The sequence below is a fragment of the Platichthys flesus genome, chromosome 23 (genome assembly GCF_949316205.1).
Source record: "Platichthys flesus chromosome 23, fPlaFle2.1, whole genome shotgun sequence".
Lineage (NCBI taxonomy): Eukaryota > Metazoa > Chordata > Actinopteri > Pleuronectiformes > Pleuronectidae > Platichthys > Platichthys flesus.
This window is the reverse complement of record NC_084967.1, coordinates 15,093,775-15,375,005: the sequence shown is the minus strand read 5'-3', so window position 1 is coordinate 15,375,005 and position 281,231 is coordinate 15,093,775. Positions and strand designations below refer to the sequence as shown.

Here is a 281,231-nt window from a genome sequence, read left to right as displayed (position 1 = left end):
TTTTAATGGAAACTGTTTATCACCAAACTGTCATCGTTTGCCCCCTTCAGCTCTCTCTCTCTCTCTCTCTCTCTCTCTCTCTCTCTCTCTCTCTCTCTCTCTCTCTCTCTCTCTCCTCCCGTGCTTCCACGAGAAAGAAGTTTTCAAAGAAACTCCACAGAAAGAAGAAGATGAGTCCCTCACAAGTGCATTTCTTTATTTGCCTTTTCAGAGAAATCATCTGACAGATTTGTTTATTTTTGTGACATTTGGAAAAACCTCCCTGAGCCTGGTCACTCGTCTGCAAACAGCGCTGCCCCCTGTTCTGCCTCTGTGCGTCTCTCTGATGTGCTGAACAGAGCCTGTTGTGTTGTTGTGTTGTTGTGTCAGGGTGGGGGAATGTTGCGAGTGGGACTGACTCGCTCCTGAAGTCAGATCTCTGCCTCTCTGCCTCCTCCCCGTGTCGCGGCCTCAGCAACAAGCGGCAGCATTGTGGACAGCAGCGCCTGTGATCTCACTTCTCTTTGCCTCGGGCTCCCGGGCTCCCGGTTCCTCTCTGCCTCGCGGCTGCAGGGCTGTGGTGGGATGAGGCTGCGCAGGTTGTGGGTTAAGAGTGTGTTAAGAGTGTGTTGGACCTGGGTGAACTGTGACCGATGAGGACTAAAGCTCTGACGCGATTGGAGGATCCACCGGACGCCTGGAAAAGAGGTAACGGATGAAGTGACTCTTGAAGAGGTGGACTGTAGATCAAGTTTCGTTTGACGATATATTCTCTGGTGTGTGATGAGAAAATGAACTGATTGGGAATTTATCATGACTTTGTTTGAACTGGTTTATTTTTATATTTGGTTTAAATGGTTTGTTGAAGTGTGTTTGTGTTGCAACATCCTCTTTTAAAAGTGGTTTTCAAGAATAGTTTCGATCTCTTGATTGCATGAGCCGTTGTGGCTCGGGAGGTAGAGCGGGTGGTCCACTCACGAGTAGGTCAGTGGTTTGATCCTCAGCTCCAGCAGTCCACATGCTGAAGTGTCCTTTGTGCAAAACATTGAAGATGTATTTTTCACATTTCACCGCACAGTTATATTTTCTGTACACGTGTTCACAGACACTCACCAGTTTATCACCTGACACCTAAATGTGATCTAAATGTAATACCCTAATATTAGAATGCTAATGATAGGTAATGATGTGGTGTGACATGTCTGCTGCTGCCTCATCATCCCTTTTTAAGTGCTGCACGTTAGCCTGCTCACATTAGCACATAGCGAAGCCATGAAAACTTCAGCCTGGTGGTTTAAAACCAGTTGGTAACAGGGACCAGACGGTGTGGGAGTTAATTATTTTCAGTGTAAAAGTCACATTGGGAGTCTTTTGATTACTGGTTGACTCGCTGTGTGTGTGAGGTCACGTCATGTCCCCGTGATCGAGGGTCAGGACGGAGACGCACGGAGATAATGACATGTCGCAGTTTACAGTGAAGTGTTGCCTCATCACTTGTTTGTTATGGAGCAGGTGACATCACTCTGTGTGAGTCTGTTTGTGTGTGTGTGTGTCTTCTTATAGAACGGCGCTACATGTCTCAGCTGTACTTGAATCAGCTTCACAGACTGTGCGTTCTTTAAATAGTTGAATGTGAAGTTGTGTGTTTGAAAGTGTTGAAGTTCATGTTGTGTTCCTGTAATGACTCGAGTTCTGTCAGAATTTAAAACCATCATACTATAAACAAAATACAAAGCCATTTATAAGATAAAAGAATATGTTTCAGACGATGGCCTCATTGATCAGTAAATGATCTGTATTTGTAGATTTTATCTTCTCTACATACAATGTGACTTCTCCATGTATAGATAGTGGGGTGTGTGTCGTCCATCTTTATGACGCTGAAAGCTTCCAGATATGCAAACATTCAAATTCAGCTTCATTTAAAAGTAGTTAAATGTGTAAATCTGTGACTACAGGCCATGTTTTGACTCCAGCACCGTGAACTGTGGCTTCAGCTGAGCCCAGTGAAGCGTCGGCACAAGAACAAAAGACGGGAAATGAGTTTTTCTCCGAGCGACCTCTCCACTATGATTACCGCCATTATCATTATGATTATTATTCCTCTTTCTGAGCAGATAGCATCTATGAAAGATGTTCGGCGGCTCCTTCACGTGAAAAACAAAGAGGGCTCATTACAGCGGGGCAAACTGGAAAGGCTGTGATTACACTTGTCGTGTTGTTCATTGCCAACACACTATAGTCTAAAGCAGCAGTGATTATGATGGACTAACACACAGATACACCCCCCACTTCACTTCCTGTTGTATGTGGTGGTCTCCAGCAGAATTAAAATCTCTCGTCTCTGAAGCTTCACGTTTCTTTCTTATTTTAAATCTTTTACCTTTAAAATCACGTGTTTTAATACGGGTGAAAACGTGGAAATCTAAAATATCATAAAACATTGTGAGCTTCCTACGTGAGAACATTGTTCTCATCACCTGCAGGAGGAAGTCACACCTAACTTCCTGATTTCTCCGTGTAACCGTGACGGTTTCAGATGAGTTTGTCCGTCACAGGTGATCACTTCCAACGCCTCTAGCCCCGGGTGGTGACAGTGGAGTCCCACGTGACCTGAATGCAGCATGAGGAGTGAAGGGAGGAGGCAGGGGGGTGGTAGAGGGTCCGTCCAGCTGACCAGGCGAGGGGTTGACGGACAGAGACATTTTAATCACAGCTGGACGGGGACACTTAGCTGGAGAGCGACTGGCAGCCGAGTGCGGAGGAGGTGGAGAGTCATTGCAGTGTGTTTGTGCTCCTTTGAGTGTGTGGGTGTGTGTGCTTTTGTGAGTGTGTGTGTGTGTGGCATGACAAGCAACAAAGGCGGAGAAATAATAATCCACCCCCAAAACCCATTAACCTTTTCTTATAGATGTACTTTTGTCTGTGAATCAGTTCAATCTGCTTCATGTGATTCACTGAGTTTCTCAGATTCATCCGAGCGTTTCATTTCATTATATGTGTTAATTCTCCAAAGAGAGAGCGGCTGCACATCATTTACTACCTGAATCACTTCCTCACCAGCTTTAAGAGGCAACTCACTGGAGAATATAGAGTCATTTTGTGTAAAAACGGTAAATTGGCACATTTGAAATCCAATATTATTAGTTTTTTGCTTCATTTTTAGTCTCCACCAACAAGAAATGCTTCTTTAGCGTTGTTTGGTGTTGGGTCCTTCTGTGTCAAATCATGATACTTTTGAAAAAACCTTCCTACTTAAAAGCCAATGCTGCTCCAGGTCTTATTTGTCTTATAACCGATTGAACCGGTGCTTATTTGTTGTGTTTTTCTCATACTGGGTTTTGGGCTTGTGTGCTTTAGTTAAAATGTCCTCCACCATTAACCTGTGGTGTCCAGATCCAGTAACGTCTCTGTGGGGGGGGGTTCCTGCTTGTCAACATGTTTCAGAGCCGTTAAAGTTTATTTAAGGTCACTTTGGGTCATCATCTTCAATCTGCTGTAAAACTCCCTGGACTCAAGTCCGGCGACGGCACCTCGGCCTGAAAATAAAAACAAACACGTACGCCCCCCCGTTCCCCGTCACGGATGCCAATGTGATCCTCGAAGCATGAAAATGGCTCTAATTGCATTTAGCTGAAGTCAGGCCACAGTGGAATACTAATATGGCTTTAAGGGGCTCAGAATCCGAGCCGAGTGTCAAGTGCAGAGAAAAGACTGAATCCTTGTTTCCTCCCCAATTCCTCTGCACTCACCATGGGGACCTCAGGGGCCTCCTGGGGCCGACTTCCCAGCAGAAAAAGGGCTTTACTGTATTTGTTTATTTGCCCCTGGCAGATTGTCCTGGTGGGTATGGACGCCCCCCCCCCCCACACACACACACACACACCCCACACAGCGTCTTCTCCCACTGTGTGTGCTCCTGGCAGCCCACAGCCACAAGTCTTTCACCAACACACACCATCCTGTCATAAAAACGACAGCCAGCTCAATAAGGAGCACGTTTGTCCAGAGGAATTCCAGTAGAGCCATTCCTTCCGTGGAACACCCCCCCCTCCCCCGTGAGACCCAGAGAGGAAGTGGGAGAATGACTGTAGTCAAATGCTTCCTGTAAAAAAACTGGCAAAGAGAAAGCAACTGGGAATATATTACATAACCACTGGGACTGAACCACAGGAGGTTGCTGGAGGCCAAAGTTGTTTCAGATAAATGCTGCTTGTATATGAGCTGTGCAGCTTTGTGTGTCTTTAATTGAAATTATCGTTAGACATAGGAGTAACAATCACACAACATTTAGAAACAAATCTATACACTGTGCGGAATGAATGTCAACCCTCCCCTCCCCCCACACACACACACACCCACCACCACCACCTTTAAATCAAGACTGAATCAGACATTCAGTACACATCCATGACAAAACTGTGATAACCAAACCCCAACCGATAGCACAATCAACACAAATACACATGTAAATCACAAATTGTGTTATTAAATTTTAAGTTTTGTTAAAGTGACTGCTGTGAGTTTTGACATTGCATAACTCAAAGCAGAAAAAGGCAGAATAGAGCTTAGTTCCATAGCTCGCTCCATAAAAATCCTGTTGTTATCATCGACTGTAAAAGATGAAAGTAAATCAACTGGAATAAATTACAGTTTGATTATCAAAGAATCAAAACAGATTTGTACTGAAGCAGGATTTCGCTCAGGCTCTGAGAAGTGTGTGTTATAGTGCGTTTGTGTGTAACAACAGAAATACACACACACATATATATATATATATATATATATGCCCTCAAGCAGCGTCAAGCCTCTGTCACAGCAGCTCCTTGTTTAAAGTAGCTCCTCTCATCAGCACAGGCAGATCCACACATTATTCTCTGAGGCTGAGGTCAGAACGCAACGCAAAGTGTGTGTGTGTGTGTGTGTGTGTTTGTTCTCCATGTCAGCTCCTGGCGCTGACACATCGAGGGAGAGCTGGAGAAACACAAAGCGAGTCTGTGATTACACAATAGTCTGATGAATATCAGCTCAGAATCAGAATGTGTGTTTATATTTGCATGTTCATTTCCTGAATTTCAAGGTCTTTGTTTTTCCGTTGTATTTGTGTTTTCTTTTTATTTATATTTCATTTAAAAAGTTTATGGTCACCGTAAAATATCTAGCTTTAATCTTAAGGAATCGTTTATTTATAATTACCTCAGATTTACAGGAGAACTAAGAAACCCTGTTCACTGTCGTCTCGCAGCTCGTAATCTTTGATCTTGTCGTAAATTTGTCCTTCTTCTCTCCCTCTTGTGTTTGTTCTCCAGCGTCTGATACCGACCAGGATGCGGCGGTGAAACTTGACCGGGAGCGGGCTGACATCGTCGCCAAATATGACAAGGTACGTAGAGAAGAGCTCCCTGCAGCCGGCAGGGAACCGGCTTCATCCTAGAGAAAGTTTGGTGGCTTTGCAGCTTGAAACAATTGTTTAGTTTTTTTCCTGAGGTCGTTCATGACCAGATTCCAGTCAGTCCCTCCTGCTGAGACCAGACTTAATAACATCGTGGTTAAAGCTTCTATAAATCACTGCTTTATTGTCTGTGAAACACAATAACAACAGCGGGTTGTGTGCAGAATCTGCTCCTTCGGGGTTTTAGACATAAATCCTAAATTGGGCATAAGGTTGTGATGAGGACGCTCAGCTGACATTACCATGTAAATTACAGCGTTTTGTATTTTCTAGCTCCCTGGATGATTCGCGGCGTGTGCTCGCTCACACAGAACAGTTCACACAGAACTTCAGAAAGAAGGCGAAGGACAAATATTTGTGTTTATTCGTTAGAGTAAATATCTGAGGTTAATGTGACGTCGTGGACACAAAGTGATTTCACTTGGCCGAGATCCAAAGGCGCCCGTTTGTGGAACACTCAAACAAAAAGCCGCTATCAGCAGTATCACAGATGTATTGATAACAGATCAAAGGTTTTTAAACACATAAAAAAAGAAATGTCACTTTGTTAAGTGCTACTCCAAACTTCTCACCTTTATTTACCCTCACGTTTCAGTGTTGGTCTGTAGAAGTGAGATTTAGTCAGGGACGCACAAAAGCTCCCTCGATGAACAAACCCTCAATTAGAGAAGAGGAAGAGTAGCAGTGTCAGATCTGGATGCTGCAGCTCTGGAGTCACAGATACCTACAGAATGAAAGAAGAAGAGGAACTTGGTGCTGAAGAGGAAGAGTAGCAGTGTCAGATCTGGATCCTGCAGCTCTGGAGTCACAGATACCTACAGAATGAAAGAAGAAGAGGAACTTGGTGACGAAGAGGAAGAGTCACAGTGTCAGATCTGGATCCTGCAGCTCTAGAGTCACAGATACCTACAGAAAGAAAGAAGAAGAGGAACTTGGTGCTGAAGAGGAAGAGTAGCAGTGTCAGATCTGGATGCTGCAGCTCTGGAGTCACAGATACCTACAGAAAGAAAGAAGAAGAGGAACTTGGTGACGAAGAGGAAGAGTCACAGTGTCAGATCTGGATCCTGCAGCTCTAGAGTCACAGATACCTACAGAAAGAAAGAAGAAGAGGAACTTGGTGACGAAGAGGAAGAGTCACAGTGTCAGATCTGGATCCTGCAGCTGTACAGTCAGATGTACCTGCAGAATGAGATCTCCCTTAACAGCAACCATTATAAATTGTCCCCTAATGTCCTAGGTGTCCACGATGTTAAATTATATGCATGGAAAACATTTCAACAGATGAAAGCGTGTTGAACTTTCAGTTTTATGATTCATCTCCGGACTTCTGTGGTTGTTTATCTTCCCTCTGATCCTCTGATCGTATCTGAGAGTTTATAATTACGTCTGTACACTGATGTCAGACATTAACTCTCCATAGCTTCTCTGCTGTGTGTGTGTGTGTGTGTGTGTGTGTGTGTGTGTGTCTCCTGAGTGACACCTCTATTTCAGAGCCCAGTGGTATCAGTCGGACCAGCCCACCACGCTTGGTTTGTAAATTAGTCTTTTTAATTTAGTCCAGCAGGCTGCATAATCAAGCTGCCTCATTAGGAGTGAAGAGACCAGGGAGGGGAGATGGTGTGTGTGTGTGTGTGTGTGTTTGTGTGTGGCGAGGCTGAATGAGTCACAATCAGAGCTAAATCAGTGTCATTGTTGCTGTCGGGGATGGGGGGGTGGTGGGGGGGTAATGGAGTCAGATATCAGGCCAACCACACACACGCTGGTCGCTCGTTGTTCCCAGTGTTCATTAGTGAATCTTAAAAAATCGAATTTCTCGTCTTCGCAGAAAGAACAGAAAGTTGTGTTTTCTTTCCACGTGACTGAACCACACAGGCCTGGTCGCTGTCGGCTGCTCAGACGCCACCGACGCTGGTGCTTCTTGGTCCGAGCCACAGATTGTAAATCAGCAGCCGGGGGGTTTAATATCCTCTTGCTTGTTTGGCAGCACATCAACAATAGCACAATTTAAAATTCAGCAGTTCACTTCACCACTTCGGTCCAAACTCCAATGTGCCAGCAGCCAAAAACAAAAGAAGTAGGTGAAGAGGAACGTGGTCCCCAGAGGTTGAATCAAACTGACGTTGATTATTATAAAAGTATTGGATGAGTTGTTTGACACAGACGTTCATGGTCTCAGGAGAACTTTTGCCAAAACTCCCACAGAATTTAGAAACATTCATTCATAAGTTGAATGTGTTTTTAAAACTCTGAATATCAGGAGGCGTTCTCTACAAGGTGTTGTGTGATATTTCTAGGTCACAATATGATTTAAGGGACTAAAATAAACTCGTTAATTTTGCTCTACAAGTTTATTATTCCAGACTTTTCTCAATTCTCTTTGCTTGACTCTGAAAAGAACAGATGTAAAAACCTGAGCTGAAAAAGAACTGAAGGTCACGAGCAAAGGCCTGTGCATAACCTCGGATTTATGATTATGAATGGGCAGCGGTTATATTATTAAACTGTAGAAATGCTGAACAGTGGCGCTGAGGCGACACACACATGACTGAGCCGTGCAGTCCATCACACACCGGTGCTGACACACAATCACAGGAGGCGTGACGGAGCGGGCGCCGAGCAGCAGAGAGTCCTGCTTCAATTTTCTCCTGAAATTGATTTTAAGCAGAGAGAGAAATGATAAATGTGTCGGCCATGATGATGCCGTGCCCTCGACTCTGTGGACGCACACACACAGACACACAGACACACAGACACACACAGAGATGGGCTGAGCTGGGATAAAACACTGAGCTCTTTGGATTCTTCAGAGATGAGTTATTTACTTAACTGTGTGTTTCTGCTGAGCGGAGCAGTGGGTGAGGGAGGATCGAGGGAGGAGGAGGAGGAGGAGGTGGTGAATTCTGGAAGATGTTCACCTCCACATCTGGACGTCAGACCCACCTTCCTCCGTCTGTGCTGCCGCATGAAAAATATTTTTAAGATGTGTAGAGCTGCACACGGTGGAGTTTGAGGTTCACTGATGTTCCCTGATTTTTTTCAAAGCCTCTCAGGAGAAGGTGTCCTCAAATCCAGATGTTTGTAACAGGATCTTTGATTCAGTTCAAGTAGCTTGATGTCACATCTGTGCAGATCGGGGCAGATCTATAGGTTCTATATGTTTATTATATAGGATCTATAGGTTTAACAGAATAAACAATGTTAAAAAGATGTGCCTTTATGTTTACATTCATTTTACATTCCGTCTTTTTCCATATTCGTTCTTACATCAAGCATAAATAAAGCTTGAGGAAGTTAACATAACAGCCGGAGTCGTAAAGTTTCCGGCCTTCAGAAATTGGTCGGGGCTCTAATTTCCTTTTTTTCATTGCTCTTTCTCTCTTTGATGTTCCCTCCATCCTCTTCTCTGCATGATCCTCCCTCACACATTCACCTGTGGCTCTCTTCATGTCCTCCGTCTTTCAGGAGGCCTGGAGTCAGACGGGCACGCAGGTGGACGTCTGAATGTTCATTTCACACCTGTTAATCGCTGCTCACACTCACACTCTCTCTGTGTCACATAAACACTCTCTCACGCCGACACACTTTCCCAAGGGCGCCAGAGTCGTGCCCCCCCCCCCCCCCCACCCCTCGCAATCGAGCCGCCAGTCACAACACGAGCCTCTGCCCCTGAAGAACGTGGGTGGCATGTAATGAGCCGCTCAGTCAGAGGCCACTCTTCACTCTATCTCAGCTTCATCACCCACATGATCACTGCAGACGAGTGGCGCGGCTATTTCCATCATCAATTGATTCATAATTGAACTGAGAAATGTCAGAATCTGATCCCTGAACATTAGTCAGTCTAGATTGTTCTCGTTTGGGATGGAACGAGCTTCCAACTCTTTCTGGAGCTGCTTTCAGACGTGCACTGAACTCCAGATATTGTCCTGAACTTGCAGTATGTGATAAAGTTCTGGAGAAAAACTCTGGATAATGTCCGAGTGAGCCCCTGAAAGATATCGAGCACAAATCCGTCCTCGTCCAAGGACCTGACTTCTTCAGTCTGTGTTGTCCGTGCACAGATCTCAGTATTCGAGAAATGTTCTGTTTCAATGTTGTCAATGATTTTTCCTTCTCTCTCGTCATCTCCAGGGAAAGGAGGCCAAGGTGGAGCCGTGGGAGGACACCAACTTCCACCTGTACAAAGAAATCGACCGATTCGGCTTCGTCCAGTAAGAACATCACAATCTGTTTCTATAAAGTAAATGAATAACCTGCTGATGCCCAGTGTGACACAGTGTGAGCAGCGGCACCACACTGAAGGACAAGGGGAGGAGATGACAGGATGTGAGGCTGAGTGTCGCTCAGAGAACAGTGTGTTTGTGTGTTTGTGGTTCTGGACGAGTCCGGCAAGAGGCTGCCCCCCTCTTAAACAACCCGGCTCTGGAGGGTTATATATAGTCTGGCACACGCAGGCAGGAAAGAGCCGGGTTCGCCACAATCACAGGCACCAGTGTCGGGATGGAGCGGTGCGAGCCAGACCATAGGCTGCGGGTGGAAGATGGAGGGTAGGAGATGAAGGGGGGAGGATGGAAGGAGGGAAGAACCCTCAGGGTTATGTGATCGTTGAAGACAGGGACACAAGTGTCCTCGGGTGAAGGTCACTGACTGGACATGGACCCGAGGAGGAGGCAGAACCAAGAGGACCCGTTGTCTGCTCCTACTTTCCAGGGTTAAGAAACAGAGAAGGACATTTTAACTCCCAACAGTTCAGGAGATGAAATCAGAATATTCAGTGAGTTTGTCTCAGATAAACAGATATAGAGATGGAAGAAGGTCTAATCGGTTGTTTCCTGTTCGTGTGAGCGAAGCCGTGTCTGATGTTCCCTCCTCCTGATAACAGTCGGACGAGCAGCGACCCCGATTCCACTCCCGCTCGTTTCATCGCTGTTTCCCGAAGGAATCTGACTTTGAACATTAAATAAACTGAGAGTGAAACTTCACACAAGCTGTCCCACTGATCTGAGACCTGTTGTTGTTCATCTGACATACTAGTTTACATGGAGAAACAAACTGGAGCTTTAGAGATAAATCTGAGATTCAATCTTCACTCTCTGCTTTTCCTCTTTTTCATTCCTTCACTTTCTTCTTCTCTCCTCAGTAAAGATGAACTTCCATCCTACGACTCTGTGGCGGAGAAGGTGAGTTCATTTTAATTATAACTATTTAATATATCTACTGTAAATAAAGATGGACGACATGAGAGCTTCTTGATTGCCCCCTGGTGGCTGGCTGCAGTATAGGTCATAAGGCCTGCCTCCTCCATGTTAGCAGATTGGACAGAGGCAGAACTATTTTAAATAAATGTTTCTGCTGATGTGCGATTCGAATCATCAACTAAATTATGAATTCATGTGATATTGATGTAAAACACCAGAGCGTGAAGCGACTGAAAGTTTTAATTGGAGCAGCTTCAAACGACTTTGAAGACTCTGAAGTCACTTTGCCTCTGAGCTGACAGCGATTCCCTCTGGACGACCAACAGGAAGCTCATTGTTAACGTGTCACTTCCTCTTCTCCACAGCAAAAACACATGGAGGTGGAGAGAATCGGCAAATGGCTGAAGATGATGAAGAGCTGGGACAAGTACAAGAACAGTGAGAAGGTGAAGGTCTTGTTATTTCTGTTTGTCTCAACGTCTCGTCCTCGTCTCCTCTGTCAAACTCCCTCTGTCTCCCACTTTGCAGTGTTCATATATTCATGGTATAAAAAAGATGACTGAGTTTGATTTAGATTTATCTCACCGCAAGATCTGGAATATTTAACTAAAACAAGACAAATTTAAATGATAACTTTACTTTTGAAACTGACGTCTACATTTTACGTTAAACTAAAACTGTGTTGTCCCTCTATCATGACACAGTCCAACTCCTCCTCCAGCATTGCCTCCTCTTTGTTGTTTACAGCCAAGGACACACTGGAGCGTTTCAGCTTCTCTCTCCATCACGTCTCCTCTCCTCCTCTTCCTCTCTGTCCACGTCTGCCTTCGGGGATTCTCTTTTTCTCTTCATCTTCGCCAGTCGGCGGCGTTCTTTCAGCTCGGCGAGGAAGCGGGTCACGCTTGAAGTGTCTGTTGTTCTGTTTCCCTCTCTCTCCGGCTGCGGAGGACGTTTAGCCTGCAGTGGGAAAATACTCCAGAGCCGAGCAGACGTAAAGAGAGTGAGAGGCACATGATGAATTTGGCTGAAGGTTGTAACAGGAACATCAATGTTCAACCTCGGAGCGGTTGCAGACGCTTCACCTGTTAGTGTTTGCAGTCGTTGAAGAGACAACTTGTTTGAGTTTATCCCTCAGAAGAAAAGTCAGAATTCTAAATGAATTAAATTATAAAAATTGGTTTTCTTGTTGGTTGTTTCCCAAATTGTAGATCCTTCTAGATACATGAAGATGAAAAAGTGTCAGTTTCATTAATCTGACTGTGAAGCCGCGGCTGGAGCATTAATGTTTTCAGGATCTTAACGAGACCTCGAGGGACTAAAGCATGAGCCAATTAGTTTACTGGTCAAAGGTCAAAGGTCACTGAGACCACACAGAAGACGTAAACAACTAGATCGCTGGGTGGAGGAGTAAACCTGCAAAGATTAAACTATTATTTCAGTTAAAATCTGTAAAACAGTGAGTTGTAAATACAACAAAAGACTAAAACTGAAGTGTAAATGGTGAGACACAAATACACAAACAAACACACGCACACACACACACAGACACACACCCACTCAGAGGATGATTAGCCCAACAGATGCTCTCATTGACTCCCTCATCAGAGCCTAATTACAAGGCTGTTGCACGAGAAACTAGTGTGGAGGGAGGGGCGTGATGGAGTCTGTGGATAACACACACACACACACACACACACACACACACACACACACACACAAGCAATAATCGTCATTAATCTTGAGATGACACACACAGCATCACAACACTCACTCGGGTTACAGACGAGCTGATTTATGAGTCTTCATCAACTCTTCATCTCACGCTGCTGAAAACATGTCTCTCTCAGCTCGTTCTGTTTCTCACGTCATTATCTTAATGCAGCAAAACATCAGAAACAGTTTTGATTTGTTTGGAAATTTTTCAGGGACGTTTACCGAATCTACTAATTGATGGAATCTTCACTCCTGAGAATTTGATTATCAGAATATCGGCTGATCAATATTCTGCCGATTGAATGATCACCTTCACTGAGGAGGTTGTGTTTTTATTGTCTGTGTGGATCTGGTGAATTTAAATGTGGTTTCTTATGTTGGCAGTTGTGATGTTCTAGTTTCAGTTAGTCTCTTAACATCTCAGACTCTATTCAGAGATACTTTTAGAGCTGAGAGGTTTTTCTTAGACCAGAAAGTAAAAAGTTATCGCTAACACACCTCTAAGTATTAATTGGACCTAACTCAACCCGTTAGCAGCTGATTCTAGATCTGTGAGGTTTTGTGAACACTGTCCACTGACACACACAGACACATATTTCACTAACAGGGACACGATGACATGGATCACTCTCCGGCCTCTTTCCAAAACCTCAACCATCAAAACGACACGACTAACCCTCATGATTATCTCATTCTAAACCTAAAACCAAGACCTAAACCTCCGTCTGTCACGAGTCAATCCTGACACCAGTCTGAATGAGGTTGTGTGTGTTCTGGTTAACATCCTTTCACCAGCATTTAAACACACACACACACACACATTTAAAGACACCTCCCGTATCGGCTGTGTAGCTGTCCCGGCTGGTCGGGTTCTAACGGCTGCACGCGGAGGATTCACTGCAGCGATTAGCTCTGCTGCTCCTGCAGTTTAGAGTTTAAGACTTAATCTTCCTCACCCGCCGTCCGACTGAGTTTATATCTCTTTGTGGACGCTGATTTACTCTGGACTGTTCTGCATGCATAGCACTCTCTCTCTCTCTCTCTCCCTCTCCTACTCCCTCTTTCTTTCTCTTTCTCTCTCTCCAGCCAGATGGCCATAGTTCACTTTCAAAAGCCCTTTGCTTCGGCCGAGTGCCGAGTGCACTCCCGCTCTTTGTGTCTGTGACAGTGGCAGAGCGGCTCGGCTGATGGGTCGCTCTAGACCCTGAAAACATTTTGGCATCAGCCAGCAGTGTGGAGTGCATCTGGATTGTTCACCTTGATGATATTTAATAAAAGGCCCCGATGATGCTTCAGACTAAACCCTGGATAACAAACCTCTCCCTTGATCTGAAGGTACAGGCTGATTGTGAGTTGTGTTCCTGTTTGATCGAGTCCCTAACAATGGCCTCCTGCTGTGTGCTTCCTTCCAGCTGGTCAGGAGAGTCTACAAGGGAATTCCCCTGCAGCTCCGGGGGGAGGTGTGGTGTCTGCTGCTCGATATCCCCAAAATAAAGGAGGAGAAGAAAGACTTCTACGAGGTGCGTACCCAGCGTCCTCCTCTGAGAGCCAGCACCAGTTTGTAAAACGTCTCCAGCTCAGCAGCGGCCTCATTAAGACTGGAGCCAGCCAGCACCTCGTCTGGATCTGATTTTCACTGAGCTCCTGTTTTATTGTTCGCGAGACGTGGCTGTGGAAACTTAATTGTGCTTTAGTGTGTAACTCTTTTGTTGTTGTGCACTGAAACAAACTTTGGATCTCATTAGAAAGTTCAGCAGAAAGATCAAAGTTTCCCCGGCGTCAGTTTACTGTGGAAGTATTGCAATTATGAGTTTAAGGCAGGAAGCAGAGTAAAAAAAACTACTCTAACAAACTATTCTATAATATAGTAACTGTATAGTATAGTTTATGAGGCTTTTGACACCTGACGATAATATAACAGTTATTTTTACATAGCTTGACTTTTCTCTCCTGTCCTCCTTAGAAATTAAAAGCCCGAGCCAGAGGCGTGTCCCCTGACATCCGGCAGATTGACCTGGACGTGAACCGGACGTACAGGGACCACATCATGTTCATGACCCGCTACGATGTCAAGTAGGTTCCACCTCCGCCACAGTTACTGTTCAAGGTCGTGAGACAAAGCACGTTTGACAAGACGCTGTTGCCGGGCAGGATTATTCAAAATGACGATGATCACCATCACGATTCTCGTTCGGTTTTATTCTAGGAAAACTAAATGCGTCACTTCCCACTTCACTCTGGAGAAAAGATGATCTCCCACTGTTTGACTGACACTTAATTTCAGGGAAATTATAGAGCAGAGGGAGCGAAGCAGCAAGGAACTGCACTTAGGATTCTTAAAGCCCTGAATGAGGAGAGAGACTTCATATCACCTTTAGTGTTTTGTCTTGTAAAATCAAGCTCACACTGGTTTTAGCACCACTGGAATGATGTTGTTCTTTTGGAATAATTAAAAGAAACTCCAGCAACAACTCAAGTCTCACAGTATGTGTTTTACATGGGGATTTAGTTCATCACACTGAGTCTGACGTGCAGCCACTACGCTGCACGTGGGTTTGAAGCAGGAGACGAGGATTCACCAGCTCGGCTGTAAAACTGAGGATTTGTTTTGCAGGCTTTTGTGTTGATTGTGTTTTGTGTTTGCTGTTCTCAGGCAGCAGGCTCTGTTCCACGTCCTCACGGCCTACTCCATGTACAACACGGTGAGTCACTCACACTCTGCAAAGGTCACCGTGTCTCCGCCGCTGTTCTGGATCCGAGCACATGTGTGTGTCTGTGTGTGTCTCGTTTTTACAAACACTGAGAAGGAGCTTTTTTTAGTGTTTCACATAAATTCACACATGACAAACACAATGCATCAGAAACAATAGGTTGTTAAAACACATACATTCAGGAGGATTCAAACTTTACAGAGTTAAATGCATGTGTTTAAAACATTAAGAACTTGTTGTTGCTCCTCTGGGTGATTAGAGTGTGTTTCCTTGTGTGTGTTTCCCTGTGTGTGTGTGTGTGTGTGTGTGCAGGAGGTGGGTTACTGCCAAGGCATGAGTCAGATCACAGCTCTGCTACTGATCTACATGAACGAAGAAGACGCCTTCTGGGCTCTGGTCAAACTGCTGTCGGGACAGAAGCACTCCATGCACGGTAACACAAATACACACACACACACACACACACACACACACACACACACACAGAGTTTTTAAATTATCTATCAGTTCAAAATGATTTGCACATTTCAGCCAGACGGCTCAAATCCTTTCTTCCCTTCTGGTTTCACCTTCAGGGTTTTTCGTCCCTGGTTTCCCGAAGTTGATGCGTTTCCAGGAACATCACGATCGCACACTCAAGAAGATGATGCCCAAACTGAAACAACACCTGGTGAGACACACACTGTGACGGGGGGGCAATGCAGCGACTGGTGCTTAAGGACAGAAAACATAGAAATACATAGAACCTGAAAACATATTTCAGAAGCATTATTAATCTGTGGATATGGAAGCTTGTTTAAAGTAAATAATCATAGGACAAAGTGATAAAAACGTAATATTCTGAGTTAACACACATTTAAGCTCTTCCCTTGTCGATGCCTCATTCATCTCTTGTGTCTGTATGTGTTTGTTGTGTTGCAGGACACCCAGGAAGTGTTCACCAGTCTCTACACCATGAAGTGGTTCTTCCAGTGTTTCCTGGACAGAGTGAGTTAATTAACACAAAATCCTCTGATCACAGTGAAAAGAATGAGTAACTCATAAGAACACTGTCTGTCTTCAGTCAGGACGGAAAAAACAACTTCCAGATAAATGTGTAGAGACTAAAAGTATGACTATAATATTCAATATTTCTCTTAGACCAAATACATTAGTTGCTCCTGTGTTAACAACATCATCGAAACAATTCATCACTCGCTAGGTGCTTTTAAAGATTTCACATCTCCAGTAGGAATCAATGAATCTGGAGATGAGACCCGGACGAGACACAGGAACATTATTGGATTTTTATCTTTTTCGTGGGAATTTGTTGATAATAACAAAAGATATTGATATTGAGCCGAAGCTAATCCTTCACGGTCACAGTGACATCCATCGAGGGACGAGAACACAACAGCTCTTCTAACCGGTTCCTGTGTTTGTGTTCAGACTCCGTTCACCCTCACGCTCAGGATCTGGGACATCTACATCATGGAGGGGGAACGGGTGCTGTCGGCCATGTCCTACACGCTCCTCAAACTGCACAAGAGTAAGACCGCTCGCTCTGCACCACCGACCAGCTGCTGCTCCCTCCTCACATGAAGCTAAACCCCTGATCTGTGTGTGTCTGTGTGTGTGATGTCACAGAGCACCTGATGAAGCTGTCCATGGAGGAGCTGGTGGAGTTCCTGCAGGTGACTTTGTCCAAAAACTTCTACTACGAGGACGACTTTGTGATCGAGCAGATGCAGGCGTCCATGACGGAGCTGAGGAGGGCGAAGCTGGACGTGCCACCGCCAGGTAGAGCTACAGCGAGCGCACACACACACACACACACACACACAAACACACACACACACACACACACACACACACACGATGGGACATTGAACTTGTGGGTCTCTGTGACGACGCTGCTGCCAAACAACAACACGACAAATCTGATCTCAAATATTGTGCAATGTGTTTTCTTTAATGCTGAACTGATTTATAATAAGTTATAAAGATGTACTTTAACCTAACTCACTCATAAAATATGTCTGATTAGGTTTCTATTGGTATTCATCAGTATTACTTAGTCTTTCGGTGATACAGTATTATTTATATTTCATTATCAGGCAAAAGGTGAGAATTTACTGCTTTTTTTTTTATTATAGTATTATAACCTGGATTTAAACAATTTAAACTATTATGAAGTAGCGATGAGCATTTCTTCACTTTCTGAGATTTAATAACATCCAAAATATGAATCTAATAATCAAGCAATAAGGATAAATTGTAAAATCATGGAGTAAAATGTTGCTTATTTTATAAAGCATGGTGTGGAAGTTAAAAAGCTCTAATCCAAAGCAGAACACTGATACGTCCGATAATAACGAGTCTGTAAAAGAACAAATATTAAATGATCGACCTCAGTGTAAACGAGCAGATCTGCTTCCTGCCGCCCTGTAGCTGATCTAGAGTCAGTGTGTTTCTCGTCTTGCTCTGTCTTCTCATTAATCTGCCTTCTCTCCCTCTCCCGTCCGACACTGTTAAAGCCAACAACAACAAAAGTGTGGCCGCGAGCGGGGGCCACATCCCCTCCTACAACAGTAACCGGTGGGCTATCCTGACTGGTCATGTCTCTGTCCATCTGTCCCCCAGTCCGTCCGTCCTGTCTGTCGCCTGTCTGTCCAGCAGCACTTCGGGTTCTCCCTTCACAAACTAGTCTTCCAGCTGTTTTTTATCCCCCCCCCCCACCCCCACCCCCACCCCCACATGATGTGTATTTATTTTTTAACACTGTGCAGATGCATTGCTTCAGTCCTGCAGTGGCTGGCTCTCCTCTGTCTGTTCCTCTTTTCTGTCCTGTCCAAGGTCTTTCAGGTGACGTAGTCTGCCCCCTGGTGGCCAACTACAGCCACTCAGATCTTCCTAATCAACCGCTAACGTTGACTTTAAACCTGCAGCTTCATTTTACAGAAATAAGAGTGTTTGCAGCTCGTGTATGATTTTGAAAATACAAACTTATATTTGTTAATATGAGTCTCAAACTTTGAGTTAGAGGTTCACAGGGTTTTTCCTCTCGTGTCACATTTTCCTGTTCTTCCGTCCTTTGTCAGTTGCTCGTCTGTAGCAGCAGCGAGTGGGTTTTCTATCAGGATTTCTCTTTATTCCTCTTCTTGCGGAGCCCACACGACTGGAACAGAAGCCGTCTGTCGCTCGCTGACAAGATAATGAGCCACTTTCCCAAAACACTGGAGGCTTTTGTTAAAGTTCTTTCTTCTTCTTCTTCTTCTTTTTTTTTAACAACCATCTGCAGTTCTATTTTTCGTTTCTGAACTGTGGGAACTGACAGTGATTTCATGGTTCTGTGGTTTTTCAACATTACTAAGACTGGTTTGAGCTGAAAGACTCTTTCCTCATCAACGTCTCTTAAGCGAGTTTGAGGGTTAATTATTAAAACGACTAATTAAGGAATCAGAGCCTGAAATTAGGCCTATTTATTTAAGAAAGCAAATAAAAGCGGATCGTTTTGTTTTGGTAATTACTTCTCGTATTTGTCAATTCAAGACAAAAACATATGAAGAAGATTCAGACGCTTCAAACGATAACAACATCAAAGGAAGTGATTGTGAACGTAGACGTGGAGCAGGTCAGTTTCCTCTGCTTCTCGATGGAGTCCCTTCAGTCTGTGGACTCGGTGCCAGTCAGTTCATTTCCTGGATCTCTCCCCACAGCACTTCCTCTTCCTCCAGCTGCTGCCGGCCGACTGCAGGGATCTCACTTGTCCCCTCCAGTCCCCGACCTGTCCACTGTCCCTTTTTTACGTCTGTGGGACACGAAGCAGCGAGTGGACGTGTTGCTCAGGACGTGTGACATGTTCCTCTTGTAGAGTAGTAAAAAGAAAAAGTGTCCCTGTGGTTTTAACGCTTGTACTTTGCAAGAAGCCTCATTAATCAGGAACTATTTCAGGACGACCTTTAGCGGCCGGGGCTCCTGCTGCAGTTTAATGAAAAGGAAAGAAACTCGAATCCCTGTCGCTCTCCGGCTGAGCCCCTCCAGCAAACCAGGAATTAATCTCAAACTCCACTTCTGATTGTTTTTCTGTCCTGTGCTCTTTGCCTGTGGAGATGTGATCTCGTGTCGTCATGAATGTAACTCTCCTTCATTTGTTTTACCTCTCTATGGCAGTGGTGTTGCATGAATCCATGTCCCCGTTGTGACTCCTCATCCGATGTGAATCAGCGCCACAGTGTGTTCAACCATCAGCCGGCAGCTTCTGTCCCGAGGATCCTCTAACGTCTGCTCACTGATTCCCTTCTGCAGGTAAAGACGACGAGTTTCCCAAGAAGCCGTTGGGGCAGCTTCCTCCGGAGCGGGCAGCGGCGGCGGTGGTTGGGAACCACGTGGCCAACGGTCAGAGCCACGTCGAGCCAGCCGACCCCCCCAGGGATCCGAGTCCTGTGCCGGAGCGCCAGCAGGAGAGTCGGCCTCCCAGCCGCGCTCGCCGGGACTCGCTGGACAAACCGCTACGTCAACACAAGGCCGACCGGAGGGACGCTCGATCCAGAGGGTCGGGGGAGATCACCACGCCGGAGAGAGGGGTGACACCGCCCTCGGCGCTCAGCCCGACGCCGCAGATCACCACAGTGGACAGAGGGAAGCCTCAGAGCCACGCCTCCGCCAACCACAACTCCAACGCTGCCTCCAGCTCTCACAAAGAGATCACTCCCCGCTGGTTCAAGCCCTCCGACACGCGGCTGGAAGCCGTCAAGGCGGCGGCGTCCCGGGACACCAACCTGAGCAGGGGGGCATCGCCGGCCCCCTCCAGCCCGGACGACACTGCACCCCCCCATCGCCGACCGCGTCCCAAGGGCTTCGTCCCTGGCACCGACCGGGGCTCCAACGCCTCCCAGTACGACAACGTGCCCGGGCTGCTGGAGCAGGACTTTGAGATCCTGGAGCTGGAGAGACCTCCGTCCAGAATGAGGACCCCCCACGGTGAGACCCCCTACAGCGCGTCATCCCAGTATCAGGGCAGCCCCAGCCATGGTCCCAGTCATGGTCCCAGCCATGGACCCAGCCATGGACCCAGTCATGGACCCAGCCATGGACCCAGTCATGGACCCAGCCATGGACCCAGCCTGACGGGGAGCCCCGTCTCCATCGCCTCCGGGCCGAGGACGGCCAAGCTTCCTCCGTCGTTCTCCCACAGCAGTCCCCCGGGGGGGCAGTCCATCCAGCCTGGCAGCCAGAACCAGTTCCACACTCCATCTCCCAGCAGAACCACCACGGAGGTTCCCATCTACCACCAAGGATACGGCATGAACCTGGAGCACAGAGCGGAGGACAGACTGTACGCCCCCCCCTCCAGGCTCCCCCCACACTCCAACATGGCGTACAGCGAACAAGTGTACGCCGCCACCACCCAGCGGCAGCCCAGTAGACTCTCCCCGGAGAAGGCCCTCATGAACAACTCCTTCGCCACGTACCGCCGGCAGCCGCCACCCGGCGCCGCCCTCGTACCACGAGGCACCAGACCCCCCCTGCAGCTGGAGACCCAGGGCCGCTCCACCCCCATCTACCTGCAGCAGCTCACCTCCACCGCACAGGTGCACGCTCTGGGGGACGGCAGGTTCGAGGGACCGCCGAGGGGGAGGGCGAGCCCGCAGTACCCGCCAGAGGGGGGGGCTCAGCGGGCGGTAGACATGCTCCGGTGGGCGCAGGAGGACGCGCTGCCCCCTCCGTCCCCGGGTGGAGTCCCCCGCTCGCCCAGCTTCCAGCAGGCCCAGATGTCCCCCCACAAGGAGTTCACATTTCCCGCCAACCCCGACAGCCTGCTGCAGTACAGGACACAGCTCCAGCAGCAGCAGCAGCAGCTCCCCCAGCTGTTCGGAGGACCACACTACAGGCACGCACAGGAGGCGTTCGCCATGCAGGAGTCGATGCTGCTGTAACCCGGCGAGGACGGACGGAGACACTGGAGACGATTATGAACTGAGGTGTAGTCACTGACACTGTGGTATCGAGCGTTGTAAGGAGCCTGTTGTTGTCTCCGCCCTGTTGTTGTTCGTGTGTGAAGTTGTGTCCTCGTCCCTGTCCCCTCTGGACCTTTTTACTGCTCGCGCCGAGAAGAGACAAACTGACTGAAGATGTTATTTTATTTTTGGATGTAAATCATTAAGCAGAGGTGACGTCTATATCTTTTAGAATCTGACATGTACAGTGGATCTTTTGCTTTTTTGTTAATATGCCGAGTTGTTAAAAAAAGTAGCAGGGGGACGTTCTCCTGACAGAGCAAAAAAAAAAAACGCTGATTTATTTTCCGATGTTTTATTTTTTATATGTTACTTACAGATATTTTCAGTAGAGAACAATTTACTCGATATGCTCGTGAATGTTATTTTTCAAACAGAAGAATTTAAAAGAATAAAAAAAAATGAAGCCCATGCTACAGTAGAGAAGCCGATCACTGTAAAGGTTTGATTCCCATTTCCACTCCGATGCGTCTCCGCTGTAGAAACAGTTTGTTGTTTATGTTCTAGTTTGGTTTTGTCGCCCGATGAACTTGTGTGCGTTTCTCTTTTACACGTGAAGTACAGTACGTCGGGTATTTATATTTGAGGCCAGTGTCGTTCTGAATAAATCTCCCACCCTGATTAGAAAAACTCAAGGAAAAGAGAACTGGTTTTGCGAGGGACCAGTCACGTCTGTATGGTTTTGACTTTACAACATCTCTCTGTGTGTGTGTGTTTGTTTTTTTTAATCGCTGTACTGTAGCTACACACGTCCTGAGCTCACGCACCAGGAGACCGATGTGAAATAGTTTCAGCACAATTTGATTTACTTCATTATGTCTCATTATCCTCAACACTGTCACATCAACTACTGCTCAGCTGCTGGCGATACAGTCATCTGGCACACACACACACACACGCACGCACACACACACACACACACTACACGTCACATGTTAACATTTAATCCGCCACATTCCCAGTTATTCAGGCAGTTGCTCTCACACAGCGTCGTTCCACTGCTCAGTACATTCCCTAAGTTCTCTTTGTTTTTCTGCTCAGCGACTAACTGCAGATCATTCTGATACTTTGCTTAATAAAATGAGGTGGGTGGAAAATGAGGCTGTGGATTTGATTTGGTCTTTATTCCTTTTTTTCCCTCTGATTTTGAAACTCTGCCCCCTGGTGGGGCGGTGGAGGATGGAGGGCGAGGGGATGATGTTGGGTGACATGAGTCAAATTAAAGATCCAATCTGTGCTCCGAGGATTTTTTTTTTTTGTGCATGAATAAATTCAGCGGTATCTTCTGCAGAGTTCTCGCTGTGCACTGGTTGCACTGGTCCACCAGTTCCAGGCTTTTATTTTGAAGTTGGAGTCTGGATGATTACAAACAGTAGAAATAAAGTCAAGTTGATATTAAGATTTTCTGTTGTCACCTTAGATGTAAATGCAAAACGTTAACTTAATATTACAGAATGAAATACATTTTAACCATCAATTAACCATTACAATTTTAACCATCAATTAATCAGGTAATGAGTCAATTAGATTTTGCAATTAAGAATATTAAAAAAGTGGATAAAACACCCATCAGCATTTCTCAGCGCTCCAGGATCCATCTTTAAACGTGTTGATTTATTCAATCAGAAGTTGAAATTGAAAGTTTTGTGAATGAAAGTCAAATAAGTATTAAGACGTTTATCACTCAAATGAAGCAATACAAAAATAAGAATGTAAATAAATAGTCAGAATAGACTTTCTGTAATTGTGGCAGATTAATAGTTGAAGTACTGAAGTGAATAAGGATTCAATAAATACTGAGTTTTCAGTGTGGATGAACGCAAACCTATTTTAAAACTAAGAATATTTTGAACCTTGACAGACACTTTAGTTCCTCTGGGTCTGTAGCCGCCTCGTTCAGTTTAATTTAATACGACTTGTTCCACGTGATTCAGTTCAAAACGCTAAATGTAATAAAAGCAGCAGGTGTATGAAGCAGAATTACCAGATTTAAACACTCAAGGAGAGGAGACCACAGGGCACAAGCGGAGGAATCGAACATGTGACGCTGTACACATGAGGAAACACAGGAGGTTGCATTCAGAAGAATATTTTATTCCTGTTAAAATAGATCAGGCTCCATGAAATAAACATTAATTCCATAGAAAAGGCGACGCGACCCTACAACACGGGCTGAACTCACAACAGAACTCACTCGGCTGTTCCTCAGTCTCACAGGTGAAAGTTTCAGGATCTCGACACAGACGGTGAAAGTCAGCAGCAGCGGTTTCTAACCCTCGTGGTCGTGTGTTGTTGTGGCTCTGCCGCTCTTCACACGACACAGGCGGGGTTCAGGTTTAGAACCGCAGCACAACGGGCACACCGATGAAGAAAATATGATAAACACCAACTGATGTTTTGTATTTTATTGCCTCAAAAATAAAAAAATACAGTTTTTCTTAAATGTTTATTTTTCTTCTTGGGAACAAATGCTGGTAAAAACTAAATCCTCCCAATCGGCAGAAATGAAATGGGTTTGAATCCGTGTGGATGGTTTTAGCAGCTTGACAAGGCGGCGAGGCAGATGACAGGTGACACAGACGAGACTGATGCTGGGGGGGAAGCTCCTCCCACAACGCGGTGGAATGACCTCACACACGTGTGGCGTTAAAACAGATGCAGACGTGATGAGAGAGAAACACTCACTTGTTAAATCAAAGACCTCACAACCCCCCCCCCGCCCCTGTCACTGAGCTCCAAAATAAAACCCTTACATGGAGTCTGTAAAGTGCTTTGGATTCTTTGTTTTAAACTCATAGGAGGGGGGGGGGTTGTGAGGAGTCGAGACCAGCGGTGGCGCTACTCTCTGCTGCGGGGGCTGTGCGGCGGGGGGGCTCCCTCCACGGGATCCGAGCTGGGGACCGACAGCAGCTGGCCGGCGTGCATGCGCTCGTTGACGCGCAGCTGGCAGCCGTCCTTCAGCATGCGCAGCGCGATCCGGGAGATGTTGCGCGAGTCGTCGAGGCCGGAGTGAGGGCGACCTTCATACTTCAGGCCGAGCTTCTCCAGCATCGTGCTCAGCTTGGTCTGTGTGCGGGGGACCTGGAGGGTGGGGGGAGGTGGTTAGCGGTGGTTTGCTGCAGCAACATTGATGTGAGAGAAGTCTAACAACTAACTTTCCACTAGGGGGAGCCACTTCTACAGTATGCCTATGCTGGTCACATTTTGTTTTTATGAAACAGACAAAATCTGTGATAATAAAACTTAATTCCATGGATTAGAAAACCTTGATAAAACCAAACAGGGACGATCTCTGAGGAAAATGTCTCCTGATCACTAAGAGCAGTCACAAAATCCTTGTATAAAATAAAAAGCCATTCAGAATTCAAACCTTGTAGAAGTTGCCGTAGGATTTCCTGATGTTTATCCACTTCTTTGCAAACTGAGGATATCTGATGTCGCTCAGACGACACTGGATGTTGAGGAACTTGCTCATGTCCCAGGCGCTGGAGACGACCGGGGACAGACAGGGACGTTAACAATCAGGTGAGGTTTTACTGGAGGAAAGAATTCTGCTGCTGAGTTGAAGTGAAGCTTCTCACCCGTCGGTCAAGATGGCGTATTTGTACTTGGTTCCCAGTTCCCTCTCCTGAAGCCAGACGACGACTCGCTGGAGAACCTCTGGGAACGGGTCTGCGTCGTCCACCATTTTCTGTTCAACAGAAAGAACATTTCCTCCTGTTCACTAAAACTCTTAATGTTATAATAACACACTGATCCGAGAAGACACTCCAACATGAACTGAGATCCACCGACCTGTGTTATTCCCGTCAACTTCACACAAAAGTCTGAAAGCTGCGGATTCAACTGAGGCTTCACATATTCCTGAAAGCTGTCGACCTGCAAAAATAAATCACAAACAACTCAAACACCTACTTCACATATTAAGTAAAAAGTAAACAACTCCATTGTCATCACAAAATCGACTCACAATTTCTAGCGTGTGTGTGCTGACGAGGACCATCGGGAACTCGATGATTTCGTGGAGGAAGTCTGGAGGATTGTCCTCCTCGCAAGTCGCCTCAAAGTCCACCACGCAGATGTAGTCATAGTAGGTGTCGGTGGCCCCCCCCTCAGTGGTGGACTGCAGCAGCTTCTGCTTCTTGTAGTGGCTCTTCAACCTCTTCTTCATCACGTCCTTCACTCCTCTTCACACACAAACACAGAGAGGTTGGATTTAGAAATATGGGCTCAATGGAGTTCAGTGGAATGATTTCTCTCCAGCGTGTAGAACCTGTCACCTCGTGTCGAGCTTCAGCTCAGACAGTTTGATCCGCAGGTCGTCCTTGGACATGCGGTTGATGTGTCCGTTGGCCACAGCGATCTCCTTGTAGACCGGATGACTGAAGTCGCTGCTGGACTGAGACGCCTCGGACTCCGCTGAGGGACAGATCCTGCTGCAGGTCTGAGGAGGAAGGACCAGGATCAGCAGAGATACACAATGACCCACGTGTAGCAAAGGAGAAGATTATTGACATGGGTAAATATACTTTACATATGGATATTCATATTAAACATCAGAAGCACTAGAATCTGATAACAACAGGTGCCCCCTGTTGGTCTAGAGCAGCATTAAGTCAAAGTGGGTCAAATGAAACATGAATTTATTGACGGTCCCTAAGTGAAACTCTGGGATCAGAGTCCATTGAACATCCACTTCTCCACAGTATTAACTATTTGCACAACGTTTGTTAAATATTAACTTTACACCCTGAACATGACTTTTCTATTTCTTTGTATTTATATATTTTAAATAAAGAAACAAAGGGCATGTTGTCTATTCTCATCTTTAAACCACAAAGTGTATTTTCCCTCTATAAGGAGAAGTCACACTTCATGTGTCATGTGTGAAGAACAATAACAGAAGCGACTTGAGACAATTGTTGTGTTTAACTTGACTAAGAAACACATTTAAATAGGTAGTATTTCACTACACGTACGTCATAATAGTATAAAACACCAAGTACTTCATTAAACTTTAAGTATATTTAGTAGTTTATGTGTCAGTTGGAATGAAAAACTCTCCTGATGCGTTAAATTCACATATTTATCTTAGAATCGATATTTGAAAACATCAAAAAGAGCAGAAAAGATAAAAACGAAGTTAACACACGTGCAGTTCACGTTTTATAATAAAACGATGTTGAACATTTAAAGTGTAAAATATGAAAATCCTTTGTTTTGACTGTGACACGAACCTTTTCTTCATCTTCTTCTTCTTCTCTGGTCGCGGACATCTTCACGTTCACGTCCTTTGTGTTGATGTTTTCTTTGTGTTCCTCCATTTAGATCAGAAGTGGATTTTTAAAAACACAACTCGCACGCGGATTTATTCAGACTGAAAACACAAGGTCCGTGATGCTAACACTTATGCTAACCCTGGTGCTAGCCCCTGTTAGCCGCAGCACCGCTAACATCCCTGCGCGGCCTCTTCTTTGACGTTTGTCCACGTTCACGAGTAAAACGTTCAGATCCTGATTCTTAAACTCGATCCGCGGAATTTTCGTGTTTAAAATAAATCACAAATCGCCGGATTCACTCTTAGCTTCGTGTTCAGCTTCTCACAGGATGGACAGGTATGGCGATTTCCGGTTTGCGCCAAAACAACAACGAGGTGCACCACCAGTGCCCTCTATCGGTGCGGAGGAGAAAACACTAATGTATTATAATCTCATTGTTTTATTAAAGTTGTATTCAATAACATTGTCTTAATTGCTTATTAATACATGTTGTCTTGGTTTAAATTATACAATATATAATATTCAGGAACAGAATATCACCAAACAACTTTCCTCTCATCTTTCCTGCTTTTGTCTGTGTGTTTACAGACGTGATAAAGAATCAACATTATAATAAGAATAACATGGTTTGAATTTTTTTTTTTAATAGGATGTGAAGGGAAACTATTTTAAAACAATATCTTAAATACTTTGAAAACATTTTAAAGACCTGTTCGAATATGACCACTAGGTGTCAGTGTGCTCTCAGGTTTGTTTCATGCCGATGAAAGAAACTGGATAAAAGATTTGTCGAGAATTATTATTATTATTATGTACCATTTAACTTTCCACTATTTGATTTATTTTACCTCATGTCTCTTTCATATCTTCTCTTACTATACCTCTTGTTTTGTGTATTATGCACTTTGAAAGGTGCCACAGAATCTTTTAGATACTTACTACTGTACATTACAACAGTGGACAGCAAATGACTGTTGAGTGCAGAGTAATATGACCTAAGTGAAACACGAATACAGTTGATATTCTTGTAAATACTAGAGAAAACAGTGGCGGTCATTTGCGTCTGTAATTCAAAGTTTTGTTTGTGTGAATTCCTTCTGCTGATCCTCCCTGAAGGCTCCTGAGCTGTATAATGGATGAGACGTGCAGACCAGCAAGGCAACAATGGGAAACCGGCGCAATCTTACAAAAACAAAGGTTTATTTTGTCATTTGAAAAAAAAATAATGTCATGGAAAACTAGGAACTAAAGCACATGGAATAGACAGTAATGTGAAAATACACATTATGGACTTAATGTACAGATTCTGCAGAGAAGGTGCGTGTCTCACAAAGAGCAGACAGAAGTATTAGTAGTGTGTTCGGGTTAGAAGAAAAGACATTAAGGAGTAATTGTAAGAAAACAGTGTTAATTCATTAAAAAGGCTAATGTGCCTTTAAAATCCCCATATTTGGCTCTTTTGTTTAAACAGATACACAATGAGAAAAACAGAGTTACACAGTAGACGACAGAAGCTGCATTGAAAAGGCGTCACTCCCATTTGGACCCGTCATCATCATCATCCCAGTGATGGAGGGTCACTGGGAGTGTGGAGCTACATGGTTCAGTTCAGTCTGTGATGCTGCGTTCAGGACACACGGGGAAAAACAGACAGTGTTACAGATTTATTGGCATGTGATCACTCAATCTGATTTTCTTAAATGTGAATCACGTTTCTGTGTTTTTGTGCAAAAACTAATGATAACTTTACTTCTGGAACCAGAGTCGCTCTACTAAGTCACTTTCCAGCTGTGTAACAGATTCAAGTGAGGATAAACTGACAGGAATTAGCTCGAGTGACTAAAATCCATAAGTTATCTATCCCACTTTCCCCCTGGAGGGCCGCAGGGAGGCCGGAGCCAATCCCAGCCGACACTGGGCGAGAGGCGGAGCCAGGAAAACACACAATGGAAATCAATCCCAGTCTCTTTCATGGTTTAAAAAGAAGTTTCAACAGGTGGAAATCTTTTCAAGTCGGGACTTCGAGCTTCTGTTGTTCCCAACGGGCCTGAACGCAGCTCAACAGCCACACAAGGCTTCACACACGTTTATTTGTTCTGTTCAACCTCGTTAAGAAAAGGCAGTTAAATAAAAACAGGAGTTCTCTGATCTGAGAGGACAGATCTCATATTCTTCTCTTCTCCTGTTTAAATGTCCGAGCTGCTTCCTGCAGTGAAAACTCTTCCTCTCAGTCTCCATGCCAAGCCGAAGTCTTTGGAACTGATTGAAACGAGTTCACTTTCTATTGTTTCCCTCAAATCGATTTGAGAAGTGATCTTCACCCCGAAAAACATACAACAGATTTTACATGAAGGAAACTTTCAAAACAACACGTCTGGAGGCCGCTCATCAGATTCCCTCTTGAGGAACAGTTAGATATTAAAAATCCACCTACCACCATCTTTAAAATGATTTAACTAAATTAACTAAAGTTGGATTGATTAGCCTGCTTTTACAAGCTATTCCAGGATTACCAACCCTAGCTTTAATGTCATGAACATCTTTAGTGGCAAACATATTGCATTATTCTGGCTGAGCTCTGCAGGGGCTGGGAGGTGTATTTCATTTTTTCTTCTGTCAGAGTCTGATTAACAGTTTCCTTGATAAACGGCTCTCGCTTCATATTTTGCACGTTGATTTCAGAAGGAAATCAATTCCTCAAAATGTTGCACTTTTCCTTTAAACACAAACACACAGTTACAGACCGAACGAGCAGGAAAACACAGACGTACAAACTCAGACAGACACAATTAAAAACAGTGTGGACCCAAGGCTTTGAAATATTCTTTTTCAACGAGACACTGACGAGAAAAACATCACATAAATACACACAGACACACAGACACACACATATAAATCAACCTTCAGGTGGATGTGTCTCTGTGACAGCTGGTGCACGAGAAGAAAACTGGATCTGCTGGTGAACACACAGCCAGAGTTTGTTCAGCAGCGTGAGGCGGTTTCCTTTATGGTCGGGATGTAATCTCTGCGTTTCCACTCTGCAATAAAAACCCCTTTGTTTACATTTAGACTTTAGAGTGAAGCTCCTGATAACCAGAAGACTCACACGTGATCAATTCCAGCTTTATGATCCTGGGTAAGAACCCGATCAACCTGGTGTGAACCTCCGTCCTGAGGGATCTCTTTGTGTCCAGAGTCTCACGATATATTGAAGTAGTTTCTCGCTTCTCAGTGATCACACATTGTTTTGTGTGTGACCACAAAACCGACCAACACTAAATGATTTCTCTGTATTTTGAAACTCATATTTCTCTCACGCACCAACACGTTGACATCGGACACATCTGTAGACTCGTGTTAAATCATGGTTTGGTCTCCGTGAACAGAAATGACGGACGTGTGTTTTGCATATCCAGCTTGTGATCGGATCCCTCAGGACAGATGTTGACGTCAGGTCTGACCCAGAACCCGATAACTGGATTTCACGTCAAATCACTTCCAGCTTATTTGATCCTATTGTCGTCTCTATAGTGATTCACTGTTGCTGCAGCTTTGTGCGATGTGTGTGTGTTAGGTTGTCACACGTCTGCTCAGTTGTCATATCAGCTTACATCTGTGTGTTGTTGGTTGGAATCAGCCCACTGAGACATGCAACGCACAAAGCCATGACTCCAGTCACCACCAGTCAGCTGGGGAGCTGTGTGGCTGGTGTAAGGCCTAATGTAAACTCCTCCCCAGTGTCTGTGTCTCAGTGACAACACGTCCTCCTGGAGACCTGGACCCGGGTTCGGACGAAGGTTATCGGCTCTCGCTCGCCCGCTCGGCTCAGTGCGGCAGCAGCACTCGCTCCATCGCGCCCTGCAAGTGTTCCCAGTTCTTCCACAGCAGCGCCAGCACGGACACGCCCACGCAGGTGAGCGCCAGGTGGAGGCGGCTCCGCAGCAGCGGGGCGGTGAACTTGGCCGCGGTGGAGACGCACACCAGGATGACGGTGACGATGGCCAGCATGATGTTGATGCACTTGCCCAGCAGCACTTTGGCATCGGTGTGTTCCAGCTGCACCGTCTGCTGCTGCTGCTGCTGCTGCAGCTCCAGCTTCGACACCCGGGTCTGACAAGACTCCAGGACCTCCTGCACGCACACACACACACACACACACACACACACACACACACAAACAAGAACACAATGATTACGGTTATGGGAATACCGGGACAGGCAGTAAAGTTAATTAGATTTGAATTGAATCCGCTCCATTAGAAATTAAGAGGAGGAGTGAATCACATCAGAAGTGATTAGATACTGGAAGCATCTCTGTGGCTCTGGTGGGAGAAATGAAACCTTCTCTCACTGTTTTGTTAGTTGGTTTGTTTTTGATTGATAGTTGATTATATATTCTTTGAATTTGCATATAAGATGAGATTGATCTGTAAAAAATATCAGACAATAAAGTAAAACAAAGCGTCCATTACATCCCATAGTCCAAATTGATAACTTGATCATATCTTGTTCTTTCCAAACTAACACTCCAAAACTTTAAAAGTATTTAATTCATTATGAGGTATTACATGGTTCATACTTTAATCCTTTGTATAAACTTGCTGCAAGTAATAATTAAAGTAGGGAACAACAATGACATGGACGATGACGAGTGGTTCCAGAAATAAACATTATAATTACTATTGTTTTATTCTTTCTCTCTGAGTAAAAGTAACCATAGAAACTTTCCCCTGGTGACCTACACTGTTTTGTAACTTTAATCTATTCTTCATATTGTTCTGTTGTTCTATTGAGAGTAATGCAAATCATATGCAGCCGTCGGCCGGGCTGGAACGTTGGATTCCTCCAAATAAAGCCAAAGGGAAACTCGACATTTGAGAATCTAGTTTGCTAAACAAGTTAATTCAATAATCTATATCAAATGTTTTGTCTTTAATCTCTTCCCAGTGTTGTTTGAAATCATAACTGAGGATCAGAAGAATCCAGGTACAAGGTTTTAGTAAATAACATCTTCTCATATTGACTGTAAACTGAGCGTCTAAATATATATAAATATAAATATATCAATATAAAAACATCACCTGTATGTCCCGGGCCCTCTCGTAGGCCTGGTACGCCACCTTCTCCTCGATGCTCGCCAGCTCCTGCTTCAGGTTACAGGTTTCATTCTGGTGCAGCTCCGTCAGGTCATTTAACTGGTCCTCCAGCCGCTCATACCTGACGACGCACACGCACACAGACACACACAGAAACATGACGAGTGGGTGGAGGCCGAGCGCCAAAGACGGAGTAAGACAACGATGCATAATTCATGTGTGGGTGAGAGCAGCAGTTTATCTACTACTGCTCCGAAGCTGCTGAACTAAACATTTGCCCTCGGTTGACGCAGCAGCAGTCCGGGGATTTGTGTGTAAGCTCCACCGTCTATTTTTAGGAGACAAAAGCTGAAAGTCATGTTCCCCCATAAAACTGTCAGAAGCTGGCGTCAGATCAGCAGCTGATGTGCAAACTGAAATTACCCAGTTGTGAGCGCACTGCAGGCGCTGATTGGATTATTGTGTTGTTTTGTGCAGTGCAGCTGCAGAGAAAAACAGGACACAACAAACGCTAAAGAGCCCCTGCTGGTCAATTTGTGTTATGTGTTTGTTTTTAGCCAACGCACAAGAAGAATTAATTAACTCTTCAGATGTGTTAATTAGAGATTTCACTCTTTTTTAAATGTTGTGTGTCTGTTTTCATTTCCGATGACTGATTGGTCCCTTGTGGCCTCAGATGAAACCAGACTTGTTCAAATCTGCAGTTTTTCACAGATGATTCTTCCCAGTGGATCTAAGATGGTGAGCACCAGCTGCCACGGGTGAGGGGTTCGATTCCCTAAGGTGAAAAACACCACAAACCCGTGTGCCCTTCACTCACCTGTATCGCTCCTCCTGCAGCACCTGTGTGAAGTAGCCATAGTCTCGTTTGAACTGCGTGTTCATGGTCTCCATCTCCTCGGCCAGCTGTCCCTGAGCGTCCCTGATCTCACGCACCATGTCCAGCACCTCCCCCAGACGGGCGTTAGAGTCTGACCTCCCAGGACCCCCCGACCCGGCCATGGAGCCCCCTCCTGGGTTCCCGTTGGAGTCAGCGGACGCCGATGTCCCGGTGGAGCACTCGTCGTCGCTCTGGTACTTGCCCGCCTTGGCCACGGTGTTGGCGCTGCCGCTCAACCCCCTGGCCGAGATGTCCACCTGCAGCCCTGACCCCGCCTCCATGGAGCTCTTGAGGTGGGCGATGTTGTCGGCGCTGCCAAACTTGTTCCTGATGAGGTTGGCGAACTCCCGGGACTTGTTGAAGAAGAACGGCGGCGACAGCGACACGCCGGGCCCGATGGTCTTCACCTTGTCCAGCGCCGGGTTTCGCCCGGTGGCGCTGACGTCCCGCAGGCTGCCCTCCTTGCTGTGCGTCCCCGACTCCTTGCCGTCCTTGGGGCCGTGCTTGCCGTTGGTCTCGCTGTCCTTCATGCGGCGGTGGTACTGCTCCAGCTTCCTCTGCAGCCGGGCCACGTTTTGCGCCGACTTCTGGTTCTTCTTCTCAAAGACCTGGCGGATCCGAGACACCTGCTGCTTGTCCGCGTTGTTCACCAGCTTCAGGTACTCGGCCACGTTCTGGTCCCGGGCCGCCTGCTCCACCTTAATCTGCTCCGTCACCTGAAGGGAGGACGACAGAAGACAAGAAAATATAAATCTACTATTCAAAGTTTCCTAAATACTGCATTACCTCACCATATATAAAACATTTGAAGTTATTTTTTTTGTAAAGTAAAATAAACAAAGTATCGTTATCTTAAGGAGCTTTGTTGGGAGCAACATCAAGATAAATCCACTTGTTAATTGTTTTATTACAATTGTTTTACTTTCTGTTTATTACTTTATGTGTATTACTCACTGGGGGCAGCACTTCATTAAACTAACTGTTTATCACCTCGTCATCAGGTTCCTGCTTTCTGCCCCAAATTACCTCCACAACTGGAGATAAAGCCCCAAAGTAATCAAACTAAACTAACTCCTCTCTGAGTAGTCTATCTAGAACTTGTTAAAAGAAATGATTAGACGATTAGGACATTGATAAAATGAATCACAAGATGTGGTGGAGCAGAACTTTTCATTATTTCAACTAATTCAATAAAACGTTTATGGAATTGCCTCATTAATGTTTAAAAGAGTTTCCAGTGAACTGAGCTGAGGGGATTTGATCTTCTCCTCCCGTGTGATGTATGTTCAGACGGCTCACGTGTCACATGTGTAAATTCACGTTACGTCTCCTCTGACCTTGAGGGTCTTCTGCTGCAGGCTGTCGATACCCAGCGCTCCCTTGGTGAAATCCAGTCCCACTCCGTCATCGCCGACGCTGTCCACCAGGTTGGACTCGGAGCCGCCGCGGCGCATCGGCACCGGGATGCTGAGGATGTTGACATCGCCGCCGCCGCGCTCCGCCTGCAGACACACGGGCAAGAAGGAAGATAAGTAAAGTGAACATCAGAGGCCAGACTGCATCCGATATGATTACCTTCACCAGGGAAGTTATGATTATATTTGCAGTTTGTCTTTTTTAGAGGTGCAACTTTTTCTACTGCATTATTTAGAAGCTTCTGACTAATTCAAACTTTCTTAGGCTCAGTTAGTGGCAGAAAATGCAGATATTGATATAAATATTATGTAAATAAACTACATTATAACGTTTTTACAAATCACTAGAAATAGAAGAAAACTCAAATACCAGCAAATATATAGAACTTGAATTAAGAAAATAAACATCAACATCTTTTCTGCATTGCTTGTTCTGTAAAATAACGTTTTTTGATGTGGACAAACATCAACACTATGACTGTGACAGACTCATGTTCGAGTCTGCAGTGTGTTTACAGACATTCAGGTTTTATCATGGACCAGAAACCTGCTGCACAATCTGGGGTCATGGCTCCATCAGGTGTTTTTTGACCCTTGTTCAAATACTTCTTTCATCTCCCGAGTTTTCTTTGCATCTCTCACTCACTGACTCGTCTCTGAGTGAAAACAACATCTTCCCTTTTTGCCAAGAAAGAAAGAAAAAGGCACAGAGCTAAAAGAGAAGAGGATCAAAAGAGTATTGAGTCATCTTCAGAGGCTTCTTGGGTTTTTAGATTTGAGTGAAGGAGGAGGAGGGGGGGGGTGCAACTGATGAGGCCGTAAATCTGTCTTAAGACGACACAATGGCAAAGTCAGCAGTGCAGAGCCTGGGGCTGCGAACACCCCCCCCCCCCCCAGTGCCTCCTGTCCTGAGAAATCCTCTCTGCTTTGACAAAGACACACAATTATGTAAGAAAACCTAAAATATTAGTAGGTGGTGACTCTAGTTCCCATGGCTCCAAAAAAACACACACACACAACCACAGACACACACAGAGACACACAAGCAAACTGCTGACATGTCCTGAAGGCAGGTTCGCTGACTTCATTTCTTTTGTCTTTTCAAACGACACTCTGATGGCGTCCTGTGGAGTTCGGCTGTGCAGCCGGGGAAACTTCCCACAGCATCAGGGGACACGTCCCACAGCATCAGGGGACACGTCCCACAGCATCAGCAGCCGTCTTCCCCCGGCATCCCACAATATCTACTTGTCTTCTTCATTAACACGCTCATTCATGTTAATGCTCTGAGATAAACAGCGTTTCTCGATACTCCAGATTACAGATGGCTCACACGCTCAGGACATCACACTTCTTTCAGTCCAACCAGACGGCGAGTAATAGATTTACAGGTTGTACGCTCACAAATTCAAATTGCTTGGTTTTATCACGATAGATGAGATAATTTGAGGCTATTTTAAAACCGCTGCTCAGACTGTCTATGCTCTGGTGGCTTGGGATGAGATTAGAAAACACTCCTAAGCTTTAAGGAGAAGGCCATGAACATTTCATGAGACCAGGGGACAGAGCAAAGACAGGGGGACAAAGCAGATACCGGGGGATAGAGCAGAGACCGGGGGATAGAGCAGAGACAGGGGACAGAGCAGAGACAGGGGGACAGAGCAGAGACAGGGGGATAGAGCAGAGACAGGGGGATAGAGCAGAGACAGGAGGACAAAGCAGATACCGGGGGATAGAGCAGAGACCGGGGGATAGAGCAGAGACAGGGGGACAGAGTAGAGACAGGGGGACAGAGCAGAGACAGGGGGATAGAGCAGAGACAGGGGGATAGAGCAGAGACAGGAGGACAAAGCAGATACCGGGGGATAGAGCAGAGACAGGGGGACAGAGCAAAGACAGGAGGACAGAGCAGAGACAGGGGGATAGAGCAGAGACAGGGGGACAGAGCAAAGACAGGAGGACAGAACAGAGACAGGGGGATAGAGCAGAGACAGGAGGATAGAGCAGAGACAGGAGGACAGAGCAGAGACAGGGGGACAGAGCAGAGATAGGGGGATAGAGCAGAGATAGGGGGACAGAGCAGAGACAGGGGGACAGAGCAGAGACAGGAGGACAGAGCAGATATCTGGTCAGCACTCACCCTGTGACCCCCGCTCTGCACTGAGGCCATTTAGATCACTGCACAGATGAGTGGACACACGGCCAATACACATAAATATCACGCCCGGGCAAGTGTCCACGGGGAAATATGAAGGGAACATTCACTTGTCTGGTGCCCTTCCCCGAGTAATAAAAAATGTATGAGTGGATGTGTGTGTGCTTCTCTTAAAAGTGAAACATAGCGTCCAGACGTTTTCCTCGGAGGAAACTAATACTCGACATAAAACTTGCTGCTCAAATCGCATAAATCAGATTATTATTTTCTTCCCCTACAAGTACAAATTACATTCCCGGTTTACTTTACATGTGCAGCTTCCTGGCAGCCTTGATGCAAAAGAAAATAATCGCTTTATAAGAACAGGCTCTGCTGCTTTCAGTTCTGTTTCTGTTTCTCTTCCGAGGAAACTGATCCTCTCACACGTCATCACAAAAACACGTCGGGACTGAAGAGGGAGGATTGATGAATCCATTTTCAACAGATAATTGATTGACAAACGTTCTTTGTCTTTAGGCTGTAACGTCCTTATTGAAACTGATCCACGATTGGTCGAGCCTCCATGTCACAATCACGCCTGCAGACTCTGAGTGACAGAATCGTATCAGACATTTTAGCTTCATTTTTATGCGAATGGGAGGAAGTAGAGACTCATCGCCCATTTTAATTCACTGTTTATGGTTCTGATGATTCCCACAATCATCTGTTCAAGCCCCAAACTGCTGCACAATCCACACAAAGCTAACAAAATGAGGCAGATGCGTGTGTGTCTGTGTGTCTGTGTGGGATTTACACATTCTTTTTTTTTCCAAATTCTAAGATTAGAGACTGCAGAGCAAGCCTGTGGTCTGTACTGTGTGTGGAAAAGAAAGAGAGTGAATGAGTGGGCCAGTGAGAGCTACTCCAACTCCCACAGATCCAGCTCCTCATCTGAGCGGCTCATTGATGGAGCAGGGAGTAAGGACCTGGCACCAACACACAGGAACCTGCCCAGGAAACCTTTTGGTTTGAGGAGCCAGAGGTGGAGCCGTGTCAGACACAAGGAGATGGGGAACACGATGTTCCACCCGTCAGCTGATCAGTGTCACTTTGATAAAAAGCCAGTATGACAGGGTGGGACTCGATCATTGGTCAATATATAATAAGAAGCTGTCGGCTGCTGACGGGAGAGCGAATCGATCTGTGGAACTGATCCATCAACACAAGGTCTTTAAAGAAAGATGAAACCTTCCATGTGTGCCCGAAAAGAAAAGAGTAAAGAAAGAAAATGTACTGGACAGAAGTGATATTTAAACTTAAAGACAAATGATGATTCAATAACGAAAATAATCATCGGCGGCAGCAGTGACAGGTAAGATGAACCAGTCTAAAGCAGCACAAGAGCATTTTCTGGGCTTTTGCATGGACTTAAAAAAGGTTTTTGACTAATCCAGTAATTAATACTTATAATTTAATTTAATTTGAACGATTTATAAAGAAGATTTGTCACATATCTGCTGGTTATGATTTTCAGAGAGTGAACATTGAGCTTACGATGTGATTTTAAATGGATGAACTAATAACTAGACGTATTGTCACAATGAATTCACCAGATTACACCTCATTAGTCAGTGTTACTGGGCTCGAACCCAACACGGGGCCACGCGCCGCCTGAACCAGATTAACTAACTGAAGCTGGTGTGTGTTTGAGTGCTGAGGAGCAGAGGATGATGGGATTGAGAGAATGAGATTCACATGAGATGTTTGAAACCGGGTTTTTTTTAAAAGCCCATCACAGAAAAGCTTCCTGCCGATGATTATACTGTTCAGTGTGATGCGGTCGTGTGATTGTCGCACACAGGAACTGAGGTGGAGGATCTGCACTGATGGAAGAAATAACAACAAAACATCATGAAATATGCTGAATTAAAGAACAATAAATAATCTGACATCAACCAAACAAACAGTTTTTAAGATACTTTAGTTCAGAAGTTCTCGAAAACCAACACCCTTAGAGTAACTGTGATAGCTGGGCTAAAAACGGTTGGTTATATTAGTCCTTCCCGTTTTCTTTACTTTCTATAAGCACATGTTTTATCACCTTCTTACCCGACAGCACCGAACACACAACTTCTCTGTCGACAAACACAGAAATGTACTCAGGCACCATTTACAAGTTGAGGCTTAATCCGGCGATTCCCTTTTCATATTTTGCCAAGGCCACTCTGTTCCAGCTGATTTGAGAATAACACAGATGAGTACCCCCCCCCCCCCCCACTCTAATTTATGACTGTGCCTCCCGAGGGCTCGAGAGGAAGCTCGCACACCGGCTCTAATGCACCCAGATGCCACGGAGTCAGTCCAAGTTACACAAACCCACAGCACCTGCAAAGTCAGAGATGTCCAACCAGCTCGGAGTGGGCGGGGAGCGCTCTGTACGGACAGATGACTAAAACACTCTTGTGCAACAAAACGATTGCATCCTCTGCATGAATAATAAATGAAAAACGGTCGAGGAGTGGATCTTTAACGGCGCTCTCCATCAAGAAGATTGCAATCGAGCACCATGCGGGCTATTAAGCAGCGTGTGGTATAAATATTCAAATTATCTTCACATAATCTTTGAAATATGGAGCCTCGGCTGTGGCCCTTCACAACAGCATTACACGTCTGTCTCCACAGCCTGGAGGACGTTTCTTATCTCAAGAGTAAACTTCTCCTTTATCCACGAGTCTGCAATTCAAACTGTTGTTTTCAGACATAGACTGAAGTCCAAAGATTTCCCTGGAAGTTTCTGGAGGGGCTGAATGTAAGAACTCAAATGTCCGAGTTAGTTTTTACAGAACTTTTCCTGCCAGCCCCCCCCCCCCCCCCCCCCCCGGTGAAATGTCCGGTGAGTCCATACATGAGATTACAGGAATGCAGAATACATTATCTGGACAATTTCTGGGGTTCATCTTGGAAAACAGCTCTATTGAATATTTGATTTGTGAGTTTTAAACAGTTAAAAAGTAAGAAACATATATGTGCCATGAAAAAAAAACACAAAAACTGCATTGGATATTGGTTTTGAGTTTTTAAACTGTGTTCAAATTTCAGTTCTCCTACGACTTCAAGTACGAGGTGAAATGAGACATTCGGCTCATGTGAATCAGATCCACCAGCCTGAGGGGGAGCAGCTTGACTCTGTGACCAGAGAAGAGAAGCCTCCTGTGGGGAAGCGAGGAGCGGACACAGCAGCGAGTCACACACAGAATAAATGAAAAGCCAAACAGTCCAGGAACAGATGGAAAACTGGAAATGGGCTCGAAGACAAACACGAGAGAGAGCGGAGGCAACGTTCAGCATCGTAACGAGGGCTCGACACTAACGTCTCCTCATATGCTGCCCAGGCTGTGAAGGGAAAAGTGATTCAGAGCAACAATAACCAAACGGTCTGGACTAGATTTGAATTTAATATCATAATCCATCGGTTTTATGTGACAACAGAAGATTCTGTTGTCACAATGAGCGATAACAAACAGATTGTATTAATAAAGATGGGTAAATAAACAAGTATAGGATAATACAACATTTTAGATGGATTTGCGTGTATTTGTGATAACAACGCTATGAGACAAATATCTTAAAAATCTTAACACACAATTATTTTGTTATCAGTTCCACACAGACACAAATGCAATCACTTCTTCTTCTCTGTTCCCAAACAAGAAGAAGAAGAAGAAGAAGAAGAAGAAGAAGAAGAAACATCAGCAAAGAGTAAAACGGTGACATTTACCGTATGTGACAGTACAGTTTCGAAAGATGGAACTCTAACAATAACTCGGATTAGCAGCATACAGCTCTTTAAATGTTATATACAGTAAGTTGTATTATTGTTAAGCTCGCTGGTTCTAGGATCTAAGATCTACACACAATCCAGAAAGAAAGCAATTAGTCCAAAGTCCACATTTTTTTTGATTCTGCCTTCGCTTTGTGTTGACATCTTTGTTCTACTTTCTGTAACACACACATACATACACACATACATACACACTAAGGCCAAACCCAAGGTGGGGCTGAGGGGAGTAAACAGTGTGTGTGTGATTACAGTGTCGCTGCAAAGTCTGAAAACCAATTTCAAGTCCTAACAGGCCTCTCTCCACACACACACCCCGACACACACACCCAGGCACACACACCCAGGCAGACACACACACACGCTGACGTGGCGGGCAGAACAGGACAGGTCCACATTATCCAGAGTGTGAGTCGTACAACATGCTGTTCTACCTGCAGGTGATCAGAAGATGCTGCAACCGGATCCTTCTCTACACAACACGTCTGATCATTTGTTCTTCACTGTGATTGCAGTCGCTCCACTGCTGCAAAGCTTTTACTGTCAAGCTTCTAACGCCACTTAATTTGATTCAACAGCACTAAAGCAATCATGGGCAATTATCTCATCTCAACGGCTTCTGCATCGATCTACAGGAACCACAAACCAGTGACGACAACAGAGAATCAATGGGAAGTGTCTGAAAAGCGTTTAGCATCAGTGCCACTACCCGTTTGTGTTACTGCAAAGGGATGTTGTGTGACATGAACAGGAAGGAAACCGTGTGTTTGACGAAATAGTGGCGACTGAAACTGGACTGGAATGTGCCCCGTGACCAACGGGACCTGGGGGCCGACCCTAGGATGTGTGGCTGTCCTCGGGGGCCCCTCTCTGCTTTGGGGGGGCCCAGGTATGACTGCCTGCTTTGCCCACACTGTGGCAACGCCTCTGTTAAAGGGCACAGGAGTTCTATATTTCAATATTTGGAAAAGAGCGAGAATCCTACATCATCGCATGGCTTAGAAAAGAAAAAAGAGCTTTTCAACATTTCAGCCTTTGAGCAACATGTAAGCTGTTTGAGAAGACGTTTAATTTCCAGCAGGGCTCTGTAGTTTGTCAAACTGACACGTTCATAGAGAATGAAAGTGGCTCAGTGCTGCAGTGACATGCCCCCCCCCCCCCCCCCTTCCACTGCAGTGCCTCATTAACAACCCACAGATGGAGGGAGGAAGGAGGTCGAGACTGAGTCAGGCACTGAGACGTCCTCCTCAGATCGTCTCCGACCCGCTGCAGTCGCTGCAAGTTTATGTTCAAACTGATCGGTTGAGATGTTCACAGGGGACAGACGTCAGGGGACAGACGTCAGGGGACAGACGTCAGGGGACAGACGTCAGGGGAAGACTGGCTGAGATTTTAAAAAGAACTGAAAAGAGTAAAGTTACTATAAAGGGATGTGATTTCAAAGATAAAACGTGCTGATGCTTTACAGGTATTATGATGCGTATCATGATATCTATTGATTTAAAAACAAACTGGACATTTCAATTTTTGATGGCACTACGTGAACAGTTATTCAATGTCCTCCTCCGCACATCGTGGACATCTTTAAAATGTCACGGCGCTCCCTCCTTCAGCTGCTGAGGGGCCTGTCTGGATTCGAGTGGTGGTTAAAATCGGCAGCTCTTGAATCTGCTGTTACACTCGAGTTTGTGCTTTTAAACTCTCAAACCACATTCGGCACAAACTGATGCAAAGAGGAAGCTGCTGCTTCAACTTCAACAGAAATCTGATGTAAATAGCGGTCAACAGGCTTTTATAAAAAAACATATGTTCGTGTTAGAGCAGTGAGATGAAACAATCTAAGCAGAGCACACCACTTGTGTCACTATATTTAGTGAGGGCACATTAAATATGTGCATTTGACATTTCCTACAATTCTACGGCTTCATTTAAGCTCGGCCGAGTCTCTCTGGGCTGGAAGCTTCTTTCCAGAGTTTGTTTTCAAAGGAACTTAAAGAGAAAGTGAAAAGAGCAAAGAGGAGATGCAATCGGCTTCACTGCTGTTTACAACCCCAGAGAGAAACTAGGTAATACAGCCAATCAATGAATCACAGCAGATTGAGAAAAGAGGAGAGTTGTGGACGGACAATCGAGTCGAAAATCAATGAACTGTTGGAAATCCATTAATTATCTGGGGAGCTGGGTATCAGCTAATGTTTGCCAATAAAGCTTGTTGCATTAAAGCAACGACGACACACACAACTTTGAAAAACCAAGTCTTCCATAGTTTGACTTTCACACATGAAGAAGAGTCGGTCACAGCACATCTGCATCAGCGTCTGTTCTTATCGCCTAAAGCCTTTGAATCTTGTCGCCTCTCCAAGTTGACATCTGCATGGGTGTCTCATACTTTTTTCATCCTGAGATATTCTGGTTATTTTGGGTGTTTTTCCAGTTTTCCCACCATCACGTGTCGCTCTCACTGGCTCATTACCATGTTTTCCGGAGATTTAACCAGATACACCTCACACAGATTCCCATGCGTGTCCGACAGCAGCTCAACTATGACCACAGGATGGATTTATGCATGTGGGAGATTAGCTCTGCACAATCTGACCCATGTGTATTTTTATACGTGACCTCCTTTGCACTCCCACATGCAGTTTGGGACCCGATGGAAAAAAAGGGTTGTAATCTCTCGCCCGCTCTCTCTCCTCTCCTCTTGTAATCTGAGATTTTAATCTCGTTTTTTTTTCCAGAGCAAAGACTACACCGGCTGCCGTTGCTCTTTTTCAGACGCTGTGGGGAGGAAATCAAAATGCGAGGGGAGGGGAGGGAGGGAGGGTGGTGCTGGGTGAGGATGCAGATGTGTGAGCTGGAGCAAAAAGACAGAAACAGAGATTTAAAGGGCGCGGAGGAGGACGTGATGGAGAGAGAGGGTGACAGCGAGTGAGGGAGCGAGGGAGGAGAAGGAGGGGAAGAGCTTGCTCGCCTGCTGCAACAAGTCCGGGTCAGAGTTTGAACTCCACAGGTGGATCATCAGGATCGGATTAGAGATTTAAAAACAGAGCAATCAGACAAGTTAAGGTCAGAGTGTGCATCGTGGCCTTAAAGGGAACATCTCAACCACTGATTCTCAGACCGGTCAAATAAACAACTTAATACTCGTGGGATTAATCAGAGACATAATCAACATGAACCAGAGGCTAGACTACCCAGCAGCATTTGAAGAATTGTTCAGTAACGTCCCGACTTTCCCAATAATTTCATTTCTGTGAATAAACTATGGAAGAAAATAATCCCTAGATTGATAGGAGTCATAAGCTGAATCACTTTAAGAGGAGACATACACTTGTTTGTGTTCCTTCCCTCATTTTTTGTGTAATATATGTTTTGTGTAAATTTTAAAAGCCATAAATGTCCTCAAACACCTAACCCTAACCCTAACCCTGACACGACTCATAATCAACCTTTCAATCCCACAGAACTTAAAGCATCAGAATCAAAACACAAGAGTTCAAATCTGAGTTTGAACCAAAGGCGAGATGTACAAGCAGCAGCTACTTCTCAACACGTGAAGTGCTCTTATCGTTATGAAGCACACACTCGGTTTGGCTGATTGCTTTTTTTCATGCAGTTCGGTCCCAACGCTGAACGTTAGGAACAGTCTCTGATTCGCTTTCTACAGCCCAGCCAGCAGCGTCACCATTAGCCATGGGGGGGGGAATAGATAGAACCACTGACGACTACAATCAGTGCTCCAATCCATCCCCAGAGTCCCTGAGGGGCCGAGCAAATCACTGAAATCTGTTAAGGGTCGTTGGACTTTCTGTTATTGAATAGCTATAGACATAAATTCAAAGAAATTTAAAGGAATTAAGAAAGGTTGATCCACTGATGAAGTGTGATTCTTGCTTTTTCTCCTTACAAAGAAAATCTGATTTGTATTTAATTGGTTTTCAAAAAAAACATCTTAAGTCAATATTTTTATTATCTTTTAGTCTTGAGCTGCGACAGTTAGTCAATCAACCCCAAAAACTCAAATTGAATCTGCAGCAATTTCAAGAATTAATGTTAAAATATTTTTGGGCTACAGCTTCTCAAAAGTTTGTAACGCTTGTTGAACAAAAAGAGAATAAATTTTTAGCTGCTTTCTGTTTGTCTGTCAGTTTTTTTAACAAAATGACAAAAAAACATTAATTGCTCACGACAATATTCACCAGTTGCAGCCAGAGATTCCATGAAAAATATCCAGCTCTCTCTCCTGGTATAAAGGGATTCCCAGTCTAAATCCCTTGGTATTGCAGAAACCACATCACTGGGATGTCTGATACTTTGTGGACTTACATACTGTACCTTCACACATTCTGTATTTAGAAACCAAACAGAGCAAAGAGTTCAGATAAATTCAAGAACTCAACAGAGATGTTTTATTTTTGGAGGCCTGATTCCGACACTGCTCTTCTACTATGAACGGCCACTAACCTACAGTACGCGGCCCTGAGGTCTGAATTACCCCGAATTCTAATTCAGACACACGGCTGCATGCAAACACTCCCCTGTGTGAGTTATGTAACCGTGACTGGCAGGTGGAATCGAACTGAATGGCTTTATTTGCACAGGGTCCATAACTGAAGTGTGTGTTTGACGAAGGCTGCAGCCAACAACTAAAAACTAAGTTCCAGTGTTTTTAGTGCTTTACAAGTCTTGAGCATTTATTATGTTGTGTTGTCACATTTGTAAAGTAAGAGCGGTTTAGTGTATTCAAATGAAAAATGCTCTAAGGGCTGAACGAGATTTAAGAAGCTAAATATGTCTCCTCACAAGAGTCTAATAAATGAGAAAGAATCTGCATTATAAACTATGACTAAGGGAGAAAAATCTATGTGTGTGTTTGTGTGTGTGTGTGTGTGTTTGTGTGTGTGTGTGTGTGTTAGGCTAACACAAGATCTCTTTGATGGGCAGAGAATTTGTGTTTCGGTTAATCCGCATCGTGTTACTCACATTCCCCGGCATCGCTGCTGGTGTATGTCTATTCACTGTCAGCTTAGCCCACTCAATCCCTTATCCGAACCCAGAGAGGGAGAGAGAATGAGAGAGAGAGGGAGAGAGAGAGAGAGAGGGAGAGGGAGAGAGCGAGAGAGAGAGAGAGAGAGAGAGAGAGAGCGAGAAACCTGTTTGTCTACATGTGAAATAATTTACACAATTTACAGAATGCGGTCACAGATTCTCCTCTCACGCTCGCTCGCCCCCTCGATTATAATGGATCTAACCCCTCGGTTATTCAACGATACGACAAAGAGCGGCAGATAAAGAGAGAGAGAGAGAGAGAGAGAGAGAGAGAGAGAGAGAGAGAGAGAGAAAGAGAGAGAGAGAGAGATAGGGAAACAGATATCACCAGTTGCTGTGACAACAGACGCGACCAAGCATCTCGGGGTAAAAGAGAGTGAGCGATTCAAAAGGCGGAGACCATCAGTCCCCCCCCCCCCCCCCCCATTCAGCGGCATTCACTCCCCCCAGTTGGTTCCCAATGAATGGACAAACAATGACCCCCGCTCCGCTCATCCCAGTGATTTGTTGTGCTGCTGGGGGTGAGTCACCATGTTTGTGTGTGTGTTTGTGTGAGTGTGTGTGAGTGTGTGTGTGTGAAGATGCCATTAACCTATGGGCCTTTATATGATCTCTGACCTGAGGATCACAAGATGCAACACTCAAGCTCTGGTCTCTCTCAGAGCAGCACGGCAACAATACGTCCATTATCTAATTAATAATCTGGAGAGAAGAGCACCAGAAGAGAATCCTCTGTTTCCCGGTTCTCTACCCTAACCCTGATCTTTGAGGTGAAAGCCTTTGAAAACAAAAAACCCACAGAGAATGAATCATATAGAACTTCTTTGATGATCTAGTTTGACAGTCACAACTGAGAGGGAACACAAATACCGATATCTTACACAATTGCATGTTGGGGTTTACTGGAAACAAAGGTTTTACATACCGTTTGAGCTAAGACCTGAATGCATGTGTGCACGAGGTAGATAAAAAAAATACCCGAAGTTACATTAATTGCTTTTCTCTGATGTCTAACAACACAACACAACCCTTTGAAAAGGTCTCTACATGACGTATTTCTAGTCCCAAACAAAGGAGCCTCATCCTCCTGCGACTGAAGGCAGACGCATGCTTCTTCCCTGGTGAATAAATTCCAGGTATCTCTGTGCCAACAAAGCTGAATTAGACCTTGGCCAAATCTTAGAGAACACACAAACCGCAGCCCGGAGGGAAATCTGTGAAACTCGGAGAAGGAAACACACAACCCCCCCCCTCCATCCCTTTCCTTTACATCAAACACAAACATAAAGTCCAGCGTTTAGAGGGTGATCTAATGATAACAGGAGAGGAGGCTATACTCCGAGCATTAACTATGAACCACCACCCACTCGCTCTTTACGCTTATGTAAATACTCACAGGAGAAACCACCGACCTTTAAGAGCCATCAATATTGATAAAACCATAAACCAAGCAAACAGAGATTCTTCCATGCCCGGCCTTAACGAATCAATTTCCTTCCCCCCCGATATTAGATCACTTCTGTTTTCATCACATCAGCACCGAACACATGAGCCGTGCGTGTCCGACCAGTTTAAACATGCAGCGTCTGTGCAGCTGTCGAGGCTCCGGGCGACAACAACCCTCTGAACTCAGGAGACTCTGAAGAAATAGCAGATGTGTTGCATTATGTATGAAGGCACCCAAGGTTAAGACACTTGTTTTTCTACCTGCTGCATTAAATTCGAGCCGGCAACCGTGAAAAAGTGAGAGAAGTAAGATTTAGCCACGATAGAGAACATCTTTGAGGTGGGGCTTAGCACGTATGGATGAGATTTTAGTAACAAAGACTCAAATCTGTTGACTAGGAATCAAATTTGGAGAATAACTGGTTAATAAGTTTTAATTAAAAACCCTTAACAAAAGAAAAGAGAGCAGAAATCATTCTGACAGGTTACTCCCGACTTCAGGCAACATCCCGCTCCCTTTGAACCCCCCCCTCACAGACACAGGACTTTACAGCTACTGACTAAAAAGAAAAATGTGCCTGAGGAAAGTGAATGACTAACGCTGGATACTTCCACAACAACTCCCGCTGAGGCACCCCTGAGCAAGGCACTCACTCTGCCCTCCACAAACGTGAAGATGCTTAGTCAACCCTACCACAAGTTGTCCCCCCCCATGCGTGTTGTCAGATAAATGTTAACCACTGAGAACGGGAGGATCTTCCCTGCAGCTACTAAAAGCTCACAGAGCCCTCATGAGTGAGTTTCAATGGAGACATATGATGTTTATCAGTTTTTCTGGAAGTTCTGCAAAGTAGCCAACAGGCAGTGGTACAGGAAGCCCCTCCCCTCCACAGATAACCCTGCTCCAGTAGCTGCTCGCTTGTTAACAGCCGAGACGATAACGCCGACATTTGCATGACACAAGCGTAGCAGCTAGTCAGGCGTGCTTCTAAATAGGGCCTTCACTTTTTAATTTGAAATTCAAAACGTGAGGGGGGGTTCATATTCGAGCTGCAGTGACCTGTTTGAATTCTAAATACCAACGACCAATCACAACAGAGGGCACCAGCCTTCATTGGAGCAAGTAAACCTTTAAAAAATGAGTTCCATCCACCTAGATATGAGCAGAATACGCCTTCTTTAGAAAGAAGTGTGCATGTCTGCTTGGGCACCTGGGAGCGCCGATGCCTCACAGAGACGTGGTTCACAGTTGTGCATGTGGGTGTCAGCTGGCATGCTCCCTCTCAAAGGATTGTAGCCGTCTTTAAACAATTATATTCAAATGAAGCAATTTTTTAAAGAGGGCCTTTTAAATGTGTGGTTCACTGGAGACCTTTGAATTTCAGGACAGCCTCTATCTTTCTAAAAGCTGTCATTTCACTCTTCAAGTGTTGAAGTGCGAGCGAGTGGCCTCCACGGATCAGAGACGCTCTCCGTACTCGAGACCCTGTAACTGGGTCAGGGAGGAAACCGTTTGTCTGCCGTGACACATCATGTTATCCAACCTTTCCAAGGAATAGTGACACAAGCATGTCGCCGCTGCATGCGCGGCATTCGAAACAACAAGCTCCGTGATTGGATATGACAACCCGGAGGAGGAAGAGATTTGAACCTCCACCTGAAATCAAGGCCAACAGACTGGTCGGACCTGCTGCCCTGCTGCCTGCGCCCGAGGGGCCCTATACTGTTTGCAAACAGCTGTCCTTGATGATTACATGACAGAGTCTCTTTGGTGAAAGGTCGTCCGAGCGTAAGTGTCAGACTGTAAGTGTTGGGACGACTTCTGTAAACAGATTAGCAGACAACGTGGAAGAGCCGCAGTTCCTTTGCACCAAACATCCATTAAGAAGGAAGGAAAGATACTTTATTGATCCCGTGGGAAATTAAGGCAGCCATTAGCAAACTAAATACTCAAACACAAAGAGCAGAAGAAGAATTAAAAGGTCAAAATGAGTCCAGGGAGAAAGTCCAGCCACCAGATCTACTACAAAGATGTCACTGTAAAGAAGTATGTGCTCAATACAGATATTTAAAAGTATAAGGTGATTAAAAGACACAACACGGGTATTGAAGCCAAATATAAATACAGGTTTAAAGGTAAATAGCCGAAAGTGCATTAGACGAAATGGTCAGTGGTTCCATCAATAGAACGCTATTATAGCAATGAGATACCGATATGAAGAATGGAAAATCATTATCGTGTTATCGCTGTGCTGAAATGCAGGAAGACTCGTAAAGCTGCACGTGGAGAATGTAAATACGTTCATGTATTCAAAGCAATAAATAAATCAAGCTATTTTTAAATGGAATCTGGTCAGTGGACATGATGGTCCTGGTGGTAAAAGGTCGCCTGAGCCCAGTGTCTGAATCACTCCGGTGTTATAACAACTTCAACTGCAGGTCAGCACATGATGTGGAAGCAGTTCATCTGCAGCAAACCCCATTAGGGAAACACCACATTTTTATAGAACAGTATTAATATATGGGGAAGAGTCACTAATGCTAAGAATGGAGAAATAAAGAGGAACATTAGATTATTAGAGTATTATAGCTGAGCCGAAATGCAGGAACAATCTTAAAGCTTCACTTTGAGCATTTAAATACGTTCTGCTTTGGGCGATGTTCACATTTCAGACACGCACAAATTAAAAGGTTATTTTTCCCAATGGAATCTGGTCAGTTCGAAGGGAACCAAGCACACAACAGCTGTTCGCTTGGGGAGAAGAGGAGGATTGATATCTGATGATAAAGAACTCGAGGGTTCGCTCGTTTTAAAACACGACATGTCCGCGGGTCCGGTTCGTTTTCCACTTAATTCAAAGAACCAAGGAGGACAGAGGGAAAAGGCTGAAGTCGTTCGCTTTCTACACCGACAAACACCGAGGGTCTATCTCCGCGGGGAGTTAGCGAACGCGAGCCGGGCTGTGACCCGTGTATTTACCATGTTGCCTCCGCCGGTGGTCTCCGTGCTCCCGGACTTCTCAGAAAGTTTCCCCCCGCCGCAGCGCCGCGGGCTCCGTCCACGACCTCCGGACTCTCCCGGTTCCTCAGGTGCGAAGTTACCCGTGGGTCCGTTAACATCGTCGGGGAAACCCCCTCGTCCCGCCGCGGCTCCACACGCTCGTCTCCCGGCTGCTGTTAGGGAACCGACCGACGGGCACAGACCAGCGGCCGCGGTGTCTGCTCCACAAGCCCGCCCGCCGCGGTTCTCCTTCTCCGGCACCGGGAGCCGGGGAAGCGCTGGATTACACCCCGCCCACCGCGCGATACTCAGGGAGGGGCTGCGGGAGATATCGATTACACCTTCATTAATTGATTTATAACATAAAGAGGACCTGTCTGCTCCCATCAATTATAAAAAAAAAGCTGTTGTTCCAATTTATCCCAAACTTATTTTAGTATGGCGAGCAAAAGAGAACTATAAGATTTAGATTCATATTTTAAATAAAAGATGGACTGATGGATGATTGGACAGATGGACAGACGGAAAGATGGACAGATGGACAGATGGATATATAGATATATATAGACAGACAGACAGACAGCATTTTACAAAGATAGACATGGACGGACAGATTGAGTGACGGATGGATCAATAGAAGAATATAAGGATAGAAAGATAGAAAGACAGTAAGATAGAAAGAATGGATGAATAGAAGAATATAAGGATAGATAGATAGATAGATAGATAGATAGATAGATAGATAGATAGATAGATAGATAGATAGATAGATGGATATGTATGTATATCTATCTAAACCTAATAGGGCTGAGCAATAAATCAATAAAGTCGATTATGACAAAATAACTTTTCCTCTATATAAATATGAGACTCAGTCGACAGACCGTTTTAAGAACTCACTCCATCTCATCAACCCACTGGAATGCGATGCTGGGTTGTTTATTGATGCATCAGGTGTTTTTTATTACCAGTTGGTCATTATTTTCACCGAGAGACTTCTAAAGCTTCATGTTCGTCCTCATTAATCCTCAACTCCACATTCCCATCGTTTACAGGCCGTCTTGTTATTTATCTGGTGTTTACAGCCGACCAGAGAACCAGGTCCCCCTTTGTAATGAGATAAATGAAAGAGGTTTACATAACACCGGCCAGATCTCCAGTGAAAGGATATAGATGAATAACCCCCACGAAGGTCTGGGGAATGAGTCATGAATGATTTAAACGCACGGCAGGTCTAATCTTGCCGCCCGATAAAGAAACCAATTAGTATCGCCAGTGGCCGTGTCATAGGACCTGGACCTGCTGATAGTTTACTGTCCAACAGGAAGAATTAATGACAACTTCCTCATTTCTTATTGAGTTCACTTGCTGTGGTCTCCTCACAGTTTTTTTCTTATCTCGCTCTTCTTTCTCTTTCTCCTCTGTCGTTTCTAATCACTTTCTTTCCTCGCATGCATGAGGCCGGCGAGGGAGTCAGCAGGCAGTTACTCATTTTGACAAGTCTGTGTGTGCCGATAGGTTGGACACTCAGTGATTCAGCCTGCAGGGCCGAACACAGCACCTGGCGTGGAGGTCTGCCTGCAGGGGCCGACATCTGAACGAGATCCAGGCTGATTCAATCACATCGTTCCATGAGGCGCGTGTGAGCCTAGTTAGAAAGATCATTGCAACAGCTCGGGGACAGACAGCGTCAACAAGTCTCTGTGCTGTGATCAATCCAGGAAAAAAACCTAATAAACTTCCAGTCCATTTCCCCCCCCCGGGTATCGATTTATAAAATCCATGCTCATGCGTGTGAAAGAGAGATAACAGGCGGGGAGTTAAATGTGACATTTAATTGTGGCCTGATTGGTGCTCTCTCTGCGCGCCGCATTGATTCGGTTCAGAGAGGGCATCAGCTCAAACCTACTTCTGACTTACGTAAATGCTTTTCAGTTTCATTTGATGATGAAATCTCCATTGCAGACAAACCAGGTAGGATGAACACAACCAACAAAGAAGGAGACAGTAGAGAACAGTTTGAGGAGGACTCACTAAGGTCAAGGACTAATTCTGAAGTAGCTCCAGAGCATCAACACAGCACAAGAGAACTGATTAAAATGGACACTCCACTGGTCTTACAACAGCTTGAGCAATAAGATGATGTAAAAATCACATGTACATTTGAGTGTGCCACGTCCACACTGTTTATCTTAAGACTCCATTGTTCCCTGTCCCCACCAGCGGTTTGTGTTCTTTACAGACTTCCTCCCGCGCTTCCTGTCTGCGTCTCAGCCGTGACATCACTCCACTCAGGGGATACTGATACTGGTGCGTTTATAGGTGGGGCTCCGGATTTGTTTTAGGTGAGGACAAAGTTCACGTCGTGCTGGCCAAGGCTCCCGGAATGTACGAGGGAGATTGGAACGTCGGGAGGGGATTCCATGATGTTTTGATGAAGGGGGGGGGGGGGGGGGGCGTTCCAGAGGGATTGTGGGATATTTAGAAGGCGAATAGGAACATTCTGTAGGGGTTATGGAATGTTTAGGTCAGGGGTGGGTCCGGATGTTCTTGGTGGGATTTTGGAAAGTTGAAGGGAGGATCACATAAACTCTGATGATGTTCCTTTTGTGCGTTACACAATGTGCAAATAGTTTTTTTAGGCTCCACTGACTAATATTCATGTATTTGCAATAATAATATAACTATAATGTCACTCAGACGGATGCACCCACAAAGAAATGACAGACAGAAATGACCTAACTTTACAGCTCACCACAGCTCCACAGACCATTTGACCATGTCTCAGCACATTGTTTCATTTTAAGGTTATTTTTATAGCTTCTTCTTCTTTTTTTATGGCTTGAGTGGACAAAAACTAACAAACAAAGTCTGAAGCTGCAAAAAATGCTTTAAAATCACATCACGAATAATTTAATAGTTCTGTAGCGGAACATCTGACGTCAGTGCAACTACAGCACCGGGGGAAAAACAGGAAAACTCATGATGAAATGCAACGCAACACAATAACCTTGAATTAGCAAAGATATTGTTTCGAAGCTATGCCTGTGTTGTTGATGTTGCATTGAAGTACAATATGTTGGAGATATTTCTAATAAATCTGTCCACATAGTTTCTAAAAAAAAAAGGAGAAGATACAGATAAGAAGCGTCCACATGTCCTCATATCCTCAGTTGGTGCACTGGAGTCCCATTCAATTTAATCAAGCTGCAGAAAATTGTACACACTTGTAGTCATCAGTTCAAAAACCAATCAATCAATCAAATGTTATTTAAATGACCCATATTCACACATCACAGTTTGTCTCATCAGGCTTCACACGATGCAACTTCCTCTTTTCTTAAACCTCAACATAAGAGAAGGAAACTAACCACAATTGCCAATGATAAAAGTGTAGCTGAGAAGACACGTTGTGTAGCTGGGCAATCTGGTTGTAATCATAAACCACGATCAGCTGCCACCGGGATCACGATCCACCCTCACGTGACCAAATGTTTTTTTTGCGTAATCTCCCTTGAAAACAAACTTGCAAACCCACAATCAAACTGTTTGAGTCACTCCAGCTGATTTTAATGCTGCTAGATTATGTCATTCGATACCTGTAACCACCTCCAGTGTTTAAACTCATTACGTCCCTGCCAGTCAAATTAAGGTCAGAGCTGATATCAAATTATCATATCTCTCCCTCTGTGTAAGTGACTTCATTGACTGCCTATGTGAGAAAACAGGTGACAATTGACACGCAGCTGTTTTAACCCGGTTGAGTCTCTGAGTCAGACAGGAAGTTGAAAGTCTCCAGAGCAGAGACTGGATGTCCCCGGCGTCGTCTCCCTGTGAGAAGAGCCGTCTCTCTGCTTCCTCATTTCTTCTAATATCTCATTTCCACTCCAGCAGACACACGCCCACTCTCTTTCTGTGGATGTAATAAAAACTGTCCAGTGGACTCGTGTTGCAGGGATGAGATTAAAACTATAGAGGAGATTGTATTTAATTAATCTCGCACGCCTTTTCTCAGACAGGGAATGAACCTGGTAACTTGAGGAGCTCCAGAGACATTAAAGAGACTATGTTGACACCAATCTACTGCCTTGATAATGTCCCTGTCCACGATGTGATGCACTAATGTGTTTATAATGTGACACTCGGGGCTCAGAGGCAAAATGCTGCAGTGCTGTAATGCGTTGTTTACTTGTCGCATCAACCAGAGCAAAGTGAAAACAACATCCCTTCAGTCAGAATCCATTGAGCAGCGAGACATGTGAACGTCCTTTGGGCTCAGTAACTGGTGCAGAGAAGTTATAGTGGGTTATAGTGGGAACATAGCCCCCACAGAACCCCCATCACACCTTTCATCACACCTCGTCTTCGTCTTTCTGTGCCTGCGTGTCACCTGTCCTCATATCACACTCTTGGCTTTTTTTTATCCGTCAACCTCCCTTCTCCCCCTTTTTATTAATATTACAAGTTGATGCTCTCCGTGCCAGCAATTACATTTTCTTTCATGATGCCCCCCTCCTCCCCCCCCCCTTTCCCTTCTTGGAAGATAATTTCCCAGCCTCGTAGCTTTTATCTCTCTTGCTGCACCTTAGCATTTCATATTCAGTGACCCCTTCTAATGACGTAGCCTCTCCTCTGTCAGCAAGCTCCTGATCTTTTTCTCCCTTAAAAACGATAATATAATCCGTTGGGATCTTGCAGCCAAAAATGATGGAGCCTTGAGCTAAATCCGGTCTAAATAAATGGTCTTTCCATCTATTGATGCTGATAAGCCCCATTAGGCTCGATAGTGGACAAGTAATGATCCCTATACGTGCACGAGAACACCAACAAGCGGCGACGCGAGGGGATGGAGAGCACGAGGGAGGAGGCTGCTGCTGCTGTGGCTGCCGGTTGGCAACGCTGACAGTGATTAATCAGTCTGAGCTTCACCAGGCAGACGTGATAAGAAATGAACTCCAGCAGCCGGGTCAGATACGACAGGGAAGTCCAACGGAGACTGGAACGAAGAAGCTTTATGAATCACAAGAGGCACATCTGTTTGGTGCTTCACTCATAAAACCCACAGTAGGTGACCTGGTTATTTATTTCTCTCAGTGCATCAGAAATATAAGTATCAACTTTAATTTAGTTGATACTTTGTTAATATTATAAATTCCACTGTAGGCGGAAAATGTCCATAGAGTGTCTCTGACATCTCATGCACCTCCTCCTCCGGAGAAAAAGTTTGTTGCCTCTTCGTCTCTCTCTCTCTGCACCTCAAAAGCAACTCTTTCAAACAAACTAACATCAGTCCTCCTCCTCCCCCTCCTCCTCCCCCTCCTCCTCCTCCTCATGCTCCCTGAGCTCTTTCAGCCTCGATAATAGCATTTCTTCAGGGAGGACTATGGTTCCTTGCTTTCCAGCCGTGCCTTTTGTCCAAGCCTAGCAGGGGGACTAAATCAATGGGGCACTTGAATGGACTTGCTGTGAATGGAAAAGGTTTGGCAGTTGTTTTTATTGCGCTCCGGCGGTGGATTTAGGCAGAGAGGAGATGAAGCTCCGCAGCAGACAGATGCAGCTCTGTCAAGGTGAATAACACGGCCACAAAATACCCTGCTGTAGTTTTTACTGCTGTTGGCAGTGGTGGTACTGATGGAAGAAGACTGAAGCCTGAATGGGTAGAAAAGACACAAGGGGGGGGGGGGGGGGGGGGGGGGGGCTGTAGCCGGGAGGTTTGAGGCCCCAGGTTATAAATTCCCACTTGGGAATGTGAGTCAGTATTTCTCCCTTAAAAACTACATGAAAACAGGATGACCTGAACATTCAAAGTTAAATATGTGACATCATTATGTCAAAGAGGCTTATTATCCACATTTGTAGCCTAAATTCATCAGGTCTCACAAACAGGATCAGGCTGCAGATGAGGGCACTGGGTTATTATCTGCTGGAATTTGAGGACTTGAGCAACTTGGACGCTTTTTACATTTCAAGATTAAAACCAACAAGATTTTAGATAGATATATAGATAGATAGATAGATAGATAGATAGATAGATAGATAGATAGATAGATAGATAGATAGATAGATAGATAGATAGATAGATAGATAGATAGATAGATAGATAGATAGATAGATAGATAGATAGATAGATAGATAGATAGATAGATAGATAGATAGATGGATAGATAGATAGATAGATAGATGATAGATCGATGGATAGATAGATGGATAGATAGATAGATGGATAGATGGATATATAGACAGATGGATAGATGGATAGATAGATAAATAGATGGATAGATAGATGGATAGATAGATAGATAGATAGATGGATAGATAGATAGATAGATAGATAGATAGATAGATAGATAGATAGATAGATAGATAGATAGATAGATAGATAGATAGATAGATAGATAGATAGATAGATAGATAGATAGATAGATAGATAGATAGATAGATAGATAGATAGATAGATAGATAGATAGAAAGATAGATAGATAGATAGATAGATAGATAGATAGATAGATAGATAGATAGATAGATAGATAGATAGATAGATAGATAGATAGATAGATAGATAGATCTTCAGGCCTTGACCTCTCACCTCATGAAGATTATATTAACCTACAACATCATTAAAACATTGCTGTATTACCATGTGAGGCTCTCTGGACCATCAGAATGTACGACTGCTTGCATAAAGGATGGAGCCGCCTCACTCAGGGCACCAGAGGCCGTTTGAAATAAATATCTAAGGGGTCAGACTTTCAAAGCATGTGGGGGCTCGAGCCACGCTTTCATGTGTCATCCATCCGCATGCCCCCTACGTCAGAGCCAACCCTGCAGCAGCAGCTCGTGACATTTCATTTCCTTTGTCTTTTCCCTGAGTGGTTTGAGGTCCCTTTAGAGAATGTTTTAGTTTGTGGATTAAATGACACCTGCTGCGAAAGCTGTGGGCGAAGAGGGAAAGAGAGTTTAAGGGAGAGAGAAAACACAGAGGTGAGACATTAAAGGTCCGACAGAGATGAAAAAGAAGATGTTTCAACTAGCTGGTTTGAGACAAGCTCCATTATTAATGTGTCAGAATACAGACAAATTAATTATGATCATTTACAGCTGGACGAGTCAGGGCTTGTACTCGTATGTAAGTCTCATTTTCCAATCCATTACTAGTGAGAAAGAGCAATATGCACAATACTAACTAGGTGTTAGCTAGCTAGCGTCTTTTCTGGCTCGCTAACCACAGCTACATCAACAAAATAAAACTCAAAATATATACTGGATTATTTTATTTCTTGTGTAAATATAAATCTCAAATCTATCCGTTGCCATTGGCTTGATCTGCCGACTTCACTAAGAGAAAACACTGAACCTGTGTTTACGGTACAGAGCCTGTTTACCCTGCTGGAGCAGGTGTCTGCAGGCTGAGGACACAGACAAGGTTAAATGTTAATGAAGCTGAGTCAGAAAAGTCAGGTTTAAATAAAACCTTCAGACCTGCAATGAGCTTATTCACACAAACAGGGTGCATTTATTTTTGTGTTCTACACTTACCAAAAATACACACACACACTGCAGCTGATAATAATAATGCAGCTAATGTAGGTAAAGTGGAAGAAACAACTTTGGTTTAGAATGAAAGATTATTCTTATTATTATATATATTATAGGTGATTAAATAAAGTTCGATTGACAGGGATTTATAATATTTATCTTTCTGAAAAAACAATCCTCGACTCAGCAACATGAAGGTGGTGATAATAGATGTGAGACACAATCTGTGTTTTACTTCTCACATGCACAGAGACTCAAGTTAATATCTGTCAGAGCTGAAGCCTGATGGTCACTACAGAAGGGCGGCTAGCATCATCTCTTACTGCCAGGGTGACAAATTGAATGGTCCATGTATAACCAACCTGATGAGAAATTGATGGAAACAGCATTGACATCTTTTATGAATGTGTGTTTGTGTGTGTGTGTGTGACAGACACCTGGTCGTGATTGAATGTCACCGTCCTCATCAGGGGAATTAAACACACACACACGTAGCTCCTGTCTAATCAGTGTGCGAGAGGCCATGTGGTTAATGAAGTTGTGACTCCTGTCAAGATGCCAGTGAAGGATGTGCAGAGTTTTCCATAATGAATGTTGTTATTATTGAAATGATAAATCAACCAAAGAGCCTAAGAGGAGAATTCAATTAAACAAACACCTACTGGTTCCTGCTTTGAAAGTGTGAGAATCTTCTCTTTCAGATCATTCTAATTAGAATAATTTGAATATCACAGTTTGATGGTTTCCGTTGAACAATACGAGCTATTTAAAGATGAGCTGTAAGTTGTTCAATCAGGTTCAACCCGGGGTTGTACTGGAAATAATTGCACTTCCTCTCTGAGTCATAACTCAATTCTCAACACTGAAAAAAATAGCCATGGGTAAATCTACACTCTTGGATTATTTGCAATCCGTCCCCGTGGTTTTGCAATCAGCGCCTGAGGGCAGTGGGTAGAACACACAGTTCACAATCTCTTACACTGAGTTTGACTGACTCTGCCAGAGGATATCTTTTATTTTTCATCTGCATCGTTTGCAAGAAACAGAAATCTGCTTCTGTGACGGAAAGAAAGCTGCTCCTCATCGCCGCAGAACTAATTCACATGTCTATTGAAATTGTATATTGCAGGACCTGCATTGTATAGATTGCTAGGTAAGAGATATTCTGATGAATCTGCTGGAATAAATGGCACATGAATGATGGGAGAGCCTGGTTGTACCAAACCCAGTAAATTAAACAGGTGACAAATGAAAGTGCCCTTCACGCTGAGAACCAGAAACAAAACGAGGCTGCAGCCGAGCCTCTAGCTCCGTGAGGCTGAGCTCTGAGCCAAATGCAGCTGGAATATCATCCATTTACAGGAACGTGGTCATAAACCACACTAATGGACACTTTTTAAAATCGTGACCAAGGTCGCAACAATTCATGCTGGAGGAGGAAGTAAATGTCACAAAGTTTCAAGGCAGCTGATGAAGAAGTTGATAAAAAAGTTCATTTAAGGGGACAAAATCGAGCGAATGTCCTCACACAGAGTGCACGTGAGGACAAACGCACAAAACAACACACAACCACCACCGCAATGAGCAGAAAAAAAACTGATGTTGTTGACACACGTTGCACTGTGATGTCCTCGGAGATATCACCTCTGTTGTGGGAGAAACACCACTTAATGAGAGAGCAGACCGGGGGGGGGGGGGTGGATGAAAGCAGGCTGTGAGTCAAGGTCTTGAATTATCGGAGACAGTGATGGTCTCCATGGTAAACACATGGAAGCAGAGTTCACAGTTCCAGGGAGCACCCACGTCTCTAAAGATGCAGACAGAGGATGTAACGACACATCGTGGCTGCAGGAGCTGTGAAAACACGATTGTGTTGCTGCTGCACATCTTTTCTGCAGAGCTGAGACCTTGAAGAGGCTGAAAAAACACTGAGGAGCGATAAAAAATGTCCTGCGTCTTCTTCCTTTTTTTGTTTCCTTGTTTATTTGCTGGCAGGAAGAGCCCCATTATACCGGAGGGCTTACATAACATGCTGTTTAGCAGCATTTTGCTGTGCACATACTGGCAGACGCAGAGACGTGCAGCGTCAGCACATTACGCACACAGACACTGGCTAGGGACCGGCCCAGGGATGCTTCTCTTTCAGACACATGACCCGGGCGGCTGAGACAGAGACGGACAGGAGGGGCACGACCTCCTGCTCGAGCGCTGGGCCGCAGAGAAACTCCAGGGATGTTGTAGATGATACAAAGCTCTGTGCAGTGTTAGAGCCTGTCCCTGATCTATGGCTTGATGTAGACATTCCTCAGGCGTTACTCAAGCAGCTGAGGACAATTACACATTTCCCATAAGAGAGGAAGACGTGCTGAGACTTGTCTTACTCAACTGTAACAGATCATGCAATAACAACAACAAACTTAAGTTAAATAACATGAAGACAACTGTATGGAATCAACTCTTTCATGCTTAAAACCCTTAAAAATCCATTATCTTCTGACAGAAAGCTGCACAGAGAATTCCAGGGTTTGACAATTTACAGTCTTGGTTTGTAACAGAGCGCATTTCAGTGATAAATCCACTTTCTCTGTGTTACGCTGATGTAACCCGAGTGAACGCAGGGTTCACAAGGGTAATAATTCACAGCTGATTACATCTGAAGACTGACTTCATCTTTTCATTCATGCAGAACAGCTCAAAAAACACCGAGCAGAAACGAACACCGACAGCAGGGAGACAGATTCTGGATCAGAACAAGTGCAAACGCTGTACCTCCGTCACGTAGATGAGTGGAACAGCGCTGTGGTTCTTCCTCATGCCTCCTCTTCCTCACCGCCTGAGGTCAAAGTGCATGTCACAGCAGCTCCAGAGGACCCCTGCATATCAGAGAGCTGTGTGTGTGTGTGTGTGTGTGTGTCTCTGGAGGGAAAGGACTTCCCTCTGAGGGGGAGGAGTGTGTGTGTGTGTGTGTGTGGGTGTTTGTGTGTGTGTTTGTTATTGTGAAATGTTTTCTCTTCCTGTTTCTGCAGCTATCACTCACTCGAATCCCAACTTGCTTGAGCACTGCCTCATCCCGAGCTGCGTTCCTGACAGCCAGCGTCCTCACACACTCTGCCCTGCTGGGGAAGGACCACCTTAAAAGGCAAGAAGCAGCCAGGAGGAGGTATTTACTCAGATCCCTATTCTGCCACCCTCCACCGGCTCGGGGCGGGCACACGTCTGACAGCAACCTTTACTGCCTATCATGGGTGGAGAGGACTGTGGAGGGGCGGTGGGAGGGGGGGGGGGGTGTCAGGGAATAAAGGAGTGTGGGAATTTTGAGTTAGTGCAGGAATCTCCTGCCAGACCCGAGCCCTGAGGGGTGAACGCTCTCTACAGGATGGATACAGTGACAGCTCTTCAAGTCTGTGGAGCCAGATAACAGCCTGTGTGTGTGTGTGTTAGTGTCTGTGTGTGTGTGTGGCTGGACTCTGCACCCCCTCCCACTCCTGCTCAAAGACCTTCTTTATGAGTGGGAGTGTTGCTCCTTGTCGAGCAGACGACTCACAGGATAATAAACAGGTGCGGTTTCGTCCGGAACTAACAAAACATTTATTCAACGGATAAATGTTTTGTTTGTATATGTCTTTTCCCTCTGTGCCTCACTTTAGGTTTCTCTCCCTTTTGTGTGCAGAAACACACACGTGTTAAATGAACAGAAATGGGAAGTTGACATTTCTGCAGCTTGGTTCCCCCAGGCCCCAAAAGTCCTTTAAAAACGGTCCAGTGTGTAAATACTCATTAAGGATCTCAGACGCTCCTGCAGGAGTCAAAGCTGTGCCAAGGGAGGAAGTCTGGCATTAATGATGCAAGAGGAGAGGAAGAGGAGGGAGAGAGGGATGTAGGTTCAGAGGAGGAGGGAGAGAGGGATGGAGGCTCAGAGGAGGAGGAGGACAGTCAGTAGATATGACAGTTGGCAGGGGGGGGAGCCGCAGAGGTCCAGACAGAGGAGCGTGTCTCGACTTCAAGACTCTTCAGTCTGTTTCTGGTGTCCAGCTGGCACCACCACCAGCAGCAGAAGCATTTACTGCTAGATCAGCAATTACAAGAGGGATTATCTGCTCCATTTGCAGTTGATGAATCAGACGCTGGCTCTCAGCTTATGCAGGATGAAGGCAGAGCATCCGTCCAATGGGAATTTGACTTCAGGTTATTGGGAACGTCAGCCACAGTTCCGGTTTACTGTCGACAGTCTGACCCAGCTCATTGATTTTGATAAATAATTTCAGGTTCTTTGTCTGGTTTCCATTCTGAGCAGGAACAGTCTCCTGTGGTTTCTAAATAAAGACCAGAGAGGCTTGTTGTTCTGAAAACGCTGAGTCAAGAGGACGCCAGAGGCCCTGAGAGCCTCCTCAGCCTGTGTGATGCAGCCGAGGTGACAGAGCTGCCTCTTGGATGCAAATCAAAAGGAACGACGCCCCCTCTTGGATACGAAACACTCACACACACACACTCACACTCACACAGAGGGGAACTCACATTCAGCTGACTTTCCTCTTCTTCTTCTTTTTTCTCTTCTTCTTCGTCTGCCTCCTCCTCTAAACTGTCCTCTCGAGGAGAAAGGAAGGAAACTGTGAGTTTCCTCATTGAACTGATCCGGATCCCTGAAACCAGAAGAACCAGCAAATCACTAATGTCATTTAACTATAATGTCATATTCACATAAGTTTAATGAATTATTGGCAAGTAAAAGAAGAAGTTTTCAAATTCTACAAAATAAAAGATATTTTTCCGCATAAACTCAGTTTTCTTATTTTTTACTCTCTCAGTTTTAGTCCAGTGGAACCGAACGCAGGGTTCAGGCTCCTGCAAAGAGTCACCTGATGAATCCAAGAGGTTTTCACATGATTAATGTGAGATCTGACACACACATTACATTTAATTAATAACCTTACTTTGTTAATTAAATGCTAGATATTTATTTGACCTGTCTAGGCCTAAGAAATTAATTAAATGGAACCAACTGATTAAGTTTTGGTGGAAGTGATATAACTCCTAGAAACTAGACTCTGTTTTATATGAGAGATACACGACAAAAAAGATTGTTCAAAACCACAGTTTTAATTATTGTATTTTATCTATGTATAATAACGTATTTATTTAGTTACTCAGGATTAATTATAGCTGCAAAAAATTCACAGTATCCATCTGAAATGCAGTAGAAATACAATAGTAACTACAATGTTTCCTAGAACCCTAAATATCTAAGTTTAGTGTTCAAAAAGTGGAAATAAAACCGAGCACAAACCTCTGAGTAGTCAGTCCTACATGAGAGTTCTGGTCCTGGCTGGAGTTTCACAGAGACTGAGTCATGAGTGTGTGGGTGTGTGTGTGACTATTTGGAGTCTGGTCACTTCCACACACACTCGTCAGCTCTGCAGAATCTCATCGCACCTCAGTGAGAAATGCTGCATGTTGCAACTTCCCCTCAGCTCAGCATAATCCTGCAGATTAACATGCAACAGAGACACGGGGCAGTAGAGTGACTGAGACACAAACCACTGGACTCAGTGCACCGGTACTGAAAACACACCATGTACGTGGTCTAAATGCTGTTTGTGATGATTATCAGGCTGAGTCTATAAAGAAGAATTCACTGTTACTGCAATTACACAACAATTAGACGATCAGCCAATCAATTCGATTCCACAGAACAACTGGAAAACACGAAATAAGTCAAAAAGCAGTTTGTGAACACAGATTGCAAATAGTCTGAATAATGGATTCATTTCCACAGCTGCCTTCTCCCCTTGGAAATCTCCCCCCTAAACGAATCAGAGGCTGAACTGTTCAGCTTTAAAACATTAATTTAAACCCAACTCTTCAGAAGCTTTAAAGTTGTACTGTGACCGTGTATTTAATATTTTTTAGTTGATTCCATTTGGCTGCAGAGGTTGATCAGAAACAAGAATATAATATTTTTGCAGCTTGGCAGAAGATTCCTAACATGTCAGATATTGGAGCTTCATCCACCACGAATCAATTCTCCACCTCTGGGGCTTACAAAGCTTCATGTAAGAACTGCAACACTCATTTCAAACATTTGCGTAGAGATTTTATTCAGGACATGTTGGATACAGAGGCAGGAAACCATTAATTTACAGAGTGGATAATGCTACGTGCATTGGGAGGTCACTGGGCTTCAGCTTTGGGTGGAACCCACTCGTGGACCTTCTTGCGGGTGGTGGAGTACGGAACGTACTGCTGCGCGCTGCCACTCACGTTGAACTGGTGGACCTCAGCCAGGAACTTCTTGGGCTCCGGTGGGTGCGTGGTGGGGGGGTCGTCTGTCATACAGTGCAGCCAGCGATGCCTAAAGAACAAAGATTAGATTTTATTGATCCTGAGATTCAAACCCCTGTTACGTATGAGGAGGTTTCATAAACCTGATGACTTCTGTGGATGATTTCAGAAATTTACATGATTCAAACTAGATTAGAAATAAAGTTATTGTCTTTCCTGATAAAGTAATTGTTGAATATTCAGCTAATGTTGTTTTTTGTATTATTTTCACAATGAAACACGGATCGTACCATTCCGCAGGCACCATGCTGCCGTCCACCTCCCACATGGTGTTCTTTCCGTTCATCTCTGTGGTGTAGAGCACCCAGCGATGTCGCCCTAAAACAACAACAACAACAAGCAATATCTTTAGAACTGATTTGCAAAAACAAATGTTTGTAAAAATTATAACATGACAAAGAACCAAAGAATGTAGTTGTTTAGGGAAAATCCACTCACCAAAGAAATAGTGCTTATTGTCCTCAAAGTATTTGTTTCCATATTTATCGACACCGATCAGGGCTCCGGTCTTCACATCATTCGCTCTGCAGACAAAACAATAACAATAATAATGTTAGCTGTCCCAACACAGACAATTCACTCATCTATTTATTAACAGATTCAGCCAAGCAAATAGAAAACTTTCTGAAACACAACTTGTGACCAGAATAAATCAGAGGCGACTAATGTTTTGAATGTTTATCTCAGACTAGATATTGTTGTTGTTTATAAAGACCTTAACCAGCTGTTTCTGGTTGAGTTAGCTGTCAACATGCTAACTTAGCTCAGCTGACTAAAGGAGATAAAACAAGATAAAACCAAGTCACGCTTCTGTTTCCTGTTTGTTATAAAGTTTCTGACAGACTCGTGTCACTGAACTCACCTGAAAAATTGCACGAGAAGACCTTTCAGTCCCCCGTGACCTCCTATTTGTCCCAAAGCCCTTCGGACGACGTTCAGATACTCCGCCATCTTCACACGGACGAGTTACCGGGGCGGACTGTGCGCTGGCATACAAAGTCCGGGTCATACGCGGACCAAGGAGGAACATAGTTCCGAGTTAAAAACTAATAACTTCCGTTTAAAATCATACACTGTATTACAAAATATTGAATAATATGATAATTGTAATCATTTAAAATTATTTTACATTGATTAGAACTGCTTCTATTTGATAATTATCACAAAAGATCCAATTAACCATATTTAATAATAAAAGTATAACCTTTAGTCCTACACTGTCTGACCTGTTTTCACAAACCTTTCTGAATCATCAAACATCAATTTAAAAACATCCTTACCGTTTGTTATTTTATAAAATATATTTGATGTGTAATTAATGTATATCTACACGTTTATCACATATTAAGGCCATCTGCTTCATAATTTATGTTCTTGTGTTACTTGTACATGTACAAGTAAATGTGTACATGTACATGGAAGCCTGTGTATTATAACTACATCTTTAACACTAGAGTTTCTCAGAGTGCAAACCTTCCTCTCTCCACTGCCCCTGAACTCAAACACAGTCCAGTGTTCCTGCTGAGGGAATTTAAATCATGAAGCTACAGTAAAATTCAGAGCTTTGTGTGAATCATGACTCATTTGTTTTAAATTGAATTTTCACCTCGCAGAGAGCGACCCACACTCCACCCGGACCCGACACACACAGATGCCTCCGACCTCCTGCCTCCCACACATCTGTCTGCACCCTGTAATTAAGTGGTGACAGTAGTTTTGTGATTCTGGGCCTCAGCTCGCCATCTTTCTTTTTTTTTTTAGAATAACAAAACAGGAAATGAAAACAACAAGGACAGGATTTATTTATATATATATTTATTCTTTTTTTGTATTTATTAAAAACTGTTGCCTGACAGTTTTAGAAACATTGTTTATAGGAAACTCTTACTCAGCCAGAGTGGATGTTTACAAATGTCACTGTACAATCATGGAGAAGCACATGATTTAGATTTTCACTAATCCAAATCAGAAAAAGGCACAAATGGAATAAACGACCAACAACAACCAAAAAGCTCTAACGACAGAATTAACCATTTTCATTTCTTCAATAAAAAAAGGAGGAAGTGAGTTTATTTATATTATGTGGAATCAACTAATTTGCCCACAAAGTGCAACCTGGAAACTGAACCAATGAAAACCTGAAACATTACTTTTTGTTAATGAATTCAAACCTCAAGCACCCAAGCTACAAAGGGAGTGGTTACATGAGCAGGACTCCTACATTTCAACCTTTGTTTAGCACCTATATTAATGTAGCTTATTTCAAAATAGGAGATATAAGCCACGAAGTCTGAACACGAGCATCAAGATATGACTTTCTTCAAAAAAACTCTTAGAAAATTTTAGAGAAGGTACTAGAGGTTTGTAGTTTTACTTGTTCGGTTACCAGGTTAAACTGGTCCGTCATCGCAAACTAGTTGTTTCCACGGTTAAATAAACCTGTGTCCTATTTAACTGTGGCATCAACTAACTTCCCATGATGCAGTGCAACCTGTACCCTGGCTACATTGGAGTAAACACGTGAAACTGATTCTTACATTTATACCTGTAAACCTACAATTTTAAACAGAGCTCCTGTGTACTTGCAATTTATCTCACAACACGAGATATAAAAAGGCACAAAATCTGTGAACACAAGTATTACAAATTCTGAATGTTTTCGTTCTTTTCAGCATTTCCTTAGAAATATATTTCATGCACAGTTTCCACAGTATAAAAAAGGCCCACTCTCTTCCAGCACTTCTCTTTTCAATCTAGAAAAATAAAAACAATGGTGTTTGATTGAAACATATTTCATATTAAACCCTGACTCCCTAAATAAGCGGCAGCCTGTGCTTTACCAACAATAAATCTTCCTGTTTTATAAATATTAGCTCTCGGCTTCAATATAAAAAAGGTCAATGTTGCTCCTCTATTTCCATATAAACAGTTTTACCCATTAAACTGTTTTAATGTGGCGAAACAAGCAAAAATACATTTCAACTGTATGAAAAATATCTACATTATTCATGATTTTTCCAGTTTTGTCCAGGATGTGTTTTTTTTATCCAATGATTTAAATGATTGTTTTTAAACTCAAAAAAAAAAAAAGAGTAAAATCTCTGAACCAGAGAGATTCAACGAAAGACAAGAAATTCAACTTCAAGCCTGATTTTCACAGTAAAATCTCACCTTTTACAGGAAATCAGATACTTTACGTCCGTGATTCAGATCAAACATCTTATTTTGAAGAGTTTGTCGGAAAGATTTTGCTTAAACAACGGAACCCGGGGTTTTTAACAAGTGCTTGAATGAAGCCAACATTTCATATATTTAGCTCCAGACTAAAATGATTCCTTCATCCATTTGCATTTAAAAAATCCTCCCGAGACTTCAGACTTCCGAGGGGCTTTAAAAACGGCCCCGACAACTGTTTGGTGTCACTTCCACACACATGCTTCTGCACTTGACCTCTGACCCGCGGCTGTAACTCACGATTAACTCCGACCTCAGCCGGCGGCGCTGAGCCACAGCAGCTGCTGTCGGTAGAAAGAGATGTTTAGAGAAACAGAATCCAGCTCTTTGAGGGGGAACGCAGGCAGAGCTCCACACAGGCTGTGTGTGTCTCTGTTTAATCTAAACAGTCTGTCCGGAGTCCTTCCTGAGCTGGTGACCCCTGACACGACATCGATCGGGGGGAGGGGGGGTCGAAAGTTAACGATCAACTAGCTCCGTAGCTGAGATGTGACTTCACTGCTAAAACAAAAATAAGATTACTGCTCGAGAATCATCGCCTCCTGGAAGGCCTCGATCCATCTGAGGACAGAAAGAAAAACAGAAAATGAACTCCTACTAGAAAAAAAAACATAGAAACCTGAACATGATGCACACATACTCCACTTTATCCCAACTTTAAACCCTTTAAAATATGAAAATAAAAGAATATATATATATAAAACAGAATAAATGGGTCTTGATCAATGATTTAAACGTCCTGAGGGTCTGAGCGGTTCTGGTATGAAGAGGAAACCTGCTTGAGGGATTTGGAGCAAATCAGTCGCCTCCCATTTTTAAGCCCAGATCTCTGGAGTGATGACATTAATATCTTCACACCTCCAGTTCCTATATTTCTGTTTCTTTTCTTTATTAAACCTGTGTGAGTGGAGCTGTCCTCATGTTGGATTTGTAATACGACTAAACTGAATTAGCGGTTATCCCGGTGAACACAGGTTTGAGTCGGTTACCTCTGTGCAGTGGGGATGTCGTCGGCCTTAAAGATGTTAAACAGCGTGTTCTTGTGATACAGTTTGAACTGCAGCTTCTGAGCCGGCCCGTTCTTCTCCTCCCGCAGGAAGAAGCCCAGCAGAGGCTGACTCTCCAGCGCCGCTACATCCTTCAGAGAGAGAAACAGACGCTCAAACAAACAGGCAGAAAAAACACACACTGTGTTTACAGAAGGAGCCACATAAACAGTTTGAGTACCTCACTGGCAGCGTAGGTGTACAGGACTTTGTTCTTAATGACGAACCAAAGCCTCTTCCACTGCTTCTTGTTGCCTTTCGACCGGTTCAAGTAGCCGCTCATGGACGAGTTCTCCGTGTTCGCGGAAACCTGGAAAAATCCACGTGGGTGAAATACATTTCTAAACCGTGAAAACAAAATACAGTTTTCAGGGAATGTAGCTCATGCTTTTTTAATTCCTCACCTCTTTTAGTGCAGCTGGAATCTTTTTCTGTTTTCTAGTGAAGGAAAAAGCTCCAGATTTGATGGGAGACACGGACGTTGAGGCGCAACGGTCACCTGGACAAATTCAGCAAATAGAAAAGGTCAATATGGTTTTATCACAAGTAAATAATCTGTATTATGTTCAAATTTCAAAATGAAATAAGGGCTGAACGATCTGTAGGAGAAGTTGTTTACTCACTATTCTCCTGTAGCTTAGCGAAGCAGTGATCACACACTCGTGCCGGCTGGTTCTTCAAGTACTCCAGGTAGTACTTATTAGCAGAGCACGCCTGACACACAACCTGTCACACACACAGACACACACACATCTGCAGTGAGAGAAAGGTCGAGTGAATAATGTTGTGTCAGAGCAGCGGGGGGTCTCAGTGGTTCTGACCTTTCCACAGGCGCGACAGTGATGCCTCCTCCAGGTGAGGGTGAACTCGCAGGTACACATCATGCACATGGTGGCCCTCAGGTCCGGGATCCAGATCGGAGCCTTTGAGCCTAACGGGGCCCCGCTGTCAAGAACCCCCTCAGCCTGATACTAGAGACAGACGGTCAGTGAGGATGCAAACAGGGTAAAAACAACTTCTGAAAAGACTTAACGAACTCCTGCAATGATTTTTGTGTTACCTCCTCCTGACTGCGACTCGATGTGAAGGTTATTTTCTTCTTCGTGTAGTCGTCGATGGCCTTGGCGATGGCCTCCAGCCACTCGTCTCTCTCTGTGGCCGAGCTGCAAAGACACAAAATACATCAGAACCTTCGGCTGCACCAAACAAAACTATTTAGAAATGTTCAAAGCTCAAAATGTAGGATATAAAAACGCAAGCGTCAGGTGCTGACCCGGCAGACAGGATGAAAGAGCGCTCCACGCTTTCAATGTTCAGCTCGTTCTGATACGCCTCCTGGCTCGGCTTGCTCACCTGGAGAACGCGGCAGGAATTACATTTGTAACTGGTTAATATAAAATAATAAAATATGGCATTTTATATAGGAAATAAATCAACAAATGGATTTGAAACATTATGATTGAATAAAAAACTGTTCACATGAAGGAAAACATTGCCACACTTACAGGAAAGCAATACAAAGAACAAACAATGTGAGTGTCTCTAACCTTCATCCCAGCTAGAGAGAGGACACTGTTGAGTTTATACTGGGCAGACTGGACCGGAGTGGTGTACATGAGTGCGTCATTAAACTGAAACAAACAAAGAAACACACACACCCTCGTGGATTAAAAGGAAATACAATAATGTAAAAAAGCAGCATGAGGTCACAGATCAATTTCCAGGCGACTTATTTACTCACCAGAAAGAACATCCGCGGCTGCATGACTTTCCTGGAGAGTTTCATGAGCGTGCCCTCCTTCAGGAACACCTGCAAAGACACACATGTTTCATTTCAGTCGGCTGCATCTAGAAAACATGACGTTTATGAAAGTGGAAAATAAATAAATCACAACCAAGACTAAGGAAAGTCATTTAAAAATGAGTAACGCTGGTATTTGTGAGTCTTTTCACACTGGTGACAAACTCGTGGACGTTGGTGTCGGTGCGATTCCTTGTGCCTCACCCTGCCTGGCTGGACGATCTCGTGGTGACCGTTGAGACTGTACTGGATCTGCATCAGCTTCTGGAAGTTATCCTGAGAAAAACAACACAACACAACACAAACATGAGGCTGAGTTCGAGCGTCGCTGTAAAACGTCAATGCGTCACATGGGATCCGTCTCACCCCTTGTTTCATGATGTCATTAGCGTGGTTGGCCACTTCCTTCACGATGCTGAGGGCAGCTGTGTGGACAGCAGAAATAAAAGACTTGAGTTGGGAGTGAAATTAACGTCCTCGTCCTTCAAATATTATATTTGCGGAGATGAAAACTGAAGCTTCCACTTCTTTTTCTTCTTCTCTCTTGTTAAGGCTGTTTTAATTTCCTGTGATTCACACCCGTTACTTTGGTTTGGACTAAACTGAAAAGTCCGGATCAAACAAGGTTAAGAGTTTTATCTTGATTCTGACCTTGTGTGTCTTTATAATCCTCCGAGTCCTCTGGGAGGTTCTTCAGATAATCTGGAAAACAGAGAAGACTTTTTAAAAGACATATTTCCGGGAAGCAACAACAAAAAATAAAAGAATCCTGATTGTTAGTGTCCAGTCTCTTTCCTTCTAACTATTGTTAAATGATTGGATTAGATTTAACCTTATTGTCATTGCACAGTACAAGTACTTATACAACGAAATGCAATAATATTTTTCCTCCCCGTCGGGGAATTGAACCCCGGTCTCCCGCGTGACAGGCGGGGATACTATCCACTATACTAACGAGGAGTTATAAACTATGCAATCCATGGTATGTCACATGGATCTCTTAATGCGACTCTCCACCAGGTGTCAGTAGAGCATGAGAACAGGAGTGAAAGCAAACAGAAAGAGCCTCCGACCTTGGTCCAAGTTTTAGTCACATGCTGCCAATAAAAGGTCATGATCCAATAAACCGTCGACCTTCAGAGATTTGAGGAGCAGAAGATGCAACGTGTGAGCTCCAGTGTTTACGTACCAGTGAGCAGCAACTGGTACTGAGGGATCCTCTGCACTGGTTTCAGCAGGTAGTGTTTCAGAGCCAGGCTGGCACATCTCGGACTCGTCTGAGACAAAACACACAACACACTTGTTTTCGCACACTGCTTTAAAATCCTACACAAACACACACAGAGAGACGTTGGGTGAAGTTTTAAAACAAGCACTGGGGATGATGGGACTTGATGGAGACGACTGAAGAAGATTTCACCACAGGATCTTTAAACATCTGTTGTGAAGGTGGAGGTTTAAAATCCTCTGAAACTTAATTTAACACATTATGTAACATAAACCATCTCCTGGTTGGAAGTGATTGGTCTATTAAGTGATTAGACGTTTGGCAGAGAACCACAAACAGTCAATTTGACTCAATAAATGTAGATTTAGATACAAATGCTGACATTTTATCATAGATAGGGAAATACAATGTGTAAATAACTGTTGGCTGCAGGCGCACATACCAAATAAAACGAAGAAACCCATCTACACAAACTGTAAAGTTAAAAAAACAATCCTGTCTCTACCTCGAACTCTCGGACGACGGAGGCAAATGCTGGGTTCTTCCTGCACTGCTCGTCCAGCAGCGCCACGTTGTTGTCGAACTGACGGATGTAGGTGGAGTACATCTTCAGGTACGGACCCTTCTGGACGAAGATGTCCGACAGGCGCTGGTGATCGCTCCTGTGACCGGACGGACGTGAACAGGTCAGTGGAACAGCTCAAGTTATCTTATCGTCAGGTTTATTTCAAAAGGCACAATGCATCACAAGGGACTTTAAGACAACAAACTATAAAACAAGTTATATTTCATAGGTTATATCTTTCAGTCCCTACACACCACTGCAAGATTGAAGAATTCCTTGAGTGTATATTTAAAATGTCTGGGCTGTTTTAAGTTCAACGGTCTTTGCATTCCATGAATTTGCTCGTCTTATAGAGGACGTCAGGCCAAATATGGAGCTTTACAGTCCCCCCCCCCCCCCCCCCCGTGGGGTTTGTATATATTGTCGTCTGAGGCTCTGGAGGGAAGCTCTCGTAACTTTAGAAATATAACCCAGACTGTGAAGGTCAGGATATCTCACCCTAACCTTTTTTATTATGCCCTAGAACTGAATACTGAAAAGCTGTGAAATCAATACAGAGCAAAAAATCTATAATTTTACAACCCAACAACCTTATTTTTAAGTTTTGACTAATTTAATTGCAAAAGTCTGGAGAAAATGAAGTGTGTTTGTATTTTGACCAGTAATTATGGAATGGAAAAGAAAAGGCATTGTTTATTATCCAACTTTGGATCATTCTGGATTATAACTTCAGCATTTATGTTTATTTTTCTGCATTAGACGTGGTTTAAATAACACGATGATGTTAGTCTGTTTATGACTGTGTGTGAACTGCTTCCTGTAACGACCTCATTCTCAACTTCGTCCCACATTTCAGCAATAAAGTTGTTGGAAATGAATGTGGAAGCCAAACTTTAAAATAAAAATGAGTGTGAGTGTGTGTGTGTGTCTGTGTGTGTGTGTGTGTGTGTGTGTGTGTGTGTGTGTGTGTGTGTGTGTGTGTGTACCAGTGTGCCACCCTCTCCTCCAGCTCTCTCTGCAGGTCTCTGTTGAGCTGGTACAGTTGTGGAAGGTAGTACAGGATCTGGTTGAGGATCCGCTCGTCCACCACCGGCTTCCCGTTCTGACGCGTCGCCTTGGCCACAGCATCCCGAAAGTCCTGAAGACACACACACAGCTGTTCAGTTACACACACAGAGACAAACACACACACACACACAGAACTGTACAGGGCGGGGTGACACATGACAACATACTGTATGGCAGCTTTAGCAGGAACACCTGGTTAACACCTCATTAACTGACCCCTCCTCCCCAACTAAACTCTGCACGTACTTCATCACACACGCACACACACACACATACACAGACACAGACACACACAACGGCTGAGTCAGCACTCTTGACTTTGTCCAGCGTGCCAACACATACATCCACCTGGAAGGAAGCAGGGAGGCCACGCAGGATCCTGCAGTGTCCTGGTTAACATCCACCCACGTACATACACACGCACAACCAGACACACAACCACACGCACGCACACACACTATGTTGTGACATTGACTAACGAGCAGGGACCATTCAGCAGTAAAAGACACATGACGAGTGACAGGTCTCACTGAGCATCAGATCCATATCCAGGTCATATCATGTTTATTGATTTTTCCAACAAACCCTGTTTATCTTTATTACATCTGCAAATGAGTTTGTTTTTCAATGCAGTTCATTTATTTGTCACCAGGATTTTGCAGAAGCTCCTGAAAATGAAACTTGGGCCAAGAAAGAACCCAAAACACAAGTAACATTGAGTGATACTCGAGTTAATAAATAAACAAGACAATCTAATCAGCAATTATCTTCTTCCTGCAGCTTGTGCAATTTCCCACAAACTCATATTCACAGCTGGGGATAAAAAGATACACAACCGACCTCAAACAACACAAGAAACAAGGACAAATATAACTGAAACACATATTTGAGTGTGGTAGTAGAAGTGCCCACATGAAAGTATGGCAAGAACAGCAACTTCAAATGAAACAAAAACATTTCAAACGCACCACACCAAACACATATTTGCCAGCCCACGCACCCACCTGCACACACACATGCATATATATATATATATAACACATACTGTGCACACACAACCGGGGGATTATCTGAGGCATGTGTGTGTCTGTGTGTCGTCTCTGTGGCCTGAGGAAGCAGCTGCTGCTCGGCCGGGCCGTCAGCGGACACAGAAGAATGTGATCTGACCTCTTTTCTTGGACAGAGCTCTGCGCCTCACACCCCCCCCCCCCCCCCCCCGTCCTCCACAGAACAACGTTTTCTACTAATCCTGCGGTGATTCACTAACATCCTGTCTGAGGCGGTCAGACAGGTGGACCCTCGACCCCCGACCCCCTCAGGGAGGACTGAACCCTCTCAGCTGAGATCCCCCCCTCAGGACAGACCTTGAACAGAGTCTGTCCTCGACACATGCACATAAACAAACGTGCAGCCTTTTGGGTCAGAAGTTAAACCTACAAAATAAACTGGTTCCAGCTTCTAAAATGGGACAGTAGTCCTGTCCAGCAGGTTGAAATCCTGATGTTTTATATACAAAAGTAAATAAAATAATCATAAGATGAATTAATTGAGTTACAGCTATATCATCCATTAGAAAAACGTTTGAGTCTCAGCTAAGATGCAGGAACACCCTCCAACAAAGAACTGAGAGTAATTGTTCATGTCCTCTTGGGTCTTTTAATCTGAAAAGGTCTAGAAAAACTTGGCTTCTGAACTTCCACTACACAGCTAAACCTCGACAGAGCCAAACCAGAACTCAGCTTCGGTTTCTCAACTCTCTTATTCCTGCATGAAAACACACACCGGCCTGACAGCGCTTCCCCTGACGAGGACTGATCAAAGCACCACCTCCTCTTTTCTGCAGCTCCACCTGCCCACTGCCCCCCCCCCCCCGGGGAGACAAAAACCCTGCAGCACAGCAACTTTAAAAGCCTCAGCCGTGGAATAACTGCATTATTCAACTATACAGACACTTCAGACAGCCAGGAGCTCATTAGCTCCCGTCCATCCTCGAGGAAAAAGGTTCAGATCACGATTCAAAACAATCACAGTGTTGGTGTGGGGAACCAAACGTGCAGTACGACCTGTTATGTTTGGCTCTCTTTTGTTCAGAGCTGCAAAAATAGCACTAATGAAAACATTTTTATAACAAATAGGACACTTACGATGTGTAGAAGCTTCAGGACGTCCACAAATCTGAAGAGAGAGCAGAAATACATGAGTGAAGCTGCTTTCAGACGTGCACAGAACTCCTGATAATCTCCTGATATTCTCCAGAGGGGCTGTATGTGACAGAGATAATGTCTGAGTCAGCTGCCAGCAGGAGAATATCTTGAGGATCAACAGCGAGCGAGTGAACGTGTTGATGTTTCTAAAAAAGGAAATCCAAACATCTCAGGATGCAAAAGAGGAAGCACAAACATAGAAGATGCTGAAGATGATTAGAAGATGTAGAAGATTTTGCTTTTTCTATTATTATCACAGATTCTACTTGTTGTTGGGAGCTCCTGCTTCATTAACAAACCACTCACACTTTCTCCGAGCTCATGATCTCCTGGGCGATGTGCACCACCTTCTTCCTCTTCATCTCGTCCTCCTGCTGAAAGAGCAGAAACGCACAAGCAGTCAAACTAACGCAAAGCAGCGACTAACCTTTACAAAAGCTGATTCACTCACAGGTTCACTGCAGACCACCATGATCACTGGATCCTGCTACAGCGATTAAAAGCATTTCACAGCCTCACAAACAACAGCTCAGCCCTAAAAGTGGAGCAGGAATCTTCCCTTCACCCCCCTCTCTCTCTCTCTCTGCCCCTCTCCTCTCTGATGGCGTGTTGTTGAATGGTAATGGGGCGGCCTCTCAATGACTTAATTTGGCCGGCGGCCTTGGCCCCCACTTGACTGAGACGTCCTCCTGGTCCTATCGGAGCCTGGGTTTGTGACGCCCTGGAGCTTTGAGAGATGGTATCATGCAGAAGGTCACACAGGACGAAGCAAAAACTTTTTCAGTTATTGAGGGAGCTATTCCTGAACCTGTAACCCTCCTGTGTTTGCTCAGCACCCCCCCTCGCTAAACACACACAAGCACGCACACAGACACACTTCTTGAAAGCTGTGACCTGCAACACTTGGCAGCACGTGTGCCCACTATCTCCTGCAGTGACACTTTTGTCCCCCGGCTGTGATACGAGTCGTCCATTTGTGATTTCTGGTGGCGGTGGCGGTTTATTCGGCTGACATCATGTTTGAAAAAAGGCCTGAGTCGCCCTTCGGTGGCTGCAGGTTCGGTTCCGACCCGCCCCCCTTGGCTGGGCTTTCCCCACTCTTCATCTTAAGGGTTTCACAATTGGCATTTGTATTGTTAAGGGCCCAAGGAAGTGCAGTGTCAGTCACATCACTTTATTTCTTTACAGTCCCCCTCACATTACAGCGGGAGCTGATTACCTGTCTGTCGGCCTCGTCCAAATGCTCCTTGCTGGAGTTGGAGCTGTTGTCCTCTTCGTCTGAACTGTGGATCTCGTCCTCGTCCTCCTCCGAGTGGACGTCCTGACTCAGCCAGCCGCTGCCCGCCAAGAAAACACAACAGAGTGCACATTCAGCACAACAACTGGAGACGAATGAAATGTGTGAATGAGAAGTAGGGGCTGGAGAGGAGTGTGTGTTTGTTTGTGTGTGTTCAGAAAAAACCCTCCCTGGATAAATAAAGATCACTGAATGTGTCACGTGCAGATTTGTGCAACACGGGGGGGGAATTAAACACAATATGTGTCTGAGTCATATCAGAGATATTATATAATGGTAAGCACTGATTACACTGAATGAACATCTTGAAGAAAAGGAAGCATTTCAATGGAGAGACCAGCTGAGAAGATTGACAGAGGTGAAAACATAACATCCTTGATAAGTAGAAAATCTCTGGCTCCAATTGTTTACTTGTTGGTTTGATGATCGGTCAAAATCTTAGACTAGGGAATATCTGATCGACCCCTTTTTTTAAATTTGCTTATATTCAAATCCAAATAAATTATTAATGGATTGAGAAAATAAATCAGTAAATATAGGAATCCTTGCTTGCAGTCCCAATGAAAAACGATTTAGGGTGAAATACTGTTGAAACCCCGGTTTTATCCACTGTTTGAAATCTTAGGGACATTATGTAACTATCAAAATATTGAGTGATATTGTGATATCAACTTCACCTTTATCAAACAGTCCTAATTGTTTTGATGTTTAAGCTTGACGGATATGCCCATCTGCTGTGAGCTGCTTCTGGCAGCAAGACAACACGCTGCACCCCCCAAGCAGTGTCGGTTGCCAGGTTCGAACAAGCAGCAACATGCGTGAGCGTGTGACGCTGGTGTTTTGATCGAGATCTCATTGACTTTTCTGTAGAATTAAGTTCTCTAATTGTAAAGACTGATGTCCTGAGAGCTCAGAGGACGGAGACTGAGTCCCCGCTCCCCCTCGTCTTGTTGTTTAGTTGTTCTACAAAGAGGGTGATGGCTCAGAATAAAAATTAGACACCGGGGAAAGTGAGACTCCCACAATTCTCCAGTTTCCTTTCACTCTCATATCCAATTACGCACTTTCTTCTCTTTCCCTGTTTTTCTTTCATGCCTCTTGACAGTTTCTTAAACCCATTGCAAACTCACTCTTCTTCTTCTTTTTTTTTATTTCCTGAACTTCTTCTTCCTCCCGTACGCTTTCTCTATAGTCGAGCATTCCAGCACACTGGGTCCGGCACAGAGCGCCACTTGTTTACAGCCCGAGGCTACTTACATAAACTTAACAGGCTCAAGATGCCTGGGAAACACTACAGATTCACTCGCTCCCTTTTCCTCAACACACAAACACCCTCCTCGCCACAGAGAATTAAGAAGCGGGCACATTTTAATGGTTTAACGGCTGATTTCACACCGTCACCTAACACGGGCCTGACCTCGTCACTTGTAGTGCCCCAGTAGCGACAGAGGAGGCAGGAACCATGCCGTCTATCATGGGAACAGCTCTTCATCACAACAGTCTGGACCTGTCATCGAGTACAGAGTGACTCAATAAGATCTGAATGGCCTGAATGGGACCACATGGCTGAGTCGCTGCCAGTGTCCCTCGTCTCCCTGCTGAGTTAATGCTTATTAACAGAAAACCAGTATTGAACCACAGATTCTGGGATTCAATTAATTGCTTGTTGATATTTACCAAACTAGAATGTCTCTAAATAGAGAGTGTTCCTCTGCCAGGGCCGGAAACTTCAATTTACACACTCATAGACATCAGTCCCCTACACATGCTCATAAAGATCCAGGAGTTATTCCCTGAGAAATTGATAAAAAAGATAAAAACACTTTGTCGGGATCTACATCAAAACTTAACGAGCTCTTCCCTGACTCACACCACCTCCTTCAACACCGTTCTGTGGTGATCCGTCCTGTTGTGTTTCAGTAATCCTGCCAACAAACAAATAAACGAGAGTGTAGGTTCCCTTGAATTCTAAATCCCAAATAAAGTGGCACATTTCACATCTCTTAAATATTGGTCCCTTTAACGTGCAGGACCTTTGAGTAGTAGTTTTCGTTTAATTTCATATTTCTATTTTTGTCAATACAAAACAAGCTATTCGAAGATGTAACCCTTCATTTTGGAGAAATACAGGAAGCATTTTCCAGTATTTCCTTTTAAAGTATATCCAAAACAATGAATTAAAAAAATTGAGAGAAAAATTAGTTGTTAATGAAACTAATTACAGGTTCCGTCTGTGTTTATATCCAGCTGTTGTTTTAGCTGCAGTAGAGAACCTACTCTTCAATCCATTTGTCAAAATATTGAAAAAATATATACACAGAATTAGAAATTCGTGTGTTTGTATTAACTGTTGATCTTCCCAAAACAAATATTTAACTGTTATATCCTGGTTTTATTCTGTGTCATACAAAGTCTCTTGTGTCTTTATCTCATTACTAATTAACCATTGTTTAAATATTTTTCTCTCCTCTAACTGACAACCAGGTGTAAACTCTGCCTTTCCAATGGTGTGATGCAAAAAGACAATTTTGATCATTCAGTCCTGACGGGAACAAAGCTCACACTTCATATCCTCTCACAGAGACGCCAGGACAGAGCTGGTGTGATGAGGTTAAGAAAAGGCTAAACAGAGAGCTGGGGCGGGCAGGACGAGGAGGAGGAGGAGGAGGAAGAGGTGGAGGCTGGTGGTTTGCTGGAGGTTTATTTTCCCTGTTCTAGAGAGGCTGTGTGGCGTTTCTGCGATTCTCAGACATTTCCTGCCCTGGCCACTGAAAATAACCCACAGGAAAACAGGCCGACCTGCTGCACATCAATGCTGTGTTCAAATTCAATGCCACTGGCTCAAAGGCTGACTTTCACGCTCTAGCACAAAACTGCTCGGGCCACCATGTGCAACCTCTCGCAAGCACGCAAATGTTCCCACACTGAAACAACATGTGATAACAGGGTGATAACACATTGGCCTGCGTCAACTTCCAGGTTATTTTTACCCACATGCACAAACAGAAACAGCCAGCGCTTCAATTTGTGCTGAAGAGTCTCTTTTTTCTAAACAGGAAGAGTTTTCTCTGTCATACTCAGGGATAGTGGATCTGGGATACTAAATCATCTTTACTTATGACGCCTGTTTCTGTTGAGCTGCATTTGAAAGACGATGAAAGACAATGTTGAAATGATTAGTAGTTGAATCTGTTGATTGGACGATTTAAAGAGAAACGATACGAGTCTCAAGAGAGCTCAGACCTCCGCCCAACAGCCGCTTTATGAAACCACATGTAAAGTCACAAAATCCAGATTATTATTTGGATCTGCACCAAATTGTACAAGCTCAAATGTCTCCCAAAAAGGGATATGGTTTTTTCCATTTAGATCCATTAATCAATCTCTGAGAAATCAACAAATAAGTGGAAAGACATCCTATCACACAATGTTAAAGAGAAAAGTGACACTGGTTGTATCCACAGTGGGTGTTAATGGTTTGTGTTGACCAGTGGAAAAGGAGCTGAACTTGTAATAATCATTAGTTCCAAACACACTTTCAGGTAAATACTGTACCTCTCGTATTCATGGTCTAGGCATCGGTGATACGGATCCTGCACTTCGTAGATGTCTGAATCCGCAGCGTCGGGGTCGTTGGGCCACCCCAGCCTCGCACCGTGAAACGGCAGGTTCATGTACTCGGGGATCTCCTCATACAAAGGGACGTTCTCGTACTCCACGTCTTCATCTTCCCCACAGTTTTCAGACTCCACTATGCAGCTGTTGGGCCGCTCCAGGCTCCTGTCCCCCCGGTGGGACTCCACGCTGGTGCAGTCCAGGGACTGCCCTGACTTTGCCAGCAGCTTTGGCAGCATCTTGACCGACAGCCGGAGCTCCAGCAGCTTCCGGAAGGAGAGGCTTCTTTTTTGAGAGTTGGCCCGGGTTGCCAGGTCAGCTGTGGAGAAGGACTGCGCCCTCTGCTTGCCCCCCAGCCCTGGGGCTCGGCTCTTTGGAGGCACGCTGCTCCTGGTGGGCATCTGCCGGCTGAAGAAGGTCACGCAGGGTCGGGTGAAGCGCCAGGCTGTTTTCTCCTGAGGGGGCGCGGGCAGCTCCCTCATAGGGGTGTTCGCATGTGGAGGTGCAGGGGGGCAGAAGCAGGGCGGATGGGACGCTGGCATGCTGTGGCGCTGAGGTTTTCTTGGCGGCGCCCTCGGGAAGGGCTGATCTTCAGCAGAGAGGGCTTTCTGGGCATTGGCCAGAAGCGGGTGGCAGCCCAGTTTGATCTGTTTGGGGAGGCTGTGAGTGATCGGGTACCGCGCAAAGTCGCCGTACCCGTCCTCTTCATCCTGCTCCAGCCGGTGGTCCTCGCCCTCTTTCCCGTGGCTCATGGCGTTAGGTTGTGAGAGCAGGACTAAGGAGTGCGAGGTGTTTTTGTTGAGAAAGGCTGATGCGTGGACTGTTCTATGGAGGCGAGGAGAGAGGGAGGTCTGTCGAAGAGGGGGTACAGGGGCGTCCGGGTCAATGTCTCCCATACCTGTGTCCCTTTGGGGTAAAGAGTCGTCACTCGTGTCCTGTGTGAGCTCCTGACCCTCTGAACTGTGAGACCAACTCAGTCTTTCCTCGGCCTCATGTATCTCATTCCACTGCGTCTGTTCCTCCGCCGCCGGGTCCTGGGCACTGACCTCCACACCGTCCTGCCTCACCAGCGTCGGCTTTCTAGGTTTACGAGGGTGAGGGACAGGAAGAGGCTTACTAGGGGCAGCAGGGACCTGCAGTTCAGAGTGTAACCTGCTGATTGGCTCATTGTATTCCACCTGTAAGGATTCTGTAGATATCTCATGGAGAGGGACACTCGAGAAAACAATGATGCTGCCTGCAACATCACAGGCGGGCGTGGAGTCTGTTAAATGTCCGTTTAACTCCTCAGTCTGTACATCTGCTGCTGATGCATCAGATTCTGCACTTTCCTGATGTTTTACAGCCTCTGAATCGTTCTCCTTCTGCTCCTCAGTCCTCTGTGCCTCTTTGTTTGCCAGCTCCCTGTCCAGGTGTCTCTGTCTTTGAGGTTTATCCCTGGGCTTTTTGCTAATCCCTCCAGCTTCACCCTTCTCTGCAGCTACTCCCCCCTCCTTCGGCCCCGTCCCAGTGAAGCTCTCTGTAGTTATCCCATTCTGTAGCGGCTCTTTGTGCAACAAATCACTCCCAATCTCGGTTACACTTCCGTTTTCCAGGCGCTGGCACTGGGAGCAGTCCTGGTGCCCACAGGAGCAGGTGGGAATGATGTAGTCCGAGTCCTGTTTGCGCAACTCTGATAAAATCCCATTTCTGGAGTTGAGAAGTGAGAGGCCATTGTCTAAAGCTTCCTGCTGCTCCTGAGATAGGATAAGGGGTCCGGTGGGTTTGGGTGGTGGGGGTGACACAGGGGGGGAGGAGGCCGTGGTGGATTTGGGAATACATGGCTTCGGGGCAAGAGCCGGTTTAGCCCTCTTGAGCGTGGCAGGGGAAGGTTGGGAGACAACCCAAGGCTGCGCATGGATCCCCGGTTTGGGGGCGATGGGCGGGGGAGAGGGTTTGGCGGTAGCAGGAAGTTTGGGTTTGGGAGCTAATGGAGGCTTCTTCACACCTGGACGCACAGAGGAGGGAGAAGAGTCACCGACAAGTCAAACATTATTCACTCAAACTTCCTGTAACATGAATCATACGGCACATAAAACACCCATCATCCACGCCTCCGCTAATAGAAGCATAGACAGCTGCACGCCGTGGTTAAGACAGGGGTCACAAGGTCGGTTTTAAGGGTCGGAGGAAAAGAAGAGAGCGGATCAGACTTAACTGTAGTTTAGTTACACTCAAAATCTTGCCATTGACACATTTCCTACTCTACTTATATTCATCACATCATCATTAAACGATAACTCTGCAGCCTACGACTCACTTGTTGCAGCCAAACACAAAGTTAAACTGGATTATTGAAGTCAGATTGATAATTGAATTGGAGACTTCCTTCCTGTTCTTGGACAAGCTTGGTATGCTGGGTATTTTTCTACTTCCATTCTAAAAAAAACTGTAAAAAACAATGAGAGCAAACAATATGACAGGGAGCTGTTATGTTATGTCCTCATGTTAACAGCAATGTTTCGGGCACATTTTTAAATTAGAATTCTGTATTTTGGACTTGGAATTACTCTTTAGAGTCTGTTTGAGCTGTCAAAACTGTTTAAATCGTATTTACTGGATATTTACTATAATTAAAATGTGAATATCTCCAGGTGAGACGTTAGTATCTCAGTGGAGTTACAGTAAATAAAGCTGAAATGAGTCTCTTCACTACTTAAAAGCTGTGAATTAACACAGAGGGACATATTTTCCGCTGAAACTCTTGGCTGGCCCACACCACGAGAAGTGGAGTCATCGAGCGGATGTTTCCGAAAAGGCCAACGACCAGAAAACCGCTCTTCCCCCCTGATCCATGCTTCTCTCAGCGTTTGCAGATGCCGCCTCGCCCCAAACTCGGTGGAAACATTGCTGAATTATAAATTCATTCCGCTTATTAACACATTTGCTTGTAAGGTGGGAAGGCCATATAAGTATTTTAACAATCAGTAAACGGTACTGCTCAATTCGGGATAGATATTTCACTAGCCATGTTCTCCTTTAAGAAGTGGTACAATCCTAACTCATCCTGAAAACTACAGGAAAACTCACCGGGGATGGCGGCGCTGAGCAGAAAGAATGAATCCACTATTAAATCCTACTTTTTGTTTCAGTTTTTGTGAATGAGCCGATTCTATCACCACGTGCTGACAACAGCCGTGAAGTTAATAAAACATGTCATCGACTATTTATACATCCAGGAGCATGAGTGGAGATATTAAATTAGCTGATTTTCGAAGGGAATTCGGTTTTGTGGGATAGACACCAGGTTTTAAAACCACTCGTGTCTCGTATAAAAAAAACACAACAACACAAACCCTGATTGTGAAGAGACTTTTTAATTAAAAAAGTATACACAGTTTTAAATAAGGTGTAAACTTTGCTGCAAGAACATCAGGACAGATGTTTTCAGACAAAGGATTTCACCTCCTCCTCCAGCTGCTGCAACAACAAACGGAAAAGGGACTTGTTTGGTTTTAGACTCTTTATTCATCCTGAGTTATAATAAGGGTGAATTGTTTTTTGTGTTGTTGTTGTTGTTGAAAATCCCTGAAACGTGAAACTTTCTTTTGCATCTTTGAGCAAAGCTGTTATTAAAGGAGAAAACTGTAATTAACTGCGGCTGCGTTGAAAACAGAGTGGACGCTACCAACCGTTACAACTTCACCTCTGCAGACACACACACACACACAAACTTTGTTAAACTTTAATACACTTTACTGTGTCGCCGGGTCGGAGCCCAGCCGCGGGGTTTATCTCCTGGAACACAAACCTGCGCTCATGACTCCCGACGGGCTCCTTCCTCCATGAGTGAATCTGCTTTCAATGGAAGTGAGAGAGAATCCAAGTTATTCGCTCCGTCGACACCATCGTCAGTTAGAAAACCACGCAGGAAAAACCCCGCACGTCCAAACCCCCGTTGCGGATCTTTATCTCCCCGCAAGACCAGCACGCGCAAACTTCGCGTCTCCAACTTTTTCCATTTTTCCTCCAAAGTTTTCCTTTTTTTTTTTTTTTTTTTTTTCAGCCACGGTGCTTTTTCCCCAACATGTAAATTAGGAGAGGAAATGAGACACTTCCGGTTCCACATTTCAAAATAAGCCTACTGCTGAGAGGGATGTTTCGACTGTTGTGTTGTGAAGAATGAACAGACAATGAATTAAAGAATGACGTATACAACTATTATATATTTTCAGGACATTTAAATTCGTTGAATATGTATACAAAATTGATTTTATAGGATATGATAAGATAAGTAGAGATGTAGTAAATACATAAAATACTAAATAAAATACACAGATATCTCACTGTTTGTATTACTTATCTTAACTTTAACTTATTATGACACCACTCAGCTATTGTATTGTAGTACACTTGTTTCTTATTCAAAAATATAATCTGGTTTTATTGCCAAGCAACTATAAAAATAGGAAGCAAAATTAAATACAAAAAATACTATAAGCATCAGGGAGAGAGTGTGTGAACACAACTTTGCTCAAACTAATCATCACCTTCAGACTTCTTGTCAATATTCAGTTTATCACATTTGAAGAGGAAAAGCAGGAAGTCCACTTATTTTGATTGGGAAAAATTACTTTTGATTATTTGATTGATTGACAGAATTGATCTGGCCATATAATTGTGGACAAATCGTTTCAGCTCTTACTTTTATCGTCAATGACGAATCAGAAGAATTTGACTTGTTGGAATATGAGTTAATTATCATAATGTGTTCACTCGTCTACCTTTAGAAGTAATTTCTGAATTTAAGTGTACATTTTAGCTGCAGTTCCCTCTCATGGCCGCGTGAGGCGCTCTGACACGCTCTGAGAGACGGTTGTTGAAGACGAGCATCATGGGAGTTGTAGTTTTCTGACGTAGAGTTTTAGCCACCGGCTAAACTGCTCCCAACTTCCCAGCGGCTGCTGCCTCCCACCGCCGCCGCCTACAACCCCCATCATGCTGGACGGGCTGCGGGTCGATGGCGCAGAGCAATGACTGAGGAGCTCGATGAAGACGTGGTGTTCGAGGTTTGTGTTGTCATTATTACATTTTTTTTTAAAGCACCCGCAAACTTTTTATTGCTATGTCATGGCGCTGGGTCCGTCTGCGGCACCTAGCGTAGCTTAGCCTAGGGAGCTAACGGGCTAACGGGGCATGCTAGCTCCACAAGAAGAAGCAGCCTCCACGCTTTGTCAGCGCGGAACAAATCCACCGATTTGGCCGGAGACGCGCCGCGGAGCTGCCAAGGCGCTTTACCGGTCATGAGGGAGGCTCAGCTCGGCCACACGGTTCATTGTTGTCGGTGTTGCGTTATTGTTAGACCAGTTGCTGGCGGAGGAGGAGGAGGAGGAGGTGGTGAAGGAGGAGGAGGAGGACCAGACCCAATGCGTCGGTTCCGGAAACACATACACTCACACACTCACTCACACACACACTGACACATCTGGGTGGTGACAACATGAGCTGCGGCTTCGTGTGACAATGCATGTGAGTAGCTTCTCGTTGTTTTGCAGGTGACTGTGCAGATGTGCAGCACAACAGGCTGCAGACACAGATGCTCACTGACAGATGCTCACAGACAGATGCTCACAGACAGAGGCTCAGACATCTTTTTGACACTAATCCGACCATGGTGCATTTCTCCTCCTCTGTTCTCCTCACGGTTTATGTCTGAGCTGGTTTTCTGTCCAGGGGCAAGAAGCTGCATCGCCTGTGTGGATGCAGAGGCTTGAGAGCACAGCCGGGACATTGGCATGAGTTGACAGATTTAGGTGTGCAGGCACCTTGGCTTTACAGCATCCCTCCCTTTTAGAAAGAGAGGAAGAAGGCTGCAGAGAGGGCAGCTGTAGTTGAGGGTGGAGACCCCCCAACTTTATCTGATGAAGCCTGAGGGGAAAGTCGACAGCTCAGAGAATCAGCGGCGCTTTAGGACTCCTGTGATAAAACCAGAGAACAATCCGGTTGTGTTCTGGGTCGACCTGCATGAAACTGATGACCTAATCACCTGCAGTCTCTTCTGCCTCCGTCCATTTGGCGCTTTTTTTTTACCCGTCTCCTCCATCTTTCCTCAGCTGCTTCTACAAGGTGTCTGACCGTGTCTCTCTCTCTCTCTCTCTCTCTCTCTCTCTCTCTCTCTTTCTCTCTTTGCAGAACTCTCCTCTTTTCCAGTACCTGCACGATTTAGGCCACACAGACTTTGAGGCATGTCCGACGGCATCGCAGGAGGAGGAATATGGAGGACCAGAGGGAGACCTCCCCCCGCCGCAGAAAACCTCTGTGAGTTTCCTCCATCACTGACACGAAATGTCAATGGACACATCAATCTTAATTCATCTCTGTTTATGGTCACAGAGGGAAATCTGCCGCCAGCTTAGACAGACTTGATCCCAAAACAAATCCAAACACGCAAGTTAGATGATTTTAAATAATTATTAGTTGGACGCATCTCCAACTCCACCCACTTTTCGGAACTGAAGCCAAAATATCCCAAACAGGAACGCTGCCATCTTGATGATGTAATATGGTGCCAGAGTTTTTGCAGTTGTGATCAGGGGATTGAGCCGATAAACACACACAGGATCAGTCGCAAGTCAGTCTCAGCTGTCAATCATCAAATAAGTAATTAAAACATATGAAAAAACATCAGTGTGATAAGAGCTACCCCAAATAACTTGTCTAACATCTACTATTTTCAATTCAAATGATCTGCATTGTGACCTGGGTCAGTGGTGTCTGTCTGTCTGTCTGTCTGTCTGTCTGTCTGTCTGTGTGTCGCTGTTTGATTTGTGCAGTCAGACAGAAAGTAATTAATTTGACTATTGACTCACAACAATCACACACACTGGCACAGAATCACCCCCAGTCATGCACACTGGTTTACAGAGAGAGTGTTGGGCAGACATGGCTGTGATGAATCCCTTCACAAACATACAGGTATTCTGTGTTGCATGTTCTTGACTCTGTGATCGGGATGAGAACATTTCCCTGTGTTGCATCTCTCTCTCTTTCTCTCTCTCTCTCTCTCTCTCTCTCTCTCTCTCTCCAGCTGTTGTGCCATATTAGAAGCGATAGGACAAATGTGATTACTAAGACTCACTCTGCTTTCCCTCTGACGTCCTTCCTCTTATAAACTCGGTGTGAATGCTTGACTGAAATTCACATGTGTACGCCTGTTTTTTAATACACGTCTTCTTTGCGCTAAAAAAAAAATGGATTAAAACTGTTAACTTTTAATGCCGCTTGCATTAATCTTATTAAACCATTGGCGACTGAGATTTGAGAAACGTGTCCTGAAAAGCTGAGGATCACATGACCCCCATCCCCTCCCTGGTTTCCTCCCCCCATCTTCCTCCTCTTGCAACGGGAAACAGCGTTGTGTTTCCTTCACTCAGGAACTTTCCGTACGTGTCACTCTTCCTCTCTGGTTGGCTGTTGTTCTAATGAGTCGCGGCGGGGGGGGTCCGAGGGATTCAGATGAAACAGGAAAGCTTACGGCTCATCCCTCCACGACCAGTTTCCTGGAGCTCAGGGAAAGTTGGATCCGAGACGAACATCATGTTCAAGCTGATAAGCCACAGTTTAATTGTGGCAAAGGGCCTCACTGTGTGAGCTGGCCTGGTATGTACAGTATGTGTGGTAGTCTGTCTTTGACCTGATAGTGTGGAGAAGGTGCAAATTGATCTTTTATTACATAAAATAGAGAAGTTGCTGTTTTCCTGAAGTTTTGGCTTGAATCCTCACACATCACATGAATGGATGAGAAATCTGTTTCCCGCTCTCATTGACCATCTTACCTTGTACGCTCCAGTGAACATAAAGCACTTTAATATGGTCTCAGTTATAAATGTGAGTAAATGCCTCTGGAATCTAGTGTTACATTGTATTTTCCCACATTTATACAACTGAAAATGAAAGGTCTCTCTTGCAGTCAGGTGTGAGAGTGATCATTGCCGTTCAAACTGTGTTTTTGGCAAGATGAAACATGCCTCGATGCTGTGAGGTGAATTCAAATATTTAATTTTATTTTTATTGCCATATTTTCCTGGTTTGGTTCTTGCTCTGTGTTTATGTTGCTTAAGCAAATAAGTCGTCCTAGCTGTCAAGTGGAGAATTGCTCCTAATCTCATCTGTTCCAGTCTAGAGCTGAAACAGTAAAGTTGCATATTGAAAGAAATGTTAAACTGAATATCGCTTGGGGAATTTATTTGCTGCCTGAACAAAACTAGAAATCTGTAGTTGTCACTTTCGTCTTCAGGAAAATGTGGTGGGTTTATAGGTCAAACTGTTAGTTGGGAAAATAATGTGCAGCTGTGAAACTGCAAAACCAGATTAGCCTGTTTTACAACTGTGTTATAATGATCAGGCAAATTTAAGGATCTTAACTATAAATGGGAGAAATGCAGATTGTTCACAAAAAACTATAGCTGGGCTTACTACAGTAAGAGAATCATGGGTATTTTTTTAAGTAAACAGTTATTACGACAATAATTTTAATTTTAATTCCTTTGATTAAACAACTTATTGTTTTGGCACAAACACATACGTGTTATCATACGTGAGATCCAGTGTGGTGTGTTTACTGACTCCCACAGTAACAGTCAGACCACTGCTCCCTGTGACACCAGTAGAATACTGATGAGTGGCTCAGGATATTAACTGCAGTGTGAGTGTGAATGTACACACACATTGTTGGCTGAGACCGATGACCAGGGTTGTGTGAATGTCGAGCCCTGGTACTCTGTCTATGATCAATAATCAATCTGACTGCATCTGTTAGATTAACAACTTGGGTTTTTCCCTCAGGAAGAGGGTCATGGTGCAGATGTCCCAGTCTGGATCAATAACCCCCAAAGCATCTGTCTCACAAACAAACACGTCACACACGTTTCACAGGATGTTGTGATGCAGGATTCAATAGGATTCCCTGTTTTTAAACTCTTAACTGATAAGAACGTACGTGTGTGTTATTTTTACAACCTCGACACAAACATCTTTCAGAATTAGTCTAAACAAAGCACTTCAGTGATGCCATGCACACACACGCACACACACTTAAGCAGATTACATTAGATCCTATTCATGATTCGGCTTTACACAGTTTAGGAATATTTTGTGTGCTTTCAGCAGTTTGCAGCATTTTGAAAAAGCCCGAGAGTTTTGTTCTGTGCTGAAATGTCAGTGGACTTAAAATGTGACGCTCTGCTCTGTGGTGACTGAATGTTTCAGTGTGTTTACACAGGGACTCCCCGGCTGCTGGGAATAAAACAAGTGTGTGTTTCTGTGTAGTGTCTCCAGTGTAATGCGAACCAACGTGTTTCTTTTTCTGGAACTAAAACCTCTCTTCCCTCTCTGACAACCATGTATTTAAGAAGGATCACAGTTTGAGTTTTGTTGATGCTGAAAATGTAAACACTCAGTTATAGTTCCAAAGTAGAAATCCAGCAAAGTGAAGCCGGGGTGTGTTTTTCCTGTCTTCTGCTATTTAAGACCGAAGAGTGAGTTTTTACAAACACACATTGCACTTATTGTTGTTGGCTGAAAGAGTTTGTCCCCTGGGAAACTCCTTTTGACCGTGAGCGAGTGTTACTCACTTGTGTTTGGTGTGATTACTGGGAAATGCATTCATGGTTCGTGGGAGCAAGACAAAATAATTGTTAGACTTGCAGGTGTATTACTTGGTGTTTTGATATGGAATATATTTCAAATCCACTGGGGCTGTTTGAAAGCGCTGCACAGGAGCATGTACTTAATTGACTGCATCATAAGGTCTCCCCTGTGTGTTTTGCAGGGAGGACGGTTGTGGAGGTTGGCTGAGGCCGTGTGGAGATGGAGCCCGATGCACCAGGCAGCTGCATCTCATAAGCTGGAGCAGCAGCTGGTAGGTGGAAAAGAATGCTGACACTAAAACCACCACCTTCGCATACTTTTATTTTCAACGGTTGTTTGTTTTTTCCTCCATCTTGCAGGACTGCGTGTTCGGCCAGTACTCGGTGAGGTGCATTCTGGACCAGGACGTGCTGCTGCAGGAGGACGTGGAGCTGATTGAGCTGTTGGACCCGAGCCTGCTCACCCTCGCCTCCTCGCTCTCTGGCTCACCCAGCCGAGCCAGCACCCTGCCCAGACCGAGCTTCATCGCCAGGCCCTCCCTCTGGTATGTAGGTGGGAAGGAGTGGGCAGGATAATTGGATCACCAGAGAATATAGTGCTTTCCAATATAAAACCAGTACAGAGTGAAACTAGAGCCTCAAAAATCTTGTAGTATAATAATTCTTTGGGGAAACCTTTATTTCCCAAAGAATTATTTTAAATTTTACATTAAAGTATTTTCACAGCCCGTTCCTATGTAGCTGATCAGAGTTCTTGTCTCTCCCTCTCTCAGGGACATGGCGGGGCTGGTTGGCCTGGCCGCGGTGCTGATGGGTCTTTGCTCCGTCTCCGAGGGCCTCTGGTCTCTGGCTGTCGCCCCCTGGAGCCTGGCCCTGCTGGGCTGGGTCGGACTGAGGGGGATCACGCTCTGGAGACGGGGCCGTGTGCAGAGGGCCGTCCACGCCCGCGTCACACAGCTCCAGACTATGGTCCACAACGGCAAGACTCTGACGGGCCTGTCTCGTAAAGCCCTGCGTCTGGTGCAGGAGACCGAGGTCATCTCCAGAGGATTCACCCTGTAAGTGTACTCCTCTCACTTCCACCTGCCTGTCAATCAAACACATAATGATCCACCTGAGCCTGCTCAATTATCTCCCTCCTTTTTCGAGAGTGTGTTAATTAACCTCTTCAGGTAGCGTGTCTAAAGCTGTGCAATTATTTATGTTAGAGTAGAACTTATTTGTCTGTTTGTTTGTTCAGCTTTAGCATCACAGAAAATCTTTGTTAATCTGGTATTATACTAAGGAAAATTCTTTAAAGTCATTTAAAGAATTCAATACAGAATAAATCAATCTTATTATCTAACTATGTCCAAGAAAATGAATAAGCTAATTTACCAAATTGTTCCTTTAATAGTAAAATAGTTGAGTAGTGTAACCCTCCTGTGTAGTGTTCATGTCTGAATTGTCTCCGTGTGTTGTTTGTCACGTAGCAAACGTCTTGTGTGTCTTTAGTGATGTGTTGTTCAGTGTTGTGTGTGCCCCCCTGCCTCTCTGGGACGTCTCCACAGTTGTATCACATTTCACTTGTCAAGTTTGCTCGACAGGGTGAGTGCAGCCGGCTCCTTTAGCAGGGCGGGTCCAGGGGCGGTGCCGCGGGGCCAGCAGCTGATTGGACTGAGGAAGGCTCTCTACCGGGCCCTCCGCTCAGCCTTCAGAGCCTCGCGTAGGGCCACCTGTCACATGCTCAAGGCATATCCTTTCTCGTATATCACATAGTTTTATATTTCTTTTTAGATAAAAAGCCATTAAGAAGCAGAATCCTCCTTTCAAGGTTGATATCTAGAGCCATTTACAGGCATATACAAAATATCTCCTGATAAGATATACATTAATTGAAATTGAGGAATATGTAACTCTGTAGAGATGGTCATTGTTTTCATAGACGTGTGGTGCGTCCTTAACCCCTGCAAACGTTTCCTCTCAACTCTGAGATCGATAACGTGACAAACTATGTGTCTGCGGTGCCTCTGAAGGAGCTGGGCCTCGGCCTGGGAATCGAGCACCTGGGGGACGAGCAGGCGCAGGAGCTGACGGACGACTACAGCCTGCCGGCCCTGAAGGTAAATCCAGCAGGTTTATAACCTGGAGAATCGAGAGGGGGTGGTGCAGGGAGGTAGCACAAGTCAGAAAGATGGAGGTCAGGCGTGCACTGTACTAGAGGATGTTCCTTTTAATGACAGGACAAGAGTATAGTGAACTTTTTATTTAGTTTTCACTTGATTTTCTACTTGTTTGTTTCAATGGTTTTCATTTTTCACCACTAGAGAAGGATCAAAATGCCGATGGAAACTTCTCTAGCCACTCGTTACTCGTAAATCCACCTGATCCACTTCTCTGTTGTCCATCGTTGTGCTCAGTGTCTGTTTTGGTTCTACTTTCCTCTCTGATTCAGAGCTGTGAGGAAGGTGATAGTTTGACATTGTATTCATGCACTGACCTGAGGTAAAGAGGCTTGAGGTGGCAACAGCTCAGAGATTATATAAAAGAGAAAAGAGAGCGGTGCTGGGAACTTGACGACATGTGTTTGGTGGTTTGTTCTCCTGCAGATGCTGTTCCAGCTGTGGGTGGGACAGAGCTCTGAATGTTTCCGCCGATTGGCTCTTCTACTATCCCCGCGCCGAATAGAGGACCCGGAAGAGGGCGTGCTCAAAGGAGAAACCCCCCCTCTTCCTCCATCTCCCCTGCACCTCTCTATCGCCGCTGTAACTGAGCCCCTGCATCTCGCCCTGGCCGGCTGCCTCTGTGAAGTGCAGCGCAGCTACGACTTCCACCGGCACTTTGAAACCCAGCCGAGGTCGACGGGCTCCGACAAGACCGGGCGAGCCAGGGAGAAGTGCCGGGAGCTCAACACCCTGCACACGTCCATCCGAAGCCTTCAGCTGCACCTCAAGGCCATGCTGAGCGAGTGAGAGACACACACAGACACACAAACACAGAGAAAATCCTGAGTGTACTCTTTCTACACCTCTATTAAGATCAAATGACACTTTTATAATGAGTATGATGAAAGTGGGTCACTGCATCAGTAAAACAGGAATGGTACATTGTAAAGGAATGTGCATAAGGACATAGTACATTAAGTTTGAGTGTATTCAAAGTATTTACCACATAAAGTTGTTACATCATTGTCACACACTGTTGACACCGCTCGTCCTCCTCTGTGTCCGACGTCGTCAGGATGATCATCCTGGAGGACGACCTGGAGAAACTGATGGTTTCCAAGGAGCTGACGGAGCTGTCGTGCGAGGGCTACCAGGACCTCAACGACCGGCTGCACCAGCTGCAGCCGCACATGCAGGCCAGCACGGGCTGCTGGGAGGACAGCGTCAACCAGGTGGCGCGCATGCTGAGACGGGCCAACGCCTGTTCAGGTGAGAAGACACTAGCTATATCGAACTGAGTCGGGCCAGCGGTGTTTCCTGACTTCTCTGTTTTAGGCACTTGATGCGTTTTTTAAACTTAATTGTACTTTTGAAAAGACTTAAAATAACGTAACAAGTACTCTAGATAAGGAAGAATCACTAATCCAGTGAATTTAGTTATATGCAGACATCTTAACAATTACCAGACATTTGAGTCAAAATGGCAGCTTTCTATGTGAAGCTGAAATTATGAGCTCATACTCATCATTCCCTGCTCCTCACGGCACCCTACACATACACAACACCCTCTTTAGTCGCATATTGTTTCCATATTTACTGTCGTTCTATTTTTAACACACTTCCTACTTCCTTAACTGTGACTCAAGTCTGTTGCCCGTCATTGAGGAAGTCGCTCCTCCACAATGTAGGATGAAATTACAGACCGTGACCTTCAACACAGTGACCAAACTGCTGTGTTGAGCTGTTGTGGGGATTTTATTGCAGAAATGTAATGATACACAATCTCTGCAGGTAATGCTGAAGGCCAGGAGCAGTGTGGAGCCCCTGTGACTGAGATTCCTGCTCCTCCTCCATCGTACCCCTTGATCCTGGACAGAGACCCTGTGCCAGAGGAGCTGGTAGGATCAAATCTCCTCTTCCACCTGATATCTCTCATTGTCTTTCTCTGTTTACACAAAATGTCCATCACGACAGTTCATATTTTCGTACTAGGCTCAGCGCCTTTCCCTTCTATCTTCTCCTCATGTTGTCGCCCTGTTGCACTGTTTGGTTTGACCAGGAGTGGGAGGCCTACGTGTCCGACTCGGACTCTGACGGGGAAGGCCGAGGGTCTTTTTTTGACATTTTGTCACCGGAGGAGCGGGAGCGTCAGCGCCGTGAGAGGGAGGAGTCTCGTCGCGTCCTGTCGGAGCTGAAGGCTGTCCTGGGCTTCCGTGCATCAGAGGGGGAGAGGATGAAGAGGAAGCAGCTGCTCTTCAATGACCAAGGTCTGCAATGGTGTTTATCTGCAGTCCGTCTTTCTGCTGATACTAAAATAATCCACGAGACAAAATCATAAATCAGTATACGAGTCGATCCCTAAATCCTGTTTGTGTTTCTTCGTCTTGCAGCTGCTGTGGCGCTTTCAGCTTGCACTGAAGATTCAGATCCTGCCACCAACCCACCAGATGCTCCGACCTCTGTAGGCTCGGCAGAAACCGGGGATGAGGCGGGAAACCACATCTCAGAGCAGCCCGCAGGAAGTGATGGAGAAGAAACAGACAGGGTGAGCCCTGACCCCTCCGTGGAGCCGGTGATGGAGTTCATCTGTGGAGCGGAGGCGGAGGACAAGGAGTCGGTAGTGAGTTCAGTCTGCAACAGAGGAGGAGGAGGAGGGTCCGAGCTTCATCAGTACGATGGGCTCCTGGAGGAGGGGGCGGAGTCCCAGAACGGCCTGGACTGCCTCCTGCAGCCAAAAGTCACCGCCGTCACCTTGATGGACAGACTGACTGAGATCCACGGCTCCGAGGCTCTGAGTTTCAGCTCCGCCCTCGCTGCTCAGGTGGCGGCACGCTCACACTCGCTCGTCAAAATGGAGGAGCAGACGTTTGGAGACGACGAGGAGGAGGAGGACGAAGAGGAGGACGAAGAGGAGGACGAAGAGGAGGAATGCGACAGACGAACACCGGAGAAGGACTGAAATGAAACTTTACTGCTTTATCCGAGCACTGAGCAGAGACTTTGTTTATGTCTGATGGTCTGGAGTCTTTTATCGATGCGTCTGCTGTGTTACATCTTAACTGTATCTGGTGATGAGATATTTAAATTTCACTCTCTATTACCCATCCGTCCATGTTACTGTACATTACCCACGGTTCTTACTGCTCTCATGCTGTTAAAACTCAGGAACCTGAACCACTAAAACAAAGACCAGACTTGACAGTGTTGAGGTCAGAAGAACAGAATGTCGACAGGTTACTCTGTGACAGTCGACCTGTAGTAGGTGTCAGAACTGTCAATCTGGAAAAGATATTTATCATAATAATAATAATATTCTGAGACACGAGTGGTGATTCTGACGATTTGTTCAGACAGAAAGAAAATAAAGATCAGAGGTGGAAATTCACTAATTAAAAGGTTTTCCTTATGAGCAGAAAAGACCTTTATGAATCTGTTCAAATATCATTAAATTATTGTTACTCATGAATTCCTTTGTACATTACTTAAACCTGCAGCTGGTCGATGTGGGGCAGCTTTTAATTACTGTTGGGTAAACTCTCCCCCCTGGATCAACAAAGATCCACAAGTTCTTTATCTGAACTCGTAAAACTTATATCTGAAATACAACGTAATTTATTTGTTGGTTATACTTTGTGTTAATTCTTCTGAAGTTGTATGTTCAAAGTAAATCAGAGATACAAGTTCCTCAAAATTATTACTTCAATAAAGTAATAAAAGCCAATAAGTTGCCTTCTAACAGTGTAGTTGGTACTTTGGATAGTTTCCTAAGACCAAGACAACGATACTGACATTGACTCATGGTTTGACACTTTATTTTTCATTTCATTTTGATAAACAATAGTTTTGGCCTGGTGTAGATTGTTGTTAGACGATTAAGAAAACCCTCCCAATGCAAAATATTGTATTTGCAAAAATGACACAAGGCGAAATTTAGCTTTTTCTGTCTGATCAGCTCATACAGCAGAATGTGGATCTCAGCCGACCTTAGTTATTAGAGTCAGACACACAAAGTGCAAGAAGAGACTGTGGAATGTCCCGTGTAATGTCTTCAATGCCTCATGTCATGTCTCTGATTGTGGGTCGTAACAGTAAAGTGGACACACATTCACAATCCTATTCGCAGTGACTCAGAAACGGTTCATGAAGACTGAAGCAATCCTGATTTCTTTGTGTTCACAGGGACACAAACATCACAACGCCTGGTTTGTGACAGTGAAGTGTGCGCAGCCTGAATCTAGTGAATGTTTGCTGCTGTGAGGTTTAAAGAGAGGAGGCTGATCTTCTGGCATGTGATGGACAATCTGTACCTTGCCATGAGACTGAGCGGCCTGATGCCCCCCCCCTGTCTTTTCTCGTCTACATGTCAGCCTCCTCCTGCATTTTCCCCCTTGAAATAAAAAACCAAGCTGTAAGTGTTGGCTGTGTCTTGAGGTTTTCTCTGATATTGGAGCGCTATGGTTTTTCAGAGGCTCCAGTGGCCGGGGGCTTAAGAAACTGGTTTGGTGGGTTATTTGATATGCATGGTGGGATTTTGCACTTGTTTGACCTGAAGCAGCTGCAGCTCCACTTTAAAGCCCCTCAGGGTCTCACACGTTGACTCAAGTACTTTTACTATATTTCCTCGTTTTCCACAGCTTATTAAAATATTATTTTTACTCCACTAGATTTATTTGATAGAATTTTTGATTCACAATACACTATCGATAATATTTAGGTATATTAACTTTAGTGGGATTTTGAATTCAGGAGGCAGTCTTCATTTTTACTCTTGTGTGAAATGAAAACAAAAAAATAAATAAACATCTATACAAGCAGCTAAATAAGGATTTACCACTGAAATGCTGCCACCTGATGGGCACCGCTGGTACTGCAGCAGCTGCTATGTAACCAGTTCAATAAGGTCATTGTACTTTAAATGTAAACAAAGTGTTGATATTAATGGAGAAAACATGATTTAATATGAATGCGTTTTTCTATTGTTTCCTATGTACACACTTTTCATTCCTATGTTTGTGAGTTTAGTTTTTAAATGTATTTATACTGCAACAGGCTCAGATTCACATCCATTCTGAACCTGATGTTGTATAAATACATGTGTAAACATCCCTTTATTTTTAAGTGTAGTTTTTTACATGTATTTCTACTGCATCAGGCTCAAAGCCTCACTTCAGCTGATGCAGCATGTTTTACTTTATGGTGCATTCAAGTGCAATGTCGAGACTCTGATCTTTAAAGACTCGTGATATAAGGTAACTGTTTAGCGGAATTAATGTTGAATATATAAAGTATAGTAGATTTATATTTATATTATATATTTATATAGTAGTTTTATTCTTGCATAAAGTCAACAATACAATAACATAAACAAAAAAGCGTTTTTATGACAAGTGAAGGTTTCCACTTGTTCTCTGTCATGTTCGGGAAGAGGAGGGTGAGGTGAGGGGTATTTAGCTGCAACATGCCACTTCACCACTAGATGTCACTAAATCCTACACATTTGAACCCTTAAGTACTGTAAGGGAGTATTTTTACTCCGAGTTTAAACAAATGGAGAAAACTGTTAAGAAAGATTTGTGAAAACAAATCTTAAACTTCCGCCCATCCCTGAAGGCAGCATCGTGCACAGCACTCCCACAATCCCTTGCGCTTCCTTTTCCAGCAGCGGCTGCGATCATGGCGGACGTGCAAGTGGAGCAGAGTCCGGTCCAGGTCCCGGTCCCCACGGTACCGGAGAAGGTCCCGGTTCCGGAGCAGAGCCCGGTGCCGGTACCGGAGCTGAACGGAGAGGCGGAGGACAAGGACGAGACCGACCCGGCGGAGGAGACCGCGAAGAAGAAGAGGAGAAAGAAGAAGAAGAACAAGTCCGCGGCGACAGGTGAGGCTGCTAACAAGCTATCATGCTAACAAGCTAACTGGGCTGTGTCAAGGAAACCACGGTAGGGGGACTTCAAAATAAACGTCCAAGACTTTTGGAAGAATTACTTTAATTGAGTTAATTTACTCTTATTGTGTCATATTGATACTTGTTATTCTTCCACCGCATGGAACATAACATAACCCGTTATTAAAATATGATAAATAAGATTTTACTAGTGACTACGACAAGATTATTAACACTCGGCATGTAAACAAAATTACGTTATAGCTTTGCTTCCAATTTTCTGTTAAAAGACAAATTATTTTACTTGTGACAGTAACTTCAAGCTAAGGTTAAACATAACTATAGTAAGTAATTGAGATTCATAAAATTGCACTTAAAATTGAAAAGATTGTTATCTAGCTTGAGGATAAGAATTTGATCAGCCTGTAATTATTTAACTGATATTATAAAGATGTGATAAGTCCCTGAGCTGTTTTTAGTTTACTGAGTAATATAATCCCTAAATATTTAATTGACAAAGCATTTAGCTGTTTATACAATATACTACTTGAAAAAAATGTACTTTCGCGTTATAACAGTTGCTTAAATTCTTACTCCACTCACTCCAAATTGTTTTACTATAATACATCCAGCTCATAGGCTAACATTGTGTGTGATATTGGTTAATTGGTTCCAAAGATGTAAGCCATTTTAATGTGAAAGTCCAGCCGGAAGTTGCGCTGTCACAGGTCTGCCTTGACCCATGAGCTCAGTAGCCATGCGGGTCGCTCGGTGTGTGTCGGGCCTCGTGAACCTCACCGGGCTGTGGTCAGACCCGCATCCAGCTGCAGTGACATTTAACTCGGTGTGAACCCGGAGTGTCTCACCTCTGACTTCCGGTGGAAACATCATCTTGTTGACTTCGAACCCGCTTCGTTCCGTCGCTGCTGTTTCTCACGCTGACGTGAGGCTGAGCCCAGTTTCCCTGTTTCGTAACTCCGCCTTTGCCAGAGTTGTGATGTAAGAACACAAGATTAATTCAGTAAATAAATCAGCTAAAAGTGTATTAGTGTCATAAACCATTATACATGATTAAATTACTGGAATTGTGTTATAAATACATTTTAAAAAACAACTGGACACGTTGTATTTATCAAATTTGACTAAATAAGTACTTAAAACCTAGATTTGTGAAAATAGAAACATGAACATATTACTACGCTCCAAATGTCACATGACGTAATGAAATGATCCCATCATTATTTCAAACAACATCATGTAAACAAGGATCGCTGGGTCTTCACAGGTGTTAATGCACAACCTCCCCCTTCAGATTTTCTTTTTTAGAACTGCTCTGTTTACATTTCTTTTTTATCTTGTTAACCAGTCGGGAGCGATTAATGTGACTGACTGGTTTCACGTCCCTGCAGGTCCCAGTCGACCTGCTGGATCCGTACCAGAGCAAATATTGACCTTAATCAGATCAGAAATCAGCTCAGACGCGACTGATTCAAATCAAGTACAGTTTTTTTGTTATGTGTCTTTCATAAAAGTCCTGGTTGTGTTAATCACGTCACATGGAACTACTAACAACTTCATGTTTAACACGGGTTCTCTTATATAAACTTACTTATATAAGTTGCTTTAAAGCTTCTTATGTAAACACGCGTGTTAACATATTTACTGACACCGCTTTGAACTCCCTGTCCTCAGTTACGTCCCAATGATCCCAGTGAGATCCACACAGTAAAGTGTAAAGAGTTCACATCTTGGAAAACGTCCTCTGGTGTCAGATAATTTCTCTAAACGAGCGATTACTCTCAATCAAAAGTAAAGTGTTGAGTCTTTCTCTGACCTTCTTCATTCATCTGGTTGCAGTAGCTGAAGCGGAGGCGGACGGTGTCGCCGACGTGAGCAAGCAGCTTGAGAAGCAGGCGATAGAAGACAAAGAGAAGGAGGAGGATGGTGAAGAAGGTGAGGGTCATAAGCCTCCGACAACTCATCTGGTGTCAACATGACGTTTTGTAGTTCGGTGTAACAACTGTGTCTTCACTCGCACAGATGGAGACGAAGGAGAAAACGCAGCAGGGAAAAAGAAGAAGAAGAAAAAGAAGAAGAAAGGACGTGAGTTGATTTTTATTTTCCTTCCTGCAAAATATCTGGTTTCAAACCCTCAATGTGAGATCTCACCTTTTACTCTTGCCTCTTTTTTTCCCAGCCAAAACTCAGACTGATCCCCCGTCAGTTCCGATATGTGATCTATTCCCCAGCGGGACGTTCCCCATGGGACAGGAGTGTGAATACCCGACTCTACAGGACGGGTAAGAACAACACAAACACACACAGACAGAAAATATAAACCCTTCTGCAAATACACACTGTCTACAGTACATACACATAAAGTATGAGTTATCACATATCAGTATTTAAAGGAAACAACCTGAACGTGACAAATCTTGTGCCCAGTGCTACTACACTCTTAAAAACAATTCAATGTAAAATTTAACTTTTAGAGCATTTGATAAGTAACGAGCTGGTTTTTCTCAATGAGTCCGGAACTTTGTTGTTGAGTAGAAAAACAAGTTCCAGCCGGCAGCGTTAACTTATTTACTTAAGCAGCCTTCAGGTTCATAATAATAACAAAGCTGTTGTTGTGTTTGTCTCCCAGCCGCAGTGCAGCGTGGCGTACGACCAGCGAAGAGAAGCGGGTTCTGGACAAAGCCAACGAGGAGGTGTGGAATGACTTCAGACAGGCGGCCGAGGCCCACAGACAGGTCCGCCAGCACGTCCGCAGCTTCCTCAAACCCGGCATGACCATGATCGAGATCTGGTGAGGAGGGTTTTTACTACGTCTGTTCACTTGTGAGCGTAAACGTGAGCGTAGAGTGGGAGAGAGCAGCTTCAGGCATCTCTCAAAACAACACAACAGTGTTTGCTGTTGTTTTGAAAACAACACAACAGTGTTTGCTGTTGTTTTGAAAACAACACAACAGTGTTTGCTGTTGTGTTGAGACGCGTCTTCTTGTTTTCTTTCTGTACGATTCATTCTTCACGTTTCTTCTCCAGCGAGCGGTTGGAGGACTGTTCTCGTAAGCTGATCAAGGAGAACAAGCTGGACGCCGGCCTGGCCTTCCCCACCGGCTGCTCCCTGAACCATTGTGCTGCCCACTACACTCCCAACGCCGGAGACACCACGGTCCTGCAGTACGACGACGTCTGCAAGATCGACTTCGGCACGCACATCAACGGTACGGCTCCGACTGAGTGCTGCCTCGGCCCCATTTTGTGCTGATGCTGAAAATCAATGTGTTCAGTTCCCGCTCTGTATCCATAATGGATGTTTTGACAGATTGGCAGATTTGCAGAGTGTGTTTTATCTCTGGGTTTTTTACCAGGAAACTAAAATCCTCCTGGAATCCGTCGACTAAAGCATCGTTGTCTTTCCTCTGCAGGGCGAATCATTGACTGTGCCTTCACTGTTACATTTAACCCAAAGTACGACAAGCTGCTGGAGGCTGTGCAAGACGCCACCAATACTGGAATCAAAGTAAGACTCACAACATGCACACAGACACACCTCACTGGATTGGTCTGTGCTGATCACGAAGCTTAATGTCTGTTCCTGTCTGTTCCTGTTGTAGAACGCGGGCATCGACGTGCGTCTGTGTGACGTCGGGGAGGCGATTCAAGAGGTGATGGAGTCGTACGAGGTCGAGCTTGATGGCAAAACATATCAAGGTGCGTTCTCATCTGAAAACACTGAACTGGAACATACAACGTACATGCATTTGTCATGTTCCACCAGTGAAAGCTGTGTTGATATCAATTCATCCTAAACTTTATGGAATCTTTGTTTGCAGTGAAGCCGATCCGAAACCTGAACGGTCATTCAATCGGTCAGTACAGAATACACGCTGGAAAGACGGTGCCCATCGTTAAAGGAGGAGAAGCTACAAGAATGGAGGTGAGTTCAAATGTCAAAGTCTGTTGCTCTAGAGTTGTTTTCCTGTCAGCCCCCAAGTAAAACCTTTGGGTTGATGTATTCAACACGTGACGGATGTCTTCTGGGACCTGTTGTCGATCACGTGTGTTGTCCCCGTGCAGGAGGGAGAGGTTTATGCCATCGAGACATTTGGCAGCACAGGTAAAGGTGTGGTCCACGACGACATGGACTGCTCCCACTACATGAAAAACTTTGACGTCGGCCACGTCCCCATCAGGTAAAGGATTTTCTGATTTGCTGCAGTTTACCCACAATCCCTCAGTGTCACTGTGAATACATGGACTGTGTTGTGACGCCTCCTCCCTCTCCAGGCTGCCCAGAGCGAAGCACCTGCTCAACGTGATCAACGAGCACTTCGGCACGCTGGCGTTCTGCCGGCGCTGGCTGGACCGCCTGGGCGAGAGCAAGTACCTGATGGCGCTGAAGAACCTGTGCGACCTGGGCATCGTGGACCCCTACCCCCCGCTGTGCGACACCAAGGGCTGCTACACCGCTCAGTTCGAGCACACCATCCTGCTCAGGCCCACCTGCAAGGAGGTGGTGAGCCGGGGAGACGACTACTGACACCCCCCAACCCCACCAGACTCCCTCCCCGCCTCCTCTACCACCACCACCCAGCCCCTCCTCCAGAGAGACGTCAGGAAAAGAGCTTGAAACGCGGGAGGTGGTCGACTCAGAGCAGCAGTGACTGATGCCAAATGTATTCTACCCACAATGCACCACTCGCAGCTCGAGAACGAGACTGACTGGCTTTTCTGAGTTTTCTATAATCAACCACAGCTAAAACAATAAAATAAAAATTAAAGATGTTGCCACAGTGTCACACCAGTATTCACCACTCGGTGAGGTCGGGAACCTGTGAACCCCTCACTCTCTTTATTTTCTGTTTCTACGGCTCCAGTGCTTCACTTCACTTCAGCACAAAAGATTCTGGTTCTGGACGTTTGCTAATGCAAAGGTGCTGTAGCTCTGAGCACCTTCCAGCTGCATGTTTGGCTTCTGTTGCTACCCGGTGAGTGGGGGGGACGACACTCTGGCCCTCGAGTCGTTGTTTAAACTGGCTTCTGCCGCTGAGTGTTCCCAGTTTAAAAGAGCTTCAGTTTGAAATCCCTGAAAATGTTTTTGTAAGAAAGAAAATATTAAAGTAATTTTTTTGCTCATAACGAGTCGTTGTCCCCTGATGTCGACAATCATGACAATGTTTAGACAGATTTAAAGCTAAGGTTGCTAATCAGGATGGATCTGACAAGCTTCCTGTATGAAATAAGACAACTTTCATCTTTTGTAGAAAAATGAAAAAATATTCTCATTTATTGAGGTAATTTTCTCTAGAAAAAAATTGAGGTAACAATTTGCATAGTATATCTTCCATAAATGTACACACTCATAAATCCATGGAGTAGTAACCAAAAAGAACAACTGTCACAATGTTTGACAAAGACGGTAAAAAAAAAACATGAAGTGTGCTTTGAATTTCCCTCGGACACAAATCCTGAGGGGAAAACGATTGAGGTGAAGATTCTGTTTCTCCAACACGGAGATAAATATCACATCCTGAATTCATGATGAATCGGGATGTTTTACCAAACACGTACAGTACACACACACTTTCTGGAGAACAGAGAAATCAGCTGCTGGTGAATTCATAGCGTTTGTATAAAAACTTTAAAAACAGTCCATGGCCTCTTTTCTAAAAAAAAACCTCTGAGAAGGATTGTGTATAAAAATACATTCATTATCTAGATGCTGGTTTGTGTGGGACGGCAGCCGTGAATGTTTCATGTCAGTGCCTCGATATGAACTGTAAAAATATCAGCTTTTTAACAAAAGGCCACTTTTCAAGAAAGCTCAGTTCTGAGTGGTTGGATCAGACTCTGAAGATAATTACATTCTGGAGCAAAGAGATGGCAGCTCTGAGCCCAAAGGTCGTCCTCTGGGAGACTTTAATTTTTCTCCGTTAAAATAGAAATGGAAACGCTGGGAGGTTTTTCCAAACATCCCCCTCAAGGCTTTGGCGTCGGGTCTGCAGAGTCTTTCCTGACAGACCTGGAAGAACTTCAGATTGAGAAATAAACTTCCTCTCCCGCACGTGTACATATCTTCTGACTAATATCAACAAGAAGTCTTGAGTTCTAACGACCTGTTCTGCCGAGATTTGTGCATTTCAGGCAGGAGAAACCACGTTGTTTAGGTCTGAGAGAAACAGGGCGGCCACCTTCTAACGAGTGACGTTTTACAGCCGACGTCCAGTTCTGTGTTGACTAAAGTGACTGAGGAACATTTCACTTGATTCAAACAAACAAACAGAATTTACAATCAACAAGCCCCCCCCCCCGCCGCAGGGAGGGCCGACACGTGGATCCACCTGTACAACCTGCAGAGGACACGTGTTCGCGTGTGTAGTCACAATCCGTCAGCTGCTACCGAGACACATCTTGGCTGATACTCTTATTTAAAATAACAAAAATTCAACTGTACAAAAAACATCCCAATCTTTTTCTGTTGTTATTTAAAAAAATACCTACATATCAACACCATATACAAGAAGTTCACAAAGCAGAACCAGGTTTTAAAAAAGGAGTTCTTCCTCTCTTTTTCTTTTTCCTTTAGAAAAATAGACTTTAAAAAAAGTCCCATCCTCCCTGGATATAAAATGCCCAAAGAAAGAGAGGGAAGAGAGAAAGAGCGAAGGTGGGGTGGGCTGTGCTGGTGTCGTCTCGCTGAGGAGGAGGACGAGGAGGAGGAGGTTCAGGGGGTCGTGCTCCTATAGCGGCCGGTCTTTGTCCTGAGTTACTCGCTGTGTGTAGAAGAGGATGTAGGCCTGAGCTCGGCAGACCTCCTCCACCGAACACACGTCCATCTTAGAGTCATTACAGTGAACCCAGAAGCCTGAGGAGGAGTCGAGGGAGACAGATGAGTGTGAGAATCAAGCAGTGAATGAATCTATCAAGAGGCCTTTAAACGTGTGTTCACTCACCACCTGCCGTGTTGTAGCAGTAGGCGGTGTAGTGGCCGGAGCCGAAGCCCTTCCCATGATGCATAGCCACAGCGGAGAGCTCGTAGAGGAAGTGCTTGGGGCGTGGCGAGCCGGGGGAGCTGGGGCTGCTGGGACTGGAGCAGGCCGCGCCTCGGGGCGAGGGCTCGAGGCAGCAGTACGGCTCCATGTCCAGAAGCTGGTCGAAGCTGACGTGGACTCCGATCTTCTCCCGGTGGTTCCGCCCAGACCACCTGACGACCAATTACAAGACAGAGCGGTTAAGAGTCAATAGAAGATATTAGTTTAATTAATGTGAATAACAATAATCAGGAGAAAACTAAGGATCTTCGCTGTGAAGCGGTCTCACCTGAAGCGCTTGAGGTGCAGCCGCAGGACCTGAGGCAGTTTGTGGACCATCAGCTGTTTCTGTGCTTCGGTCAGGATCACGGGTTTGGAGGAGGTCCGCCGGCGAGCAGCTGCAATACAGACGATATGTGATATATATATATAAAAGACAGAAAATAGTCCACACAACTCGGCCTCTTCTGGATATTATGGGGTGCTCCATGAATAGGATCAATGTGTGTTAAGTTCAGTGGGACGAGCCTCTCTGAGCTGGGCTCTGATTGGAGGAGCTTGGTCGTCAGGTAGATTCCCGTCACCTGGTCTCTCTCACGTCTCCAACAGTGTTTTAGTTTGATGTTTACAATTCAATTAGTTCAAACTCGTGATTTCTGGGATCCAATCAGTGATTCAGGTCAGATGAAGCTGGATGTTTGTATGAATTTAACCAGTTTGTTTGTTGAAATCTTTTTTCTCTTTTACACCAACATAAGCAGATATACACTGATCCTTATAAAATAGAAAACTCTTTTCCCATCACAAGTAGGATTTCTGTGTATTTGCACCAAACACAGAGGTTCTCTCATCTCGCTGTCTGGTCAAATCTGAGCGCTCACCCAGGAGTCTCATTTCCATCAGTGCTGAGACCAGCTGATGGAAACCTGTGGCTGCTGCCGAGTCACTGGACCCGGAGTGAGTTCTGATTGAATCCAGTCCCGTGGCAGAGAGAAGCCAGATGTTCGTGGGTTTATTCACCAGTGGAAAAATGGGCCTTGGGTGCAGTTAATGCAACTCCCTCAAGAGGGGCAGTGAAAACGGGTGGAGCTGAATGATCACATCACATCTGTGGGTAACAACATAGCTGGGACTGTGTGGAACCACTGGTTTCCAGTGAATAAGCTGCCCTCGGTCATGTGTGGTCTTTCCTACTCTGCACAGCCTTGAGCAGGGTTGTGACACAGTTTCATTATTTCCACACTTCCCGCTTTACGACAGCACCAGTAAAGATAAAGAACGTGGGGCAACTGTGTAGACACACACAACCATATAACTGCAGTAACCAACCAGCTACCTCTGTTGTTTGAGTGCAAAAAAACTCAGTGGAACGTAAAGAGACGGCATCAGGTGAGTTGTCGATTAAGTTTATGACATTTAACCACAATTATTTATTTTTCCACAATAAAAGTTCCAAGTTCTCCCAGTAACCATGATGTGCTACACTCAAACCAACTGGGATCTTTGTGGCTTAACCCTTTGTTTCCCTTTTTCTATTCATCTCCACAAATTCCCACCAGTAATGTGTGTAATTGAGGGAGGAACAGAAAAGATAGATCTTTGTGGTCGATCTGTGTGAAGCATCTGAGATATAGACTGTGTGTGTGTGTTTGTATGTATGTGTATATTTAAACACACAGTTACTATTCAACTCACAGTTACACTGGTCACAAGCGTAGATGTTTCCCTCCAGCGCTTCGGTCTCTGTGAATTTGGCCAGCATCTCGGTCAAATGGCACGATGCCTGCGCGGCTGACTCCCTGCTATTACTGTGATACCGCTCGGGGAACTCCAGAGACAGATCCCAGAACGGCTCCACCGTGTTGGAGCGATGGTCGCACGCCAGGCATGTGACCTGCATGTCAGAGTGAGGAAAACAAGAAGATGAGTGGGGCTCCGGGGACTGAAATACACTGTGCAGATCATTCTGTTATTTGTCTTGGTCGTCCTGTGAGCTGTTTCCTGTCTCTAAACTTTAAAAATTAAGTATGAGCTGCTTTATTGTCATACATAACACAAACTGACACACATGAGGTGCAGTGTGAATCAGAGCTGCAGTTAACGGCCACAGTGCAGAGATGCCACCCAGACACACAACCTCTTTATTGAGCAGGAGCAGGTGTCACAGTGTGTGTGTGCTCAGCCTCGAGAAGTCATCACTAATCTCTCGTCCTCACACCAACTCCCCACGTTCCCCTTTTCTGTCAATGACCTGAAACGATGCTGAGCTTTGACAGAACCTCAGATGATACAGATTCGTGTGCATGCGTCAAAATGGTTTAATCATAATCAGCCGATCCTGTGAGTGTACGTGCACGACCAGGAGTCAGTTACTCGTTAGGCACATTAAAAGAAGCTGTTGCTTATTCTAGGAGAAAAAGAAGTGGAGCTTTATTTATTTACTTATAATACTTAACAGATATTCAGTTGTAATCATCTCCATCAAGGTTCATTACTCAGATTAATGAATTACTGAAACAGATGAGTCAGGGCTTTGTTGAATCAATGAAACCAGTGTGTGGGGGCAGTGTGGGAGAATGTATCATGAGTCACATGATCCTGCTCAGTTACTCAGTGGTTGTGAAATTAAAGTGATGACAGGTGTGTGTGTGTGTGTGTGTTTTACCTGGCTGAGGAGCTGGCCGTGGAAGATGGTGTTGACCACGCTGAGCACCTGCTTGATGAGTCGTTTCTGTGGAACTCCCACGGTGGTCGTGTGCTTGCCGGTGCTCTCCAGCTCGTGCTGCACCTTGTCCAGCAGCTCGCACAGGAACTCCTGAGCGTCCTGCTGAGCGTAGCCCCTGAACGCTGGGATCAGCTGCCACACCGAGTGGAGCATGGCGAACGGAGACACCAGCGCCCACTTGCCCGACCACATGACCTGGAACAAGGTGTGCAGCTCGTGGCAGAGGGAGATGTGCTTGGAGCTCGGCTCTTTGGGTTGTATCAGCTCCATGCTGCGGGCGCGTGAGGCTCCGCCGCTCAGTCCTGCCCCAGAGCCCGAGCTGGTCTGAAGCCCCTTCCTCTGGGACAGGGCTGAGTCGGAGAAAGACTTCCCTGCCAGTTGGCCGTGGACGGCAGTGGCCAGGAGCTCCAGAGCCTGGGTCAGGTCCAGGCGCAGAAAGCACTCCCTGAAGACGTGCAGGTGACTGAGCACCTGCAGGATGGAGTTCATATAACAAGTGTTGCCTAAATTCCTCAAGCCCGTCACTCCCGGAGTGACTGTGGGCCGCCGTTTAAAGGGTGAGCCTCCCTGTTTGGTGCTTTGCTTGCGGCGAACAGGTGTTTGGGCAGCACGGGGGGGCGCTGAGGTGGTTTTGGGTTTAGATTTGGCAGCAGAAGAATGGCTCCGGAGCCTTGGAGGTGGTGGGACCTTTTTTGTCTGTCTAGCTTTTTTGGGGGTAGCAGTACTTGGGCTTTGAGTCCGTGTCCTGCGGGTGGGGGTGGGGGGCGTAGGGGTCTTCACTTTGTGGATTTCCCTCCGAGATGCTGTTGTGACCGCCTCTGCAACTCTCTGGCTCTTCCGACGTAAACGACGACTCTTTCTCAGAGGAGCATTCTCCAGCTCCTCCTGTAGCTTCCTCTTCACAGCTCGCCTCCTCTCCCGTGATTCCCTTTTCTGCTCCTCCTCCTCCTCCCTCTTCCTCTCTTCCTCCTCCCTCTTCTGTCCACAATCAGTCAGTCCAAACCAGAAGCGAAAGACACGTCCCATAAGCGCCCGGCGCCGGTGCCAGAGGGCAGTAAACATCCGATCCTCGTCCCTCAGCTGCAGCTCGCGGAGGCCACATGTCATGAGGGCATCGGGCGCGGCGCTGGCCGAGCGGAGGGTTCGCCCGCTGCGTGTCGTCACCTCATAGCGCTGGCTCTGGATGGCACTGAGCGTACTGCGAAGCAGCTTGAGGTCTCCGGTAGCGTTGTCGTTCAGCACATAGTCGTCACACAAGTAGCAAAACACATAAAGTTCATTAATCTCCATAGCCAACGGGTGGCGCTGCTGCTGGAAGTGCTGCAGCGCGTGCTCCTCGATGTAGCGGCCGCACGCCACGTGAGCGCAGCCCAGGCAGGCCCAGATGGACTCGGTGGTGTTGCAGTCCACGCAGTGCCACTTCTGAGGGTTGAGGATGGAGTGGTCCGGGGCCAGCCGCAGCCGCCCCACATGCTTACACCTGTCCATTACACACGCCTGCCCGCCGACCGGCTGCGTCAGTCAACAACTGACCGTCTGTGTGCGAGTCCGTGTGAGCGGGTCAACGTTTCACACTGGCTTCATATCACCATGGTGAGCTGAGGAACGGGAGCCTCCCAGGGCATCGTGGTGTCTGGAGGAGAGAGAGACAGACGTGATTATTCAAGATGAACAGATGGAATAAGAGACAGGTAAAGAGAAACTGAAACGTCAAACAGTTCACGGTCGATTTAAAGACTCTTTGCTCCTGTTTGTAATACTTCCCCCTACAAGCCAAACAGACATGGGAGGTGAAGCACATTGTGTGTATTTCATTTCAACACAACATCCTGTTCTATTCCTTGAAACACATTAAAACACCATAACACTATTAACTACATCTGACCTGTAACGGCTGTTTTTTATGAGGCCGAACTAAACGGTGGCAAACTGCCACGAGGCCAGCCGGTCTTAATATTCCCCGAGTAACTTGTGCCAACCTTAAATAAACTAAACATGACTGTGGTGAGTGTTGCCAGACACTTCCACTCAAAAGCAGAAAGGTGTTTAAGTTAACATGGACTGTTGAACCTGGGCGTGAAAACCTCAGACAAGACAAACGCATTCCTCCGCCAAGGCCCCACAGTCCCTTCAGGAAACCGCATTTCAATCTCGTCTGGATTATTATGTGGATCTGCATCCAATTAATCACACTCGTAAATATCAGTCCCATTAATACGCCCGATTGTTTTCATCCAGATCTGTGAAATACAAAAACACAACCTCTTGACAGATGTTATAACAACTAAGCTCGATCCACAACCTCTCTCCCCCCCCTCCTGGTCACATCCTCGGGGGTTGATGTGCCTGTGCTGACAAAGTGGGGATCCTGAAGAGGGGCCAAGGCCTATCAGCACCCCCCACTGAGGCCAAAGAAGCAATATGATCCTACAAAAGGGGGAGACAGAGCCTCCTGAGTGCCAGGACTATTGTCCCGGTACAGCACTACCTTTAATTTGTGGAGTAAAGGATGATTTACCGGAGAAATTATAGTGATTCTTCCGGTTTCTGGGCTTTAATTAAGAAGGGAAAGTAAGGGGAGGGAAATGACAAGACACGAAATGATGAAGACACTGGGAAGATGGTTGAAGACAAGGAAACATGTCTCTGACCTTAATAATCTTCTATTAGAACACTCGATCATCCTTTAACTTCTTTAAATGTGTTAAAAAAAACAACAGTGTGCCTGAGTTCAGGTCAAACACTGTTTACCAGCTAGACTGCAGGCATGGGCGTGTTGATTCAATGAGTGTGCGTGTGTGTGCGTGTGTGTGTGTGTGTGTGGAGCCAAGGTGATATAGATAAAGTCTCAGCTCTGTCAGGGATCCAGCACAGACCTGATGAGGCGATAACTGACCACATGTCCCTCTGAGATCATGGACTCCTTTAAAAACTGAACCCTCAGGAGGCTTCACATCCTGAGTGTGTATTCCGGTACATGAAGGCAGTAGTAGTAGTATAAGTACCCACAGTATGTAATACAATAACCTCCACGTGTCTTTAGTGAAGGTGCCAGTGTTTTGATTTGCAGAAGGAAGCGGGTGTAATGGAGGAACCGGTGAACACACAGAGTTTCTCATGTCTCTGAAGTTTGATCCGCAGCTTAGCGCGCGTTGCCTGCTTCGTCCTTGTGACTGCAGGAGCTCCGGTGTGTGTGTGTGTCCGCGACACAACTTCACACTCACCGTGAGTCCGTCACACATAACAACACAACAGCGACATTTTAACCTTCTCACAACCCGCAGGACGGGGACACGAGGTCAGGTTGGTCGGATCCCCTCAACTTTAAAGCCCCCTCTCCACAGCTTAGCCTCGCTAGCTCAATGCTAACTCTGCCGTATACAAATACTGAAATCAAACACAGGGGGAATTTTAATTTATGTATTAAAACACAATAAATCAAAAGGTCAGACATAGTTTAAAGTACAAGCTGAGCACGAACATGCAAACACGCGCTGCTAATGATAATCCTACAGGTTAAATTATATTTATGAAAGAGATTATGAAGCCCCAGCTAGCGTTAGCCTAGCATGCTAGGTAGCATTAGCCCGGCTAACAGCGATAATCCGTCCAAGTTGGTGCGGCAGCCGCGGCTCAGCTCCCGGAGCCGGGCTCCGATCTGTTTTAAAAAAGAAAACACACAACCAGCGCGGCTGAGCTCAGATGAGACCGAGAGAGGCGACCCATTCGCGGCTGCGCTGGAGCGGGAGAAGCCCCGGAGAGGAAAGAAACGCTCGTACCTCGCTGCTCCTTCACGGCAGAAACTCCTCCGGTGCTGAACTCATCGCCATCTTGTCCGTCCCTGTCGCGTGGTGCTGGCTCGAGCGCGTCCTCGAATCGTGACGTAGCTGTTGTTGTTGTTGTTGTTGATGATGATGATCACGAGATGATGTTTACTAACTGCTGCTTTAAAAAAATGATCAAACAAAAACTGTTCTGTTTGTTTTACACATTTCAGTTCTAATGTTGCACGAGTGATTTATCATGTGTTTTATCATGTGTGTAGTTTTCCTGACAGTTGAAGAACTACAAGTTGTAGTTTATTGTGTTTAGTACTAGTAGTAGTCATAGTACCACTAGTTCTAGTAATGACACATTTCTAATTGTCAACCAAGGCCTTAAAATTGGTTGGCATTAAATTATAAAGAGGTTTTTCATGAGAAGTATTTAAGCCAAAATTGGACTGGACAAAAATCACTGTTCTGCTCTGACAACAGATTAGAAGCAGTGTATGGTTTTTACCACTAGAGGGAAGTGTTGCACCATTCACACCCATGTGTTACCCAGATGACTTTATAACCACAAATACAACCAGACCATAAATCACAGCTGTAGCCTATTAATATGAACAATAAATTAATAACGCCTGCTGAGCTATCGAACGATTTGGTTTAAAGCCACATACATTTTTCATTTATGCTCTCCCAGGATTACAAATACGAAATTTGCGGTTTACATTCTGTGCAACATGGAACACGGAAAAGTAATCATCCTATCAATCATAAATCTTCAATATCCATCCAGCACGTTTCCCTTTGCTCTTTTTACTCTCACTGCAAATACGTGACAAGATTAATGTTGTGTATTTTCCCAGGTCGTGTGACCCAAATTAAGCTCAAGTCAGATTTTGAGTAATTCAGAACCTCTGCTCACTTATCATACGTCTTCTTCTTCCCACAGTGTGTGTGAGTGTGACCTGCAGTGTTCTCACCACACTCTGTCTCCAGTCCGACAGCTGTGGAGATAAACATCTAGGTTTAGTTTCAGAGAGTGGTGACAATTCACACTACATTTTCCCAACTCGCTGGTTTTTCACACACAGTCTGGAGCCACTGGTTGTTTGTTCTAACTGATAAACTGTGTAAATATCCTGGAATCGCTGGAAATGTGTATTTTTCTTCAATTTCAATATCTCATGTCTGCACATTCCTACATTCTGTAAATATCATGTCCATTTCCCTGTGTTTATATTGCATGTTTGTCCCCTTTACTGCTGTGACACATCACAGTTCCCTGTAGTGGGGCTAACGATCTTATATTTGCTAAGTGCTCCTTGTTTAAACCTGCTGGTTCTTCAGCAACATGAGTATTTCTTTTTGATTGCGGCGGCTGAAACAGTACATACCTTGTGTATTTCCTCTGTGGAATAGTTTAAGTTCAGTTACTTTATTGTTCTGCCTCCATCTCGCCCCATCTGCAGCCGTCCATCTCTGGTAATATGATCATGAAACTCTGAACTGTTTCCCTGCGTCCCTGAGGTTTAGGTATTTTAAAGTCTTGCTGGTTTGTTATATACACGTGTAGTGCCTCATGCTGGTTAATGGGGGCTGGTGGCACTCACTGTGTAGAGCCTATCAGCCTGAGTTGTTTTTTTTATAAGAAAACGACTCTAAACTGTGTCGGCTGTGTGGAGTTCAGTTTCAACTCCAACATCGTCAACAACAAAAGGTAAAAACATATAAAAGGTTAAATGTTCATCATTAAGTTTGAGTCATTAAACAGGAGAAGAAACACAGGCGTGATTACAGCGTGTTGCTCCTGTAACTATAATCCCTATATAAACATGACAGTAATTTCACATTAGGTAAACATCTCTAAAAGAGAACAAAGGGAGGAGCCGACTTTCATTCATGAAACGCTGCCTGCAGGAGGATGTTTCATCTGCACGCACCATGTGAAGAATCCCTCTCATGTACTGATTAGTTGGGAATTGATCCCTACAAGCCTCCCTTACTGGGTGGGGGTGGGGGGGAGAGTGTGGTAATAGGTGTGAGTTTCTGTGCGAGTGTGTTAACGGGCGACGCACCACCGGCCTGTGTGAGACAGATTAAGGGGCATTTGTGAGTGACTTAGAGAAAGAGGTATGTGTTGATGTGCCATGCGATGCCTGTGAATCACCTCTAATGTTTTTCTCTGCCTCCACGGCCCCGGGCCTTTCCCGCCTTCGTGTCCACACATGCTAGCCCTCCCTCGTGTCCTCTTTTCATCTGCACGCTCGCTCCCTCGCTCCCACATATTTCTGTTACTGTATTACTGCTTTGCATCGTAGCACCGAAGCAAAATGACCTCAGGTGCCGCTCGTAGTGAGATATCGTGTTTGTGCGTCGACCTCGCAGGCCGACCTTGCTCGGTGCTTCTTTCAGCTCATTGTTTTGGTTTCCTTTAAAGCCGGATTTACTGCATGTTTCAATGACACTTTTCTTATGAACTCTTTTATTATCTGGGAAGGCAATAAAAGAAAAAGAAGTAGACCTCCGCCAAGGCCTAACAGTCCCCCATGTGAAACCACATGAATTCACTTGATCCAGATCTTTAAGTGGATCTGCCCCACATCTCATTAATCAGTCCCCTAAATATGTCTTTAAAAAACCAAGATCAATGAATTATTCTGGGAAATCAAGTAAACGTTGAAAAACACCATCTGACAACGTTAAAGAAAGTGGAACAAACAGATCCGCCCCTTGATCCGGATTCTACCAGAATGTAATTGGATCATTTCCAGACTTGAACCACATCTTTCCACCAATTTTTTTGCAGAACTCCATCCTGTAATTCTTTACCTAATCCTGCCAAAACAAAAAAAACAAACGCAGATGAAAACCGAACTTCCCCCCCCCTCCGCACCAGACATTTTCATTCAGTTGAAAACGCCGTCGGCTCTATGGGACGATGTTTTTACAAGTGGGCCGCGTTGTTTTGTTTATATTCTGCAAGGACGAGGGCTCTGGTGAAAAGATGGTGGCAGAAATGTGCCAAGAAACATAGTAAACATGTTTGTTCAGACTTCAGCGATGCACGCGATACGTTCTACAGGGACACCATGAACACAATAACAAGTTTGGTTTTGTTTACAAGAAAACACAGCAGATTAAAATAGATTAGATCAAATGGGCTTTTAATGGTTGTGGCTTTGCGGCTTCATATTTACTGTGGTATCGATTCTTTACGGGAAAACAAAATGGCAAACTCTGACATCAGCAGGTCTGAACAGCGGATGTCTGGTGGACGTACCCAGTCTGATGTTTGGGTTCCGGCAGCCACAGTGTTTTGTCTTGAATAAATAAATCGTGCATGACCGAACAAGACGCACAAGCTCATCAACGGTGGCATCTGATTGCAGAGATGGACGTGTTTACCTGGAAGGTTCCACAAAGCAAAGATTTACACCAATCCTCCCCCGTGCAGACTGTGTTTAAACCACAAATCATAAAGTGCTAATGTCTTGAAAATGGTTATTTGTTATGATTCTGATCCATTTACATGGGAACATGTGGCTTTTTCAGGTCTGTTTTCATAGAGAAGAGCTTAATAACGTCAGTGAAAGGAAGCCATTCCGGTGGTTTCATGGTGGTGTGATCGCAGCTGGGATACGGTGTTGGTTTTGTGGCGGGGGTGAAAACACAGGTGCCGGTGAAGCCAGAGGAAACGCTTTACTCCACAGCCTGTAAACAAACACACCTCCTGTAATTTCTCTGTCCCCTCTTCAGACTCCCAGGCCCGGTGTTGGAGGCTGAATGTTCCCGTTGGCCACCTGACAGCTTCTGATGTTTAATCTGTTTTCAGGGTCTACCCCCCCCCCCCCCACCCCCACCCCTGACTGTCTGCCTGTTGTCAGGTTGACGTGTGGGTTCGTACATAATGACTCGATGACATCAGGTCCTTGTTTGCATGGCTGTGTAATAATCAGCGGTAGCGTCTCAATCACTGTGCTATGTCAACATGGCCCTCCCTGTTCTGGCTTGCTCGGTGCGGCACAGGTAGAAAAACATTCCTGATGCGTGTCTGCATGCATGTGTGTGTGTGTGTGTGTGTGTGTGTGTGTGTGTGTGTGTGTTTTCTCATGTGCAATTAAGTAAAACCACAGAGCGTGAATGGTTTCTGAGGACAGAGCTGGATATATTTTTAGGTGAAGGACGTTGAGTGTGAGCTCCCAGGGCCTCAGTCCTCTTATTTCCTCTTGTAAGTGAATCACAGCTGATGGGATAATACCGACCACATGACTCACTTATCCAGCTCCCACTTCCTCTGAGCGTACTGAATTCTTGATTTTAAATCCCTCACATCGGCGACAACTGGGTGTAACTGTGACAAAGCTGATGATCCAGCATTCACATCTACATAACGTTACGTTGAGGAGTAAAAGTCCTTTGGAGCAACGTCATCAGATTGGACTTCATCTGAAAGATTTAAAATAACTTTTCACAACTTTAATGGCCCTTAGTGGATCTGCCATTTCACGATAGGCCCTTTATAAAACCACTTCTAAATTCCCTGCATCCAGATCTTTAATGGATGCTCACTCATTAACATCAGTCCCCTTAATGTGTCTGATCTTTTATTTTTCAAGATTCCTGGATCTGGTTATTTTACCAGTCTGGCAACTCAAAAGTTGTTGTTGTGTAACTCATCTATAAATCAGGTGTGAATGATCTATAAAACATTAATGATTAGACTTTATAAACCTTTTATGAATGCTGCCCTATAAGGAAGTGATACCAACATTTAGAGATTAGTTTGAAAACTAACAACCCTGCGTCCAAACACAATAATGGGTTTATGAATAGGTGCATGTGCAACCCGACCCAGGACCCCTGGGTGCCGCTTGCTGTGTGACACCCATAGCAGCCCAGTTTTGGTGCGTCTGTCTCAGGGTGATGGGTGCTGCCAAAGAGGGGCATTGTGACTCCCAGCGAGAGGAGGGTGGGGGGGTGGGGGAGTTATTGTCCCCGAGCCCGCAGGAGCTGCCATGCGCTCCGAGGCCAATAGCAACACAAGAATGCTGATAGGACAAAGGCCATAACTCTATTCTATAGCAACACAAGCGGGGCATTGTGTTCCTACAGGCACGCACGGACACTCATATATACACACACACATGCATGCATCGGCCACTACTACAATAACACAAACACGCACACGCATGGACCATACTGCAGCAGGCCATGCATCTGCGCGAGCATGCCAAACACTCATTCATCAACGAGGTTCCCACACCATGCAACCCCCCACAGGACATCTCCATCACAGGCTGAGAATGAACAGTCAATCTGAGGACAATGAGAGAGATAGAGAGAGAGAGAGAGAGAGAGAGAGAGAGAGGGAGAGGGAGAGAGAGAGAGAGAGAGAGGGAGGGAGGGAAAGAGAGAGAGAGTGAGAGAGAGAGAGAGAGAGAGAGAGAGAGAGATTCAGCTGCAGTAGTGTTGCATGTGTTTGTGTTTGTGGCGCCCTGTTGCGACTACACTTCGAGGTCAGTTCCCACCGTGTCCAACACCTCCGCCCCCCCCCACCTAACCTGGAGGCCTGTGCTCAGCTGTGGTTCTTCACTTCAGGAAATTTCTTCTATTAATCCAGGAAAGGTATATTTAATTTGTGGCCCTTCCACCTCTTTTCATGCACATTTTTAAATTGTGCCTAAAAGTAAAACGCAAAGTATGTTCAAGATTAAAACAGTTTGAATGCCTGCGATAGAGAAGCTTACTTGATATTAGAAAATGTGTGTGACAGGACATGAAGCAGCCTTTATCGTTTAATGTTATTCTTAATGCACCAATGGAAATGTGGTTAATTCACATTTGGTTAAATCCTGTTATTCCCTTGGATGAGAGTTGGGTTTAGGAATCAAAACTGTGACAAGGAGCTCCAACTAGACACAAGAGCCAAAGTGGTTGGGAACCAGTGGATTGATTCTGGGCTGTGATTGTGTCTAATAGGCTTATAATGTACTTTATGAAATATTAAATATGAAAGTCTCTATGTGAATGAACCTCTGAGCCGGAGTCAAACATGAATGTAGAGCAGTATACAGCGTGATGTAGAAAGTAGGAACAATGGCGATACTCTAGTAAAGTACAGTGATTGAGTAAAAGTACTCAGTTACTTTGCCCCATTGGCACCGAGGCATTCCTTCCAGTCACATTCCTCTCCCTGTGTGCACTCGCTCACCCCTTCCCCTGCTGTCTGGGAACACAAATGAGGAGGAGCCGTGACCTCTCTGCCACAAATCTGTGAATGGGCCGCGGATGAGGAAACGTGGGCACAAGAGGCTACCCGGCCTCGGCCGTGAGAAAACATCCCCTCCTGCCCGAGTCCAGGCCGGCAGACAGGTGAGCGACCTTTGACCCGGCCTGCTGCGGAGCCCCGCTCGATGTGCCAGGAATGTGTCCGCACCTCTCAGCCAACCACGTCACGGCGAGCGGGCGAGGAGGAGGTGGAAAACACGCACCCTGCCTAAACCCAAACAGAGTGTGTGTGCTCGCCCCGGCCTCTCTGTTATGATCTACATTCTGTGGCACTGTGTGAATGTAGGGGAGAGTGTTTTGGGAGCGAGAGTGATGGATATCTTAATCTGAAGGGACACACAGCAAGGAAATGTGTGTGTGTGTGTGTGTGTGTGTGTGTGTTTGTGTGTGGTTGTGTGTGAGGAATGAGGGCGATAAGGATATTTTTGCCCCATTTATGTGAAGTATTTCAAGGCCTGGACAGTTGATATCAACTGCTGCTGAGCCGGTGTTCATGTGTGTGAAAGTCCAGAGTGTAACGATGCCATCTATTCAGCATATGTGTATCAGAGTCCAATATACATTTGAAATTTTTACCATTATAACTACTTAAATCTGTGTAAATACGTATTGCCTGGCATGTATTGTGTATATGTGGAACTCTGGGAAATGTTCTGGACCCCTACGTTCACCTTCATAATCCTCCTGATTGACCAAAGGTTTGAAAAATAAGACTCAAGTTGTAATAAACCCCGGAATTGTCCTTTAATATTAACCACACAAGGACACAAATTAAAAAAAAACGTGGAAGAGAAGGATGAACAATAATATTTATATAGATATATACAAATAATACTGTACAAGAGCACAAAGGAAGGAATAACAAGGATTCAGCAGTGGCGTGTGATATGAGATGAATCAATAACACGGTACGTTATGTATCATTAACAATAGAACGGCGAAACAGAAAAGAGCTGGACTGAATCTGGACTGTGCTCATTCACCCGCTCTCGCTCTCCATCGCCCTCTCTCTCTCTCTCTCTCTCTCGCTCGCTCTCATGCACACACACACACATTTGCACAAAAAAAACCTGTCAAGCAAATACATTCACGTTTGGGGTGAAACCCATTCACTCTGATTTCAACACAGGCACACCTGGACTGGCTAAGATTTAACCACCTGTAGTGGCTTGTATGGCTTGTTCAGCGTCACTCGGGGTGCTTTGCACATCGCGTCTGCAGCAAACACACAGACACACACACACACACGCTGCTGCCTCTGTGGGTGTGTGTACAATGTGTAAAGGAGCACAGAGGGAGCAGGGCGTCCTCCATCCACAGTCCACAGTTATAGTCTCGGGTGTCTCTCTCCTTGTGTCCTTGTGTCCCCTCGGTCCGTCTTAGGCTAAAGTGCAGCAGAGAGGAGGACATTCAGTTTGTATAATGTGTGTTTTTTATGTGGATCAGTGGATCATTGTGGGTGTGGGTGGGGGGGGGGGGGTCGTTGAGTGACAGAATTCCTCTATTTCTGAAGCTTCAGCAGCAAAAGCAAAAGACACGTCTGCTTGAATACACATAAGGACGCAGGAGGGACAGTTTTCTCAAACGTCTTAACAAAAGTTTGTCCCGTGTGCTTTAAGCTTGTGCAGTCCACTACTGGACAACAGCAGAGAGTGGAGGGGTTTCAAATGTCTGCCAGTCCTCATCCCCCCCCCAGAAAAATCCAATGCCATTCATAATTCCACATGCGGAGGACAAGGAAACACGTCAGTCCATGTGTCCGTCAGTCCTCCGGGGGGGGTCAACTGTCCCTCTACCAGTTGCAGTCTTTGTTGAGCAGCGTGAGGACCTTGCGGCCCAGGCTGGCCTTCCATGGCTTGACGAAGCTCTTCATGTTGACCAGGAGGCGGCCCTGCTTCCGGTCCGAGTGTCCCGCCACAAGGTACTCCACCCCTGAAACACAAGGTCAGAGGTCAAGGGCGAATCAAAGCCACATACGCCATTACCACGTCTTTATGTTATCATTGTAGTATGTGGTTGTGTGTCTGACCTGGGTTGAGGATGGGGCAAGTGCAGCCCCGGGCGGTCCAGGACTCGGGGTAAAGGGTGACGCGACCTCGCTGGATCTTCACCTTGGTGTTCTGACTCAGCACCTTCTGAACTTTGACCTCCACCTCAGCGTGGGAGCCCTTATCGTGGGCCGACAGCACCTTCACCTTCAGGACTACAGGTCGGGAGGAGAGACGTTAGGATGTGCAACATGACATGTGTGAGAGTTTGTGTGTGTGAAAATAGGTGCATTTTCTCTCAGGCTGAGATTGTAGTACACCAGAATCTATTGTTGTGTTGGATTTTGTAGTGAAATGAAGTCGAGTGCGTTCTCACCGTATGCGTAGTTCATGGTGCAGAAGAGTTTACTGTTGGTCAGGGCTTGCTCTTTGCACTCACACTTCTCTGCAGGGGGACAGATGCAGATTGAATATTTGTAACGAAACTGATGTTGTGTGTCCGTGTGTGTGTGTGTGTGCGCGTGTGTGTGTGTGCGTGTGGTCTCAGATAATGTACGTGGCGTCCTAAGAATGCAAGAACAGCGTGTGTGTCCAGCGAGGAATGTGCCAATGAAAGGTGCAGTTACATGGTGGTGGGGGGTCTGAGAGAAGGGACACTTGGAAACTCTCCATACACACACACACACACACACACACACACACACACACACACACACACACACGGACACACACACCTTTGTTCCATGTCCTTCTACGGCCCTATCAAAACTTTCATTACTTAACCATTAATGCTTGGTCACTGGACTGTGGAGGAAGATGAATAAAACACACACACATACTCACACACACACACACACAAACACACACTCATACTCTCCCTCTATCTCACCTGAGTAGTGGAGCGCAGAGAAGAGTTCGTCCGTCCTGAAGATCCGGACCGGCTCACTGGAGTTTACCTCTAAGTTGTATAGTTCCAGATCCGAGCTGCACAAACACAATACAACATCATCGCACACATGACAAACGTAGGAATTTAAATCTGTACAAAATAAATTGTCCGACACACCTGATTAGATTAGAAGTTCTCCCAGTGTAGAACAACTTCTATAATAACTACAGGCTATGAAATTTAGTTTGAATATTAACTTTCCCCACCTCCAGGTCTTAAGTTCCCTAGAGCTCCATCAGGTAACTTTACTGTGGATATTCATGGTCCTCAGAGGATTAATACTTCCTGTGTTTTACTTTAACAAGACACAACTGTTGGGAATCAAGTGCAAATAAAGTTTTTGTACTCACCCAAACATGCAGTCTCCAGTGAAAGGATCACAGTCTCCTGCACAGTCGCAGGGACGGCAGCCATACTCATGGAAACCCCAGTATCCCACCATGCACCTGTCGCAGTGGGCTCCTCCCACTCCGGGTTTGCAGATGCAGTCGCCGCTGGAGGGGTCGCAGGGGGGGCCGTCCGCCAGGGGGAAGGCCAGGGAGCCCATGGGGTGACAGTTGCATGCTGGGAAAGATAAAAGGGATGGACAAATATAAATTTTTAGACACAAAACACTTCACCTTACGTTATAGAATTCTTGAAATCAACTTCTGACCAAGTTTAGTAGTTTTTGTATAATCCTGCTAACTGACGGTAACACAACCTCCTCCTCGGCCGTGGTGACAATATCCAATTACTCTTTAGAAGTGGAAAAGAACCAAATCTCGGAAGTGGAGCACGGAGTCCAAAGGGCTGCGACAGTCTGCTGACCTGCAACTCTTCATTTATCACCTGGTCTGGTGATAAATTTCAGTTCTATTCGTCTCTTCCATTGTTGCAGCAGCTCGTAATACAAAGGCCTCTCTCTCCGTCTTATCACAGCTTTCTCCCTCCCGCATGTCCCCCCTCTAATTGTGTGCTGATAGTGTGTTCTTTAAACAAGCTCCAAAAACAATATACTACACACACACACACACACACACACAGACAGTTCATAACACCCACCCCTGTTTCCAGTAACAGTCTGAGAAAACTACTGTCTGTCCACTGCTGTGAGACACGGAGCATTGCAGGACAAGGTGTCTTGCTGCCTCCCACATGGATCCGTCCCTATCTCGGGGTCAGACGGGGAGGGGGGGATGGAGTCATTTCTCTCCTGTTTAATGATGCTTGAAGCTTGACTGGTAGTAAATGAGCACTGACTGAGCGCCCAGACGCCTGTTTGATTATAGATTATAGTATAATATGGAAAATAATCCAACAAGAGACCCCTGCCTTTAAATCGAACTATCAACACATAAACATGCTCTGGATATAGATCTGTAGAAAGAGATTTTCCGGGGGCAGGCAAATGAGCCAGAAGGTAATGGTGATATGATTCTTAATTTGATATCTTGAAGTTTTGGGGGCGACTGGTTGGACAGAATAAGAAACTTAAAGATGTAATTTTGGGATTAAAACTGCATCTTTCCTTATTTTTGGAAATTTAACAGACTAACTGATTATTATTTCAAAATAAAAACAACAGATTGGTCAAATAAGGCAAATACAGTTATTTGTGTTATACGGTTATAACTCGAGAGCATAGAGACAGTTCTGTAGTTTTCTCGGAGTTTCCTTGATAAAATGTTGCAGGAGTTGCATGTTTCCCTCGTTTATCTGCTCCCGTGCACGCAGATGCACCATAAACACATCTTTGTGCAGTGCGGACGATGCCTCATCAACTTCCTTGGGATCAAAACCAGACTCTCTTATCAACCACAGATCTATGGCGACAATAAAGATTTGCTAAACGTTATCGTGAGGCCGAAAAGGACGGTGTCAATAAAAACATAAAGGTCTCACATTCACTGCAGAGATGATGAGTAAACACACGTTCAAATACTGGACACTAATATGGGACACTCTAATGTGCAGACAGATCTTTGTGTGTGTGTGTGTGTTTGTGTTTGTGTGTATCAGGCTCTATCGATCGTATTGTTTAGCGAGCAGCCCTCCGCAGCCCGCACGTTAATAATTAGCAGAGATTACAGCACAGCCTCAGTTCCAGTGTAAAGCTGAAACACGTGCTGGGACGTGATTTTAATAAGCGTGTGTGTGTGTTTACATATCTGCGTGAGGATTTATGAGCATTGGAGGGGGGGGGGGGGGGGTGGGGGTCCCCACACAAGGCCTCCTGTATGTAAATATGTGTGTTTCTTCAGAAAGCTGTCAGCTGCAGCAAGCCCCCGACAATGAAAAACCTTCAGAGCGTCTGCTGGGACATGACGGGACACCTGCCTGAACAACCCCCCCCCCCCCACGTCGAACACATACTGTAACTTTCCCCTCGGCTGAAGTGATTGGCTGCGTGGAGCTCGACAGGAGTGTTTTCTTTCCCCGGGCCCCTCGGAGCCTGGTATGAGAAAATGTTCCTCGCGACATGAGGGAAATTCCTCCGTTGCATTGTCAGCACGCGGCTTCGCTGGGATTTTCACAACCTGTACCTTGGTCTCGAGGGGGGGGGGAGAGAGTTCTCCAAGCACCCCCTCCTCCTCCTCACAGCCTCTGTAGTTACCACACAGGTGAATTCACAGATGCCAAAAGGGTGAAATGTGAACCCCAGTGATACTTGCCAGGAAAGAACAGAGGTGGTGGATCACTGTTCTTTGACTTTAATGGAGAAGGGGGAAAGCTGCTGAAGAAGATCAGTGGAATGTGCTTGTGAATTAATGGCATTCGTCCACTTTGGGACATAAATCAAACGCATCTTATCATCTGAAAGATCCAGAATTGGGTTCTGAGCTAAATGTCAAAACCTCTGCCAAGGCCCAACAGTCCCCTTATGAAAAACCACATTTAAACCCCCCCCCCCCCCCCCCCCCCGAGATTTATGTTTCACCAAGATCCATGAAAGAGAATGATATATTAAGTCTCTCAGTGTTGAAGTAAGTAAAAAGGAATTTCTAGATCCGCACTAACATCGAATGACTCCGTCTTTCTCTTTTTAATCCTGCAAACCATCAAACACACCAACAAACAGACGACGTAGTGATTTATGTTTGACTTCTCTTGAGGACATTGGATTACTGAAGTCAAGTGGAAAACCTTCCTGAGGAAAAGTCGAGCATCGGTAAAAGTCGTTAGGATTCATCGTCTTGAGACAGAGAAACAACGAGAAGAAACTTCCCCCAGCAATCCATCTTATGTCCGGGGAGATTTTTTGCAAGACCAGAAGGCGAAGGAACATTTGTGCGATGATGGAAATCACCGGATTCCACTTTGCTTTGTGTTACAAACAAAAAAACTTGTCTCATTCGCCTGAGGAAGCCAAGACTTGTTTTTCTAAGGACACTGAGCCCAGTGGCATCCAGAGCAGATGTTGACTCTGAAATGAAATGTGCTGTATCACTCTCCAAACATGTGTATTCATCACTGTGGGATCGTGTTTCTGCTGTAACGGATTCTCTGGATGTGAGAAAGGAAAACAAAAGACACGACAGCACCCCCGGGTCTGAGTGACGGCCTTGGGCCGAGAGCCAACGCTTTCTTCCCCCTGAGGGTGTTTTCGAATGGTCTGCTGCGATTTGACAGGTTTGAATTCAATGAGATGTTAGAATACGAACACACACACACACACACACACACATGCATACTTCAGTAATCAAGTGTGAGGCCGGGCGTACCTGCAGGACTGAGCTCACTGGGTCAAATCTGAAAAGATAATCAGAGGGAGAATGTAGCCACTGTTGTGTTTATGGATGATTATCTGGTGTTTACTTTAGACTCGCCTCGTCACCGGAGGGCAGCAAGCAGCCCGACCCACCTACACACACACACACACACACACACACACACACACACACACACACACACACACACACACACACACACACACACACACACAGACACACACACACACACGGTGGACTCTCACATGCTTACCGCCATGACCAATGATTACCCTGCAGCTCCGCGAGCTCTGAGTCACGTATGAAAAATGGCAAAACAAGCCGAGATGGACAAGCCGGGGTTTTGTGTCGAAGTTTTGAGTCAAGACGAAGGAATGCCACCATCTGATGATTAACTATGGTGTAAACCTTGGATGGAGCGTGTTGTCTCTCTCACACACACACACACACACAGACACACAAAGAGCCAGGTGCCCATCAGGAATAAGCGTTATCCAGCACGTCCCAGCTTGCAATCTCCGTCCTCGACATTCCTCGGGGAGAATGAGAGCGCCGTGCCAGTGTGGTGTTTGTGAGGTTAATATTATGATTCACACCAGTAACATTATGTTCAGCACCAAGGGGAGGGGGGGGGGGGGGGGGCTGATTTATGATACGTTATACAGTGTGTTCTGCATGTCGCGGTTTTCAGGGTGACAAAGTATATGGGCATGACTCTGCATCAACTGTTTACCAGAGAAATTCCTGAAGTCATCTCATCTCTCTGGGCCTGGAGGAGCCACGAGGAGGACGTTCGGCTTTATTAAAATGTGGTTTGTGTGAATGAGAAAAAAGATGAAGGTCCGATGATGAGAGACACATTTTTACCTTCGCCAAGGAGTAATATCTAAACCTTTACAGCAAATGACTCCAATAAGAGGTCGATTCTCTGCCTTCCACGTTACCCACTCTACTGATCAACTGGTTTCTAAGATATAAAGTGTGTTTTGATGGTGAATCTCACGTTTGCAGGAGTCGGGGGCGGCTTGCGGTCGCTGGGGGTCCCTGTAGAACCCGGCCGTGCATTTCTCACACTGGCGTCCCTCGGTGTTGTGCAGACAGTCGCACACGCCGCCGCTGCGCTGGCCGGACTCGCGCCACGCCGACCAATCGAAGTGGCAGCTCTGGGCGTGTCCGTTGCACTTGCACTCTGGAGCGAGAGAGGGAGAGAATCATTGTTGAATGGTTAGTAGGAGGCATTAAGCAGAAATATGCTGCAGGAGAAGTCTGAGCATTTATAATGTACATTTGAGGCTTGATGACACATTTTTATTGTGTTTATTTTGGTTTCTACTGGATTCCACTGGAGCTGTTGGGAATATCATCTGATTATAGCCAGTGGAGGGATGGAACTAAGTACATTTACTTTGTTAATGTACTTTTCATGTATCTGTCCTGAAGTAGACTTACTTTCTGGGACTTTTCACTTTCATATATCTTCGAATATCTGTACTTTCTACTCCAGTACATTTTTACTATGGGTTACATTAACCGTTCATATTTTATTTATATTTTCTGTCTTTTTGTTCATTTATGTTCCATATTATCCTCTAACCCCACATTTTGCTGACCTGTCATGATCAGCATCACCTGAAACTACCGAGAAATGATCACAAAAAGGTCAAATGTGCAGCTACAGCAACTTAAACAGGTTGAATAAAAGCAGGAGGAGTACTGATGTCTGAACGTTACACAACATTTCTCTACGTTCCAGTGGTGGACAACGCCTGGGCCTGTTTGCTCGACTCACTCCGACATTCGTGCGGCGCCCCCGTCAATCCGTCAGCGGGCTGCCAGGGCCGGTCGTTGTAGAGCGGAGCGCAGAGCTCGCAGTGATCACCTGCAGTGTTGTGTCTGCACACACACTTCCCATGGACCTGGGAGAGAGGGAGAGAGAGAGAGAATGAGCGAAAGAAAGAGAAGGGGAGAGAGAGAGAGCTCATTAGTGACAGGAAGTATGATAGACAAAGGTAGAAGGATAGAAGGAACAAAGAGGTCAGTGTGATGGAGAGGACAGTATCCCTCATGAGGACACCTGCTGGTCTGAAGACTTTACTCTTCCTCTAGATTCCTCCCTCATTGTCACAATCTCTTTCCATCTTTCCTTTTCTTTCCCCTCCTCTTCCTCTCGGTGTGATCCGATTTCCTTATTTCCTCTCGTTCCCTCTCTTACTCGTTCTCCCTCGCTTGAAATTAGTGAATTAGTGAGATTGATTGTTTGGCTTCATCACTGGAAACGAGAACGGGCCTCTGCTCTGAAAAGCCTGTGTGTGTGTGTGTCTGTGTGTGTGTGTGTGTGTATGAGAAGAGTGCAAGTATGCGGCGCTGAGAGCACAATAACAATCTCCTTGTCATTCCTGCGAGTTGGAATGCCATGCATGCTGGATAATGATTGAAGGAGGGGGGCGGGAGAGGCATCTGAGGAAGCTCTTTATTTGTTTGCGTTACACGGTGGAACTGTAATGTAGGACACACAATTATACAACGATTACAGAGCTAGACACATAGACAACGGGCTAAGACGCACACAAAAAACACACACAGCGATCCTTGCATTCGCTTCCCACGGTGGAATTAAACACATCCATACATCCAAACTTGTCCTCTACCTGAACTGACCCCAGATCAGTTGTAGTGTATGGCCGCAGGCTCACATGACTGATTTTACACACACATCGCACTCCATTACAGTCACCACTAATAAGTGGGGGGGTTGCATAAGTGAGAGGTCCTGGCACATATGAGGCAGCAGACCTAATGACACATATTGTAAAGCACCAAGGAATTCATGAAAGAGGCCAGAGCGCAGACAAAGGAGGGGCACGGAATTAAAAACATTTTTCAGAAAGCATCGGACAGGGAGGAAGGGGAAAGGGCCGGCAGCATCTGGCTGGCGTCCAGACAACTGGTAGTTTCACATGTTTACCATAACGGGATACGGGACAATTAACACAAGTACACAGGGAGAGCTGCACACACGCAACCATGCACAGGCGGCCATGCAGAGGAGACAGCGCTGAAACGAGGCTGCTGATAGAAACTGGATCATTTGAGCTTTTAAGCTGAAATAGGGAGACTAGCTGTTTTATCTTAAACTACAAGACTGAGACCAAGAAGCCTGAGTTTTCTGTGTCATGCATTTAACTTATTTCCCCCCTAGAACCCAAATCTTATGTTTTTCGCTTTCTCTGAAATGTGACAAGGGAACAATAAAAGATCTTGGTGGATGTGTGCGCTCTACTGAGGACCCTTGTTGATTCTGAATCGTTTTTATTGGGTTAAGTAGAAGGGGGATAATGAGACTTCAACTTTTTGTCTTGAGGGTTTGAATGTCTGCAGCAATTTTAATTTTCCTCTTCCTCCCATCTTGCACATTTGGAGCCTCAGTCTCAGCTGTCAATCATGAGGATTCACTGTGACGGCATCAAAAAACTAATCAAATCCAAACTTACCTGAAAAGCAACTAAAATGACAGAGACCAATTTATTTGAAGTGTATTTTTTTACTCTTTCATTTGACCCACGTCTGTTGACATGATCAGTGCAGAGCGGTAACAAGGCTGAGTTCAGACGGACGCTCTCATCTGAATGGCGACAGTAGACTGTCCCATCCAGAGGAAGAACTAATTATCCAAGGGATAGGTTCTGCTGGAATCATTTGTTTCTTCTGTTTACCTCGCAACCGTTGTCCTGGAAGATTAAATGATATCTCTCCAGACTTGTAAAATCCTATCTGTGATGGTTACCACTCCTACCAGCATTGAAACAACACTCAGCCCCCCTGCACCTCAGCCTGAATCCCAGCAAACTATGAATAGCAATGTGACCTTATACGTGTAATACCTGTGGAGTTCCTCTTTAGAAAGAGAGAGGATGAAAGTAGGCGCCGGACAAATGCACCAGGAGGAAGAAATACATGAAAACCGTGGACGAGGAGGGCAAGAAAACACACAAACAGGCATTATGGCTCAGCTAATTGCTGCAATTGCTCCAGTAGATAGCCCTGGATGTTATTATGTGTGTGTGTGTGTGTTTGTGTGTGGGTTGGCTTTGTGGCTAACTAACAGACAGTGTAATCACCCTGAACCGCAAAACCCCATGTGGGGGTCCAGCAGCACAGAACAACAACAACAAACAGGCCAACCCCTTCATTCCTGCTCGGTGTCTGGGCAGTAATGACTCGACGTATCAGGGCGACTTTCACCCGCTGATTACAGCACACACACACACACACACACACACACACACACACACTCTCAGAGTAGACAAAACATTGCAGATTAAGCACACACACCTCACACAACCGGCAGACCAAACAAACAAGACGTACTGTACATATGAGGGGGATGATTGCTTGAATAATCCTGCAGTGTATGTTTAGTGAGTATAAGAACTAAGCTTTGGGAGGTCACATAAGTAGACATATAATATGCTTAAACACACACACACACCCCCACAGACACACACACACGCACGCCCTTCCCTTCGCTGAGTGATCCGTTATCTCTGCCCTCATCTCCCGTCTTGCGCTGCGCTGCTTGTTTGGGTTTTGTGGCTCTGAGTCGAAACAGAGATGCAAAAACAAGCTGCTGATAGGCGGGAAAAAGCCACTTATATAACTTGTGTGTGTTTACCGAAGGCCCCTGCATGCATGGCACCCAGCAGAACGGCGCTCCGACGACCTGAGGTAATGTTGTTGTGAGGGCCGGTTCAGAAGTAGTCATTGTTTAAGCCTCGGGTGCAAAAAACAGAGGTGCATTTCAGCCACGAATCTGCATTATAATGATTTAGAGTGATTGTTACTGCTGTGATCCTGGCGTGCAGGGTGGAGTCTCACAGTCCGGAGGGTTAAACGCTCTTTCAGGAGGATTTTCTACCCTCACAAGAAGGAAATCCTCATGAAAACTCCCGGTTGGAGCCACTTGGAATTCCTTGGCATGAGGAGAGTGAGATTTAAAGATCCAAAGACTGAGTCCAATCCACTGGCTATCGGCGGCTTCATTACAAAAACACCGGTATCTGCAGAGAAAACACCAACGAGTCTCCGTCTCTCGCTCTCGTGACACACCGAACGTTTCCTCTGTTTCGTATCAGAGGGAAACACGAAGCAGCCGCGGCTCAGGATCCAGGCTTCAGTTATGATGGATCAGGTTTTCATTATTTCATGCACCAGATCATTTGTTGAATTTACTGAAATTCTCTCGGGTTTGTTATCAACGGGAAAACAGCTGTTTATCAGAGCAGGAGAAAGAAAAGTGACCCCCCCCCCCTTAGTCTGTTATTGAGACGACTGCCAACACAAAGTGGACGAGGCCGGAGAGTATCAAGAACTATAAACTTGATTTCTGTAGGACAAGAGAAGCACCCTTCCATCAGGAGGCTTCATGAAACTAAGAGGCATCAGAGTGGTGCATTACAAAAACAGTGTGAGAGGGTGTGTGTCCGCTGGGAATTAAATTAGTGGTAAATATTGATTGATATCATTTTCACATACTCATTCTTTCCAGAGCTTGACTGTGTAATGCACCTGGAATCTCTGACTAATCTTATCTAGAGATAAGAGTCATTCTAGTGGATAATAAGAGCAATCAAAAGTTGTTTATGAAAACGATACACGGCACATGTATTAGTCATAATGGTCTTAATTAAAATGTCCACTACTTGTGAAATATTATTTAGTATTCAAGAGGTTTTAAAGACTTTAAATTAAATGTAAAAAAGATTTTCTTAGTGAGCAAATGCCCAGTAGAACAAATCCTTGCCCCTCTCTTACCACGTGGTTGGTGCGGTCTCTGATGGGCCGGTACCCCGGGGCCGGGACGCACTGCTCCGCGTGTCCGTTGCAGAAGCAGCTTCCCTTCACCATCAGGTCATAGATGGCAAAGTGCTGGGTCGGAACAGCCTCGTGCGCGGAGGCCACGTCTTTGGCCCGGCAGGGACACGGCTGGCGCTTCAACAGCCGAACGCGGATGTTGGTCACCCTCAGCTGCAGCTGCCCCTCCAGGCCGAACGGGTCCAGGGACTCCCACTTCGGGAGGGTTCGGTAGATCACCTGTCGGACAAGGAGAGAGAGAGAGAGAGAGATGTAAACATGTAAAGAAGGATCCAAATATCCAATCGATCCCATTGAAGGGAAGAAGAAGAAGAAGCTTTAACCATCTCAATGTGAGAACTTGTGGATGCATGGCTTTCGGCCTCCTTCCTTTCACTTTATGTTGTGAATTAAGGAAAAGGACAATACCATTCCTAATAGCCCAGAGCTGCAGAACAGACACTTCTTCTATTGTCGTGATTCAAAGGGACTAAACCGAATGAACTCAGTGACAGAATCAGGTTCATCGGTGCTGCTCGTGTCACAACATCTGTCTTGTTGATGCCATTTGTGCAGCAAACTGTGACCTTCACATGCTCACATGACCACGAGGCACCGGGTGTCCTTAAATCACTACACCCAACCTTCTACGGCCCCCCCACCCCTCCCTCTCTCTCTCTATCCTCCCTCTCTCTCTTTACCCTGTCTGGTCCCTGGACATCCTTCACATTGAAGATCCCTTTGTGGGCTGCCTTCGCCATGGCTACTGCTCCGGGCTCTCGCTGTGAGAGAAATGTGTGTTTGTGGAGTCTCGACACAAAAAAAAGTGTGTGTTTTCATTGTCACTGGCGATCTGACACTGATATCATTGGATGGGTTGTGTGTAATTGTGTGTGTGTGGGTGTGTGTCTGTGTCTTTTCTTGAGTTGTAGCGTATGTTGCGATGCGGCTCCCTGATTGGCTGGATGGACGCAATGGGAGGAGCACTATTCATTTCCCTGTTGTTGGAAAAAAGGTCACGGGGTCGCGGTATTGTGGTCCTCAATTAAGAGAACACGACAAATAGGACGGGGGGCTCCGGTCGGCGGGAGAGCACGGAGAGCAGGGCCGAGCTTCACATAACTCAGGGCCGGACAAAAGACCTGCGACAGCCCGGCGACACCACAGTAACACCAGCACTCGCACACAACCACACCGGCATGCACACAAACACACACAAATTTACACACCACAAATTCCACAAGAGGCCTTCGTGCAGCTTCTATTACACAGTCACGTCTCATTTACGTTTTCCTTTGAATGTGGAGGCTAAATATTAGTATTCGCAAATATGCAGATGACACACATGTTTCTGTTTAATGTGTCCTGGACAGATTTGAGACTCTTTAAAAGGTTTAAGGAGCCAAATTAAGTTTATTTTAAGTTAAGAACCTCCGTGAACCTCAATACATTGAGACTTCAAGATGCCTGGAGGAGTTTCTGGACACTAGCGTCACTAAGAAACCACCTTGTCTCATTTATTGTACACAGTTGTACTGGTTTCTTGCCATTTCACAGACTCTCAGTTGCTGGAAAACTTAGTAGTGCATTAGCATGGCTCAGGAGCTGGGAGGTTTGATCCCCGGCTGCTTCCGAATACATGTCATAAGCTGCTTTCAGACACTGAACTCTGGACTTTCTGAATACAGCTATAGTGTCCTTGTGCCAGATATAGAATCGAACACAGCCCCAGATTATTACAGGTTCTGTATGAATGTGTGAGAGAATCTGGTTTCAAGATATGAAAAAATGAGAGGAAATCATTCGTCTGGACACACATCAGCACCTTTTCAGCCAAATGGGCCACTTTCTAATGCAGTTGTGTTTTCCACCTCGGAGGCGGTGGGTTCACTGTAGGCCATGTGTCCACTCGTAATCTTTCTTCCTGTTTCAGGCTGAAAAATAAAGTAAGTCTGGCTTTCACAGGCCTAATTCCATCAAAGCACTGTGGACTGTAATCTGGTAAACAGACACAATGGGCATTGATGGAAGGAGAAAGACAGAGAGGGAAACAGAGAGGGGGGATGGGTGTCTAGCCAACAGTACCAACATCCATCAGAGCAACGGCACTTCCTTCCCGGCCAACAGACGGAGAGCCGACTGTATGTGTTTATCTGAAAGGGCATGAAGGAGTGTGTGAGTGTGTGTGTGTGTGTGCACGCTCAAGGAACTGTGGAAAAGAGAAACAAAATGTGTGTGCGTGTGTGTGTGTTGGCAGTTCTGCCTCACTCTCTCCCCTAAGGAGGTCAGTCTCTGCAACGAACACTCACATTCTTCCAGTTCAGCTGACCTCATAAATAAGACAAGAAGTCACACACACACACACACACACACACACACACACACACACACACACACACACACACGCACAGGTGAACATGAAAAGCCTTCAGCTCAGGAGATGACACGTTCTAATGTTTGCACTAGAAACACGAGAAGCAGAGAGACGACCTGCTGACTGTAATCGCTCACAGGTTCCCACCCTCACTAAAAATCTAGTTATAAATCAGATAATACGACTTTTATTGAATAAGATAATAAATGTCCTGTATTTATCTGGATTAAGCTTGAGATTTGAATGCAGATAATCCATGAATGTGTAAATAATGAATAAACCTTAATCCTTCAATCCCTGGATGGATGAAAGTGGTCTGAACTATAGAAGGTGCACATCCATGCTCATAGACTCAAAAAGAGAGAAAGTGAGGCCCCTACAACTAACACTGGGCATTATAAGGTGTTGTCACAGTCATTGTACGTGATGTGCAATCACAACAAACACACACAAACACACAAAAGTGTGCTCAGCTGAGCAGCAGCTGAGCAGCAGCAGCTGGGCTGTCAGAGCAACTTGACCTCTTCTAACCCCCGGGTCATCAGCTGAGGGGTTAGAGGACAGAGGTCACGCTCCCGGCACAGGAGCTTAGGCGAAGCTGAGGCAGAGAAGAGGAAAAAAGTTGCTCTTTTCACACCGTCATGCACAAAAGGGTTAGAGCTGCAAAGGTTTGTTGATTTATCAATTATCACCACATCTGGTTTGTCTGTTAGTTCGCAGGATGAGGAGAAAACTACAGGACGGATCACAGAGAAACGTGGTGGAGGGATGTGGTGCGTGTCAGGGAAGAACTTCTTTCAGATGCTTTTTTATGTTTTCAGCAGTTAGACATATTTAGACGGGTGTGTGTAATGTGTGTAATTTGGTGCAGCTTGATTGAATTTAAGGAGACCGCTGGGCGTCGGAGGAGGGATGAGCTATTCTAGGTTTCAGCTTCTTCAATATAATTCCTTTCTTTGTCATATATAGACATCTTGAACCAGTCAGCTTGATCTCTGGGAAATCACACCGGGCAGATTGATCGATATCCACATACCACCTGCAACACCTGCATACCAAGACTTAAACAGGACTCCAAAACACGGCAGGAGTGTGCAGAGGAAGATTTACGATCTCACAGAAGAACAAGTCGGTAGCAGCTGTCGGAGCCGCGGCGTGGAAGCGAGGGCCCGTCGACCCGGAGCGGCAGCACGCTTGGCATGTTCCTCTACACGCATCTGCAGAGCAGCTCCCGACACACACGGCTTCCATTAAACATCAGTGGACTTCAGGAAGCCCTCTCGTGCTACAGTCAAAGTACGCCTATTAAACACTCACTCATGCACATGCACACACACACACACACACACACACACACACACACACACACACGCACACACACACAGCTTCCCCCCACCTGGCTGCTTGTACTCTGCTGTGTGCTAAGTGCTCCGTATGACTCTTGCATGTTGCGTGACTTACAGCAGAAAGAACCAAATTCTTTCCAGAGGAAGAGGTAATGAGGGAGAGGGAGCCCTTTAGAAGTCGGGGGAGCTCGAGCCTCTCGTCTGTCCCGTGGTTTACCTGTCGCACACGATGCCGTGTTTGGTCACGACCGCGCCCTCCTGCTACACGTGTGTTGAACCTGCTTTCTGAGTGAGAAACAAGTGAGAATTCAAACGAGACATGATACGGATCCGATCACCCAGAAGAACCAGGGAAGGAGTCGAGTCGAGATGTTCACTGCTGCTTTCAAATAACTTCAGAGGAATCTGTGTTTTCTCTTCTGCTCATTGTTCTTAATATGTTCTTTTATTTTACAGTTATTTAGTCTTAAGGATGCTCTATGGGTCTGGGAAGAACCCATTAAGTTCTGGTGTGGAACCGGATCAGGGGGTGGATTCGGATTATCTATCTCCCTAGTGTCTATAATAAAGGGTTAAAAACCCTTAGAAGTCCTAACCTGTGTATCGACTGCACCTCTCTTGGAACAACTGATCTGATTTTCTCTACAGAGCAGCAAAACAAACACGAGATTCGTTGCATTGTGTTGTTTTCACACAGAAAAACAACAGCGCCACCTGACACCTGACAGAATGCTGTCTTTCACCCTGTTCCAGCCTTTGTCTGATGCACAATGTCCTGTAACTGCATGAATCACATCCTGGGACTCCTCTGTGTGGGGAAGATGGACGCCGCCAACAAAAGCTACTATGCAGAGTATTCTTATTCCCTGAATGGCTTTTGTCACTGGACGATAAAAAGATAGAACGCGTAACACACAGACTCACACACAGATTCTAAAGACCAGGCGCCTCCTCCTCACCTCTCCACGGTTGCAGGGATAAGCCCCAGAGTATTTGGATGTGCAGGTCGCCCCGTCCCGACCCGCTCCCGCCTTCCCCTCCTCCAGCCCGAAGGCGGCGCTGCAGTTGCTGGCGTAGTACTGCAGCATCCTCCACGTCCGCCCAAAGTCCTGCGACCGCTCCAGGGTCATGGCGGCGGGCCTCGGCGAGCGAAACACCACAATGAGATGCGTCAAGTAGAACTCGGCCTCCAGGTCCAGCTGCACCGTCTCGGACTCCACCCCCTCAGCCGACTGCCACCAGGTGTTCGGGTGCCGGAAGGAGGAGTCGGACATGGCCCCGGCCAAGTGGGACAGCAGCGGCAGGCCGGCGTTGCACTTGGCACATTTGGCGGCGCTGCAGGCCAGGTTGGCGTTGGGGTCGGCGTAGGAGCAGTAGAGCTCGGTGCCGTTGTTGCCACAGACGGTCTGCGTCAGGACCCGGCGACCCAGGGCCAGGTTGCCCATGCGGGGGTTGCAGGCCCGGCTCTCGCAGCGAGGGGCCACGCCTGCACGAAACATCTCCACCGACAGACCTGGGTGGACGGAGAAAAGGAAAATACAGATATTTACACATCTACTTGGCAAATATGGGCTGAGGTGACCTGACAGCAGAAAAGAGAGTGAAAGCGTGGGTGTCAGGTGAGAACGACAAGGTGTGGCACCCATTATACTTCCGCTTAAAGGGTCAGTCCATCTAAAGAACTAAGGCAAAGTGGTTATTAACCAAGGGGATCGATTTTGTTCCCCGAGGACTTGAGATATCTGAGATGTTTGCCTGAGTCCCTGATGCTCTGAGTAATACAAAGATTCCACTGTCGTCAGTTTCTGTTTCTCCAGTGGAGAGGAAAGAGAAAGACTAAAGAATAAACTTATAGATGAGAAACCAGTAGAGATAAGTGAGAATATTGGGATAAGAGGCGTCCAAACTGCCTGAAAGCCTACTTTAAAGGTTATTCCCCATCAAAAAAATGACAATAGAAGAACATCAAGTACAAAGTTTATCCTCTCAGCTGATAATTCTGTGAAATTGTGCAATGATTGACCATATTAACCAATAAAAACATCTTGTTGGGCAGCAATCAGTGACCTACTTTGACCTGAGGGATTTAATATTTGGGTTTGGGGTGTTTGGCCCCTTTTCTCAAACGACGTCTGTGAACACACACACACACACCTGCAGTTATGGTAACCTGGATTGTGTGACAAGCGGAGGAGAAGAGTGACTCAGTGAACGAGTCAAGTGATTCACCTCCAATCGGAAACGTAATGCAGAAAGGGGATAAAGGAGGCATTGTGCACCTGCCTGCTGCCGACTGCAGCCGTGCAGCGTGGACTCTGACACAGAGAGAGTTTGGCAGCTCGGGAGGATGAGCAGCGTTCAGACGCCTTCCAGACGCTTCCTCCCTGAGGGGCCGAGGTGTCATCTCACTAAGTGGATTCATTATCTCCAACCTGCAGCTCTCTTTGTTTCTCATGTCAGGGACCTCACAGGTCGACTTATTATTAAATCTGAGAGGCTGGATTCATCTTAAAAGGATGAGGATTTTTTTTATTTACTAGACTGGTGTTGCTGCTCAATTACATAACTGTCTATAGATGAGGAGGCCAGGAGGGGAAGACTGACACTTAATAACACAATAATAACTCATGTTTACGCATTAACACACTGAAAACTATCTTATTTTGAAATAGTTTAACTTGTAAACAAATCTGAACTTTTCTATTTTCTAATACAAAACTTCCATCGAAATTATTGAAATTTAGCAACAATGACTTTCCCACTTATTCTGTATTGTTCTCTTCTTCCAGTGGATTAATATAAAAACAGTTTTATTATGTTTCAAAATTTCAATGAATCATCTTAGAATAAAGTAAAAACTTTTAAAAGCATGTGGCTTCACGTGTCAGAAACATGTTCAACACTCGAGAGGTTAAATCGGCTGAAAAGCAAAGCGGCTTCTGAACTGATGCACTTGTCCCTGAGCAGCAGAAACAATAAACCATAATAATACAAAGAATATAAAAAGAAACTCTCACTGACCTGAATCTGACAACAAGGCCACAGTGATCACCACTAAAACCAACATGTCTCCTCACTGGGAGATTAATCCAAAAATATGAAACAAGAGGAAAACAGACTTTTTGAAAATTAAAGATTCATCCACGATGCTGTAAAAATAAAAAATGCGCAGGTTCAAATCCGGTGTGGACTTTCTCTTTCACTCAGCTGGGATCCCGTGCGGCGATAGGAGCCGCATGACGCCGGGCTGTGGGTGCTGGTGTCCCGCGGAGGGAGAGGGAGATCCGGGCAGGAGCAGGAGCGACGGTCGGGTCTGTGCGGCTCGTCTGCAGCTTCGGGCCCCGCAGCGTGTTTCATTTCCCCGCAGTGAGAGCCCGCCGGTCCGCCCGCACATCTGAGTGGGAGCGGAGCTTGTGGTAGTGACACAGTCGAAGCACGGCTCCGCCCCTCCGCCGACTTAAAGGAACATTCCAGTTTGCTGCATGGATGGATGGATGGATGGATGGAAGGGGGGAGGGGGGGGGGGGGGGGGGGTCCAAACATATGAGAGTCCTGGGGATTAAATGAGACTAATGAGAGGTTTTACTTTACATCAACAGCAGAAGAACAAAACCGCTCTGTTTCAACAAGTGCTGCACTTAAAGCGACACCAGGCAACTTCTCTTTAACTTAAAGAAGCAGCTTCAAAGTTTTACCTCTTTTATACCAAAACTAGCAAGTTTTTAATAAGAAAGTAAACCTGCTGAAAAAAGTGCAAATTAGAAAAGAAAAACCAAGATGCCAGAAACCAGCGTGTTGGAAATCAGCAAGTCGGAAAGCAAAGAGAGAGCAACGAGTCGAAAGTAGCTAGTCGCAAAGTAGCGAGTCGGAAAGTAACAAGTCGGAAAGTAGCGATTCAGAGAGTAGCGAGTCAGAAAGTAACAAGTCAGAAAGTAACAAGTCGCAAAGTAGCTAGTCGCAAAGTAGCGAGTCAGAAAGTAGCGAGTCGGAAAGTAACAAATCGGAAAGTAGCGATTCAGAGAGTAGCGAGTCAGAAAGTAACAAGTCAGAAAGTAACAAGTCGCAAAGTAGCTAGTCGCAAAGTAGCTAGTCGCAAAGTAGCGATTCAGAAAGTAGCGAGTCAGAAAGTAGAGAGTCAGAAAGTAACAAGTCGCAAAGTAGCTAGTCGCAAACTATCGAGTCGGAAAGTAGTTAGTCGGAAAGCAGAGTGTCGGAAAGTAACGAGTTGAAATGTAACGAGTTGGAAAGTAGCTGGATGTATTATAAAGTCTTAATTTGTGAATTTTGAAGTTGTTAAAGTTGTACATGACTGATAGATGTATGTTTAATAGTTTACTCTTATACTTTATACATTGGTTATTAATCTGTATTTGCTCATGACTGTGTTGCTCCCTGTTTAACACAGGTAGTGGAGCCAAAAACAATAGATTCCATCTTGTTTAGCAGAAATATAAAGCAGCACAGAGTGAAAATAAGTAGTTGAATAAGTATCAGTAGGTATCCGAATACTTCGCCCCACTGATCGTATTAACATCGGGGGTCCCTGGCCTGACAGAGTGCGGGACCCCCTGCACCGACCACGTGGAGGCCGATGAAAAGCTGATGAGAGAAAAATGTGCTCGTATCCTCAGTTCTGACTAATTGGCTTTGGGTGAAGAAATTGCTCACACACACAAAGTGATGCTGGACGAGCTGCTGACGCACTTTGAGTCGCTCTGATTGGTTCCTCGGCTGAACCCCGGCCGCGGCCTTTTGGCGACAGCATTGTTGGTGTCCGTCAGAGAGCAGTGAAATACAACAAGCTTTTTAATTCCAGTTCTGCTTCCCACTCGACCATCTGCTCCCAACAATGGCTGCTTTAATACAAGAAGAAAGGGACAAGATGGAGGCAGTCAGATGTTAAAAAATCAACTTTTTCTTTTAATTTGAGGATTTATACTAAAAACGCAGCTCGAAAGTACCACACCTTGTGTTGTGGTGATGACAAACTTCAGATTGTGTTCCAGCCTGCAGGAACAGAGTGAGGCAGGCGGGTGCAGGCGGCAGTGTTGCCCCCCTGTGCTCAGCAACGGTACCAAAGAGAAAACACAGAGGCGTTTCAGGTTGGAAATAGTTGCTGCAGGACTGTTCTCTCCGCTCGGGCCCACTCGGGTCAGGCTCCACTGAACACAGCATGGCACTGGCTTCTCTGTCTACTGTGTAATCGGACCGTGACCTGCTTTCTGTGCATCTGACCCGTGTCCAATAAGCACTGAGCCAAATGAAACTATCTCACCTGTTCACTTTGTTCCGTCTGTCCTGGTTCACTCAGCAGAGCCCGGCTCTTTGTGAAGATGAGAACTGGGATCCAGGTTCAAACTTCCAGACTTTACGCTTGGATCAACCACCTGTCTGCAAGACTGTAGCTTCACATCATGTGTAACACGTGTGCGGTGGTTGTTTGTTTCCTTTGTCATAATTTTGTTCATGTGCTTGATTGTTTTTTTAGGTCTTTATTTTCTGCCGTCTGCAGCTTCACACAGTTCACGAGAGTATTTTCAACCTTCTCAACTTTCTCTTGGCAACAAAGTGACTAAGCCAAGTTTCCTGACATCTCAAACTATTCCCTCAGGCAGGTAGAAGGTTTGCCATGTTCACAATCTTAGTGCAGTGTGTTATTGTGTCTCATCTCATTATGCAGGTTTTATGTCTCTTTGTGGTCCTTTTATGTATTATTATAGCCGGTTTTATCTTTTTCGATTATTTTTTGTCTCTTTGTAGCCGGTTGGTCAGTTTATGGTCATTTTGTATCACTTTGTGGTCATTTTGTGTCTCATTGTGTTCGCTGACACCTCTGGGTGCACTTCTGGCTCCCTGCTCTAGACATGCACCCACACACACGTTATCACTCTGCTGTTCCTGACACATGCCGTGACTGACTGATGGGTCAGGTAATTATGTGAAGGGCATTTAGAGGGAGAGGCTAGAAAACTAGGCTGCATGATGTAAGGACTCAAGTATTTCAGACATGCAAAGAAAGTGCCAGTGCAATTTCAGAGGAATCCAGTGAAAGAACCAAGCCCTGCACCGAAGGAAGTCAAATGTTAGTTTTATTCAGAGCATCGGGTTTGAACTTGTCTGAAGCTTTAGTAACAGTCGAATGCTTCAACACAGAAAAATGAGTTAAATCTCCAGTCTGCTTGTTGCCCCAGAGAAAAAGCTGTCGAGACAGAGACCCAGATATGACAGTCTCACTTTTTACTCTTTAACGGGTCAGTGTTTAATCCCTGTGTAATTATCTGTTACTAACAACAGTCAAGCTGAGGTGAAACCTATTACGTGCTTTGAATAAGATTTCACATATTTCACATACTAGTACATTTTACATGGTGTAATTATGATCCAAGACAAGAATGACGATCAGAAAGTAATGTAAGGTCAGGAAGAAACATTTAATTTAATAAATACCTCCTTGGTGAAGGTACTTATTAATTCAGCTCGACTCACGCATGTAGAAATTCATCCAGAAATGGGGAGAGGGAGAGAAGTGAATATTTATTTTCATGACCATGAAATCTCGTGGTAATAAGTTAATTCTTATCTCACGGATAAATATAAAATGTGACTATTTAACTTTATAAACTTTGCTTCTCTAAATTCCAACTAAATTATATTTGTTTGTCGTTTCATTGTTGAAAAAACACTGACTTTATATTCACCTATTGTGTTTTTACAGTGGCAGAGGGAGTACTCAAACGTTTCACTTAGTTATTAAATAATAAAATTAAGGAATACATTTAAAACCATTAAAGGTTAAAGTACTTGTGGAGGAGAAAGTGCAGATATTTACTGATATATGTAGAAGAGTAAACGTGTAAAGTACCCCAAAGAAAATCTACTTAAGTAAAGTACAGATAAATAAAAATTATATATAAGTACAGTAAGAAGGTAAATGTACTATGTTACATCCCAGCATTGATTTATACTTTATGTATTTATACCGCAATAAAAAACACATGTGAGTTGTATATACATGTTCTATAAATATTCCATTTTCTGGACAGACTATCTTTTTCCACTATAAATCACTGAGCGCTCTCACCACTAGGTGGCACTGTGTAAAAAACAGATACTTCCTCGGAGGTCAGAAGTTCTACTTCCTGTTCGGCGGTAAAGCGTGTTCTGGTTTGTGAGCCGCTAACGTTACAGTGACGAAGCGAAGGAATCGAACATCTAACCACAGGGAGACGCATTTGAACCGAATTAAAGATGGTGAGTGAATGTTACTAATGTTTAACAGCAGCTCAGCAGATAATTTAACAACAGGGTTGTTCTTTTCACCGCGTTTAAAGGAAGTAGCCTGTTAGCTGGCTAGCATTAGCTTTGTTAGCTTCTCACTCCAAACTTCGACTGAATGAATGAATCCAAGAGGTTAATCCACATAAATATCGTCTTATGCTACGTTAGTTGATTAAGATGAGACATCGAGGGGTGTTTATATCGCGTTCATTTATATTTAAACATTAAATGGTACTTTTTAAGCTGAGTCACACCAAACTCCATTCAAAAATCATCTAATTTAACGAGCATGTTCTCATCGGCACAACACAATGCTGCACACGTAGCAAAGCTTGCTCCCCGTTCACCAAACTTATTATGTTTCACAACATCGATGCTTGTTTGTGTTCGCTCATCTCCACAAGTACAATGAAACGGCGCGATGCAGGCGACACAAGCAGCTTCCTTCAGAGTAATATTCAATTAAACAGTTTATTTATCTTTGTCTCAGTCACAGATTAATACTGGAACAACATCACGTGTCAATAAATCTAATTTGGACGCTCCCTCTGTTGAAAGCTACAGTAATTCGATATGTTTTATAAATAGTAATCTGTGTAATCACGTATAGGTGACAAGTGCACCCTTACCTTATGTGTCTTTAAAAGCATTGTAGTAAAATGTTAATAATACTAATGTTATTGTGTTTCCTCATCCTCAGAGTTTACCTCTGAACCCAAAGCCCTTCCTGAACGGTCTGACAGGCAAACCCGTGATGGTGAAGCTGAAGTGGGGAATGGAGTACAAGGGCTACCTGGTGTCTGTGGATGGATACATGAACATGCAGGTGAGTGCAGCACAACGTGGGGAAACTGGGGACGTGCTTCAATACAAAGGTTGTGAATGTTCGTCATTGTGAATCAAATAAAGTTTGTGATTTGTTAATCTATAGCAGCTTGACTCGTAATTCTGTTGTAGGCATTAAGACAAATCTACCAGCTTGATCCGCATCACAAATAAATCAGATTAATACAATATATTATAGAGAAATGGAGCATTTATGCTGTTACTCAGTGGGGCAGCTGTGTTTTGTTACAGAGCTTTTTTAACAGCAGCCATGTACAACACAACCTGGAGCTGATTCTGCAGCTAACTGGCATATGCAGTCCCTTTTATAGATATTATATAGTGTTTGTATATTGTGTGTTTGGAATTTCTTTGGCCCTATATGTATATCACACCCCCAGTGGAAAGTGAAAAACAACCCAGAATGCAGCTCACTGAAATTATAACAACTAAAAGTAGAAAAGTATCTTTCTCTTCTGGATCAGCAGCCATGTTGTGTTATCTGAACATACACCCTGATTGTGACCCTTTGACATATTACATGTTTCCCTGACAGCTGGCAAACACGGAGGAGTATGTGGACGGAGCATTGGCAGGTCACCTCGGTGAAGTGCTCATCAGGTATGTTTCATGACTGGAAACCCCAAATCTTCATCATGTAGCCCGTCAAGCGAAGGTTGTTTTATTTATTACATACCTTTTACTTTCAGTAATATTTTATCTGCTAAGATTGAGAATATTTAACAGACGTTGCCAAGAATGAATCATAGAGAGAACAAGTCCAGATGTGCAGCAGCAGCTAGATGAAAGATCGCTGCTCAAAAACAAGAACAGATTGTAATCTGAGGTTTTTGGCAAAAACAAAATCCCAGAAACTTCTTTCAATGGCCTCAAGCTTAAAAACTCCCAACAATATAAACCAAGTTGATTTTTTTTCAAAGTTATAAGGCGTGGGAATTAAAACCAACAATGTGATCAACAGCCTTTATTCCCCTGCAGCCACTTCTGACTGTAACGTGTGTGTTTCACCCCCACAGGTGCAATAATGTTCTGTACATCAGAGGTGTAGAAGAAGAAGAGGAGGACGGAGAAATGAGGGAGTGATGTTGGCGTCTGGTGGCGACTGCTCCTCGTAGAGTTGAGTTAATCTGTTTGTGTTTTCACCATGTGAAACATAAGGGGGGCGGGGGGGTCAGGAAAGGGGTGTTGCTTTTCAAGCAGTTTTGAAAATGCTGTTCTTTTTTTTTTTTACTGTATATGGATTTTATGTTGTGACTTTGTGATACAGACACAATAAAGTGATTATTGTACCATTTCTTAAACCTGATGTTAATTCTTTTTTGAAATGTTTCATTCTGTCTCCAATTATTACAATGTAACCAATTATTGTGAAATCTGAGTGAAACAAACACTTCCGACTTCTATTTCTGAGACACATCCTCTCTTTCTCAAATTGTGACGCATTTCAGCTTCTTGTCAATCCACTTTATTCACATCAGTGATATTAAAAGGCGGGATCAAAAACAACAGCTGGTGGAATATTTCCCTTTATCTGCCATTTAGTATAAATACATCCCACAAGTTTTTCATATGTTTTCATTACTACTAAAAGTATATTGTATAATATCCTCAAGAAGTTATTGTATGTTAAGTTTAAATAGATTAGAAAAGGGGGGGGGGGGGGGAGCATTTGACAAAAATAAACTAAGAAAATATATAGATATATGAGATTAGGACTCAACATCTGGTTTGCAGAAGGGACATATAGAGGAAAATTATCAAAGATTGGGAATGACCTCATTGGATGGTATTTGTAAAGTTTCAATGTTCAACTTTCTAGTGGACAAATACTCACCAGTTAAAAGATGAGTGACAGAGGCCCCTCCTCCTCTTCGTGCACTTTAAACTCTGCCCTTCTACAAATATTTGACTTCTCTCAAACTGGTTTTTAGTCCAGTCACCCTGAAAGTCACTGTCTCTGCCTCGGATTAATAAAGAAAAATGTCCAGCAGCCACAGACTCCTGGTGGAAAATGCCCGGCAGCTGGTTCTGATCTGCAGCGGTGGAGAGAAATACCTGACGGAACATGGGATGAAGAATCTGTGCGTGATAGAAAATGGCAGCGTGGTCGTTGGAAGGTGAGTTTCCCCTGAGGCCCAGTTCAGATTCAATGATTCAAACCTGGAGCTCTGAGCACAGACTCCTAATGATCAGTTGACATCTGTTCCTCAGTCAATTCGGATAAAATCATCTCCTTCTGTGAGTTAATATAAAGTTTAAATGTAAATGATCTATGGTTGAGATTCACGTCTGGAAAGTTTCTTATTTAAATAAATAACGGATCACTCGGTAATAATCTAAAATAATGGTATTTGGCGACTCCTAGTGGCTCATTTTATACTGGTTCATATTTTATTCAAATTTTTCCAACCACTTTTCTTTCCAATATATATCCTTATACTAATTTAATCTATCTTTGTATTGTTATCCATTTAATCACCTCTTCTACTTAATGTATATCTGGAGAATATATTCGAATAAATCAATCCTGCTCTATTCTCAGTGTCTTTTATAAGAAGTTGTGGAAATGAACAAGGCAGCTTTATTTTGGATCATCTTCAAATCTCAGTAATTCAGGGTTTTCTCTAGACCTCTAAATAAAGACTCTTAACTAATCAGTTCACATCCTCTGCACTGTGCGGGGGGGAAATGCAGAGTTCATTCCGAGGATGTTTCCAGAGGAAATGCCATGTTGTTATGAAAAAGGTTCATCCTCTGCTCCGGGGCCGTTACTGAAGCTCTTTAAACTTCGTCCTCCTTGCGGGATTTAAAGTGAACGTTCACTGTTAAGTGTCTGATTTCTGTTCATCCAGTGACGGACTGATCAAAGCTGTGGGACCAGCAGAAACCATCAGAGCTCAGTACTCAGAGGCAACGTTTGACAAAGTCATCGATGCTTCAGGAATGTGCGTCATGCCTGGTGAGGGAAGCTCGTATTTAATCAGGGGAGAAGCTGTGGTCTGTAATTAAATACTGAAGTTCTTTTTACTCTCTTCTTCTTGAGTTCAGAATCTGCTTTAAAGATTTAAATCTTGATCTTGTTCCAGGCCTGGTGGACGCTCACACTCATCCAGTCTGGGCTGGCGACCGAGTCCATGAGTTTGCGATGAAGGTAAATAATAGTAAATAAAGTATTTTGACTTGTTTTCGTGACCTCACTTCTCCACCTGAGACCTGATTTGTTGATGAACTGTGTGTGTCTGTGCTGCAGCTGGCAGGGGCCACCTACATGGACGTGCACCGGGCCGGCGGAGGGATCCACTTCACCGTGGAGCACACTCGGGCCGCCGCGCCCTCTGACCTCCTGGCCTCCCTCAGCAGCCGGCTGGCTCGGATGCAGCGAGCCGGCACCACCCTGGTGGAGTGTAAGAGTGGCTACGGCCTGGAGCTGCAGACGGAGCTCAAGATGCTGGAGGTGATCGACGAGGCCAGACGCACGCTGCCCATCAACATCTCCTCGACCTACTGTGGAGCTCACGCCGTGCCCAAGTACAGAGCGGCCTCACCATGACCTCACTTCATATCTCACCCTGACATTCACTCCTAACTTCCTGTGTCCTTATCCAGAGGGAAGACGGTGGCCGAGGCCACGGAGGACATCCTGCAGGTCCAGCTGCCTCGGCTGAGGGAGCGCATGTCTGCTGGGAAGCTCCGAGTGGACAACATCGACGTGTTCTGTGAGCAGGGAGTGTTTGACCTCGGCTCCACCCGCTCCATCCTGCAGGCGGGGAAAGACCTGGGCCTCAACATCAACTTCCACGGGGATGAGCTTCATCCCATGAACTCTGCTCAGGTAGCACTCACTCCTCAAACCACTGATTCTACAAGAGACTCCACAGAAATCCTGACTCTACCCACAACATAGGATTAGTTTAATTATCAGTTATTACCTCTGCCAAGGAGGCTCTGCTGGTTTGTTTGACTTTACAGCTGCAGCACAAAAACTACTGAACTCAGTGGAAGAATCAGTCAAGAAAGAACTTTGTCTCTTTCTAACGAGATTCAATTTATGCTTTAATAAATTATTATAGTAAAAGATAATCTTGTTGTGTTGACGTGTGTCAGTTGGGAGCAGAGCTCGGGGCCCTGGCCATCAGTCACCTGGAGGAGGTCACGGATGAAGGGATCAACGCCATGGCTGAGGCAAAAACTGCTGCAGTCCTTCTACCGACCACAGCGTACATTCTGCGGTACGCACACACACCCACACACACACACCCACACACACACACACACCTGTCGCCCGGCTGTGAGCTCTCTAATGACCCCTGTGTGTGTTCAGGCTGCCCCAGCCTCGGGCCAGAGACATGTTGGACGCTGGAGTGATCGTGGCCCTCGGCAGTGACTTCAACCCCAACGCCTACTGCTGCTCCATGGTGAGTTCATCCAGAGGTGTGAGGTGTCGGCAGGCTGGAGGTCAAAGGTCAGAGGGCGAACGTTAGTCTCTTCACTCTCTCTCCCCTCCTTCCCTCCCTCAGCCCATAGTCATGCACCTGGCCTGCGTCAACATGAGGATGTCCATGCCTGAAGCTCTGGCTGCCGCCACCATCAACGGAGCCTACGCCCTCGGACGCTCCGACACACACGGATCCCTGGAGGTCAACAAGCACGGAGACCTGCTGGTCCTCAACACCTCACGGTGAGTATGTTTAATGTTCTTATTGTCTTATTTTAACTATTAAATCATTATAGATACATTTAGAGTTTATGTCAACATCGAAAAATTAGAGCTGCATGATAATAATCTGTCAATTACTGGGTTTAAGTAGAAATGTTTAAGAACTTTTACTTTATACTTTCACTTTGATATATTTCAGTATAACTTCAGTTACTATTCAAGTTGAAAATTGGCATATTTATATAAAAATGCGATTATCTTATAAACTGTTATTAAAATGTGTTATTGAAGTTAGCGCCACATCAACTAATAGTTGTTAAAAGTCAAATTCTACTTTCTTTGTTTTTGTGAAGTATAGAACTCTTCATTCTTTGTTTCATTGCTTCAGTAGTGTTGATGAAGTGTTAGTGGTTCCCAGTGTCTGAGCCTCTCAATTGTTCTACTGCAGCTGGGAGCATCTGATCTATCAACTGGGAGGACACCAGGAGCTCGTCCGCTACGTCGTCATCAAGGGAAACGTTGTCTATGATAATGAGACGAGCACAGACTTGTAATCACACGAGTGGAATGAGTGAAGGTCCTTTTAACGACACTGTGTCCAGGCTTCAGTGTTTCTTAGAAGTGTGTCATTAAACACACACACACACACACACAACACAAATGCTCAGTTGTTAAACACCTGCAGAAACTCGGATATTATTTATATTTATCAGAATGAAATTTTTATCGTTATCTCCAGTGTTGTTTAGATTAAAGTTGTTTTACAGGTGAAACTGAAACCTGCTTCCTCAGATTCTCTTTCTCTGTGAAATACATCTGCACAACAAGCAGGAGAATCATCTGTTCAAGTATTGGTCCTCTCATGTGACCTTTGTTCAACCTTCCGATGACCTGATGATTCTCCTGTTCTTATCTGTGTCATCACGACGAAAACCAAGAGTCAAGAGTTCAACGAGTGACGAGCGCTCTCTGCTTTTATTGATCATGTTAGTGATATGTTACACAATTACTTTATATTATTCCACAGGCATCACTTAAAAAACTACAAAAACATTTTTCTCTTCATGCTTCTTCAGTCGAGTTCTGATTTCCACTCAGATACTTTGAACACGTAACAACTTGTAACGTGATTTAAAAAAAAAACTTCTATTCACAACAATAACTGATAAAGGTGATAGAAGTTCGTAGTGGCACACACACACACACACGTTATCTGGCTTATTTGGACTATAAACAAAAGGTATGATGGAGCAGATGTGATATATTTCATTAACCGTGTGAGTCCTGTCAGGCTACGTACTTCTTCCCCCCTCGGTGGATCTGTTGGTAGAGCGTCATGGAGAAGGCCATGCCGAGGAGCTGGAGAGGAAAACACACACATGAGAAGCTGCTGCTGTTTCATAGTGATCTGTGGACTCCAGGCTACGTCCACAATTTCATTTCAAGACTCTAGATCCACCAAAATGACATGTTCATCAGGTTTTTGACGTCATATGAACAAACAAACAAACAAACACATAGTGATATGGATGTAGCCTCAACTGATACCAGCTGCTTACCTGTATGACCAACACACACATAGCGATGGTTCCCAGAAGGTGTTTGTTGTCATCCAGCCACTCCTCCACCTTCTCATAGCAACCCTGAAAACACACCAAACATAATTAAGGAACATAAATTGTGAGAGTGAAGCCCCAGGTGTCAACATCCGTCCTCACTGGGTACAGGTTCAACGTTCCCATGGCCCATTTGGGACACATTTGAGATTTAGCTGTGTTCATTCTGCAGTACTGTCCCTGTCTGAGGCCAAAGCTCAGTGTTTCCTGCTGAAGATGAAATGTAATCATTGAGGATGTGTTTTTTAGTTAAAAATAATTTTTTAATTAATACATTTTTTTCTTTAATCAAACAAAAATAAAAATAAAGTATAGCAATATGATGTATGTGGGAATGGCAAAATAAACTACCGTGTGCTTTAACGATGTTCTTAAAGTTCTTTTTTTTTTACGGGAATTGTGGGCAAGAAAAAACGGATAGAACATCATCAGATGAACCTCTGTTATTGTTCCTACATGGAGTATAAAAACAAAACCCCAGAAAGGCAGTATGAACAAAATCACCCAAACTTACTACATCCATCCTTTCTTATGTCCTTGACAGACTAAAGCTGTATTTAATGTATGTGATGGAAATGTACCTTTCTAAATAAAAAGAGAATTTTTTGACATCATCAGATGAACAAACTCGACGACTGACCCGTGTCCAGAAGGCAGTGGAGGCGTTGCGGCCACAGTCTGTGTAAACCTGCTGGCAGCAGCGGTCGGGAACCACGTTCTCATGCAGGGCCGTGTACCAGTCATTGTGGCTCATCACGCCACAGCACTTCCACTGGTGATAGGGAGAAGGAAACTGTCACTTTACTGTGTGACATACTTCATTTAAATGCAGAGGACGAGAAGCGGCTCTGATATAAGAAATAAGGAATTGATTATTATCTGAAAATGTTCAGCAAACAGGACGCACCTCTCCCTGGATGGCGTTCCATGCATTCCTCAGGCCAGCGTTGTTGTCGGTGTTGTACAGCACCAAACCTTCCTTCAGGTCCCGCCTGGCGTTCTCGCTCACCTGCGCAGACGGAGACAGAGAAGTGGATGACGTGATGAGTCCACACACACACACACACACATATACACACAGCAAGAGAGGATTGTCAGAAAATAGGAATATTGCGGTGCACGGTCTTACCTGGTTGGTGTAGACAAAGAACAGGGTGAGGAGGATGAGCTCGGCCAATAGGATGATCAGCAGAACGATGAAGAACTGAGTAATAACACAGGAAGAGGAAGATGATGTCAGGTGAGAGAATGAACCGGATTTTACAAGATTAGATAAGAGAGGACATGTTAAAGTGCACTCACACTCAGCAGCAGGCACTTGTTCTCCTTGATGGCGCCCAGGCAGCCCAGGAAACCCGTCACCATCACAATGGTGCCGAGGGTGATGATGAGGTTGGCAGCGGAGAACGCCGGGAAGGAGGGCGACAGCGTGGCGAAGCTGCCCTGAGACACCGACAGCCACACGCCCACACCCAGCAGACCACACCCACCCAGCTGAAACACACAGGAAGTGGAGAAACCGGCTGATTCAGTGATAACGGGGGAGTTGAATGTGTTTACTGATGTTACTGCTGATTGAGAAGAACGTGTTCTGACTGTGTGTGTGGAATAATCACCCAGAACATCAGGTTGAAAAGGAAGAGCATGTACTTCACGCAGCAGATGCAGCCGCGAGCCATGATTGAATCGACAGGCACTGCACGAAAAGATTAAACAACAGCATTAGTTAAAAGACAAACCAGTCAGACTCTATAAAAAACACCACATCTGCATCGTCCTTCATCTCTGTTGTTTTTATCACCACCATCACAAACCAGTCCTAACACACCACTTTGTTCTCCCATTACATCACAGTGACTGTGAATAGTTTCCTCTTCGGAGAGTCATGTGACGACCACATAACAACCAGGAGGAGACAGACTCACCACTTCACACGCAGGAGGACTGAGGAGCTTTAGTTAAGGACCTGAGACACAAAGAGAACACAAACATTAACATTCATCAAAGTACTGAGCTGTAAAATAACTGTGTCTCATAATCCTGTGAGGTTTGATCTACTGAAATAAAAGCTAACTCCCCTCTGGGAGTTAATGAGAAGTAAAATAATAATTTCAGTGATGACTTGTTTACAGCTGCAACTAACAATTATTATTATCATCATCAATTAATCCATCAATCAATCAATCCATCAATGTGCCAATCTGACTGATTAACAGGTTAAAAGTGACATCTTCAAATGTCTGGTTTCATTCATCCAACACATTAAGTTAGAAACTCCGAGACAATCAGTTCACAGTGATGTTTAGACTCAGAACAGTTGTTAAATAAACTTCTGGTGACTGACTTATCACACAATGTTAACAAAGTTGTCACAAAAACAAATCTGGAGTCACAGAAAGGAGACAAAACATAAACCCATGTTCATGTTTAACTTATTTTTCAAAAATGTCCCTTTGACTCCCTTTGTTTCGAAAGTACATATGAAAATAAAAATATTCTAAGAATAACAAAATACTCTAATTCAATATAGACAGTATTTGGAAAAATGTTGACTTTGAAATATTCTCTGCAAATACACCAGGTGGGATGAACACCACGTTTTCTAACGTCACTCTGGAAAATCGAATGTTTAGTAAAAAGCTCAACGTCCAACACACAATCAATAAAAAGTGACAGTTGAACTGTTTCGACACAGAAAAGAGAACAGATAGAATTTACACGGGCGCTGCACTAATAATCTTAAATTGATATGAAAATACTCTTCAGGTTAATAGAAGTGTTGACGAGTTAAAAATAGTTTGAAACAGGGGTCACGAATAAAAAAAGTAAAAAAACCTGTTGTACTTATATTTCATTTACATGGTTTTTAAGTTGCTTTACAAGAATTTTCACTTTTTCAAATAGTTAACATAGAAAAGTTTCATGTGTGCAACATGGAAACTTATGAACAACAGAATTAAATAGTTTTAACATTGTCTATACAATTGCAGATAAACACAAAGTTTTCTTCAATAGAAAACTAATTAAACATTAATTAAAAGGTCTTGAATGAACATTTAGATTTTATTCCTTAGTTTCCATTAGTTTTGGATAATCTCTGGGAGTGAGATTCCTCTTTTTCCCGACGATCTCTGTTCCCAAACGTGACGTCACTCTGCGGTTTTGACAAAAGTTTGCGACGAAAACAAAAAATAGAAAACAAACACACAAACGTCTTCGCAGATTTTAACACTTTAGCGACAACAACACGTGTTTGTGTTTATTTTCTTTTAGGTGAAATCTCCGTGTCTGAAACTGGGACGAAGTTTCTCACCTTCACCGACGAGCTGCGGATCATCGTCCCCCGAAAGAGTCGAGTTTCCCCCGCAGAGTGCGACGCTGGCTCCCGCTTCACAGCATCGCTCGGTGCGAAGCCGTGAATCCGTCCGAGGTGAAGCGAGGAGTCGGGTCTGATCTTCCGTCGATGGCAGCGGGAGAAGAAGAAGAAGAGGAGGAGGAGGAGGAGGAGCAGGAGGAGAAGAAGAGGAGTAGGAGGAGATTGTTCGGAGAGGGCGGGGCTCAGCGGAGGAAAGGGCCGGGGAGGAGGCGTGGCAGGCGGGGAGAGGAGAGGGGGAGGAGCCTGGAGGACCCTGGTGCTGCTGGATGGACAGAAAACTAAAACTTCAAGAATCAAGTATCTGCAGGTGAGAGAAGAGGAATCCCGCACATTGTCCTATACTTAAAAACATAATACATATGTAATAACGTTTTAATAAAGTACAGGACAATGTTCGGGTTCCTTTCACCTTCATGTTCTTTTTCTCCTACACAACTTTCTGCCTTATAAAAACTAAAATATATTGTCGTAGCCTGAGAAAGTTAATCATATATAGGTATTTGTACTACGTAGTTTTACTTGTACCATTAAGTTATCAATACATAAAAATACTGACAAGCTCGTAGCAGTATATGTGAATACACTTTCGAATAAGTAGTACCTTTGTGTGCATTATTGTGTACATGTACTCTGATGTGTAGGGACTTCAAACAATCACACAAAGCTTCCAAAGCCAAATGGGACTTTAATAAAGGTTCATCGTTATAACACTGATATAAATACATGAATCTGAACAGAAAAGAAACAGATGAAGATACAAAATATACAAAAAACATTAAAAGCGTGTTTGTTTTTCTCTTGCTGCCGTCGAGCTTCCGGGGCGTTGAAGAAGCAGGACCCTGTTTCCTGTGTCGTGGGGTAAAAAGACGTTTTCCTCGCCAGGGAACCAGGAAACGATGGTTCTCCAGTGAAAGCTGGGATCTGTGTTCTAGCTCCTCCCACAACGAAGGGTCACGTACGGCGGTGGGACGGTGACGCTGCCGACGACCGACTGCTCCTCCGTTATTTAACTCTGCGTCTGTTTCCCGGTTTTATCCCAGAACCCATCGGTCGGAGTGGGAGGAGTTCAGCTGCACGGACTCACTGCTCTCGCCGGCCTCGTACTGAAACACACAGATTACAAGATAATATAAGTGAAATATACTGAAAAGTAAAGATAACAAATCTCTTTCAAAGACAACTAAGAGGATCTTTTGCTTCTAGAACTTCCTCGATAGCATAGACTGTAAACAAAGATGGCCGACCTTGCTGGCGATGGCTCGGAGTTTCCCCAGCAGCGTTGGTTTCTTGGTGTAGACCACGTCATCGTCAGGCTCCTCCCCCTCCGCCAGGGCACAGCTGTCGGCGGCCGGGAGCTCGCCATCCTTGTTGGCAGACATCACCAGGCGGGAGTACTTGTACTCCAGCCTGAGCACAGACCACAGGAATACCTCAGTTTTTACTTTATATTGAAAACTTAAATAGTCAAATATAATACATTCTACATGAATTGTTTTTTAATACTTTAATATCATTTTTTAATTTTCCAGTAAACATTTTGACCTCATTCTAAAAAAATCACACTTTTTGCAAATTATTCTTTGTTTCTGACGTAATACTTTTTAGGTTTAAACCAAAGTAATTAAAACAAGTTATTAAATCAAAGTCATTCTAACAAACATTTACCAAAGTCAATCATGAACTGTTTAAGAGGATTAAAACAAAGAAAGAGAATTTTCTGACTTTTTAAGAACTTTAACTTGTTTTTATTTGTGTCGACGACTTAAATTAGCGTAAAAACCTAATTTACAATCTTTAAAATCTGGAGAAGTGCTGTGACGCTTCATCTCCATTCCACTGACAGCTCCTGCCCCCCCTCCCTTTAACTGACACCTCCCAGTGATGGTAATGAGCAGGTTGGGCAGCGAGGAGATCGTCTGTAAAGTGTTAAAGTGGCAGCTTCCTCTCACCTCTTGTTTTTCTTCCAGAAATAACAGGTGAGCGAGATGAGCAGCACGGCCACGAAGGCCCCGCCCCCAACGCCGACCTTCAGCCACAGGGCGATGGCCTCACAGGGGGAGGAGCTTCGAGGAGGCAGCGAGACGCCTCTGGTGCACAACTTGGGCTCGTTCCACACGTACAGGGTTTCCTGAAGAGAGAGACGGTGTGGAGGGGGGGGGCAGATGAAGACATTTGATGACCACAAAAGTAAGTCACATATTTTTGTGTTATTTTAAATTATCAACTGGATCAACAACTTCCTGTGACCTTGAAATCATTCGTGCACGGAGCCAGAAAATCAATCTAACACTTTCAGGTGTAACATTAAAATCCTGGTGCATGTGTGTGTGTGTGTGTGTGTGTGTGTGTGTGTGTGTGTGTGTGTGTGTGTGTTACCTGGACGCCACCCTTGCACGCTCCCTCTATCTTGTGGTAGTCGTCCCCGGCGCAGCGTGGACAGGCGCTGGAGCTCTCCCACAGGAAGTGAAACGTGCATCCATCACATGTTCCTGCAGGACAGGAGCTGAAAGCGAGCACATGCACAAATAGTAGAATAAACTAAACTGCAGTTAATGGCACATCACAGGCGACGCTACATGATAACTGACCTGGGAACAGAGACTTCTCCTCGATCAGATTTCTCTGGGTTACAGCGAACTGTGATGACTGAACTTCGGCCCTGATCACAGGAGGCTGTTGCCTGAGTGGACCTGAGGACAAGAAGAACAACCAAAACATAGTTAGGACATAAAAAAACACACAAAATACACATGAACATTGTGTGTGTCTGCTGGTCACTGCACCTGTAGAAGAAGTTGATGTCTGGAAGGCCCTGGGAGTTTTCTGGGAAAAGATCTGGTTTGGCGTTCATGCCGTTCAGGACGGTGTCGGCTGTTGCTCCTGAGAAAAGAAAAGACACAAAACATTTAAAATCCACCTCGAGCAGCTGTTGATCACACACACACACACACACACACAGACACACACACACGTGCTGCATGGTAACAAGCCTCATACCAACGAAGGTGTCTGCCAGGCTGATGGACTGGGAGGAGATGGCCATCCTGAAGCCGCGGCCGTCCGCCGGTATGATGGTGGACTGGCAGATGAAGCTGTCCACCGAGTTCACGAACTGGGCCGCGTCTCCCTGCTCGTCTTTGCTGGACACGCCCGTGACGTTGTCCGTGCACACAGCAGCTCTCCTCCCCTGCAGCAGACGTGTGCACACGCAAACACTTTGAGATCATCAACTGTCAGTTACGCTGAATATTTCCCCTGCAGCTTTAAAAAAAAATAATTTTATCAAACTGGTCTGCTTGTGATTAAATAGGATTTCTATTCCCATCCTGACAGTTTGACCTTCAAAGATACACGAGATAAGAAAAGTGTCAGTTTGTATTGTGACTACAATATTTCATGTAGTAATATACTAATATAGCAGTAGTAGTTTTTTATTTGTTATATATTTCTAAAGCTTGAAACGTGAGGGAAAAATGATTTTAAAGAACAAAAGCTTTATGTCTTGAGTAAGAGGGGCAGTGGGTCAGAAAACAGAAAAAGAAATCAGTTTAAAAATAGTAACTGTAGATGCAGTTCAGATAGTAAGTGTGTGTGTGTGTCTGTGTGTGTGTGTGTGTGTGTGTGTGTGTGTGTGTGTGTGTGTGTGTCTTTGTGTGTGCGTGTGTGTGTGTGTTACCTCGTGGCCACAGAGGCTGATGTTGAACAGGTGAAGGTATTTCGTGCCTTTGGAGGTGAAGCTTGGGCCGATGGTCAGCGAGGCCTCGGCGCTCAGAGGGCTGAGGTCAAAGGTCAGAGTTCGGTTGTTCTCCGTGTACGTGAAGGAGCAGTCGCTGTAGCAACGAGAGTGCTCCTGATCGGAAAAGGAAATATGAAGTGTTTCAGAATCCAGAATCAGGTATGAAGTACAAGTATGACAAATGGAACCAGAGGTCTGCACCTTGTTGCTGACGCTGCCCGGTCCACACGGGACACAGGCGTCCTGCCCGTAGGTGTGCCGACCGGCCAGGTGCGTGTTGGGCGGACACTCCTGGCATCGGTTGGTGTTCCTGTCGATATAGAAGCCGGCGGGACAGGGGACACAGAGGGCGCCGGACCGCTGGGAGTTCTCCGGGATCAGGGCGCAGGCGCGGCACGCCGACGCCACGCCGTCCAGCACGTTGGTCACGCTGATGGAGTAGAGCTTCACCATGTCACTGACGTACCGACGCTCCTACACACACAGACACACAAGGACACAAACATAAGGTTTACTGGTGCGGATTAGGTAAGTTTCTATATATAAGCTGCAGGAACGTCAAATGAAATGAGCTCACATCCAGAGCGCGGTTGGTTCTCTGGAAGGCCCACGTGTACGAGACCGAGGCGTTCCTGGTCATACTGTGCGAGTACGACTGTTTCCCTTTGCTGCCTTCCCACGACTCCACAACGTTCGTGCTCTTCCTGTTCACATCCTGCAGGGGGCGTCACAACAACACAATAAGATGGGAACAGACTGTAATTAACTGGATCTCACAGTCAAGCACACACACCATCATGAAGTAGAGCTCACAGTCGGCAGAGCACAGGGTCTCGAACACGAAGGTTATTCGGCCAAACTCTCCACCGGTCATCCCTGAGAGAGAAGCAGGGACTCTGCCACAGTGAGACAAACACAGGCGGCAGGTTAGTGAAACAGTGTGATCATGACACTGACAGACACACACACACGTGTTCTCATTCATCACAACACAGTTTACAATACAACCAACACACTCACTTAAAACCGGGCACGTGCAGACTGAGGATCAGATAGTCGTTGTCTGAACTTCCTGCTCCGCTGCGGACGTGGTCTCCTGCCACCTCCCAGCCTGAGGACACACACACACACACACACACACACACACACGATTATATACACATTAATACAATACAACTGATCACAGATCTGTACCTGTGCTGATGAATTATATGAAGTGACAAGAAAACAATATCTCATCTCAAGGTCAGAAAAAAAAAAGAAACAGAAGTTAGTTGGTGTTTTAGTTGGTGTGTTAGTTAGTTAGTGTGTTAGTTAGTGTGTTAGTTTGTGTGTTAGTTATTGTGTTAGTTGGTGCTGACCATTCATGTCGTCACATTTGGAGTTGCCCACGTTGAAACAGGAAGTCTTCATGTTGGAAGGCAGCACGTTCCACCATTTATACTTGTAACCCAACACAGGCTCTGTACCTGCAGAACATTTAGCACACGCTAACACACACACACACACAGACACACACACGTTTTATTTAGACACTACCATAACGTTTTCCTGGTACATCATGTTTGCCCAAGCCCCATCTTTCCAGGATCTTTCAGGCCAGAGAGCTGTGAGTTACCGTTGGTGCCGTCGGAGTGGCTCCCCCGTGGGCAGGGCAGGCAGGTGGAGTCGTTGCTGTTGTAGTAGCCGGGGTTGCAGGGGGGGCAGGCTTCTCTATCTCCGGTCGCAGGAAGCTCCACCGCTCCCGTGACGTTCTCCACGCAAATCTTTGGCTCCACCCAGCGATACAACACCTGCGTCTGCAACCCACAAAGACACAACATAGACAAAAACTAATAAAATGCATGAAAACAAACAATACCATCAACAATACAAAGATCTGCTTCTTTTCTGATCTGGAACTAGCCACTACGGCTCAGCTCTTTAATAAAAGTGAATTCAAACGTTCCCAAGGTCGAGGACAGGAGCCAGGGAAGTGGATTCTGGATCAGGTGACATTCAGAGTGTTTGCTCAGCTTTTCACCGTCTCCTCTCTCATCAGAATGTGAGACGTCTCTGGTTTCTGGTGCGATACACCGAGAGAGAGTCTTTATTCATGTTTATAACCTTATCATTATTAACATTTATTAGTAGTTTCACATTTAAAACAACCATGAATATATGTAGTTATCTTGTATGTATGTAGTCAAAGTTTATCAACTTATCTTTGTCAAGTTGACAGATCAAATGTTTGCCATTAATTAATACTGTATGACAAAGAGTGTGTGTTTGTACGTGTGTGTGTGTGTGTGTGTGTGTGTGTGTGTGTGTGTGTGTGTGTGTGTGTGTGTAAAACATGAGGTCTGACCTTCCCGTCGCTGTCGCAGGCCGTGTGGATCTGGAAATAATCCTCCTCTGAGCACGGCTGCCTCACTTTACATTCTGCCCATCCCTCGTCTGAGAGAAGAGTCGCACACAGAGGACGATGAAACGCAAACGGACACAGTGATGCAGAGAAAACGTGAAGAACAAACATTTCATCCTTTTCTATCTTAATCGTTTATTTTACTGCATTTGTTGCAGCTCGTATAAGAGCTTTGAGGATGTACTTTTAGTGTGTGTGTGTGTTGTTGTGTACATACGTGAGTAGTAGTGTTCGGGGCAGGCTGCACAGGACGACGCCCCCTTCACGGAGTAGGTGTTGCTGGGACACGGCTGACAGGACGAGGAGCCGGGGGATTCGCTGAACCAGCCGGGTCGACACGGAAAACACTCGGACGTGTAGGCTACACCTGAACACACACACACACACACAGTTTATGTGACAGCTGCATAGCACGAACACACAACTTTTACCCCCAAGTCTTTACATCAAAGTGAAATTCAGTTCTTTTGAAAGTTTACCTTCTATCTGAATGTTCTTGAGCAGCACTGGTTTGACCATCTTCCCTCCCACCAGGATGCCGGTGGTTCTCCAGTATAAGATGTTTGTGCCAGACTTTAGACTCACCTAGAACACACAGATACACACAGTGAGACACACACACAATCCATAAAACTGTACAAACACACACAGACACACACAAAGGCAGAGTCACATCCTCACCGTGTGTGTGTCCCACTCTCCATTGCTGGTGGCTTTAATCCACTTCTGGTCGTCAGTCTGGGCCATTTCCTGACACTGTTCATTCTGCACCTGAACACATGGTAACACAACTATTTATCATTCACAGATATTTTCAGATGTGTAAAACTTTCCAAGCTCCAAATGTAACTTTCAAAGAAGGAGTGAAAGAAGCAGTAGCCGGGGGAAATATCCTCGGTATAAAACAAACAATAATTCAGCCTTTGAACGCCTCTGAGAGCCTGATGCATGTGATGGTGCAGGATGCAGTCGCAGGTGCGTACATAGAACTCAAAGAAGATGTTGTTGTCGGGGAACTGGTAGGTGAAGGAGACAGAGCCCTGTTTCTCCAGATGAACCGCGTAAACCAGAGACACCGTGCACTCGTCACGGTTCGATTCCAGGTAAACACCCTGCGGCGTCCACGATGAGCTGCAGCGACAACAAAGCAACACAACAGTGAAGAACAAGAGCTGTAATGCATCTACATTCACCTCCAGGTTTCTGTGGGAGGAGCTCGTGTCTGTGTCACCTGTTGCACGCCAGAATGTCCTCGCCGTTCGGCCCCGGGTCCAGGAAGCTGGCCAGGCTGGTGAAGCCGGCAGGGATGGCGTCCCATTGGTCGAAGCGGAGGCCGCTGCCCAGAGAGTAGGAGCCGGCTGCACAGGACGTGCACCGCTGCGTGGACATCTCCAAGAACTTTCCAGCCGGGCAGGAGAAGGCTGTGAGACAGAGAGGAACAGAAGAGTCATGTTGACGTGTGAATATACCGTGTAAACACACAAACACACACACTAACACACAGGCAGCACTCACAGCAGTCGGTTCCTCTGGTCGGAGGTGGAAGGTCTGAGCAGGAACCAGGACTGTGAGGGATGGTGACTCTCCATCGTGACCCGGTGCTGTCACACTCTGTGTACTGGTAGTAGTAGTCTGTCTGCAGAACACACACACAGACACACACACACACACAGATAAGACCACACACATACAAAGATCAACACAATTAGGTGGATTGATTTGCAGAGCCTGTTGCATGAAAGTCTCAAACTGTTAGAAGTAGAGACATTAAACTTGTCTGTGTTGCTCCCGTCACACACGATATTTGATGCATCTGCTTCTACACGAGCGTGAAGCTTCGTGACTCCGTATCAAACAGAGAGCCGGTCACATGACAGGGAACATTGGGAGATGAAAGAGTTTTCAGGGCTGACCCCATTCGCCACAGCAACCCACTGTCAGTCTCTCTAATGGTCCATTAGGGGAACGACAGCAGGTCACTGGTACAGTCGCTTCTGTCCAAGGACGACCGCTCGGGACATTGTTCTCATCATGTGAACGGACGGGACATTGTTCTCATCATGTGAACGGACGGGACATTGATTCATACGAGAGTCATTTATTATAATGATGCTTTTAGTCTGAAGGGGAACAAGAGGAGCATCTCGTCGACAACAAAGAGAACTAATATATACAGGTCATAATAATAATCTGAGTGGCTTCAGTCAAGGCAACGAGAAGTACATTGAACTTCATGTTCCATGTTCAGCTTTATCCTTTAGACTAACATGTCAATTTAACTGAATTGAGAAAAACGTTACGCATTAGAATGGTCCCTTATTTAAAATGCATAAACCTCCAGCAGGTCTGCACAGGCCGCTTGAACCCGCCTTCTGATCCAGAGCCAGAATCTGAAGGGTTTCTCTTCAGGGCTCGCCTCTCATGCTTGCACCAAGTGTCATGGAAATCTGTTGAGTCGTTTGTTTTTTCTGACAAACAAACTAATGTGAAGTGAAACGGGGGGGCGACCTTTTGTTGTCCCTGTCAAGCACCAACCCCCCCCCCCCCCCCCCTTATCAGAGGATAATGGATTAAAAGCTAATGGATGCACAAAAGTCAAACTGCAGCGTTCGTGTGTATTTGCAGAATGAACAGTAAGATATGCTGTGAAATACACAGTACACAGTACATTTGCATACATCCCATCTTTTCCTGCTGTCGACTCTAATCCTACACCCCCCTCCCCTCCCCCCCCCCCCCCCCCGACTCAAAGGTTGGTTTGTCATGGCGTTGAATTTTAACCCAGCCCCTTCTCCTCTATCTGCTTTCCACCAGTCCCCATGACAACCAGTGTGAGTCATACAGGAGACCAGAGAAACAAATTAGCCCCCCCCCCCCCCCCCCCCCTCTATTCCTCCCTCCACTGTTTACACATTAGCTCGGGGCGCCCTCAGACCCATTGTTTGCCCATTAGCAGGTGAATGGCAGGTTGCCACGCTACCACGACGCCTCTCACATGTTCACTTGTTTGTTTCTGCAGGGATGTGATGGGTCATGTAGAAGAGGTCTGGCTTATCTGCACAACACACACACACACAACAAACACAAACACACAAACATCCTGCATCTAAACCATCCTCCTCTCATCCCTGATTGATTCGGCCTGAACACACGTCGCAGGTCGTTCCCACTGTTCCACTTTACTCAGCGGCCATAGACTTTATTATAGATAGACTGTATTATAGATACAGTATTATAGATAGACTGTATTATAGATACAGTATTATAGATACAGTGTATGGCACTGAGGTGTGGGTGCTCGGCTGCAGCCGGCCGGACGCCAGCCTGCGGACGCCACTGCTTCGGCTGAGCAGCAGGTTCGGGGGAGGAGATGGAGATCTGCCAGAGCGAGGCTTTCACCGTCCGAGGAAGTTAATTAAATGTGCAACGCAAGCTGCACTCACAGGTTCTTGAATTCTTCAAATACAGGCCTCGTGGGAAAGTGACGGATTAACAAACACAAGACAAAGCGTAGAATACAGGTTCCACTTTCTGGAGAGGGAGTATTAACAAGCTGTGATTAATGGCTCTAATAATGGTGGTTAAATTATTTACCGATGGTTTATTGATAGAATAAGATTTGAGCTCTGACCTTGTGGAAAACAGCGGCAGAACATCTGGAACAAAATCCAGCTCATTAACATTCAGAACTGCAGAGTTGGTTGATTACTAGAAAATCTCTTTATTAAGGTTTATGAACGTTTATAAGTGACTGGGTAACTTTGGCTTCTGGTTTATTATAAGTTGATAAAACAATGTATAGTTGAGGTAGATTACTGCAGGCTCGGCCACTCTGAGGGGTCATTGTCAGTAAGTTTTAGGCAGGGTCATATTAGAATATTTTAAACTAAGGAAAGAAGGTGTAGAGTTATGTTTAAGCCATTTTAATACCATTAGGGAAATTTTTTTAAATGACAAACCTGTTGTATCTGTCATTTTGAGGAAGAAAGAAGAGTTTTAAGGGAGGTTTCATGATGCTGGTGAGTTGGAAGGGTGTATAAGGCAGGAGGAGGGTTTTTCACAACCTGGCAACCCAAAGGTTTTTGTAATTCATAGATTATAAAAATGATCCATTGACCATTAATAAAGACATTAATTATATACAAACTTGTTTTTATAATGATAAAATGAAGCTTCATCATTTAAGTCTCAGCAATAAAGTGATTAAAATAAGATAAGATAAGATAAAACGTCATTGATCCCACGCCGGGGAAATTCCCCTATGACAGCAGCAGATGAGTCAGAATGAAGTTGACAAGAGAATAAAACTATGAACTATAAAAAATGTATGCGAATGTGTATAATATAAACTTTTAACTACAGCAACAATTTCAATTTTATTTAAAAATTGTTTTTCAGTAAGGTGCAATAATCCAGGATGATGCCCAATAACTGTTTTTGTAAATTGGCATAAGGAGGTGATGTAAAATGCCAAATCATTCCTAGCTTTTATTAAACAGGACGTTAATATTGAGTTTAACCAAACAATTGAACTTCTAAAATATATATACATATGGGTCAGTGACGTCCTCGTGTTGCTTTAAGGCTCCAGGATAAAACCCCTCATGGATCCCTGCTGCTGCCAGAACCCAGATTTTCATAGAAACACTAAATTGAACAGACACCTCACCGGATGTGATGCAAACAACCGTTTTCAATATAATCAGTGATTAGCTGCCACTTGCACATTGTGTGTTATATGACAGAACACCCTGTCTTTATCCTCCACCTCCTCCTCCTCCTCAGCGGGGGCTCGTGTCGCCCTGGCGGGCAGGAGGCTGCTCAGAGGAGGGATGGAGGCCAGCAAACAGCCTCATCGTGTTTACAGTCAACATGAAGCACGTTTTAATCCGATCAGCAGCGAGGAGAGACTCGTGTGTTCCTGCACAGAGACCCAGACACCGCACAGCCAATATTTAAACATACAGGGGAGGGGGTGCCATTTTTAGTATTCGTGCTTTTATTTGTGCAGGAGGAGACGCAGCTCGGATCTTCTCTGGTTCTGTGCATGTGTGCATGGACACGTTCTGCATTCAGGTGATGTGCAATGAAAACATCCTCAGGACAGCAGAGATTTAAAGAAATATTCCAGATTAAAGCGTCTTTGTTGTGTTGTGCATGATGATGATGATGATGATGAGGATAAAAAACACACAACTCACCTCCTCGCACGGCCGCAGGTCCGCGGACACGGCTGAAGAGCAGGACGTGGTGATGAGCAGGAGGCAGCGGAGGAACCGGGAGGTCCACGCCTGCTCCCGCATCCTCAGCTCGGATCACGAGCAGCCGGCGGTCCGCTGAAAGAGGCCGAGCGGTGACGGTGCGTGAGGAGCCCGAGTCATTGATGCGTCTGCCCGGGTATCAGCCTCCTCCCTGCCCGGGTCTCCTCCTCCACCCACACACCGTCATCACACGCAGACTAACACACAGACATCCGGCCACGACTTTCAGATTCAGACTTTAAATCTTTCATGAATTCATTCTCCTAAATTCAATTGCCATTTTTCTATCCCCAAAAAATATTTTCTAATTAAAATTGTATATTGAAAATAAACTACAGAAAACATATTTCATAAAGAGTTTTTAGATATTTTTTTAATTGACCATATATATAATTTTGAATTACATCTCCCACACACCCATAGACAATTAAATGAGGAATCAATTACTTTATTTAGGCTCTACAGTCTATATAGGGCGTCTGTGCTCTTATTGTGAAGCCTCAGGTCTGTTGTCATTCTCGTGAGCTTCACTTCTCTCAGACAGGGACGTCACAGCAAACCTTATCTTGATTGACAGCTGGAGATGAACAGAGCTGCTGAGCTCATTACAAGTGACGGGAGGAGAATAAGCTGCAGATTCTACCCCAGAGGGGGCTGAGGGACACTCTTTACTTTCTATTTTACATTATAATAAAACAATTATAATGGTATTTTGCATTTAGTTGCCATTTTGGCCATATTTCACATTTTTAATTTGAGGTACTTGTACTTCTCTTTGAAGCTGAAACATCGTGTCCGAGTCGCTTTATTAACATCTCCCTTTTACAGGTAAGAAATTAATGATAAGGCTCTGTGAAGATGTTACTAAGTTGTTTTGTTACAATATTATAATTATTTTGATAGTTGAATTCGTGATTGTGTGATGTTTGTGCAGCTAGTTGTATCGCACTGTTAAGTAGCTGGCTAAACTCTGCTATTCCAGTGGCAGGCATGGAGCACAGCACTCATGCTACGAGGGTAGCATGAGTGCAACAGATGTTGTGTGCATTGTGCCCATGGTTAGCTTAGCAAGAAACACAAACAGAGAGTAAGATGTTGCTAATGTGTATGTGTGTGGTTAATGTTCACTATGTTTATGGGTGTAAATAATAAGGATTAAGATATTTTTGTTCATTGCCAATAATTTAAGTTAATGTTCAAGGAGTATTAGGCCATTTCCATATGTTTTTACCTGTCCATTTACCTGTATAGGAAAAGTGAATGGAGAGAAAATGCATGACATTGTTCAGTATTTAATATTCAAAGTCTCTTTATTAACATCTCCCCTTTCCACCAACCAAACATGCAATCTGTTATATTACACATGCAAGGTAGCACTCTCTAGTTGGGCTCTGAGGAGATCAGGTCCTAAACGGCCTCCTCAAGAGTTTGCCCATTGAAGAGAAGAACCTGAGGAAAGATCCTTTCTTTTTAGGAGGAGGTGACATCAACAGAATCCTTAATTCATCAATGAAGACGCAGTCACACGTCTGTGTCTCCATGATTTGCAGGATCTCCCTCGCATTGCCAACTTTCTTCAGCAGCACCTTGAACAAGGCCTTGTGGATCTCCTTCTCATTTTCTAATGTGGTTGAGATCTTTTTATCAGGCTTGATCTCCTGCTGGGCCTTCTCTATGAGATTGTTGATGAGGCTACGCCCATTTACCACACTCGGTGGTGCTTTGGCCTTCCTTATGGTGTAAATTACCAGTGCTGAAATAACCGAGGCAATCTTTCCGTGATCTAAGTTTGGCGTTGACTTCTTTCTTGGTTCACCAGGATGCTGGACTTCAGAAGCCTGCCTTGGCTGGACAGAAGTTTTGCAAATACTTTCATGTGGTTCCTCCTTAGCGTCACATTTCCCAGCATCACCACTTCCATCATCGGAGGATTCGTCTCCAGAATCTTCATCATCAGAATCGAAACTCTCCTCTGAATCTGAAAAATTATGAGAGATGATCCTGACTTCTTCATCCATGTCCTCTTGAGGTTCCTGGTCTTCTTCATCACAGTCCTCAGAAGATTTATCGCCAGAATTTTCATCTTCAGAAGATTCATCTCCGGAATTTTCTTCATCAGAATTCAAACTCTCCTTTGAATCTGAAAGGTGATGTGAGATGACCCTCAATGCTTCTTCCATGTCCTCTTGAGGGTCCTGGTCTTCTACATCACATTGGTTGATTGATTTAGTGGCAACCAGTGGGGGACCATACCCATCATCTGAAGATTCAACTTCAGAATTTTCATCTTCTTCATTTCCATGATCAGAATGTTCATCATCTGAACATTCATCTCCAGAACTTCCATCATCAGATTTCCCTCTCTCCTCTGACTTTCTCAGATGTGAGATACCTCTGACTTGGTAACCCCTGTGCTTGTGAAGGTCCTGGTCTTCTTCTTGACTGTAGGTGGTGGATGAAGAGCTCAAGCAATTTGTCATATTGCCAATGAGAGAGATCATTGTGTGGAAGGTGTCTGGAAGGTCACAGCTTCCCTCAGAAGTGTCTCTAAGCATCAAGCCCATGTGGTTGTTAATTTTGCTCACAGTCTCTCGAGCAATCAACCGGCTGAATTCAGATACGCTCTCACAGTATCTTCTTGATTCATCTGATGAATTGGTAGAGAAGAACTGTGGAAAGTTGTCCTTCATGTTCTCCACGACGTATTCCTCATCCACACCGAAGTAGCTTTGATCCGGTGAATTCTTCTGAATCCTTGGGGATTTCTTTTTCCCATCTAAAATGATCTTCTTGATGTTTTTCTTGATTTCCCTTGTGGTCAGGTCAAGAACCTGTTTGCAGTTCCTGTCCAACATGATTGGGGACAAGATCACCGGAGCAGGATTCTTACGGGTAATCCGGTTGAGTCTGGTTGAGTCCATGTTGAATATTTAGTTTTAGTAACTAGTTTGGGAACAATGTCTCAAAAGGTGAATGGATCTCGTTACTTCAGCATCTTCCACTTTGTTCAGCCAGTATAAGGACAATGCCTTACATCTATTTTCTCTAATAAGGTGGCATCATAGGGAGAGGAAACTCACCCAACCAAATGAAGTTTAAAGGTTAAAGGGATAAAGTAAAGGAGAAGTAAAACAGGAAGTAGGAAACAGAGGAATCAGGATATTGTGACATACTGTCAGTAATTTACCTTGATGTTGTTTTCCACCCAACAATCTTCTTCTTTGATCAGTTTATTAGCGGATGGCAACCTACTGTTTTGAGAGTGTGTGAATCAGAGTTATCGAGGTCATAATAAAATAATCTTGAAATCTATACAGAGTCTCATATATCTCATTAACTAAATCTTGCCTACGTTTGATGAAAATAACTTTAGCGACATGATTTGTAACTCTTCTACCTGCTGTAATGCTGCTGCAATCACTACCATCTCCCTGTGGAAACTGACAGGTTCTTTCCACATTGTGATTTCTTTAAGTTGTCATTTATGGCCGGTAGGTAGGTGGATTTAATGTGTGCCCCTAAATATTCTGCTTGTGCTCCTAATATTTTCAGTAGGACGATATGTGCTGCTTGTAAAAGAAGTTAGTCTGGAGCCCTGAGTCGGCAGGAGCAGGACGATGAAATGAAAGCATGTAATTTTGCATTTTGAGAGTAAAGTTGAATTTTGATATCAAACTATTTTATATTTGAGTGAACGACTGGAGCCTGGATTAAAGTCCTTGTGTGGATGAGCTCCTCTTCTCCCGTCTTTCTCATACCTGAACCCTGATCCTCTTCTATATGATCCAGGGCCCAGTGCAGGGAAAGGGTTTCCGTAATTGTCTCCTCCTCAAACGGCCCTGACCCGTCCTGTGGAGCAGAGACACCCACATCTCATGGTTTGTCTCAAACTGAGAAAACCGAGGACAAACATCACAGAGCTGCAATGTTTGACCGATGGATGTACTCACACAAAGAAACACAGTAACAAGCACAGGGAACCAAAGACTTTACCAGAATAAAAGAAACAACACACTTCTGGGATGGATGGATGAAGGGATGGGGGGATGAAGGGATAGATGGGTGGATGATGGGATGGGTCGATGAAGGGATGGATGGTGGGATGGATGGATGCAGGGATGGACGTCCTGTGGAATTGCTCCAATGGAAAGTTCTTGTTTGGTTTAATTTCCTCCAGTGCCCGTTGACTAATGACACGAGCTATTCCTCCCTCCACCGCCAGATGTCAGCACGCTGCTTATAAAAAACAACAACAACAACACCTCACGAAGAAGAAAAACCCGGATATGACGGCGGTGCAGAATCATAACAGCTAAACTGTGACAGCTCGGCAGCGTCCTCATAACATGCGATGGGAAGCGATCCTGCAACCTTCAGGTTCAACGGACGTTATCTAAGCCACAGCTCCAGGGGCCGGGGCGACGTTTCACCGAGCCGCGGAGGAATGCTAACCCGAGGAAAGGGCTCGTTCGGTTAGGTTTGTCCCGTAGCTGCAGCCGCTGTTCCCCGGCTAACTGCTTAGCTGCCCCCCCTCCCCCGGCTAATGGAAGCGGCTCCATGGACGATCTATGGGCCGAACATGACCATATATAGACCGGCCGCAGAGCTCCCTCGCCGGTGAAATGTAAACGGTGGCTCGCTGCGGAGAGGCTGACAAAGGGCACCCAGAGAAAACCCCCCAAACTCGGCTCGAGGTGGAAGGAGTGCGCCACTGGCACCATGTCGTCCGAGCAGATCATCGCCATCGTCATGGATGACAAAATCTACGAGGTGAACAAGAAGAAGCTGATCGAGAAGAGCGACTACTTCCGCGCCCTGTACAGCTCCGGGATGCGGGAGTCCACGGAGGACTCGGTGCAGCTGCAGGGGCTCAGCGTCCCGGGCCTGGAGCTGGTCCTGGAGTTCATCAACACCTCCAAGGTCCAGGTGGTCAACGAGACCCTGGAGGACCTGATCGAGACCGCCTCCTTCCTGCAGGTCACCTCCATCCTCAAGCTCCTGACCTCGGAGATCCGCCTGGACAACTGCGTGGAGCTGTACAGCCTCTCCGAGGTCTACGGGACCCACGACCTGCGCAACGCCTGCCTCAAGTACATGAGCTGCCACTACCACCCCATGCTGAGGCGGCCCGAGTTCAGCCGCCTCCCCCCGGCCGTCAGGGAGGAGGTCAGGGAGATGCGCATGAAAGGCACCGCCACCCTCATCGCCATCGGAGACTTCACCTGTCTGTCCCTGGACGTGCCTTACCAGGACGAGACCTGGTCCATGCTGAGGTACGGAGAAGTGGAGCAGCGGTGGAAGCCACTGGCCAACAACCTCCCTCCAGACATGATCAACGTCAGGGGCTACGGCTCGGCCGTGCTGGACAACTACCTGTTCATCGTGGGCGGCTACAGGATGACGAGTCAGGAGATCTCTGCCGTGCACTGCTACAACCCCAGCAGGAACGAGTGGAACCAGGTGGCTCCGCTCAACCAGAAAAGGTAGATCCACATCGAGGTTCTGGTCCTGATCCATCACAAGATCTCCTCGACTGATCAGAGCCCTAATTCATTCTGCAGCAGGACAATGAGCTCATCAATATCAGGCAGCAAAATGTTTTTCATCAAGATCTGTGAGTTATTCCCTGGAAAACCCTGAAAATGTTCAAAATCCACGTATCTCACAACGTTAAAGAAAGAGATAAGAACATTTCTGGATCTGCCCCAAATTTGTGTGGGTTCGTCCCTTTAACACACCACATCCATTTAATAGTTTTTGCGTAATCTTGTTTACAAACAAACAAACAAAGGGACACGGGTGTAAACATTACCTTTATTGGTGGATTCCTGCAGGAGAGGGTCTGACCTCACAAAGTCCTGGTCTTACCATCATGGAGTCAATCGTCTCATTGTGTCCCCTCCTGTCCAGGTCCAACTTCAAGCTGCTGGCGGTGCAAGGGAAGCTGTACGCTGTGGGGGGGCAGTCCCTGGGCACGGTGGAGTGTTACAGCCCGGAGCAGGACTGGTGGACCTGCTTGTCCTCGATGCCCGACCCGCTGGCCGAGTTCTCCGCCTGTGAATGCCAGGGGATGATCTACATCATGGGTGGATACACTGCAAGAGGTTAGTATGTGTAAGCTTCACGATCTTCTTAAATCGCCTTTAACTGTTGCTTCTTTAACTTTGACATGTTTTATTCTGTGTCTGACAGACAGGAACACAAACGTCCTCCGTTACTGCCCCACCTCCGACACCTGGACGGTGTTCCGGTCGTGCTCCGCTCACATCCGTAAGCAGCAGATGCTCTCAGTGGAGGACACCATCTACCTGGTGGGCGGCTACACCCACGAGCTGGAGGCGGGGCAGCGGCAGCGGCGTCCCAGCCAGACGGAGGACGTGCTGACGGTGCAGTCCTACAACATCTCCACGGGGGAGTGGTTCCATCTGAAGGAGAACACGTCCAAGTCGGGCCTGAACCTGACGTGCACGCTGCACAACGACGGCATCTACATCATGAGCCGGGACGTGAGCCTGCCCACCAGCCTGGAGCACCGCGTCTTCCTGAAGTACAACATCTTCTCCGACGCCTGGGAGGCCTTCAGGCGCTTCCCGGCTCTGGGACAGAACATGCTGCTGTGCTCGCTTTACCTCCCCAACATGCTATGATCCACGGGGACGATGGGGGAAGACGTCGGTGAACAGACAGACAGAGGAGCCGCCGCAGCATTAATATAGACCAGTGTGTGGCTTGCTTGTCATTAACGGGAACAGTGTCTGGGTGTCAGGCGGAAAACCTTGTGACCACTGTGCCTCAAAAAGAAAAGAAAAGCACTACTACATTGTACATAACTGCTGTGGATGCAAAAACTAAAGCTACAACAAGTGTGAAGATGATGAAGCGCCATGGCCCCCGAAGGTCGACAGCATCAGAACAGATTGTGTGGCTCTCATGTGTTAAAGTGAAGGTTGCATTCAAATCACAGAGATGCTCGTCTGTTTCTCTGAAGACGATTATACAGAAGTGTTTGAAGAAGCTGCTCTGAAGTTATTAACAGAATCCTCCTGTTTCCTAATTTACGACTTGTTCCTGATTCAGGAGCCAGATTAGGAAACAGATAAAAAATTTGGGAATAAGCATGAACCTGCATATATGAGCATAACAGCAGTTAGTGGTATTCAACAAGCTTCTGTGTTTTTCAGAGAAACCGATGGTTATAATTGGAATTTCACACTAATACATGACTGGCCACAAACCGGGGCTTATTATAACAGCATGCGTGAAAAAAATCGATTGGCCGCAGAACTCCTCATGTTTACACTCCACATATGGTGTTGATGTAAGTTTCCATCCATAATTCACTACAGACCTTAAAATATCTTAGAAGCGAAACACAGGTATTCCCTCGATTGTGCTGCACATGGGAGATTATCCCTAAATAATGGTTTTGGTTTTACACTGCCAGGTTTATGGGGATTGGAAGTTTCTTGAGTGGTGGCGTGTTAAGAGGCTCGGGGGGGTACGTCATGTGTCGTACGTACACTCGCACACTTGTCTTATTTCCTAGAGACACACCATACAAAGCTTAAAGGGCAATTCCATGAAATGGACGATGCACATGTGCCTTCTGCAAACTCAGTTAAGTCGAAACTTGATACGAAAAAACAAACAAAAAAAAGCACAAAATGCAAAATTGTTATGTCGCCAGCAACTGACCAAAACTGCTGTGTTTGTATTTTACTTTCTGCTGAAGCAAGATTTGTAATCGAGGTACTTCTCAGTTCCTTGAATAAATAATGTGTGTGTGTGTGCGTGTGTGTTTGTGTGCGTGTGAGAAGGTTTGCAAAAATAATCCGCAAAGTTAATTTTATTCCTTGAACTCGTCAGTTTGTGAATGAAAGCTGCACTGAGAGCGTTTTGATGGATTTCAGCTTTTTTCTGCTTTAATTATCAGTTTGACCATTTGGATGAATTGAGGTCACGATAATAAAGATGATGTTCAGGGTCTGTGGTCATATCCTGTTTTTTAAATGTACACATTCTGCTTGTTTGGTTATTTTCCATTCAAACTTTACTGAAGCATCAGAGAAGTCAGATCGTTCATAATGTGGAAAATATGTGACCGGGATCATTGTAGTAAATCCTCCTGATCCACTTCTCAGGGAAACTTGGCATTGAAAACCCAAACAATCTGGATCTGTGTTCCCCGGAGCCTGGGGGTGCTGCTGCCTCGCCACAGAATGTCGCCCCCTGTAGGAAGGTGGACAAATTAATTAATTATTATGATTATTAAGCTGAGCACAGTTGATATTTCAAGACTTATGGACCAAATATGTATATATAGTTTGAATTATATATAGAATATATTAATGAACATAATATCTTGGTAAGATGTTTAATCTGATTTACTGTCACAAACATTTTACAACTCAAAATAACGTATATTGATGAATATTTTCATAATTAAAAAGCTGGAACTGATAAAACACTAATTACTTCAACGATACAATGGATTCCCCAAAATATTTTTTCTTCTCCAACAAATACCTTCTTGCAGAAATCATCAGACATGTGATAAATAGTTTTGAATATTTATGCAGACAAGTGACCAAGGTCTATTCAAAAACAGGTTTGACGGATACTGAATCTCTTTATACGACAGAGACAATGTCATATATGATTTTCCCTCTGTGGTTGTAAAATATCAGAATAAAACAAATCAGCATCTTTCACTTCTGAACACTGATGTGCAGGAGTGTCAACCAGCAGGGGGCAGTACAAGCTTTTTAAACCTTTACATTTCCCAGCAGGATTATTATTGTATTTTCCACTTCCCCTTCACAAGGACTCCTAAATAAATTCAAATAAAGAATCTTATTATAGAAACACTCTTCACTTCTCAGCTCTGTCTCCTGAAACCACCGTTCACTCGTTACATTCTAGGACAAATCAAAGTTCCTCATGAAACCTTCCACATCTGGAATCATCACAGTTGTTGTCACCATAATCAGGGCTGTGGAGCACAGATATTTCATCATCATTTGCAGCTATTTCTTTAAGAGTGGATGGATAAATGGAAGAAATTGTTGTATTTTAATTCACAGCCGCTGCTCTAAAGGAGGAGGCAGAGGAAATCAATGGATGCATCAGTGGTGCAGATCGATCGTCTGTGTGGGGTCAGACCACGGTGATCTCTCCCACACCTCCACAGGCCAATCTCTCCTCAAGGGACCTATATATCAGACCCACATGATGAGTGTGTGTGATGCAGCATCACTTTAAAGACTGAATAATGCAGAGGACCTGATGTCATGTCAACAGATAAGTGTTTTCTATGTAGTGTTGAGGTTTGAAATATGAAAGATGATTGATTTGTCGATTTGAGAAAATGTGGAGGAGAGCATGCGTCTGTTTCAGAGGGAGGAGGGTCGAGAGAGAGAGAGAGAGAGAGAGAGATCCAAGGACAGACAGCACTGAGGGGAGGGGGGGGGGGGCACTCTGTCACACCTACCCCACAGCCTCACTCAGCCTCAGTGGGAGACAGAACAGATCTTGACGTTGAGGATGCATGTCTACGTGAGAGGAGCATCCAGGAGAGGACACTAGGTCCCAAAGCTGCACAGACAGATACATGCAAAGGACTACAAGTAAAGAGAGAGAGGGAGAGAGAGAGAGCAGGGGAAGCCCAGAGGGCAGGACAGCAGGATTCCAGAGAGGACAGAACAGGGTGGAACAGGCAGCATTTGCAGGGTGATGCTTTTGGGGAAGGACCTGATGAAAAGGAACTGAACAGCAAAGCAAAGCAGCTGCATTTTGTGATTTCTCCTCCTCATCTGCAAACAGGAATCCTCTGTGTCTCCAGCTATCTGCAGAGAGATCCCTCTGCTGCTGCTGCTGCTGCTGCTGCTGCTGAGGGTTCACAGTCTCCGTGCTTCTGTGCACAGCACCACATCCGACTGCTGTGCTCAGTAGTCCGAGACCATGAGCGAGGCGAAGAAAGGTGAGCTCGCCATCCGGGATAAAGCCATCCTGCACCAGCAGAGGCGTCTGAAGCAGGCCACCCAGTTCTCCCACAAGGACTCTGCTGACCTCCTGCCCCTGGACGGGCTGAAGAGACTGGGCACGACCAAAGACCTGGTGAGTGCACGCCGGGGGAGTTACTGAATGAGGTGCTCGGGTCGTGATTGACTTGTTTGGAGAAGCTGTTGTGTGCGTGGTCATGTGGTGAAGGTTGAGTTCAAGTGAGAAGGTTTCAAACCCTTCAGAGAAACAGTTCAGGTTGGTTAAGTGATATCTGAAGAGTGTTCCATCGACTCACTGCTACATTTGTTTGACTCAGGGAGGACGACAGATATATTTGTCTTTTTAATTCCACCCTATCTTTCTTTTTGGTAAAAACCTGACGTCTACATTACCCACAATGCAACTCTATCTGCTGACCTGTTTGGTTGGAATTTCCGTTGTGTTAATCCAATGTCCCCTAATGTGGCCTGGAGCCTGAGATGAGCAACAGGCTGCAGAGGTTCGATCAGTTCTCTCTAACCTTGTGTGACTTCACATGAGGAAGTGGCTCCAACGTGGCTTAGACTATTTCACATAACTCGTAGTAAACAGTCGTGTGTGTAATATTTGAAAATGTATCTGGGAAATCAAAGAAAATGTTGATTAAAATCTAGATCTGCTGCACAATTTAATGGCTTTTTCCTTAGGTAATTTCACAGCCCCTTCACAAAGCTTCATGGAAAATCAGTGCAGCAGTTTTTGCATAATCCTGTTCACAAACACACAACCTGCTTCCTTGAGGTAAAACCCCCCTCTGTCCAGTTCCTCCCACTCTAACCAGTGACGTCTCTGCATCTTGTTTTATTCATCAAAGAGCCCGAAGTCCCATAATACTCAGTTCGACAATATAGAAAAGAAAGAAACAGCAAAATGCTCACGCTGCAGAAACTGAGTGCATAAGGAGCAATTTTACTCCTACTGCACAGTTTCAACCACCATTTGCTTTTAGCACTAATGCCTCAGCCCACTGTGAATGTACCGTATAAATAAAAAAGAGAATTAGTCACTGAAAGGCTCATGAAAGATGCAGAGCTGTGCACACAGCGGAGCTAGGGCCGAGTCACAGGTGGTGACGCCTCCGAGCTGCAGGATCCCTCTCAAGTAGCTCCTCGCTTCCCTGCTCCTCCTGAACCCACGCCATCACACACACACACACACACACACACACACACACACACACACACACACACACACACACACACACACACACACACACACACACACACACACACACACACACACACCCAGTGGAGGAACTCCCTGTAATGATCCCAACACTTTCTGCCTCTCCTCTGACACACTTCTGCTTTGATGGCAGCTTCCCAGACCCCCCCCCCACACACCCCCCAGAACTCTCCAAGAACCTCCACCCGCTCACTCTGGCACCGGGAAGCAGCACTCGCAGTCCTCTGTGAAGCATTTACTTCTGCCAACATTTAATACCAACATTTGCTGTCAGAAAAACATTCCACACCTGCTCCCCCCCCCCGCCTCCTAGCTCGTCTTCTTACATTTCTCTTAATCTAATGATAGATGTTGTTTTCTGTGGTCTGTCTTCTCTCCTTACCGTGCGTTCTTGCACTAACCCATAATTTAGAAATGCCACTGTGCCAATAATAAGATGTTATTCAAGGTATTAAAACCATCTCTCGGTACTGGGAAGTTTTTTATTTAATATTAGTCCATTACGCTTCTGTAGACTGGAATATCTCAACAGCTACTCAATGGATGACAGTGAAATTTAATAGACATGTCATCCTCAGAGTTAATGATCAGACCCAGACCTGTTCATTGATTGGCTCATACAATTAGCCGATATAAGAATTTCTGTTATTGCTTTTATGTTCCGATATGGAAACTTTTATTTTACGAAAAATCCAAGCCAGATTATTTCACTCATCCAATATTCGACAATCCAAAAATGATCAACAAGTTAAATGTTGAAGTAAATACCTGTAAGTCACAGCCTTGTCCTCTTCTACAGATTCCTTCTGTTACAGAAATAGTTTGATGCAAGATGGCTCCACCGGGAGTTTGAGGGCTCTGAACTAAACTGAGATTAGAACCAAGATACCTGGTGGACATTCAAATGTTAGCGCTGCTGTTCTGAGCATGCTGACATTAGCATTTAGCTCAAAGCTCAGTGTTCTGAAATCAAAGCTGCTTTACGCTCGTGTTATCTCTGTGACTCTTACCGGCGGCAGAGATTAGTCAAATGTTACCAAACATCCAAACACAACAAAGCAAATTAATTCACGATAAGATTCCCCCCCCCCCCCAAAGTTTTCTTTAAATTCCGGAAGCTTAACATTCAGCTTGTGACTCAACGTGGCCGCGGGGAGCACGGTGCGATTTGCATGGCGTCTGTAACAAAGGGACCTTCGGTGTCATAAGAGCTTCAGGGACTTGGGAGAGGAAACAGCGTCATGCCTGTGTCACATCTCTGCAGAGAGACACCATCATTGTTGATGGATGGAGGGAAGAGAGAGAGAGAGAGAGAGAGATCAGAACTGCTGTTTGTCTGTCTGACTACAAATCAGTCTATTCATTCTCCAGTCTACACCCTGCTGGTTTTAACTTTAATAACATCACCAGGAGCTTTTTTCTGGCTTTCTCCAGATAAAGGTCAAATCTTAAATGTCAGACATCGAGTTTTTTAAAGTAAGTTATCATTTTTATTAAGCTTTTCTCGAATATTTAAATGACTTGTTGACTGATGGAGCCGAGATTCCAATAATTGTTCGTTCAAATGAAAAGTCCATTGACTTCATGGTCGAAAAAACCCCAAATATCATGAGTTCGGAATCTAGACTTCACTGTTTATGCATTTAGTATATTTTCACATACACAAACACACATACACACAAACACACACATACACACACACACACACACAAACACACACACACACATGTACCTGCAGCCTCGTCTCCCTCCTCTGTTAAAAAACCTCTCCTGTCCACTGTGCAATTCAGAAGTGGAGCCACATTATGTAAGAGTGACTTTGTTTTGGTGCTCTTTAGCCTGAGGTCATCACTCTCACTCTCATCATCACCATCATCATCATCACCATCATCATCATCATCATCATCATCAGCAGCAGCAGCAGCAGCAGCAGCAGCAGTGAGCATGAAAAGGGCAAAATGCACTGCTCCTGCGTTGGGGCGGTGGAGGGGAATGAGAGAGACGGCGGGAGATGGGGTCAGGGAGGATGCACTGTGGAGTGCTGCTGGTTTATATAACACAGCGCAGAGCAGAGAGAGGAGACGTGGGGCGAGGATGTAAAGCGAGCGAGCAGGAGAGGATATAGGGGAGGAGACGGCATCTGTGTGTGTGTGTTTGTGTGGAAACATCTGAGGCCGGTTACATTAACACTTGAGCTTCAGTGCAGAGCGAGTTATTGTGTAACCGCTGTGTAACCTCACTGTTTCCTACTGTTTTCTACTGTAAACACTCACACAACCGAGGGAGAGAAACACGTCTCTTCAGCTGCAAAGCTCAGTTTATGCAACATCAGGATTTCTGTGGTGAAGCTTCACATTAACAACTGAACTGATTTCCATTAAATGTGGTGGAAGGATGCAGTGGGTCGGGAAAGAACCCATTAAATACTGGTGCTGATCCAGATCAGGGGTTAGATCCAGGATAAGGAAAACATTTTTAAATGACATATCATTTCATTCTGACTGATTTCTCTGTTGACATTTTCGGAAAGGCTGTGCAAACAAAAATATGAACATTTTTGTTAATCAAACACACACATAGACACACTGTGTGCCCTCAGATAGCTCATATTGGACCAGCTCCACTGCCCACACCTCGTCTGCTGCTGTGAAGCCTCTTTCTTCTCCTCCCTGCAGCTCAGCTGTCCATTTGCTCATGTTCCTCTCTTCCAGATGAGTGAATCAGAAACCTGTGTGTGTGTGAGAGTGTGTACGTGTGTGTGTGTGTGTGTGTGTGTGTGTGTGTGTGTGTGTGAGTGACGGCCTGTCTAATCAAAAGACTGGAGTCTCCAGGTACTTGTGAGGATGATCAAAAGCTACAGAACTGGGCTTGAAGGCAGAAACTGTGGCATAGGAGGAGAACTACAAGCGAGCGGCGCATTCGCTGTGAGCATTGAATACAACTTCAATCAGCGGGCTGCTGAACATTTTGTCCAATCCCCCCCCCCCGTCTGCCGTTTAAAAGACATTTCTAAGAGAGAGATCTAACAGTGTGGAGAAACGTTCCTTTCCTCAGACCTGGATTCTGTGGACCTGCTGATCTCCTCGTCCCTTTCAACAAGTCGTGAATCTACACGAGCAGATGGTGCACAGTGTGTCTAATCCTGGAAGAGGTCTCCACATCCTCGTGCATCCCGATTCACTCGTCCAACTCGGCTGTTTATTTCCCCCCCGGAGGCCGAGAGGCACTTCAAAGACCAAGAGCAAACACAACAATGCAACTCGCTGCTTGTCGTCGGCCCCTTCCCCCCCCAGAACGAGCCGCGGTAAATCGGGTTGAGATGCCGGCTTTATCATTAGAGAGAGGTTAGTGTCATCTGGAGCTGTGGAGGGGAGGCTCAGCTGCTGCCTCGCTGCTGTGTGGGAAGACAGGAGGCTAAAAATACCCCACAGCAAACACACAACAACCCCAACAAGAGGAGAGGGGAGAAGACACAGGGATACTGGACTGGAGGCAAGAGAGGGGGAGACGTGTTAGTGACGAACACTGAGGTGTTTGGGTTTTTATTTCAGAGCTGAAGTGCAAAATTGCTGTTGATTAATCAATTTACTTAAGTGATTTAATATTGAGTAGTTTTCAAAGTTGTTTGGATGATTTATGGAATTAATACTCTCAAAACTTAAAGCCCAGATTTCCAAAATACCACATTACACTTTTTTAATGGAATAATTTTACATTTTTGAATTTCAGTCTAGAATTCATGTAAAATGACTTGATCAGACACCAACGTTGCTTAACTTGCTTGAAATTGAATTCCTTCAATAGTTAAAATTAAAAATTACACGTTCAACTCAAATGAACAAGAATAAGTAAAAAATCTTCTCACTTACAGGACCATCATTATAACATTATTTATTATTATAGTAAAATTAAAGTTTAAAGTCTAATTGAAAAACTCATAACGAGCAACTATTACATAATCATGGCTTTTAGCTCAGACTTGAACAACCGATCTGGAAATTGTTTTTACAAAATCAGTTTGTTTTCAGCACTAACGTAACGACATGTAAACATTAGGGGACACAGTGGAAATCTAAAAACCTTCTGATAAATATTTAATTAGCTCGTTACAGTCGGATCAAGTCATTAAATATCCTCTCGGCGCCGCTGGAGACGCTCTGTCGTTTTATCTCCTGTGATGAAATGAAGAGAGCAAATGGAGGTTTTTTATCTGCAAATTGTGTTTCATGGAGGGTTTTAGGACCTAAAGTGAAAAGATGGGCAGAGATGTTAATGCAGGAGTAAAGTGGCAGATGACTGGAAGGCAGGAAGCAGATGTGAAGCTGCCGGAGCTTCCTGGGTGGTGCGACAGGAAGTCAGCCACCGGGGACGTCCCCTCAGAACGAGAAACAGGGCATTACAGGGCTCACGTGACCGGCTGAGTGAGGGACAGGAGTCTGTAGACGTCTGCTAATTAGTCCACACGGCAATTAACCTCTAATCTGACTCGCAGAAGGAAGAGCACGGAGAAAAATAGACTGAAAGAGGCAGAGAGAATGAGGAGGAGGATGAGGAGAATGAAGAGTGCTGGCATCAAACATTGTGGTTCTGTTTGAGCTGCAGAGGACTGGTCTGGACTGGTCAGTGTTCAGGGGTCACCACAGAAATCACATCAGTATAATAAACAACAGAACAGACACAATGGAACAGTGTCTGTGAGCCAGTCGACCAGTTTAACCTCTCTTGAAGCGTGAAGGCTGGAGTTCTTCTTTATGGTGAGCAAATCCTATAAAGAAATCCTACATGATACGTATAAACATAACTTCACTGGCCGAGGTAACAAGACCAACAACGTCCCTCCATTAACACTTTCCAGCTCCTATAATGTGTTTGTAGCAGGAGGCTCTCAAGGGGCCATTAGTATCACGGAGGTGAGGGTCACGATGCCTTTTCTGTAGCCGGGTTGTTGTGTAGTCATGCTGCTGAGACAAGATAACAACTGAAGCACCGAACACATCTGTCCTTGAAAAGTTAGGAACTATCTGGTGCACTAGAGGAAAAGCTCGTTTATCAGCCTCTCGTGTTTTCTTATTTCAACACGAGCTTTAATCAAAAAGGTTTCAATGCAAAAAAAAACATGGATATGGAAGAAGAACTGGACTATTTTTGTGCTACTGTTCTATTTTTACACACCGATGCTTCACCAACTGTGTTCAGAGCAGTTTCTGTCTGGAGGAGAATCAGACAGAGAAGAAGAAACAACTCAAAGTCACAGAGTAAAAACACAGAATGCAATTTTCAATCAATTCGTACTGAAGCGTTTGAAATGCAAAATGAAAACTGACAAGACGAGAAAAAGATTAAATAAATCATACATGTCCAACAGGTGGAGTAATACACATTTGGATTTCTAGTTGATATTTCTAGCAGCAGGAAAGTGTGTTTGTGTTGTGGTGCACCTGAACGCTGCCTTCCCAAAGTAAACATCAACAAGTAATAAGGAGCTGGAAATGATTCAGCTGTGAGTGTCGCCGGTTAGACGAGCTCGACCTCCGGCTGCACTGAAGCACTTCCTCATAAAGGATGTTTGGCTCCATTGGCTCCGCACGAGTTAATGCAATCATTTCAAATACTTATCTACTCAGTTAGATGCTCGGCTGACTGCTGCTGCGTGAGGCAGAGAACGCTAAAAGATGAAGATCTCCCCTGTTGAGCTTCATAAACCCGCAGTGAGAAATCTAAACCATCAGGAGCGATAAATATTCACTGCTGTGAAATCTGAACAAACAGATTTCACCTCGGCGATGCCAGGTCCACCTCAGCTGCTTCCAAAATGAAAAAAAGAAAGAGGTTGGATTGTGCAGATAACAGATAAATTCCTCATGGGACGCGGCCGCCTGCCGTCTTCATTAGATTTCACCGCAATAAATCCACCAGGAGGTCGTGTGAGTGATGCTGACATGTTAACAAGCCATCACTGGAACGAGGCGAGAGAGGTGTTGCAGTATGGAGATCTGTCACAAGGGAAGAAACTTGTTGATTCAGAACGGTTCCACATGTTCGGCCTCGCAGCGAGTGCACGTTATGATGGGTTTTTAAAAAGTCTGACACTGTGGGGATCATCTCACTTAGCAATCCCATAAAATAAAACGTTTAACTCAATGGTATTTTTGCCGTGAGGGATTGGCTCCTCATCCTGTAAGTGTTGGAGCAAAATTTCCCATGGTGCTTTTGGATCTGGTTTTGTTGCGGGACCATTAAAAAGGATGCGGAGCGAGCTATTAGCAGTTCCTGTTTGCAGGGCATACAGGCAACTATCACTGGGTCGTTGAAATACGGGAGAGAACTGAAAAATGTGAGGATTCTAAGGCAAGAAGGTAAAATACGCAGGTACATGGGAGTCGTCATCTGGTTCAATACAAGCCCATGACATCTAAATTGACTTCAGCAGTCTATCAACCGCTCTGAGCTTTACAAGGTGCAGTGGGAATCGACAGGCGGCTCAGTGTCAGACAACCAAACACTCATCCAATTAACTAATGAAGGCTTCTACCTCCTGAGCCACAGCAGACACACAAAGCGCACATCACACTGAATCTATAAATACGCTTGTGAGGTAGAGGGGTTGAGGTTTGACGCAAATTGTCGCAATAGGATGCTAAGAGTTTTAAATTAGCACAATCGCCTCAATCTCACTGTAATTGACCTCACACAGTGTCTCCCTATCTCGTGCCTCTCGCCCTGCAGCCCGACTTCAACTCCCCCAACACAAAGTGCAACAGTGCTCACCCCTGAAATGTAAAAACACCAGACGCCACCTGCCAGCAGCTCGCCGTGGCTAACACGATTCGCTCTGGAGCTGATCCCAGAGCAGTCAGAGCTCGGCAGGAGCAGACGTCAGCCGTCAGAGGACGAGGGGCGAGAATGATAACGCTTGAAATGATTGTGTTCATCGCTGTCAGTCAGATTTCGCTCCCCTGCAGATTGATGAGAGCACGGAGAAGAACGAGTAATCAAATCCCTGAGCTCCTCCTGCTCCTCTCCTCCGACCTGTTGACATAATTAACTCAGCCAAGGAGTACTTCATTCAACATCGTGGAATAGGCCACCAGACTTAATAACCAGGTTTGCTTATGCTGAATCCCATAGTACAACTTGATTTACCAACATTTGCATCCTCTTTATATGAGAATAATGACTGTGAATAAATGAATAATGGATCCAGAGAGTGCTCAAGTGGAAAAGAGGTCAGATGACGTGAGCACACGGAGAGAAACATCTTCCCAGATGAGGCCGATGTATCTATCGTCTGAAGTGGAACCATTGATTGAATTTGACTGGTTCGAATGGTGAGATTACTTCAGGATTAACATCACTCTCAGGGTTCGGGTTCGTTTAAAGAAGGGAATCAATCAAAGGATTGGGAAGAAGGACTTTCTTCTATTGATGCAACGAAAGACAGGAGGAGAGGAGAGATAGGATTGGAACATGAAAAGGAAAGGGGGAGGGGGGGAGAAATGAGAGGCAATGACAGAAGGAAGAGGAGAGGAACAAGGGAAATAAGAGGAAATATATGAGGACGGAAGGAAATGATATATGATATAATGATATGAAGGAAAGGTGAAGAGAATAGGAGGTGTAGAGGAAAAGAGGAAGTAAATGGTGATGGAGAAAAGGGAGGAATAGGAGATAAAGCAGATGTATTGGTAAAGAAGTGAAGGATATAAAGGAAAAGGGACGAGGATGGAAGGGAGGAAATGAAGAAGAAAGCGAGGAGAGGGAAAGAAGAGATAGGGAATATTTGAAGAAAGAAATAAATGATATAAAGGATGAGGCAAAAAGGAAAGAGGGAGAGGAGAGGAAAGGATGTGGTGGGAGGTAACGAGGACAAGGAAAGATCAGAAAAGACATGAGGGTAAGGACATAAACAAAATGAGAGAGAATGGACAAAAACGATGAGAAGAGAAGGAGGGATGAGAGGAGGAGAGAGGAAGAGGCCATCATCAGTCTGTTTATAACTCAGCTAAGCACTACTCTGCCACAGCTGGAGCTCGGGGGGGAACAAATGGGCTCAATCGAACCCAGTGACACAGGGGGGGGGTGATTACTGTGGTTTGAAGTGCTGTTGTTTTGCAGCCAAAAGAAGACTGGTCAACAGAGAGCGAGAGAGAGAGAGGGAGAAAGAGAGAGATAGAGAGAGAGAGAGGTCTGTGAACAATCCACAGAAATCTAGAAACCTAAATCTTCTTTTTTTACTCCATTCTTTTCCAAAAAGCAAAGAAAGACTGGTTGACCTGCCGGGCTCCTTGACTCCCTGACAACCTGTGGAGGTGTCTGATGGAGCTTCAGGTCCACAGATGGATGATAGTACCAGGTGCCATTAAACATAATGGCAGATATCACAGAGCAAGGCCACAGACACCGAAGACATGACCAGGCATGAGGAGATATTATTACAACCACTGTGAGGTTATAGATTCCAGGTCTCTCGGGCGCAGATGCCTTTTTGTCTTATTTATTCTTCTCTCACCATGTTTGGTTTCTCCTCCTCCTCCTCCTCCTCCTCCTCCTCCTCCTCCTCCTCCTCGTCTTGCTTCCCCCGTCCGTGAAATCGCCTTCCTTCTCATTCCAGCCAGGAATATATTTCTATCAGCAGAATCTAGCATCGCTGTCGTGTGGTTAATAGAGCAGAAGATAATTTAATGAGCAGTAGTGTGGAAAGGACCAAACTAAAACTACACAGGAAACAGAATCGCAAAGGGGTGGATGTTGTTTTCAATCTCTTGAGCTTAATGGAGGTCGTAGGTAGAAGATGGCGACTGCTGGATGGAACTGGTACGAATGGACACCAGAGGGTCAGCGTTCGGAATCAGCCGTTTTCTTTAGCTTCATCAACACAACTATATATACGTTTGGAAGAGCGATAAGTCAGACTTTTTGATTTGGCACCAAGCTATCTTCCAGAATGTGTCGTCTAAAAACAAATCACAAGTCCAGAGTGCTGAGAAATATCTCAATTCAGCTGCACCATCACACTCTAAGAAGTGAAGAGCGGCTCCCAATACATCGATGGTAAAACACACGGCACAGAATCCCCAGGAAAGAGCTCTCCAGTCTGAGCCTTCATCAGCTACACTTCAAGGTTTGTTTTCTGCAGCCGGGAACAACGTGAAGTAGGTTGACAAACCAATTTCTATAAAACGTGTCCGACCGCAGGCGCAGGCAGCCTGTTGATCGTATTAAGAAAGCAACAGGTGAGCAGATGGGATTGTCCCTTTATGAGACTGGCATTCGCCCTCAGGATACTTAAACTGGGGCTTTACAGCCCTTTGGATGCCAGAGTAGAGCCGGTAAAACATCCAGTCACTGGTCCCAGTGCCTCAGAGGAGAGGGTTACATTTAATTTGGTGAAGACACAACTGCTGCGCGATGAATCGTGAGCTGATTTCAGAACTGCACCGAAGTACAGGCAGTTTCCTGAGATGGCTCGGTGTTTTATCGACGCAGTGAACCTGCTCTTTTCAAACTGTGCTGTCAGAACCAGGCTCTGGTTCTGATGTGATTAGGGAGGAACAGGCAGCCTCAATATAATTTGATGTGTTATATGGTCCAGAGAGAACAGCCAACACATCCACTGGCCACGTGTTGTTCTGAAACAGCTTTAACAACAAACTAACATCAGATATATATCGTGAATAATAGACGATATTGTTAAAAAAACTATATTTCTTTAGCTGTAAAAACACTTTGTCGAAACTTTGTCTTTTTAAAAAGCCTTGTGTTCTAAGTCCACTGCTCCTTAACATATTATGAGAATTGTTTTTTGTTAAAATCTACAGTTAAAATATAGCGTGTTAAAATTCGCTCCTACTCTTACACAAGTGATGCTCTAAAGTGTTAATACATTTAGTTTTGTGTGTGTGTGTGTGTGTGTGTGTGTGTAGGCTGGACTTACACTAAAGCCCAGTGTTAGAACTTTAATAATAAAGGTGCCAGACTGTAAAACCTGCAGCCTGGTGAATGTGCACATGCACCGTGAGGGGGCGAGAATCATTACTAGTATAAAAATCACTGAAAGTAATTTAAAAAACAAAGATTGTCTCATTCCTGACTCTATCTATGCTTTGACATATTATCTATACAGATTATTTGTATCTATATGAATCCTTATGTCACAGCTTCCAAGCTACCAACTGCATCGCTCACACATCAGCAGCTGCTTCTTCTGCTTCATTGAGCAGAAAACAGACCTAATTCATCCGACACCTACTTTATCAACTATATCCCGTCTATAAACTGTTCATTTAATAAACAGAGGCAGGAAACGGACATATTTCTTGCTTATAGACTCAATACCACACTTTAAATCCCTGATTTATCAGAGCAAATGTATCTGATTTTGTATGAAAAGACAATATTTCCCTTCAGTTTATAATCTTAAGTGTCGTTCAGCTCCTGTAGGATCAGAGCAGCATTTTAATTCCTCCCCTCGTCTCTGTGGTGATCAGTTTCTGACTGTGAAGATTATCTCAAGCCCCAAAAAGAGTTAAGCTGACATCTTTCTTACACTGTGACCCATAAATCTGTTTTTTTCTTTGCTTCATTAAATGAAACTGAGATCATAGTGCGTCACTTGTTATCTGCAACAGTCTGTCAGGATAATGTAACTTTAAATATTTATCTTTACACCAAATCAGGGAGACGCTGCCTGTCCTTCAACACATATTGACTCTATTCAATAAGACTATGAGTACAGCTGCAATTACATATAATTTGCATTATCATTTGATCGATCAGACTCAGATGAACTGGTCAAGGTGGATCTCAAATGTCTTGTTTCAACCCTGGGATTCAGTTTTCCGACATTGAGGTCAAAGTCTAACGATAGTGACTTGTAACGATCAGATTTTTGTCATTTATTCTAGAAAAATTACAAAAACAACTGCACTAGCATCCTAAGTGAATTATTGTGATCGATATCAGCCTTTACCAAACACAGACAAGACCGGCATCTGTTTCCTCGCCATCGCTGAACTCCTGCACACGTCCCTGAGATGACCTCACATCTGTCTTATTGTCTCCCCTCCTCAGCAACCTCACAGCATCGTGCAGCGTCGCCTGATGGAGGGAAACATCACCCGGCTCAGGGGCGAGGCCCGGGACACCAGCGGCAGGATCCGCTCCCCGCTGGCCGACAGCAAGGACGGGCCCGCCGACCCCGAGGAGAAGAGCGAGAGCACGGCCGACGACTCCACGGAGGAGAGGGAGTCCCTGGAGGAGAGCGAGAGGAGCCTCCGGTCGGACGAGGAGGACGACAGCAGCGAGGCCGGAGCCAGGCCCGGGGCCGAGAAGGGCGAGGTCACGGAGAGGTCGGCCCTCCTCACAGCTCTGGTTGTTCAGTGCAAGGTACTGTGTCGTGTGAAATGTGCTGAAAACAAGAGAGGAGACAGAACCCGCAGCACTCTGCTCATATAAATCATCATTTTAAGACTTCATTTAGACAAAGGTCCACTTTGATGCATATCCTCCACCAATCTGAACGTTCCCCAGAATCTGTGGGCAGGAGGGACAAGCCAGGGCAGTGAAACCAGGATTTGTGTTCTATGGTCACGTTTTCCTGAACCATCAATAATCCCTCCACCACCTCTATGAATACTGAGTGTGTTTCAAATGAACATGGTCCATGTTTCAAGTAGATTCAGCCCCCCCCCCCCCCCCCGCCCCCCGCCTATTACTCATTGTGCATTGCTCGGTTTTATCATCAACTTGTTAAATGCAAAGTGTTCCTCAGTTACTCATTCGGCTGCTATTTTTAAACTTAACGGAGAGAGAGAGAGAGAGAGATTCTTTTTATTTTTTGAGCACCACAGGGACTCAGACAAAGGAGCAGGTTTGTGGGCCTGCTGATAAGCCCGAGTGCCTGTGAGGACAAAGAGAGCTCAGCTCGGTCTGCACAGAGACTGAGGATCAAAACACGGCTCAGGGAAACTGTTGGTGCTTCAGTTCCAAACGGGGGAAAATACCCTCAGGTCAAGATATGGATTTATTAGGGCGATGACATGACAGAGAAAGATGTAGACGTCAAGTCTGATTTGAACAAAAATAGTTTATGTGATAACTCCTGGATTTGAATCTGAAGTCTTTTTAAAAAGATGTTAAATTCAATAGATCCTATGTCCACACACATACATATTAGTCCTCTAAACATGGCCCCTGATCTAGATCCACACCAAAACCTTCTGGGTTCTTCTCTCATCATATCCTTCCACCATGTTAAATGGAAATCAGTCTCAATCACTCTCCATGACAGAGGTAAATAAACATTTCTGTGTGATTTTGAGGATTCAGTGTATTTATGTATTTCAGAAGTCCGCTGAATCAGACTTATATCTATTTACTCTGCAACGGCCGAGGATTCATGACCACTGATTTATAGTTTTGTCATAAAATATTGGTAAATCCTGGAAACCTCACGTCACCCCTTTTATTCAAACGCCTCAATTTGCCTGGCCAACAGTTTTGAATATTTAAAAAGCAAATACTGTTACATTTAAATGATTATAACCCCAACTATGTATATTAAACTGTAAGCACATTGGTGCTGCTGTGGTTGTAGTTCATCTGACGGTACTTAGCAATAAAATACCTTAAAGTAGCTGTAGATTCATTCAATGGTGGAAAAATCCATTCATGTTCTAAGAGGCAGTTGACAGTGGGGGGTCTGTGCGAGCTGCTTATCTCACATGCAGAGCGGCCATATGTTCTGCATACATTCCTCATGCTTCCTAGATTTATTTTCCCACAAACATGCTTCTTGCTTGTGTACATGTCGCCTGACGTCAGCTTAGAGGAGGCTGATAAGAGAGACGGCTGCAGACACGAGTTCCCATGATGCACTGCAGATCTGCTGCACAGAGGCTGAGCCGCGTCTTTGTGACGTGAAGCGCCCGGCGGCAGCAGAGCAGCCGGCCGACGCAGCAGAAGAAGAAGAGACATGTCAGTTTAAACTAGGACAAACAGCCTGTTAGCATTTCAACTGTAATAATCTAACTTGAGTCCCCGGAGAAATTTAAGAAATAAGAAAAACATGTATTTGCTTTTTGTATCGTTTAGAGTTTGATGTCTGTACTTGAGATATGAACCACTTGCAGCGAGCTTTGGGCTTAGATTGGAATAATAAACTATAGACAGAGACAAGGTGGTTGTTTCCCTGCTGCTGTCCTCCAAGATAAGATATGCTAACTGTCTCCTGGCTTCACATTCAGCTCATGCACAGACATGACGCTGCACAGACACAGAGATTGAACCAACAACAGTAAAGCTGCAGGTTTGAAAACCAAAACAAAGAGCTGCAAGACGCTAAAATGTTGATGATAGCCCCTTTAAAGAAATGAGTCACACTGCAGTTGTGATTATATCTTAAATCAGATCACATATGCATTTCTCTCTCCAGTGCGTGGAAGTGTTTGTTTGACTTGCGACGTACAGCATGACTCACGCGGCCGACATCTCACGCTCTGGTGCTGCCTGTGAGATCATTAACTGTGAGAAATCAAAGTGCACTAAAGCAACGAGTGAATCCTGTTGGGAAACGGAGTCAGCAACACAAACTCCACACATCAGCAGAAACAATCCCGATAAACAACCCGTGATCGGCGATGGAAAACCCCTCGCTGGTTTATTTTTAACTGGAATATTAAGTGTTGTGCTGCTCAAACCCACACCTGCAGCATCGACTGATTCAAACCTCCAGGGCAGAATCAATACAGAAATAACATTTGACTAGAGTACGAGAGCCAATGATTGTTTTGTTTCGTTGGCGCAAAGTTGATTAAGCGTTGAATTGGACAGATTTTTGGGGGTTTGGCAGTTTCACAAAGAGGATTAATTCAAAAAGGAAATGAGATCAGTGGTTTTTAACAGCTCTCCAGTGTTGTGTTGGTGTGCAGTAAGTGAATGAAACCCCCCCCCCCGTGACACCGAAATCCCCTCTGTGTTCCCCACAGTGCTGCGAGAGCGAAGTCAACGCATCCATCAACACCGGCATTCAACACAACCACATCTCCACCTCCTGCTGCCAGAGGCTGGGGTAAGAAACATCTTCTATGGCAAACACATAACCTGCTAGAAGCTATTAGCCACTAATATGTTGGACCAGAGTTTAAAAACAAGAAAAATAAATGGATTAAAAAAAGGTTTAAGGAGAAATCGGAGCTTTTAGACTTTTATTTGAGGTTTTATCCAGATGCTTAAAGACCTGAACTCACCTTCATCTCTAAGAAGAGACATTTAAAAGCCTATTAAAGCTCCGTCATCAAATCAGAGTATGAAAAGGATGAGACATTTTGTTCTCGCCCCTAATTTCAGCTCAGCTCTAAAGGAAACAGGTGAATAGCAGAAGCTGCAATTATGGTCTTCAGAATCAGGGCTAATCAATTCTCAGCGGCACAAAGGACAAAGGGATCGAGAAGAGGAACTTTATATTTTCTGGGAAATATTGAATCCAATCAAATGAAAAGAAACCAGAAGTGTGAGAACGATTGAGGATATTGTTTTCTGTGTGTTCTCAGGTTGGTGCCCATTCAGGACGGCTCAGTGACGGGTCTGCAGCTGCAGCTCGGCCGACAGACGCTCCAGTGTTCAGCTTACGTCAAAGGTGAGAATATAAGATCACACTGGGAGGAATGATTCATTTACTTTCACAGGTTTTAGGTAAAAGTAAGTGTTGGATAAATTAAATAACAACCCGAGTGATGAGGCACCGATTCTCAGAAGTCAGACGTATTTCTCGTCTAGCAGCCATGAGCACGTGGACTAAATCTAGCTCCAATCCGTTTACTAGACATTTCACTCTGTAAGTGAAAACTGTGACCTGCTGGTGGCGCTAAATTTATATCAGGAGATTATCAAAGTCATGGGGATTCATCCTATGGGCACCTTTGGATATTTAAACCCAATTTCAAGGCAATCCATCACATGGTTGTTGAGACGTTTCACTTTAAAAGCACAAATATAAGTTGAATTCTAGCAGTGCCTGCAGAGGGTGAATATTGCTTCTGCAGAGATTTCATTAAATGGGATTCGTCTCTGCACTTCACGCTACGTGTGTACTCTTCCCGGCAGAAATTAGCAATAAATAAAACAGATAGAAGAACACGTCAAACCAGGTCGATCTTCCAGGGAAAGAGCTCCTGGTACAGAGAAAGATCACGAGTCACGAACACTCGACTGTCACCACAAAACAAACCATTTGTCAACAGACATCATGGAAGAAAGTCCAAGAACTGAATACACTTGATTCACATATATTTTTTAGATTTTTATGATATAAATCTATTCAGGAACTTGTCTAAAAATGCAGATAAACTGTTATAAGCTCTTAAAGTCCAAAGCATGAGCAGGAATGTGTTTTATCTGAGTCTCTTTGCATCACTTTCCTTCTCTGGATGTGAAAAACCAGAGTTTATTTTTGTCTCGGGTAAAAGAAAAAGTTGCTGATCTCCTTTTAAGGCCACTTTCCTTCAACTGACTGATCGCTGTTTTTCTTTTAAATGTTATTCTTACTTGATTTTGAGGTTCACACGATTTAGTTTTCTGTTTTTCTTGTCTAGACAAACAAAAGCAAACACTTTAAAGATTAAGGATTATAGATGTGTCAGTTCATCAGACTTGATTTGCCCAGTAAGAACCATGAGGGCAGCACAGCAGCATCAGCGGGAGAGAAGTGTTTGTCAGAGCCTGATTGGATAATAAATCAGGTCTGGAAGATAACGTCCAATCACAACAGCTCCTGTGTTGTCACAGCTTTGTTGATGCCAGGAGCGTCTTTCAGTTGTGTTACTCAACACAATAAGTGCTTAACAACATCCTAAATGTCTTTTCTTATTCTCTTTGCTCCGACTGTCGATCACTTTGACTTAGTCTATCCAGATCCAAGCCCTTTCCCCCCATGTTTCTGTTTCTTATACTAATATAGTTTCATGAGAATATTATATTAAAGTTTTCATCAAACTCGGCTTCAATGTCCAAATGTTCTTTGGTGAATATTCATCCTGACACCTCAGAGGACGAGTTCTGCTCACAAAGACCAAACAAGATCACACAATTGATTATTTATGTTGCACTTTGTGTCCGGACCTTCTCCTTAATCTCCTCATCAGTGAGTAAAGACTTTAATTCAACGTGTCAACCCGGCTCCCGACTCCTTCGTGCATATTTAATTCTCAACCCGGTTCTGAAACTCTCACTTTGACGCTGCAGAGCTCACACAAGTCCTTGCACGTACATGTGCTTATCAGGGCTTGTTAGTGCAAGAGTTAGTGCATTTAGTTGTGTGGTTGGTTTAACCTGGTTTCGAGGCTAATGTATGCATGTGACCAGAGTGATTCTGTTTCTTTCCCACTGCCTCTTCTCTAATCTTTCTACTTTTCCCTGCTTCCAGAGGACGAGGCGTTCGAGCTGTGCCTCGGTCTTCAGACTCTGCTGGAACTCAAAGTAAGTTTCTCATTTGCTTTGCTAATATGTTGTCTTTATGAAGTGGGTTTTGGTACGTTAAAAAACAGGCCGACTCCGGAATATACACATGGCATGGAAAAAGTACAAACTCTTAGAAATAATTGTACTGTAAGATTGGTTATCTAAGGCTGGGGAGTGTTACCTTCCATCTGCAGCCAGCTGTGCAGGTAAAACACAGAGGAGATTGAGTTGAGGACATCCCGTGGCGACAAATTTTCAATCTGCACGTGTGAGAAATGCAATTTAAATCCCCTGAAGAGACAATCTGAAGTTACTGCTCTCTGCAGTTCCAGTGTTGCATATGCTAATGTTAATTAGAGGGAGTCGAGTGGAGGATTAGAAATTAACCTGAGTGCTCATTTAGTAAATTATCCCTAAAGGATGTTATAACGTTTTCCTACTAAGTTAAAGCTTAGTTTTCCTACTAAGCTTTAACTCCTGAGTGCAGGAGTTAAAGCTCCTGCACTCAGCTTTAACTCTTCCACTTGTATTTCCAGGCTGCAATGTATTGATTGAAATGTTGTTTAACACAGGAGATAATTAACTTCAGTTGTCACAGTGTAAAAATGATGTTTCCTGTCTCAGTGCTGCTTGGACCTGAGCAGCCGGGTCCTGAAGCTGCAGGGATGTGGCGAGGAGCTGCCCTTCCTCGACCCCTCCATCGACAGCCAGTGCCAACACGACACCAATGAGAACCTGTGAGTCCGACTCCACCGGCGGCGATCGCTTCCTCGGGTCCCGACCGGTCACAGCGACGTGGCACCCTGCCATATTTCTGTATTTTGTTTTTGTCTGGACCATCTGACGACAGTGCCTCACGCTGCCCGAGCACAGACGAGCATTCGCCGCCGCCGCCGCCGCCGTCCTTGAGTTTACATCATCGTGTTTGTAGAATCGAGACATTCACCATGATTATCTCTTGACTTAGTTTTGTTCCCAGAGCGGACGATGGCTGATCCGACCTCTGTGGGTCTCATCATTCTTTATGATTATTCTATATATTCATCCCGACTGCTGAGCTCAGGTGCACTGATGCTCTCCACCAACAGAACCATCATAGTTATTTAAATTGGAATTCAGTGGGAACATTTTGTGATTTGACTGTCGAAGAAAATTACTTTTAATCAACGACAAATGTGTTAATTGTAAATCTTTCCGTTTGGATTCTGTTGAAAGGAATAGATTCATATTTTAGGGAATCAGCTTTGATTATAATAAGATAGAAATGAAGGAGTGTGCAGCTGCAGCCAATTAGCTTAGGACTGGAAATAGAGGGAAACAGCTAGGCTGACTGGGTTTGATGGGGAAACATTAAGCACAAGTACAAGTACCCTTGGATAAGAAGTGCTGGATTAAACAGAAACAAACATATTAAGTGTTAATCAGTGAGATTATTCACTAATGATAATTCCTAACAGCTGCAGGCTGCAACCTTATATTTACCAATTTATAAAAGTGGGTTTAATCTCCTCAATATCAACATGAATGCAAATAAGCACATATTTCCTAAAATGTCAAACTATTCCTCAACGAGTGAACATTAAATACACATCTCTAAAGTCGCAGTACTCAGGATGCCCTTTCCAGTGCGTTCAAAAGAACATTTTGAGAAGTTATTTGAAGTTATTTGAAGTCTTGTGAATCAGGCTACCTCCTCCTCCTTCAGAAACAGGGACAGGTTCTCATGTAGAATTTTAAAATAGATACCAGAGTTTCTGACGTACTCATAATCAAACTTCGCCCCCCTTTTTCTTTTCCTATCACAGAGACTGATGTGGTTACATTTTCCACGAGCACACACACACACACACACTCAGACTCAACTGCAGAATAGTTCCCCTAAAAAAAAATCCCTCCTGATGAAGAATCGACTTCAGGCCAGACGGACAAACATGCTTGAGTCAGACTCAGCTACAGGAATATCAAAACATTCCATCTGCATGACTTTGTAAAGTTCTGCCTTTGTATAAGTCTGCATGTTTGTGTACCAGTGCGATTGTGTCACGTTGTACATCTGAAGGGGCTGTGTGTGTGTGTGTGTGTGTGTGTGTGTGTGTGCTTTTGTGTGCATGTACCGTGTGTGTGTTAGGAGTCAAAAGCAGGGTTTTTCCACCTTGTTATTGCTCCGGTTTCACATGAGTAAGGGGGGGGGGGGGTGGGCAAACAGATTTCTTGGTGGCCTCATCTGCCCCCAGCCGCTCCACCGAGCTCCGGGTAAGAGCAAGCTGCCAAAAAGCCGACTCCCGCTGCCTTCCCTCTCTGCCTCTGTCAGGAGGCTTCGATCACTCGGCTGTGCCAAGGCCCCTCTCCGAGCTCATCCTCCTCTTCGTTCAACCTCTCTCCTCCGTGCGTCTATCACCTTCTCACCTTTGACACCTCATGTTTTGCTGATTTGCCCGTCACAAGAGCAGGAGGAGGAGGAGAAGTGGCTCCACACTACAGCGCCGCCTGCCTCCCTCGTCTCTCTGTGTTTCCATCGTGTGGCGGCTGAAGACCTGCCTCAGTCTCGCTCACAGGAGGACATCACGCTCTGCTTCAGTTCCCATCGAACCAGGAGCTGGTCCACACGTAGATTGACGATGTTTAGTTTCTCTTTGCTGTACTTGTGACCTTCCTGAGCCATATGAGAGGAATCGATGTAAGACAGAAGTTTATTTTTGGTGTTTCCCTTCTTCTGAACAGTATTTTCTCTGCCTAATAAAATATGTATTCTGGCTAGCTCTCTGTGTCATCGTAACTTTAATAAATCTGCCCAGAGGACTGATGGGACCATTATGTGAAAGGGCAGCCACTTGAAAAGCTCTGGCCCCCGTCTTTGAGGAGAATGTGAAACAGCAGAGTGGTCGTGGGAGGCTCTCCACTATAGAGCAGCTGGTTTCTAGTTCTCCTGGACCTCACATCGATTCCCATGGTCTGTAGGAGCACTGACACTCCTGTCTGTGCCCTGCGATGGAGCATCCTGCTGTTTTAAGAAGCTTGTCATGTCAGAGCAGAGAAAGCAAGATGTTCCCACAGAACCAGGGAGCTTTGCCAGTTGACCCTGTGACCATGGAAGATCCCCCTCCTCACTGTTCTGCCCTGGTCTGTCCCAGAGATAGAGGACGGTCCCAATCAGGTCTGTCCCAGCAAGTCGCAAATCAAGTTTTATGTCCTCGACCGAGACTAAGTCAGGTTTTCAAAAAGCAAATATCAAGTTTTTCTTTTTGCCATCAAGCTGACTCAAATCCACCTCTATGCGTTATGTTTTATTACAGATGCTCCTGTGATCAACACAGAAAAAGCAATAATACATCAAATAACTAATCAGACAAGATAGTATGTAAATATATAATATACAATAAAATGAATAATAAAAGTCTCTAATATTTACTTTATGGTAAAACTAGAGTTGTGCAGCTAACAAAGGTCTAACATAATACTAATATTAACTCTGCTACTACTACTACTACTGATAATAATAATAAGAATAGTCATTTCCGGCTGTTTATCCCTTCTGAGAAACATTTTCCCCTTAAACACATCAAAGTGCCTTCATCTTGTCAGAGCTGTCATGAAATGCTGTTTACTCGTTCCGGCTTCATGTGGCAGCCGTCAGCAGCCGAGCACCGGGGAACACGGGGGAAAGAGCGTTACAGGAACAACAGAGCTCGTTAGAGAAGACCCCCCCCCCCCCTCTTCTCCTCTCTCTGCTCACCACATCCTGCTCACGCTGCAGCAGGTTACACCTCGACGCTGCAGGAAAGCACCACCACTCAAATGTTCTCACAGTAAACACGAACGAGGTGGCCTCGCTTCTCTTTGCATTGGTGCCTCCAGCCCAGTGCTCTGCAGACACTCCATCTCCAAAACCACTCGAGACTAAACAGGTCGTTACGAGAAACACACGGCCACGAGCGTGCACTGACTTCTTGACCTCGAGATCAACTGTAGGAAGCAGCTACTTGTTAAATCTGTCTGTGCAGCAGAAGGGTTCCGTGCAGGGCAACCTGTCACATCCGCTCGGGAAACGTGAAGCTCGACGCTCTCCTCGTTCAGAGGGCAGAGAGTGAGGAGAGATCACAGCAGAGGGAGCAAACTGATTCAAATTTCAAATCTCCACCAAGAGGAGAAAAGACAATTGTAACATGGTGATCTCCAGAAAGTAGATCAATAACCTCCTCACAACACTCCTACGTCCCCTGTCTTCTTGATACTAGTCTCAGAGAATTCATCCTTCCTGGCTAACGAAGGATGAATTCTCTGAGACTAGTATCAAGAAGACAGGCAGATATACAGTACAGTAATATGACTTATAGTTATTATATTATGCTTATTGTCATATTAACCCCATGATTCAAGGTGATGCGCTCTAATGAAAATTTGAATCTATAAAAGCAGATCATAAATAAAGAGCTATATTTACATTTAAAAGGTTAATAAACACTGTACAACCCTGGAGGTTGTAGTTTTAGGGAGAACAAGTAGAGTAAACAATGTGTTTGTTTGGACTATTTTCAGTGATGGAGTTAGAAAGTATTTTGGGCCACATCCAGTACAACAGTATATAATAATATACTCTGTAGATCAGTGTATGTGAAACTCATTAACTAGTGATTTGCAGCATTGGACTTCTGCTCCACTCCACATGAAGTTGAGGAAGACGAGTGTGGGCAGGAGGACTTTGACTTTGTCACCGACCTTTGAGTTGAGTCCACATCCCACTCGTCATCCAGAGCCTCATCCCAGTCGGTTCACTCCCACACCAGCAGGACTGTCTGCAAGTCCGCCAACATGCATGAGTTACTCTGCCAGCGACCGCAAATAGATTTCTGTCTCTTTTTGTCTTTCATAGCCTCTGCTCCCTCACACACACACACACACACACACACACACAGAAACACACAAACACACACTGCAGCCCTGCTGGGGAGTCACTCAGTGGGAATGACCCATGAGTGTTAACCCCAGAGAGGGACGTAGGAGTGTTGTGAGGAGGTTATTGATCAGAGCCCTTTCCTCTGTGGTGATGCAGCTGTTACTGGGTATAGGGAACATGCAGCTCCAGTGAGTGGGAGATCCGAGGGTCAATAACAAGACAATGAAAAAACACTAAGCTCTCGCCTGGAATGAATAACAGGCAAATGTAAAAAATAATAGAGTTAGACTGCAGAGAACAGGACAAATGCCATGTTCACGTCATTTCTCCAAATTGTAAATAGTGTTCAGGCAAAGCCCCATGAAACTTATGCAGTCAGCAACATCCTGTTTTAAGATACCTGGAAAGGACAACTTGGATAAAACCTATTTTCCCCGGCATGAGGTGTTGGAATAAAAACCTCCACCACACTAAAAGAGAACCCGGCATCCGGTGACCACATCACAAGACAAAATGTGTCACTATCTTTTAAATTCAGTTCACAACTAACGCCACTTAACACCAATTTCCTGTGGGAAATCCCGATCTGTGCACGATCGCCTTCCCATCAAACCGCCGTCTGACGTGGTGCAAAGATGAGAGGCTGTAAAAATACCTCTATCTCTGCAGTCATACATCCCAGCATGAAACAATCATAAAGCACATTAGAACAGGGGTTATGAGTCAGCCTTGCAACCAAGCAGCTCGGTCACCACATGACCAATTTTCCAGCATCACCTTTTTTCCAAAAAAGGCTTCATTTAACCATCACTACCCAGAAGGTGATGTCACTCCAAATCAACATCTTTAAAAGACTTAAAGACCAAACACACAAAACTGATGTGTGCTTATTAAGATTCTATTCAGCCTCTCATGGACGAGCTTTCCTTCTTGACCTCAACTTGACACTGAAGCTTAAGAAGAAGAACTGTTTCCTCCTCCACTGATCAAAACTCTCTGAACGTGTCACTGTACGCCTAAAATGTGTGGGGCATGAAAACCACAACACATTCAGACAACTGCGTATAATGAAACTTAGTTAGATCACAATCCTCTCGGTATCTGCACAAGATAAAAAAACAGTGGCAGCAGCTTTTTCCCCAGTGAGCATCAAACACCACAGAATTAAGCCTGACGCAAGCAAAAATTGGATGTTGTTAATCAGTGGTGTCAGTCGCCTCAGCCACTCGGAGCTGTGGATGTTACATGATGGAGCCCGTGCAGGCGGGGGGTCCAGCTGTCTGTCAGTCAGGATCAGATCCACATCACCCCACCCACCTCCCACTGTGCTGCACATGGACTCGGGGCAAAGATCTCGAGAGGGGGATGAGCCAGAGAGGAGAAAACAGCTTCTGGGATCATGTATTATTACCTCCGTCATATCTGCATTTGTTGATCAGCATTTGTTGGTTTGATAGATAATTGGTTCCAATTAAACTAGGAGCTAGGACCCTCTGAGGGGTGCTCGAGATGATCTCCTGAAATTAAAAAGAATTCAATATCATTGTTTAGACATAATTGCTCCAAAGGCTAAAACATGCGAGTTGAATAAAAAAATAAATCCTGCAAATAATCATCAGCCCTCTGAATTCCTTCGTCTCGTGTGAACCCTGAGGTGATTACCACAGATCAGAGACTGCATTAGCTCAGGTCGTTTTAATGTGCATGCAGGTGAATTGTTTTATGAACTTGCTAAGATCTGAAGAATAAGGTTAAAGTAGTTTGTGTATCCCAAAAGAAACAAGTGGTTTTTGTGCGTTAACCGAACCAAACTCCAGTGAAACAAAGACTGGAGGAGAGAAGCTCTCAATGTGTGAGTGGACAAAGGCCAGAAATGTTGAGACCCGCTGAGTTAATCTTTAACAAAGCACTTCTGTGTTATTTAAGCTTTTCATATGAGAAAATCTGAGTAACTTGAAGTAAAAAGCATATTATTATCATCTCAAATGTAATAGAGTAGAAGTATAAAGTGGATTAAAACACTGTATTCCTCTCTCAGGTGTTCTGCTCGTCTCTCCCATGTTCCTGCAGCGTTCATCACATCTGAAGAGCTTTAACACAAAAAACAACCTGATTCATGTTCTTTTCGAATCCCACACAACACAATTCTCATGTATTCATGCAAACACAAGAGTCCCTGCCATTTGTGATTCATCAGCATTGTACTCAAGGTGTAAACTCTGCGAGCGAGTGAATCACTGTCCTTCTTACCCCGGTTCAACTTGGATTTTATGTAATCACGATGATATTTCTCAGAAATCATTTGCAGTGAGAAGAAAGGTTTTCCTTTAACTATGAGGCCTCCAAAGCCGCTTAGGACAGAAAAGGACTCTTATTGAGATAATTGAGGATCATGCTGCTTTACGGTGGAAAGAACAGACGGTACAGATTGTGCTATTTTGAATTCAGAGATAGTTCTTTCTGAACAAAAGGATTGAGAGAGTCTGCTCCGTTAAACATCGTCTGACATTTCAGATGAAAGAATTGATCTAAAAATAAAAGAAACGGCCCGACAGGAATATATTATTTTGTGGACTACCCCTCCTCGAACCTGTGATCCTCAGAAAATTGTTTCTGAGAGCTGTGATGAAGCTTGATAGCAGATGATTGTGATGTAACAAGCTAATGTGAGACCGGGGGGGGGGGGGGGGGGGGGGGGGGGTAAAGAGCAGGACCTGCATTTCTCCTTCCACCATGACAAGAGATGACTGAGATCGTGCATGTTTGCAGCTCTGACTGCTACTGACTGACTGTACTGTGACCTGACAGTGGAGGTTGTGAGGCGTGGGAGGATGCTGTGTGTGTGTGTGTGTGTGTGTGTGTGTGTGTGTGTGTGTGTGTGTGTGTGTGTGTGTGTGTGTGTGTGTGTGTGTGTGTGTGTGTGTGTGTGTGTGTGTGTGTGTGTGTGTGTGTGTGTGTGTGTGTGTGTGTGTGTGTGTGTGTGTGTGTGTGTGTGTGTGTGTGTGTGTGTGTGTGTGTGTGTGTGTGTGTGTGTGTGTGTGTGTGTGTAGCTGGGCTGTCAGTTCATGTTCATGTTCATGCCAACAACAGGAGATTTTCTAATTTGGAGAGGCTAAATTTCTTTCGGGAGAATCCTGCTTTCAAAACGTAGATAGAGAAGATTCCATTATATTACAATTCCTTCCATATTCTTTAACACCTTAGCTTAATGTCTAGATACTGTATGTGACACCAGGCTGCAGGGTTCATTGAAAGCAGAGGAGGGATCCGCCTCCAGGGAGCGTGGTCATGTCAGGTTGCATCGACGGGCTCCTGCTGACGGGTTTATTACTCACTAGCGAGTCTCGTGGCTCCATCGTCTTTCATAGATATTCAATCCCTGGAATAGACGTCTCAACCTTTTCAACATGTGGCCTCTGCAAAAAAAGCTTTATCTCACTGTAAATGTCAGGAATTGATCTCTGACTATGCATGATTACTATGTTCCCCTATTCTATTATCAACCTTATCTACAATTAAAACCAGTATAATTTTAATTCTGACATTACACTGACTGACATGGCTGAGAAAAGAGAATAGGAAAATTGAAAGAAGGAACTCAGTGAGCTTTGCTGGTGACACAGAGATGAGTGTTTATCCAAAAAGCCTCTAATCAAAGCAGATACGTCTCATGTGCAGTTTCAAAAAGCAATAACACAGTTATTATGGAAATCTAGACTTTGACATTTACACTATAAGTCTCTGAAATGATCCCAGAACTCATGACCGAAGAATAGGTAGCACAGTGACGGCGCCTGAAACACCAAATAACATCAAACTCTCTCTGGAGGTTATATCCTTGTGGGACAACTTCCAGTTTTGCTGCTAAAAAAGGGCAACGTGGGTTCCAGTTATATTAAACCCAAGAAATGATGTGGCCGAGAATAGTTACAGACAAATCCATGCACGCATTAAAAGGTCGGCTGGATCACGACAAGGGTCGGAGCCTCTGTGTGGTCGCGTCCCCGGGTCGGACATCTGAAAATCGTATTTCATATTATGGGAAAATATCGGAGCAGAAGTCACAGTGGCACAGGACCCGTCAGCGGAGACCAGGCAGGACTCTTCATACTCCACACGCTGACGTCTTCTCTGGGAAACAACAGCTGGATGTTTGTTCATCGCCCTCAATCCGTGGGCAGAAGAAGATTCAGCTCATATAGGGACAAACTGCAACCGAACAGAGGATGTGTTGATTGTGTGAAATAACAGAAATCGCTGTGGTTATATTATATCCACTGAGGTTAAGTCCATCATGACTCATCCAATGTAAACGACCACTTGGTAAATGAAAATTGAATTAGCCTTATAAAAATGATATCAATCCAAAACACATGAGAGGGAGATTAACAGGAATGGATTTATAGAGAGAGATCATTTCTGGTTAATGTTGTTCAGTGCACAGCTCCAGGTTTTTCTCCCCTGTCTGTTTGTTTGTTTGTTTGTTTGATTTCAGCAGGATTACCCAAAATCTACCAAACAGATTTCCATGAAACTTGGCAGAAGGATGGGACGGGAGGCGAGAAAGAACCGGTTACATTTTGGCACAGATCTGCACAAAAGGACCAAATCCAGGAGATCTTGGCGCTTTGACATTTTTACCAATTTCCCAGGGATATTGACTAAATAAAATTAGGCGTATTGAGGAAGCCGAGCCATGTTGTGCAGCTTGATTGAATTTCAGGGGGCGTTGGGCCTTGGCGGAGATATGTGCTCTGCTGACAGCCTTTCTCATTAAGGGACTGTATCTACAAGTGTGTCAGAGCCCTGACCTCAACCCCGTCCATCACCTTCAGGGGCAACTGGAACACCAACAGCGACAGAAACCACGTTAACAATCTCAAATGGGATTAATATACAAGTCCATAAACTGTGGGTCTATATTTGACCAGTTGTTATCTATACAACAACTTATTATACAGCTAAGATACCTTTCATCGCACGGTTTAATTCTAATTTGGAGGATTTCTCTTGTGACAGCACAACAACAGACAAGCTGGGGTCCTGTAAGCAAAGCCTTCCCCCGACATGTCCCTAAAGGGCAGAGACGGAGACGATTGAAAGGACACCTGAGCCTGCATTTATTCTTAAGCACACAAACACCGTCGCTCACACAGACACAAACACCCCCAGTAACTCATTTATATTGCATGGAAGAAGAGAGGTGGTTATAGGATCCTCCCACTGGGAGCAGTGGGTGATTCCCCCCGTTCCTCCTCTCATCAAACCCTGCAGGCTCTGACAAACAACTCTGCCATGTTGCATTATGTAATATCTTCAGTGCTTTATATCTCTGAGATGATATGAGAGTGAGCGCAGGGCTGGAAAGGAAAAGGCCCAGATGGGAGAGATCTTTTTAATCAGCTTGTCCGCGCTGACTGACGGCAGAACAATGCCTCTGCTGATGCTCCTCGATTCAAGATGTCACACAACACAACACACATTCACAGCTGAATTAAACAGTTTATCTTTTCTCCTGCATGTTTTTCCTCTCCCTCTCTAAATCATGTTAAATACCGACCCGGGTGGACAGAAGACCAAAGACACAGGCATATATCTGTGATTAGAAACCTGAACCTGGAACACGAATGACACAGACACAGTCCTGGAGACAGAGGGTTTATTCAGAGAGTATTTACAGAGAGGGAGGAGGACAGTGTGCAGATAAGCCACTGTGCTACGTCTTTGAGTTCTTATAGAGAATATCGGCCACCAGTGCTCTCACCGCCTCCGGGTCCTCGGCGTCTGTGGAGGGGAAACACAAACGTGGTAATGACCTTTGACACGATACACTCGGATGCTTCAAACTTATTCAGCACAGCTTAATTTTTACATTTTAACAACGCTAGCTGCTGTAGAGCTAACTACCTAACTATACACCTTCCTATAGTTCCTATACCCACCTACTTACCTACCTCTACCTACATATCTATCTATAACTACCTTGGAACACCTCCCTTCCTACCTACACCTGCCTACCTACCTACTGACCTCTACCTATCTATCCATCTTCCTTTATCTACCTCCCTGCCCTCCTGCCTTACCTAAGTGATAATTAGCCAGCTCTAAAGCTGCTGCAGAACCAGACGCGTCTTTTGTTTGGCAGTTTATCTCCCTCTCTAATTTCTGCTCTTTCTCTAATGGCTTGAGATTTTTCACGGTTCTCCACATTTGCCTCACTTGTCTCAGCCGTAATGAGATGATTTCCTCCACAGCAAAGTGAATCTAATTTGACTGAAAACCTGCTGCAGCTGCTTCACGGTAAAACAAAATGAAAGGTAACGGTCAAGCAGACGGGGATCATCCAATTTACGGAAGCTTCCCACGTTGCTATGTAAACCTGAGAGACTCTTCATATTCATCGCTTGACTGAAGGCTGATTATTAACGAACAGTAACTGACATTGCACAGTGAGGCAGCGAAACATCTAGATTACATTTGAAAAATTTAATTGTATGTTCACAAAGCCAACCACGCCCCCCCCCCCCCCCCCACACACGCTCCACGTTTTTCTTATTTGTCCTTGGCTGTCTCCTCTCCCATCCGCTCTCTCTCTCTCTCTCTCTTTCCTTGTCCCTAGGCAGCTACATCACACATTTTCCACGGTGGGTTAGATAACACGCCTGTGAAGTCATAGTCCAAAGAAACATAACAGGCCCAGAGTTTGAATTATTAACCGAGGCAGACGGAAGCTACGCTAACACTACTACCACACAGCAGAAAAATATATATTAAACTGCTGAAACCTGCTTTTTCAGCTGCCATCGTAACGCCCGAGCAAACCCTGCTAATCATGTGATTGTGTGTCATCATCTTTTTTCCTCCTCCTCACTAAGTAGCTTTCCTCTCGTGCTTTTTGGACATGAAGTGCTCGACTGCCTGCTCGTCCATGCAGACCGAAAAATTTAATCAGCGCTTCTCGCTCTGGTGAAATATTTGTGACATGCAGGAAGACTCAAAACGCACGAGGACAGACGTGAGATTAATGTTCGACTACAAAAGAGCATCAACAGAGGGAATTAAGAGGAAGTAAAAGAAAAAAACCTTTGTGTGCATTCGCAATCATTAACCCAAAGTATTTGTCTTGGTTAAACATTGTGTTTGTCAGGCGGTTCGTGTTTGGACTGCAGAGACAGCGCTTTGATGAAGAGGACAAAAGATGAGAAGCAGAGAACAACCAGAGGCTTCTGTGTTCTGCGAGCCTGTGGATTTAAAGATCCTCTAAAAATACTTCTGTCTCCTCAGCTCAGTTCAGCGACTTGCTATGGATTTATATCGAATTAAATGAAGAGTGCAAAGCATTGAATTAGAGGCTCCTTTGATCTATTTCCTCCCCAGCCTCTTCCTGTATATGTACATTATGACTTCCTTCAGTTGCATGTCATCAAATCCTGTTTGTTTTTTACTATTCTTGACGTTGTGAACAGAGCTAGGTTTTATGTTTTGCTCCAGAGTTCAAACTATGTACTGAGGTTCTAAGCTGTCGACGCCAGAATCCCCAAAATATTGGCTGTTGTCACTAGAAGCTATAATTAACTATATAGCCAATGGGATTGGACGGGATGGGATGGGCTTATCAATGACTGTGTTGTTGGCGTACTCACCGACTCCCAGCGCTGTCATGTGCTGTTTAAACTCCGGTTTCTCCTCGAGCACCCGCAGCAGGTTAGTGGACTCCATCCGCTCCAGCTCCACCTTCCAGTAGATGTAGATCTTGTTGTTGAAGCTCACGTACACGAGGCAGGGGCTGTTTTTACCTTCCTTACACGTGTACTGACCTGCAACCAACACACAAAAGAAACACTGAATTTATGTATACTACACAAAGCGTTTACTCAGGCAGCAAAGTGATCAGCGTCTGTGAATCACAATGAACACATCAGCAGCCCTTCGCTGCCTGGTTACTAATCTATGTTTCTGAGCTGGAGTCAGCTTCCACACAAACAGAAGCCGATCTAATGTGTGGACTGTTTTCATGCACATATGGCTCACACACACACACACACACACACACACACACACATACACATCTCAGTGGATTCAGCCAGATCAAACATGGTCTGGTCTCTTTAATCCATTTACTAGAGCGCCTGTCCCATTAGCTCTCTGAGATAAACTGTGACAATGCAGAACGATTTGAGAGGAGAGAGAGGGATAGAGAGGAGAGGGGGAGAGAGGAGAGGGAGAGAGAGAGAGAGGGAGAGAGGGAGAGAGGAGAGAGAGGGATAGAGAGGAGAGGGGGAGAGAGAAGAGGGAGATAGGGAGAGAGGGAGAGAGGGAGAGAGGGAGAGAGGGGGAGGACGAGTGTAAGACAGGGTGAATCTCTAGCTCCATGTTGCCACCTACTGGCGACATGGGATTATTAACATTGGCAAAACCCTGATATAACTTTAAAAGGTTATTTTGTGGTGTCTGAAGGAGACGTATCAGGGTCCTTCCTTCTTCCTTTGGTTTTGATGCTCTTCCTCTCTTTCTTCTGTTCCCTCACTTTTCTCTCAGTCCCTCTTTCCTCGTGTGTTTGGAGGAAGGACAAAGGCTGCAACTGAACCTTAACTTACATGATGAGGGAACATGCCTTTAAATTTATATTCTCATTGTCAAAGGTTTGGATACCTTATTCCAAACTACACATGCACTTACAAAAATTGTATCTGGTAAAAAAAGATCATGCGAAACATGAGGTGTCTCACCGGCACAGAAGGCGTTGACATTCTCATCGAACTGGAACCGGACAACTGAGCGATTGTGGTCGATGATGTAGGTCTGACCGTCCCAGGCACACGCCACTACCTCCTCTCTGCCGTCACCCTGGAGCCAATAAAACACGTGCACTAATTAGTCTTAATAAATTAATCTATACATTTAAAAAAAAACATGAACTCACAGTAACGTCGAGCTTCTGCAGAGCGAAGAGCTGATGATCCACCTGCACCGACCACAGCAGCTGCTCCGAGCTGTCCATCAGCTTCAGGGTTCCTTTGACAGGTGAAGGCACCGAGAGACAAACAGACAAGAACAAAGATCAGTGCAGAGGATTTATGAAACTTTCAGACTGTGGTAAATAATCCCTGATGTTATAATACTGTCAAAATGTTTGAAATACAGCCACCAATATCCTCCCTTAATATTCTTTGGGTATAATTCTATAAATTCCAGTTTGGTAAAACCATTTATTTTCTGTATGTTGGCCCCTGAGGATGTCAGCAGAGGAAAGATTGTGTAAATGCTGCTGGTAGCGATGAGGATAACCCCCCCCCCCCCCCCATATCCACTCTTCTTGAAATATTGATGGACTCTCCAGCTGCTGACAGTTATCTGCTGCTGCAGGAGGATCCTCCACATCAGCAAACAGCCACAGACTAAAGCTGTGGGTTTAATGCTCAACCTGTCGTACTCTGAGAACTCCCACTTCATGTATAACATACTAATCTGACTTTTATCATGTTGTACAAATAACTGAGGTTTATGACTGATCATATAAAATGTGCTTTCATATCTTAAGGAAATAAAATAAACTTCATGTGTTTAGTTAATGTTCACACTGGGTTTTTACCAGAGGAGTAAACATGATGTATAGACCCTACATCAACTGGCGGTGGGCATTTTAATTAGTGCAGTGGAACATACAAGGGATATTCTCCATCTTGTCCTGTGTTCTAAACACATGTTTGAACTCTCTTTCATTATCTCCACCAACAAGTTTACATTTTAACTCTCTCTAACTTGTTCTTGCCTAAAAAGGATGACATGTTTTTAATCCATGACTCACCATCTAAAGTACAGAGAGCGAAGAGTCCACATTTAGAAGATTCCTCTTTAGAACCTGATGAAGAACAACGATTGTGAATCAAACTGTGTTCATTAAAATCGTTCATATCTCATTTATGTCCATTTTCCATTTGATATAACTCTTGGATTGACTGTTTGCTACCTTTGCTTATGCTGCCGATGAGATGAGTGGAAACGTTCTTGTTGTGAATCCGCCCGGTGGTCAGATGTAGAACTATGTCTCTGGAAGGCCCCTCACTGAGAGCAGAGAAATCAAAGCAAGTAGAGAACAAAACCAATCACTTTACATAACATTAGTATTATAAGGGGGGGGGGGGGGGGTTTACCTCCCAGGGGTGGCAGAAGCATCATCTCCAGAGCCGGAGGAGTCTTGTTGTGTCCAGGAGCACAGCAGGATGGCGTAGCCGCAGCCGGGCTGAGAAACCATCAGCTCTGGTAAACCCTCCGGACCTGGATTCACAGTGAGACTGTCCACCTACAAGAGCAGCTCAATGGAAATCATCTTTTTAAAAACGTCTTATGTTAAACTATACTTTTGACCTTTTAGACCAAGATACATATGGTCTGGAGAAAACAGCTTCCCTTACAAGTCTTCATGAGAAACCAAAGAATCTGGAGCATGAGAGGAAACCATAAATAAAACTGGTGGTGATAAATATCTTCTTCTGCGTGAATAAAACTCTATTAGTGTAAAACTCGATTACAGGTTACCTGCCCCTCCAGAAGCCATTTCTTTAGCAGAACCAGCTGACCCGTTCCCAGGTCCGAACCCTCGGATGGCTCCTCCCAGCGGAAAGCTCGCACCACCCGGTCTGTGTAGCCCACCACCAGCTCATAGCGTCCGTCCCCATCTGCACACAGACACACACACACACACTCTGCAGTTGAAATCCTTTTAAAACCAACACGATGAACTTGTTGAGGTCGTCGACACTTACCGATATCCCTGATGAGGATGACTTTGGTGTTGGCAGGAATGTGCTGGGTGAAGAAGGGCCGCTGGTCGTCGGAGCACAGCGACTCGTGCTGGCTGGAGGAATCGGATTTGTTGGCAGCGGCGGCGGTCAGGTCGAAGAGGTGGAACCAGCCCTCGGCGCCCACAGCCACCACCAGGTTCTGACAGACACACAAAAACACACAGGACATTGAGAACCTCCCCGTCTGAACATTCAGGACACGGTGCTGCCGCTCATTTCTCAATTCCTTACTTTCCCTTTGTTGCAGACGTCTCCAACCGCAACACACGTCAGCTGCAGAAAAGCAAATCACACGTGTGAGATTAAATTCACTCTCATGAGTTTTGAGGACAGTGATCTTAAAGTACTGACCATCCCCACACAGGAGCGTGTGACCCAGGGTTTGGGGTCATCGTTCTTATACACAAGCAGCTTCCCACTGGTGTCTCCCACAACCAGCTCGTTCAGCTGCAGCAGAAGAAGAGGGACAACTTGTTTATTCTGCTTTAATACACAAGGACGTTATATTATGACCAGTGTTGTTAGAGCACCACAGTAAAATGACTTGAAACGTGCTGCTTATCCTGCTTATGATCTTCATATCGCTTTGGACACACTTTACTTTTTAATAAATGAAAACATGTGGAAGAGAAGCAGTAAAATAGTAGGAGACAACAACAATATCAGGATGAAGCTCTGAGTGTAAATTGTGTTTCATGCTTTCAATTCATCCTCATGATTATTCATAGATTCACCTCTTTTCACTAACTTTTGTTTATTCTGTATTTTGCCTCAATGTGTATGTTTTTTGGTTATTTTTTAATATATATATATATATATATATATGTGTAAGTTTGTTCTCTTTTAAACAACAACTAACTCTGGTACATTCATATCATCCATTGTGCTCTCTCAGGAAATATTTAAATCAACTTTGGATGAGGCTGAAACTTCACTTCCTCTAATTCCTGAAGCTGTGGCAAGAATAATGATAAACAATCCAAAGTGTCGTTAGCTTCTTTACCGAGTCGTTGTCCGCGTCCCCCAGACAGATGGCGTGAGGGAACAGGGTCCCGGTGAAATCCAGACTGACCCTCTGCACGTAGTTCAAAGACCTCATGGCTAACACGAGATGTTTATTAATAACAACCACAGACACATTAAGCTAATTTCTCATGTTAGCACAGAGAGCTAGCTCAGGCGCTAACAGCTAGCTTAGCTACTGTTCGATCCAGAAAGGATTAACTAAACGCTAGCATGACGTTAGCATCACGATACAATAAATCTGTATAAGTACATGTATAAAGTAAAAGTAAGTATAAACACGTATTTATAGAGAAACAGGTGTGTAAGTACTGACTCTATAAACACACGCGTCTACTGAGGGTAAACAAAACCACGTGACCTGAAGTCTACGGAAGCTCAGCAAAGACCAAAAAGATCAGATTCGCGAAACTTACGACCGCTCCCTCCTCTAATATTATGAATACCCGTGAATTATAACATATTATTAATTGGATAGAGTATTAAATATTATAAGTAAATATTCATTATTATCTTTGAATGTCATGATAGGAAAGAACAATACTGGGAACACGTTTTAGACAATAAAGGCAAAGTGGTTGTAAGAAATAATGTCAAGAGTACTTTGTATTGTGTTATAGTATTTATCAATTAACTTGCCACGGTTGTACTGAGGGTTTATTCTGTCTCAGTGTCTATTGTCTTCTCAGATTGAATCCATGGTGTGAGGATCCAGACTCTGTGGGAACCAGATCATCTGCTGCAGGACTCCTGGTTCTCCTCGTCTCTCAGGAGAAGACATTTGGGTTTGTTGACAATCAGACGAAGCCCTCATGAAGATGGGCGAGAATCTGCTCATCTAAAGTAGTTGAAACTTCCCCCAGCACTGGATGATGTGTGTGGCCCCTCATCCAGGTACAGACGAGTCAGGCCCCTGAGTCAGACCAGACGTTTTCACACCTCAAATGGGGAAAGTTTGACTCGTATCATATCTATCCGAAGAAGTTCAAAGTTAATTCTATTAAATCTAGAGATGATTCAAACTCTCTCCACAAGTGTTTCATCACAAGCTGTGATCTCTGGGGGAAAAACCATAAATAAGGAAAAACACAAGACAGGGTGCCTCTATTGTCCACTGGAGGGCGCTGCTCTCTCACACCTTCTCAGAAACCAGCACAGACAAGAGGGAGGAGATGTTTACACGAAGTCCATCACACAAATCTACATTTGAATAAGGCCAGGAAGTCATTGTTTTTGTGTGGGTGACGGATTTATATATTTCATTATTGTTTTTCTTTTCATCTGTTTTTCATTATGATAAACAGTTTTCAATGTGTCATAACCAAACATAGGCTGCATGGGAATGTGTCAGTTCTCTGTCTAAGTCTTTTTTTAGTCTACAACAAGTTCAACAAGTCTTTCATCAAATTATTATGTTGCGAGTTTTTGTACAGATGTATTTTGTATGTTGATAAACAAATAAATGATACAAGTTAAGAGTAACTGCTCTTAAAGTCTGGTAGAACAAATAAGTATGTCAACATTATGCACCTACACCAATCTAAACCTAACTGAGAGTAAAACAGTTTTTTATGACAAACCAATGGAAAGATAATCCCTCACACACAGACTATCAATGGCTGCTTATGAGTCTTTGCTCTATTATCTGCTACAGAGAGAGAACGATCCCTACAGGAAGGAGGGAAAAAGAGAGACAACACAGAAAGTGGTTAAATTGGAACTTGGGCGCCCAGATGTCATATTAATTATTACACTCAGCTATGACTGGAAAGCCCCTCGAGTAAAGTGAGCGCCCTCCCAGACCCCAGCCGCCTGCCTGTGGAAGACCTGCACAGAGAGGGAGGGAGAGAGAGGGGGGGGGGGGGGGGGGACACAGAGAGAGAGAGAGAGAGAGAGTCCTCACAAAGCGCTAATTGGACTCTGGAAGCGCACTGACAGGGCATGGATAGGTTTCAGAAAGCCTGGCGATGGGGAAGAGGTGGAGGGGGAGGCTGAATAGAACCCACGCTTCTTTTCTAAACTCTCTTGTTGGGCCAAAAAATGAGGGGTGGTGGTGAGAGGGGGGGGCGGCTGTAAGAGGGGGGAGGGAAATAAAAGAAAGTATTGGCGGTGGTGGTGGTGGTGGGGGGGGGGGGGGGGGGGGTGATAAGAGGTGGGGGCGAGGGCTGCAAACCTGATTCTGAAAAATTGCACAGTTTATTACAATCCCCTCTTCAGGACGCGCGTGCACAAGCACACAACAATAAAGGGTGGGGGAAAGTGGGGTGGGGGATGTTTGCACACACATACTAACACACACGCACAAACTTACAATATACATATATTGTACACAATCTCACCGGGGGACACAATAACGTGTAAAAACTGACAACTTACGGACAGACGAAAAAATCAGAATACAGAACTGGTTTGTTTACTTTTTGTTTGCTGATGTTTTTATCTCTGTGTAATTGCACACACACACAGACACACACACACACATACACACACACACACACACACACACACAAACACACACACACACATACACACACACACACGAACACACACAAGAATGAAAACACTACAGATCTTACAGGTCTTATCTTTCTTGCCTGATGTTTTTGTATCCGTGCGCGTTTTATTGTACACGCGCACACACATAAGTGAATGGTGCACACACAGTGAAGGACACACAAACACAGAGACACTGAGAGAACTCCACGCGTAAAAACTTAAAAGTGAAAAGTGAGTATCTTTTTTCCACTCGCTGTGTCACGGCGCACACTCTATACTCAGCCGGCCGCACACCCACACACACACACACACGCACGGATGCACGCACGGAAGAGAGAGAGGGGGGTGGTACAGTTTGGTCCGGGTTTTGTTCCGCGCTCAAAGACGTGTTTTATTATTCTCCACTTTTTCAAAAGCGACAGTAATCAACAGAACACGGCGCGTCCTCGCCACTGTAACCGCAGCGAGTGGATCAAATCCCGAACAAAGACACACTCCGAGCGGCTCCTCCGGGCCCCTCCGCAGACTCACAAGCCTCCGTTCCGGCTGTGCGCGGCGGATGATCTGCTCTAATCAAAGTGGAAAATCCGGCCTGTGATGCACAATAGAGACGCGTCTGTAACGTTCACAGGGAAACAGCAGCAATCTGCACAGATCTCCGGGCGAGGCTGGAAAGGTTCGCTGAGAAATGAGAAGAGGTTTTATTTCTTATCTTGAATTATCATAATTTGTGTGGTTAAAAACGTCTTTGATCTATAAACAACTGGATGTTTATATTAACAACAGGAACTTCCACTTATTCAGATAAATGATAAGAAGTTCAGTGACACGAACAGACTCAAACTGAGAGTCCTGCGATGAAGCTGCTGAGACGAGGAGTTTCCATCAGATGACTGTTAATACGTGACTTCAGTCACAGACTCATCATAACTTGAGAAGTATATTTACACGACAGCATAAATAAGCTCGATATATTTGTATAAAGTTATAATTTATTTGCGGAAAGATTCCGGAATGAACTCACTTAATATGTTTTTCACATTTCCCCCAAAAAAGAATGAAACAATCAAAGAAATAGAGCGAATTAAAAGTTGCCAAACTTAATGTTGAACATGGATTTTTAAAAGAAAGTAAAACCACATTGACTCTAGTGAAGTGGCGCACCGCGTCCTGAACTTTCTCCGCGTTGAGCTGCACCTACTGACACGAGTGATAGATAGAAAAGAAACTCACCACTGGCTGTTTGTTTAGTGCTTCAAGTGGCACGCGTCCGGCGCGCGTAACGCACCGGCACCGGCGCAGGAGCCCAAGGTGGATCCACGCGACCCGAGGGCGTGGCCAGCCCCTCATCCAGACGCATTGAAAAGCAGTGGCGTCTCTCCTCGAGGAGTCAGAGCAGCTTGGAGGAGAGCGCGAGGCAGCAGCCCAGCGCACTGCCCCATTGAAACAAGTGCACGTCAAGCACCACGTGAACGGCACGAGCGGGACGCACCGCCTTGAGAGTTGCTGATTTCTTTATAAGTTTGCGTGTTTTTTTTTAATCCTGGGAATGGACTTCACAGCCAAGATGGAAATTAACATCAACCAGCAGCAGATCCTGCCGCCCGCCTGCTTCTTCTCCTCAGCGACGGCGCAGAGCATCCAGCTGAGCCCGTGCGGCAGCAGCCAGAGTAGCGGGAAGTCTGGCTCCAAGGGGCAGAAGAGGCAGCGCTCCACCTCCCCGGAGCTGCTGCGCTGCAAGCGGAGACTGAACTTCGCGGGGTTCGGCTACACCCTCCCGCAGCAGCTACCGCACGCGGTGGCACGGAGGAACGAGAGGGAGCGGAACCGGGTCAAGCTGGTGAACAACGGCTTCGCCACCCTGCGGGAGCACGTCCCCAACGGCGCCGCCAACAAGAAGATGAGCAAAGTGGAGACGCTGCGCTCCGCGGTGGAGTACATCCGCGCGCTGCAGCAGCTGCTGGATGAGCACGACGCGGTGAGCGCCGCCTTTCAGTCCGGCGTCCTGTCGCCCGGCATTTCGCAGGGATACTCCACCGACATGAACTCCATGGCAGGTTCCCCGGTGTCCTCCTACTCATCTGACGAGGGTTCATACGACGCCCTGAGTCCAGAGGAGCAGGAACTGCTGGACTTCGCCAACTGGTTCTGAGCATCTGTATGAGGTGAGTCCAGATGTGACGAGGATGTGATTCAGAAACCGTTAGAAATCAAATATAAATCATGATCAATACTCTGAACAGTCGTTTAACGTTTTCTCGTTCTCTCCACAGAAATATGGATCAACTCAATTTACTGTTGTCGTGCGCTTGGGATGGTCCCGGAGGAGACTGGGTGTCCTCAAGAACAAGATGCACTGTACACGCGTCTCGGTCCCTGGGTCCTGAACGCCCTGTCATCCTGTCCTCCGGACTGACAGAGAGACAGACAGAAAGACAGACAGACAGAGGAGGCCTGAACGTCCTGAAAACTTGGGAGAAATCAGACCAGAGATCAGCGCTTAAGGATTAAAAGAAGACGAGTCTCCTGACAGCGTGGGAAACTTCTGTGCATTTGCCCTTGACATAAAAAAACACTAAAGTGAATTCACGCTCTTCAGCAGCACATTAAAAAATGTATTTAACATGTCGTTCATCAACTATGCTAAATCCAATCACAGAACACCAACCCTTGGCAACACTTAGCCGTTTAATTCTGAAAAATGCTTCCAAGTCGCGGATTTATTCTATAAAATTCTATATGAAACGCTTTTTTGAAATATATTAAGATATTTTTGTATGTAAGAGATTTATAGATGTTTTGTACACATCCTTTTTGTATATATTTTGTCTATATATTGCAAAGTTGCTTCTAATACCTCCTGCCTATGTAGACGTGTAGTCTATTATTCTCTGGCTCTTCTGTTCACGAGGTTTCCAGAAGGAGTTTGATACTCTGACGTTTTGTTCTAGCACCGATGTGTCTTATTTAATAGAGAAATCATGTTATTATGTCATGAACTTCACGATGATCAAAACCTTATGCAGCTATTGTCCAAACAGAGCGCAATGTCCACGCGTTATGTCTTTACACTGCCAGCTCTATACTGTCTTCACATAAAACTGATGGTGGAAAAAAACAAGTCTTATAACCATATTTTCTACACTCCAGTCTAAGAATAAAATGATTTGCTACTGAATCTCTTTTCCATGTCTTGATTTTTGGGCGAATTTAAAGTGGACACTTGTTGTCTCTCTGTGTGTCTTTAGCGGGCAGGTACATAAGGGGGGGGGGGGGGGTGAGAGGGGATGATGGAGCAAGAATATATGTGTGGAGATGTAGGGACAAAGGATAAAAAGAAGCCACACTTTTACGCACAATTACGCACATTTTACGCACGACTATTTCCTACTCCTTCCTCGAAATTCCACACCCAGTGCCTTCTTAAAGCTTTCAGCCAACTCCGAACTAAACTCTGCTCACTTCTCTGTCCGCTTTCCTTTTCTATATGAACAATAAACAAAATAAAACAAAGTCCTGCAGTCCCAAAAAGTGCATCTGGTAGAACAAGTGCTATTTGGAACTCTAGGGACAGTTCATCCTCGAACAAACAGCTAAAGTGCTTTTTTAAATCAATTACAATGTCTTGTCATTGTAGTTTATAAAGCATCTAGTTAAATATTCTATTTTAATGCAGGTGTGAGCACAAACTGTTTGAAAGTTGGAGAAAGCACCAGATGTTTTGTTGTTGTCTCTTCATAAAACTAATAAGCCAATATTTATATACCATGGCTGACCTTTAAATTAGCTGGAGGGAATGTCAGTGGCGTGATAACACTGGAGTTTTCAGCAGTACATTACTGGGCAGGTTCTTTTGTTGGAGAAAAACTGAGTTTGACAGGTATACGGAGGAGGCGGCCACCGGACGCGTGTCCGCTTAAACGAGTGAATGGGTTTTGTGTTGGTGGTCGAGTGGAGACACGGAGCTGAACTGGCTGATGGCGTGTGCCTCCTGACAGCAGCATGCCGCCGAACACACAACAATCAGCACCTGGGAAACGAGAAGAAAAACCTCCCAGTGCGGCTCCAGTTTGGATTCTGTGGCTTGTTTCTTCCCCTTTTACCGCAAATTGTGATTCTGACAAATAAGAAAAAAATATTTGATCCACGAAGAGAAACAATCCGCAAAACCTCTTGTTGCGTTGAGGGATTCATTGTACGAGCTGTGAGTGCGCCTCATCAGTTGTTCTCAATGGAGGGTTCACGGGCCACCAGGGGGCCCCGAGTGGGGGGAGTACGGTCTGACAGCTCTGCAGCTCCACTGTGAGTTACAGGAGCAGCACAACTCAAGTAAAAGTAGGAAATCTATTGCACATTTCTAATTATTATTATTTAATAGATTCATAATTATTGTCTCCTCAGTCATATGATATAGTGGCAGCAATAAAAGGGTTGGTTAAAATGTTTTGTTGTAGTTTAAGAAATGAACCGAGGCTTGCTCAATTTAGAAGGATGTTAAAATTAAAACTCATTATTATAACTGTTGGGAATACAAATGCAACTCGATGTATTAAAATAAACAAATACCAATGTAAACACAGACAACTACACAAACTAAAAACTCTTAAAGTTAAACCAAAAGCTTCTAAAACCTCCTGCTTCGGTTAACTGGGGCCTTAAGTAAACATTTTATTCATGATTAAGTTATAAAAACACACACACAAACAAACAATACACTATAAATCTGAGATTCAAATCAGCATATTTTATTTATCCAGTTATTTGCGACCGGAACAACACGTGTCATCAGTAACGTAAATAATCTGAGATGATGTGAGGTTCCAAACTTAACAACTGTTTTCACATTAAAGTCAATAATAGAGGGGAAAGCTAAAAATACAAGTAGAAAATAAAGAAAACATCCAGGTACACACCCACAAACAATACAGTTAAACACAAACTAGGTCCATGTTTCCAGCAGAGAGACAGAATCGACTCATTGTCTGTTTATTTCCACCTTTTGCAAACGTCACAACCGAGACCTTTGAGACTTTGATCCTGTCACGGTTGATTCAGTCTCTGAAAATCGATCAAGGAATTACAGGAACAAGCTTTCTACAAATGAACGGCCTCGTCAGGTTCTCCTTTCAATTAGACGGCTCTGACATTTGTAAAGGTCACCGTTAGATAAGGAAGACGTGACAGCTCAGAGGAATAAAACTAAAACTAGGGAAGATGAACACTGCAGGTTTAACATCAGCCTCTAGAATCACAGTTTCCTCTCGTACATTTGGATTCTACATGAAGACATGTGCTGCTCAGAGGACGTCCCTGTCCAGTCCTGGTTCGCTGTGTATGAACCACAGGAGAGCAGGGCCAAGTCTAATTGGCGAAGCTGAGGCAAAACAATGGCACAAACTTTAACAGTGGAATATCTTATTGAATCTCATTCATCAGCGGTGATTAGCCTGGAAGGAGGAGGACACAAATGTCGCTATATCGATTATTTCTTTTTTTTAAACCCCAGAACAATAAGCTGTTGTTGCAGCAGCATATTTACTGCTCCACACCCCCGATGTAGAGCAGCAGCAGCTTTCTCATTCATAATAATGGATCTTCAGTAAAGTCTCTGCTCGGTGAATAGTTGTGGCAGTGGAGGAACATCCACAGCTGCAGAACGTTTCGGGACCATAGGCAGCACTTCACAGCTCTACGACATGTTCCTCATCTCCAGAAGGTACAGCAGATCTCCAGGTAACATGGCCTTTCCTCATAGAGCTGCTAGTGTAATAGTCCCAGAGAAGATCTCATTACCGTCCTGGTCCTGGTCAAACCTTGGTGTGTCCAAGTGCTTCGAACTCTGAATGTGGAAAAGCTGTGGAAGCTGTAAATTACATGACTTGTTTTTATGTGTTTAGAGACTTGAATCAACACCTTAACACCTCTTTGTAATATTTGCACGATAATGAAGAGCAAAGAAAAATAAAAAAGTGTGACAGGCAGATGGATCATTTGAAACTTTAAACACGTTAATCATTGTAAAATGAGTTCTTGTTTATGTGACTGTTCCCTGTCAGGATTGGTCGATGGAAGGGACATGGAAGTACACAGGAAATAAGCTCAGAGAACAAATGAACACACACCAGGTTCACCTCTGTGCCTCCTCTCTCCAAACGCATTCTAACGTGTGACAGGCAGAACCGCTATTTACATTAACATGATTTGATTGGCTGACACCTGCAACTGCAGCTTGAACAGTTGAACTTTTCTTTTCTTCTTCTGCACCAAACGCGAGCGAAGAACGGGAAAGGAACGTCAACATTTCTCCGGCTCTCAAAGTGAATGAGCAGTGTTTCCATCAGAGCTTCTGTATGTGTGAGTTCTCCGTAAACACAGTGTAAATGCTGGTGTGATGGAGGCGGTACTGCTACCTGAGCCTCGCCGGGCAGCCTGAGCCGGGACTGGGGTCAGAGGTGGCTGGAGTCGTCCAGAGGGTTGGAGATGACCGAGTTGTGAATGAGCATGAAGAGCGGCAGGTAGGCCAGAAAGTCCAGCAGGTCCAGAGGCGGAAAGTGTTGCAGCTGCAGCGTGATGGCCGGCTCCTGCTCAAGATGGATCCCGCCGGCCTTCAGCTCCAGAAGCAGCTGCTCTGCGCTGATGAAGCCCTGCTGAGCTCCGTCGGCTCCTCGCGGCTCCTCCAGGAGGAACAGGAATAGCCGCTGCTCCGGTCATCGTCATAACAGAGAAGAAATGAATTCAAAAAATGAGAAAACTGGCTTTAGACTTGAGTTGTGCGGGTGCGTGGGTGTGCGCTCATGTGAGTATGGCTGTGTTTTTGTGTGTTTGCTCTTCAGAGCAGCCTCAGATTACCACGGCCTGTTTCTAGTCTTGTTTGAGTGCACCTGTTTGCACCGTTAATGCAGTCAAGGTAATAATTGTTGGGGGGGGGGGGGGGCGGCGACGGCGGCGGTGGAAATAATCCCTCTGGCAATTAGCCCATTCCCCCTGCCAACCTCTCCAGTTAACAACCCTATCCCTAACAGCTCTATAATTACACAGCCTCCTCTACCTGGCCAGCGGCTCAGTTTCCACACCCATGGCCACCGGCTTTCATGTTCCTCCTGCCTTTCAGAGGCTCACCACTTCCTCGTATGAATGAGGGCCGGGCCGGCCTGTGAGCGACCAGCTGGCCGGCCAGTCCTGGTCCAGCTCAGATGAGCCGTGTGTCCCGGGCTGATTACAGGGCTGGGCGGAGTGGACGGCATGTTCACTGCTGGGCACTTTAATGAGATTAGGGCCGTGCTAATCTATGAAAAGGGAAAAGCACCCCTCTCTTCTTCTCCCTGGCTTGCTTTCCTCATTTCTATGCATGAGGGCCGAGTGCCTCTCCTTCAGGAAAAAAAGCTAGCCTTACAAAGACATGCTTTGGAATTGCTCTTCAAAGTGTTTACCAGTATTTATTTCATTATAATTATACCCACAGAGCCATGAAAGAGAGGCATGAAAGTGACTGATGTGAAAGTTAATCTGACGTTGCCCTGAAGTAATAGAATGCACCATGTGAAAACGAATTCAGTGTAGACATGTGGTGCCGAGGTTCTCATTGCAAAATGCAGCTGAAGCCGACAGACGTTTAGAAGAGTCTGAGAAACATGACTCAGCGTTTACCTTCGCTTTGAAGAGCCTCACTTCAAGAGAGCGAAAGTCCATACTGCCGATGAGCGAGCGCATGAACTCACTGTGAGGAAACAGGAAAAGAACGATTGGGTTAAAAGACGTAATGCAACAGATTTAGTTTGTTGTTTTCAGAAGGTCGAGATAAATCCAGAATAGTTCAACTCAGGACAGCACAGGTCAAATCCTCTGCAGCTTCTCTCATTAAATCTCTCCTGTCTTGTTAATAGAGCTCAACAGTCGCTGGTCGACCTGGTTCAAGGCTTCAAACTCTTATCTAAACGTCAATGGAGAAATGAATGAGAATTTTACTTCTGGAACCAGAACCGTTTGCGTTCTCTTGTCTTTTCAAACTCCTCACTCTCAACTTTCAGTTCAGAGCCAGACGATGTTAAACAACTTGTAGTGGAACTCAGTGACCGATGAGATGATCTTTAAATATCAAGTCAGAGGAGCGAACCCTTAACAAGGCTTCGTCCATCGGGGGGGTTGTTGTAAAATCCAAATAAAACATAATACATGTCATTCATTGGTCTAGACTCTAGTGTCCCAAACACAGGAGGGTCGGCGTGAACTCTGGCTGCAGTGGTTGGCAGCGCTGGAACAATCTGGTGGTCGTGGCGGGTGATTTTTTGGCGGGGCTGTGCCGTGCGATGTTGTGTGTTTGCGGCGACGTGATGGTAAAGTGTTCTGAGCCCATTGTGGTTGCTCACCCTGGCCTGGCTGCCAAACAATGCGTGGGTACACGGGGACATCCCGCCAGAGTAACGGATAACGCTGCTCTGGTTTTGGGACAGTGGGTGTGGGGCTGGGTTGGGTGTGTGTGTGTGTGTGTGTGTGTGTTTGTGCAGGGGTGAGCAGGGTGACAGGGGCTTCGTGCCGAGGTTTAGGGAGGGCAACAAGCAACCGGAGCACACTCTGGTGCAATGTGACCGCTTGCAAACAAAATCCAGGTCCACTCCGATAATTAGAGGGAGGGTCGAGCGATGGGGGACACATGTCTCTGTGTCGGGACAGAGCTCTCCTGTCCAGCGTGTGGCTCAGCGACAGTCGTCCCGTCCCTAACGAGCGCCCGGTGTTAATGAGCCCCTCCTCGCCGGGCGCTCAATGGCCTGTTGGAGGGAAGAATGGCCGAGCGCTAGGCCATCGAGTGCAGCGCATGCTTGAGTGCTCGCAGCGCTGTGATTGGCCCTCGTCTGCCAACCACCGTGCAGGCCGGGGCTTGATGGGGATGAGGCGAGACAGGGCAGCTAATGATCATTAATTGCACTTGGTTTGCGGTAAAAGAGTCCAAACGCTGTGGCGCTAAGGACACTGGCGTGATAATGGCTAGCGTAAACGAGGGGCTGGGGGACCAGTGGTGGACTGCCGGGAGGATAATAGCAGCATAACCCATTTTCTTTTGTGGCCGCTGCACCGGCACCCCGCTGCCTCCACCACAGCAGACTTCTCACTTACGTAATGCTCAGCGTTTTGGCGCTCTGCTCAGCGGGGGAGCTGGTACACAGTGAGGCAGGGGGCGCAAACACACCCTGACCTAGTTTGATTTGACGGAATTGAGAGTTGTTTTGGGGATATTTTTGAGCGGGTAAAGGGAAACTGGGGAGGAGGAGGGACTTGCTTTGTCAGGGAGTTTACGCGGCGGGTAGCGAGTCCAGGTTCGGTCGTCTCACGTCCCCTTTGCACGCCGACTCAGCCCGGGGAACCTTCCAGGGACACGGACACGCGCGGTGACCCTCAGCGCTCCCGCGTGCACACTCACAAATCCGACAGGCAGAGCGAGAGAGTGACAGTGGCAGTGTCTGGGAATCCTGCATGGCGATGCACTTCTTGGCAGGTCATGTGACTCGCCCCGAGGGAATGTGGCGCTGTGTGAGGTGGACTTGTCGGGGGAGCACAATGCTGCAGGGACAGATGGGCTGAGTCATGGGCCGAAGCAGGACATGGGCCGAGAGGCAGAGAGAGGAGAGGGAAGTGGAAAAGAAAAGTGAGAAGGGGGAAGAGTGCGATACACTGCAAGACAAATATATATATATATAAATATAAATATATATAAGTGTGGGCTACACCTTCTCAGATTTCAAAGCCCTCAGTGATCAGATTGGCTGATTGTGTAACTACTGTTGCAGCTCGTTTTTAATCTGGGATTAGAGACAACAGGATTAAGTGAAACAGGTAAGAGGATCAGTTTAGTCCAGTTGGGATGAGACGACAGAAGGATGCTTTTGTTTTCTCCTTGTTTAGGAGGCAGCTTTATGAACGCTGATCTGCTCTCTCCTTATTATTTAAATTGGAAAAAGGGAGTTCTGTGAAAAGAGGTTTAATATGGACATTCATTATCATTACTATAATTGCCTCTATACAGAGCAGACACCCTGGTCGCTCTGTGCCAGCGAGGCCGCCGGTCCACAGGCCTCCTCTAACACACGGCACAAAGGGCTGGCCGTAAATCAGAGGACCCGTGACCCTGGCCCTGTCCTCGCTGAGAGGGAGCTCTCACTGCGGGGCGAGGGCTTTGGGAGCAGGCCTTGACCCTCTGGGACCTCCGGAGTAGGCTTGGCTCCACACACTCCTGCCTGCAGGAAGCTATAAACCCCAGGGCAGAAAAAAAAGCGCTGTGTGTGGGAATCTGCAGCATATGGGGTTTAATAATGTAGAGACACAGGATCGCGGAGGCCGAGTTCAAGTCGGAGTGATGGTTTTCAGCACAGAGTTCAATCAAGGGCTGCGGCGGAATTATTCTCATTATCCAATGATCTTTGTGTCCAAAATTCTGAGAAATTCTTGTTGTAATTCCCCATCGTCCAAAAAAACATCTTCAAATGTCCTAAATAATCATAATCACTTTACAATCATTAAAAAACATCAAATCCTGACGTGGGAAAATCTGGAACCAGCACATTTATGATGTTTTTTGCTTAAAAAAAACACTTTATCGATTGGCTTATCAATGAATCGACTGTTATTGCAGCTCTGGGCCTAACAAACCTGTATATATCACCATTATAATAAATTGAAAGAAAATTAGAAAATCCTCATTTGTGTGAGAAGCTGAAACCAGAGTGTCTTGCTCATTAAATCAGTGAAAGGATGCAGATTATCTTCATTTTTTTGTCACAGATTCTGTGCACATGCCATCATCACATCTCAGCTCCTAACTTTGACCTCTGAAGTCTCATAAAGTCTTTGAAGACTCGAGGAGACGAGGATCAAACAACGCCCCACACACCACGACAAAATCGCTGGAACACACTTGCGTACACACTCTTGTGCTTATTTATGGGAGGTCAGCGACTCCTCCTCCAGCGGCGTGGAGGAGGGAGGAGCCTGTCTGTGATGGTCACTTACTCCATGGTGGCTATTTTCTGCGCCAGGCTCGCAATGACGGAAAAGAGCCTCAGGTCCACGAGCCCATCTGCCATTCTGAAGTCCACCATCTCCAGGATCTAAAGACGTTTGACAATCAACACTGTGACTGTGGCGTACGTGTACATTTGTACGTGTGTGTGGGTGTATTTGTACGAGTGTGTGTGTATTTGTACGTGTGTGTGTGTATTTGTACGAGTGTGTGTGTATTTGTACGTGTGTGTGTGCTGACCCTGCAGACGTAGATCTCTTCTTCATCCGACAGCATCTCTGAAGGGATGACGTGTTTGAGAGCAAGTAGAGCCTGAAGGGAGGAGATGTAGCCGTCACCGTCACCGTCCTCCTGCAAAGAAACACCGGTGACATCTTCATCATTATCACCATCATGTCTATTATTGGAGTCCCAACTTTTTGGCTACATTCAGACATAGAAGCTTTAAATCCTCTTTCACTTACTTCATCAAAAGCTCTTTTGTAGTCCTCGAGTTTCTCCTGACTGAAGATACAGTACTTTGCCAAGAAGTCGACTGGAAAGAGGAAAGAAGAGAGAACCTGAATTCACAATATCAATATTTACATGTAACATCGTGTCAGACAGTGATTTCATTAACATTAAGCCGCTCTGTTTTCAGAGTAGAACAATATTTCTCTCCTTATTGCGCAAAAGCCACAGAAAGTAAAGAGGTTCATTATTTCTCCTATTTAAAACTCCTTTAAATAAAAAAAACTTAAACTGATGCTCACAACAAGAAACAGTTGATCGTATCTTTGACTTTAAGCTCAAACTGATGTGAACCACACCCATGAATATTTCAGTAAGCAAATCTAGGAGGCAGAGAGTCTAAGAGGAAAGGGGGGGGGGGGGTTAGAAAACCGGGGCTTTTAAGCTGCTGCCACTTCAATTTAGGAGATGAGAATGAGTCTACGGAATAATGGATCTATTCATTGGTGTGGAGAAGAAAGAGGAGCAACAGAGTTGATATCGGTCTGGATTTAAACCCCTGGACCTCTGGGGTTTCTCCGCAGTGGCAGGGGGGCGGTTAGAATCTGCCATTTATCAGCTTAGGCCTAATCAAAACCAGGCCTTCCGCAGCCTCGGCCTTTCACATGCAAAACGCGACATTCGTATCTAGTCAACTTGACTTGTTAAAGCTTGATTGATCAAAAAAATAAACCCCCGTTGGGCCGGCCTCACGCATCTGTTTGCAAATATCTGCTACGAGGAGAAGCTGCAGGACGAGGAGCCGGAGTCCCACATGCAGCCGCTGCTCCGGGTTTAAAGTTCTGAGCTCTTCAAAAGAGACACACACACACACACAAACACAGACACACACGTTCACACAGCGCACCGGTCAATCTGCTGAGAGTGAAACGGCAGCTTGTAGGACAGCACCGGCCCAGGCCCGAGCTTCAGGGACCATCTGGAGGAGAATTATCTGTTTGACCTGAGCTGACTTCAGCAAGAAACACAGAGGCAAGTATTTTTAAATGTGTCCCGGTGGATTCACTGATGAGAACCACACAGGTGAATCTGTGGGGAAGTTTCAAATCCATCAGGAGCGCATGAGACTTTTACTTTAACTCAGGTGTGGGTAGAAAAACCTATATATATAACATTACTCTAACTCTGGGTCAAACCAAGTGCTTGGTGTAGTTGTGTCAATTGCAGATGCTGCAGATGTTACATAATAAGTATAAATTGAAATATTTCATGATTATTGCTTATAATGAGCAGATACATGAATACTTTGACTTTGGTAATTAAGGTAAATGTAGCATTAAAGTATTTTGGTACAACGTCCCCTGGATTATCTTCAACCTGTGTTAGAATGCAACTAGGTACAATAACTCAAATACTTTAACTATTGGCTGAATAAGAACTTTCACACAGGACAACATGCAGTCAAAGAATCCTTTAGACACAAAGAGGCAGGTCCAGGAGTTTGTCAAATCATTTTCATTGACATTGCAAGACGGGGGAGTTTGTTTTGTATATATTTTTGCTTATTTCCAAGGGATTGAATTACAGATTTAGATGTAAACAGTCACATTTTTATACGATTAACAGCTGTATAAAAAGGTGAAATTATTCATTTGAGGATATAAAATTTAAAAACACTTTCATAAAGTCTCATATATTGGAAACCCAGTGAGGTTCAGCCATTGCCGCTCAGTGAATCAGGGATGAGGCGGGGGGGTTCAACCTCAACATCAGCCCTGAGCATTGCCTTATTCCTTCTTATCCTCTGCTGCAGAGCACAACACACACAAACACACACACACACACACACACACACACACACACACACACACACACACACACACACACACACACACACACACACACACACACACACACACACACACACACACACACACACACACACACACACACACACACACACACACACACACACACACACACACACACACACACACCCAGTGCAGTGGTGCTGGAGGGGGTCAGGGGGTCCCTGGCTGAGAGGAGCTCCGTCAGGGAATCATACGGACAAAAGGAGCAGTGGAGTGAGAGATTGAGGGAGGAAGCCGGGGCGGGTGGAGGAGCGGGACAAAGCCCAGGCAGTAAAGCCTCCTGCCTGATAGCCTTATCTGATTCCACTCCAGCGCTTGATGGCTTTTTTTTCCAGGCTGCCTTTAAAGCGCACAGGTTGTGCTTTTGGTGTGAAGCCTAGCAGAAAATGTTAATCAACAGAGGGGCTGTGTGGAGAAAGGCGAGAGAAAGGGGAGAGTCACTCTGTTCAGGCCGTAATCTGTAATGAGACCGAGGCGATTCAGTAGCAATTGAGAGAGGAAGAATGGGGCCATGGTGATGATGATGAGCAGGGAGGTTCACTCTTTCACCGGGTTTGTTTTTCGGTTTTGTTCCTTTTCTCTGGCGGAGTCACCGCTCGCGCACCGGGCCGCGGGCTGCAAACAGCCGCGGGTCACAACTCATTTAACACACACTTGGACGTCAATTCCCAATGTCTGCAGCTGACGGATGAGAAACACAGCTGACTGCTCGTCTGACAACTACTGGAACTCATCTGTGTCTGATTCATTTCCCTCTGCAGCTCAGACCTCAGTGCTTTCTGCTGTTGACTATAACCTGAACCTTTTGGTCATCTAATCTCATTTAATTTAAACATAACTTGATTAATATCGATTTTAGAATCACAAAAATTCTGATTCTGTAAATTTAAAGTTTTTTTATGTGTTTTTCAAAACAAGGTGTCAAAATAGTATTAACTTGGTATAGAAACCCAGGTGTAGTATCTGCAGTACTATGTTCAACCCACACCCACTGCTACACAGAGTACAGTGTGAAGTGCCTCTGGTGGAGATGCATCAAAGTTTCATATTTGAGAAAGTTTAGCTTCTTTTGAATCAAAAAGTTTTAAAGATAATCTTATGGATCAACACTGACACTTGTATGTTTTGTTAAAATTCCTATTTTCTGACTTAACAGTGTCTTCTGCAGTCGTTTCTCAGTGGTTCTTGATTAAAATGACAATATTGGTTTTAATTATTGTCATCATATTATCATTATCGTATTATTTGATTGATCCAAACTCTGAATGCAGTATCATTTAACTTCCAACATCCACACAGACACTTCTCCACTTTCACTTTCTGGACATCAGATCCAGTCTCTGGCCTTCAGACGTCAGGGGTTCAGATTTCTAAATATAAAAGTTTTCGTATAAAGTATAAAAGTGAAATTGCTCATATTCCTTTCTTATCTGTACTGAGCAAATATTTTTATTTAGAATTTATTTCTTATTGAAAAAATGTAAATCCCCTCCAGTCCAATTTACCAGTTTGGTGCCTTAACTTTAATAATAAACAACAATTACACAAAAACATCTCTATAACTCCCTGCATTGTCACACACACACAGACACACACTCACACATAGAGGGGTCTATTGTATTTTTTTTAACGTGTTTGTTTCTCTCTTTCCCGCTTAATCCCAGACTTTTGTTTCAGCTCAACATCGGCACTATTAAAAATGTCCCATAATTCCCTTTAACAAAGGTCACATTCAGCCGCCGAGAGTAGGTGACCCCCTTTTCCAGGAGCAGGGGAATGTCACAGTGCAACGTGTCCCACATACACCGCAGAAAAATATGTGATTAAGAGCACGAATGTAGAGCAGACACACAAACACACACACACACACACACAAGGATAAACAGAGTCTGAACCCAACACTAACTGCTGAATCCCTTAACCTGCATGGAGTCTATGAGAAATAGGTCTATGGGATGTTTTGGGTTGAAGCTTTTGAATATGAAACTGCTTCGACGCAATAACACAAAGGTGTAAAAATATGGCGAGCTGTGAGATAAGGAGGCGTGAGGCCCGAGCGTGTCGTTACACAACGGTGCAGAAGGAGGTGTCGCCGCTCGCTGTGTGTGAAAGCTCCGTATCAAAGGTGGAGATGGAAATCTGATCTGATAACAGTGCGACCTGCAGGAGGTGCAGAGGAGGACACCGGCTCTCCGATTGATGAACGAGTCCCACGTGCACACGAGGAGCAAACTACATGGGGTTAGAGCTTCTACCTGTGTTTGGATAGAAATCCTAAAAAGTATAATTCAGTTACTTCTTCAGGTAAAAAGCTCGGAAGCCGATGAGGGAACTTGCTGTTTGAGTGGGTTGGTGTTATTTATGAAAAAACAAACACTGAGGTTTTTCCAGTGTGAATGATATTCAGAGAGTTGCACCAGCGCAGTAATATAAACAAACTGGGTCAAAACCTTCTATCTAACTGGGCCAAGTGTGGTTGAAGCAGCAACTGCATGAGTCCGGGAAGATTTGGCTTCATTTTTATGGTTCTACGGTTCTCTCTGAATGATTTTGACTATTTTTCACATTTATAGTTAAAGCCTCTGTTGTTGTGTTACAGCCAAAAGGGGTCGAGGAGAGGAGGCTGACAGCGTTTGGCAGCATTCTCCTGCAGGCGCTGTTGTCGCTCCATGAAAACACGACTCCTCCCCGTCAATTTCTCCTAAAGAGCCTGACAAGTGTGTGTGTGTGTGTGTGTGTGTGTGTGTGTGTGTGTGTGTGTGTGTGTTTTGAGGGGAGGGGGTTAAAGCTCTGGCAGGAAAACAAACAAAGACACACGTAGCGGCCACACTCCTGTCTCTGGCTGCACGCCACCGGCCTCACCACAAACCACAACTTACACACACTCACACATGCGTACGCCCCCAATCAGCTTCGGCTGCAGATCCACAACCGATACGCCCACAGAGGCCAAATCATCTGCCGTACTGCAGGACCAGATCTCTGGAGATAACCGCACAAAGCCAAATCATCTGCTCTTATTGCCCGGCCGCTCCTTGACATTGTGCCATTAATAAGGCCTTTGTGGAGCGCTCCCTCTGTTTGGACACCGGATAATAGACTCTCTGACAGATTTACTTTGCCGTCTCCCCTTCCCCTTTTCCCTCCGTCCTGAACACAACGGGCATATTCCACACTGCTGCTCATCAATAGGCGCGCTGTTTGTTTGCCCAGTCATTCTGGACCCATGGTAAACACATAGAGGTATTCCACACCAAAGGCTGAGCAAACAACAGGGGGTTGCATAAAGGCACCGTACCTGAACACACACACACACACACACACACGCTACACACAGCCGGCTCCACAAACACACACTCACACACACATTCGTAAACACCTCTCGCTTTAGCCTCGTCTCTTTGAAGCAACTGGTCTTTCTTGTTTACTCGGGAGTTTTTTGTGAAAACAGTTAGGGCTTGATCTCCGCCCACGGGCAGGAGACGGTCACGCACGCCGCCGGTGATGGTTGGGGGCGGGGTCAAAGCCACGCCGGCTTTCGAGGCCGACAGGTGTTCCACATCAACACTGACATTATTCAGAGACCTCCGCCCACAGAGTCCCCGACACCACGCTCGGTCACTGGTTAACAGGAGCTAAGCCGCTGCTCCATGGTAACACAAAGGAAACCACAGCTACTTGACATCAGTGTCTCTCCTCGCTCTCACAGTCTGTTCTGTCTGTTCTGTCTGTTCTGTCTGAACCATCCTCAGGAGGAGACTAACGGAGCTGAAGGAGGAGTAAACAAGAAATCCTATAAAACTGTTGAGGTAAAACTAAATATAACAAGAACATCTGTAAAAGTTAATACTCGGGTTAAACAAAGAATAACAAACGCTCTCCCCCTCTCAAAATAATATTCCTGAATCTGAGACAAAGTTGAAGCATTCCTGCAGATGAGAAATATTGTTTTTGTGCCATAAAGCACATGAAGTTGTTATTATCTTTGAAAAACTTTCATCTCCGTAACGTGAATTCAGTTTTATCTGCTCTTATTGTCTGTGCTCGTCTCTGGAGTGCGACTCCAAACACGAGCCACACGACAGCGAGGACAACTTGGTGGGTCACCGAGTTGAATGGGTGGTAGTGTACAGGACGACAGGCGTGTGTGTGTGTGTGTGTCTGTTTGCATCAGGGGAGAGTGGAGGGTGTATTTTGGGAATCCTTTGGCAAGTGGTCAGCGTTGGCCTGGAAAGAGACAATTATGACCAGTTAGTCCTTTTCAGACCCTAATGAGGAGCCACAGTTACAAGTGTTACGAGTGGACAGAAAGTAGCCAACACACACACACACACACACACACACACACACACACACACACACACACACACACACACACACACACACACATACACACACACACAAGCACAGGCACATGCACACGCACCCAACAAAAGGATTGTACCAGGACACACTGTAAACACACCACACCCACAAACACAAAACCCAGTCACAAAACATATCATTGTCACTTCCAGTGTAATAAACATCTTCCGATAGTTTTAACCCAATTTCAACCAAAAACAGATTCGTTAACCCTAAACTCAATGTTCTTTAAAGGATGGGGAAACTGATTTTAGAGGAGTAAATGTGTAAAATGCATAAAAAGGGAAAATATACATTAATTCCACGTAAGTAAAGGTGAAAATCCTCGATCAAATATTTATTAAGATTTAGCGTATGTTTTGTAAAATTAACTTTAATGGACTCTGGCATATTCTGAGTCATATTTGCTGAACAACTGCTGCTGTGGACACGAGGGAAGAGCCGAGATTAACAGTAATTCCAGTATTCTCTCTCTTTTATCTCTGTGTTTGGCTTCCACCACCTCCTGAGGGAAATGTTCGGTTCTTCAGTGGTTAAATTCCTCAACGAGTGTTCACCACCTGATTCTGTTTGGTGCCGAGCAGGAAGTGAACAGTGAGCATTTATGATTTAACAGAAAGTTGTTGTGTAAAAAACAAGCGAAAATAACAATAAAAGAACTGAGAGAGTGAATCGATAAAAAGTTAAGTTGCAGCAACATTTCTGTGAACGATCTCTTTGGCTCCGTCATGTTGGTTTCACATGATCATTTAAGAACATCTCCTTAAAGAAGCAGTCCCTCACAAACATTAAAGTACAAGGACCCACACACACACACACACACACAGTCCAGACTCCTGTACCAACACAAAAGCGTCCCGTCGGTAATAACCTTGCAGCAGAACAGTGCAGCCAGCTGCAGGGTTCTTCATCCCTCCTGATTAGCGTCTGAACAAACCTGTCCAATCAGCCCCATTCATGTGAGCCAGCCCTCACAGGAGAACTCTGACCTGAGTGACCCCTGCCGAGGGCCGGCCCCCTCAGCCTTGACCTTAGGTGTGGGACGCGTATTGTGGGACCCACCGGCCCCAGTGCTCGCACAAAGGCTGGGATGCCAGAAATTAGGCACTTGAGAGAAACTGGAGAACTCCTGGTTAAACTCTTGTTTTGCCAAAAAAAACACAATTCTAAACAAATCAAGTGCCGTCATCAAGTGTTTGGTAAATGTGTGTTTGTGTGTTTGTGTTTTTCCCCACAAGCTCTTTTGTGTGAGGAAGTGAAGAAGAGAGGTGGAAACTTCAGCCTGGAAAAGAACTCTTGATTTCAAACAGTTAAGTACCATTTTCAACTACAGAGCCTTGTGTTGTATTTATTCATCTTAAAGAGCAGCTCTGAATAATCTGAAAATTATCCTTTTCAAACTATAAACTACACAATAATCCCAGATTTCATATCAAAACAAAACTCACAGTCCTCGAAGTTGGAGGAAGCTTTGCTGCGTCCGCTCTGCCGGGGAGCAGCATCCTGCAGTTTGGAAAGCATGGACAGCACTTTGGTTCTCCTCTCCTCCATCTTTCTCTCCGTCTCTGCGGTTGTGTGATCGAGACTCTCATGGCTCCTCCGATCGGCTGGGGACCCAACACGGTCCCTCTGTCCTGGATAATCCAACTCCTCCTCGGATGGGCCTCCTTCAACAGAGCTGCAACCTGGAGCACAGAAGCAGCAACATAGATAAGGCCTGAAGTTATTTACCATTTTGTAGGGACTAACTTTTTCAATATAATCACTACAATCAACACAGGGAGAAAAAACACATCTGTATTCATTGGCGTCCCATGTGGAAGTAGCCACTTGGCACAAAGCTCTAAAACCAGTGCTTTTACTTTAATAAACACCAATTCACATCACATTGTTCTGCTAAACGCTGCAGTCACATCTCCTCTCAGTCCTTTCAGAGCCTCACTAAGGAACGCACGCTCTCCCTGAAACCTCCATCTCCCTCCATTCTGTCACTGAGCAGCCAATTAAGAGCCTCATTATCTCTGAATACACAGGCTGCAGAATGCGCCTCTCTCTGCAGCAGCACGGAGACAAAGAGCGTCCTCAGTGCCGGCTCCAGCGTGAGGGGAGCTCAGCTCGTCTTCTGCAACAGTTTGCACCAAAGATTCGGACACAGTTCTTCGTCCTGCTTGTGAAATGCGATGATTTACATGTGAGACATTTGGAGAAGCTCGGATTCATTAGGAGGTGAAAGTTTGACCGGCGGAGGATTCATCCAACCGTCCAAACGCTTCATCTGTCCTGTCGGTGAGCGAGCAGAGGTCAGCAGCACAGATTGATGGAGCCATGTCTCATTGGACCGGCCGTCTTCCACCACGCTGCACACAATCACACGCCGCCGCCATCAGCCCCCCCCCCCCCCCACCCGTGTCCTACTCAAGTTTCAATGTCACAGGAAATTTATTCATCTTCTAGAGCAGAGAATTCATCATTCCTTTGTGGGCTGGGGGGGGGGGGGGGGGGGGGGGGGTCATACACAACACAAACCTAATGTCCTGGACACCAACAGTGACATCACGATTAATGTGATTGTGCAAAATCCAAAACTATCTTTCATGTGTGAAGTTTAAATTGAGGAACCCAATTTATTTATGTTTTGAAGATATTTTTGGTGCATTATTAGTTTTATTGAGAGGACAAAATGTAGTTTATTTGAGTTTTAACATTCTGATACCACCTGATTACATCCGGTATAGATTCATATCTGTCTGGTGTAGTCCACAATTTTGAATTATTTAGGTTGAACCGATGTTAATTAACACAATATTGTATATTAATAAATATTCTGGTAGTAAGTGCAGCAGGGTTTAGGAGTTTTGTTGCCTAATTTCCTTCAAATCATTTATTAAGATATGAATATCTCATATGTTATAGATATAATTTATTGCATTCCTGTTAATCTATATATTCTGCACAGAATGTATATATAATTTACAATCCCGGTAAAATCCTCACATCCAAGCAGCTACCTTCAGATTGTGATGATAATATTTGCACTGCCTGACTCGGCCAATCGACTAATCAAGCACTGGTTCAAATCTCCAAGCCCAGACTGTTTATATACCGTACAATCTTTAAATCTCAGTTAACCCTCCGTCCTAAATTATTCAGGATTTGGTTTCTCCCCTTTGAAACCATTCCTATCCCAACGTCCAACACGGCCTAATCCCTGAATGCCCAGTGATTACTGGTCAGTGCAAGCTGGAAACAGGAGCCCATCTAAAAACCACACAGAGCACGTTACCACACCAACCGCAGCATCTGAACTCTGCAGATAGACGGATTTGGCTGCGAGCGGCCGAGTCAAATCCCCTCGAAAAGGCCATCGAAGACAATAACACACACACACACACACACACAGACACACACTGCAGCACGGTCCAGCTTCCAGTCCACCAGGCAGCGGCAAGAAGGTCGGACTTGTATCTCTTTCTTTGCGTGTTTGAGAAAGGGATGAGCATCAGCCGGACAATTAGCATGCAAGGCTTTTCACTGATGCCACCCAGAGCCTCCTCTCCTCTATCTCCTGGAAGAATGGCAGAATGGCCGAGGGGCGGCGTAAAAAGGAAAATCCTCACCAAATTATTATTCATGGGGAGGGGATTTCCCTTTCAGGCCCTTTCCCGACACGTCAGCCTCTCTATCAGCCCTGACAAGTGCCAATCAAAGGGCTTGAGTCCAGGGTTTTTTGGGGAAATGCTGCAGGATTTCAGAGACAATGGCCAACGAGTCCACAGCGGCGGTGGCTTAGAGACAAAGGTGACTTGGCTACACTGTCAGTGTGTGGTCCTCGGGGGGGAAACGATCCTTGCTTACACGACTAATCTCTGCTCGCACCATCGTTGTCTTTCTGGAGCCTAATCTGTGCCGTAGTTTCCTCAGCTCTGCCCAACAAGCCGCCGGGGTCAGTTCAGATTAGTGCTCTTTGTGGCCCCTGCTCATCGCCACATTCACCGGGACGCTAACATCTTCAGTAGCAGCTGAATGCTAAACACTGGGGTGAGCGCCGCAGTGACCGGGGCAGCGGGGAAACAGTCGCCGAACTATTATGAGGGCAGGGATTAGTCTATCTATGAATTCCTGATGAGCTCAAATGGACAAAGGTCTTATCATGAGCCTCGCTGGGGAGCTCCGCCGTTTTTTTATCGCCGCCGATTTATGGCTCCAGTTTGATCTCGAAATCACTGAACCGTTTTTTCAATTGATCGCAAGAGGCGGATGGTTCACTGGTGTGGAACAGGCAGCAGGGGGGAAATAATCATGTTTATTCATCAGCATAACTGTTTTTACCAAATTCTGTTGCATCATGGGAAATGTAGTATACAGCTTGAATCATCCTGAGAACTAAAAGGCAGGATATCTCAAGTTTTTCCTTTTTATTTCTTACATCTCCTGAGTTCTTCTTAAATTATATTTGAAATTAAGTTCAACAAATAAAGAAATATTTCATCCTGTGTCCGATCAGCTCCACGTCATCCTCAGCAGCACGACTTTGAAAAGCCTGGGTGAGTCTATTCTGAAGAGAGACTGTGACGTCATCGTTACATCTGTGTCATATTCAAAGAGGTTTTGTGGTTTGTCCAGAAACAAGTAGATTGGCTCAAGGTTTTGGATCCAGAAAGAGAGAAACACTCGAAATTTAGATTCTTCTTTCTGCCGATCTCCTACAAAAAGTTTATCATTATATCACAGCTTTTAAAATATGACTTTATTTTTAAATTGCGACTTAGTAAAAAGTCAGGATACCTCAGTTTTTCACGAGTTCCTTTGCTTTTTGGACGTGCGATACTAAATCACACACTAATTGTGTTACCAGCCTATTTTCCCCAGTATCTCATATAAGTCGAGTCAAAATGAGGTCACTCCCTCCATCACTTAGCAGAACTATTGAAAGGTTGAACTACGTGCACCTCCAGGGTAACCAAATCTCACCTATCCACACAAAGACATGCCACACACTGGGCATCTTTCTGAGACTTGTGTGACCCGAGGCGTGACCTCTCCACGCCCTGCTGATGACCCTCAGCCCTCCCCCCAACAGGGTGACCATGCCTTTGGCCTCTAAAAGGTCAAAGCGCAGGAGCCATCACCCAAATCCTCTTGGTGACATCTTTTTTTTCCATGTTGGTCTAATTCCTACAGGGCAGTTAAACAGGCAGCGCTGTTTTAAAGCTGTAGGGAATTTCACTCATTGTAGTTGAGGACAATAGACAGATGTACAGCGTGTACATTTAACAAGCTTATAAATCAATCACGCTCCAAAGAAAAGACCTTTATAAAAAACTGTATATCTCTGTTGAGAACAAGTAGCCAATCAGAATTTAAGTTTTGCAAAGTTAAAAGTTAAACGCATAGTTTAGGATTCCTGGCTGCCCCGACAACAGCTGGATTAGGATCCTGAAATAGTAAATATCTTTATTTATTTGCCTCCATGTTATAGGATATGCTCATATTCTGTGTAGTACTTTGTCCCTATATGTACATAGGGTACACATATACTGTGGTTGGTATACACAGTAGAATTCATTTGTGCTCTGGGCTATGATTGCTGTGAACTTCTACCTTTAGCTCTAAGATATAAAATAATAAAAAAATAATCAGATAAAAAGTTAACGAATCCCAACAGGATCATTACCACTGCAAGTTTTGTGAAAGCTGATTTCTAAATCTAAATCTGAGTGAATAATTAAGCTCAGCAGCTCGACATCAGACGCAGAGGATCACAAAGATGAATCACTGCTGCTTCTAAACGTTTAGCTCGGCCCGCTCATCAATCTCTGATAAGACGGATGCATTTGTAACATCGTGTGCGACCACAGCGCACCACGGACCATTAGTGTTGGTGCACAATGACTGATACTGGACCAGTGAGTCACCAGCGAACATGATCGCAGCCCGACTGACGTGGTCAACCCGGAGTGGGAGGGGACAGGCAACCTCCCAGTTCGAGGGTGGCCACACAACTCCTGACCTTCCCCCCCCCCCCCCCCCCCCCCCGAACAGCCTACGCTGCCAGTTTGTGTCTGTGGTCCGTACAGTAAAACGCCGCCCCTGGACCCATCACTCATGAATGTACACAAGTCGGCCACACAGGTGAAGGTGATACCGCGAGCCAGCTGGCCTTAGCGAGGATTAGCGGGCTTAAGTGTACCGGAGGCAAGGGAACGCCAAACACAGCGCTGACAGTGAGGAGACAATGGCTCCTAATAAACCAGGGCTGACAGGGACTGAATGGGCTTTTACCGGATCAGACGCTAACGGGGAAGACAGGCTCTTGTATTGATTAAGTATTGTTGTTATAGGCTCTCGAGACCTGGTGCCGGCTTTCAACAAGTCGGTCTGTCGTGGCGGCACACACACACACACACACACACAAAGATCGTGGAAAACAAGCATTTTCTGAGTGGAGGTGAGGGATGCAGTACTGTGGTCGGACGGGCAGGGGGAGCACGAGGATCGGAACATGTTGGCCGACGGACTCGGGTCGATGATCCACGATGATGGGGAACCGGAGCCTTCGTCAGAACGGTCCTGAAGGGAAGAGGAAGACTTTTAGAAACACTTCAGGCACAAAGGAGTTGAGAAATCAGGTGATTCCAGACACACTCGGTTCAAAGAGCTTGTTCCCTGTTTGAAAAGTTAGCAAACTCTACGTTTGATCAGAGAAAATGACTGAAATAGTTAAACGTCAAATTTGGTTAATTTATGATATCACTACCAACAAAATGAACGTCCACGGCCTTCACATGGAACCAGAGGTGAAGATTGCGTTGTCTCAACTTCCTGTGATTGTTTCCAAAAGTCCGATCTATCCAAGTTTGATCTAGATCGAGAACACATGACTAACATTTGGTCTGTTGGTCCAGAACATGATCTAAACCAAACTAAAAAGTCAGAAGGTCCAAACTGAACAATGTGGATGTGAAAGCTCCTGAAGTCTCAAACAGATATCTGCTTCTCTGAAAAGAAGAACTCAATTTCCATCACTTCTTACACTCCACAACAAACCTGGACCTTTGGGAAAATAAGATCACTCACTTAGAGAAGTGTTAAATGATCCAGGAGTGTTTTCATGTTGAGGAACATGAAAACACATCTCGTAGAAAGTTTTGAATAATAATAATAAAAGCTAAACTGAGAAGCAGCAGCTCCTCCCACCGCCTGCCTCCAAACATGCCACTGGTTTAACATCAGCCGCTCTTCATTATAAATAATCCAGTGGGTGAACAGCGGCTTCACTGAGGTGTATTATGCAAATGGTCGTGGTATGAATCCTGCAGCTCCTCATTGTGGTGAGACATAATTGCGGGGGGGCTTATGAGTCTCATTCATGCTTTTCAGGGGCTCTCTCTCGTCCGTCATAAAGGGGAGATTAATCGTAGATCACGTGGAGCACCTGCGTCCATTCCGCTGGAGCCCAGCACGCACGGGCCCCCCACACCCCATCCCCCCACCCCCCCCAATGACCCCTCAATCCCCCTCTTATCCTGGTGGTGGTGCATCCTCCAAAAGAATCCCACCGTGTCGGGGCGTTTAGCCGAGTGTACCCCCCCCCTACCCTGGACAGAGCAATGAGCTGGTGTAAAAGGCTGCCTACTCCCCGTACAGTGCCCCTCCCCCCCCCTTGCAGGCCCGTGACTGATTAACCACACACCTGCTGCACGCCGCGTGCCCTCTGTTATATTGTGTCTCAATTATCAACAACAATTTAGCTCGTCTTGCTGGAGCGACAGTTATAAATGCATACCAGTTCCAGTTGGTAAAAGGGGGTCTTTGTGTGGGAGGCCGACTCTGTGTACCAGGTCCGGGCTCATTGTCTGATGGGAGTTGATTCTTGAAGAGTTAGTGTTTGCTCTCGGCACGCCGCGGCCACCGCTTTGAGGGGAAGTCTGATAGATGGACGGAGGAGGGGGGTAGAGAGTGAAAAGCGGTTCCACAAGAGGCGGCGGCACTCACCGATTTGTTTTCCTGGCTTCTCCCCGCGGAGTCACACCTTTCAGAGATGCTGCCAGCTGTGAGGGGCCTCCGAGCACCTGACAACAAAAAACCCACACACAGGACACAACGTCAGGCTAAAGGCAGAGGAAGCAATTGTGGTGTGGCGTATTTGTAAGCTGGCAGGCAGGCGTGTGCGTTCCGTGCACGGGTCTGCATAAATGTCAGCCCTGCGGCACACTATGCCACGCACACTTGTCTTTTGTGCTCGAGTGTGTGTGCACAGATATGAGTGATGTTGTGAATTAGCTCCAATTATGGCTCTAAATCTCTGAGCAAATAGTGGCAAAAAATGGAGCAACAAAACCCCGGAGGAGCACCTGTCTGCCGGAGCGTGCCAGGTGCAAACTTTGTTCTGGAGACACAGACACAGAGAGGAGGAGGAGGCTTCCAGCAAAGTCACACAGATTTGTACTCCTGTTGTAAACATTGCGGGCACAAATGCATGAGGACAAAAGCAGCAGGGCCATGGTTACCAGATTCTCCTCTGCTGGTAATGAGCCAGATCCGAGTCACAAAAACATATTCTCCCTCTTTTTCTTCTTGTGATTTCTCCGGCATGCAAATCGCTCTGGTTTTATTTGTGCAGGTTTGAAGCCTCTGGGATTCTGCGTCTATGCCAACAGAGTGGAGGTGAAGGGATTTAATACTGTAGAAAATCCAATTTGAAATAATCAACAACTCTTTTTCAAAAGCAGGATCCTTGCAACCAACTTTCTTCAATGAACCATCTCTTCAGAGGAAACCAGTTAACCAGCAATTCATTGATATTTATTGAAGCATTTGAAGCTGGACATGGTGGCACTAGTGGAACCTACATCAACTGGGAACCACGAATGAACCTAGAGCCACAAACACGCTGATTTCAGATACTGGTGAAATCACTTCTCCATTCCTGTGCACAGTGCAAATGTCACAAACGTTATCCAAACTATGGGAGATATACGCACAAACTATCTGCCTGAATGCAAACAGCCAGATTTAAGAGAGATGCTTCTTTGTGATTTGGTCGAACTGAACCTTTAAACCTCGGCCGTGTTTATCTCTCAGACGTTATCAGTCTATAAACAAGCAGCACTGGTCTGAGTGAGTTTTCCTCTCAGCTCCTTAGCCACCGTTAAGTGTGCTGCGCTCGCTTCGGAGTGTCCCCGGCTATCTTACTCGGACTTTCCCAGTTAATAATCCACTCCAGCGGTTTGATCTTTATTAATATGGCACATCCTGATATCCCTGTAAACCTTCCCCCGACTTGCCACACCTTTGAGGGAGAAAGCAGTTAAGAGCTCACGGCGGCATGCCAGCGAGCGGATGAGAGGCGGCGTCGAGGCTCGTTAAAAAGAAAAGCTGCTCAACGCCATAAAAAGCGTTTAGTCTCAAGGCCGGTCGCAGAAAACACATGAATACAGTGTCGTGTTTTCCCCAAACACACACACACACACACACACATGGACACACACAGAGACACAGACATGGACACACCTGTCTGGCTCCTCCCTCGCACTGAAGTGACGGTTTTTGCTTATCAAACGATCTGCTTCAAACTGTCAGAAAGATTTAGAGAACTGAGATTGCTCGCCGGCCTTTTTAAAAAAAACTAAAAAACATATATAATCAAAGAATAATCACGAGAGTTTCCTGTGTTTGAATCACTAATAAATCACAGACACCCGTGAACTGAATCAACACGTTTCAAGAGTTACTGAGGACATTTGATGCCGAGTCAAAGTTTTTCTCCTGTGACGCCTGAACTTCCTCTTTCGGCTCCTTTCCCACCAAGCGTCAACAAGTCACTCGTATCAAGTGTATCCGGGTGTTTTTCATGGATTATATTGAATCCTTGCAAATCCCCAAAATCCCCATGATCGTCACTACCTCCCGTAATATTGTAGATCTTTAAATTTGCATGTGGAATGGAAATTCAGCCATCGATCAGAAATGTATAACACATTTGTTTTCAGTTATCCAGAGCTTTTCTATTCAAGGATTTTGTTGATTGATCACATTTATTCTTGGGACATTTATTGATAGATTTGTGCCTTTATCACGATTCCATAGTAAAAAGGGGGGGGGGGGGGATTCATTCATAAGCATGTGTTCTGGCATCTCTCTCAGGAGGAGCTGTACCTTCTGGTGTCAGTCCTGCATCGTACTGCATCCAGTCCTCCAGAGGTGGGAACCCGTCCTCCAGACCGCAGGGGCTTGGTGAGGTCTCGGGCTCTGGTCGGTCCAGGAGCAGCAGCTGGACCCGGGACAGGGGGCCCAGGTTCCCAGAGTCACAGCCCATCGTCAGCGCGGCCAGGCCAGGGGACAGCTCTGCAGACGGGAGATAAACATGTAAAGTCAGGAACATGTCCTGCAGCGCTGCAGCACAAAAACAAATGGGATCTGTCAAACGGGTTTGCTTTTGCATAAGTGAATCATTTGAAGAAGTTCACAGAACATGAATGGTTCCGTGTGGAGCTGCAAACAATAAGCACAGAGGTATCTTCATCCTATATTCAGACATGAATCCTGTTTTTATCAAACAATACAAATGTGAGAGACATCGTTCTACTCTTCAAAGCAGTAGGATTCATCCCCTGGGGACTCATGTACCGAAATCTGTCTTGACACAATGCAAACTGTTGACCTTTAAAAATAATCACCCCAAATTTGACTGTACAACTTGTTGAACTGGATTATGAAATTACTCTAAATTCCCCGGGCCCCTCCATCCACCCAACCTCCAACCCAGAGCGACTCCCCCCCCCCGCCACACACACCCCACCTCCCCCCCAGGCTCCAAAGTTCTCATCGTCACACCCAATTAAAAGTGGATCAGTGACAGTGTGGCTCAGTGCCCATGCAAATCCCCGGCCCACGCTGACTGTGTGCGGAGCTGCCATTCCTCTCCGAGGGGATTTCACACAACACGCTCCGCTGCAGGTATCCCCGCTGCACACACACACACACACAGACAGACACACACACACACACCCATGCACGCACTTTCCCAGGAACATCCATACTCCACATTAAAGTTGTGCTCACAAACAGCAAGTTTTGAAAGTTTGTATCATGAAAAATGTCCAGTGTGCACATGCAAACACACACACATACACACCCACCCACACACTGTTCTGTTGGTAAAACAATCCCCCCCGGTGAGAAAAGGGAACTGTTGGAACCTCGGCTGATAAACGAGGGAGTCGTTGAGAGGAAATCCCTGGGATAACTGCGGCTGCAACACAATGTGCAGGGACACACTTTCAGTTAGGCCCTGCTATTAGTCCATCATTAGCCCAAAGCGGCCGCAAGATTGAAAGACACTTAGCAAACACAGTGGCAGATAACAAATGACTAAGCTTGTGATTAAGACACACTGGTTGCCACCCACTTAGCGTCGGAAGAGCGCGGACATGCTTCCAATTCAAGTGCGTGACGGTGTGGTGGGTTTGAAGTTGGAGAAAAACATCAACTCATTAAAAAAACTTTTAACGTAAGTGAACTTTACACGTGATTCTGATGTTGAGCTGAAAGTGTTAAAGCCTGATGAGAAACAGTCAACTCTCGCCTCAAGTCTTCAAAAGCAAAGACAAGTCTAATCACAAGTTTCCATTAGTCACATGCAAATCTTTCAACTGTTAAACGGTTAAACCATTAAAACGACTTCTAACCACTTCCCTCTCAAGCACAAGTAGCTTTAAACAGTTGCTGAGAAAAGCAGAGGACTCATGAATAAATATGTTTTGGTATTTTGTTCTGGCATTTGTCGGATCAAGAGTTAAAGGCTTATTAGAAATGCCTAAAAATGTAACTGAGGTCAGTTTTCAGTTACAGACGCATCCAGCAAAACAAGTCTAACATTTCAGTCAAGACAAGAATCTCCCATTTATTGTCTTGCATCTGTTTTTGCTCATTTAATTGATATTCTGTGTTTCGGTCTCAGGAGCCTGATGATATCTGCAGTTTTTAATTAAAATCCTCCTAATTGAGGCTTTAAATCTCCACATTCTACACAGATGCAAATTGAGCTTCGTCAGTGGATGATAAAAATCAGTCTGGAGCATTAGCTCACAGTTGGTCTGAGCATCAGGTTGCTGTTATCACGCCGCGGCTGCTCCGGCCGCGGCTGCTCTACGATCCCTCCACATCCTCGGGGGCAAAGGTCGCCAGGTTCAGACAGAGGTTCGGGTCAAGCGAGCAGGTTAAACACCTTGTCGGGGGATTAGCAGGCTGGGAGGGAGGTGGAGGAAGTCTTCATTGGCTAATGTCCCCCTCCGCAGCTCACTGACCCACCCCAGGACACACACACACAAACACACACACACACAAACTTACACATGCTATCTAACACAGGCATGCACCCACAATGCATTTACTCTGCCTTTGTTGGCCAACATGGGCTGATACACAATGAGTGCTCAGATAAGACCAGCGCTGTCTGGGACAAGGCAGGAGTCACAGAGGAAGGAGGGCATGTCTAATTGAGACGTTACAGGGACACACACACACACACACACACACATACACACACTCACAGAGAAACAACAACAAACACATACACCTTAAGTACAAGAGAGCTTTGTGTATTAAACATTTACGAATGTTGAATTGATTCATAAGACAAACAATTAAAAAATAATTAGTTGTATCCTCTCATTGTAAAATGTGAGATTTGGTTTTGTTTCTCCAATTTTATTATTGTGGAAATAAAAGATAATGTGTTTGCCGTTTAATAACACAACTTTGTGCTCATAGACAGACGTACGTGTGTGTTTGTACCTCTGTGAGGTGAAGAGCCGCCTGAAGAGTCTGACGCCTGCTCCTGAGACAGACAGGAAACAGACGAAGGGGCGATGGCCTCCAGTTCATCGAACATGTGAGAGTGGCTGCAGCTGAGCTCGGAGTCGCGTGACGCCGCCGAGCCACAGCGCCCTGAGGGAGCACAAGAGTGGGCGTGTCGTGTTAGGATGCTAATGTTGATGATGATGAGGGTTGGATGGAACTTTAATGATTCACGTGGGCTGATGCATTAGGGAATAATGTAATAAAATGCAAAAAGCGGAGATGAACGAATGATAGTGAGATTGACTGGGAGTGTGGGAAGGGATGAGGAGACATGCAGTGGTTGCTGTAGAGCTGAGTGACACCTTCCCTTTCTTTCTCTAACTCTAACTTTCAGGGATCATACCCAAATAACAAAAAAAAGAACATCTTGTTGTGATGTTGGTGAGTCTCAGGGACCTGGGCTGGATGGATGAGATGTAAATAAACAAAGCCACCGAGGAGGCCGACAGCGAGAGGAAACGCTCCTGACGCAGGGACATCAGGCGACAGATCTCGGCCGGGGTGTTGTTGTGGGTTTAGTTAAATCCTGTCCCTTAAAGGTTTTACACCCTGACAAGTGGACAACTCCCAAAACAAACCCCAGGACCTCCAGGAGAGAGTCTGAGGACGGCGTCAGGGTCCCACCTTCGGGGCGAAAGCAAAGCTTGGCCTCACCTGCGATAAACACCGAGCGACACACTCTGCCCTGAAGCCCTAATCACCACAGAGAAGTTACTAATTAGTTATCTCCAAACCAAACCAGTCCATTCTCCCTGGTTTTGAACTGGGGAGGATTAACGAGTGACACAGTTTGACCGGCTGGTGTGTTTTGTCACCGGCCTGAAAGAGGCTTGTGGAGGCTTTTCTCACATTAGAAATGCAGAGCAGCTTGTCCCGGACAAAAGGATAATATATACAGAGGCTCCAAAAAGGAAAGAGAGGCAACCTCCGCTCCGTGGCTGAGTCTGCCCACATGGGCGAGAACACATGAAGCCAGCCTCACGCCGTGGAGTGTGTGAGCAGCTACACACACACACACCAGCACCACCACTGCAGCATTGTGCACTTGAGCGGCTCGGCGCTCTCCTCCAAGAAACAATGGAAGGACTTGACTTGACACTTCAAAGCATATTGCTGCTGTCGACTCAGCTGTCACTCTCAGCCGACGAGGGGCCGCAGCGAGTCAGGGAGAGTTTTTCCGGGGAGGTTAAGGGTGGTGCTGCTGGAGTCAGGGACGGACAAGGCCTGCTCTGTGAGACCGAGGCCTTCTCATCCCGGTCCCAGGGCGGTCCCAGAGGCCAGGCCAGGCCGAGCGACTGCCCCCCCCCCTGCCATTGTGAGGGACAGTTACACTGTGGAGATGTTGCTGAAACCAGATCAGCTTGGGGTCACGCTGAGGATCACCGAGGATCTGAGAAAACGACACAGGGGGTCACAGAGGCTGAGTGAGATGAGGAGGCTCCCATCAGCCTCTGGGTGGATGAGTACAGTATGGATACAGCACAGGGTTAAAACAATACCTGATCTGCTGCGGCTGATACAAGCCAACTCATCTGCTGAGGCAACTTTCTGTAATGTCATAATTGTCTGTCCCGAGTTAGTGCAAGAAGGCAAGAAACAAGCAGAAGCAACATCACACAGGTTTCGAGGGCTGCAGGACTCAAGAGGAAAAGTTCAAATCCACAACAAAACAACATGTGCACAACCACATGGACCTTTTAAAGGAAATCCAGTGATATTTCAATCGAAGACCAATTCTACAGCCGTCATTCTCTACATCTACCTACCAGAAAGTCTTCTGCAGCCGTTAAACTTTTCAGCTCAGTCGAGTTCACTGAGGAAAAGATGCAAAGACAAAAGTTGTATGAACCTGAACTTTTTAGCTGGAGTGCTCCTGTGCAGTGCAGCATTATTATCATGAGAAGATCTGAATGAACCGTTTGCAGGTCTACAATCCGCCTGGGGGCCGTTCTGTGTGTTTGTTCATCGAAGCTACCTCCCTCTGTCTGTAACAACGTTGGTGTCTTATCAACACTGACAGTCAAAACTAAAAAAAACTGATCAAAGTTGTAATAAACCGGACTTATCCTTATCCGAGCTCCACATTGAGCTTGAATCGCTTCCATCTGTGCTCAGATAAATGAACCGGTGACACTCGCTCTGTGTCTGCCATGAACAGAACAGCATGCCCCGATGCAGCATGGGCCCCCCCGCAGCACAGAGCCACACAGGGAACAGTACATGTCTCTGATAGAAAGGAGAAAATCCCTACACAATTTCCACATTGTTTGCTTTCTTTCATAAAGTTCCTGGAGGAGTCAGATGTCAGTGGCCTCGTCCTTTATCCCCATTGGGGACGGTAAATTAGTGGCCGCAGGAAAGCCGCGGAGGTATTGTGGATCGGAGCTATTGTGGCGGCGCTGTGCCGTCGGCGAGCGGTGGTCAGTGTGGATTTATGACCGTCGGCAACACGTCTCCCTCTCAGAGTGCAGAGAATAGTGAAGGCGCGGGGGAGCCGAGGCCGAGGGGCACGGCACACGAGGTAGGGACCCCGACTCCTATTGTTGGGGGCCTCCTGCTTTAGAACAGGGAATCAAACGGTACCAGCTTTTCATCAAAAGCCCTCCTCTCTATTGATGATTTAGAGGAAAAAGAAAAGCTCTCTGCGTTATTTATTGCGTGGTGGGAGGAGGTGGGAAAACAGGCCGACAGCGACGCTTTCACAATGTGTTGATGGAGGCAGCAGCATCTTAACGCCTCGCTATGGAGGCAGCCTTTGATTTCTCTGAGGCTGGCCCGGGGGTCTTTGTTTATGAGATGTCCAGCCCTGTTCAGGACAATCGGGGCTTGAAAGAATGTGGGTAAGGAGGAGGGAGGAGGCTGTGAACCGTCCATATGTGGCAGAGCTCATTTCTCACCTCTGACAGGGGAGATGGGAGGCAGGACGGGCCAGCGGTGAGACTCCAGCCGACTCAGAGGAGGGGAAGGGCTCAGGCCTGCCCCTGACCCTGAGCGGGGAGTGGTGGTCCGTGGACTTGGGCAGGAAGACCAGGTGGCCGAGGGGAACGCCGGCGTCACCAGGCCTCGATCGGAGTCCGAGGACGGGGGAAGATCTACGGAAGCTTCCCCGGGGAGACTTTGGGTGCTTTGGCGACTGCTCAGCGGTTTGTCTGAGTTGAGGTGGAGGCGTGAAGTCGGGCGAGATGAGAGAGGTGTGGTTTGTCCAAAGAGCGGCTCACGGAGTGGAGGGATGTTCGGAGAGGGTTGATGAGGGTCGGATCCTGTTGGAGGGAGAGACGGAGGCAGAGGGGACGTCACCTGTGAAGGCTGAGGAGCAGAGGAACAGTCCTCTGGGTCTGAGTCCCTGGTAACTGCTGCTGGAAGATTAAAGAAAAGAGGGATTTTACTATTCTCACCCGGAAATTATAAAATCAAGAGTTTAAACCTAACAATTTTAAACCACACAGCTCAGATCATCAGTTCTGGGGTAAAATGAGCAAAATGCAAGTCTCAGTTTACAGCTTTTCAAATATACTTTTGGGCCTTTTTTCTTCATAAGTGGCTTTAACTTCAGATTAATATAAAAACTAATTAACGGAGAGCTAGTGGGTCGCCAACATACATCAATTTCTTCTTAAACTATTAGTTAATTAGTTGATTATTGATTATTGAAGAAATAAAGGTGTATAACTATTTAGAAAATCTGTTAACAGTTCTTTTAGCAAGCAAAAATGACAAATATTTGATCTATTCTCTTTGGGTTTTGATTGATTTTTCCTAAACCAATCATGGATATAAAGATTGTGAAAGGGCATTTTTAATAAATCATAAGTTAGATTTTCAGTTAGAAAATCAAAGATTAAAAATAGAATCAATAAAAGCAGGTGTGAAAAAGGCTTCAGGTGACGCTCTACCAGACAGGACACTGCTCCTGCCACTGGTGAGGTTCGTGCTGCGGCTGAATGAACTGGAAGGTGGACGACTGAAATCTGAGAGCGACCCCTGTGAGAGCCGGGACCCAACAGGCCGGAGCTGCAGCCCGGAGTCCGGCTCACTGACAAACGCCGAAGCTTCCTCCCTCTCCTGAGGTTCCTCATCCTCCTCTGGGGCAGGGGGAGAGCGGGGGGGAGACGCTGGCACCGTGTCGGGTTTGTGCTTTTTGCCTCCAGACGCAGGGTGAAGTGTGTTTTGGTGGGGAGGGGTTGGATTAATGGCGGCTGTCGGTGGGGTGACAGTGGGCGGAGGACAGGGGACAACAACAGCAGCTGAGCTCCGTCCTGCGTTCAGGCCTCCGCTCGGCACAACATGTCTTCTTCTGTCTGGACTCAAATGGAGGCATCCTGCAAACAACACACAAAGACAAACAGCGTAACTCAGCGTTTTATTCCCAGTACCTTTCAAAAACTCAAACTGGTCTGAGAACATCTTTCTGTCTCAGCCTCTGAAACCTAATAAAAGCCTGATTTCTGCCTCTGATTGGTCAAGAGATTTAAAGTCACCCTTAAAGCTGCTTGTGACATTTTCTTTCCCACTTCCCTCAGTCCTGCAGCAAACACTTGTTTCCCTGCTGGGCGGGTCGGCGCGCTAACAAAGGCAGAGAGAAACGCTCCCGCTGGAGCAGCTGGCTGTTTCCCAACCCGGCATTCACAGAAGTAATCAGAGCTGTGGGCGAGGGGGGAGCTCACACACACACACACACACACACACACACACACACACACACACATACACACGCCACAATTATTATGAGATGGAGACGTCCGTTACAAGTGTCTTGGAAACACATTCTGCAAGTGTCGTGGGAGGAGGTGACAGATTGAGAGGTACAGGTTATTGGGTTTTTGAATTCATGGGTATATAACGTTTTATTCTGAGAGGGTTTTCCCAAAGAAAGACCTGACTCAGACCCTCACCTTCGAGATTATTTGTTTTGACCTTTAACAGTCTAAAAAACCAAAGATACCAAACAGACTGAAGCATTTCAGAAGCTGCAAATATGTTTTTCTTTATGTAATTCTTGCTTGATAATGTCGACTATTATCCCCGAACACAGTGTGAAGTTAAACCCTCCTTTCTAAAGCCTGTGCAGCACTGTTCTATCCTTCTGTCTCTCTCACACTCATTATCTCTCCTTCTCCAGCTCCTCTTTCTAACTACACGTTTCCTTTCATCCCTCACACTCTCTTCCACAAACATCAACTCCATCCAGCGCCGCCCATTTCCCTTTGGCCTGTGTCATTCTTTTACACACCCCTTCTTTTCTCTCTCTCCTCCTATTTTTTTGTTGACCACTGTGAGGGTGTGAGGAGGGGGGGGGGGGGTGCAGAGGGCTGGAGGGTGTCAGACAATCTGCTCTTGTTTCCTGGGGGTCTGCCGCCGAGAGGAGTCAGCACAGGGGGATAAAGGGAACGCACTGGAGAGCACATTTCTGCACTGCCTCCTCTTACAATGCTCCGTCATTCCCATCTGTTACACACACACACACACACACACACACAGTGCACGTGAACGGGTGCATGTGTGTGCTGATGTGCATATGAATGACATGTCAAAGCGCACGGCGTTGGGCGCAGCACGTTCCTTCAGGGAGCAGGGTTAAGGGCGATTGTGAGGGAGCCGACCACCATATGGTGGAATAATTAGTATTAGAAATACCCCCCTCCTCTGCTGTGTGTGTGTGTGTGTGTGTGTGTGTGTGTGTGTGTGTGTGTGTGTGTGTGTGTGTGTGTGTGTGTGTGTGTGTGTGTGTGTGTGCGTTAGTGTGTATGTGTGAGCATGTTGAAAGCAGGGCCCTGCTGTGGAGCCGAGGTGTGTGCCGGGGGAAATGCCTTCACATCAGAGGCCGGGCCCTGAAAGGAGCGGCAGGTCCCCCGGCCCAGGGCCTTTCACTCCCACCAGAGGACCACCAGGAGGGCGGCGCTGTGGGCACTTCCTCGCTGGAGAGGACGGCCAAGATTTGTACTTAACCTAACACAACCACAGAGGGAGACAGATTAAGAGCTAACGACGAGCTTGGTGGCCTCCCCGAGCCTCCACTGCTCCAGGAAATGGAAGAAAAGGGGCAGAGAAGTTGTTAATGAGCAGAGCTTCGGAGTCAAAGGAGTCAGTGCCCTCCTCCCGATGGCGTGAAAGCACCAGGTGTTGTGTTGATAAGCCTCACCCTCCGGCAGTGAGATGTTTGGGGCAGCGAGGACGTGTGTGTGCAGCCTCGTCCCCTGAGATGGAGGCTGTGGTCTGCAGCTCTGGAAACCAGCAGGTCTGAGATCTTCAGGACGAATTTTCATGTGAGACAGGAACCGTGGACACTGCAACGGACGATACATCGGACGAGCACAGGCCTGAAACAGAAGAATGTAGGGTGCAGGGTTACATTCTCATTTTTTCCACAGAAAGTGCTTGTGTTGCTTTGGTTTAAATAAAAAGAGCTCAGGTAAAACAATATTTAAATAAATGACGTAACCCAAGCAGTAAGAAAAAAACATAGAGAATTGGTAGAAAATTTGTAAATATATCAACAAAGAGGAATATAGTGACTTAATGAAGGAATACATCAACAATATAATAAATTGAATACTTAAATGAAATGAAAAATAAATACAATAAATATGTATGAATAAAAGTAAAATGTAAAAATTACAAAAACATTTGAGCATTTATGAGGATTATATTTTATTTTGTTGGAACCTGGAGGAACGATTATTCTTTTTTTTCTGTATCAATGACAATAAAACTAAAAAATTATAAAGTAAAAAAACCACTGAAAATATCAATAAACTAAATAAATGTAAAAGAAAATAATTTGTACGTGTGCTTGATTTCCCTCACTCTCACCAACACTCAATTGTAAAAAATAATAACTATACAAAATAAAAGTCTGTAGTTTGGCCACTACAAAATAAGAGCCTGAGTTAGAAACCCTGCTGTGCTGTTGGATGAGGGGAATTCAAATGATGCACGGGGCCACCACTGCCCCCTTGTGTTGACAAAATTGATCACACATCTCCTCCTCAGCACAGCTCTCTGCTCTCCCTCCCACAACCTTCATCACTTAAAGAAAGGAAACACACGCCGATGTTCAGGGCGATACAGTTATTTGGAGTCAGGTTAAATATTGAAACGTGGGGGGGGGGGGGGCAAGTGACGGCAGCCAGCTGGTAAAAAGCAGAACCCCCGTTCCTCTCCGGCCTTCACAGAGCAAACACTTGTAATAAATGGCTGCCAGGCACAGGGCTTTTATTTGACTTGGATTTAAGCCGCATCTGAAGTTCGGCTCCTCTCCTTTTTTTAACACACCATTAAAAACAGACGTGAAAATGCACAAATACAACTGAGTCCACTGATGAACCAGGGGACCTTCAGACTGGGAGTAAGAGGGGGAGAGGGAGGCTGGGGGGGGGAGGTGGGGGTCACTGTCTGTGCCTCACACAGGGAGGATCAGCGTTTAAATCCCTGAACCATCTCCACTGATTCCCTCCTCTCAGATCTGGAGGCTTTAGGAGATTTGCATTCTTGTGATGTAAAGAGGGAGAAGTGAGGTAGAAGCGGCAGAACAAGTGACGGGCGCCGTCCTCTTCCTCGCTCCTCTTCCTCCCCTACGGCCTCCCCCCCTCCATTACCTGTCACTCAGAGCTGAGGAGGGCTGAGGACGGCTTTGTGAGGCGAGCCTGAGCGGGTGGCATCAAACCCGTGACCTTCTGCAGAACAGGTCCGGGCACGAATTGTTCAGCGGAGGTCTGTGTCACTACAACCTGCGCAAGAGCTCTTCTCATGCATACACACACGCAAACACAATCAAACATAAAGTAGAGGACACAGCGTGCTACAAGTGTCCGTTAAACACACACAAGCACAGACACACACACTGATGAGTTCTCTGTGAGATCCACCTCTCAAGTCATGTTTACACAATTCACACGATTTAATAAAATGCTTAATCCTAATTTATCACCTGCTTTGTATCGTGACATCATTCCATTTTCTTCTCATGTGTGTTAAAGTTCTATTTTGATTAGGTTTTAAAAGCTATTTTCCCAGTTGCTTGCTTAAAACTGTCATTTTAATTTAACTTAAGTCGTCTCATTAAAGCTCTTTGATTAGATGGAGTTACATAAACTTAATTCACCTTCTTTGCCTCCACATATCTGAATCATTGAGTCGACTCTACTCAGCAGAATTGAAATGTGCCAATGTGATTATTTGAAGTCGTTATATTTAGTTATAACTTACACAACTTCTAGTTTTGTTTTATTCCTGTAAAGAGTTTCTTTAGATATGATGTCAACATTTGCCATAAAGTAATAATCAAAAACAAGATAAAACACTGAGATGAAAAACTTCAGTCTTGACCTTGAAAACATGAAGTTGTGACAAATGTCCTGCCGTCTTCCACCGTGTTGGTTTACACCTCAAATTTACAATAAGCAGATATTATAATAGTATCTTAATTTATTTAAATGGAGTCCCAAACCAAGATCCACCACATGATTTCAATAATAAATCAACTTTTACTGGATATTGTATTATTCCAATGTTCTTTTCATGCCTAACAGGAAAAACAAATGCGACCCAATAAACAGATCTAAAAATGGAGTTTGTCTCTGAACTATTCAGCTTCATTTTTATATTTACAAGGACCCATGTCAAAGATGCAGTTTGGTAAAAAATGTCCCATCCTGCTTGGCCCTGTCGACCCCTGTAACCTGTCAAAGTGAAAAGACAGTTTCTGTTGACACCCATGCGACTCGTGTGGGCTCCTCCGGGCCCCTGCAGGCCCCCAGGAAACGGGCTGACCTCCTGGCGTCAGGCAGCCCACACGCTGTCCTCACACAGCCAGAGCCGGCTAATGTCATTACTCTGCCTGTTTGTGGTCAACAGCTCCCTGATTGAGACGTGCAAGTAGCGCTGCTCAATGAATGTAGGAAGTCTATTAGTTAGTCCGAGTCCCAGATGGCCTGCAGAGGACAGGGCTGCCTGTGCTCCCTCACCTCGCCCCCTCCCCACCTCTAAACACACACACACACACACACACACACATGCAATGATACAACATGCACACGCACACACACACACACACTTAATTACAGTGAACTCTTGCAGAGGCAGACAACTCCGAGCAGAGACAGAAGTGTGTCTATGTGCCAGTGTCTGCAGGAACAGAGAATTCTTCACAGAGCTGATGCACAAGAAAGCCAGGCTTAGGCCCTAACAAGGTTAAACCCCTGAAAAAGAGTGACTTTTTAAATCATGGAGATTTGTGTTTCTGCGGGGTGTAATTAGCTTTGCTGCGGGGGGAGAGGGGAGGGGTGCACGAAGGGTCGGGACGCCGAGGCGAAGCGGGAGGGGGGGGTGACAGTGGGGCACATTGTGGAGTCCGGCGGATTCAGGGGAGTAAATCTGATTATCAGCTCGTGTCAGAAGCCAGGCTCAGATGCAGCTTAGCATTCAGAGAAACTTTCTACTTTCGATGGGTTGGACAATGACCCCGCTTTGCAGGCCCACGCAGTCCCCCCCCCCGCTCCTCCTCCGACCCCCCCCACATCCTGAAACAACACTGTGGAGGGCGACAGTACAGCATGAAGTACAGTGGTGGAGGAAGAAGTCAGAATGAGTATGAGCAGCAATATCATAAACATAATAAAGGTTCAGGAACATAAACGTCACCTTTTATCAAAAAAGTGTATTTGTTCTAACTGGAGATTTTATTATTGTTTAAGAAATGATTGAAGTAACTCGATGATATGACTTTGATATGTTCTTTGAGTAAATACATGAATTTAATATCACACTATTAAAGAAATCTCCATTTATTGGTAGAACATGGCTCATAACGCCCCCTAGTGTTTCAAACCGTCTTGGACCGATGCTTACTGAGAGTTTGGGACGTCACTATGTCATGATATGTTCGATAGATAGATACTGAAGGTATTTTTCATAATATTCAACAAGTTGTATGAGTTGAAAAATCACTTTATAGACTTTCTGTTTGATATCAAGAAAGATTGTTTAGTTTTTCAAAATGTATAATCTGTAAAATATGCAGTTTTTAATGTTTAAATGATTTTTGGCTCATATCTGAGCTATGAAACTTAAGTGAATGATTTATGAAAAATTGATAAAAACATATGTACAAAATATTGATATTATTACTGGATTATAACCGCTACATTAGCAGCATTCTGATCTTGAAGTTAGTGAAGCAAATTCTACCTCATACTTCAAAAACTCAGTATTAAAAACGTAAACTATACATACACACATTTTACGTACGTATATTTCACTTGTATCATACTCTAATATGTAATGCACATATCTCACATGCGAATCAAGTTGTCCCAAAATCGACAGGCGTAAACAGGCACCGTATTTTCTTTCTGAACAAAGTATAAAGTATTAAATGGAAACTTAGTACAAGTGCATTCAACTTAAAGGGACTTTGTTGCGTTTTACTTCTGATTTAATTAAATGAAAGGAAGAAGACGACCAGTAATCATCCAGGGAGAGTCACTGAAACCAATAAAACCAGGGTTGACCTCCTAGTCCAAACCAGTACAGATATTAAACTGGGACTGGGCGGCGTGGTGGTGTTGTTTGGGCACCTGTGCGCTCTGTCCCATAGCAGCCTGTGTCCCAGGTGACCGTGCACGAGCCCCGACGCCTCCACAAAGCCGGCTGCTTTGTGGAAGCCTCTCGCCGGCCGCCCGGCTGTTTGGACAGGGGACGGCCCCGTGTTGTAAAAGCTGTGTCCCCTCATGACGGGAGCAGTTTTACCATCACAATGCACCTCTTGATTTATCAGATATAGCGGGAGCAGGGCAGGGACGGAGGACGGAGGACGGAGGACGGCGGCGGCGAGCGATGCCAGGCCTGATGAACTTGCTGAATGCAGAAGTGCTGCAGGCAGTTGAGGATGTAAATGAGGCTGTAAGGACCAGCAAGCGTCTTTGTCCCCCGACTTCACTTGTTTGTCCAACCAGAGGCCGAGACAGGAAGCCATCCCACACAACTCCACTGTCACCACAGCAACGCACTGGTAATTGTGGCACATCCACTCCCAGACTCTTTTGAGCGAAGGGGAGAGGTGGAGACTTGTGAGTGTTGGAGGAGAGAAAGGAGAGTGTGTGTGTCTGTGTGTGTGTACTTGTACTTCTTTGCGAGGACTATAATAAATACAGTTGTCCATGATTTGTATTCTAAATACGTAACATTCACGTGTTCTGTTATTCCTCAACACCCAGGACACGTTTATGATTTGTATTGACGTCCACTTTACAAAGTGAGGACGCTCTGGCCGGTCCTCACTTTTGCAGCTGTAGTTAAACACAGTGAGATATATTTTATAAGTCCTCAATCCTGCAGAAAACGTTTTATCGTGAATAAAACTAATAAAGTGGAATAGACAGCATTATATTGTTGATGCTAATGATTAAATCTCACAAACACACGTCTGAACAGATGTTTTCAGGTTAAAACAAATTATTTACATCAAGTTCATGCAGTTGTGAGATTTGTTGAAGTAATCATAGCCTGCACAGAAATGTATTGAATGAATTATTATTAAGTATTTGCAGACTCACAGTGTAGTGACAGATTCCTCTTTCCCACAGGATGGACTTCCTGACAAAAGACACATAAACGTGTTCCTGCAAGAGACAGACAAGACGCCAAGTTAATATTAACAAAAGTCATATTGATCACAGTGCGAGAGAGAGAACAGCTACTTTCTCACGTTTAAAAACAGATCTATTAGAGCACGATTGAGATTGATCAGTGGAAACAGTTCACAATGACGGACGCCCGGCAAAAACAAACAAAAAGCAGTGAGACACATTTAAACCCCCGAGAGTGCATTAATAACCCGTCTGTCTCGATCACTGCTGCTGGGACACACCTCCAGTGGTGAGAGCAGAAGCTGAGGACTCCCTGATGGAGTCTCCCACTCATCTTCCCAACATCTGCTCACTTAAACAACATCTCCTCTCCTTTTCTTCTCCGACATGTAGCCTCCTCTGGACAGTATGGTTGTCTTATGGCCGGGGTGCGTCAGCTTGACCCGGGGAGCAAAGGGGGCCACTGTCTTAAGTCATCAATCACTGGGGGACACCTCACTGGCCAGTGCCCAGCAGTCAGCACAGCGGCTCATCCATCTCTCTTTGCAGCCGCTGGCAGCTCCCAGAAGCACCGAGTCAGCTCGGGAGCTGGTCCACTGCAGGGAGCGGGAGAGCAGATCCTCCCGGGTTCACCTCTGACTCAGGGTCTTTAACCCCGGAGCAGAGCGGGTGGCGGGGGGCAGAATGGACTCTTGTGATGGGGAGACAATGGAGTTTGACGTGCGTATACACAAGTGTTTCCTTTTCCTTTGGTGTGCACTGGCGTGGGGGGGGGGGGGGGGGGCAGGAGGGCAGCACCGGGTCTCGCCATCTCATCGCCTTTGTCTCGCAGCTCCGTTTGGGACGTACCTGTTGTCGGTAACAAAGTGCATTACCTATGATTATGCACATTATGCCACAGAAATACCTAACGAGCCCTCCAGCCTTGATAGGAGACTTAATTGGAGCCCGGTAATTAAGAGACGGGGAACAACAACCGATTTCCCAGAGAATCACTGGTGCTTGTGGACCAATGACCTTGTTGCTGCTAATTATATGCTGAATGAAAATCAAGGAGATTTGCAGACAGTAGAGGATGAAGTGGGTGGGGGGGGGACCCAACCGTAACAATAATGTAGATGGATTTGGTGAACAGAAACAGAAAATGGGCAAAATTCAAACGAATGAGAAACACAATGTTTATAGAGATTATTTGGCTTTGCAGCTAAAAAATGGTTGAGCAAAAGTCTTTGGGACAAGAGAAAGAATATGAATGATTGTGTGCAGAACTACAAAAAAACCTTTTGAGTTTAAAGTCGTATTATTAGAATAGACCAGGATAAGTGTATTATTATATTAATAGTAGGCCAAAAATAAAGATATTTCTCTATAAAGTGAAATAACCGTGCATGAATCAGTGGCCTCTGTGTCTGACGTCAGAAACACATAATCCCTCTGAGGGTTTGTCTAAAGTGATTGCTGCTCCTCTTCTCCTCGTTCAATTCACATGATGCGATTAGGGAGATTCCCGGCAGATGGGCTTTCCACCGTGCACGAGAGTGAGTTCTCCGGTTTTCCACGCTGACTCCACCTCGCAACGCTTCCTGTCAGATCCTTCGACAGGAAGCGCTGTGCTGCCGGTCCGAGCCAGCAGGGGGAAATATGGTCAAATGAGGACTTTCTTATCAATAATGAGTAGGTGGAGGGGACAAGATCGAATTACCAATTTTGGAGCTAATCACCAAAGTGGTGGCTGGTCTTTGCTTTATCCCCTCTCCCACTCTGCTCTCTGCTCTCTCCGCCGATTCCTGCCGCCATCTGTCCGTCTTTCTCAGGGGAGCTCCTTCCTTCTCTCCTGAGCTCCACACGGGATGATTTATTAATTCCGCTTCACCTGATTACACCCTGTCTGTGAGTCAGCGCACATTAAAAGGCATTTAATCAGCGTTTGGTTTGGGGAGCAGGCGGTGAGCGAGGAGCCGGAGATCAGAGCTGGTGAGGTCGGCCACAAGGAGACACCAACGTGCAGACGAATCCAGGTTACATGCAGAAGTAAACACCCTGTGATGGAACTCACATATATAACTGTGAAGTGTGGAAAGGATTTCACTTTGAAATGAAATATAATTTGTGCTGTTAAAAGAGGATCCAACACCAATCTTCAAAAATGGAAGCCAAACCGCACAGTCTTCTGTTGCATGAAATCAAATTTACTTTCTTAGATAAATAATGAAATACATTTCTTGGACACTTGGGTGTTGAAACAAGTTCTACTTTCATAAAATCTGTAATTTTAGACATATTGCATCTTCTACATTTCTGGCTCTTGAGATGTTTGTGTTATTTTTGTTGTCTTGTGTACGTCGCATGTATGAAACGTCCTCAACGCGGTCCAGACAACATCCTCCTGTATTCTCACATGGACTCGGACAATATTCAAAAGGGGACAGGCAGGAAAAAGTCCAGATCCTAACCCTAACCCAAACCAACTGACTCAGACATTTGCGTCCTCGCATTTCGTCACTCAGGAGAATCTCATATCTGAAAAGCAGATAATGACTGTAAAATGTAAATATAAAAGCCTCCATGTCTCTGCAGATAAGCCACCGGATTCGTCCATAAACCAACAACCAGTGACACAATAGAGCTACACAGTTTCTTAAGCGGGGACCCAACTTTAAAAGCACACCGCAGGAACTCAACAATGCAGCACGACCCAAACGGATGAGGAGACGCAGTCCAGAAAACAATCAAGCATCAATCCGAGCGATCAATGGCAGACAAAAGGGCGAGGGTGACCACCTCAGCATGTCTTTGGCCAGGTTAGAGCCGGAGGCCGGAGGAGAGCGCCCAGGTTGAGGGAGAGAAAGCCCGGGGTCAGCTATAACGAGCCATGAATGTGAGCGTCCGACCAATCCCGTTTAATGGGGTTCATCCCTGGAAAGGCTTCGGTCCTGCCTCGCCCCGGTGTTTGTGTGTGTTCATATCGGGGGTCTGGGTCAGGGGGCTGCAAGGACTCTGTGACCCTGAAATGAGCTCCGGGAGTCAGTGGTGTCCCTGCTGGCAGGACAGAGCTCCCCTTTATGCTTTAATCTGAAAGCACGAGGGATCAATATGGCAACTATTGCTGCTGGGATTGTGTGCCGGAGTAAGAGGCCCAGCCATTTTAGACGTCTCACAGGGGGTTGGCGCACCCTCACAAAGCAGGGCCCTGCTGCCACCAGCCGTCACAAAGGCCTGTGGGGCAGTGGCACACCAGCAGCTAACCTACTTAACATTCATTAGTGTCAGAGAGGTGGACAGATGCTCCGGGTCTTACGGATCTTCCCTCTCATGTTCGCTACATGGGGCTCATTCAGCTGCGTTTGACGGGTCTTTCATTTGGGATATTGGAAGTTGTAGGCGGTGGCGGCAGTGGGGTCGCTCGGCTGTGGATTTAGGCAGATCTGGGTGGGCACGGATGGATGGACTCACCCTGTGCACGGCGTGCTGGGCAGAGCGGGAGCTGCCGGGCGGCCAGCTGCTCGGGCCGCCGGGACGCCTGGTCCAAGGCTGAAATCTCCGAGGAGACTTGAGGTCCTGGATTCTGGAGGGTCCGGTCTCCCAGTGACGCTCTGGAGCTCCCGTCCTGTCGACAGCAGACATGTTCAATGAGCTCTGATCTCACAGTTTACTAATGTTTCACAAATAAAGTCCTGAGGCTTTCTGCCGTGCGACTTCGGTCTGTGCAGCTGACTGATTCCAGAGCAGTGCTTCTCTGTGGGAGGCTAAAAACATTCAGTCTCTTCAAACAGCGCAGGGTTGTTAATAATTACCATCCTGCTCAACCACTGCAGGTCTCTCATTCACATTGTTTCCTCACAAACTTCTCTCAGGAGCTTGCTACCAATCTTCAGGCCAGTAAACCAACATCAACCTCAACATTTCTACCAGTCGCGACACATAAACAAGGCCCTAGAAGAAACCCACAGCTTTCAATTAGGACAGAACTGACAGAGCCAGAGCAGAGATCAGGAGCAGCTGGACAGAGACGAGGCTTTTCAGGCCAGCACCAGACACAACATGGATCGGGTTCTGGGCCGCGACACAGCCGCATAAATCTCCTGCCGTTAATTACATTACAGGGCGAAGATTGGCAAGTGCTCTGGAAACAATGGGACGCTATCAATTCCACAAATCAGAGCTCAGCAGTGTGTGTGTGTGTGTGTGTGTGAGTGTGTGTGTCCTGAACAAGCTTATTATCTAGAGTGTGTCTTGGTCTTGAGGTTCCTCATCTTCAGATTTGTAGTGCAGGAGAATCCCAGTAAACATGCTCCTGGTTTAACATTAACAAGGTCCCGAGGAGCAGTCTGTGTTCCCATGGTGCCCAGAACAAACACTACACAACCAGCAACACAACCCGATGCACAACGTCTACTAAAGAAATAACTTTCTGGTTTTAATCTGAAAATCTCCTGCAGGATCTGCCCAAACTGCAATAACAAGACTCTAATATATTTAATTTCTGTAAAAAATGATTGTTTTTGAATATTGACAACCTTTCTTGCAGCACAACTCAACTTGTCACGAAGCTTCGGAGATTAAGAGCCAACGTTTACATCTCCCTTCCTAAAGCACGCGCTGCCTGAGCCCCCCCCCCCCCTTTCGACCCTCCGGGGGCTTTGCAATGCACTTTGGGTAATCCAGATGCCACAATGACAGTTGCTAAGACACAGTAAACACTGTAAATGTTGTTATTTTTCTCATCAGGGAAACTTTGATTTAGTCTTTTCAATATATTTAACACAAGAATGTTCAAATCATAATCAGAACAACAAAACTCTTTACCTGCTACAGCAGCAGTTTTCAATGTCGACCCATAATAATAAAGTTCTGGGTTGGAAAAACAAACAATCAGCTGAAAGACACTAAAAGGGAAGAGTTGGCTGTTTTCTGTGTTTGTGAAACTTCCTTCACATACAAGTGGTCGTCATCCTTTCCTTTATATCCAAATATTTATATATTTAAGAGAGAAAAGTACATTTCATTCTAGATTTATTGTTTTGAGTGTAACTCTGAGCCTCATTGAATTTAAAGGGACCTTTGGGCAGGGGTCGAGGAATTAGCTATTCTACTTTAGATTTTCTATTCTCTTAGTTAGACTTAAAATTAGACTAAATGGTAAACTGAAAAGTACACATTTGCTTATACACACACACAAGCACACACACACACAGATAAACACATACATCAGCACACACAATCTGACAAAGCCTCTCACAAAACACATAAAAATACCATTACAAGGGCTTTCATGCTGTTCTAAGGAAAGCAGCCCTGCCCACAGCGTGCTGCCCTTTGTCAGCGGCGGGAGCCACAACCAAAGAGCGCTGACCTGCGCCGGCTTTGCCCGGTAGGCCGACAGCCAGTCCCGCTCCGACTCCAAACCCCGGTTGCCATGCTGGGACCCCCCCTCCCACTTCTCTCTCCTGCCGCCCCCCGGTTAGCTCCGTTATTTCCTCATCTCATCAATCTGTCAGCTAAGCCCTTTGACACGCAGCACAATACGGACCCAGTAATTCTCCCTTCATGCCCCCTCTTTCAATATGGTTCCAGCATTTCAACATTAGTCAGCTCATCCCCGGGGTCGGCCCCCCCGGTGCCTCGGGACCCGGGCAGGGCGCCGGGGGCAAATATAGTTGCTGTCGGCGATGGCAGCACTCAGGCCTCGGCGTCAGCAGGAGACGTTTTTATAATCTTTCCACCTGTTGATAGAAGAACTCGGAGCAGAGCTTTGTGTAAAGCTTTATAAACATTTAAGTTCATATAATGTCTTATATTGATGTTAGATGTCTTCATAACTGGACACTGGCAACTAAACCACAGACAAAAGGTCATTTTAATTCATCAAACTTTTCTTAAAGATGGTTTCTGTCATTTAATGTAGTTCTTATCACACTTGTTTGTTCAAGACTCATAATTCGGGGTTTAACTAGTTTTTTGATTATATAAAAACAAGGTAAAATGTCTTGATTGACAGCTGAGACAATTGGTGTGTTAATCGATGGGACCTTGATACCGAGGCTTCACTCGATGATCACTACTTCACATAGTTTGGCTCCAAATGAATTTCTGGATCTGTCTCCAGATCAACATCGGACTGGGCCTTGCACCAAGTTTTTCAGAAGTTAACTTGAAATCTTGCTCACAAACAAACATGACTTCCTAAAGACACTTCTACCTCAGAGTGATATTAAACACTGGCCTTGTTCACCTGTGTGTGTGTGTGTCCGACAGTTTTATGGCGTGAGGGGGGGGGGGGACAGAAAGAGAGTGTGTGTGCATTCCTGTTTTGAGATCCCCGCCGCTGGACGGGACTCACTCGAGGACACACCATTCAATCTATTTTCAAGTAAGGATGAAAGGAAGACTCCAAACTATGCATGTCGTCTATTCAGCGGTGACGCTCTTTAACCAAAAGGGAAAAAAGACAGCAAAAAGAGTTGGGAGAGGGTGGGGGGGGGGGGGGGGGTGGAAGGGGAGGGGAGGGCTGCATACATTTTACATACACAAGGCAGCGGACAAAGTGATTGTTGCTTCCCCCCCAAACTTTTTTTTCTCCCTCCTCTCTCCCCCCAGAAAACACTTTCCTCTCTGAATAGGGACCTATTAGTGACTCCATTATGGGCACAGGGCTCTTCAATGGCTCCTCACTGTGCGTCTTTATCATAGTCAGCCCGTGAATACAGGCAGCCCCCCCCCCCCCCTCCCTCCCTCCCTCCCTCCCGCAGCCCAACCAAGCTCCTTACAGCCTGTATTGATAGGTGCTGGTGATGATGGGTGAGGCCGGAGGGGGAGAGGTGGGCTCTCACCCCCCGATGTGTGCTCCAGGTGTGGTGGGCTAAGCACAGCACTCCGCGGCCTCCATTGTGCCGCACACTTTTTTCTCCACCACTTGTTCCAATAAGAAAAAAAAACATGGTTGCAGAGTTTTACATGCATTAGCTGATCTCCATAATGCTGTCCACCCCCCCCCCCCCCCCTCCTCCTCCTCCGCCCCTGCTGCACCCCGAAACAAGTCAGGCCTGCGGCGAATCGCTGCACACCGCCTCCGAGCCGCTGCATTGTTGCTGGATTATTCAGGAGTTAGAGGAGAGAAAGGCCGAGGAGAGCGGGGTGTCTGTACTTTATCTCCAGGGGAGACAGGGGCTAAAGAAGGAGCTTCTTTAGAGGAGTGAGTTACTGCAGCGAAAAGCAACCCCCCCCCCCCCCCCCCAATATAAAACACCTGCAGGAGACAAGGCGCACGCAGGGGAGAGGCCGAGGCGAGGAACCCCTGCTATTGTTTGTCTTTCCTTCTACTGTAAAGCAGCTCCTGGTGAACGCAGCAGCTTCTGTTCAGCTCAGGTTGTGTAACAATCTGACACAACATCATCGCCTCCTGCTGCACGGACACAGGGCGTCAGACAGTTGGGCTGCTTCCATCAGCGGGCCATTAAAAAACAAACATCCCCGTGTGCGTGTGTGTGTGTCTGTGTGTGTTTTTGTGTGTGTGTGTGTGCGTCAGCGAAGGCGTGACTCATTCAGCTTTGAAGTTTTGCTGTGTGCTCGCAGTTGAAGGAGGCAGACACGGAGAGTTTGAGCGAGACTTTATGATGAATATGGAAGCATTGTTGGGGCCATGCTTACCTCCACAGGGAACCATCTGCTCCCTGTCAATGCATCACCTGCTCGTCTGAGCCGTCGCCGGGGCAACCAGGGCTGGGGTGGGGGGGGGGGGTGGGGGGGGGGGATTAGGAGAGGTTATGGCTCTGATGGGAGGGGCCAACGCTGGGGACAGGGAGGTGGACCAGAGGAGGAGGGGGCCGGTGGGAGGGAGGGAGAATGCCGTCCTCTGCTGGTAGAGACAGATACAACAACTTTTACTGTGGATGAAGATAAAAACATCTTTCTGTACTGTTTTCTATCTATTGAATATAAGATACCACTTTAAATTATTTTAAGGCAGAACTCAAAGAAGCAGTAAGGCTCAACAACTCATTTAAAGGGTAAATTCGTCCAAATTATGACATTAAGACATGTTTTTTCACCTAATTTAACTTGTTTTTAACCATTATTGTTTATGTCCTTCTATATTTTATAGAATTAATATAGTGATATTTATACATAATCATTTAAATTGTTTAAATGCCACTAGGGGGTCTCTCAATCAAACTTGTTTAATGACTCCATGAAGCAGCAAGGGATCATGGGAGTTGTTGTCTTACTACATATACCTGACATGCAAATCAATCATGTTCATGGATGAGGTAAAGTAATACAGTTTGATATGGTATGGTGTCTAATGAGGAATTCTATCCAGCTGCATTATGGGAATTGTGGGTTTGGCATTTAACCAAACAATAAAATAGAATTAATACTGAATATGGGGGTTGAGTGTGTCTCCTCTGAATGTTTATAATGCAGATATTACATCTCTGTGAAACCCACATCATGCATCATAGACAATATTTAACCACAGAGAGGAAATGACTCAGGCATGATAAGCAGCTGCAGACAGACAGGCCCTGTGTGTGTGTCTGTGTGTGGGTGTGTGTTTGCATGTAACACGGATGTCAATCAACCACCGAGTTCTCATTAAGTCTCTGTGTTCCTCCAGCCGCAGCGACAACTATTGAGTTTGGCGGTGACGGCTGGTAAACACAACAAACACAAAGCAGGAGTTGAAACACACCTGATGAGTGCGTCAGAGAACAGTGTCGCTCTGAAACATCACAAACAACAACTTTCTGTGAGCTAACGTGGAGCTAATGGATCAGTTTTCACTTTTTTCTCACGTACAATATATGACAAAAGCTGAATTTAAATAATTGATTGAATTCTAGGAGGTGGAGCATTTGTAATTTAAATGATTCTGATATATTAAAACTACAAGTGGCGCCTGCAGGTGAGCTATCAGGAGCCAGATGCTTGAAAAATAGCAGAAAAATGTATGTAAATAACATGAAAGCTTCTCTTTGCTTTCAGATTTGAAGTCTACAGAATCAGAAATGTTAATATTAATATTTATATATGATATGTCTGCATATCCCAGGTTGCATTACGGCTCAATACTCCCCCCCCACCCCCCCCCCCACCTGTTGGTTACCTGCACAGGACACACACCCAACAGCTGAGGAGCAGCGAGCCGCTCGCTCACCTGCACCGAGCCGACTCTGGCTGACAGAGAGAGAAAGTCTGAGTGACAGGTGAAAGTGACCACGGCCGCGGGGAGGACACCAGCTTTTGTGTGTGGTCAGGGAGTCGAGGGGGGGCGGTGACCCCCGGTCCCCCTGCTGACGAGATCATCAGCCCGAGGGGGAAGAAGCCACCGGCCGGGAGATCATCAATACCATCATCAATACACCCCCCCCCCCCCCTAGGTTAGGGAGCTCAGTACTCTCCTCTTGAAAACAAGACACCAATCTTATCTTCATCTTCACTTCAGCATCCACCTGCAGGTAACACAACACTGCCCTGTTGTCTGCTGCAGATTCTGCAAAGGAGCGAAAACAGCTGTCGAGTCCGACAGGAGCAGGAAGTGCATCAAATCAGAGGCAGAAATCATTTAGCATTTTAATCAGGAGGCACATGATCGTTGCACAAAGCACGAGGCCCACTCGTCCAATAACTGATGACATATTTCACTCAGGGGACTGAATCTCTCTGGTCTATGAGTGTGATCAATCTGGGGCAGATCCAAATAAATATCCAGATCTATCCGAATTTAAAGGTGGCAAATGGCAACCTGCTGTTGGCTCTGGAGGAAACGTGATCACTGAAGACATTTGGGCTGTGATCCAACACCACGTGACTCTCAAAACCCTCCCAATCTAAGACTCTGGGCTCCATTCAAACTCCTCCATTGGATGAGAAGCTGATCCTGGGAGAGTTGCTGTCAGGGCCACGTGTGGCAGGCGACCCGGCCGGGGGGAAGGAGGTGACTTTCCTGGGTGTAAAGTTCAATTATCCAGCGGATGAGCGTGTCTGAGCGTGTCTGTTGTCAGCGCCGGGCGCCCGGTTGCCCGTTCCCAGCGTGCGACAAGGGGGTTAAGAGCCACAGAAAGGCCTCCATTATCCCCAGTGAGAACGGCCCATGTGGCTGGCTGCACGGCCCCCGCACTCATTCACTCCCCTTTACAACAGCCCTGCTGAAAAGCCTCCAACTTTCATTTTCTTTTCTCTGCTCCCCACTCTTGCAACCCCCCCCCCCCCCCCCCCCCCCAACCCCGCCTCCACACCTCTCTCAGAAAAGAGTCCCCACAATGCCGCTGGAAGGCTGGAGTGGATTCTTCAGCACCCCTGTGGACAGTGCACATGTGGACCACATTCACAGGATGTCCGTCAACTGGTCCATTAATCAACAACGTCTCATGAAAGCACAATTAGGAAATTCACAACTCTACAAGCGATTATCATCTCTAAGCAGCCCCTGCCAGCCCACACCCCGCCCACCCCCGGCACATCTCTCGGCTTCCTCGTCCAACTGCACTTTTTCACAACAATTATGGAAAAAATTGCATAATCCTGACAAAGGCAGAAGAAGACTTGTGAGGAGCGGGACAGCTGCAGCGTGTAAAAGAGCTCATCTCCATCGGACAGTAGCAGAGTTTTACGAATCTGGGCCGATCATTAGTGTGAGACTGGAGCCTCTGTGTGTGAATGAGGCCGAGGCCCTGTGGAGGAGAGCATTGTGGACGCACACTGCAGCACTTCTGCTGATAAACGAGCGATTGTCTCCATCACCGTTAATGACAGTGGATGACGCAGTCGGGGGGGAACTCTCCAAACCGCTGCACATTGTGAGGAGGACACTGAGGAGTAGTATGTGGCGTCACGTCCCAGATAGGGTTTATATGAAAAAGACAGACCACAGACAGAAGCCCACTGTGAATGAGTCCCTATAGTGAGTTTATGTGCGTTTCAATAAGGCTGGCAGGCGATTACAAAACGTATGATTCATGTCATTAAGGAGGATTCATTCATATTTTGGCAACTTGACTTTCTCTCATCTCCAACGAGTAATGATATATAGACTGTAAAAAGAACAGGAGTCAGTTCCCTTGAGGGTTTACCTGCATTTCATTAATGTGGATGATAACAACTGGATCCGCAGTGGAGCGACCTGCTCTCTGAACATTTTCAAACCTACACTGCCCTCGTGTGGCACCTGTGGATCACCTCACCTCTTTGTGCACAGGACATAAACTCTTGGTTAAATAGAAACTTCAACTCAGGCGCACTGAATCCCTTTATTCGATTTTATTCTATTCTACAAACAGGTCATTAAAGAGCTTAATGCATTTCAAACTCTTCCCTGAAAAAGCGCTGTGCACAATTTGTGCGTTACTGATTGAAATATTCCCTTTAGGTCATGACCCAGTGAATTCTGCTGACTCATGTTGTCACTGATGCTGCTATTATCTTCAAGCATGTGCACACACGTACACACACACACACACACACGCACACACACACACACACACACAAACACACACACACACACACAAACACACACACCACAGGAGTAGCATAGAGGCCTTTTATATTTTGTATTTGTTGTTTTTATCGTTTAAAGAAGTGGTCACCAAGTTACTTTAATTGTTTTGGATTTGGCTGCAACTCTGTTCAGCCCTGAGACTCAAACCCTTCACCCTCCATCTGCATAGTGGAGAGTGGATGATGAGGGAATTTTCATTTTTGGGTGAACTGCCCCTTTGAGTTTAAAGTCTGTGGACTGTGGGAGGAGGCCGGAGTAACAGGAGAACATGTGGACTCCAAAGACCAGCTGGCCCGCAGGTTCGAACCCAGAACCCTCTTGCTTGGAGGAAACCCCACTGCGCCACTGTTCTGGGAAACCACGGCTTCAGTCTGTTTATTTCCTCTTCCAACAAAATCTAGTCAACAAAACTATAAGTTATAAGTTAGCGTTGTTGTTTTTTGCTGTTGTTTTAAAATGTGGTAAACACCTTTAATTGAATATTTTATTATTTATATACAATTACTTTAGATTTAGATTTCTGTCCTTTTTACATAATTCTTTAATATATTTTTTTTTATTGAGCGTAACAAGCATACAGTTTCCCAGATGATTGACACAAAGAAAAGTAAAACCAAGTGTCATGTCTCTTCTGAGTGTGATCTCTCCATTGTTTCTGCTGGTGTGGATAGAAAACATCTTCAGGATCACAGAAACGTAGAATGTGCTGATATAATGTGGAGAACAGATTCTGGAATAAATCGCAGAAGGCAAAATAAAAAAGAAATGTCCCAGATTACATAATTTAACCCTTTAGGTCCAGTTGCTTGTTTAACGGGCACAATCTGATTGGAGGAACATTTTCATTGTTTCTTTGGAAGATTCAAGAACTTTCATTTTAAGTTCTTGTGCATTAATTGGTCCCTTTTTAGGCCACTGTGTTTTCCTGAGAGTAATGACGTCTTTGGGGATCATGAAAATACCTTTGGAGTTTTTTAACTCGTGCAACTCGTTCATTTGTCGGTGTGAATCGTACCTGAGGTCTGACTCTGATCTGCAGGCTGCACGAACACCAGCAGGCTTCTCAGCAGCAGCAGCATGAAGGTGGTGAAAGTGACGACGACTGAAACACAACACAACAATACAAACGTTAAACACAGAAAATGTGCGCACATCACAGCCGGGGCATCGATCCAGCGGCGTGCAACCAGAACCAGATGTGCCAAATTGTGATTCCAGTTACAAAACATCCCGTGACAGCGCCACGCGGAGGAGGGGGTGTGGTGGTGTCACATGGCTGCTGCACGTTAAAAACGCACCGAGCTGCAGCAGAGAAACTTCTTCTCCCTTCACACACTCTCTGAGCATCATCACACAAACACACACACACACACACACACAGAGGTCCTTTCACCTGAGGAGAGAAGATGGACGCTGCCTACAAGAAAGTCAACGGGAGCTCTGGTCCTGAGGCAGAGGCTGAAAACCAAGGCTCAGGGGTAAATCTGAATCCTCACTCTGGACATGCTCTGATATCGAATAGATCTTTATGCCATTATTAGTTAGATTATATTTAGTTAGACCCTATCAGTCTGAAGCTGACATTTGATTTTCACCGACAAATTCAGCACCTTGTTCTCTGCTGTGTTTGAAATGTGGCAGTTAAAAAGTAAATGTATGTGCAAGTAGTTGAATATAACCAGTGTGTTTTGGATGCAGCTACAATGACAGAGCAGGTTATAGCTGGAATTTTCCAGCAGCAGACAAAGCAGGGGAATGTAAAGCTGCCCCGGTGAAAACAAAGGCAAACAAAAATGACAAAATGTGATGTCATAATACACCTTGCTCCCAGTTTGCAGGTATTTGAACAGGCTGGGATTAGATAGGACCATTGTGCTAGTGTTTAAAAAAGTTAAGAGAGTAAATATGTTGTTGAATAATCCAAAATCTGCTTCTAAAAGTGATGATTTCTTGCCTTTTTGACTTTAACTTTACATTTAACTTTAAATTTGAAAAGAAAACCAATTTGAAGACACCACTTTTGATTCGGGCACTTTTCGTTCTAACCAAACATTTAGTCTTTTGTTCTGAATGAGTAGAGAAGTTGATCAGTAGTTTAACCCACTTGGTTGGAAGATTCCTCCGCTTGAACTCAATTCAGCATTTTATGTCAGTGAATGGATTTTTCGGGCTAAGATATGAATCGCTGCCTTGACCGTGCAGGAATGTCGTCATCTGTAAGATGTTCTGCTCCTCTGTGACCGTACCTGCAGAAACAATGTGTTTGTGTGTGAATGTGTGTGTGGAGCATGTGGACAGAGGTGAAAGGTGCGAAGGCTTTGAGCTTTTTACGATCAAACGTCACGGCTTTCAGCTCGATTTCATGCTCATCCTCTCACAGCTGTTCTAGACCACATGACGGGTTCCAAACCCAAAGCAAACTGGAAAGTAGTGATTAGAAAGTGAGGGATTTACAAAGTGCAGATGAACAATTGGGATGTGATTGTTTAAAAAATATCAGAAAAACTCAAAAGTTGTTGAGTTTGTCCAGTTTGGGCTACTGTAAAAAATAATATGGCTGCCTCCTGGTGTAAATATAAAAGACTCGTTCTGAGGTTAAAGAAACAACAATTAGTACAATTTAGATGAAACACACCAGTGAAAACATCAGTGGGATTATTTCATTTTCAATTTCTGACAATAAATCCTTTTCCCCTGAATCTTACACACTGGACCTTTAAAGTAAATCATGAAGAATAATGAAAGTCTCCCTCCCTCTGTTTTGCTGACCTCTATAATAACAGTGCACGTTTTAACCTCATGTTTGTGTCTCGTCTTTCTGGACAGAGGAGACGAGGCTCCATGTACCTGGAGGAGGAGACCAACAAGAAGTCGGAGGTCATCTCCTGCATCTTCTCCCTGAAAGAGGAGGTGGGAGCTCTGGCCAGGGCTCTGCGGCTCTTTGAGGTAAAACCCAGGTCTCACAAACCTGAAGTCACATGACTCTCATGAGCAGGATGCACTGAGTAAAACTGAGACTACTCAGGAATGTTATTATAGAGCTGGGGCGGTTTAATCCACAGACATGTGGGGTTTAAATGACACGTTGGGGCGTATTTGTGTTATAATCTCTGGATGTTAACATTGTGCAGCGTTGTTACCACGTCCAGCTCGTTGTGTTTGGCAGAGATACCAGGTTACATGCACGATTATCGGTTAGAGTTGTTTACATGGCATCTCTGACCCTTTAAAGAAGGAAACCAAACAAACGCAGCTTATCTCACGTTTGTGTATCAGCTTCGTGCTCTTTGATCCACTGGCTCACCTCCTCCTCTTCCTCCTCCTCCTCCTCCTCTTCCTCCCAATGTCAGTAACAAGTTTACAGAAGTGGACGGTGACTAAGTAAACAGCTACAACGATTAGTCAATCAGTTGGAGGAGAGGAAAATAAATACTTTGTCTTTTTAAACCGAAAATGACAAAGATCTTCTTGACTGAGAGGAATTTTAATTCTGACAATTAGACAAAACGATTCATCGATGTCTTGAGAAAATACTCGATCAACTGATCAAAAAAGAAAATAATCTTTGACCCGCGATATTTGTTTTCCATTCGTGAGTCATTGTACTTTTGTGACGTTAGACTAATGAAAATTCAAGCAGCATGGACCAAAATATGCTGAGCCCATAATGAGCCTCTTGCCATATTTCCTTTTTCAGTTCGCACTTTGGTTCCTTTATTTCTGATTCTTTTGGATCCAGGACTTGAGCTTTGGGATCTGAGCTCATGTAAACACGAGGAGGTCGGTGTCTCAATGTGTGCAGTGTGTTTTTTTTATTCTCTTCCATCGATCCGCTTTGCCTGCGTACGTGACTACGTGAGCGTATTAACTTCCACATCGAGGACCCATCCAGATTTGAGTTTGCTCCTTCCTGCCGGCACCAACCAAACAAAGTGTGTATTTCTACCAAATAGCACTGAAGGATAAATGTCCCAAAACATGTAAAACATCCTGAATTACCAAATGTTTCTTGTTAGTGGAGCTGTGGAGAGATTCTTCTCCTCGGCTGTGGGAGTTTGTGGGGGTGGAGATGTGGGCGGGGCCGAGCGTGATCAATACAAAGAATGTGCCAAACAACGCTCTCTGCAGACGCACTTGTAAACATCAGGATCTCTTTGAACCTATGAGCTCGCACTTCTCCAATCCTCCCCCTGCTCCACCCCCTGCTCTCCTCCACATATCCAGATATTCAGTAAAGTGGGTCAGATGACCCCCCCCAGCACCGTCAGCCTGCTCCTCTCGGGGCGAACGCACCAACATGTGCTAACGGTCAGCCGAGCAACCTTATATCACGGGTTCACTGTCATTTTGTGGACGTCTTAACCTTTTTGTTTACATTTAGGAAAAGTCATGCACACAAACACAAAACCCCATCACACTCTTTATCCTTATGAGAGCGAAGCATGTGACAGGGGCAGCGTGGCTTTCATGTGACGAGTCAGAGCCGAGGGCCGACCTTGACCTCGGCCCTGCGGCGGCGGGACAGCTCGGAGGGGCACCGACTTCTGACAGCACGACCCTTACATCCTGACCGGGGTTAGGACTTAAAGCCTGCTATGTTAAGCTGGGCCAGGCCACTCATAGCACACACAAAAATGTAGAATCAAAGAGCTTATTGCGCTCGGGGACACATTTTGAGCTCCAAACCTCGGTTATAACACATCTTGATATCTTTGCATTCCTTTTTCTATACTACTGATATTTACTGACAGCACCAGGTAGAGACGAAGGGAAATATAAATCCATTGCACTGATAACTCATTAACTTATCTCTGCACAGGACATGGTTTGAATCTTGAAAAACACCTAAAGTGAAACCTATTGGCTGTGGAATCTATCAGGGATTTAAACGTCCTAATCCGAAAACAAAATGTTCAACATTTGAGGGATAATCTTCAACATATTGAGACGCAGCTGCTTTTATGCACCATCTGCATCTGTTTTTCCAGCTTTACTATGAGTACATATGTTATCACTTGTCCATTTTTCATATATATAGGATCTTTATATATTTAGGTCTTTTTATACAGAATATTACCTTTGAGAGAAATCATAGTTTTACATCCTCTAATCAATCTAACTTATTAAACGTATTTGTATCTCGACTAGATTTGATTCATATGCAGAATATTGAATCCCCTTAGACCTGTTTATTGCATCATAATATTGAGTTTATAGAGAATAACTACAAAAGTGAAATTAACATGTTTTTGAGAAATCAGCAGAAAATGTTGCATCACAAAACCCGAGTCAGCGTTTCTTTCGGAATGCCAGGCTGCACTCGGACATGTCAGGATCACTCGTAAAGATGCAGCATGACATTCTCCTTCTATCAAGAACTGGTTATGTGTTATGTTGAATGGGATCCAGATGGGAGAGGATGAAGGGGGGGGGGCTCCTCCCCTCCACTGAGCCTATAGTAGAGAGAGAACCACTGACTCCCTCTCCCTCCCCAAACACCACATAAACAAAAACACATTTCTACGCTGATGACCTCGTGAAAATCACACGTTCCAGCGCGGCACAGGGCCTCTTTGCATTTTTAAAGACAAACTTCTGAATAATTTCCCCCCCCAAAAAAGTGTGGAAACTTTCCCAATGTTCCCGTGTCCTTGCTGCAGAACGAGAGAGATTTATTTCCCCATTCTGCACGTAACCACTACAATATGTCCCGCGTGCCTTTACTGTGAAAGTCCTGTGTGTCTGGCTCAGTGTCAGTTTGCAGAGGTCAAGGCAGCTCGGAGTCGAGGTCGAGCAGACTCCAACGTGTCTGATAGATAATAACCCATCCGTCCAGCAACCTCACAGCACCCACTAGTGGTGAGACAGCGGTAGTGCCGCAGCCTGCAGGAGTAGAGTAACATTTTAATTGTTTGTGCAAAACAAACATCCCCTCAGTTCTCACCACAGTCTCCATCATTCCTTCTGTTCCTGCAGGACAAGGGCATCAACCTGACGCACATCGAGTCCCGTCCATCGGGGACGGACAAATACCAGTACGAGTTCTTCATCAGCGTGGACCCCAGCTGCTCCCAGGCCCTGGACGAGGTCATCGACGGCCTGCGCACGCAGATCAGCGGCTGCGTGCACGAGCTGTCCCGCAACAAACAGAAGGACACAGGTGAGGCGAGAGTGTGTGACTGCAGGGAGAGGACGCACCGGGACAAGACGAGTGGGAATCCTCGATATAATGCAAATTGTGTTTGAATGTCAAAGTTCACAAATGGACGCCACGGATCACAAGTGGTTTCCAGCAGAGGAGCATATGTGTCAGAGCACGTCAACCTTCTCAAGTAATAAGACTAACTGAGATAATCAAGCAGAAAACGTCTCCTCTAAGATATTTCAGTCTGGCTGGTGATTTATGATCCTCAGCCAGACGCAGTAATGAAGATCCAGCGTCGCCGATGAGTCCGATGACCCCGATGACCCCGCCGCCCACGTCTCGACCCTTTATATTAGTCGTTTCCAGAATGACATTAGTTTAGCCGCTGAGGACCAACAGGCCCGACATGAACAGAGGAGCTCTGTGTCCCGGCCCCAGAATAACACGGGGAAGAGGAACATGCCAAGGTCAGGGCGGGCGGTGACAGACAGGGCCACCATGATGCTCCCTTGACACCACGCAGACACTGAGGGCTACTGGTTGAGAGTCAAGTGGACCACAGGATATATATGGCCGGCTTCGGAGACTGGCTGTTTATGGAGGAGCCTGGCAGAGGCCCATTGTGTTCCAGGGGCCTCGGGGTGGACCACACTGCGTAAATGTAGATTAATGTTTTGGCCCCAGTGTTTCTTTTGAGGGACATAAATCCATATAGACGAGCAGATGCCCTCTCGTGTTGTCTTCTGTTGAGATTCAAAATACCCTCGCACAGGGAAAACACTTTCTACAGCATCAATAGCAATTTGTACTGGACATGAATAATTTGTTTTAATTGCAAGTTAATCAATTATTCTGTAACATGACTGTGGCTGGGTCAGAATCGAATCTGTGACCTTAGTGGGAGAAATTTCTTCCTCTTGATTATTCAACAATATTTATTTCCTTGTTTTCTTGAACTCTTTTAATTCATTATGTGTTTTTCCTGGCATGTCATGTTTTTATAATTTAAAACCTAAGAATACGCCACAAGCTGTCCGAGAGGCAAAAGCAACAAAATACAAAATGTCTCCTACGTAAAAACCTTCCAGTATTTGTGTCCCTCCCTCTGCGTGTGTGGACCGGACGTTGGATCGATCTGACCTGAGTCACCACATGTTGAATGTAAACACACGAATTACAGATGATCTAATAACCGTTATTATCCTGCAGTGCCGTGGTTCCCTAATGACATCCAGGACCTGGACCGCTTCGCCAACCAGATCCTCAGTTACGGCTCGGAGCTGGACTCGGATCACCCGGTGAGGACTGACTCATCTGTCCGTGTGCCACATCCTGTGTGTGTGTGTGTGTGTGTGTGTGTGTGTGTGTGTGTGTGTGTGTGTGTGTGCATGTGTCCCCTCACGCCCACCTCTCTTATGAAAGACCACGCTCTGGAGATGACAGGCCCCACTCTGCTGTCTATTCTAATGGAAACTATCTCCCCGCACAAATTGATGTCATTGCTTTAATTGAGCCCCTATAATTATAGATAATTGCTCCCTTTCGCAACCGTCATTAAAGTGAAATGTATTCATCATAAGATGAGCAACACTCTACAAAGGCCTCATCTGAATATTCATGTTGCTGCTTCTATCAGAGGCGGAGTGCACGACGCTGTCAGCGGCCTCGGGGTCCGGGCCGAGCAGAGGATTTCCACTCTTTGATTTATCTGAGAGTGGGCAGTGTGCGTTCATGAGATCTAACATGGCTGTCCTTTGTGTGTGTGTGTGTGTGTGTGTGTGTGTGTGTGTGTGTGTGTGTGTGTGTGTGTGTGTGTGTGCTCAGGGCTTCACAGATCAAGTCTACAGAAGCCGCAGGAAGGAGTTTGCCGACATTGCCTACAACTACAGACAGTAACTACTCTTACTCTTAATCTCGACCACTTTCGGATTTGTTTTCGAAATATTAAAAAAATGTGTTTAAGGTTTTTTTGGGGGGAAATATTTCAGTTCTGGCTAATTTCCTCTGATTCTTTGCCTGGAAAACAAAAACTAAATTGTGGCCACTAATATTTTTTCCACCACTAGGTGTCACCAAGTTCAGAAATCTGCAAATCGCGCTAATTTAGTTAGCCTGGTTCTCTCAATTGAGACTTGTAACATCTTGGGATGGAATTATACTCTGAATTTACAAATCTACAGTATCATTTACTTTTTGGCAACACTTTGTTGCTTTAATACTAATACAAATACTCTCCTTCGATTTATATATATACGGAAATACCCTTTATCTTACTTTACAAACCACGATACAAAAACCTCTTGTCTTGGTCCCAGTGGCCAAATCATCCCCAGAGTGGAGTACACAGAGGAGGAGAAGGTCACATGGGGGACCGTGTTCAAGGAGCTGAAGACTCTGTACCCGACTCACGCCTGCCGCGAGCACAACCGGGTCTTCCCCCTGCTGGAGAAGTACTGCGGCTACACCCACGACAACATCCCGCAGCTGGAGGACGTCTCCCGCTTCCTGCAGTGTAAGCTCACAGATCACACGTCTGTTTTATCGCTTACGTCAGTTCTGGAGTTTTTAATTTATTCTGTTCACTTACTTTTAGTAACATTTCTATAAAATGTGCTTATTTCTAATGTCTAAAACTTTTTCCTCTCAACTTCCCTGCATCCGTTGAATGCAACTTTAAATAATGTTGCATTTTTCTCCTTATATTCAGATATTATTCTGTTTTAAATGTTAGAATGGGTGGTCAATTTGTTTTTTTAATGATTGGTAGAGTTGAAAAGTTAGGAATTATTATAAACAGTTATTAATATCAATGTTTAAACCTGTGTGTGTGAACGTGGGAGGCCGGAAACTCCTCACACGCCGCACTTCCACCCACCCTCCCTCCCTCCCTCTGTTATTCAACACTCACCTTCTCCTCCCCTCCATCCACGTGCGTGCCGCTCTCCTGCAGCGTGCACGGGTTTCCGGCTTCGCCCGGTGGCCGGCCTGCTCTCGTCCCGGGACTTCCTGGGCGGACTGGCCTTCCGCGTCTTCCATTCCACGCAGTACATCCGCCACAGCTCCAAGCCCACGTACACACCTGAGCCGTGAGTGTTTCCGGGAGTTTCTCAGCACCACCTCTGACAGAAGAGGAAGAACAAACAGTGTGAACTTGTGTGAGGTCAGGGAGTAACTTGTGTTTCTGTGACACAGGGACATCTGCCACGAGCTGCTGGGACACGTTCCTCTGTTCGCCGACCCGGGTTTCGCTCAGTTCTCACAGGTGATAACGTTTCCAGAAACATTCAATTAAATACTTCAGGGATTCAAAACTGATTCTATACTTTTGTGAGAATGGCACCAAAGTTAGTATTAGAAATATTTGTGTGCATTAGTTTCTACACGTCTGTTTCCCTGTTGTGTTATTTTTTGTGCTGCTGCAACACCAGGGAACCACAAAGTGTTTCCTTATCCTTAACATCTAGGTAACATGTGCATTGATTCTGATGTGTGTAGGAAATTGGACTCGCCTCCCTTGGAGCCCCGGACGAGTACATTGAGAAACTTGCCACCGTGAGTACAGGAGAAATTAATTATAACATCTGTTTTTTGTTTTAAGATGATTCTGATCCTGCTCATCAACCTTGTGTTTGTGCGGATCCTAATTCGACGATGGTGATTGTGTGTCCTCAGGTGTACTGGTTCACCGTGGAGTTCGGCCTGTGTAAGCAGGGCACGGAGATTAAAGCTTTCGGAGCTGGACTGCTTTCATCGTTCGGCGAGCTGCAGGTAAGAGGAGCCCCCACCCCCCCCCCCCTCCCTTATGAGTTGTTATAATACGTTCACCTTGTTGCACAACCTCGGCTCTGCAGGAAGTGGTTTAGTGGTCCACTCATACACAGGTTTAACGTGTCACTTGGGGAATCGGACCCCCGGGCCCAGTGGGGGGTGCAGGTGAATTGATTCACTAGATAACTGGGGGCGGAGTTAGGATGAACATCTCACTATCGAGGTCACAAGTTACATGAGGTGCTCTCTGCAGAGGAAGTGCACTCTGCCGAGTCACAGCCGGAGAAAAGCCGAGCGCTGGATCATGCTGCACTTCCTGTTCACTGAAATCCATACAGCATTGATTACTTTCTTTTAATAGTTTCAACCTGTGTTTTTCTTGTAGTACTCCTTGACAGACAAACCCACACTGCAGCCCTTTGACCCGGAGAAGACCAGCATGCAGAAGTATCCCATCACAGAGTACCAGCCGGTCTACTTTGTCGCTGAGAGCTTCGAAGATGCCAAAGACAAAGTCCGGTAAGAACTTCTTCTCTCTTTACTCGGCGTGAAACCTGCCACCATAACTTCAGGTGTCATTTTGAACATTTCTTTCTTTGTGGCGCCACAGGAACTTTGCCGGCACCATCCCCCGGCCTTTCACCGTGCGGTACAACCCCTACACCCAGAGCATTGAAGTGCTCGATAACACCAAGCAGCTCAGGAACCTGGCTGACAGCATCGGCAGTGAGTATCACACTCGCATCACGTTTAAGATCAGAGTGGACGATTCCCTTTTCATCAATCAATCAACATTTTAATTATTCAGCCCGTATTCACAAATCACAATTTTCCCTTCACCCTCGACTAGAGAGAGAAAGAAACACTAAAAACTCTTTAACAGAGGAAACATCTCTCAGATTAACCCTCTGACCCCTAGAGCAGTTGGAAACCACTGATTCAAAGTTTCATATTCTCGTTATACAATCATCTTCGTCATTTTTCAAATTACAGTTGAATGAATTCTGTTTTTGCTCTTTCTTTTAGGTGAAATGGGGAAACTGTGTGAAGCCCTGAGGAAACTGGCATAAAGGAGAAAGAAGCTGAATCTGCCTGACGATCACTTTCCTTCTTTCTCTTCTTCATTGAAACAGTCGTTCTTTTATTAGACTGCAAATTCGTTTCTCTTTACATTATAACAAATATGCAATCAAATAATAATGATATAAATATAGATATATTATCCAATTAGTAGCAAATATTCTATGTGTATTTCAGTTAAGTGAATTTAGTGAACCATATGCAGGACAAAAGGAACGTGTCAATATGAAATGTGTTACAGTATAAACTTCGTCCATCAACATCTTATTGACTTGAATCTCAAATTATGTAAACATATAATTTTTGTTTGATGCAAAACGACAACTGCAATGATCTTGTTTTTTTTCTATGCATTTTAAAGCTAAAACATTCTGAGGGATCATTTTTGTCGCTAAAGCTTTAATTTTGCTTTGCTGGATTAAATGTTTTGTATCTGCATGAAATGTTTTACTGAAGAAAATAAACTTTACTCCTTTTGGAACTTTAAGAGCTTGTGTCTTTCATACATCTGTTAATATTCCTATGCGAAATTAGAGTGTTGCAAGTTTATTTGATCAAGTACAATATCAGGGGTACTTTTTTGGATATTTCTATTTCATGCAACTTTATACTTCCACAAACTATAAATAAAGTATTTTTGCTTTAACTTGACTACAATATTAAAATGCTGTTTGCATGTTGCACCAATAACAATGATCGAGAATATACAAATGTCAGCAATGATTCTGCATCTGGAGAACTTTTAATTTGAAGTGTATTTTCTTGCAAATTTTTATAAACTCCACTCAAGTAAATTATCTTAATTGTAATCCTTGTTTTCTATATTGCAGTTTAAAGTGAAATCAGGAAAAGGTTGAAAATCAGAATGCGTGAGTCAACATTGGCCTATTTATCTTAAAGACATTTTTAACTTTGAAATGTCTTCTTCCTTCATTTCACAATTTGGTTTTAAAATTCAACTTATAAACGAGTACATCAAAAATACTGAAATCAGCCAATGGGTCGTTTTTCATTTCAGAAATAAAATGTTTCTTAGATCGGCTTTTTGAATTAATCTGTTTTGTTTCATAAAATGTCCCTCGTGCTTTTTTCTTGAGCAACCGTGTTAAAGTGTTTTTGACCTATAAATAGATGTGAAGATCTGATCTCATGACGCACAACAGGAGCCTAAAAGAGCCCAACGTTGCTCCTGCGCACCTCGTCTCCATGAGTCCCTCGGACCTCCGGGTATTTAAACCTGGAGGAACCTGCAGCCCCCCTAACACTGGAAGCTCCGCACACCGCACACATGAAGACGGAGGGCGGGGTCCAGGCGGCTCCGTGCAGCGGGAGGAGGCACAGTCTGATCGAGGATGCTCGGCGGGAGCGCAGCAGCGGCTCCTCGGGCCCCCCGGGGCCCCCGGGTCCCACCGGCCCCTCCAGGTCCGGGGACGGCTCCGTGTTCGAGGAGAAGGACGGCCGGGTGACGGTCAACGTGCTCTTCGCTCTCAGCAACGACAAGAACGCAGGATTCTTCAAAACGGGCAAAATCTTCGAGGTGAGCTATGAAACATGCGAAGATGGAGAAGCTCCTCCATCACCTGCACATCCCACAAATCAGGATTTAAGATGTTAAACCTATATCTTTAATATTTGAACTTGGTGTAGTCCTCGTGGTTCTTCATTTTGCTTCTGTGTATTTTTTCTTCTTCTATTGTTTCTGTTTTACTCTGTTATTTTCTGCTTTAATCTTTTAATGTTTGTTTTGTAAAACACCTTGTTACTTTTGTATTAAAAGGGGCTTCATAAATACAATGTACTTATTTACTTTTCAGTTAATTTACTGTAATGAAAAGCTGTACTAAACTGTAAAAGTAATCTAATTCTGTAGTACATAAGTACTAATAATGAGGGGAAATGGCCCCTGTGAGGGTTTATATGCATGATTATACAGTAGTATAATGTTATATTTATGTATAATTATTATTATTATCACTTACTGATGCTGATTGATTGATTGATTGATTGCATATATTGTATTTTCACATGTTCAACATTACTGGACCATTATTATCATGTCAGCTGCATTTTAACGTTGTATAGTCGAGTTGAGTCTAATTCTAAACTGTTGGTGGTTTAATCAGTATTATTAATTATCGCTTATTCAGACTACTTTAAATTCTAAATCTTGATTTGAAAATTTAAGACCCTCATCATCAATATGATCTTATTGGATTTGATTTAAATGTTGCTCAAGTTAAGGCTCCAATCTTATTATGAATGTAGGTAACAGGTAACAATAGAACAAAATTAGGTTTATTTCTTTTGTTTATTCTGTTTTTCTCTCGTAGACGTTTGAAGCAAAACTTCTTCACATCGAGAGTCGACCCGGCAGGAAGTCGAAGAACAGCACGACGGACCTGGAGTTCTTCATGAAGTGTGAAGTCCACAGCTCCGACCTGGACGCGTTCCTCAACTCGCTGAAGAGAGCGGCTGACGACGTTCGCTTCATCCAAGAGGAAAAAGGTGCAGGATCATATTATTATACTTTTTATGATATCTTCCCTCTATTCCTGTCTGTTAGTGTCATCATTCATTCATCAAATTCTCCCTTTTAATGTTTCCATTTGTTAATCACATGCAAACAAGCTCATTAACAGAACCACTCATTATATTTCTCCTCCCGTCAGTTCCCTGGTTCCCTCGACAGATTAAAGACCTGGACAGATGCAACATGTTAATCACCAAATTTGATCCGGACATGGATCAGGATCATCCAGTGAGTGTTTTCCACGTCTGCTGCAGAATGTCACCGAGTCGCTCATCAGATGAGTTCACTCACTCACTCACGGTCTCCTCCATCTTTGTCTCACAGGGATTCAGTGACGCAGAATACAGGAAGAGACGAGCCTTCATCTCCGAGCTCGCGTTCACATTCAAACAGTGAGTTTGGATTTCAGGATGACGCTCAACTGTTTTCTGAGTGTGGACGTGAATATTGTGTCATTAAATTAGTTTTGTCTTTGTTGCAGGGGCGACCCGCTGCCCCCTGTGGAGTACACAGCAGAGGAAGTGTCCACATGGTGAGAGTCAGCGTCACAGATGCATTGTGGGAAGAAGAGCCCGACCGATTTATCATGTCTCAGCCTTCACAGACATATCCAGTCCAGGCCTTTTTGTTTGACAACATGAAAACTTACTTTTCAGACGTAACAATGCAGGAAAGATGCATGTTTATATTTTAGATCTTGATTCAGGTTCAATATATATGGTTGTTTCTTATTATTTATAGTTATTTATAGCTCAATCTATGTTAAAACTGTAAAAGGTCGAGCCTCTTTTAAATTTCTTTGTCAAAAAGGTTTGATAACAACATTGAACATTCTTATATTCGGTACATTTATCTGCCCCCAGAACAATAAAGGCTCCTTGGGGGAGTTTGTTTAGAACTACGACTGTGTGTTGATGTTGTGCGACTGTGTTTAATCCCTTTAAGGAGGGAGATCTACCAGCAGCTGAGGAGCATCTACCCGACTCTGGCCTGTCGTCAGTTCCTGGACGGGCTGCAGCAGCTGGAGGAGGAGTGCGGCTACGGGGAGCAACGCATCCCTCAGCTCAGAGAGGTGTCCGCCTTCCTGAAAGGTGACAGAGGAGGAAACGTTAGAACTAAAAGAGAACCTTAGATATCACAGATTGAAAAGAGCACAACAAATTAATGTCCCTGCTTTTCCTTAAGGTCTTAAAAGGTAGAATTATGACATAATGTGCAGAAGTAAAAATTAAGATGTGTGTCTGGCATCCTGAAAGGCAGCAGTGAGTGGGAAATTAAGTTTGATAGAAGGTTAAGCTGTGCAAAAGATTAATGAAAAACACAAGTGATAGAATATTGAGGAGTGTTGTTGTTTATTTAGATGTAGTGTGCAGGATTTAGGGACATCTAGTGGTGAAATTGCATGTTGCAGCTGAGTGCCCCTCACCTCACCCTCCCCCTCAAAACATGATAGATAACCTGTGGTAGCTTCAGTTGTGATAAAAACTCAAAAGAAAACCACAATTTGTACAATTTAGATGAAACACACAAGTGAAAACACCACTAGGATTGTGTATTTGTTGTTAAACTACTTGTTTGCATAAGAAAAGTGATATTTCGACGAGAAAAGGACAGAATCAGGGATGAAGGGTGATTTAAAAAAAGGTCACACTCAGGATATCAGTTTGTTTTCCATGCATCTATCGGCTCCGTCTCCTCTGATCATCTACATTCTTCTTCTGCTGCTTTCAGAGAAGACCGGTTTCCAGCTGCGTCCAGTCGCCGGCCTGCTGTCCGCCCGAGACTTCCTCGCCAGTCTGGCCTTCAGGGTGTTTCAGTGCACTCAGTACATCCGACACTGCTCGGCCCCCATGCACTCCCCCGAGCCGTGAGTTCATCACAACTTTCATTTATTCACGTGCACGTACAGCTGCTGTTTCCCTGAACACCTCTGCCCCCCCCCCGCACAGAGACTGCTGCCATGAACTGCTCGGACACATCCCCATGCTGCTGGATAAAGAGTTCGCTCAGTTTTCTCAGGTGACTGAACTGTGCTCCTCAACATCTTTCATTTATCATAACCATAATAACATTCAACTCTAATGCATTTTTATATTTTCAGGAGATTGGACTCGCCTCGCTGGGAGCTTCAGATGAGGACATTGAGAAACTGTCAACGGTAGGATGAACTTTAATTTAACTTCAACGTAAAGTCACAGGAGACTGTTTTTAATATTATATCAAATGTTTTTTGGTCGTTTTCCCTTTCTCTTAATGACGGTTGAGGCCAGAGGATGTTGCACCTTGTTTTTCCCTCAGTGAAGAATTTGTATGTGTTATTATGAGCAAAACAAATTTAATTTGATTGATTAATTGATCGATCAAAAGTTGAAGGGAAATCTTTTAACATCTAAAGGAAACCACTCAGTTTATCAATGGGTATTCAGCGCCATCTTGTGGCTGTAGTCAATATTACGCCTCACAAAGGATCTGAGAGGAGCTGAACATAAATTAAAAACCCTCCTATTTAGTCTGGCTTTTATGAAGTCTTCTTTAATTTTATGGATCTTTTAATAAAATGTATACATTATTATGTATCTATTCTCTTTTATTTGACTGAAAAGTCAGTATTTATTATACATCTTTTATTATCTTAACTTTCTTTTATTATTGTCATTTCTAGTATTGATTGCTTTCATATATATTAGTCTCTAAATCCTAATAAAACAAATTTTTTATTAATTTTTAACATCCTTTGCTACATGGATAAGGTTTGATTGATCTATTAAATAACTGGACATTGTTTTAAACCCTCTGGACTTTAGATCAATTTTTCCACCTTATTGTTTGGTTCAGCCCCTTTTATTATATAAATATTATCATTATCGTCCAGCTCGAAGGTTTACATTTGTGCCTTTTTCATTTAAAGTCTATGCAAACATGTAAAACACTGAAATCTTGGTAAAAAAAAAAAGATCCTGTGCTGGAACCCTTCATCTCATTGTCTTTTCATGACGTAAAAATAAAGCATCTATAAATAAAACATGCTCAGTGGATTCACCAATCAGCCGACTCACTGTAACTCTTCCAGACAAACTCTGAATCACGTTATCTGTGTTTCACTTGATTCCATTATAGCTGTACTGGTTCACAGTGGAATTTGGCCTGTGCAAGCAGAATGGAGCAGTGAAGGCTTACGGAGCAGGACTGCTGTCTTCCTACGGAGAGCTCGTCGTAAGTGTTCATGCTTTACTGCAGCGTGTGCCCCCCCTCCCCCCCTCCCTGTTTTGTTGGCCTGGCTCACGATCAGTTTGACCTGTTCCTCTCAGTACGCTCTGTCTAACAAGCCAGAGTACAAGCCGTTCAACCCGGAGGAGACGGCGCTGCAGCCGTACCAGGACCAGACCTACCAGCCGGTTTACTTTGTGTCTGAGAACTTTGAGGATGCAAAGATCAAGCTGAGGTATTTCTCTCATTACTTCATGTCCAGAACTGTCAGGAAACCAACATCTGAGCTGTGTTCACTCAGCTGCGTTTTAATACAGTTACATGATTTAAAAAAAGCAACACACACACATATACAACTGTGCTGTTCCTTTAACTATAATAAAATCTGTTGTGCTTAAATGTTCAGAACACTGTAAATTCAATTTGGGGATAAAATTTGCAACGTCTAAATCTGAAATATAAAATGAAATGAAAGTATGAGAGCAAACGTAACCCCTTATTAATCTAATTATCAGAAAAAGGTCTTTACATAAACTGGATTTGACCTGGGGCAAAGTTAAGTTCCCTCCACTAAGTTTGGTAGAAGTTTGTTCCCTAGTTTTCATTTAATCCTGCGAAATAAATAAAGACACAAATACACAAGGGAAAACCTCAGTTGGTTAAATTCAGGTCAAAGTGGTTTTCCGAGTGTAAACATGATATGACACATATTATAGTTTTTTAAATCTCTACTGAAACTCAGCTGAGCACCTCTAGGAGATTTTGGAGCCAACAACCCACTCATATCTTTGCATCTTTCCAATACTAATCTAAATGCATGAATTCCTTTAAACAGGAGATACTCTACAACCATCAAGCGTCCCTTTGCAGTTCGCTACGACCCGTTTACCTGCAGCGTGGACGTTCTGGATCAGCCCGGCAAGATCCAAAAGGCTCTGAGCCAGATGAGGGAAGACCTGAAGACCCTACACGGCGCCCTGGACAAGCTCGGCTCGTCTTAGGACCCGGGGAAGAGACTTTCTGCAGAGACGAGACACACGGACACTCGCAAGCAAAAGCATGGACGTTTGGTTTTAATGTTTTATATGAAATCACATATTAAAATCACACTGTAGCTTTGTGAGGCTCCACGAGGGCCGTTTTATTTGTGTGTATAACTTATTATGTCCTGTGAAGACAATGTAAAAAGAAATAAACTTTTATATTCATGACTAAGCTTCTTGAAAACTTGAATAATAGGAAATCGAAAGCTGCTGATTTGTTGAGGAACAGTGGAGACAAGCGAACCACTACAATACAAGACTTGCAGGCAACTTCCTCGCCTTTAATTCCAAGCCAACTCTTTTCCATTTGGAAAATTCTTGGAACCCATTTGTCTTCATGTGTTATTAAGCAAAGGGAAGGAGCTAATTATGAATGATTCAAGTATCGTGTTCCCTGAGCTGGTCAAGGCCGGAGCCAGCACCGGGGCCCAGCACATCGGTGGGGCCAGGTCACCGGGACCTCACAGTCGACCAAAGCATGGTCGGCAGGGCCGCGCTGCTGACAGATGCTCTTCGATCTTTCTTTCTCTCACTCCGTGCGTCTGGTGGATTCGGCTCTCGGGGGGTTTATGACCCACGTCCAGTGGTTTGATCTCCACACAGGCGAGGATGCATATCAGGGCCGCGCACGTCACAGCTCTTCTCTGAAAACATCAACACCAGCACCAGCACGATGGCTGGCAAAGACTCCCCTGGCAGCCACCTTGTGTTGGGAACAGTTCCCTTACCATAACTCCACTGAACAGTAAATCAAGCCCCCTGGGAAAGCCTGTGTTTGTTGATTAGAAAAAAGAACGTGTGTGTGAACAGAGAGAAAGAGAAAGAGAGGGAAGTAGAGGGAGAGACGGATCCACTGCTTGACAACTGAGTTCTGTCTCTCTCTTTCTCTCCAACCCCGAAAGTCAAACACTTAATAATTTCTTGTATCTCT

The 281,231-nt window shown here is 45.1% G+C and overlaps 20 protein-coding genes, 1 long non-coding RNA gene and 1 other non-coding gene across 33 annotated transcripts in view; 10 read left to right on the top strand and 12 right to left on the bottom strand.

Annotated features, from left to right (window-relative positions):
• Positions 1-22,153, top strand: part of usp6nl (USP6 N-terminal like) — a 48,355-nt gene extending 26,202 nt beyond the window's left edge. For 3 of the 4 annotated variants that reach the window (XM_062382454.1, XM_062382453.1, XM_062382451.1), the window contains 13 exons: positions 5,289-5,362; positions 9,563-9,642; positions 10,572-10,611; positions 10,995-11,075; positions 13,755-13,862; positions 14,306-14,415; positions 14,996-15,044; positions 15,366-15,486; positions 15,629-15,723; positions 15,975-16,040; positions 16,482-16,581; positions 16,680-16,832; positions 19,341-22,153. In XM_062382454.1, coding sequence (XP_062238438.1) covers positions 5,289-5,362; positions 9,563-9,642; positions 10,572-10,611; positions 10,995-11,075; positions 13,755-13,862; positions 14,306-14,415; positions 14,996-15,044; positions 15,366-15,486; positions 15,629-15,723; positions 15,975-16,040; positions 16,482-16,581; positions 16,680-16,832; positions 19,341-20,971 — 2,708 coding nt within the window. In that variant the 3' untranslated portion in view covers positions 20,972-22,153. Of the gene's footprint in view, positions 1-523; positions 688-5,288; positions 5,363-9,562; positions 9,643-10,571; positions 10,612-10,994; positions 11,076-13,754; positions 13,863-14,305; positions 14,416-14,995; positions 15,045-15,365; positions 15,487-15,628; positions 15,724-15,974; positions 16,041-16,481; positions 16,582-16,679; positions 16,833-19,340 lie in introns of those variants that run through there. The other variant, XM_062382452.1, reaches the window with a different exon arrangement.
• LOC133948608 (uncharacterized) lies at positions 14,822-16,819 on the bottom strand. Its single transcript, XR_009920073.1, has 2 exons — positions 16,685-16,819; positions 14,822-16,031 (listed from the first exon to the last, which is right to left on the bottom strand). It is a non-coding gene; the product is annotated as an uncharacterized LOC133948608 (long non-coding RNA).
• Positions 22,154-23,125: 972 nt separating the features above from the next.
• On the bottom strand, positions 23,126-26,685 carry eri1 (exoribonuclease 1). The gene is made up of 7 exons (XM_062382455.1): positions 26,290-26,685; positions 25,333-25,496; positions 25,023-25,239; positions 24,848-24,931; positions 24,634-24,743; positions 24,423-24,537; positions 23,126-24,133 (listed from the first exon to the last, which is right to left on the bottom strand). Exons 1-7 carry the CDS (start codon positions 26,374-26,376, stop codon positions 23,891-23,893), a joined length of 1,020 nt encoding a protein of 339 aa, XP_062238439.1. The 5' UTR covers positions 26,377-26,685; the 3' UTR covers positions 23,126-23,890.
• Positions 26,686-27,508: 823 nt separating this feature from the next.
• tmcc3 (transmembrane and coiled-coil domain family 3) lies at positions 27,509-59,894 on the bottom strand. 3 transcript variants are annotated; one of them, XR_009920097.1, is made up of 6 exons: positions 59,496-59,894; positions 33,645-33,809; positions 32,248-33,023; positions 31,413-31,548; positions 29,943-30,462; positions 27,509-29,369 (listed from the first exon to the last, which is right to left on the bottom strand). XR_009920097.1 is itself a non-coding variant. In XM_062382800.1 (5 exons), exons 1-5 carry the CDS (start codon positions 59,538-59,540, stop codon positions 30,157-30,159), a joined length of 1,428 nt encoding a protein of 475 aa, XP_062238784.1. In that variant the 5' UTR covers positions 59,541-59,894; the 3' UTR covers positions 27,509-30,156. The 3 variants fall into 3 exon arrangements, 2 of the variants coding, with proteins under 2 accessions (XP_062238784.1, XP_062238786.1); XM_062382800.1 differs by having other exon boundaries at positions 27,509-30,462; XM_062382802.1 differs by lacking the exon at positions 59,496-59,894 and adding an exon at positions 49,170-49,501 and having other exon boundaries at positions 27,509-30,462.
• A 2,901-nt stretch (positions 59,895-62,795) lies between these two features.
• On the bottom strand, positions 62,796-64,063 carry ndufa12 (NADH:ubiquinone oxidoreductase subunit A12). Its single transcript, XM_062382784.1, has 4 exons — positions 63,928-64,063; positions 63,504-63,589; positions 63,296-63,383; positions 62,796-63,075 (listed from the first exon to the last, which is right to left on the bottom strand). The coding sequence occupies exons 1-4, from the start codon at positions 64,014-64,016 to the stop codon at positions 62,895-62,897; spliced, it is 444 nt and encodes a 147-aa protein (XP_062238768.1). The 5' UTR covers positions 64,017-64,063; the 3' UTR covers positions 62,796-62,894.
• Positions 64,064-64,863: 800 nt separating this feature from the next.
• LOC133948734 (FYVE, RhoGEF and PH domain-containing protein 6-like) lies at positions 64,864-83,192 on the bottom strand. The gene is made up of 21 exons (XM_062382700.1): positions 82,914-83,192; positions 79,064-81,110; positions 75,431-75,548; positions 74,518-74,585; positions 74,152-74,182; positions 71,926-72,077; positions 70,880-71,036; positions 70,336-70,423; positions 69,798-69,848; positions 69,513-69,571; positions 69,351-69,422; positions 69,087-69,155; positions 68,893-68,976; positions 68,619-68,698; positions 68,406-68,508; positions 68,167-68,316; positions 67,969-68,071; positions 67,750-67,844; positions 67,527-67,655; positions 67,289-67,437; positions 64,864-66,860 (listed from the first exon to the last, which is right to left on the bottom strand). Exons 1-21 carry the CDS (start codon positions 82,921-82,923, stop codon positions 66,818-66,820), a joined length of 3,858 nt encoding a protein of 1,285 aa, XP_062238684.1. The 5' UTR covers positions 82,924-83,192; the 3' UTR covers positions 64,864-66,817.
• On the bottom strand, positions 70,035-70,106 carry trnad-guc (transfer RNA aspartic acid (anticodon GUC)). The gene has a single exon. It is a non-coding gene; the product is annotated as a tRNA-Asp (tRNA).
• Positions 83,193-84,030: 838 nt separating the features above from the next.
• vezt (vezatin, adherens junctions transmembrane protein) lies at positions 84,031-94,359 on the top strand. 2 transcript variants are annotated; one of them, XM_062382858.1, is made up of 12 exons: positions 84,031-84,171; positions 85,295-85,420; positions 88,932-89,021; positions 89,110-89,294; positions 89,523-89,807; positions 90,336-90,482; positions 90,704-90,851; positions 91,338-91,696; positions 91,969-92,162; positions 92,685-92,791; positions 92,953-93,160; positions 93,284-94,359. In XM_062382858.1, exons 1-12 carry the CDS (start codon positions 84,136-84,138, stop codon positions 93,850-93,852), a joined length of 2,454 nt encoding a protein of 817 aa, XP_062238842.1. In that variant the 5' UTR covers positions 84,031-84,135; the 3' UTR covers positions 93,853-94,359. The 2 variants fall into 2 exon arrangements, with proteins under 2 accessions (XP_062238842.1, XP_062238841.1); XM_062382857.1 differs by having other exon boundaries at positions 90,324-90,482.
• Positions 94,360-96,535: 2,176 nt separating this feature from the next.
• On the top strand, positions 96,536-101,919 carry metap2a (methionyl aminopeptidase 2a). The gene is made up of 11 exons (XM_062382572.1): positions 96,536-96,768; positions 98,632-98,727; positions 98,815-98,877; positions 98,972-99,074; positions 99,422-99,583; positions 99,820-100,001; positions 100,206-100,300; positions 100,395-100,491; positions 100,614-100,717; positions 100,858-100,973; positions 101,068-101,919. The coding sequence occupies exons 1-11, from the start codon at positions 96,567-96,569 to the stop codon at positions 101,318-101,320; spliced, it is 1,473 nt and encodes a 490-aa protein (XP_062238556.1). The 5' UTR covers positions 96,536-96,566; the 3' UTR covers positions 101,321-101,919.
• A 52-nt stretch (positions 101,920-101,971) lies between these two features.
• On the bottom strand, positions 101,972-110,465 carry usp44 (ubiquitin specific peptidase 44). Its single transcript, XM_062382571.1, has 6 exons — positions 110,316-110,465; positions 106,477-108,169; positions 105,507-105,705; positions 104,101-104,209; positions 103,734-103,984; positions 101,972-103,645 (listed from the first exon to the last, which is right to left on the bottom strand). Exons 2-6 carry the CDS (start codon positions 108,022-108,024, stop codon positions 103,521-103,523), a joined length of 2,232 nt encoding a protein of 743 aa, XP_062238555.1. The 5' UTR covers positions 108,025-108,169; positions 110,316-110,465; the 3' UTR covers positions 101,972-103,520.
• Positions 110,466-117,386: 6,921 nt separating this feature from the next.
• ntn4 (netrin 4) lies at positions 117,387-136,206 on the bottom strand. Its single transcript, XM_062382869.1, has 10 exons — positions 135,833-136,206; positions 133,771-134,324; positions 129,053-129,331; positions 125,031-125,157; positions 124,245-124,430; positions 119,882-120,095; positions 119,472-119,566; positions 118,959-119,027; positions 118,624-118,797; positions 117,387-118,526 (listed from the first exon to the last, which is right to left on the bottom strand). Exons 1-10 carry the CDS (start codon positions 135,876-135,878, stop codon positions 118,387-118,389), a joined length of 1,884 nt encoding a protein of 627 aa, XP_062238853.1. The 5' UTR covers positions 135,879-136,206; the 3' UTR covers positions 117,387-118,386.
• A 3,712-nt stretch (positions 136,207-139,918) lies between these two features.
• snrpf (small nuclear ribonucleoprotein polypeptide F) lies at positions 139,919-142,229 on the top strand. The gene is made up of 4 exons (XM_062383388.1): positions 139,919-140,062; positions 140,790-140,915; positions 141,471-141,535; positions 141,952-142,229. Exons 1-4 carry the CDS (start codon positions 140,060-140,062, stop codon positions 142,016-142,018), a joined length of 261 nt encoding a protein of 86 aa, XP_062239372.1. The 5' UTR covers positions 139,919-140,059; the 3' UTR covers positions 142,019-142,229.
• A 613-nt stretch (positions 142,230-142,842) lies between these two features.
• amdhd1 (amidohydrolase domain containing 1) lies at positions 142,843-147,108 on the top strand. The gene is made up of 9 exons (XM_062382379.1): positions 142,843-143,052; positions 143,788-143,894; positions 144,022-144,086; positions 144,186-144,463; positions 144,542-144,767; positions 145,040-145,164; positions 145,257-145,350; positions 145,453-145,613; positions 146,041-147,108. Exons 1-9 carry the CDS (start codon positions 142,916-142,918, stop codon positions 146,144-146,146), a joined length of 1,299 nt encoding a protein of 432 aa, XP_062238363.1. The 5' UTR covers positions 142,843-142,915; the 3' UTR covers positions 146,147-147,108.
• On the bottom strand, positions 146,549-150,705 carry LOC133948562 (tetraspanin-9). Of its 2 annotated transcripts, XM_062382382.1 has the most exons (9): positions 150,522-150,703; positions 149,134-149,174; positions 148,825-148,904; positions 148,511-148,702; positions 148,338-148,412; positions 148,116-148,217; positions 147,849-147,980; positions 147,152-147,235; positions 146,549-146,951 (listed from the first exon to the last, which is right to left on the bottom strand). In XM_062382382.1, the coding sequence occupies exons 3-9, from the start codon at positions 148,885-148,887 to the stop codon at positions 146,880-146,882; spliced, it is 720 nt and encodes a 239-aa protein (XP_062238366.1). In that variant the 5' UTR covers positions 148,888-148,904; positions 149,134-149,174; positions 150,522-150,703; the 3' UTR covers positions 146,549-146,879. The 2 variants fall into 2 exon arrangements, with proteins under 2 accessions (XP_062238366.1, XP_062238365.1); XM_062382381.1 differs by lacking the exon at positions 146,549-146,951 and having other exon boundaries at positions 147,029-147,235; positions 150,522-150,705.
• Positions 150,706-151,249: 544 nt separating this feature from the next.
• Positions 151,250-162,126, bottom strand: LOC133949197 (endosome/lysosome-associated apoptosis and autophagy regulator family member 2-like). Its single transcript, XM_062383404.1, has 22 exons — positions 161,926-162,126; positions 158,240-158,360; positions 157,956-158,145; positions 157,708-157,855; positions 157,406-157,495; positions 157,204-157,309; positions 156,942-157,091; positions 156,668-156,756; positions 155,939-156,119; positions 155,682-155,810; positions 155,341-155,431; positions 155,114-155,216; positions 154,898-155,035; positions 154,522-154,794; positions 154,261-154,434; positions 153,582-153,771; positions 153,368-153,464; positions 153,173-153,274; positions 152,961-153,087; positions 152,534-152,712; positions 151,829-151,991; positions 151,250-151,687 (listed from the first exon to the last, which is right to left on the bottom strand). Exons 1-22 carry the CDS (start codon positions 162,025-162,027, stop codon positions 151,616-151,618), a joined length of 3,015 nt encoding a protein of 1,004 aa, XP_062239388.1. The 5' UTR covers positions 162,028-162,126; the 3' UTR covers positions 151,250-151,615.
• Positions 162,127-166,260: 4,134 nt separating this feature from the next.
• On the top strand, positions 166,261-169,971 carry klhl42 (kelch-like family, member 42). Its single transcript, XM_062383223.1, has 3 exons — positions 166,261-167,468; positions 167,896-168,089; positions 168,178-169,971. The coding sequence occupies exons 1-3, from the start codon at positions 166,705-166,707 to the stop codon at positions 168,630-168,632; spliced, it is 1,413 nt and encodes a 470-aa protein (XP_062239207.1). The 5' UTR covers positions 166,261-166,704; the 3' UTR covers positions 168,633-169,971.
• Positions 169,972-171,471: 1,500 nt separating this feature from the next.
• On the top strand, positions 171,472-191,076 carry nrip2 (nuclear receptor interacting protein 2). Its single transcript, XM_062383163.1, has 6 exons — positions 171,472-172,101; positions 184,282-184,596; positions 187,197-187,279; positions 187,761-187,846; positions 189,632-189,684; positions 190,291-191,076. Exons 1-6 carry the CDS (start codon positions 171,946-171,948, stop codon positions 190,405-190,407), a joined length of 810 nt encoding a protein of 269 aa, XP_062239147.1. The 5' UTR covers positions 171,472-171,945; the 3' UTR covers positions 190,408-191,076.
• Positions 191,077-200,205: 9,129 nt separating this feature from the next.
• Positions 200,206-206,761, bottom strand: itfg2 (integrin alpha FG-GAP repeat containing 2). Its single transcript, XM_062383066.1, has 12 exons — positions 206,369-206,761; positions 205,717-205,812; positions 205,597-205,638; positions 205,327-205,504; positions 205,100-205,239; positions 204,715-204,863; positions 204,531-204,625; positions 204,369-204,422; positions 203,484-203,575; positions 203,290-203,407; positions 202,204-202,377; positions 200,206-200,344 (listed from the first exon to the last, which is right to left on the bottom strand). Exons 1-12 carry the CDS (start codon positions 206,462-206,464, stop codon positions 200,277-200,279), a joined length of 1,302 nt encoding a protein of 433 aa, XP_062239050.1. The 5' UTR covers positions 206,465-206,761; the 3' UTR covers positions 200,206-200,276.
• A 3,362-nt stretch (positions 206,762-210,123) lies between these two features.
• Positions 210,124-212,049, top strand: ascl1a (achaete-scute family bHLH transcription factor 1a). Its single transcript, XM_062383065.1, has 2 exons — positions 210,124-211,049; positions 211,158-212,049. Exon 1 carries the CDS (start codon positions 210,434-210,436, stop codon positions 211,034-211,036), a length of 603 nt encoding a protein of 200 aa, XP_062239049.1. The 5' UTR covers positions 210,124-210,433; the 3' UTR covers positions 211,037-211,049; positions 211,158-212,049.
• Positions 212,050-213,608: 1,559 nt separating this feature from the next.
• LOC133949022 (phosphatase and actin regulator 4-A) lies at positions 213,609-258,770 on the bottom strand. 5 transcript variants are annotated; one of them, XM_062383147.1, is made up of 16 exons: positions 258,678-258,770; positions 254,484-254,637; positions 250,998-251,063; positions 245,585-245,762; positions 243,339-243,764; positions 242,343-242,801; positions 239,380-239,532; positions 236,740-236,928; positions 234,577-234,653; positions 233,046-233,151; positions 228,030-228,266; positions 220,360-220,430; positions 220,136-220,246; positions 219,886-219,983; positions 216,532-216,601; positions 213,609-215,582 (listed from the first exon to the last, which is right to left on the bottom strand). In XM_062383147.1, exons 4-16 carry the CDS (start codon positions 245,745-245,747, stop codon positions 215,331-215,333), a joined length of 2,412 nt encoding a protein of 803 aa, XP_062239131.1. In that variant the 5' UTR covers positions 245,748-245,762; positions 250,998-251,063; positions 254,484-254,637; positions 258,678-258,770; the 3' UTR covers positions 213,609-215,330. The 5 variants fall into 5 exon arrangements, with proteins under 5 accessions (XP_062239131.1, XP_062239127.1, XP_062239126.1 ...); XM_062383143.1 differs by lacking the exon at positions 258,678-258,770 and having other exon boundaries at positions 213,609-214,747; positions 215,295-215,582; positions 254,484-254,774; XM_062383142.1 differs by lacking the exon at positions 258,678-258,770 and having other exon boundaries at positions 254,484-254,775.
• A 5,056-nt stretch (positions 258,771-263,826) lies between these two features.
• Positions 263,827-274,007, top strand: pah (phenylalanine hydroxylase). The gene is made up of 13 exons (XM_062383148.1): positions 263,827-264,005; positions 265,354-265,473; positions 268,504-268,687; positions 269,882-269,970; positions 270,497-270,564; positions 270,988-271,184; positions 271,623-271,758; positions 271,865-271,934; positions 272,168-272,224; positions 272,345-272,440; positions 272,826-272,959; positions 273,051-273,166; positions 273,467-274,007. Exons 1-13 carry the CDS (start codon positions 263,934-263,936, stop codon positions 273,508-273,510), a joined length of 1,383 nt encoding a protein of 460 aa, XP_062239132.1. The 5' UTR covers positions 263,827-263,933; the 3' UTR covers positions 273,511-274,007.
• An 801-nt stretch (positions 274,008-274,808) lies between these two features.
• th2 (tyrosine hydroxylase 2) lies at positions 274,809-280,465 on the top strand. Its single transcript, XM_062383344.1, has 12 exons — positions 274,809-275,057; positions 275,851-276,025; positions 276,190-276,278; positions 276,375-276,442; positions 276,532-276,582; positions 276,996-277,141; positions 277,782-277,917; positions 278,000-278,069; positions 278,152-278,208; positions 279,168-279,263; positions 279,359-279,492; positions 280,093-280,465. Exons 1-12 carry the CDS (start codon positions 274,809-274,811, stop codon positions 280,256-280,258), a joined length of 1,437 nt encoding a protein of 478 aa, XP_062239328.1. The 3' UTR covers positions 280,259-280,465.
• Positions 280,466-281,231: the final 766 nt, after the last annotated feature.

Excerpts from the sequence above, each read along its gene's own strand:
- klhl42 (XM_062383223.1), top strand. The coding sequence starts at position 166,705 with ATGTCGTCCGAGCAGATCATCGCCATCGTCATGGATGACAAAATCTAC. Across the intron at positions 167,469-167,895 it reads GCTCCGCTCAACCAGAAAAG|GTCCAACTTCAAGCTGCTGG; the intron begins GTAGATCCACAT and ends CCTCCTGTCCAG. Across the intron at positions 168,090-168,177 it reads GGGTGGATACACTGCAAGAG|ACAGGAACACAAACGTCCTC; the intron begins GTTAGTATGTGT and ends TGTGTCTGACAG.
- LOC133949022 (XM_062383142.1), bottom strand. The coding sequence starts at position 254,654 with ATGTCTGCTGTCGACAGGACGGGAGCTCCAGAGCGTCACTGGGAGACC. Across the intron at positions 233,152-234,576 it reads GAAGCCAGGAAAACAAATCG|GACCGTTCTGACGAAGGCTC; the intron begins GTGAGTGCCGCC and ends TCTTCCCTTCAG. Across the intron at positions 216,602-219,885 it reads CAGAAAATAGCCACCATGGA|TGAGTTCATGCGCTCGCTCA; the intron begins GTAAGTGACCAT and ends GTTTCCTCACAG.
- usp44 (XM_062382571.1), bottom strand. The coding sequence starts at position 108,024 with ATGGACAGGTGTAAGCATGTGGGGCGGCTGCGGCTGGCCCCGGACCAC. Across the intron at positions 105,706-106,476 it reads ACGGCCAGCTCCTCAGCCAG|GTCACATGCCTGGCGTGCGA; the intron begins GTAAAACACACA and ends TCTGACATGCAG. Across the intron at positions 103,646-103,733 it reads CTGCTACAACACGGCAGGTG|GCTTCTGGGTTCACTGTAAT; the intron begins GTGAGTGAACAC and ends ACTCCTCCTCAG.
- ndufa12 (XM_062382784.1), bottom strand. The coding sequence starts at position 64,016 with ATGGCGGAGTATCTGAACGTCGTCCGAAGGGCTTTGGGACAAATAGGA. Across the intron at positions 63,590-63,927 it reads CTTCTCGTGCAATTTTTCAG|AGCGAATGATGTGAAGACCG; the intron begins GTGAGTTCAGTG and ends TTTTGTCTGCAG. Across the intron at positions 63,384-63,503 it reads CAATAAGCACTATTTCTTTG|GGCGACATCGCTGGGTGCTC; the intron begins GTGAGTGGATTT and ends TTGTTGTTTTAG.
- ntn4 (XM_062382869.1), bottom strand. The coding sequence starts at position 135,878 with ATGTTGGTTTTAGTGGTGATCACTGTGGCCTTGTTGTCAGATTCAG. Across the intron at positions 129,332-133,770 it reads ATCCCTGCAACCGTGGAGAG|GTGATCTACCGAACCCTCCC; the intron begins GTGAGGAGGAGG and ends CTTGTCCGACAG. Across the intron at positions 119,567-119,881 it reads ACTGGAGACTGCATGTTTGG|CTCGGATCTGGAACTATACA; the intron begins GTGAGTACAAAA and ends GTGTTTGTGCAG.
- vezt (XM_062382857.1), top strand. The coding sequence starts at position 84,136 with ATGACTGAGGAGCTCGATGAAGACGTGGTGTTCGAG. Across the intron at positions 89,022-89,109 it reads ATAAGCTGGAGCAGCAGCTG|GACTGCGTGTTCGGCCAGTA; the intron begins GTAGGTGGAAAA and ends TCCATCTTGCAG. Across the intron at positions 89,808-90,323 it reads ATCTCCAGAGGATTCACCCT|TTTGCTCGACAGGGTGAGTG; the intron begins GTAAGTGTACTC and ends TCACTTGTCAAG.
- snrpf (XM_062383388.1), top strand. Across the intron at positions 140,916-141,470 it reads ATGGATACATGAACATGCAG|CTGGCAAACACGGAGGAGTA; the intron begins GTGAGTGCAGCA and ends TTTCCCTGACAG. Across the intron at positions 141,536-141,951 it reads CTCGGTGAAGTGCTCATCAG|GTGCAATAATGTTCTGTACA; the intron begins GTATGTTTCATG and ends TCACCCCCACAG.
- tmcc3 (XM_062382800.1), bottom strand. The coding sequence starts at position 59,540 with ATGAGGAAGAACCACAGCGCTGTTCCACTCATCTACGTGACGGAG. Across the intron at positions 33,810-59,495 it reads CACTCATCTACGTGACGGAG|GCGGAGCGCGGCGGCGGCGA; the intron begins GTACAGCGTTTG and ends GTGTGTCTGCAG. Across the intron at positions 30,463-31,412 it reads AGAGGGCCCGGGACATACAG|GAGGTCCTGGAGTCTTGTCA; the intron begins GTGATGTTTTTA and ends GTGTGCGTGCAG.
- pah (XM_062383148.1), top strand. The coding sequence starts at position 263,934 with ATGGACGCTGCCTACAAGAAAGTCAACGGGAGCTCTGGTCCTGAGGCA. Across the intron at positions 269,971-270,496 it reads AGCTGGACTCGGATCACCCG|GGCTTCACAGATCAAGTCTA; the intron begins GTGAGGACTGAC and ends GTGTGTGCTCAG. Across the intron at positions 271,759-271,864 it reads CCCACGTACACACCTGAGCC|GGACATCTGCCACGAGCTGC; the intron begins GTGAGTGTTTCC and ends TCTGTGACACAG.
- LOC133949197 (XM_062383404.1), bottom strand. The coding sequence starts at position 162,027 with ATGCGGGAGCAGGCGTGGACCTCCCGGTTCCTCCGCTGCCTCCTGCTC. Across the intron at positions 158,361-161,925 it reads ACCTGCGGCCGTGCGAGGAG|ACAGACTACTACTACCAGTA; the intron begins GTGAGTTGTGTG and ends TGTGTTCTGCAG. Across the intron at positions 153,275-153,367 it reads GACATCAACTTCTTCTACAG|GTCCACTCAGGCAACAGCCT; the intron begins GTGCAGTGACCA and ends TCTTGTCCTCAG.
- eri1 (XM_062382455.1), bottom strand. The coding sequence starts at position 26,376 with ATGGAGGAACACAAAGAAAACATCAACACAAAGGACGTGAACGTGAAG. Across the intron at positions 24,932-25,022 it reads GCACACACACGCTAGAAATT|GTCGACAGCTTTCAGGAATA; the intron begins GTGAGTCGATTT and ends TTATTTTTGCAG. Across the intron at positions 24,538-24,633 it reads TACGCCATCTTGACCGACGG|CGCCTGGGACATGAGCAAGT; the intron begins GTGAGAAGCTTC and ends GGTCGTCTCCAG.
- nrip2 (XM_062383163.1), top strand. The coding sequence starts at position 171,946 with ATGAGCGAGGCGAAGAAAGGTGAGCTCGCCATCCGGGATAAAGCCATC. Across the intron at positions 184,597-187,196 it reads CTCTGGTTGTTCAGTGCAAG|TGCTGCGAGAGCGAAGTCAA; the intron begins GTACTGTGTCGT and ends TGTTCCCCACAG. Across the intron at positions 187,847-189,631 it reads GTGTTCAGCTTACGTCAAAG|AGGACGAGGCGTTCGAGCTG; the intron begins GTGAGAATATAA and ends CCCTGCTTCCAG.
- th2 (XM_062383344.1), top strand. The coding sequence starts at position 274,809 with ATGAAGACGGAGGGCGGGGTCCAGGCGGCTCCGTGCAGCGGGAGGAGG. Across the intron at positions 277,142-277,781 it reads GGTGTCCGCCTTCCTGAAAG|AGAAGACCGGTTTCCAGCTG; the intron begins GTGACAGAGGAG and ends TGCTGCTTTCAG. Across the intron at positions 279,493-280,092 it reads GATGCAAAGATCAAGCTGAG|GAGATACTCTACAACCATCA; the intron begins GTATTTCTCTCA and ends TCCTTTAAACAG.
- amdhd1 (XM_062382379.1), top strand. The coding sequence starts at position 142,916 with ATGTCCAGCAGCCACAGACTCCTGGTGGAAAATGCCCGGCAGCTGGTT. Across the intron at positions 143,895-144,021 it reads AGGAATGTGCGTCATGCCTG|GCCTGGTGGACGCTCACACT; the intron begins GTGAGGGAAGCT and ends ATCTTGTTCCAG. Across the intron at positions 144,768-145,039 it reads ATCCCATGAACTCTGCTCAG|TTGGGAGCAGAGCTCGGGGC; the intron begins GTAGCACTCACT and ends GACGTGTGTCAG.
- itfg2 (XM_062383066.1), bottom strand. The coding sequence starts at position 206,464 with ATGAGGTCTTTGAACTACGTGCAGAGGGTCAGTCTGGATTTCACCGGG. Across the intron at positions 204,864-205,099 it reads AATGGCTTCTGGAGGGGCAG|GTGGACAGTCTCACTGTGAA; the intron begins GTAACCTGTAAT and ends CTGCTCTTGTAG. Across the intron at positions 203,408-203,483 it reads TGCAGAAGCTCGACGTTACT|GGTGACGGCAGAGAGGAGGT; the intron begins GTGAGTTCATGT and ends TATTGGCTCCAG.
- ascl1a (XM_062383065.1), top strand. The coding sequence starts at position 210,434 with ATGGACTTCACAGCCAAGATGGAAATTAACATCAACCAGCAGCAGATC.
- metap2a (XM_062382572.1), top strand. The coding sequence starts at position 96,567 with ATGGCGGACGTGCAAGTGGAGCAGAGTCCGGTCCAGGTCCCGGTCCCC. Across the intron at positions 100,002-100,205 it reads CTTCGGCACGCACATCAACG|GGCGAATCATTGACTGTGCC; the intron begins GTACGGCTCCGA and ends TTTCCTCTGCAG. Across the intron at positions 100,718-100,857 it reads GAGAAGCTACAAGAATGGAG|GAGGGAGAGGTTTATGCCAT; the intron begins GTGAGTTCAAAT and ends GTCCCCGTGCAG.
- LOC133948562 (XM_062382381.1), bottom strand. The coding sequence starts at position 148,887 with ATGGCTCGCGGCTGCATCTGCTGCGTGAAGTACATGCTCTTCCTTTTC. Across the intron at positions 148,703-148,824 it reads TTTTCAACCTGATGTTCTGG|CTGGGTGGGTGTGGTCTGCT; the intron begins GTGATTATTCCA and ends TGTGTGTTTCAG. Across the intron at positions 147,981-148,115 it reads GGAACGCCATCCAGGGAGAG|TGGAAGTGCTGTGGCGTGAT; the intron begins GTGCGTCCTGTT and ends CCCTATCACCAG.
- LOC133948734 (XM_062382700.1), bottom strand. Across the intron at positions 74,586-75,430 it reads TGGACGAGGCCGACAGACAG|CAGGAGGACGAGATGAAGAG; the intron begins GTAATCAGCTCC and ends CTGCTCTTTCAG. Across the intron at positions 69,849-70,335 it reads GTACCAGTTGCTGCTCACTG|ATTATCTGAAGAACCTCCCA; the intron begins GTACGTAAACAC and ends TCTGTTTTCCAG.